At 40.4% G+C, this 288,358-nt stretch overlaps 2 protein-coding genes across 2 annotated transcripts; one reads left to right on the top strand and one right to left on the bottom strand.

Moving 5' to 3' along the window:
* Window positions 1-105,578: 105,578 nt before the first annotated feature.
* LOC126457627 (60S ribosomal protein L8) lies at window positions 105,579-119,957 on the bottom strand. Its single transcript, XM_050094098.1, has 5 exons — window positions 119,810-119,957; window positions 119,511-119,655; window positions 118,718-118,859; window positions 106,352-106,570; window positions 105,579-105,901 (listed from the first exon to the last, which is right to left on the bottom strand). The coding sequence occupies exons 2-5, from the start codon at window positions 119,646-119,648 to the stop codon at window positions 105,624-105,626; spliced, it is 777 nt and encodes a 258-aa protein (XP_049950055.1). The 5' UTR covers window positions 119,649-119,655; window positions 119,810-119,957; the 3' UTR covers window positions 105,579-105,623.
* A 291-nt stretch (window positions 119,958-120,248) lies between these two features.
* On the top strand, window positions 120,249-286,603 carry LOC126457626 (ATP-dependent RNA helicase DDX3X). Its single transcript, XM_050094097.1, has 14 exons — window positions 120,249-120,484; window positions 140,568-140,652; window positions 160,521-160,680; window positions 173,910-174,237; window positions 174,610-174,831; window positions 175,170-175,294; window positions 179,915-180,040; window positions 186,529-186,673; window positions 192,613-192,760; window positions 199,628-199,809; window positions 208,537-208,654; window positions 237,639-237,798; window positions 237,998-238,116; window positions 283,340-286,603. The coding sequence occupies exons 1-14, from the start codon at window positions 120,440-120,442 to the stop codon at window positions 283,441-283,443; spliced, it is 2,067 nt and encodes a 688-aa protein (XP_049950054.1). The 5' UTR covers window positions 120,249-120,439; the 3' UTR covers window positions 283,444-286,603.
* Window positions 286,604-288,358: the final 1,755 nt, after the last annotated feature.

Here is a 288,358-nt window from a genome sequence, read left to right as displayed (position 1 = left end):
ACACCTCTTTTAACAGGTAGCCCATACGTGAAATGTGAACTAATTGCGATGTGCAATGCAATAGTAAAGTCTAAATTTCAAATTAATGTGTACTATTGTAGTGTATGGAACTGGGAACCTAGAAACAATGGAGAGGCTTCGTCCCCATCATAGTAATGATGATGTACGAGGACATGGAGGAAGTGTCTGCACAGCAATCGCCGACATAGTGTAACTGAGGCGGAATAGGGGGAACCAGCCCGCATTCGCCGAGGCAGATGGAAGACTGCCATAAAAACCATCCATAGACTGGCCGGCACACTGGACCTTGACACTAATCCGCCAGGCGGATTCGTGCTGGGGAACAGCATGCCTTCCCACCTGGAAAGCAGTGTGTTACACCACATGGCTAACTGGGCAGGCTAATGTGTACTAACTAAGATGATGTTTACAAAAGTGGTGGCGTGAAACCATACAGTCGTGATTATCTCGCAAGTGGTTCGTTTGTGGACCCATGTTTACTGGGACATTTGTGCTTCTATTATCGTGTACTTTCAGCCGTCTAAGTTTGCGCCATCCTTTTTGATACACCCCGTATTGCAACACTCAGGCGTACAGGTTTTGTCAGAATGTTTTATGCTTCCATCAGTGCGTACATTACAGATGGATGTGGCAGGCATACAAATAAAATGTGGGATATCTGATAATATATTCCACCTTTTAAAACAGATAAGCTAGTGAATATGTCATTGGATAAAATGTCTCTAATGGCAAATTTAACTTGACAGCAATTCTGAAGTGTTATTGGCTTTGAGGAGTTGGGGATAACACCCACAGTATACTTCACCCGCTATTTGGCAGTTGCTTGTCCCACTTAGAATAATATAATTTGACAATGACTAAAATGACACAGTAGGCCTACGGAACGACAAATGAGGCGTCAATCCCTTTTGCAGATAGAGGTACATGTCTGTGCTTCTTATGTGTGAATCTGTGTGTTTATATTCTTTTGATACCAACGCAGTAAGCTGCAGTTCTATCCAATGCCGCAAGTGTTTCTTCACGAATGTGCTGTACTTTGCCACTGGATTCATGATTTTTATCCCTACTTGCGCTTATTTTAGAATCATTTTAGAAACGTCTTCTGTTATTACACACACTCTTGGAAGCAAAAAAATAATTCACGTATTGTTTTACAGCAGTGAGTGTTGCAACTGTTATGTTTGTTGTGGTCTTCAGTCCTGAGACTGGTTTGATGCAGCTCTCCATGCTTCTCTATCCTGTGCAAGCTTCATCATCTCCCAGTACCTACTGCAGCCTACATCCTTCTGAATCTGCTAAGTGTATTCATCTCTTGGTCTCCCTCTACGATTTTTACCCTCCACACCGCCCTCCAGTACTACACTGGTGATCCCTTGATGCCTCAGAACATGTCCTACCAACCGATACCTTCTTCTAGTCAAATATCTAACTTTAACCTATCCATTTCCCTTTTTAAATTTTCTAACCTACCTTCCCGATTAAGGGATCTGACATTCCACACTCCGACCCGTAGAACGCCAGTTTTCTTTCTCCTGATAACGACATCCTCTTGAGTAGTCCCCGCCTGAAGATCCGAATGGGGGACTATTTTACTTCTGGAATATTTTACCCAAGAGGACGCCATCATCATTTAATCATACAGTAAAGCAGCATGCCCTCAGGAAAAATTATGGCTGTAGTTTCCCCTAGCTTTCAGCCATTCATAGTACCACAACAGCAAGGCCGTTTTGGTTAGTGTTACAGGGCCAGATCAGTCAATCATCCAGACTGTTGCCCCTGCAACTACTGAAAAGGCTGCTGCCCCTCTTCAGGAACCACACGTCTGTCTGGCCTCTCAACAGATACCCCTCCGTTGTGGTTGCACCTACGGTACGGCTATCTGTATCGTTGAGGCACACAAGCCTCCCCACCAACGGCAAGGTCCATGGTTCATGGTCCATGGTCCATGGTTCATTTTAGAATCATTTTTAGAAACATCTATGTCTTCTGTTATTACACACAATCTTGGAAGCAAAAAAAATAGTTCACATATTCTTTTATAGCAGTGAGTGTTGCAACTGTTATGTTAGACTGTGGTAATGCCGTAAGTTATTAAGCACATTTTTTGGAGAAGGTTGGAGATGCACTGGAGAGGGGTCGGTCAGTGTGCAATTGGCTGACGTTGTCTCACAGCCCTCTCTGCTCTAACGTTCCCCCCCAGCGTGCCAGCACTTGATTTTGCGCCAGAACAAAGGGTATGACACAGCAGTTCACAAAACATCAGGAAAATATAGGACAACAGTTTACAACAGGCATTCAACGATTTGAAGAATAGTATTAGCCAATAGTTCAGTGAGGTGAGCAATACTATACACACTGAATTTTCTGGGAAGTTGACAAAGCTAAGCAAACAACTAAAACAAGAGATAATTACCGACATATCCCGCAATATAAATACTTTGACGGAAAAAGTACCCTCTGTAGACGATAAACAGGAACAACTTGCAGGTGAGCTACAAAACCTTAGTGAAGCATATCCTTAAATTCAGGAGATGAAATCCCAAGTGGATGCATCAGTAAAAAACGTGACGGGCGCAGGCAGCGAGCTGCAAGACGTCTGCAAAAACTTACCTTCAGGAGTAAAAAAGTTAAGTATAAGAGTAGACCAGTTATGTTTAGAGTCAAAATATTCCAGAAAACAGAGATATAAGATATGTGCAGATGTAAAGGAAAAGACTGAAGAAGCTTAAACCGGGATGCTGGATAAGGGAAGCACCCTAAGTGAAAAGGTAGTATTAGAGTGCAAGATTTATGTAGATACAGTAGAAGAAGCTTTAAAAGAGAAAGAAAGTCAATGTATAGCTAAAATAGATTCAGGTTTAAAGTAAGCACTGGAAGGGTTACTAGGCAGTATTGCTAAAACTACTGACATTCCAAAACAACATTTGTCAGAAAACAAACCCATCTTTTAGAGAAGTTAGATACTTTCACTGGTTATCCACAATACGTGGCTAGCCTGTCGAAGGAGAATAACGACGGTCGCAGAATGCAATAACATTTGCCGGCAGCTGTACCCGTCAAGCAAGCGCTATGCCACATATGAACAAGAACACCCCTCCCTGTCACTGACAGCGCGGCGTGTTTGTCAAGGCATGTTACTCAACATTACTTGCAGATGGAGGTTTCTGCATCTACATATACATCTACGTGATTACACTGGTACTCACAATAAAGTGCCTGGCAGAGGGTTCAATGAACCACCTTCAAGCTGTCTCTCTACTGTTCCACTCTAGAACGGCGCGGGGGAAAAACGAACACTTAAATTTTTCTGTGCAATTCCTGATTTCTCTTATTTTATTGTGATGATCATATCTCCCTATGTAGCTGGGCGCCAACAGAATGTTTTCGCAACTGGAGGAGAAAGCTGGTGACTGAAATTACATGGGAAGATCCCGTTGCAACGAAAAACGCCTTTGTTTCAATGATTGGCACTCCAATTCACATATCATGTCTATGGCACTATTTCCCCCATTTCGCGTTAATACAAAACGAGCCTCCCTTCTTTGTACTTTTTCGATGTCGTCCACCAGTCCCACCTGATGTGGATCCCACACTGCACAGCAATACTCCAGAATAGGAAGGACAAGCGTGGTGTAGGCAGTCTCTTTAGTAGACCTGTTGCACCTTCTAAGTGTTCTGCCAATGAATCACAGTCTTTGATTTGCTCTACCCACAACATTATCTACGTGATCGTTCCAATTTAGGTTATTTGCAATTGTAATCCCTAAGTATTTAGTTGAATTTACAGCCTTCAGATTTGTGGGACTTATCATGTAATCGAGATTTAGTGGATTTCTTTTAGTACTCACGTGAATAACTTCACACTTTTCTTTACTCAGGGTCAATTGCCACTTTTCGCACCGTACAGATATCTTATCTAAAACATTTTGCAATTTGTTTTGGTCACCTGATGACTATACACGACGGTAAATGACAGCATCATCTTCAAACAAGCTAATATGGCTACTAAGATTGTCTCCTATATCATTAATATAAATCAGGAACAATAAAGGACCTATAACACTTACTTGGGGAAAGCCAGATATTACTTCTGTTTTACTCGATGACTTTCCGTCTATTACTACGAACTGTGACCTTTCTGACAGGAAATCACGAATCCAGTAGCACAACTGAGGCGATATTCCATAGGCACGCAGTTTGGTTAAAAGACGCTTGTGAGGAACGGTGTCGAAAGCCTTCTGGAAATCTAAAAATGTGGGATCACTTTGACTTCCCCTGTCGATAGCACTCATTACTTCATGAGTATAAAGAGCTAGTTGTGTTTTCTGAATCCATGCAATGTGTTAATAAATCGTTTTCTTCGAGGTACTTCGTACTGTTCGAATACAGTACATGCTCCAAAACTCTACTGCAAATCGACGTTAGTGACTTGAGCAATTTCGCAGTCTTTAGGTACGGATCTTTCTGTGAGCGAGCTGTTGTATATAATTGCTAAATATGGAGCTATTATATCAGCATACTATGAGAGGAAAGTGACTGGTATACAGAATCCTTGTCTTAATTAAGTGATTTAAGCTGCTTTGCGACACCGCGGATATCTACTTCTATGTTTTTCGTCTTGGCAGTTGTTCTTGATTGAAATTCAGGAATATTTACTTCGTCTTCTTTGGTGTAGGAGTTTCGGAGAACCGTGTTTAATAACTCTGCTTTAGTGGCACTGTCATCAGTGACTTCATCGTTGTTATCACGCAGTGAAGGTATTGATTGCGTCTTGCCACTGGTGTGCTTTATGTATGACCAGAATCTCTTTGGGTTTATGCCAGATTTCGAGACAGAGTTTCGTTATAGAAATTATTAAAAGCATCTCGCATTGAATTAAGCGTTATATTTCGAACTTCTGTAAAACTTGACCAGTCTTGGGAATTTTGCGTTCTTTTAAATTTGGCATGCTTTTTTCGCGGCTTCTGCAACAGCGATCTGACCCGTTTTATATACCATGGGGGATGAGTACTATCACTTATTAATTTATGTGGTATATGTCTCTCAATTGCTGTCGATACTATCTCTTTGAAATCATTCCACAACTTTTCTACGGTCATATGATCAGATCGGAAGGAGTGAAGACTGTCTCTTAAAACGGCGTTAACAGCATTATTATCAGCTTTTTTAAAAAGATATACCTTGCATTTCTTTTTGATGGTTGTAGGTGTTAAGGCATTCAGCATAGCAGCAACTGACTTGTGGTCGCTAATCCCTCTATTCGTCACGATACTCACTATTTGTCCAGGATTATTTGTTGTTGAGAGGTCAAGTATGCTTTCGCAACCATTTACGCTTCGAGTGGACTCATGAACTAATTGTTCAAAATAATTTTCTGAGAAAGCATTCAGTACAATTTCGGATGACGTTTTATGCCTGCCGCCGGCTTTAAATGTATAATTTTTCCAGCATATCGAGGGTAGATTGAAGTCACCACCGACTATAACTGCATGAGTGGGGTACCTATTTGAAATGAGACTAAAGTTTTCTTTGAACTCTTCAGCAACTATATCTTCTGAGTCAGGGGGTCTGTAAAAGATCCAATTAATAGTTTAGTCCGATTGTCAAGTATAACCTCTACCCATTCTATTTCGCAGGAACTATCTACTTCAATTTCACTACAAGGCAAACTACTTCTGACAGCAATAAATGCTCCACCACCAACTGTATTTAATCCATCTTTTCTGAACACTGTTAGATCGTTTGAAAAAAATTCGGCTGAACTTATTTCTGTCTTTAGCCAGCTTTCTGTACGTATAACTATTTGAGCTTCAGTGTTTTCAATTAGGCCTTGGAGCTCTGGTGCTTTCCCAACACAGCTACGACAATTTACAACTACAATACCGATCGTGTCTACAACTACCTTACTGTGTTTTACCTGTCCCTTTTTAGACAGACTCCCTTTCTGTGGTTCCCTGAGACCCTCTAACCTAAAAAACCGCCCAGTCCCTTCCACACAGTCTCCGCTATCCGTGTAGCCTCCTCCTGTGTGTATTGGACCCCTGACCTATTAAGCAGAACCCAGTAACCCACCACCCGATGGCGAAAGTCAAGGAATCTGCAGCCTAAACGGCTCTGCACCAAAGGACCACAGTCCGTTCTATCGACAATGCTGCAGATGGTGAGCTCCGCATTAATCTTGCAAGCAAGATTGGCAGTCTTTACCATTTCCGCTAGCCACCCGAAACTGGAGAGAATCTCCTCTGATCCAAAACGACACAGGTCATTGGTACCGACATGAGCCACCACCTGCAGTTGGCTGCACCCTGTACTCTTCATGTTATCCAGAAGCACCCTTTCCACATCCAGGAAGACTCCCCCCAGTATGCACACAGAGTTCACAGTGGCTTCCTGACCCTCCTTGGCAGCAATGTTCCTAAGCAGCCCCATTACACACCTAACATTGGAGCTTACAACTACTGGCAAACCCACCCTCTGTGAATGCCCAGACCTTGCAGGCTGAGAAGCTTCCTCTGGAACAGGTTGGACGACTGCATCCAGCTCAGAGACATTACCAGTCACAGGTAACGCTCGAAACCTGTTCGTAAAACTAACCAGGGAGGCTCTATGATCGGTCCCTTGGAAAGATTTTCGTTGCCTGCCAGACTTTGGAATGATCTCCTACTCGATCACGGGTGAGGGGTCAACCTCAGTACAGCTGCCACAGCAGTGGGCCGATCAGGGGACACGTGGACGTGCTCTATGTCCCTTGCATGCCCGCATCTGACCCCCCGCAGTGATGCACCTTGGCAACAGCCTCAAGCTGTATGATGGAAGCCAACACAGCTTGGGGCTGCGAGTGAAGGGTCAGCAACTCAGCTCGCATCTGTACACAGCAATCACAGTTCCTATCTGATGCTGCCGTCGCTCCTGTTTGAAGCACGTAAAAATATATAACAAACGAATGGTGTACTCGGCTTTTCAGCAGCATGAATTCGAAGTGCTCTCCCACTAACGCTCTAAACGAGACTGCGCTACACTAACAATCACAGTTCCTATCTGATACTACCGTCACGCCTGTTTGAAGCTTGTAAAAATATGTAAGAAACGAATGGTGTACTCGGCTTATCAGCAGCAGAAATTCGATGTGCTCTCCCACTAAAGCTCGAAACGACACTTAGCTACACTAACAAAAACAAACAGAAGCCTATACGATACGAGGGTCGATAACAACGGTGATACTGTATGCTACGCTGTTACTAAAATAAAAGTTTGTGCCTAGTAAGCACTCAAACATGCAAGAAACTACAAAAATAATCTAGTAACTACACAGGTATCTGTAAATAAGTCGTTCCTGTTGGAAGCCCGAAAAAATATGTAACTAACGAATGGCGTACTCGCCTTATTAGCACGAGGAACACGAGATCCTCTGTCGCTGACGGTCTATCCGACACTGAGTTATACTAACCAAAACAAAAAAAAGCCTGTACGACATGAGGGGCGATATAAGGGTTGATAGCAACGGTGGTACTGTACGCTACACTGTTATTAGAATAAAAGCTTACTTAGGCATCGACAGTTTCCTCTGAAGGGACAAGAACAAACCCTGTGGTGAAACTTCCTGGCAGATTAAAACTGTGTGCCGGACCGAGACTCGAATTCGGGACCTTTGCCTTTCGAGGGCAAGTGCTCTTATGGAGCGAGAAAGTTTCATATCAGCGCACATTCCGTTGCAGAGTGAAACTCTCATTCTGGAAGCATCCCCCAGGCTGTGGCTAAGCCACGTCTTCACAGTATCCTTTCTTTCAGGAGTGCTAGTTCTGCAAGGCTTGTAGGAGAGGGGTTGGGTTGTTTGGGGGAGGAGACCAAACAGAGAGGTCATCGGTCTCATTGGGTTAGGGAAGGACGGGGAAGGAAGTCGGCCGTGCCCTTTCAAAGGAACCATCCCGGCATTTGCCTGGAGCGATTTAGGGAAATCACGGAAAACCCTAAATCAGGAAGGCCGAACGCAGGAGTTCGCAGGAGAGCTTCTGCAAAGTTTGGAAGGTAGGAGACGAGGTACTGGCAGAAGTGAAGCTGTGAGGACGGGGCGTGATTCGTGCTTGGGTAGCTCAGTTGGTAGAGCAGTTGCCCGCGAAAGTTAAAGGTCCCGAGGTCGAGTCTCGGTCCGGCACACAGTTGTGATCTGCCAGGAAGTTTCATATCAGCGCACACTCCGCTGCAGAGTGAAAATCTCATTCTGAAAACATCCCCCAGGCTGTGGCTATGCCATGTCTCCGCAATATCCTTTCTTTCAGGAGTGCTAGTTCTGCAAGGTTTGCAGGAGAGCTTCTGTAAAGTTTGGAAGGTAGGAGACGAGGTATTAGCAGAAGTAAAGCTGTGAGTACCGGGCGCGAGTCGTGCTTGGGTAGCTCAGTTTGTAGAGCACTTGCCTGTGGAAGGCAAAGGTCCCGAGTTCGAGTCTTGGTCCGGCACACAGTTTTAATCTACCAGGAAGTTTCATATCAACGCACACTCCGCTGTAGAGTGAAAATCTCATTCTGGAAACCCTGTGATCTTTATCAGAGTATTTCGAAATATTTTACCTCGTACCTGGACCGAAGCCCAGAAAATTAGATTTGTTTTGGATACACACAGGGTGAAGTTCTGCTATGGCCTACGGATGTGGCGGAACATTGCCACTACTTTGAACAGTTTGAGAGAGCCTTTCTGGATAAATATTGGTCTGAGGCCGTACAAGAGAGAGTCAGACGTGAAGTATTCAACCCAGCTCCATTCAATAGTAAACATGGAACCTTAAGGTGCTATTTTGAAAAATATTTTAATAAAACCAGATACTGGACGAACTCGGTATCTCAAGTAGACGTGCTGAAAATTTTAAAGCGGTGTCTACCTACCCACATTAGGGAATCATTCATTACTATTCTGGAACACGACATCGAATACTTTCTATCTGTACTGGACTCAATAGATTTGATATACGAAGAGAGACCAGTACAACCTAAGCCTGTTAATGATGCAGATAATGCCACAGGGGTTTACGGAGCGACAAGTGGACAACGGATTTGTTGCACAACATGGATGGCAACCTTAACCTACACAGACCTATGTTAACGGTAACGGTAATCACAACGGTAATGGCAAAAGCAGTAAATTAAAGGGTGGATATAAAAGAAATGGGCAAAAATTTAAGAAAAACAAATACAATGGGCAAGCAGCGTATTGCACGCCTGTACAATATGTACAGGCACAAGCTCCGGCAGTAATCAGCCGATCGCTTGGCAAACACAAAACAATACGACAGCCGAATAAACCACAGACAGCGGAACTCGGCCAGCACAGTAGTGCACATATGCCGAATAACGTGCGAAGGCAAAGAGAATTTGAGTCGAGAGACTCACAGGATACTAACTGGCGTAATAAAACACCAACAGTCCATATAGTAGAAGGTACGCCAAACCCAGAGACTGATGCCACCGCGACGCCAGAGAAATTGAACCAGTCACGGTAGGCAGCCGTTCTGTGACCCGTGAGTAGAATGGGGGGGCTCGAGTTTGAGCGACACTTGCTTCATCAGATACGTTCAAGGTAGTAATGTGAAAGATGATAACAGTAATGAGGGTATGCAGGAAAACTTGGCAGAGGGCAAGGTACAACCTACTGTTAAAGCCAAAATATTTGACCTTGATGTACCCATTGTGCTTGACAATGGGGCTACAACTAATTTGATGTCACAGGTATTCTTTCAAGAACTGAAGAAACGTGGGCGTATACACACATTGCTGGTGCAAAATTGCAAGGTACCAACTGTGCCAGGTCAGAAATCGAAAGAAGCAAAAATACAAGCTTTAATTCCCGTCCATTTATGACAGTTTTCTGGACAATGCAATTTCTTGAAAGCAGAGAAATTAATAGTTGACTGTTTAATCGGTATGGACACATTTCGGACATACCAAGTACAAATTGATATAGACAAGGGCCAATGTCATTTCACAGTAAATAACCGATTATTTGCAATAGACCTGATCAGGGGAAGTACTGATAGATGTAAAATTGAAGTTACTCATTTTTATCAACACTTACAACAACGAACAGTCGGCAGTAGAAGAGGTAAATGAAAACATAATAAACATGAAGGTAAGTGAATCAAAGTGCTTGTCTCAAGAACAGTAAGCAAAAATTATGGAACTGATACTTGCTTATATACACTACTGGCCATTAAAATTGCTACACCACGAAGATGACGTGCTACAGACGCTAAATTTAACCGACAGGAGGAAGAAGATGCTGTGATAGGCAAATGATTAGCTTTTCAGAGCATTCACACAAGGTTGGCGCCGGTGGCAACACCTACAACGTGCTGACATAAGGAAAGTTTCCAACCGATTTCTCACACACAAACAGCAGTTGACCTGTGTTGCCTGCTGAAACGTTGTTATGATGCCTCGTCTAAGGAGGAGAAATGCGTACCATCTCGTTTCCGACTTTGATAAAGGTCGGATTGTACCCTATCGCAACTGCGGTTTATCGTATCGCGACATTGCTGCTCGCGTTGGTCGAGATCCAATGACTGTTAGCAGAATATGGAATCGGTGGGTTCAGGAGGGTAAAACGGAACACCGTGCTGGATCCCAACGGCCTTGTGTCACTATAGTTCAATTCTTTTATCTTGGTTGCTCGCGCATGCCCGCCCAGATGCGGGCGATTGCTTCGTTGCCAGTTGCACACGACGAACGCGCCAATAGAAGCTGCGCCATAGTATAGCATAGTTCGCAAGCTTACGTTTAGGGGGGAGCGCGCAGTTCATGAAGTAAAGCCACCACGGCCGCATTAACCCTTTCGCTGCTACAAAGACGTGCTCCCTGCATTCCGCGCTGTGCGCGATTTTGTCACTGCACTGCTCGCCTGTGCAGACACATCGTGTTCCGACTGCTTTGACACTCTTATCATTCGATTCCACAAAAATTATTTGGCCCAAAAATTAGATTTTTACACATCTTCTTGACTGATACCTTCCCCCCATAAATGACAATTTTGTTTCGATGTTCAACGCAGTTATTATGCAGCATTAAATATAGTAAACCATTGCACGAAATTTTGAAGAGTTTGCAGAGGTAAAAGTCCATAGAGTATACTTTCCGTATGGTCGATTTTAGTAGCCACAATGTTGAGAATGAAATATGGACAAGATACCTAAATTTCATATAAAATTTACTGTATAACGATATCTCATTTAGTTTAAGTACCACATAGGTGTCGTATGTAATATTGAGAAATATTCCGTCTTTCGCGACTGTAACAAAAGTTTTATTTACACTGAGCACGTTTGGCTTTATTTTAAAGCACTTCAATCAATCAAAAGGAAGTAGACGAAACACATTAAACAAAACTGTGGACTTACAAAAACATTAGGACTTGAATATACCGTCTATCAGTGAAGTGCTCTGAGCTATGTCAAATATAATTTTTGTGTGTGGCACACACAAACATCATTTATTTGCTAAAACACTGATCAGCCAACACAAACGTTGAATATTGTGTTCCCGCAGCACAAAACTACGAAAGGTGACTTGGCAATGGAGGAGACAAAATACTGTCCACTGAAGATGCTTCAAAAGAGAAAAACGCGTCTGGTCTAAATAAGTCGCTTATTACAGTTGCAGAAGAGGAATATATTTCAGTACCATTGGTAAAACTGCGACTGTGGAACAAAAACAAGAAAGAGAACATGAGTACCATTGTGTATGTGCCATACCTTTCATTGATTGAAGTGCTTTAAAATAAAGCCAAACGCGTCCGGTGTAAATAAAACTTTTATTACAGTCGCGAAAGACGGAATATTTCTCAATATTACATACGACACCTATGTGGTACTTAAACTAAATGAGATATCGTTATACAGTAAATTTTATATGAAATTTAGGTATCTAGTCCACATTTCATTCTCAACATTGTGGCTACTAAAATCGACCATACGGAAAGTATACGCTATGGACTTCTACCTCTGCAAACTCTTCAAAATGTCGTGCAATGGTTTACTACATTTAATGCTGCATAATAACTGCGTTGAACATTGAAACAAAATTAAGTCATTTATGGGGGGAAGATATCAGTCAAGAAGACGTGTAAAAATCAAATTTTTGGCCCAAATAGTTTTTGTGAAATCGAATGATAAGCGTGTCAAAGCAGTGGGAACACCATGTGTCTGCACAGGCGAGCAGTGCAGTGATGACAAAATCGCCCACAGCGCGGAATGCTGGGAGCACGTGTCTATAGCAGCGAAAGGGTTAATGAAGAGACAAAGCACTAGAAATTTCAAAAAATTGCATTCAAACGAATATAATTCGTGAAGGAAGGTACTTCGATATTGTTTTTAAATAATGAAAGTATTAAGCACCACACAAGGTCTGAACTCATAACCTTTCACACAGAAGCCAAACACCTTAACCGTTACACTATCGCGGCTCACCTGCCTACATGATGCCATGAGGACTGTAACACGTCACGCAAAATACTGACAAATACTGTTGCTATCAAGACATTGCTTTTATTCTATTAATTTATTTATGACTGAACATTTCTAAAACTGAAGACACTCGTCCATGCTCTGCACTGCAGTCGAGATCTGGCAAGGTCGTTCTCTGTTCATTGGCTGACTGTGTTTTGTGACGTCAGATGCGCAGAACGAACCTAAACTCGGGCGTCAACATAAATGACGCGCACTTTAGCAGTCGAGATGACAGGCATCTTATCCGCATGGCTGTAACGGATCGTGCAACCACGTCTCGACCCATGAGTCAACAGATGGGGACGTTTGCAAGACAACAACCATCTGCATGAACAGTTCGACGACGTTTGCAGCAGCATGGACTATCAGCTCGGAGACCATAGCTGCGGTTACGCTTGACGCTACATCACAGACAGGAGCGCCTGCGATGCTGTACTCAACGGCGAACCTGGGTGCACGAACGGCAAAACGTCATTTTTTCGGATGAACCCAGGTTCTGTGTACAGCATCAGGATGCTGGCATCCTTGTTTGGCGACATCGCGGTGAACGCATATTGAAAGCGTGTATTCGTCATTGCCATACTGGCGTATCACCCGGCGTGATGGTATGAGATGCCATTGGTTACATGTCTCGGTCACCTCTTGTTCGCATTGACGGCACTTTGAACAGTGGACATTACATTTCAGATATGTTACGACCCGTGGCTCTACCCTTCATTCGATCCCTGCGATACCCTACATTTCAGCGGGATAATGGACGACCACATCTTGCAGGTCCTGTACGGGTCTTTCTGGATACAGAAAATGTTCGACTGCTGTCCTGGCCAGCACATTCTCTAGATCTCTCACCATTTGAAAATGTCTGCTCAATGGTGGCCGAGCAACTGACTCGTCACAGTACTCCAGTGACTACTCTTGATGAACTGTGGTATCATGTTGAAACTGCATGGGCAGTTGTACCTGTACACGCCATCCAAGCTCTGTTTGACTCAATGTCCAGGCGTATCAAGGCCGTTACTATGGCCAGAGGTGGTTGTTCTGGGTACTGATTTCTCAGGACCTACGCACCCAAATTGCGTGAACATGTAATCACATGTCAGTTCTTCTATATAATATATTTGTCCAATGAATACCCATTTATCATCTGCATTTCTTCTTGGTGTAGCAATTTTAATGGCCAGCAGTGTACATGTATTTGAAAAAGGACCATGTATCATGAAGAATTTTGTGTGCAAAATGGAAGTTTATCCTCACAAAACTTTTTGTTCTACTTCATACCCTATATCATGGACAAAGAGGGAAGTAGTAAGAAAAGAGATTAACAGGATGCTTGAATGGTGCATAATTAAATAATCATTTTCCTCTTATTGTAGTCCTATTTTGGCCATGAGTAGGCCAGACGGCAATGTGCGCTTGATCCTCGACACCCATAACAGTAATAACATCATTGTACCAGTATGAACACATCCAGACAATTTAGAGGAACAGCTTATGAAATTTCATGGTGCTAAAGTCCTCACTGTAATCGATCTCTGGTCCTCTTATTGACAAACAAAACTACATGAAGAAAGTCGGAAGTATATCTCTTCCATATGTGGGGGCAGGAGTTTTGAATTACAAGTATTTCCATTTGGATTGATCGTAAACGCAGGTGTATTTATCTCTGCTCTGGACAAAGTGCTAGGACCTGAAATTTTTAGTAAGGTATATGTGGTCGCCTCACCACTTGGGTAGAACACTTAAGATTAATTGAACAAGTATTGAACTGATTTTCTGAACATGGAGCCACAGCAAATCTGAAGAAATCTAATACCATAGAAGAAAAGGTAAAATTTTTAGGACACATAATCTCTTTGGAAAGCATATTACCAGATCTTAAAAAACTTGATGCCATTAGGAACTGTCCTGTTGCTGGCTGGCCAAAGTGGCTGACCGGTTCTAGGCGCTACAGTCTCGAACCGCGTGACCGCTATGGTCGCAGGTTCGAAACCTGCCTCGAGCATGGATGTGTGTGATGTCCTTAGGTTAGTTAGGTTTAAGTAGTTCTACGTTCTAGGGGACTGATGACCTCAGAAGTTAAGTCCCACAGTGCTAAGAGCCATTTGAACCATTTGTCCTGTTGCTCAAAACAAGAGGCAATGAAAGGCATACTTAGGCCTAGTCCCATTTTTCAGGATATTCATCGCTAACCAGCTTATGAACAGTGATGCTTTACTCAACGTTCTCCAGAAAACAGACCTTGGTTATAGGACAAGCGATGTCAAACAGATTTCGAGAACATCAAGCAAGTCTTATTAAATGCTAATATTTTTATCTCAACCAGACATGAAGAAGGACTTTTGCTTATGCGCTGACGAGTCTTCTCAAGATTTGGGTGCATGCCTTTCTCAAATGGTAGAAGAAGAGGGAAAACTCATTCCTAAAAGTAATTAGCTTCACCAGCCGCTCCTTACCCGAAGCCGAACGTTCATATTCAGTTATGAAGTTGGAGGGTTTGGCTGTAATTTAAGATATTTGAATATTTCCTTTGGGGTAAACACACAAAAGTATACTGTGACCATCAGTCCCTAACGTTTTGGTAACTTGTAAATTGCTGCACCAACGGATAGCCAGGTGGTGTATGTATCTTCAAGAATTCGATTTTGAAATAGTGTACATAAAAGGAAACCAGAACATAACAGCCGATGCTCTTTCTCGATTACCACATGGCTTAGAGCAATTTAACGATCTTTCAGAGCAGGATGATGAAATAAGAGCTATGTTGATGGAATACAAAACATTCGGACCAAGCTATGTCCACATGGGAAAACACATGGAGCAATTAGAGCAGAAAGACACACACTGGAGTAAGACAAGAGCGTAATTTATGCAAAACGGTTATGAAAAGTTAAAAAAGTTTTTCACTATTCACATAGGTGTTCAGTTCCATAGCAACCATCCCATACAAGAACAATGGCACGTGTGTTTGCCAGTGGAATATGTGGCTGAGTTTATCTTGTACACATACAATACTTAGCGCCATTGTGGCTGTAGGTAGCCGCAAAACGCGCGGTAAATTCTGTGCTGCCTCGCTCCCTCCACAGTCCAAACGAATGCATATCATTTGTTGCAAAGGAAGGGTAGTTGAAATTAAAGTACATACATGATTGATAAAAGTGGACTGTATTTGTAGTCTACATTGAGAAACACAATTACAGAAGCGTGGCGGTCACGGACCGTCTCACATGTCTGGGCCAGTACGGCCGTGCATCGTGTGGACGGGCGGGCAGGAAATATCCTTACTTGCAGCGAGCGTCCGGTCGCTGCTGCACCCTTGTGGCACGTCGCACCATACAGAACATTCCGCCCACCTAATTTATATAAAATGCACTAAATACAAATAATCACATGCAGCACAAATTACACAAACAAACAAGGAAATAAAATGATTGGAGAAATTGTCCACTGTAAACAAAAGAAACACTTCAGTTAGTAATTTGATAGTGATGTGAACTAGAGTCTATGTTTCCTGTGGAAAAACACAGATCTTCGACAGTGGTCGTTTATAGGTTCCCGTTGCTGTGCGCACTGAAACAAGTCGTACCATACCCTCAGGACCAGGGTGCGTACCAACAATGGCCCCAGACCACCACACGAGACGTGGAAAATTGTCTTCCTTCAGTAGAACCAGTGCACCTGGCTGTAGATTGTCCTTTGTTGATCACCAGTCAGTTCGCTGTTGTAGTTCTGGCAGGTAATCCCTTGACCACCGTTTCCAGATGTGCTGCCTGCACTGCTGGATGAGCTGCCATCTTGACAACCTGGATGATGGCTCTGAAAGCAAGCCTGGCTCTGGGATAGTTGTTTAGGGTTCACCAACAAGAAAATGGCATGGATTAAGGTACGAGAATTCATCTAGGTTGTCAGGAAGCTTGCTAACAGCAGCTGAGATCCTCCATGCAACAAACGAAGATGCTCGCTCATGACTATCAGTTTAGTGACATGACGCTTAGGAGGAAGAATCATGGGGTGCTTCTGACTGTGAGAAACTTTTGATTGTTCCAATCTGCCGCCCACCCATAACAACTGTTCTTCGTCCGGAAAGGGATGAAGTGAGTTCAGTTTGCCTTTCTCGGGGGATTGGTCGGTCATGTTGTAATTCTTCAATTACCCTGTAATAATCTTGTAGTTGCACATGCGAATGGCTGCCTTCGATGTTGTAGGAAGTCTCCTTCTGTTAGGTTTCCACTATCCACTATGCCTCTCGGTGGGTTGCCAACGAAGATTGTTTATACATCTCACATTAAGTATGGAATGTCAGGGTCTGAAGAAACTGACGAGTTATAGCTTCTCTGGAATATTATGTTAATAATAAGTTTCTAAAATTTATCACTAAAATGAAAAAGCTTCCGTTAATAAAAGTAATCTAAAACTGCTCTTAAAAGTATATAGTTCTGTTAATGTAGAATGTTGAAACATTGAAACAAACATGCACACTTCAGTAGATATCTGCACTCATTCCCATGGTATTTCGATTAAAGTTTTTTGATTTTGCAACTGCAAGAGATTGTTTTTTGTTACTTTACATACCAAATCAAATAACCAAGTCAAACAACATTCTCTTGATGTGGACATTTTTATTTAAAATTGCATAGTATTTTGCAAGATGCATGTGAAGTGGAAGTACAATAATCACTAAAACTTGCAGCAGCATATTCTTCATGTAGATATCAATTATTTTACTGTTACTTTAATGAAATCCTTCTTGTGTGCCAGGTCAAAATGTGGATAATGAGCATATACTTGTTTACAAACAGACTTCACTATTATTTCTTCGAGGTTAGCTCCTTCCAAAAATTCCTTGACGTACGACTTTTTCTTCATCTGTAGGTGGTTCCTTTGCCTTTTGGTGTTTCAATTGCCTCCGTTTCTTTAAGCTCATCGAAGTCTTCTGTGAATGTTTCCACCTTCTTTCTCTCTCCTGCACCAAATATTTCGAGGGTTTGATCCAGCAATGGAACTGTTTCATCCCCCGACTTGTTTTCTGCATCAATATCCTCGTCTTCCTCACCACCACCCTCTTCTTCACTTTCCTCTTTTTTTTTGTTCAGAAAAAGACTTCATATTTTCTCGCTGCCAGAATCTTTCTACCTGAATGTTAAGTTTGGTATTGCGTGCAAGGCATGACAGTACTCTTCGAGCATTGGACTTAACTGAATAAGGAGGTATCTTTCCTGACACAATCCAACCAAATGATGTTTCCTGTAAGGCTGGGTGGTTATTCCTTTTCAGTTGCCCAGGCTGCAATATATAAAAAAAGGTCGATGCTCCAAGCGGAAGATCAATCTCACCAGGTTTGTTAAATGATGGGTCTGCTAACCTTACGTGCTTAGGAAGTTGCCAGGTGGAGGTTTCAAGGGCTGCTGTTGGGAGTGACCCTGTTATACGCGGTGGTAATGCACAGACAGCTTATGCGCTGTAGTCAGAAACTCTTGAGGAAATGTTCACACTGCAGACGGGCGACGATTCTACCGTTTGAACGTCGCCGATACCACTTGTTGGTATCGGATGCCAACTGAACTGTAGTCCCATCCGATCTGCTAAGCTCCTAGACATGAAGTTCATTTTTGAGGCAGTGTCAAGAAGTGCCCTGCGTTTGTACAATTTCCCATTTTTGTCGACGATGTTTACAAGCGCATTAGATAATAATACTTCTGCACGTTGGTGGTCTCCTTTCACTGTGCAGTATGTTTGCAGGTGTTGTACATCCGTTCCTTGGTTTCCACTGTCACTACTACTGGCTTGTTCCTTGTGCAATAATGTGTTGTGGTGCCTGTTACAAACGCGGCAGTTGCCGGCACGGCATTCCTTCTGGCTATGATTCGCACCTAGACAGTTGAAACAAAGTTTTTGTCTGTTCACGAAGTCTGTTCTGCTAGCAGTGTCGCTCTCTTTGAACTTAGGACACCTACTTAGCTTACGCGTTGAGTTGCAGAACGCGCAGTCGGGAGCAGTCGCGAGAAATGTACGTCGACAACTGTACCCTTCTGTCTTAGTATGCTTCGCAGCCGACTGCTGGGACTGGGGCAGGATTTTGTCTGGATGAATGATCTCTAACGTCTGACAGCTGGTTTCTAGAAATGCCACCAGATCTCTCAGACGCGGAAATATGGTATCAGCTGTTTTACATTCCCACATATCCAACATTCTTGATAAAGTAATGTATTGTAGAGTAGCGTCACACCTTTGTAAAAATAAAGTTTTAACAAAATGTCAGTTTGGTTTCTAGAAGGGTCTTTCAACGGAAAATGCTATATATACTTTCACTAATGAAATATTAAATGCTCTGAGTAACCGGAAGTCACCCGTTGGGATTTTTTGTGATCTATCAAAGGCTTTTGATTGTGTAAATCATGGAATACTTCTAGATAAGCTCAAGTACTGTGGTATGAATGGGACAGTGCTCAAATGGTTTAAATCATACCTAACTGGAAGAGTGCAGAAAGTTGAAATAAGCAGTTCACATAATATGCAAAAAACTGGTGATTTCTCAAACTGGGGAACAATCAAGAATGGGGTGCTGCAAGGTTCAGTTTTGGGTCTTCTGCTCTTCTTAATATATATTAATGACCTGACATTCTATATTCACGAAGATGCAAAGCTGGTACTTTTTGTCGATGATACAAGTATAGCTATCACACCCAAGAGACAAGAATTAACTGGTCAAATTGTAAACGATGTTTTTCAGAAAATCATTAAGTGGTTCTCTGCAAATGGGCTCTCATTAAACTTTGGCAAAACACAGTATATACATTTCCACACAGTAAGTGGAATGACACCATTAATAAATATAGACTTCGATCAGAAATCGGTAGCTAAGGTAGAATATTCAAAATTTCTAGGAGTATGCATTGATGAGGGGTTGAACTGGAAAAAACACACTGAGGATCTGCTGAAACGTTTGAGTTCAGCTACTTATGCTATTAGGGTCATTGCAAATTTTGGCGATATACATCTCAGTAAATTAGCTTACCACACCTATTTTCATTCTCTGCTTTCGTATGGCGTCATATTCTGGGATAACTCATTATTGAATAAAAGAGTGTTCAATGTACAAAAGCGTGTAATCAATAATTGCTGGGGCTCATCCAAGATCATCCTGCAGACACTTATTTAAAGAGCTAGAGATCTTCACTGTAGCCTCACAACATATATATTCACTTACGAAATTTGTTATTAACAATCTGAACGAATTCAAAAGTAATAGCAGTGTACATGGCTACAACACTAGGAGAAAGGATGATCTTCGCTACTCAAGGTTAAATCTAACTTTGGCTCAGAAGGGGGTAAATTATGCTGCCACAAAAGTCTTTGGTCACTTACCTAATAGCATCAAAAGTCTGACAGATATCCATATAGCATTTAAAAGGAAATTAAAAGAATTTCTTAATGGCAACTCCCTCTACTCATTAGATGAATTTTTGGATATAGTAAGTGGGTAATTTCCCCAACCCCCACAAAAAATTAATGAAAAAATTAAAAATATTAAGTGTCATGTAATATTTTGTGTAATGTAATCTCTTGTATAGACACCTTTTATTAACCTGACACGTTCCACATCATTACGAAGTGTCGTATTCATGATCTATGGAACAAGTACTAATCTAATCTAAAATACTGTTTCCTCAAATTCACACTAATATAACCAAACAAAATGTGCAAGAGCAGTATTTCATGCAATGGCATGCCGACCTGCATTACCTTAATCGCGTTCAGATTTCTCATTAGCTAATTAATTAACATCCGTAAGTCCTTAGCAGATTCAACCTTGACGTTGGGCAGATTCAGAAGTTCCCTTACGTGCAAATCAACAATTAACTTGGGATTGTTATACCTTTGAACGATCAAATTCCATGCAATCTTAAAGTTACTTTCTGCAACCGGTAAGTTTTCAACCAGCCTACGAGGTTCACCAGACACACATGACAATAAGTAATAATATCGCTGGACATCAGTTAAGGCTTCATTTCTAATAACTAATGCCTAAAAGGTATCGAAGAAGTGCATGAATTCCGCCATGTTACCGTTGAATGTTGGTAATAAAATTGCTGGTAGCTTTATTTCACGTGCACTGTATGAACTTGCAGACTTAGGTGGCAACACAACTTTTGACTGGAGCAATGTCACTATCCTTGATCCTAAATCTAAGCAAAAGTCTTCGAACGACACCCTGTCCGCATCATGAGATTCTCCTACATCGTTAATCTCTGAGTTTGGATGTCGTTGTATTCATACTTGCTTGTATTTAGCAGTGACTGCCTTATTCTGACGTCGTTGAGATTGGATCCTTCTCAAAAGTTATTAATAAATGTGGAGAGTCTAGTCACTCGTGACTTGATAACTGCTCTTAACTAAATTTCGTTTCTCCACAGGATCCATGTTTTAGGAGATTAGCACAAAGGATAACAGATTAAGGAAATAGAGCCAGGCTGCTCGCAGAGCGGGACGACGGTACCTGTAGAGCGCTGACAGCCGCTGGAGGAGACGGCGACGGGACGGCGCTCACTGTCGCACTGGTGTCGTGTTGTCGGAACTGCTTGGCTCTGTTACGACGTCTGCTGGCTTGAGGTGCACTTCACAATACGATTCTCGCGGCGTTTGTACCGTGGAGAGCTCTAGCACGGACATCTATCACTGCTGATGCTTGAGAGACATGCGGAGCGTACGGTAATCTCGAAGAATCACACAAAAAGCCACGATAACCGGATACCCCTAATTCGCGGTACGTGCAAATCAAACCACATAACTTTTGTACTGGAAAATGTTCGACTAGTTACATCCTCGCCCGGAGAACCAAAATGTAGGCAGCCGCAAAAGGCGCGATAAATTCTGTGCCGCCTTGCTCCTTCCACAATCCAAACGAATGCATATCATTCGTTGGAAAGGAAGGGCTGTTGAAATTAAAGTACATACATGATTGATAAAAGTGGACTGTATTTGTAGACTACATAGAGAAACACAGTTACAGAAGCGTGCGCGCTGCTTGGCGGTCACGGCCCGTCTCCTTGTCTCGGCCAGTTCTCCTGTGCAATGTGTGGACGGGCGGGCAGGAAAAATCCTTACCTGCAGCGAGGGTCCGGTCGCTGCTGCACCCTTGTGGCACGTTGCACTATAGGGAACAAAGGCACTGCAAAGTGCATTGACAAAACTGCAAAGTGCACTGATAAAATAGGTAAATATTGTCATTTCCCCAACCGTAGACGAAGAGTGCTACAGGTGGCAAGAAAGTGTATTGTCTGTCAGAAAAGAAAACATTCTAGCATCTCCAAACAGATTGAATTACATCCCAATCTGGCTAAAAATCCTCTAGAAAAGACATCTTTGGATGTGTCTGGATCCTAACCCGGAGGTAAGGGTGGCACAAAGTATATAGTAGGTCTGTATGATATTTTTACTGAGTACATAAAATTGTATGTTGTACAGAACACTACAGCCAGTTCAATTATAAGACGAATTAAAGAGGATTATTTTGCAAGAGTAGGAAAACCAGAAGTCATGTTAACAGACAATGCCTCATATTTTGTTTGAATGCAAATGGAAAGAGTTTGTAGATTCTGACCAAATCAAACACATTTTAGTATCCAAACTTCATCCCGAAGCATCCCCCGTAGAAAGGCTGTTTAAGGAATTAAACATGTTTCTAAGTAGCTGTATATCACGTAAACATACCAAGTGGATTGAATATGTCGCTCCCCTGTTACAAGCTGTTAACAACGTGCCCCATATATCAACTGGATTTACACCAAATGAGCTGATGTCCAATTACAAACAAGTAGATGAATGTGAGAAATCTTTGTACACGATACCGGTACAGGAATTTTCACTCGATGATTAAATACAGCAACCGGTAATTAACCTTGAAACATGGGCTAAACACAGGAAAGGCATTTATGAGAGAAAGCTGAAATGTACAACAAATTTTATATAGGACAAAAGGTGTTACTTAGAACACATCCAAAATCCACAAAAATTGGAAAACTGAACTGTAAGTGGCAACTTCTGTACACCAGACCATACATAATTACTAAAATCCTCTAACCAAGAGCATAGAGATTGGTACACACGAACACGGGTAAAGAAAAGTGGCTTTTACCCGCACACACACTTGAAAACGTTTATATATTGAAAGAAGGGCTGTATACCCTCTAAGTTGTATATACGTATATAATAATATTAGGAATAGGCTGCTGGAAAATCACATTCCAGAATTTATGTTGTTTGTTGTGAAGGAAAATTTTTGTTTGTATTTTTTCTTATATGTCAAATGTGTAAACCCCAAGATGAGTGGTTGTAACAATGAAGAATTTCACTTTTATGTGTCTAGAGCCGACGATATTCTAAATACAACACTTCGCTTTGCGCATAGCCCAGTTCTAAACAAATAATAGAACTTGCGAAACGCACAGTAGCGTGCAATGCAATACATAACTCGCCACGACCAAGTAGTATCAGAGCGACGCAGCGCATGCACATTGGAGAGCAAGCTAGTCAACAAACCGCAAGCACGTGTGCGCCAGCCAGGCACAGCTGAAAGTGTTGGAGCGCCAATACTAACAAACCTGATGAGCTACAGCCCGCACTAGCATTTGTAAAGCCTGTCGAATAAACAGAGATATAGAAAATTAAGAGAGAGTCTATACTACAACTACGACTATCTAACACTACATACACACAAAGATAAGCTAAGGAATTATATACACAGCAAAGGGACGCACAGCCGGCCGTTGTGACCGAGCGGCTCTAGGCGCTTCAGTCTGAAACCGCGCGACCGCTACGGTCGCAGGTTCGAAACCTGCCTCGGGCATGGATGTGTGTGATGTCCTTAGGTTAGTTAGGTTTAAGAAGTTCTAAGTTCTAGGAGACTGATGGTCTCCGATGTTAAGTCCCATAGTGCTCAGAGCCAAGGGACGCACAACTACGAGATATTTACTTAAGCTACGCTACTGCATACATTATATCTTCATAAGTACAATATTTACATATTTAAGTATTGAAAATGGATGCACTAATCATACATGATAGACGAGAGAAGTCTTGCTGACAGTAAACAAGCGAGTACAGTATAAGTGGCAAACTGAATGGGGGACGCACCACACCTCTAATACACTTAATCTTTCGGATTTATAAGATAACTAGAGACGCACACATGACATGAAATAAGTTTTGTGATAACATGACTTCACACTGAAGTGAATGAATACATGGTTGAATATTTTAAGAAAGTATTAGTAGCTATCAAGCTACTATACACTCAACTATGAAGATTAATTTTAAATTAGTAATAAGTTTTTTCTTCCAGGGAATGATGCATCGACAAGTCCTAAAGTGAAGAAAAATAAATGCTTGTGGAGTGTTAAGTACCATATAAACATAAGAAAGGACCACACAACAAGTAAATATAGTTGTAAGTTTATGATACGTATGAATGTGGTACTGTGAAAGTATGTGTAGAAGAAAACAGTTGCAGTGCGTCACATATCACAATGCTGAACAAAGGTTGAGTACTACCAAATAATAAGGGGGTCGAAACCTAACTAATATGAGTGTCAACTACCCATGAAAGCTTCAAACGCCTCAATTACTTTCACATATTTTATGCACTTTTGTTACTTATGTAAATACTCTTTTATGCTCATTATATGTAACATTTCGTACTGACGATACAACTCTGTAAACCTCAGCACATGAAATGGATATCATTTATACAATGAACATAACAAGTAAATATTGAGCTGCACTTTTAACAATGAATAAGTACTGTATTTGATACGATTGTTATCATCAGAGTTGAGCTGCGCTTAGAAACAACAATTTTGTTTATGGGATCACAGTTAAATCTATTCACGAGATGTAACTGAGCACATAAATGCCATTCCATGGAATTCCCACAACTCCGTAGTGTGTAGATTCTTCTTCGAGAGTGCTAGAGAGGCGAGGCCAGGCGTAGTTATCTGAGCAGTGTTTAGTATCTATTGTAGCGACTACTATTTACTTCTTTGATTATTTTTGAATTGATAAACATGCTCCCACAAGAAGTCACTGTCAATTGAAATGAAATGTATGTAAATATTTGTCATAAATGAAAACAGAATCCATTATTGTACGAATGTTATATAAAGCATGTATAACCAAACAAGTGTAAAATGTGTTCTCATGTAACTGGAATCGAATAATGTAACGAAAATAAAATATGACAAAATGTACTAAGACCAAATGGCAAGTAGAGACCCTGTATATAAAAAAGGGGAGAGAATATGTTACAGACTATAATGTATATGAGCGACGATTATGCATGTCAAAAAATGAACAGGATAAATGTATTTTGTAATTGTATTTGTATTTTATTAAATGCAACTGTATGAAGACGCTGAAAAACAAAGCACAAAAATATACACAACCCAGCTGCAAAGTGTTAAGTGTACATGTGTTAAAACACAATATGCTGGTTTATGCATGGGAAAATGAAAATGGTAATACTTGGTGTGAGATGAATTTTCTGTGCTCGACAATGTCATAAATGCAGCAAGGAACTTACCTTGTCGACGGATGTCGGATGTATGGTTGGTCTCGCCACTGAATAAGTGACAGCACCGAGGTGAAATAAATTCCTCGGGCCGCTGATATGAGTACAAGTTGTCACCGCATCGAAGATTTCACAAAGAATAACGCCACTGAACGTGAGCTTCACGAATTTGTACAGTGAAAGCCACTGAAAACGCACCAAATGGACACTCTGGCCCCGTCATGGATATGTGAGGGCCAACTGTGACAATAATGGACGTTGGGCTGCACATTCATACTTCGCAAGCTAAACACTGCACAGATGTTGACTGACGATAATGGGATTATGTGGTTACAGCATGCATTCTGTTAGGACATGGCTATTACAAATGATTGAAGCGATTTCATAAATTCACTGTAGCTCCATTCATTGACATATGGTCACGACACACTACAGATACGTAGAAAAACTCATAAAGTTTTGTTCGGCTGAAGCCGCACTTCAGGTTTCTGCCGCCAGAGCGCTCGAGAGCGCAGTGAGACAAAATGGCGACAGGAGCTGAGAAAGCTTATGTCGTGCTTGAAATGCACTCACATCAGTCTGTCATAACAGTGCAAAGACACTTCAGGACGAAGTTCAACAAAGATCCACCATCTGCTAACTCCATTCGGCGATGATATGCGCAGTTTAAAGCTTCTGGATGCCTCTGTAAGGGGAAATCAACGGGTCGGCCTGCAGTGAGCGAAGAAACGGTTGAACGCGTGCGGGCAAGTTTCACGCGTATCCCGCGGAAGTCGACAAATAAAGCAAGCAGGGAGCTAAACGTACCACAGCCGACGGTTTGGAAAATCTTACGGAAAAGGCTAAAGCAGAAGCCTTACCGTTTACAATTGCTACAAGCCCTGACACCCGATGACAAAGTCAAACGCTTTGAATTTTCGGCGCGGTTGCAACAGCTCATGGAAGAGGATGCGTTCAGTGCGTAACTTGTTTTCAGTGATGAAGCAACATTTTTTCTTAATGGTGAAGTGACCAGACACAATGTGTGAATCTGGGCAGTAGAGAATCCTCACGCATTCATGCAGCAAATTTGCAATGCACCAAAAGTTAACATGTTTTGTGCAATCTCACGGTTTAAAGTTTTCGGCCCCTTTTTCTTCTGCGAAAAAAACGTTTCAGGACACGTGTATCTGGACATGCTGGAAAATTGGCTCATGCCACAACTGGAGACCGACAGCGCCGACTTCATCTTTCAACAGGATGGTGCTCCACCGCACTTCCATCATGATGTTCGGCATTTCTTAAACAGGAGATTGGAAAACCGATGGATCGGTCATGGTGGAGATCATGATCAGCAATTCATATCATGGCCTCCACGCTCTCCCAACTTAACCCCATGCGATTTCTTTCTGCGGGGTTATGTGAAAGATTCAGTGTTTAAACCTCCTCTACCAAGAAACATGCCAGAACTGCGAGCTCGCATCAATGATGCTTTCGAACTCATTGATGGGGACATGCTGCGCCGAGTGTGGGAGGAACTTGATTATCGGCTTGATATCTGCCGAATCACTAAAGGGGCACATATCGAACATTTGTGAATGCCTAAAAAAACTTTTTGAATTTTTGTATGTGTGTGCAAAGCATTGTGAAATTATCTCAAATAATAAAGTTATTGTAGAGCTGTGAAATCGCTTCAATCATTTGTAATAACCCTGTATATATATATATATATATATATATATATATATATATATATATATATATATATATATATATATATATATATATGTGTGTGTGTGTGTGTGTGTGTGTGTGTGTGTGTGTGTGTGTGTGTGTGTGTTTGAGGAGAAGTTGACATGCCCATACAAATTGATATCCATTCAGGATAACTACAATGTTTGAAGATAAAGATTATGTCCTTAATGGCCAGGATTATCAAACCTCAGAAAGGGAAATAAGCTTAGTCACTGTGCACCTCCATATGACGTCGGTGCACAGTGGGGGCAATTGCATTGAATCAAATTATTTTTCTTTCTTTTCTTTCCTCTTCGTATATATAAGCTATATGTAAACTCAATGAGCTAAAAACCAAGGACACCGCCAAAAGTAAATTAACGAGTTGCTTTGTGGCAAGGATAATGTTTTGATACATTGTTAAATGTCTGTATGAAACAGTTATGCTCTTCAGTTTATTAATTCATGTATCTTCACCCTTTTCTTTCAGGAAGTTGTAGTGTACAGACGTATGCTTGGATCCGTCATACCAGCATTGTTAAAAATGTGTATTTTAACTGTGCATTAAAAGTGTTATAAAAATTTATTGGAAAAGACATATTTATTCGCACAGTTATAAGTTCATCTTCTATCTGTTCATTATTTCACTCACCGCCGAGATCCTGCATCAAGAGATTCGGTGCAGACAAGAATAATTAACGCCATATCTGGAGGAGCATTCCTGCAACGACATTGTCACACTGAAGACTAAATACAAGGGAATTAATGTGAAGGTAATGACTCAGACTTGATATGCACCTACTGAACTTGGTTTACTTATACTAAAAATATTGTGCTTCGTGTGCTTAAGAACTTATAGACAGATCGATAGTTTCAAAGGTTGCAGTGATTATTTGGAACCGCACACTACTGGAAGCAGCAGTATGTAAAGCAAACATTTCTGAGAGAGATTGTTCCTGTTACCACTGTCCTAGTTTTGGCAGGCGTATTTCCCTTGAATGGCCTTTCCCATTTCGACCACTTTATTCTTTGCCATTGACATGATGTCATATATTAAAATGTTTTTTGGGTTAATATAAGACTTATATATATTCTGAAACTATTGGTGGTGATGGGACGAAACTTCTGTACCCATTGCATAGATAAAGCCTAGCATTTCCAGTTCCATTATCTTCATGTTGATTACCTCGATTTTTCTATCAATGTATAGATCTATGTGTTTCACACGCTCAGAACTAATGTATAATGCACATGTGAATTTATCCATAGCCTATAGTATACTGATATAGTTGCATATTAGTATGCTACTTTTTAAGCAGGATTTCCTGGAAATTTCGTCTGTATCGAACTTCACTGAATTTCCTAGTTTTATCAGTTACCAGAAAACTGTATTGTATGTGATACCAGCAATCAGTGCATATGCTAACAAATTCACTAAACATGATGTCAGTACTTACATGTGCTTGGTAAATGTGTTTTATAAAATTTAGTTGACAGGACATCGACAGTTGAGCATTGTGGAATCAGATTATAAACTGCTCCAGTTGTAAAAGATTTATTTGTTCAATGACCAGTTTTTGTCCATTACGAACCCATCTTCAGCTGAAACAAGACTGTAATAGGAACATGCAGAAACTGTAAGAAAAGATAGTAAACTGCTTAACACTAACTTAATTATAATAACAGGAATTCACAGTCCAACTAAATTTTAAGCAGATATGGTCAGGTTAATCAGAATGCAACATGGGTTACACACCATACTCGTATAATCAACAAAATTACCTAAATAAATGGGTGCTCAAAGGGAGATAAAAGGACAAAAACCAAGATAATGTCAACAAATAATGTAAAAGAACTTACATGATGAGGCATGCGGCCTGTGGGCTGCTGACAGCCACATGTGAAAGTGAGATATGGTATGATGTGACGGCAGAAAGTAGTCGCGTTCAGAAACTAGCGACAATCGTATTGCAGGGGAAGTACAGCCATCTAACGGTGACTAGCGTCTGAGCTGACTAGACTCATCGTTAACAAAGGTGGCTATATAATATGTAATTGATTAAAAATTATTAAATATACACCATCAAAATATATTAATAAATTTGAAAACTGTGTACTTATGCATAAATAATGAAAGTGCCCAACCATCTGATAAATTTTACATGTGGCCGTCAGCTTTGTTGATGGTCTAGAGCAGGTGTGGGCAACCTTTGGTGACTGACGGGCCTGATTCACATTCTTACTTAAGCTTCTGGGCCGCCTTGCCACGAAGCAACAGCAACACTTCTAGTGCATAAAGTCAAAACTATAGCGTCCATGACTTTAATGTTGATGGGATAACACGCCGATAATGGCACCGCTTCCCCTACACGCCCTGCCAACAAGTTAATGCCTCAAAACATTCATTTTATGTTCGTCCAAAGTTTCTTCCATGTGCTGGAATGAAAACCATCACGGGCTGGATGAGGCCCATGGGCTGCCGGTTGCCCACCTGTGGTCAGGAGTATGTGATGTGCAGGACTAGTATACATCACATTCTTAAATTCTTCTAAAACAGTGTAACTGCTTGTGAGAAGTCCTCCCCTGTGATAGTGTGGTCAACTAGTACCACTGAGAGGGACATAATGTTTCTATGGAATAAAGTAGGAATGCACATTGAGGCAAAACATAGACGACACTGCTCACCTTGGGATAATATTACTTCAACATCATTGTATCATAGATTTGGAGGCATCCACCATCCACATGATGACATGTTTACAGGCACTCTTGTTTAAACTGTAGCTGACTATATATAGCTTTATTTGTGATGACACAGTTAACCTTTGAAAGTTCTCATGTAACTGGGTTTGTCTATAGGTATTAATAATATCTATTTTAGTTGGGAATAATGGCTGCATCATAAAATAATTTTGCTCCTCGTCACTTAGGCACTGTGATCGTATCCCTGCCTCATGTCAGGGCTGTTATTCACAATATGTCTTAGTTGTGGGTATCAGGAAACAGGTGTAGTTTCTGATATATAATTATGTGTGGTCTGCCTCAGGTAGTAGTTGGAGTAGCTGATAAAGGAAATACAGTGCATGATGTTCTAAGGGTTCCAGGCAATGTAATTAAAATGCAAACAAGTATAATCACTGTTTCTTCAATGGCTCCATATGCCGTGAGCCCACAGGTGACACCAAGTGCAGTGTGTTGATGTGTTCACAAAACTGTGGGTCGGTGGCACAATACAATGCTTACAGAAATATTGCAACATGTATCTGCAAACTCTCTCTCTCTCTCTCTCTCTCTCTGTACACACAATAGATGTCAGATGCCAAGCAGTGGAAGTGAAGTTCAACGCAAGGGGCACAATCTGAGCATGTATTCACATAAATGGTGCAATATAAGATTTGCAGAAAATTCAGCATGTATGTTTGGACAAGGCCACACATGACATATGCTGTCGCCAATTTGTGCACCAGCTGCATAAGTAAAGTCAACAGCAATTTATTTATAAATGAAGATATTAACGGATGTAAGGAAAATAATTAGCGATTTTTTATGATTCCACATAATATTCTGGCCAGGATGAACACTCAAATAAGTATTAATACTGATGCCTCTCATGATACCACAGAACACTCACTACACTGTTCCTGCAATAATGATGATTGTAACACTCTCTACCCTCAAACAATCTTGGTAATTTATTCTTCCATTCATTGTAAAACAAATATTGATTGATGATTATTTCTTTAGTTACTTGACAACTGCTCCATTGTAGAGGTGCTGTGATCCTACCTCTAACTCATGTCTGGGCTGCCGTACATAACACATTTGAGTTATATGGGCATCAGGAAACAGGAGTAGGTTCTGGTATATATAATTACACATGTATAAGAGTAATGTTCCGTGGGCTCCAGACAATGTAATGAAAAATATGCAACGCCACAGACATGTCCCAAACTCACATGCCAACAGCATATAGCACAAGTACAGTATCGATGTCTACATCGACACGGGCATTGACACTGGCATTGACGATGGTGTTGTAACATTACAACGTCTCCTGCCTATCGACTGGATGACTTTTCAATAATAATTTGTTACAAAAATTGATCAATGGTCCCTCCCATGTCAGAGCATGGAACTCGAATGATTATTGGATGGGAACAGAATGGAGGGTACTCGATTCATATTGGATGACCTACGCATCTGCCTCTCACCCTTTTCTTCCCCTCCTTTGGATGATTTTGCCACTGACAATGACCTTCAATATGGCATGCAAAGCTGTAATGTGACGGTAAAGTAATTTAAAAGTTATCTAGTTCTCTCATTGCCCCTCTACCAGCTTCTCAGCAAGTTTGTTAGCACAAATGATGTTGGGGCTAATCATGTGCAAGTGTTCATTTCCTGTGGAAACGTGCCTTTCATTGTGTGTTTGATCCAGAGCAAGATTGTATAAGTGTATTAAACACCAACAAATGGTGTTTACAATGTGCTCCACTCTACTCTGTGCGAACTGCTTCTATGTGCTGTCAATTAAAGAATAACATATAGAACAGCTACTGTGTGGTATTTAACAACATTCTGCAGTTTTTTTACTGGGGTAATAAGAATATAAAAACGCTGACTAGTGCACAAGTAATTGTTCCAGACAATCAGGACTGAGGTAGGCTTATAAATCATATTCTGTCTGCATACAATTTTCATTACCTACTTGTAAACCAAACCAGCTCCAACAAAGATGATGCAAGTGTTCTACTCTAGTCGTATATTAAAACAGGAGAAAAATATTTCCTTCAATATAGGACACTGTTCTCCATAATGACATCAAATATATATATTACCGAATCGGGAATGGTTGCTACCAACAAATGTTATTCCACAAGTATTAAAAAAAGAGTGAATGTACCAAACACACCTAAACCATTCATTCATAAAGAAATTATGACCTTAAGTGCAATTCGTGTGTTAAGCACACAGCAAAACAAAACTGAAATGGACGAAATCAGTGTTGAAAAAAGGAAAACTGGAGTATATGGCTAGAAGGAACTGCCTTAAAGGAAGAATATAATCTACAATTCGAAAAGAAGGAGCAAGGTTTAAATGTGGCTTTAAGCACAGTGTACTAAGAAACCTTGGTAAGACTGAGGATTACAAGATATTAGCATTTACAGAAAACAGCAGTGGTAAGTTGCCATATGTTGAAGTCTTGACCAAAAATAATGGATTGGAGCATGTTTACTGTGTCAAAGGACATACTAAAAAAATCTGTTTATAAACCCCCATTCCTATCTGGATTTGCTTAAAACTAGTGGTTATATCCTAATTATGGCAGCCTGGATATTGTGCACCTTGCAACAGAACAGCCATTTGCAGAGTTTAAAACCAATCGAATAACAACATTTAATTGACACTCATTTGCAAAAATCGTAAACTTTAATTTCTATACAGAAACTCTGCGAAGATGAAGAACAGAAGAACAGTCCACATACATCCAAAAACATGTGAAGGATTTTAACAATAGTGTCATGCAGTAGATAAGAGACAAATTTAAAAACCTCAAATGCTCTCGACTAATAACTGCAGAACGGAACACAGGTAATTGTTAAAACGATAACACAGATATTATATAGGAATAAAACGAGAAATGTACTAGAATTAGACAATATTCCTCCTTATCAAATACAGGTTGGAGAAAGAAATGGCTGACTCACATGTACATTTAAATTTTAAGTTAGAAATTAAGCTGGGTGTTATTAAAACTACATCAAAACAAGAGAGATTTGTTGTCCATGTAAATGTATATTCAGGACTCAATACAGTTTTTATGAGAGTATATATTATCCCTTATTATTCTCTGTCCTGTCGAAAATCCTAAATTTTTTTTTTTTGTTTACACTGACTTACACGTATGGGAAGAAAGGAGCTATTATAATGCGCAGGCAGTGCATACAGAGTGTTTCAAACACAGGGACGTACTAGCATTGTGCTGTAAAAAGCAACGGTGAGTAGCTGTACGTTGGAGTACTGGTGGAAAATGTTGGAATCCAGGCTTTATTACATTAAGGGACTCATGAAGCAACAAATTTGTTTGTATAGCTCCACTCACATCTGGACCTGTCTAGATGGTGTACACCTAACAATGTAATTACCGTTTACAGACTTTGAAATGTGGAGTAGCAGCTTTTTAACGGTAACCTGTTTGCAAAACCAATTTTAACTTCAAGTTCTACACGGCTATACGACACTGGAAGTGGACGCTCCACTGCAGCACTCTCTCATATTCCAGTGGAGGAGCCTCTATGGATACAATAAAATGCCAAACCATGCATGGTGTTTAACAGTGTTCTGTAGTAAGCCTACTGGGGTAACAACCCCATACAAGCACTGTTAATGTGTTATCCATACAAAAAAAAAGAAAAGGAAACTGGAACTGTAGGACCTTGAATTCGAGAAAGGAAAAGTGGAGTATGTGGCACACACAACTGTCGAGGTGATACATTGTCTGTAAGCACTGAAAAAATGACCACCACCCATCTTTTACATTCTCATAGAGCAGAGCTCTGCAACCGTGGCCACTCCGGCCATCCTCCTGTCTAGCGCTCGTATTGCAGTGGCAAGTGGGTCTTAGGAATGAGGGGGAGAGAAGAAAATGAAGGCTGCAGCTGGACACAGCTAAACCAGTTTCCTGACAATAACACGTTTGTCAAATTAGATTTACGGCCGGCCGCGGTGGTCTCGCGGTTCTAGGCGCGCAGTCCGGAACTGTGCGACTGCTACGGTCGCAGGTTCGAATCCTGCCTCGGGCATGGATGTGTGTGATGTCCTTAGGTTAGTTAGGTTTAAGTAGTTCTAAGTTCTAGGGGACTGATGACCACAGCAGTTGAGTCCCATAGTGCTCAGAGCCATTTGAACCATTTTTTAGATTTACGTTCAGCATTAAGAATATTAAGGTGTCTACACACTTATCCAAAAAAGAAAAAAGTGGAGAAGCCGCATTGTTCAATGATAAATGGGTTTTTCCTTACTTTTCATATCGTTTAAATGTCATGTAAAGTGATTAATACACCATCGCACTATCATGAGCTGGAAAAACAATTATTGCAACATCATTGTAATATCCTTTACAAAGACGATATGATGCAGATATTTTCTGATGAACAACAATAAATGATAGCTGGACTGAAACGGTGACTACAGATAGAACTGAGTTTAGGGTGACATGAGTGTTGACAAAAACTTTTGTGGTCGACTTCACCAATTATTTGAATTCATTAAGTGTCTTAATGCAAGGGGAGAATCATTTGCTAACTGATTTGACAGACAAGGTTGGTGCTACGAAAAAAAGTAATCTTCATTTCCTTTAACTAAAATCAGTAATTTGTGGACAAGACATGAAAGACTAGGTTTCAGTCACTGAAACATTTCATCATGAGTTCACAAAGAAATTCGAAGGCATTGCACGTCTGAAGTCAGATTTCGATTTATTTATAAGACCTCTCTCGCTTTTGATTGCTAATTTATTTCAGACAAGCTGACAGACGTAGAGGCAGTGCTCACCTCAAACATTTGTTACCCAATCCAGGAATTTGCAAGATTTTTATAAAGTGTTACGTCAGTAGCAATATCTACACTGCACAGACCAGCAGCTGAACTTATTTTAATGCTTGGTTCGGCACTTGTGTGCCAAGTTTTGTTTTCTGTTCTTAAATAGACAAAGTTCCAGCACTGTTCAGGTTTAAAAAGACTTCAGTCTATGTAACTTTATGCGTTTGACTATAATACAAACTATAGTTCCAGACAATGTTACATATTCTAAAATGTGTTTCAATTTATAAAAATTACAACATAATATCAAATAAATATATGTAACGCTTTTGTAGTTCTGTGTACTAACAACATCTAACGTACTTATTTGATAAATTAATAAAAATTATTTCTTTGGCAGGAAAATAAAAAGTAGAAAATAAACACACATAATAAACTCCTGCTGCAGTATCCACCTCTTAGAAGTAATTCCTTTGTGTTGAAAACACATCTTCCTAAGTTCCCTGCACGTGCAGAGTTCATCATGTAGCAGTGTCCCTCACAAACTTGCTCTGAATAGTGCAGTGATGGGGGAAGCCGGGTCTCTAAACAGACTCAGCTGCATTCGCGTAGCACAAGCATGCTTGCGGAATGCAAATCTTGGCCATGTGTGTTGTATACTAAAGCAATACCTACAGCATAAAAAACTATATCTATCTACAAAAGCACGAGTATAACCTTAGGTGTGCTTTTAGATGTCGTCTCCATGCAATCCTTACGCCACACCTGCAAAACTTTACAGAACTACCATTTCACAGATCTCACCAAACTGGATGTAGGGATTTATTTTGTGGGAGTGCACATGTGATCAATTAAATAAATAAATTGTCTTTCTTTCCCACACTGGTATCCGGCTTCACTGTATTAATTGAAATTGAGTTATTTTACAAAAAAAGGTGTTGTTCTGACAAAAATAATGAAGTATGTTGTTCCTATTTTCGGTGTCGGGCGGTACTGTACCCTTTCAATCTAAGCGATAACCGATCTATACTTTAATGCCATGACCGTTACTCCAACTGGCCACATGGCGGGAAACTGTGTACACAATGAAAACATTGAAAAAATCATAAAAATCATCCAAAACTTTACTATACAGAAGAGAGCACACAAAAAGGCATGAAATGAAATAACTATCTTCACACTTAGACCCAAAATACGACCGTGAGCTTGGGGCCCATGGTCCATGCTTCTGCAAGGCACAAACCCAAAGTTGTTACGGAAATTTAAAGCAAATAGCGAAAATGAATTCCCTTATAGGGGTTTGCCGGTAATGTTACACCTGCTTCCACCATCCTGACCTTTATCAGCAGCAGTTTTGAACCATCACAATACCTTACATCATACTACCGTAAAGTGCAGAACTCCAACTTCTGCGTCTATACTGCGCTGCTGCCCAGGAACAAGTGCTCTTGCAACCGACTCTGCCGCGCGTCGTTCATTCTGCCGTCGCGCCGTCGTGCGAGCCGTTGAGCAGAAGAAACCACCCGCTGTTGCCTCTGCGGGATACTTTCCCCAGTCGTAAGGGTGGCGGAACTTATGAATGGCCAGTGGTACGTGCATGTCGCCCCAGGCCGTTGACCTGCTGTAGCAGGCGCTCGGAGTGAGGTGGGGAGTGCCGCGGCTCTGTCGCTTTTCCCATGCCGACGTCATCTTGGCCCCGCTAGTGGTATGGGCGCATTCTGCATAGCACCTCAGCGCTATGACACCCAATCAGTCAGACCCATCCGTGCATCTCGCAACATTACAGACAAAAGGATATTCTTACATTATTTAAATACTCATTGATTACATGTATAATCTATTAGATACATTGGTAATAAAAGAATCTTTGTTCTAAAAAACATAAAATTATACACCCTAGTTTTCTATACATACAACATCAACATTTATCCCTTTTCTATATACAGCCCACACTTGTGCTATTGATTGTACCTGTCCCTCATACAAAACATGAAAGTGTAAAAAAAAAAAAAAAAAAAAAAAAGGAATAAGAAACAATCTACACAGCTCATAATTACAATATCAAATAGTATACTACTCTAACATCCTATCACAATGAAAATATTAGAAACTGTTGATTCTAAAACTACAATATACAGTGAACCTTTGTGCTTGTGACAGACTGAAATTAATACCCCTTGAAAGTGTTCTAACGAAAAAATAAGAAATAATCTACACAGCTCACAATTACCTACCACATGTTATTAAATAGTAAACTACTTTAACATCCTAACACAATAAACATTTTAGAAACAGATGACTCTAAATCTACAACATACAATGCACCTTTGTCCTTGTGACAGACTGAAATTAGTATCTCTTTATATATTTTACCTTTATTATATATAACAACATTTCTAGGACATGTATGAACCATCCACGTGATGTCAGATCCTGACCTACCATCGAGGTTCATCCAAATCAAACAACAAAGCACAATAATGTTTTAGTTATGGATCGGTAGCATCCCCTTTACAGGAGTCTGTAGATTGATCACACTACTCTACGACTCTCACTCACCAGACATCACATTTTCCTTCTCATTCAATCCATTAATACACTAACAGAATAGGTCTAGAAGTCAGCTAACCTTAACACCACCACACTCACGACAACATACCATACCTTCGCTCCCTCATACTCAACCACATAACACATGAAGCTGTTTCGGAGATAGCATTCCAGTCTCCGAATTCGTCCTTTCACTCTGGCACCTCTCTCCATCGGCTTACCTCTGCATTAACTTTACCGATTATTCATACTGCTAAATATCAACTTAGAATTGCGACATTTCATCTAAGAACAAAGAATACACAAATTATTCATCCTGCAAAATAACTGTACACATTCTTGGTACCGTTTTGATTAGTTATACTGGTACCAGGCTTCAACAACAACAACAAAAATATTATTTTTGCAATATTGCAAATGTTATGGTAAGAATTAGATTTACACTTATATTACATCTTACGTCAGTATTCCACAACGTTCTCATACTCCCTTTATGTCCCTTCACCTTGTGCAGTTGTCCTCATCTCTTCATTCGTATTTCGGCTCTCCCTCCGTCCATTACTCCATCATTTCCTGGTCTTCCTTCGCAATTCGCATCAATCTCTATTGCAGCATACACAGGCCTCTCTGTAACATACATCTAAGACATCTCCACATTATTCAATTCTACTCACCTTTATTTACCACTGTTTCATCACGTCGAATCTCTCTTTATTAATCACATTGCTTCACGTCGCTTCTCTCCTTAAATATCACCTTTATCCACTACTATTTATCACGTCGCTTCTCTGTCTACCATCTTTATCCACTCATTAATCATCACATCGTTTCTGCTTGATCCTTATTCATATGACAAAAAACACGTACATACACCACTCTGTCGACTCCTGTTCATGACTCATTCGACCAGTCTATTCCATCATACTTCCTGACATCCAGCCTGAAAATTCTTATGTTCGATTTGCCCCTGCACAACGTTACACACCACAAATAAATACGCTGACTATCTACCATAAATTGCCTACTTTCGATCTATCCTTAACTTTTCCATATTTTGATGTTAGAAATGTGATGAAGCCCACACGATTGTTTTCCCTTGATCGTCTCAATCAGTACAGCATTTTCATGGACAATCCGCCTCACTCTGAATGGTCCACTATACACAGTAAAGAATTTGCTAGTTAGGAATCTAAGCTTACCTGAAAATTAAATGTGTGCAGAGAATACAAGCTGGGAGAAGTGGGCAGCCCAAGTGTTAGAAACTTAGGTGCTAGTGGCCTCTTTCCCTAACACCAGATTCCGAACAACCACATACAGCACCTCATTATAACTGTCACCACGACAATGACATACCATATATCAGATAGCAGCTAATCTAAAAACTTCGATCACATTGCTGATATTACCTGTAACAGCAGAGTAAATGTACCCCATGCCATACAGATCACAATGTTGACTTTTTTACATTACGTGTTAAGTTCCTGCAATAGTCAAATCACACTAATTAAACTGGACTCATCGGCATTATTACATAAGATTTTTTAAAACAGTCCTTTTACTTTACTGTTCCAAATAAAAATTTGCAAATTTTGCTCTGAGAGACCAGCCTAACAGATTCCATTACTGGTGTTTTATTCTATGATCAGAAGTAAGGTATTTCCATTCCTACATATCAATAGAGTATGTCTACTACATAAACAATTTTCAGTGCCAGCTGCATGTGTTTTAGGGCAGCATGCTAAGGGCTGATATGTTGATATGTTGGATCCATCAATCTATTACGAAAAGAAAAAAATGCCAGGATTCCATGCTCTCCTGTCATTCTCATAGTTTCTGCCGTTCCTATCCTCGACTCTGTCTGACCTATGAGTCGTGTCTCCGTTCACAATATTACTCTCATTACCCAATTCTTGTAACAAGTGCCGAAATGACGCAGAATCGTCTACGCCTCTGCCTGCTATCGCTATATCTCTGTGCAATTTCACTGGCAACTTCGTTATACAGATCCTAATGAACTCCCCAGGTTCGTATGGCACATACAAATACCTATTTCGTCTCAGCATTTCCTGATACCACGACGCTGGATCTCTTATACCACCTTCGTTACAATTTGGCCTCATCAGTATGCTTTGCGTGACCTGGTCCTGCTTACTTTTCGACCAGAATTCATTTAAAAACTTGTCACAAAATATCTTGTAGCTACTACAGTCTTTAATAACTTCCTGCATTTTCGCTCTAGCCTCGTATCTCAAATGGTTACACACAAACTTCATTTTGAGGAGCGGTCCCCACGATGAAGGTAATGAATCGTGAAATTGAGACAGCTTTGGACAATACCCAGTTGGGTTTGCCACCTGTTTTATCCGACACAACTGTTCTTCTAACTCTCTGAGTTCGTCTTCCTCTTTCTGCCTATTTTCGTTTTTTGAATTTATCTCACTCCCCCTCTGCAATCTACCTGGTGGTGTGTCACCTTCGCTACTGCACGCTAATTGCAACTGTGCTAGTTCTTCCCTATGTTTCCTACTTATTTCTAATTGCGCCTCTTTAAGTTGTAATAGTGATTGTATCTCCCCCTGGTTGGCATAAACCTCTCGCTGCGTACTGTCAGAGCCTGTCTCGCCTCTTATACTGATCTTTTCTACATCTGCACTAATCGTATTCATTCTGACCACTACCTCTTTGATTCGCTCATCCGGCAACATGTCCCTATGTTCTGTAGTATCACTCTCTATTGCAAATATTCGTACCTCCAAATTATTGGCTTTTTCGTTCACGGTGTCACATACTTGCTTCAACGCACCCAGATTCTTCTCCCCCTCATCTAACCGATTATTAACTATGGGCAGACGCTCATCGATAACTGTGTGTAGCTTCCTCATTGCCTCTTTATTTCCCTTATCCAATGCCTCCATACTTTCCTTACTATTTTTATCCATTGCTTCCAATCTTTCCTTATTATCTTTATCCATCGCTTCCAATATTTCCTTAATGTCCCTGTCTCTCTCCTTATTACCTCTATCTATCTCTTCCAATATTTCCTTAATCTCCCTATCTCTCTCCTTATTACCTCTATTCATTGCTTCCAATCTTTCCTTATTATCTTTATCCATCCTCTGTAAAGACTGCAGTAGCACATTGTCATTTACTACTTTCGGTGCGCTCACCTCGTTCGCCTGAGAAACTGTAGCTTCGCTAAGGGTAGCTTCACTTTCACTGCATACATGACCTAGTCCCGGCTCGCCCGCGTCGTCGGGAAAAGCCCCCGATTGTGAACAAAGCCCGCCGCATAAAGGATCACCTAGCCGCGGTCCGCTGAACAATTCAGCCCCTTCCGAGTGTTTGCCGATCTCGCTCATTAACCCAAGGTCGACACCTACTTCCTGCTGCACTGCTACATTCACGCCAGAATCACTATTCTCCATGGTGACTACACTTTTCGACTGCAGCCAAGTTACAACGGACATTACGCAAAAAAAATTATGCAACGATTTTCCAGCCTTGGACGATATAGCAATTAATTACATAAAAAAATAAAAGATCCTCACCAATGCAGAAAGAAATTGCAAACAAAAAAAATTTTACTTCTTAGCGCTATCACAATATATTCCATAAAAAAAATATCTTGACAGCAATAATCCTGGCAAAATATCCTGGCAGGGTCGAAATTATGGGAGGCTACCACGTGCCTTGCTCATACTGTGGCATCAAGCAGTCAGGCCTGCAAGATGAGCGGTCTGCCAAGCGAGTGGATTCATTCTTATTTATCAAGTAACATGAACTCTCGTACTCACAATTAAGTCACTAATCAACCTCCTGTATGAATAATACGCAACGGAAACGAACATCTGACTATCAGTAATTTACAGAACTCTGATTGTTCACTACGCACTGGCAATACCACATTTTCTTGTTGTCTTTTACTTAACGGCTTTTATCAACACGTGGCCACCGCACTGAATATGAATGGTGCACACATTATAAATTCAGGACATCGTGACAACATACAATTCGAAGGGAAAGTCCACCAATCTTTTTCTTTTCACTATCTTATTTATTCCGATACATTCTATAACCTAAACACACAAATTCTATAACCTACAACAATAACACATGAGAAATTCCGCCCAGTGGGCATGGCTTTACATTGGTGATTACCTTATGGTCTCGTAATTATTTAACGCTACAGTGCACTTTCTGGATAGGATGGTGGATCTTTTATTATATCTCACACTTCGACCCTCACAATCATCATCACCAAACTTTCCTCCAGACCGAGCGGTACAGAAGGAACAAGCATACATAACCCACTACCTCTGAAACTACCTTGCTACTCTCCCACGCAAACCACACATACCCAAATTACATGACATACAACACACTACTACATGGAATACAACACAATAAATAGTCACAACACTATCACTTTCAGCTTTCCCACTTCAATTAGTACTTATCCCAGTTTCACACGACACTGCCCCACTTCGTAATTCTTCTTTCCTACTATGAACTCTGGAGATATATGCACGTCTTCCTGTGCATTGCAAGCCAAGTGGCGTTGCTGGATAGACGGCTGACTCACCTTGCTTCTCTCTCAGAGTATTATAGTTTGAATCAAGCGTCACATGGAAACATAACATGCAAAGTAATATTAAGAGCATATTCATCACACACGCGAGTCCTCAACTGATACCATGGACGAGTACTTCTCTTTATCCTTTGTCTCATACACAGATTGAGGCTCACACAGTACTCACCACATGGAAGTACTCGTCTCTAATTTCAAGTCCTGCACACGCCAATCCTTAAATATTTCAACTTATAGTACACACGCTAGTAATTAAGCTTAACTTAAGCACACGAAAGTATTTCAACTTATTGCTACATGTGGTTTCATTGTGACTGTTGGTCACTTCCGAAGATTACTACGATCCCATTAATATTACCTGCCTGACATATAATTCTCCCCACAAAAGTTCCTGAAATAGAGAAATTATTATTTCAAACTACTCTTAAATATTCCACATGCATACCATGACTCCACTCTTTTGTCTTTACGGAGCACAACTCAGACAGGTCTTAACAGCACAAGATCCAGCGGCAGAGTGCTGAAACATGGCCGTTCTTCAGGTCCTCTCGCACCTCTGCTGAAGTGGGGGAGCACCTTGCTACCGTATTGGTCAGCCACATTTCAGGCGCTCAAAGCTCAGGTAAGTTTCATCTCTTTGGTCCCACCAAAGGTGGCCAAAGGATCATCTCAAAGATGATCATATGTTCACATTCACTATCTGCGGTTAGCAGACGACCATACATTCATTCATTTCACAGATCTCACCAAACTGGATGTAGGGATTTATTTTGTGGGAGTGCACTTGTGATCAATTAAATAAATAAATTGTCATTCTTTCCCACACTGGTCTCTGGCTTCACTGTATTAATTGAAATTGAGTTATTTTACAAAAAAAGGTGTTGTTCTGACAAAAATAATGAAGTATGTTTACCTATTTTCGATGTCGGGCGGTACTGTACCCTTTCAATCTAAGCGATAACCGATCTATACTTTAATGCCATGACCGTTACTCCAACTGGCCACATTGCGGGAAACTGTGTACACAATGAAAACATTGAAAAAATCATAAAAATCACCCAAAACTTTACTATACAGAAGAGAGCACACAAAAAGGCATGAAATGAAATAACTATCTTCACACTTAGACCCAAAATACGACCGTGAGCTTGGGGCCCATGGTCCATGCTTCTGCAAGGCACAAACCCAAAGTTGTTACGGAAATTTAAAGCAAATAGCGAAAATGAATTCCCTTATAGGGGTTTGCCGGTAATGTTACACCTGCTTCCACCATCCTGACCTTAATCAGCAGCAGTTTTGAACCATCACAATACCTTACATCATACTACCATAAAGTGCAGAACTACAACTTCTGCATCTGTACCGCGCTGCTGCCCAGGAACAAGTGCTCTTGCAACCGAATTCGCCTAACCGTCCCGCTTTCAAACGTGGTGGGGGTGGCGCGCCAATCTGACAGAGCCAATTCGCGCGCCTACGTTCATCTTTGCCCTGACCTGCAAACTTGGTCTCTGCTAAACTTGTTCACACTTGGGGGTTGGTACTACCATACCACAGAACGACCATTCATATAGTGTAACAATCTCTGCCTAAAGCTTTCTGCTAGCTCACACACTCCCTCATTTACACCGTCCAGGCCGCACAAAGAAAAGGAAAATGGGAAACATGTTACACAACAGAAAAAATTCAATAAATAACACTGTTTAGTCCATTCTCTCCTTTTGGAAACCAGCTGAGTTATTAACTGCAAGAGAAGAAACTCTTGCTAATAATTTCTGCATGCTAGAAATTTAATAAAACATTGAAACGGTACAACAAGTTCCATTTCATCATGCATCTTTAGAGAGGCCAGTATTGGGGAAAAACCAATGGATCCAGAGATATTAGCATGAAAAGTTTTGCAGTAAGAGCAAACAACCAGGTAAGTCAATTTTTCAGGGGAGAGAAGCAGACAAGTCAGTGGTGGCTCTTCTGGCCACAAGAGCCCAGAATAAACAGAACTGATATGCTTTCCCCCTCCCGCCCCTGCCGCATCCACGACGGGTAAATTGGAGGCAAGGAAAAACATAAAGAACGTGATTATGTGCAACAACTTTCCAAAAAAACGTATCCCTGCCCAATATAGCAACTAATGACATCTACTGTAACCGGCAATTTTTGACATATTCGTTCAGTAAGCATGTTCTTGCAACAAGCGAATCATTTTTAATGTTTATGATGAACGCATTGCAAAAAAGGGCTCAAATGCCGTGATGTCATACCTTTTTTGCTTCATCACTCATGCCTTGGGTTAGGACATTGAAGAGCTATATACAGGAGTATTGGGACAAAACTAGTTCTACCCCACCATCCATTGTTGCCAAATGTATCCAAGTGGGTGGCGATGACGTCGTCCACGATGGCGGAGTGTAGACTTGGCAATAGCGCATGACATCGCCCAAGATGGCGGCTATGACATCATTCAAGATGGTGGATTTTGGCGGGAAGATAGGTCAACTGGGCTACCTCCACTAACCTAACCCACTCCCCCAAAACATGGTGGGAAGTTCAAATTCCATCAGGACAATGCAACACACCTCTACTAACCTAAGAAAATGGCGGGAAGATAGGTCAGTTGGGGTACCTCCACTAACCAACACATCCGACCGCCACCTCTTCTAAATTACCAAAATGATTTCTGTACAGACATGCAAAGTCCTCCTAAGTAATGAGTACACTGATGTGCAGACACGAAACTATCTCGTAAACTGTCCAAATAATGCACAGCACAGCCTACAGACCTGCTCGCAAGATAATGCAACAGACATGCAAACTACATGCGCATGCACCAACCACTGCCCCCCTATCAACTGGACTGCACAGGAGACTACTGCACATCCTCCCAGAATTGGAGATGCACTGGCAGCTGTCAAACCACGCACAGGTGCCCACAAGCATGAAGCGACGACATCCCTTTCATACTTGACAGCTGAGAAATTCCTCTCGAAATACGTGATCACCTAGACACTGTTGCTGACGCGACAGGATGGGAGCGAAGACCTATTTGCAGACCACAGATGCTCCAAGGGCCCAAGCCACTGCCAGATGCAAGCCAGCACGAGCCATCGCCCTCACACCACTGCCAATGGCATGTGAAAGTTCTTTGAGTGTTATACTGATGCCACATGTCTATCTAAATAAGTGCCAAGTCATCCACTGGACCACGTGCATGTGTGTTCACCACTGCCAATGCCAACACTTTCTCTACCTGTGGTCCAGCAAGACCCATTTGCAGAGCGACTCACCCTCGCAAACGCTATAGAAAACTGTTCCACTGATCACCATATGTGTGTGACGTGCATGCTGACGCATCGCTGCACGTAGATACAAACCATCGAAAGTGCATCTAACATGGTTTTCAATCTTATATTGATCTCACATGCCTATGTAAAATAAGAACCGAGGCGACTTTTCGGAAATTGTATAGTGTCCGAGAAATAGTTAACGGTCGCTTTTGTAAGAGCTTTCCCGATGTCTCCGCTTGTATGCACGGAAATTCTTATCCTAACAGTACCTGTTTATGAAAATAGTGCATAATAACCCAGTACATCACGTGTTACCCTTCCTGCTCTCAACACACGCAAATGTTCTCACCACTATGGAGAGACTCCTATATACCAGCACAAAGAATGTCTTGTGAATGAATCGAGCTCTTATCGAATTTACCCGCCGAATTACTGATGCCACTGGTACTGAAGCACCATCCAACTTTTCTTTCTTTCTGCAGATGGGATTTTCACTGGTAAAATTATTTTGCACAGATTGCTAAATTGCATTAACAGAGAAGCCTGCAAAGTTGTCTGCAGATAATCAAATACATATGAGACTCACAAGAATATTGGAAGCCAGGAGCATATTTACCAGTGTAACTACAATTAAATATTACGATTTCTGCTATAGTCTGACACCAATCGATGTACAGGTAGTATCTCCTCTTGATGGCTGTGCTTCTGGAACTAATCTCAGTATCTATAGTGCACATAATTTTCCACGTAAAAAATCTCTCTCATACCATCATGGTTATTGATGTGTTGAATCTATACATCCGTTTCGATAGGACACAGTAACAGTCATCCTGTCTAGTCATGCCACAACATAAACAACCGTAACTTTACAATACAATATGTACACATTTTACACAACATAAGCCACAGTAACTTTACAATACAATATATACACCTTTTACACAAACACTGCAGCTATCTTTTATATCTGTAAAGCACCCGAAAAAATTATGGTACGCCTACACTCACACCTGCTGTGTGTCACGATGCTCCTCTGTCCTAAGGAAGCACCATCAGCCTTTTCTTTGTTTTTACAGACATGACATTCAGTGGCAATAAACTAATTACACTGATCACCATATTGCACCACAGAGTGCCATACATATCATCAAATACGGAAAGATTCATACTGAATTACACTGCTCTCCCTCTGATGACAGGAGCTTGAATATTAAAGCATGAAACCAATCTCCAACCCCGCAATATATCATCATGTACCGTGTAGATGTAGTAAACATACATTTCCTATCCTGCACCATACAAAATCATCCCTTTTACATCATTCGTTCATATATCGTGAAGACAGACAACATCATATAATCTCCTCACAGCACTAGATATCCTACTGAGTGCTCTTTCTGTGTTCTAGAATTGCTCGTAAATGTAGCACAGTTGCCAACACCTAGCCCAAATGCACTGATTGGGAGGCATAGTATAGCACTGTACTCGATTGCATCCAGTCACATCCACATTTGGAGAGTGTTTGCTCTTTTTTCTGTATGTCTGTGTATATGCATGTGTCACGGACGGCTCCCAGGACCCGGTCCCCCCGCTGGCGGACCAAACTTTGAACATAGAATATGTGTTTGGATGTAACGCATGGTTGGTCCACCTGCAAACCCTATCCCATATGTGATGTGTGGCGTATCCGACTCCAAACATCGGTCCGGATGTATAGACCGCAGCATATCCACACTCGAACGCTAACTTGGATGTGGTATGTTGTAGATCTACATCCAAGCACCACTTCGTATATTGTACGTGGCAGCTCCACCTTCAAAACATATCCCGTGCACAGCATATTGTGGATCCACATCCAAACATTGCTCCAGATATAACGCGTGGCGGTTCCACACTTGAACGCTAACTCGGGTCTACTGTAGGTCCTGACAATTCACATACTGTAGTTCTATGTGAAAAAACAGAATTAATGTTGATATGTTTGTAATTACTATCTTTATAAAAAGAGACTACATGTTGTTTATCGATGACATTCTCACAATTCATAAGCATAAACAGAATTAGAATATCTCAAACGGTTTTGGAAATATTTGAAGTTGAACAGCCATGTGCATTGAAGTGCAGCTTCCTGGAGTCGAGGAGGTGAGACTACCCTGCATCGATACTATCTTGCAGATGAACGACAATGACTGAGCGAGGTTGCAATATCAGGCGTTTCTTGTTAGCAGTCAAAGAGTATGGGACGCATCTCACAGAAATTTTTCTCTTTCTCAAATCATTTGTCAGAATACGGAATACTGATGCTGGGGGAATTCCCATGGCTTCAAAGAGTTCCTCACAAGTCACACTGTGATCTTCTTCAAGAGCATCTGCCACGTTTTTTGCCTTCTGCATCTGTGCTCATACGACCACTATGAATTCGATTAACACAATGTGAAACTGTACTATGGTTCACTGTAAACTCACATAAACTTCACTTGAGGCACTGTGGATTTCTGTTGGGTCTTCGCCAAGTACTTTCGATCTTGATGTACGACCTCTGGCCTTCAATAGTCACGGTACTTGAAACCCCTGCAGGGTCCATTTCCACCTCTCGCCAAAGTTATGTCAGAGGACACAGTGAAAAACAAAAACACAGGATTCTTCCAAGTACATCTGACGTAATTTTCATCGTTGTTAGATAAAAATTCATAGTAATATCAACCTGTGCGTTATTTATGAAATGACCCTTGTAAATATTGGGCTGGTACCATCATCTCGCTTCAGATTCACACTACACAAACATTTAGAAAAGATTCTCAAACTTCAATATAGATTTACTCTAGACACAGAGAGATGGGGTGTACAGATGCCGTCCCAGGGAGTGTTGGCGTCAGGAAGAAAATGTGGCCACGAACTACCACTAACATCGCCTCAATCTATATAACAATGCTAACCCCAGAGAAGTAACAGGAAAAGGCAGAGGAAGAAGAACAACTTAACTGAACCACCCTGTATACTTCAATATTTATGAATGGAATTGCACCATTGTTACTTACCGTGAGTGTGAACGTTATATCCTTGTACATCTAGTTCAGATATTCTTGAAACATTTGTAGCTTTCTCAATGGGGCCATATAGCGAAAGTGTCATCCAAGTTTCTGAGACAGCATTCTGGGCATCAAGGATCTGAATATCATTGCTGTTGCATCTAAGGCCTCCATGAATATGTCGGCTGCAAATGGGGATAAGGAGTGACCTCATTGCTATACCGTCTATCTGTTAAGAGTATTGTCCTGCCATCTGATGACAAACATAGATCAACCAGGTTGTATATGTTTGGTGGGACACGCTCCTGCAGAATGCAAACTGTTTCGTTTACTGGCACATTCATAAGTAGTAGTTTTACATCGAAGTTACCCATGATGTCCATGGATAGGTTTTCTCCCCTTATGCATTCTATAAGGTATATCAAGTTCTTCACGTGAAAGTTTGTTTTGCCACCCAAATGTATGTAGGCGAACTGATCCCATTTACTATCGACTTCGAAGGATCACTTTCTTTGTGTATTTTTGGCACTCCATAAATCCTAAGTAGAACTGGAGTTATGGACATGAGCTTTGACAAAGTCCTGTAACTTTCAGACTATCTTAGCTGTAGGGTTCATCTTGTCTTCATAATGCACGGTATCCAACATGACATTAGCGTTGCCTTCATCTGCTTGTTATACCATAAGTTCATTGTGCTTCTTTAGTTCTGTAATAGCTCTCCTTTCCTCACAGCTAAGTCTGTACTTTGGTGGCTCGACACACAGTGAAATTTGAACAGTTTATGCCTATTTTCTCAGTTTCAATCATAGATGTGTGATACAGTGCTGCCTCCATGGACCTGATGATTTCTTCTTTGGGGCTCTGTTCAGGTGCGACAATGACATTTAATGCATTTCCCATACTTCCAACAGAAAAAAGTAAATGATTCTGTCGACATTTCTCAATTTGTCGATGACTGGGTAGATGACAGTAGACAATGTGTTTATAACAACTTGTGGCGTCTCTGGAGTGAAGCGCCATCTCTTTTGACTATTTTTTTTTACTTTGAAACTTGTCTTTGTGTTCTAGTGCTATGTTTGACAGCCATCTTTCTGTATTTGCTCTGTTCAGTGCCGAAATAAATGTTCGTTTTGACTCTAAAAGTGTGTTATTATGGTTCTACACCACATAAAACCCACAGTGGTGACACCAACATCATCATCGTGCATTCAGGAATTATTTTGTGCTTCTTTTCATCATTATAGAACTTCGTGTACCAGTCCACCTTGTCTTCGGAACAATGGATCTACCAGCGTAGCAGACCTAATTGACTTTACTTCCGATGACAAATATACAAGTGTAACTAATGTGTGTCTGCTTAAAAGAGAACAATTACCTATGCCCAGCTATGCTGGAGGCCACATAACCATTACCAGCCCAACATAGCCACCATCGAGTGCAACTACGCAACAAGGGCTGTTTCACGGACAGTGCACGCCGCTTAGTGACAGTGTGAACGATAATCAAGTGAAGAACGTTGTGTTCCACCCCTTGGCTATGCAGTCTCCTTCGGTTTGGTTTGATGTGATGCCGACGTTCGAGAATCGTAACTCGCACATATGTGTAACGTCACAACACCCTCCCCGTACGTCGTCTCGGCGATGCTGGTCGCGTCGACAGCGCCGGTTTCCATGGTCGCACCATGATCGCCTTTCACCCGCTTTCGTAACGGCACTGGACATTCCACCCGCGCTAGTTACCAGATCAGCCCCCATATGGCTGCTCCATGACCGCCTTCCGCCCGCTGTTGGAATGGCACCGGCCGTCACACCCCTGCTGCATTCGCCTTCAAGTCTGCAGTTGGGACATATCGCACTGGCTCACTCTACATTGTGTGCTGTTTGGGGTCACGCCCTCACACAGACCTCGGGCGACACTCCGCCCGCCGTTACTGCACTCCCAGCGTCGTGGGCTTCCTAGCCCACACACTCAGATCTTCGCCTCCCAGTGCTGCATCAACATGTGTCACACCCGGCAGGTTTCCTAAGCTGCTTTGCAAATGGACATCCATAGGACTTAGTTCGTGTTGGTGGATCACATACTGGATACCCACAGGATTTCGGATGATGACGCACGTTTTGTCTGCATAGTGAACCATCTGCATGCTCATCCAAATCTCATCAGTGGTCTGCTACTCTCACTGCCCTCTTTGCCCAAGTATTTAATGGAAAAACATTATTTATCGAAGGCCTTTGTCGTCCTCCAGCAGAGGCTATCCACCACATCATCCATGAGAGCACCTCGACGACCACACACCTTTGCAGCTTTGCCAGTGCCTTTGTGCATCGATTGATGATCATACACTACAAGATGCCATGCTTTGGACTTTTTGGTTGGTCAAACTGCTTTCGGATCTGCAACTTCACCCGCTATCTCACATCACTGACCCTCTTGAGGTTCGCCTACACATGGCCAATTGGGCATATGCAGTCATTCGTCACTGACACCACCTGTCACAGATGACATCCCCGTCGCCATCAGTTGACATGCCTGCACCTGCAGTTCCACGCTCTGCCAACAGAGACCAGTGCTCATGTCTCAGCAGCGTAGCTGCCTGTCAGGAGCTGTCACCTAGCGGCCTACAGAAGATTCTGCCTGTGGCCCCCCAACAGCTGCCGACCTCACCCAAGCTGCAACCCAATCGGTTTCTGGCCACGATACAGTCAGCTGTGCTGTGCTGCTTCCATGTTGCTTATGGGGATGCCGCCCGCAACTGACGCATGTCTCGCGCCTTTCTCAACTGAGGCTGGCGGGCACACTTAAGCAATGTCCCACCACGATCCTTCACAGCGCCTACCGTCAGATGCCGCACCACTTGCCACAGTGGTGCGACGCCTCTATGTCACTGACTTGTCATCAGGCAACCACTTTCTCGTCGATACTAGCTCCGACGTTAACGTTATTCCGGCCAAGCACGTGGGCAACATGTTTTTTCCTGCTAGACTCGGTTTGATCGCTGCAGATCACTCTCCTGTCGCGGTCCTTGGCTCCATCAAGACGTCACTTGACCTATCACCAGTCGCCATCTTTCCTTGGACTTTCCACGTCGCCAATGTGGACGAACCTGTAATTGGGTTAGACTTTCTACATCATTACGAACTTTCGCTAGACCTGCAGCCCACTATGCTCCGCCACGCATCTGCTTCCACCATTCCATGCTCAAACGAACTCGGCACGTCTCTGCTCCCGCCTCCTTGGCTATGCTTTCCACATGTACATCTCAGCTCAGATGTATTGCGCCACATCTCTCCTATTTATGGATGTCCACAAACAGATTGACGGGCTCCACACACATAATGCGGAGTTACGCTCCCACATTGCTATCGCCTCCACTGAATTGGCTCACACACAGAATACCTTAAGCAGCCTCTCTACAGAGCCACTTCTGTTGACACCACCTTCCTCTCCAACCTCGTCTTCACTCTGCTTCACTCCTGTGTCGAGCTGCATTTTCCCTGCTGCCGGTTCCACGCCGATGCAGATGGACCTGCAGGATGCTCCTGTTCTCACTTCGCAGGACCCTTCACATCGCGTCTGCCGCCGACGCCCTGCCCAGTTCACTCCGGTCCAGCACAGACGCTCATGTTCTCGCTTCGCTGGATCCCTCGCATTTTGTGGCTACCACGCCACGTCCTCAGTTGCTGCATGCTGTTGACGCTCTGCACACGTCATCCTGGCACGCCATGGTCAGTCAACTCAACCACCACCGCTTGTGCACCCACTCTCGGCCTCCCACACGTGCCTCCCTTCACAGGTCTCAGCAATCAGCAACAGCACCTGTCACCGAAACCGCACCACAGACAGCAACTCCGTACATTGGAAAGCTCAATGTCTTAATGCTTCGAAATTGCTACGAGCGAGTACAGTTTTGGTTCAACGATTAAAGCCTGCTTGGTCACTCACAGAGCCATTTCCCGTCGTCCCCGGCTGGCCTGCCTCCACCTACATCTCACCCACTGATGCCACCATCGTGGCCTCCTTCGACACACCACTGCCGATTCGCGGGACCCTGAAAGCGCCACTTCCGAGGCGCACAATTCGCGCACTGGATGCCACGTTTGCCCGCCATGCTGGCACTAGGATTTTTTTGTCGACGTGAGCTAGCTTCGCTCCACCGTGCTCCACACTGCCGGGATCTCTGGCGCGAAGCGCCATCTCTTTGGGCTATTTTCTTTGATTTGCCTCTTGTCTCTGTGTTCTAGCGCTATGTTCGACAGCCATCTATTCACTACCGAGATAAATGTCCTTTTTGACTCTAAAAGTGTGTTATTATGGTTCTATGCCACGTAAAACCCACAAACCTTCTATCCTAGATATCGAATTCTCTTCACACCTGCTGAATTCACTCCTTCAAAGGAGCTACACTGTAAGTTCTTCTTACTCTGCTGGCGTCTATGTTCAGTTTGAACTGCAGGAGTTTAGATATGATATGGTACTGACACCACACCAGGTACATTAGTTTGAAAGGTATCTCTTTCTTCGTTGTGAACAATTACTTTTTTCGAATGATTCATGCCCACATAGCTTGCTGATATAATTGTGTAGGCTTTGGTGGCCAGAATCAGCTTACATAAAAATTTTCTGTGGATCACACTATGTCATACTGTAATTTAACTTCTTCTTCTTCTTGGGTTCTTAACGAATATGTCGATTGGCAAACAGCTCACCATGCTTGTCTGTGGACTTCTTCTTGAGAGCAGTATAGATAGGGATGCCTTAAGGCCCAAGCAACTTAAGTGGTCGCTTGGCGAGCGAAGCTGAGAGAGGCTCCAAAATCGTCCATAGTGCCAAATTTTTACACAGGGTGTATCATAATTAGTAGTGAAACGAACATTTCCACACTTGCCTGATTTAGGTTTATTTTTAAAGGTACTACCAATACCTGATGGGATGGTAACGAATTAATGAGGGAAGGAGATGCCAGATGATTTGTCAGTTTCATGGAAAAATGGAGAGGTGTTAAATGATGTATCATAATGAAATTTAGGGAATATGTTTGTCTAGGTAACATAGTTTAGAGCTTAACATTGCAAGATCACAGGTTAATGTAAGCACGAGATAAGCCATTACAAGTGTGAAAGGCTCTTATATTAACAACCAGAGTAAGCACCAGAATGTTGAATACAAACATGCAAAGATGCACACATTGTGTTGTACAGATGCCAGATGTCAGTTTGTGGGATGGAGTTCCATGCCTAATGTGCTTAGTCAGGCAATACAGGGACAGTTAATGATGATTATGGATGATACTCGAGCTGTCATCCGATGATGTCCCATATGTGTTGGATTGGAGACAGGTCTGATGATCGAGAAGGCCAAGGCAATATGTCAACACTCTGTAAAGCACATTGGGTTATAACAGCAATATTATGGGGAGTGTTATCCTGTTGGAGAACACTGTCTGGAATGCTGTTCATCAATGGCAGCACAACAGAATAACGAGGCTGTCATACAAATTTTCGGTCAAGAAGCTCCTGCTATCGTATGAAATCACACCCCAGACCATAACTCCAGGTGTTGGTACAGAGTGTCTAGGACGCAGACAGGTTGGCTGCAGCTTTTCAATTGGCCTCCTCCTAACAAATGGCTCCCACTGGCACCAAGGCAGAACCAGCTTTCATCAGAAAACGCGACAGACCTCCTCCTCTCCCTCCAATGAACTCTTGCTTTAGACCACTGAGTCACAAATGGCGGTGGTTTGGATTCACTGGAATGCATGCTACTGAGCGTGTGGCTCAGGCTGTCCTTGAAATAGCTGATTTGTAACAGTTCGTTGTGTCACTGTGGTGTCAACTGCTGCTACAGTTGCTGCTGCAGGAGCAATATGACACGCCAGAGCCATATGCCAAATACAATGGTCTTCCCTCTCAGTACTGCCACATGGCCATCTGGAGCCTGGTATTCTTGTAAATGTAATTTCTCGTTACCACCACTGACAGCAGTCATGTACAGTGGCTACTTCCCTGTCAAGTCTTTTTGCAAGGAACATCCAGCTTCTCATAGACGTACTACATGACCTTGTTCAATCTCAGTGAGCTGCTGATAATAGCATCTTTGTCACTTTAAAGGCATTCTTGACTAACATCCACTCACCACATCCAATCTCAAAGATAACTAATGCTCACGACCGTTACAGCGTGTATTTAAAGCAAGCTTGATTTACATCCTCATAATGGCGCTACTTGCGCCACTCTTATGCCACTGACACAACTTTTGAATGGACATCACCTTTCACGTGATGTGAAACTGAAATGGAAACTTTTGTTATGTCACACAACTCCTTCTTGGAATTGCAATTTCTTTTTTTCATCAGTGTATGTTCACAGACTGGCCTTGGGTAGAGATGGTGTAGCTGATATCTTCCGTGATGTGGCTGATGTGTTTCAGTTTCAGTCTGCCTCTCGTGTTCCTCCCATCTATAGTCCCTTCAGTATTTTAGTGGCACCATCACGTTTCAACAGATCTCCAACCCATGTGTCTCTCTGTAGGACAAGTTTCCCTAAGACAGGGCTTCTCATCCTCCACTCTGTGGAGCACCTCTTCATTTGATACCTTGTCTAGCCATACAATTTTTTCTACAGTAGCACCACGTCTCAAATGCTTTTATTTTGCGTTTTTCTGTGCAATTAATTTTTGCACTGTACACCTCAGCAGCAGGCCTCAGAAAACTGTCTTTATGAGAGATTTCCGGAAATGTTTGTCTATGCAACTGGATAAGAAAAGTTTTCTTTGCTTGTTAAAAGCAGCCTTTGCCTGGTAGATTTGGCTTACAATGTCCTTCTTTGATCTTCCACCTTCTGTAATTTTACTCTCTAGGTAGGCGAAGGATGCAACAGTCCCTAGTTGCTCATTGTTAAGTGAGCATTGAGTACCACTGGATAGAACCAAAGTTTCGACTCTGGTTACTGGGGCCTTCTTTTGGATCAAGTATCTGTGTTGCCTCTTTGCTCTCAGCTCCATATTTTACAATACTATGCATCTAGCAATTACCAGTCAAATCTTAAAAACATTAGGGACCATGGAATGGGTCGATTGAAGAGTACCACCACATGTTAAAATATTTATTCTTCTGGGAGATGAGATGATCAATTACAGTTTTGTAGAACACTGCTAGCCATTGATGGACCCACTCTTGCACTCGCTTATCCGAATGAAACCGACATTCATGCACATCTTTTTTTCAGGGCACCAAAGATGCAATAATCACATGGTGAAAGATCTTGGCTGTACATAGGATGTTGCAGTGTTTCCCACCCAAATTGCTGCAGTGTAACCTTCATCCAATTGGCGGTGTGGTGATTGGTGTTATCATGAAACTTACCAAAACTTGTGCAAACAGCTTTGGATTCCTTTCTTGGATGAGATATCAGATGTTTCCACTGTTGGCTCTGCCATTTGCCCTTGGGTTTGAAATTGTAGCACCATGTAAGGTCATGATGAGCTTCTTCTTTGACTGAAGGGTCCCTCTGCTCGTTGAATTGCTTGAATTTGGAACCACAGTCAATGTGCAGTTATATGAAGAAGGCACTTTGCACAAACTATGATGCATCCTAAATTCAAAATGCCCAGGAATGCCATAGGTCAGAATCATCCAGTTGCACGATAACACCTGCCCCAATTCCCCCCCCCCCCCCCGCCCCACTGCTCATTGGGTGAAGGGTATACTTCAGCAGCTGGGTTGGGAAATACTGCAGCATCCTCCCTAAAGCTTTGATCTTTCACTGTGTCATATTCATGTCTTTATTGATCGGAAAAAAATACATGCATCATGTTCGCTTCAGTCAGATGAGGAAGAGCAAGAGTGTGTGTGGTTGTGGATCCATCAGTGGTTGACTGTGTCCTATACAACAAGAATTCCTCGTATTGTCTCCCAGTGGAATAAATGTCTTAACACATGTAGTGATTACTTTTGAATGGAACCACTCAACAGTCCCATTGTGGTGGTCATTTGTTTTCTATTTGACTGCACCCCCCACATAGTTTAAGCTGTGCTTAATTTTAATTGATGCCAGTGAATTCAGCCATGAGCCATGCAAATTTGGCCACTTACATCATGGCCTGAGAGATATGTAGTGTTCTCACTGTGGGGTTAGAGTATAAGAGAGCAGGATGTTTTATTGTTTATCTATCACTGCTGAGAACTCATGGGCATGGCCAGCTGCAGTAAGTGAAGGACCCACGGCACGAACAGCCCCATCAGGTTGGTCCCACATATTACTGCCTATATTTCATGTCAATATGCAGTAACCACTCAAAGATGGCAGGCACAGCACTAGCAGTGTTGCGTGTATACAGGATGATTCACGAAGATATTTTAATATGTCGTTCTACGAGTAAAACTAAAGAAAAAAGTTCATATAAACATAGGTCCGCAAATGTTTAGTTACGGAGTTAAGGCTAATAAAAAATTTTGCCTGAAATTTAGCAACTTTGCTAATATGAAGCCATTACCAAACTGTATGAGGCTAAAGTAAAGCACCATTTCGATTTATTTTGTTGCTACTGATCTGATGAATCTAATAAAATATGTCCCAGACATGTATCTGCAGCAGTTTTCTAGAACATCCAGAGAAGCAAAGAAGTAATATCGTAATATTTTTAATTTACTACCTAGTTGGCCCAATTTGTTTTTTAAATTCCAGACAAATCCACAAAGTTTTCAACAGAAGGTGTTGGCAATTTAATTTTGGAAAAATGATGGTAATAACGTTAACTGAAAGCTTTTATTTATACCATAGCACACGTGAATTCATGTTAAACCAGAAAAAACAAAGCTCCATGTTAAGGAAGTTGTATAGCGTACATACAATTTCACAATACATTCACAATAAATGTTTAAAAATGTGTCCTCCAAGTTCAATGCATTTAGCAGCATGTGCATGAACAGATTTTATTGCTCGTTTCAGTTTCACAGGGTTGTTCTTAATTTCATCTGTTGCATCAATAATGCGAGCAAGTAATGCCTCACCTGTATTGACTTTGTCCTCATAATCTATGTCGTCCATCCATCCCCATACACAAAAATTCCACTGGTATTAAACTGGGCAATCTGGGTGGCCACATACATGTAGCACCACGGCCAATCCATTTTTGGGGGAAAAGTTCATTTAAAGGCGTAGTAACGGCGTTGGCGAAATGTGGAGGCGCGCCGTCATGTTGAAAATATATCTGCAATCATGTAGCAAGTGGAACACCTTTGAGCAAGTGTGGCGTTTTGTTTTGAAGGAACTGTAAGTAGGTCTCAGCAGTTAGACATTCTGGGAAACTGAATGATCCAATAAAGTGTGTGTTGATTATACCACACCACACATTTACGCAAAATCGCTGCTGGAAATTGCGTTGCACTGTTGCATGTGGGTTTACTTCAGACCAAATGTGCTTGTTATGTAAATTTTTTATACCATCTCGAGTAAACTGTGCCTTATCAGTAAATAAAATGTATTTGTTTCATTGCCGATCAGTATTTAATCAGTTGCACAACTCCAAGAGGAAGGGCAGGATCTCATAGATGTAAGTGGTGCACCTTTTGTTTATGGTAAGGATACAGTTCATTGTACTTCAGTGTACGCTATAGCTTAGATTGTGAAATGCCTAATCGTTGAGAAATAAGTCGTGTAATGGCACACGAGGTATGTTGAATACCACCCATAATATCCTCATCAACGTCTTTATGTATTGAGCACTCTTACTAGTTATGAACGCTAGGTAGAGAATATGTCTCCCATAACATTCGAAATACTACACTAATCTATTGTACATTTGGAATCCTCAAAGTTGAACAACGTATGCAATAATCATTAACTGCAGCTGTAGCATTACCATCAAATTTGCCATAAATAAGCACCATATCGGTGTATTCCTCTGTCGTAAATTTGAAAGGCATCCCTATTTTATAAATCATATGCAAACTACAACAGCTACTATGTGGTTTCACTTAAATACACTGTTGTTGTTATGTTTTTTCAGTGAACAATACAGAAAACTAACTCGTTTCAATGTAAAGAAACGATTGAAACAACTCACTAACGGTCGACAACAACGACATAAACGTTTCTACATTGTTAATGGAAAGCATACAAATTTAACTTGTGTAATAATCTTTGTTTCTCTGGATGTCCTGGAAAACTACTGCAGATCGCGTCTGGGACACGTTTTATTAAATTCATCAGACCAATAACAACAAAATACATGGAAATCGTGCTTTACATTAACCTCGTACAGTTTTGCGATGTCTTCATATTAGTGAAGTTGGTAAATTTCAGCCAGCCGAAGTGGCCGTGTAGTTAAAGGCGCTGCAGTCTGGAACCGCAAGACCGTTACGGTCGCAGGTTCGAATCCTGCCTCGGGCATGGATGTTTGTGATGTCCTTAGGTTAGTTAGGTTTAACTAGTTCTAAGTTCTAGGGGACTAATGACCTCAGCAGTTGAGTCCCATAGTGCTCAGAGCCATTTGAACCATTTTTGCTAAATTTCCGGCAAAGCCTTTTATTAGCCGTAACTCCGTAACTAAACATCTGCCGACCTATGTGTATATGAACTTTTTTCTTTAGTTTTACTTGTAGAATAACATATAAAAATATATACATTTCTTCGTGAATCACCCTGTATATAAAACACGTTGGGAAACGTGGCAAACAATGCAATTTTAGTAATGCAGAAACATAGGGATTTTCTGACATCCAAAACGGAATTATCACTGGCTTTTTGGCCATGAGTGGAAGCATTTCCAACATGGCACAATTTGTAAGCTGTTCGCAAGCTGCTGTGGCTAAAGTATCTGCACATGGCAAAATGATGCTAACCAAAACTGACACTAAGGTTATTGTGTTGCACTACAAGCCATAGTTAACAATGGTTAACGATGGCTGCAGAGATGTGTGTGGATGAAAAGACGTGAAACTATTGAGCAAGTGACTGCCTAGATGGACCAAGGGTCTACCAACAGCGTCTCTTCAAGGACTGTTCAGCAAAAGTTCCTGTGTATGGGCATCTGCAGTAGGCACCTATTTTATGCAGCCATGCTGACTGTTGTTCATTGGCTACAAAGACTGGAATATGCACGCTAATACAGCAACTAGATGCCCAATGAGTGGTGACATGTGGCCTTTTCAGATTAATCACGTTTTGTGCTCCATCGGATAGATAGCCTTTGAGTGTAAGGCCCTGCAACAATCGTCGGAAGGGTACAGGCCAGAGGAGGGAGAGTTATGGACTGGGAAATGTTTTTGTGGCTGCCCTGGGTGATCCTGACATTCTGGAAGGTTCAATGGATCGACACAAGTATGCATCTACCTTCATTTGTGGACCACTTTCATCCCTACATGCAGTATTGTTTTTCCTCGACACAATGGCATTTATTAACAGTACAATGCAACGTATCACACAGCTCACAGTGCACGTGTTTGGTTTGAAGAACACCAGGATGAGTTTACCACACAAATTCGGAAAAACCACTTAAATATTAAAACATCCTCACAATATGAACAGCAAGGATGGCCTTAGGCTTGCACCTCCTGCCTGCCACCAACCAGATTACAACAGGGTGCACAAGTAACATTGCAGGAGAATACTTTTTGCTATGCATATGCAAATGTGTAGTATTTCAGGACAATTGTGCAACGTAGGGAGAAGTAATGCCCCCTGCATTCTATATATAAGGGAATATCACAGTGTTTTTTGCATTTAAAAACTGATTTTGGACATTGGTCATTTGTGAGACAATTGGGTTACTATTTGTGAATGGAGAAATGTCCGCCAGCATGTTTGACTTCAACAGCAACATAATCATCACCTACCAAGTGTATCATTCCATGATATTGCTACTCGTATTGGTATCCCACGACTGTCTTGCAAATATGGAACCGATACATGCACAAGGCCCATATTTAATGTCTTGCAGGTTCTCAATGGCCACATGGGAGTAGCACCCCTGGGACACATACTGTGCACACGGCTGTTGAAGATCATGCAGATGGGACACATACAATCTGCTACGTTTAGCTCATGGGCAGGCTAATCAGAAGAAAATAGTATATGACAAAAAACTAAAACATACACATACATCATATATGACCAAAAGAAAAATGTAATTACAATCAATAATATGTCCAGTCACCAGCAGTGTTGATAATTGTGTGGCATTTCTGAGACGTGCTTGAAGCCAAACTTTCCATGTAGTCATCTGGAAGAGATCTACAAATGCGTCAAATTTGCACTGACAGCTATTTAAAAGTTAATTTTGCTTGCACTTGATACAATGTTAACAATAGGTTTCCAAAAAAAGGGTTAATAATAATTTTTTTCACTTTTGGAGTCGTTTTACCAGTTGTGTAGGTACGTGGTGAAAGACCCCCAGGATATCGTGAAGTAAAAATTTATTGAAACCAAATAATGAGTACCGATTGGCCATAAGCGATGGCAAAGACGTTAGTTATGAATGCGCGGTAAGGTGCAGACAAATGAAAAAACACGTCATTTTTTTTTTTTTGTACATGATTTTATTTTATGACTCACTTGTATGTAGAAGTTTCAGGTAAGATGTGTGGCTCATAGAATGACGGGCTACGAGTGTTTTGTATCATATATGTTGCGAAATAAGAGATGATTTGATATCAGCATTGAGTATTTTTTATTGAAGTGAAATGGGACCAAGTAAGGAGGATTTTCTTATTTTTGATATGCACTGCTGCCCTGGAAGTCTGCTGCCTACATCTACAATTGAAATGTAAGAGACGAAGTCCGATTAGCCGAAAATCGTACAAGCACAACATTTCTAATAATGCAATTGTGTTATACTTAAAATTAATTTTTTCAGTCATATGTATTTATTATTATTGTAATACAACTGGCGACCTGAGTGCCAGGACTTTTGGGCACCAGTTATGAGTAGGGTTTGTTAACTATTGCTATAGTAAGAAATTTCTGACATTGTTATTACTCATAAAAACTAATTATCGGTATTTTCTGTTTGCATGAATCACAACAGGAGCAAGTAACGCAAAAAGAAAAAAATTGAGGAGAAAATTTTGGAAAGGAATAAGAATTGGACACAGGTTACCTAAAATTTTCCACAGTAAACTGTTTTGCTTGGCGCAGCAAAGGTGGGACGGCTACGCAAGTTGTTTGCATAGTTACACTTGATAGCGCCTCTTTTGATGTAGAAAGAAACCTTTTCCTCATTATTCCCTTCCTTGAAATTTACAGTGGAAAATTACAGGACATTTTCTTTGCGATATGCATGATCAGTAAAACATCAAAAACTGTAACACAATAGTTTGCGCATAGTAATACACGTAAAACAGGCTTTGCCATCATGTAAATTATAGTTATCAAGTGTAATAATTAGCATATGAAATTTTAACATTTTTGTGAAACTTTATTTTTGCCCATTCATATAACATGGCCGAAAAATATATATCCATTGTTGACAGCGATAGCGAAAAGCAATCAGCCAGAATGGGGCAGAATTGCACACTCGAACAATTGAAGTTAAAAGCGCCATGCATACCAACTGCAGAAAAAGTAGGTCAGAGATGAGTGTCGCAGGTGTGACAAATGAAAGTGACACTCCACAGCAGAATAATCTTGATGACTCAATGTTTACAATTGACGATACAATGTCACGCATCTTCCAGAGTGACATACCGCTCATTGGAGAGCGATTCCAATATGAATTTCGACAAGACGTTACGATCACCACTTGGGCGCAACACAAACTTTAACTTGTAAAGTATAGCTGACAGCAACCACTGTAGTACAACTGACACACTGCTATGGCAGTTATTATCTAACATAAACACGAAAATAGATAGTATCAACACAAATTTCACTGATATGAAACAAGATATGAACATGGTATGAAATAAGACAGCAAGAAAACACTGTTACACACGATCTTAATACAATGAAACAAAAACAAAAACAATTATTCTAGGTTTTGCAAAAGATGGTCTCACAGAAGTTCGATGGCTTAGCCAAAAATTTTCGCACTGAAATCGACGAAAATTTGAATGATATGAAAAAACAAGTAAAGCATGAAGTACTTTCTGAAGAGACAAGTAACATCACGGAGTTAAAACAGAAGGCAGATTCTTTTAACGACCATCATGATCTAGTAGATCAACAGATAAAGAAAATCACAGAAGCAAACACAAATATTGAAGCCACACAAAACCAGTTGCGATCGACAGTAAAAAAGGTAACCCCTGTCGTTAACAAACTAAATAAAGACTATGAAGGTGTACCTCTAGCTGTAGAATAGCTTACTTTAATGGTAGTTGACTCAGTATATGCTAAGAAGGAGAGAGAGAAGATCAAAGAAAATCTGAGTGATATCATTAGGCAAGCTGAAGTAGGTACGTTACATAAGGGTAATACCATTGTAGAGAAGTTAGTAACAGATTGTAAGTGATACACAGATGTAGTACAAAAGGCTAGTCAGAAAAAATAAAATGAAAAAGTGAACAAGGTAAACATTAACCTACAAGCCGCGGAAAATAGGATCCGCAATCTTTTAGAAGAAAATATTACCGGATCTCGATATATGTACGTAAATAATGCATAGGCTACAGTGAACAAACCACAGCCTGTTGGCATTTATCCACAAATTGTCACGAATCCCACAGCAGGTACCTGTGACAGTTCTAGAGTGCAAAACGTAAACATACCCACAACGCCAATAACTGAGCAATTACCAACATGAATTACAGGTAACTACAATAACAACATAAATACGAACGAAAATGTCACGTGTCTATCATCTACATCGACGGTTTCCTACATCACTAGCGAAGGTAAAAGAATGAATCCAGTAGTATTCATCGGTGCTTTTCGTCATGTATTTCCACGCAACTGGACGGAAGCATAGAAAATCAGATTTGTCGTGGGATGTACACAAAGTGACTTTCTTTTATGGGCAACTGAAGTGGCCGAACATTGCAGCACTTACAGCCAATGTGAACGAGCTTTCCTCGACAAATACTGGTCTGAGGCAATGCAAGAAGGACTCAGACGCGAGGTTTTCAATCCCGCAGCATTCATTGGCAAGCAAAAACGATAGTCTACGTGGATACTTTGAAAAATACCTGAACAAGACACGCTACTAAACGAACCCAATATCACAAGTAAACGTTTTAAAATTTTTGAAAAGTCGTTTACCATCGCACATTAGAGAAAAATTAGTCACAACGCTAGGGCACGACAATGAATATTTTCTGACAGTGCTTGATTCTATCTACTTAATCTATGAGGAAAGTCCTGTACCCAATATAGCAACAGAAAATCAGGCACAACAACAACACAGTAACGTAAATCAGTCAGTAAAGCGTGATCTAAACACACAGCAAGGATTGTATACACAACAGCAAAATTGTATACCCAGAGGTAACGAGTACGGTAACGGAAACGAAAGAAAAACGATTTAAAAGAAATTTCCAAAACAACAGGAGTAATTTAAATGCAAGAGCGAATTACAATCGACCATCAAAAGGCCTTATGCCGAACATAAACAGAAACAGTCAGCCTTATGCTGTACTGCAGCCGACCTTTGAACAGCCGAATAACGGCACAGCAGCTAACGACACAAATTGGCGAAGTACCCACACAGTGCAACTAACTGAAATTACTCCAGGTAATGAATTAAGTCACACTACGCCGTCGGAAAACACCAATCGGTCGTAGATAAGCCCCAAGCTATTGACCTCTCTGGGAGTGGGGACGAGGCAAAACTACAAACATGTTTCATAAGGTTTGATAAACAAAGTGACAGCAATGATGATCTGTATCCATATGAGTTGGATACAACAAATGATATCCAGGAAGAGCAAATACAAGCAATCATTAAGGCGAAAATATTTAATATTGGCACACAGTTAATTTTAGATACAGATTCAACTACCAACGTAATGTCAAATGCAGTTTTCTGTGAATTGAATAAGTGAGGCAAATTCCCAACATTTCCTGTCCAAAATTGCAAGATGCAAACTGCTACAGGCAGTAAGACTAAATTGGTTAAGCATCAGGCATTTATTCCATTACAAATTGAACATTTTACAGTGCAGTGCATTTTTCTTATAATTGACAAACTTTCTGTTAATTGTCTTATTGGCATGGACATGTTTAGAACATACAAAACACAGATTGACATAGCTAATGGTAAATGTCACTTTTATATAAAGGATCAGATTTTTTCTATTGATTTAGTCAAAACACCTGATGAAAGTAATAAAAACAAACCTGAGTCAAATGCAATAGTACAATATTCATTTCCAACTGTATATTTCACAAACAAATTGGATACTGAACAAGAAGCAATCACTGAGGTTAGTTACTAAATGGTAGAGCATAAACTAAATGAATCAGAGATACTAAATGGTAGGCAACGACAAGAACTTTCCAACTTGTTATTTAAGTATGCACATGTTTTCAGTAAGGAGCCAGGAGAAATCAAAGACTATCAATATAAATTTGAAGTCTGTCCACACGAAACATTTTGTGTAATGTCATATCCCATTCCATGGGCAAAACGAGAGGCAGTAAGTGAAGAGATCAATTACATGATTAAATGGGGAATTATACAACTTTCATTATCACCCTATTGTAGTCCTATATTACCAGAAAGTAAACTGGACGGTTCTGAAAGATTAGTTCTCGATGCTATGTGTATCAGTATGATTATTGTACCAGTATGCATAAGACTAGACAACTAGGACGAACAGATTCTAAAGTTTTACAATACGCAGTCTCAAGTTGTCCTACTGGCAAATAAAGCTCCATGAAGAAAGTCGTAAATACACAACATTTGTTTGTAGTGGCAGAAGTTACGAATTCCGTGTTCTATCTTTTGGACTGAACATTAGCTCAGGCGTGTTTATAGCTGCATTGGAGAAGGTTTTAGGATCATAATTGCTTGGCAAAGTCACTGCTTACGTAGATGACATGCTAATAGCCACACCCATTTGGTTAGAGCATATCAGGCTAATTGAACAGGTCTTCAACGACTTGCAGATTATGGAGTAACAGCCAATTTAAAAAAGTCTGGTTTTGGTAGGGAGCAGGTCAAATTTTTAGGACATGTGTCAGAAGAAGGTATATTACCTGAACCGAAAAAACTTGATGCCGTACTCAACTGTCCAGCGCCAAGGAATAAAAAACAACTGAAATCTGATTTAGGACTAGCATTTTTTTCGTAAATTCGTAACACAGTAACTGATGAATAATGATACATAGCTCAACTTGTTACGAAAAAATAGGCCTTGGTTATGGGACGATAAGTGTCGGGAGGACTTTAATCACATTAAGCAGGCATTAGTCAATGCAAACATTCTTGGCCAGCCTGATATGTCCAAAGATTTTTGTGTATGCAGTGATACCTCATCTCAAGGCCTGGGGTATGCTTGTCCCAGATGCGAGAAGCAGGTAAAGAAGTACCCAAATACTAGTCGCACATTACCAGAAGCAGAAAGATCTTACTCTATTCAGAATTGGAAAGTTTAGCTGTAATATGGACACTTAAAAAGCTTGAAAATTTTTTGTGGAGAATACTGTGACCATCAGTCACTGTCATTTCTTTTAACATGCAAACTATTGCACTGCAGATTAGTTATGTGGTGCCTATATTTACAAGAATTCAATTGCGAGATCATTTATATTAAACGAAGTCATAATGTTATTGCAGATGCCTTGTCTAGGATACCACAAGGTTTAGAGTAATTTGGTGAATTAACAGAGCAAGATGTAGAAATCAAAACGTTTTTATTGCAAGGTACAACACAACAGTCTGATTACCATAAGTTTTGTAAGCAAATGAAAATTATACAACAGCAAGAATGCAGATGGAGTAAACTCATGCAAAACCTTAAGCAAAATTGAAGTGGAAAGGTAAGTAAATGGTATCAGGAGTACAAGGTCGTTTTTTTTTCATAGGAAACATGAAAATCTCATCAATGGTGTGTGTGTATTTCTGAACATTATATCGACGAATTTATAAGACACACACTTGAAGTTTGAGGACGTTATGGAGTAGGCAAATGTACTGCAACAATTGCAACACTTTGTTATTTTCCAAATTTGAGAAGGTGAGTCCTTCAGGTATTAAGAACATGTGCAATATGTCAAAAATCAAAACAGTCCAATGTGTCAAAATATGCTGAGCTACACGCAATTGTCACAAAGAAAAACCTCTAGATATAGTATCCCTGGACATAGCTGGTCCATATCCAAGAAGTAAAGGACGAGTAAGATACGTAGTAGCACTATACTATATTTTCTCGAAACATGTCAAAATGTATGCCATTAAAAATGCAACAGCTACAAATATCAGAAAAAGAATTGAGGGAGACTATTTGACAAGAGTAGGTAAACCAACTGATAATGCTTCATATTTCGTTGGGTAAAAGTGGAAACAATTTATGACCTCATAGGGCATAAAGCTTTTTTTACCTAGAAGCAGGCCCAGTAGAACGAGTCTTTGAAGAATTTAACCGGTTCATTAGGATGTACACCCCTCACAAACACACCCGATAGGTAGAATACGTAACTCGTTTCATGCAATTTGTCAATAACCTTCCACATTTTTCAACAGGTTTCCCACCTAACGAATTGATGTTCTGGACAAAACAAATGAATGAGTGGGAATCGCCCATACCAAAGGTATCCACTACAGATATGACACTACAAGACAATTTTAAGGGCAACGAGTCCTCTTTAGGACGCACCCTAAATCGACAAAATTTGGCAAACAGAATAAAAATGGCAGTTACTCTATTCATGGCCATATAGGGTGTACATAAAGTCCGGGAATACTCTCAATTATTCATTGCACAAGAAGTAAACATTGTGCAGATGTCACACATATTGCATTTTTAAGAGAAATTCTGAAAGTTTTTCTTATAAACATTCGATTTGTGAACCATGGGTGACGTGGCAGACGTCAATATGGTAATCGAATTCTTGCCATACCCATTCCAGCATGGTATCGTCGACTGTGGCAGTCGCTTCCTGTATTTGCTCCCGGAGGTCTGTTACATGACGTGGTAGAGACAGTACATACACCAGATCTTTAATGTGTCCTCACAGAAAAAAGTCTCACGGAGTGAGATGTGACGACCGGGGAGTCCATTTCATGAAAGAGCTGTCCCATTCTGTAGCACGGCCGATACATTGATGCAGCAGCTCCGTGTTCAGGTACCCGCGAACTTCACAATGAAAATCGGGTGGAGCCTCATCCTGCTGAAAGATGAACGTAGAGTCCGATTGCATTTGAGACATCAGCCATTGCTGCAACATGTCCAAGTAGAAATATCTAGTGACAATGCTCTCAGCGAAGACGAATGGCCTGTACAATTTTCGACGTGACAAGACACAAAAAACATTTACCTTTGGGGAATCACGCTCAAATTCAATGCATTCGTGTGGATGCTTTGTACCCCAGATTCAACAATTATGCGTGTTCACTTTCCCATTAGTGTGAAAAGTGGCTTCGTCGCTAAAAATTAAGCGATCAACAATGCCATCCCCATCCTCATTCAATTGTTGCAACTGCGAACAAAACTCAAAAGGCTTTTTCTTCGTTGTCGTGATTGAGCTTCTGCACTAACTCCAATTTGAATGGTTTTATAGACAGCTTCTGTTGCAGGACTTTCAACACTGTCACTGGAGCCATTTCGAGTTCACAGGATGCATGACGCACCGATTTCTTTGGACGCCTTATGAATGTCTCTCGTACATGCTTCACATTCACTTCACTCATCCTGGGACGTCCATTTCTCTTTGCCGGGCACAAGCAACCCGTCATAACGAATTTGTTGTGCCAGTGGTAAATGGCCTTCCTTGCTGGTGGCTTCTTACCGTACTTGGTTCTAAATATTCGTTGAACAGCCGTAGCACACTTGTTTTTGTCGAACTCCAACACACAGAAAGCTCGCTCTGCACTTGAACTCGTCATGTTTGAGACTAGCGCTGACTATCGGCAAATTACCAAACTACACTGTGGCGGTATACATGAAAAAAAAATTTCAGGGTTTCTCTTCAAAATGGCATATGTATGATCTACATCTACATCTGCATGGATACTCTGCAAATCACATTTAAGTGCCTGGCAGAGGGTTCATCGAACCACCTTCATAATTCTCTGTTATTCCAGTCTCGTATAGCGTGCGGAAAGAATGAACACCTATATGTTTCCGTACGAGCTCTGATTTCCCTTATTTTATCGTGGTGATCGTTTCCTCCCTATGTAGGTCGTTGTCAACAAAATATTTTCGCATTCGGAGGAGAAAGTTGGTGATTGGAATTTCGTGAGAAGATTTCGTCGCAACGAAAAACGCATTTCTTTTAATAATTTCCAACCCAATTCCTGTATCGTTTCTGTGACACTCTCTCCCATATTTCGCGATAATACAATACGTGCTGCCGGCTGGTGTGGCCGAACGGTTCTAGGCGCTTCAGTCTGGAAACGAGCGACCGCTACGGCCGCAAGGTTCGAATCCTGCCTCGGAAATGGATGTGTGTGATGTCCTTAGGTTAGTTAGGCTTAAGTAGTTCTAAGTTCTAGGGGACTGATGACCTCAGATGTTAAGTCCCATAGTGCTCAGAGACATTTGAACCAAACAAAACGTCCTGTGCTGCCATTCTTTGAACTTCTTCGATGCACTCTGTCAGTCCTATCTGGTAAGGATACCACGCCACGAGGCAGTATTCTAGAAGAGGACGGACAAGCGTAGTGTAGGCAGTCTCCTTAGTAGGTCTGTTACACTTTCTAAGTGTCCTGCCAATAAAATGCAGTCTTTGGTTAGCCTGTCCCACAACATTTTCTATGTGTTTCTTCAAATTTAAGTTGTTCGTAACTGTAATACCTAGGTACTTAGTTGAATTTACAGCTTTTAGATTAGACTGATTGATCGTGTAACCGAAGTTTAACGAGTTCCTTTTAGCACTCATGTGGATGACCTCACACTTTTCGTTATTTAGGTTCAACTGCCACTTTTCGCACCATTCCGATATTTCTTCTAAATCGTTTTGCAGTTTGTTTTGATCTTCTGATGACTTTATTAGTCGATAAACGACAGCGTCATCTGCAACCGAAGACGGCTGCTCAGTTTGTCTCCCAAATCGTTTACATAGATAAGGAACAGCTAAGGGCCTATAACACTACCTTGGGGAACTCCAGAAATCACTTCTGTTTTACTCGATGACTTTCTGTCAATTACTACGGATGTGACCTCTCTGACAGCAACAAACTCGCCACCACCAACCCTGTTAAGCCTAACCTTTCGGGACACCGTTAGGTTCTTCGGAAAAATTTCGGCTGAGCTTATATCCGGCTTTCAGTGCTTTCTATCAGCGCTTGGAGCTCTGGTACTTTCCCAACACAGCTACGAGAATTTACAACTGTTATATGGTTCCTGTATCTATGTTCTTCCTGTGTTCAGCCTGCACCTTTTTGTGACTGAAGCCCTTCTTGTGTTTTCCCGAGAATCTCTAACCCAAAAAACCGCCCAGTCCACGCCACACAGCCCCTGCTACCCGTGTAGCCGCCTCCTGCGTATAGTGGACACCTGACCTATTCAGCAGAACCCGAAGCCCAACCACCCTTTGGCGCAAGTCGAGGAATCTGCAGCCTACATGGTCGCAGAACAGTCTGAACCTCTGATTCAAACTCTCCACTCGGTTCAGCACAAGAGGTCAGCAATCGTTCCTGTCGACTATGCACGCAAATGGTCAGTTCTGCTTTCATCTTGCAAGGAAGACTGGCAGTCTGTACTACTTCTGTTAGCCGCTCGAAACCAGAGAGAATCTCTTTTGATCCAAAGTGACGCACATCATTGGTACCGACGTGAGCAACCACCTGCAGTTGGCAGCGCCCTGTCCTCTTCATAGCATCCGGGAGGACCCTTTCCACATCTGGAATGACTCCACCTGGTGTGCACACGGAGTGCACATTGGTTTTCTTACCCTTCTTGTTAGCCAAGTCCTACGGGGCCCCATAACGCGCCTAACGTTGGAGCTCCCAACTATTGGTTCTTGTGCAATAAACAATTGAAAGTGTTCAAATGGCTCTGAGCACTATGGGACTCAACTGCTGAGGTCATTAGTCCCCTAGAACTTAGAACTAGTTAAACCTAACTAATCTAAAGACATCACAAACATCCATGCCCGAGGCAGGATTCGAACCTGCGACCGTAGCGGTCTTGCGGTTCCAGACTGCAGCGCCTTTAACCGCACGGCCACTTCGGCCGGCTTGAAAGTGTTCCCGGACTTTATGTACAACCTGTACGTAATTTCCAAAATACCATACCCTGGGACGTACAGATTAATCTATGAGAAAACAGGGAGAGATAAGGATCTCCACCCTCACAAAGATATAAAAGCTCTTGATGAAGGTAGTTCGCATTTTTTCTTTCTATCACAAGATAATTGTACATAGTGCACATGACTCTAAGTGTAATTTTTCTTCTGGAGTGTATTTCAAGATAAATTAATGTGTATAGGCATAGGTAAATCTTTTGATTTGTACACGTAAGCACAAAATTAACAGCAATAAGAAGTAATACACCGCTTCATGTAAAGCTGAAGTATAAACAAAATTAGCTTATGGCTGTCCTCACTCAACAATATGCGCTGACATCTGTAGAAAGAGAGGAGGCATTGATCTGTGTGCACGCGGGACAGTCTGGCAGAAGGCGCAACCAAATAGGAATGCGATATGTACATGTACGTAACTCAAATACAAAGTAAACGGAAATACTGCACAATTGCATCTACTGTCTAAGAACTAAGGAACCGATTGATATATGTACGTAGAGATGTAATTAAATACTAAGTTCTATACAACATATTTACTAGCAGAATGATGCATTATGAAAAAATTTACGAGACGTGTAAGCTAAGGAGAAACAACAAAATACTGTAAGAAATGTCAAATAATTTTCTTTGCAGGGTGAATAATCATATGGGTAACAGAATAAGCGAATGTCTATGAATTTAAACGAAGTATGGAAATATCTGCGGATGGACGAAATTACCAAATGTATCCGTGGCCACCGAGCTACGTAATGCAATAGTTTTAAGTTCTGTTCTTTCAGCGACCAGTGCACCGTCACGGCGCAGAAGAAGAGAATTATGTCGAGAGTAGTAGGTACCAAATGAAGAAACAGGCCGCACCTCGAGTAGTTATAAGGATTTTTATACAAAGCTCATAAGGCAAATGAAAATATGCATTGTCGCAGTATATCTCTGTGGCATTTACCAATACCTTTTTGCTGCAGAGTGCACATAAACATTTAAGCACGTTATTTTACGAACACGAGTTAATTTTTATCGAGTCACATGAAAGCTTGAACAATGAAATTCCAGGTACGGTATTCGACAAAGATAAGTCTTTGATGGTTAAAACTTCATACTTCACACTAGGCTGCACGTGAAATGAAGTAAACAGCACTAGCTCATGAAGAAACAACAAGATACTACGAGAATGATTAGTCAGTACACATTATTTCCATGAAATAAAAGTTCCTTCACAACTAGTCCATGGCTGTACGAGTAACATTTTCTCATAATCCTTCTTCTCTTCTAGACAAAGGAGGCGGCACCAAGCGTAGTTAGGCCAGCAATGCGTAGTGTTTTAGTCCTATTTCCACCGTTTTTCTTCCTACTCTACGTAAGGAAGAAACAAGCTCCCATAGGTCATAGAAGCCTATCTATAAAATGAAGCATAAATGTATCATATTCTTGAATTGTATCATAATAATGTGTTATGTAATTAATTTGTATATTAGATGTGAACGAGGAAACTAACAAACACTGTAGTAACAGAACCTAGTTAATTAAAATTCTAAGACATTTTAAAACTTAAGAAATTTATGTTTGTACTATAAGTGATGGGTGGCATGTCAGCCATAGATATAAGCTATCATGTTATGTATATTGTTGTAACTCAATACTTGTATGAATATGCACTGGAAACCAAACTCCATGCGAGGAAATGAACTTTAAAGACAAGCAATTTATTCAATGTTTAGGACGGCTATATATGTCTTTCATCAAGTGGATGGTCAAGTGTGGTAACATTAACATGCGTGTGCAACGCAATAATTTCTGAGTATCGTGGCTCAAAACGCTTGATACATTAATAAGTGAACTATAGTTGTTCGAGCCAGTACTTACCTCGTTGATGGATGCTGTTGGCCAGGGTTCTCTCCGTTGAAAATGCGAATATGACGAGTAATAATGACGCCCGGGCCGTAAAAATGGAGATCTTCTGCCACAGCGTCGGATTTTTGTGCAATAAAAATAAACACACACTCATTGCACCCAGAATGAAGACAAACGCCACGGCAATTCTTCAGTATGTAATATCCAGGTGAAAGTGAGGCACTCAATGTGAAATAAACACTGAGAATGTGAATGCACGCAAGTGCGATGGTAGCATCTAACATGTTGACCGTTAGCGACTAGTTCTTAGCCGCCAAATCTGATAGTGTGCAAGCGCAAAACCCAGCAGTGAGGCCAAAGAAAGCTGAATATTATTGTCAGTGCGCTAAATTGAAATATGTAATGGACTATCATATTATGTATATGTTCTTGTAGAACTTTAAAATACATAGGATAAGCTGGCATATCCATAAGCTGACAAATAAATGGCATTGACCCCTACTGGCAAATGTAAACATGTACAAGCAAAAAACACTGTACATCTCCATACCATGTGAAAGTACAGTGTTGGGGCAATTGTGTAGGTACATGGTGAAAGGCCCTCAGGATATCATAAAGTTAAAATTTATTAAAAACAAAAAATGAAACACCGATCGACCATAAGCATTGGCAAAGACGTTAGTTATGAATGCGCAGTAAGGTGTAGACAAATGAAAAAACCCATCATTCATTTTTCTTTGTACATGATTTTGTTTTCTGGCTCTCATGTATGTAGAAGTTACTATTAAGATGCACAGCTCAGAGTATGATGGGCTACGATTGTTTTGTATGATATATGTTGCGAAATAAGAGAAGATTTGATATCAGTATCAAGCATTTTTTATTGAAATGATGTGGAACCAAGTAAGGAGGATTTTCTTATTTTTGACATGCACCGGTGTCCTGGAAGTCTGCTGCCTGGGTCTACAATTGAAATTTAAGAGAGGAAGTCCGATTAGCCGAAAATCGTACAAGCACATTTCTAATAATGCAATTGTATGCTCCTTTAAATCTTTTTCCATTCATATGTATTATTATTACGTTTTTTATTATAACACACAATGCAGCCATGTTTTTCAAAGTCACCCATGTTTTTAACCAATATATAACGTGTTACTCTCTTTTGTACAAATGTCTTTGATAGCCCCATATATTCAGACCCCACAACATGACTCAATTTCGGACCTTTATGGTGGCTACAGACAAACATAGCCTCAAAACAAGATGCAATTGCCCAATTGCTCCATCTTCCCACCAAAATTCAAACCTCCCATCAAAATCTGCCATCTTGGATGACATCACAGCCGGCATCTTGGATACATCTGGCAACAATGCAGTGTGCCAGGGATCCCCCTTGCCCCAATACTCTAAAGTTTTGTTTGTTTGTGTACATTTATTCACAATGTATTTACAAAAGTTCACCGCCAACTGCAATGCATTTTCCTGCTCTTGTAGACAGCTACTTTGTTGCTGATCTAATTCATACAGTCCTTTAATTAAGTGCACACTTGTAAAATAAAAGTGAGATGTTACTCTTTTGTATCAACTTTGCACTTGTAATCTTTGTTGTTAAGCCAACCACACAAATAGTAATCTAATGGAGTAAGATCGGGTGACCTAGAAATGACTCCATGGTGACCTAACAAATGCCCAGGATAATTTCAGTGAGGTACCGAGCCGCAAACCATATAAATGTTCAGGCACTACATCAAGGTAAGCAAAGCCACCATTATGTAGCATAATGTCACTTTTGGTTGTATTTGCATGTAACTGCTGGTGAAAAACGACATGCAACTGAAAACCATAATTTTCAGTATGCTGGATACAGTTAAGAAAAGGACATATGTTCATTTAAAGACTTTTGTTCAGGATCGCCAATATTATCACCCCTCCCCCTCCCAAAGCATGTGCCTTTCCTCCTGACTCACTCTCTATAACGAAGTGCTTTCAACAGCAGGAATTACATTTTTGGTGTGTCTGGGCCAGTGGCTGTGCTGTGTCTTCTAGGTCTGCATAGATGTAACTGTCAACAAAATAACACAAGACAACACGTTTCCTGTGGGGTCCTGACATACCTCATTAAAGTAAATGTTTGACTGTTGCCCTAGTCACCGTGTTGTCCTGATCTCTCATCCACTGAAAATATCTGCCCATATGTTGCCAAATGACTAGCACACCACCGCTCACTAGCCACTACAGAGTGTATGCATGGGCAAGGAAAAAAAATCCCGCGTTTTTCCCAGATTTCCCTCTTAAAAGTTACATGTTTTCCTGGGAGACAATACACTTTTTCCTAGGTATAAAACACACTATACCCCGAGTAAAAGTACGTTTTTTCCCGTGTTAAGTCACAATATATTTTCCCTTGGAGCTATGAAACTTACCTATCCTTCGAATGGTAAAAGTTTTATACACCAGTGAAGAACTTCCCAGTACTTTAAAACGAAACCCAGTAAGAAACACCGCATTTTGAAAACATCTTTGAGGCACTGCAACATGAACACTGAATATTTGCATATTGCGAAAGTATAAATACAAATTCCACCAAATACAGGATGGTAGCTTCTGAAGCATTGAAATCTAGACGGCAATACGCTTCGCCAGCCAATCATAGCTCATGTTGTGATGTCATCAGCCAACGACAGCAGATATTCAGAGCATATGACTGATGTAGTCAGCAAACAGCAACATCATTGTTAAGTTGCACGAGCACACACATAGGAAAAGTTAATAGTTTAAATTAGTAAGCATACAGTACAGCTACAAAAAAAGGCGAAGCTTTCACGTGTAATACTGGTCATAAAAAAATAAAATAAAATAATAATTCTGAGGGTGTGGTCCAAAGGGACGGCTCAAATTCCAGCACTGAACATTTCTAACAAGTAATGTTGTAAACCTCACTGCTGTGCGCCGAACATTTCATGGTTTACCTGGCTAAATACATGTTCCTTTGAGCACTTTGTAATCCTTGAAACGACTGAAATAAATATGAAAAACTAACCTTGATATTTTTTAGAGCGTGTTACGCTTTAAGATATATCAGACACAAATGTAGCAGTAAATATTTAAATAATAGCGTAAAGGCTGGTCTTTCGGGCCCGAACTTTTTCTAACAGGCTGGTCCTCAAAGTGTTATAAGTTCTGAATGAGATTCAAAGACTCCATGATTTAAGAAATTCATTGCACATTCTCACGTGTAACATTATCATCTTGCGTAAAGGGAAATTTACTTAGAAAGTAACACTTCTCAAACCATCATTTGCAATATTTTTCTGTGACCTGTTAGAAATGTAAACAGTTGTGACATTTGTTCATTGAAAGCAGCTTCTTGTCACGTAGTATTGCCTAGTCTTCGTTCTAAAACCTTTGACACATATTGCTGTCGGCGTCTGGAAAACAGCTGATACAGTTTCTGCTTCAGGCAAACACAATCGTTTTTTCTCTTCACTTCAATATTACATATAGCTTCATGCTGACTCTAATGTTTCTGCTTCTTCTTCCCTGCACAATAAGTCCATATTAAACGAAAAGTCTGAAAACAAGATGTAACTTGACAATCCAAGCATATTTCAAAACTGGTTGCGTTTACATGGGAAAGAAAATCGATTGTGGAATTGGAAAATGGGCGGGCAACTAGAAACGGATTTCCAGATCCGATTTTCAAGTGTTTACTTGAGCACCCAGAAGTGGTATTGGGAAATACGTTTATCAAATCTGTATGTTATACACCCCATTTATATGGAGCTCCCAAATATGGATTTCGTAAGTCAGTTTCCCCATAACGCTTCAGTTTGGTCGCGTAAACACTTCAAAATCGATTCTGCAAATCCGCCTCTGGTTGTTGGTTTTCCTATTCCGCAATCGATTTTCGCTCCCATGTAAATGAAATCGGTTTTTAAATATGCATGGGCTGTCAGATTTCGTCCTGTTTCTAAAAAAAAAATTGCCTAATATGGGCGGAGAGCCTTTTTGTACAGTGAAGGATAAGTAGAAATATTAGACAGAAGCTGTTTACACATCGTCTAACTGAACACAAATAGCGATTGTCCCGACCAAATCATAAACAGTAACAGCTATTTTCCAGGTGCGATATTTAATTGGGCTAGCAAATCTGCTTGAGACTTGTAACATGTAAACACAACAGCGAAAAACGGTTTCTGAAATTCGGTTTTTGTCTTTCGGAAGATGTGTCGCATGTAAACGAGGTGATAAAAGCTCAGTTCAACTAGATGCCCAGGTAGGTTAGAGCCACGGTTGCTGCCTGAGGTTTCAGCTCTTGTGCTATAATTCACACTTGGTCGGGGGGTTGGTTGTTTTAAGGAGTGGAGGGGAGGGATCAAACTGCTTGGTCATCAGTCCCTTGTTCCTCTAAAACAAGTCCACGAGGGGAAAGAATAAAACAAATGAGACATTCTGCACAAAACCGCAAGAAAAGAAAACCACAAGAACGACAGAAGGGCAGCAAACACTACAATGGACAAAATACGACAGGAAAACCACCGAGAGGCAAGTAACAGGTAGAAGCGATTAAAACAAGAGAACAGATGACTGTGGATGGCTGATCAAGAAAATAAAAAAGGATAAGCCAGCCATTCTGCAACACATTAAAACCTCCGGCCTAAAATGGCTCTGAGCACTATGGGACTCAACTGCTCTGGTCATCAGTCCCCTAGAACTTAGAACTACTTAAACCTAACTAACCTAAGTACATCACACACATCCATGCCCGAGGCAGGATTCGAACCTGCGACCGTAGCAGCGCCTAGAACCGCGAGACCACCGCGGCCCCGGCCTAAAAGCACTAGGGTAGAGAACACAGAGTGACAAAGGACTTGCGCAAAATCTTAAATAGAAAGATAAAACCACCCTCACGTATAAAGCGTAAAACTAGATCAGCTGAAATTAATGGTAACAAGTCCGGTAAATGAAGATTATGTCACACGACAGCCAAAGTAGGACACCACAACAGAATGTGGCTGGAAGCTGCACCGACACTGAAGTGGGTCTTCATGGTGCATGAGATAGTTGTAGGTCACCCAAGCATGGTCAATGCAGAGTCAGCAGAGAACCACAGAGTTCCTGGGAGAGGCCTACTTGAAGGACTTCCACAAATTGGTAGTCTCCCATATGGCAGGCAGTTTATTGTGAGTACTGAGGTTATGCCATTTCATGTCCCAAAGTCGAAAAACTTTACAGTGTAATACCGAACACTGATCAGTTTCAGAGATGCCAATCCCCAGAAGCGGTTTCTGAGTATCATGTTTGGCCAGCCTGTCAGCAAGTTCACTGCCTGGGATTCTGACGTGTCCTGGGGTCCCGATAAACACTACTGAATGATCAGATCGTTCTAGGGCATAGACGCACTCCTGCATGGTCACTACCAAAGGACGGCGAGGGTAGCACTGGTCGATAGCTTGTAAGCTGCTCAAGGAACCACTACAGATGAGAAAGGACTCACCAGAGCACAAACAGACATGCTCAAGAGCACGAGATATGGCTACCAGTTCCGCAGAGAAAACACTGCTGCCATCAGGGAAGAAGCACTGTTCAATATGTCCTATGTGAGCATAGGCATAGCAAGTGCGACCATCAGCCATTAAGCCATCGGTGTAAACTACTTCAGAGCCCTGGGACGCGTCAAGAATTGAGAGGAAGTAACAGTGGAGAGCCTCAGGAGGAACTGAGTCCTTAGGGCTGTGCAAAAGGTCCAGACGAACCAGCAGCTTAGGTATAAACTATGGAGGTGTAGGCGAATGAACCTGGAGGAGAGGTGGTGGAGGAAAGGACCCTAGTTCAGACAGAAGGGACCAGGTGCAATCATAGTTTTGACCTGGGCCACCGATGCGGGAGATGAACCACCATGGTTGAGAAAAGAAGTCAGTAATTTGGATGCTCAGGAGATCAATGAATGTGTGCAACATAACTGGCGAGCAGTTGCAGGCGCCTGATCTGCAATGGAGGGATCCCAACCTCCACCAGTATGCTGATCACTGGATTCGTTCTAAAAGCTCCTGTCGCTAATCGAATTCCACAGTGATGCTCTGGGTCTAGTAACCGCAACACTGAGGGTGCCGCTGAATCATACAGCAGACTCCCATAGTCGAGGTGAGATTGAGCAAGGGCTTTGTAGAGACACAACAGCGTGGAGCGATCTGCACCCCAGTCATGGTTGCTCAGGCAGCGGAGAGCATTGCGTTGCTGCCAGCACGTCTGCTTATGATGACAAAGATGAGAAAGCCGAGGCAACTGGGCACCGAAAATCAGTCCTAAGAATCGACAAGTCTCCACTACAGTGAGTGGATCGTCATCAAGGTAAAGTTCTAGTTCCAGATGAATGGTACGACACCAACAGAAGTGAACGATGTGGCTGAAAACTGGAAGCCATGGGCTAGAGCCCATGACTGTACCTTGCGGATGGCTTGCTGTAGACACTGCTCAGCAACGCCAGTACTGGAGGAGCAGTAGGAAATGCAAGTCGTCTGCAGAGAGAGAAGGTGTGACAGACGGCCCACAGCTGCTCCTAGACCGTTAATGGCCACTTAAAATAGAACAACACTCAATGTGGAGCCCTGCGGGACACCATTCGCCTGGGTAAAGGCGGGAACTATCGAATGCACCAACGTGAACATGGAAAGTACAGAGCGACAGGAAATTTTGGATAAAAATCAGGAGTGGGCCCCGGAGACCTCACTCATGTAATGTGGCTAGGATATGGTGTTGCATGGTCATGTCATAGGCTTTTATTAAATCAGAAAAGATGGCTACCGGGTGTTGGTGTTGGGAAAAGGCTGTGTGGATGGCAGACTCAATGGACAGTAGGTTATCAGCAGTAGAGCGACCCTGGCGGAAATCGCCATGACACAAAGCAAGTAGGCCCCGGGACTCCAGGAGCCAACACAACCACTGACTCACTGCATGTTCCAGCAACTTACAGAGAATGTTGGTGAGGCTGATGGGCCGATGGGTATCCACATCAATTGGGTTTTTACCAGATTTGAGCACTGGAACGATAGTGTTCTCCCGCCACTGCGCCGGGAATACGCCATCGCTCTAGATGTGGTTGAAGATGACAAGGAGATGTCGCTGGTAGTCCGATGTGAGATGTTTAATCATCTGAGCATGGATGCAATCTGTCCAAGAGTCTATGTCAGGACAATGTGCAAGAGCAAGGAACAGCTTCCACTCAGTAAATGGAGCATTATATGGTTCACTGTGGTGTATAGTGAATGAGAGGAGCTTCCCTTCCATCTGCCATTTTTGGGTACAAAAGGCTAAGGGTTATTCTCCGATGCAGAGGTCCGAGCATAGTGCTCGGCAATTGCGTTAATGCAAGGGACACCTATCGGGGTCTGGTACCCAAAGACATGTCTGATCTTTGTCCAGACTTTGGAAGGTGACATATGGTACCCAATGTTTGAGACATACCTTTCTCTGGCGAACACGGGTGCAGAGCCATGTAAAAGCTATTAGGAGCTCCAGTGATGGGTGCCACTTACGTCGCTATAGAGCCCGCCTACGCTTTTTAATGGCCTCAGCGATTTTCGACGACCACCAAGGCACTATCTTTCGCCGGAGCACCCTAATGAACATGGGATCGCGTTTTACACTGCAGAAACCATCGTTCTGGCTACTCACTCATAGATGTTACTGTCTGGGAGAGATTCAGTAGTATTGGCAGAGGTGGAAGCTTCCCAGTCTGCCTTTATTAAAGGCCATCTGGGTAAGCGTACATAGGAATGACGCTGGGGGAGTGACAGAAGATGGGGAAGTGGTCGCTCGCTACCAAAGTCATCGTGGACTCTCCAGTGGACAAACGGGAGAAGTCCTGGGCTGCAGAGCCATAAATCAATGGCTGAAGAAGTACCATGAGCGACACTGAAATGTGTGGGGGCCCCAGTATTTAAGAGACGGAGGTCGAGTTGAGATAGTAAACTTTTGTCATCGGTCAGTAAGCATGGTGCCACCACACAAGGGGTTATCGGTGTTAAAATCTCCCAGAAGTAGGAAAGGTTCAGGTAGTTGATTAATCAGTGCAGCCAATATGTTCAGGGGTACTGCATCATCTAGAAGAAGATATACAGGGTGCAAATTTTAAGTTGATAAACCAGAATAACTCGAAAAATAAGCTTCACACGAAAAAATGTGTAGAATCCAAAGTTGATTATTTTCGAGGGGGACATCTGCTGGTGCTAAAATTAGCCAGCCACCCCAGCACCCTGGGGGTGGGGTGCGAGGCAACTTTCAAATTTCAAATGGGAGCCCCCATCTTTTATTGCAGAATCAGTTTCTACATAAAAACTATGTACATTTTGTCTTAAACATTTGTTTTGATTCTTGGTAGCTGGCACTGAAATTCAAGAACATCCATGTTCTCATTTTTATGTGGAAAATGGTTACAGATAAATAAAAAAATACTTATTTACTACGTAAATTTTGATTCACTAAAACTCTCCCTCTCTCCCCATAGGGTGGGGTTTGAGAGAGAGGAATTAGAGTTTTACAAATGTTGACTCAAACATTAATTTTTTTCAGCAGATTCGTATAAGTTTTGTTTGTTTCGTGCTCATGAGACCACACAACTTTTAATTATCAAACAAATCAGCTGACTAGCTAACTAACTAACTAAACATCCGACTTACTACGAGTGAACTCATTAACTCACAGAGTAAACAAAGTAAAAGACTAACTGAGGAAAAGACTAATCCACTCGCTAACTAAAGATGAACGTATTCCCTTTTAAGATTTGGTGGTCCTGAAAGGGAACGATTGGTTTCGTTTTATTGTTGATTATTTGCAAATACTTGCAAGTAAATGAATTTTGGGGTTCTTGTTTCCAGTGAGTCCCCTCACCTCTCACTTTCGGCCTGCTCGTTATATGTAAATCCCTTGCATCTCACCGTTTTATGAAATCAAATGTTCAAAGTGGTGACCTCCAACTTCGATGAATTCATTGACTCCTACTGTAAATCCCTGCACACATCCTGATAACAGGTCTGGTGTAGTTGCAGCGCAAGCATCTCTTATTCTTTGGAGCATGCCTTCGCTAGTGGTAGGCGTTTCCTGATAAACGATATCTTTTAGATAACCCCATAAGAAAAAATTTGGCGAGGGTAAGGTCAGGCGATCTGGCTGGCCAATTCCCAGGACCTGCCCTGCCGATCCAGTGGCAGTGACCATGGTAAAGTCGATCTAGTACATCGCGCGCTATTAATGAATAATGCGCTGGACAATCATCATGTTGAAACCACATGTTTTGTAGAAGTACGATGATCAGGTCTTCAAGTAGATCTGGCAGTTCATTGTCAAGTAGGTTTCGATATTTGCTGCCATTCAAATAACCGCTGATAAAATATGGGCCGATCAGTTTATCGCCAATTATACCACACCGAAATTTAACTGACCAAGGTCGCTGATGGTTGACTTCTCGAATCCAGTGTGGTTTCTGTTCAGTGCAGTAATGCATGTTATGGCGATTAACTTCGCCATGGTTTGTGAATGTTGCCTCATTGGTGAAAAGTACTCTGGCAAAAAAGTTTTGGTCTGTTTGCATTTGCTGAACTGCCCAGTGACAAAACGTTAGACGGTTTTGGGAGTCACCGCCATGTAGTTCCTGATGCTTGGTTACATGGTATGGATGAAATTTGTGGAGCTTCCGGATTTTCCAGACACTCATATGCGAAACTCCTGATTGCCTTGATATTTCTCTTGTGCTCGCATGTGGATTATGAGCCACAGCAGCTAGGACTGCCACTTGATTGTTTTCTCCACAAACAGTAGCTGCACGGTTTCGTTTTTGGTTCACACTACCTTCCGCAGTAAATTGTTTAATAACTCGAACAAAAGAGGACCGTGATGGTACTTGGCCAGGAAAACGATGCGCGTAAAGCGCGACTGCATCGTCAAAATTTCACCCACTTTCTCCATGAATTTACACTATCTCAATTTCTTCTTCCACAGAAAGATAATTCATAATGAAATATGCCACCTATTAACCTCAGGAGAGGAAAGATGAGGGGCGTCGAGAAAGGCAGGGTTAGAATTTCTATGAGCGAGAAGCAGCCCGCTCGACATAATTCCACCTAGCAATACGAATTCCGCGTCAAACGTGACTGGTGGCGAGCCAAAGCCACGAACGTAGTCACACGAGGTAATCAAACATAAGGCACCCAAAAGACAATCGTTGTAAACGATGTATTGCTGTCTGAATGCTCAGACAGGTAACAGATACCGTGCGTTTATTACATTAATACTTATAATTTGTAAAGCTCAGTTTTATTACGAGAAAGGGCGAATTTCTCGTCTCTGCGCTGCCTACCGGCGGCACTCCGAAACATTACACAGTCATCAGCAAGGGCTGTATACAAGCATCGATTATCGATCAGGGCTGAGTGGGACATCGATTATCGTCCATAATTCCAGAAGTGTAAACGACGAACACACGCGATACTTCGAAATAAAATAAAGATGTGAACAATGTGATTTAAGTCAATAAATTTATGAATGTCGTTTTTCCGTTTTTCCATTCGAAACTAAACGACTCAAATCACTAATAAAAAATTAGGTTCCCGAGTCAGTCAGTTTTTTAGTTAATGAATTCACTCGTTAGTAAGTAGGATACTTGATTAGTTAACTAGTTAGATGATTTGTTTGATAATTAAAAGTTGTGTGGCCTCATGACCATGAACAAACAAAACTTATCCAAATCTGCGGAAAAAATTAATGTTTGGGTCAACATCTGTAAACCTATAATTCATCTCTCTCTCAAATCCCACCCTATGGGGAGAGAGGGAGAGGTTTAGTGAATCAACATTTATGAAGTAAATAAGTATTTTTAATTATCTGTGACCATTTCCCACTTAAAAATGAGAACAATGGATTTTCTTGAATTACAGCGCCAACTACCAAGAATCAAAAAAATGTTTAAGACAAAATGAATGTAGTTTTTTATGTAGACTCTGATTCTGCAATCAAAAATGGGGGCTCCCATTTGAAATTTTAAAGTTGCCTCGCACCCCATCCCGGGCTGGGGAGGCAGGCTAATTTTAGCACCAGCAGATGTCCCCCTCAAAAATAATCAACTTTGGAGTCTACACATTTTTTCGTGTGAAGGTTTTTTTTTTAGTTTTATTCTGGTTTGTCAACTTAAAATTTACACCCTATATGTTGCAGACAGTTATTTCCTGCATTGTCCTTATCCTGACAGTCACAGTTTCTAGTGTAGTTTGAAGGGGCAGTGGTTCGTTACATACTGAGTTCAGGACATAGATGCACATGTCACTTGACACACTATTACATTTCATACAGTTTTTGTAATATTCTCTAAAGCGATGAAGAGCAGGGGTCAGCATTGACGGGAATCAGGTGTAAAGTTAACAGTTGGTGCAAAAAACCACTGCAATTCCACTGAAGGTTGATGTTATCTTGGGGCTGGGAAGGCATGAAGCACTCAAGAAGGCAGTTTACACCTCAGGGTCACCTGCTGCCACTGACTGAGTACCTGTGCAATCTATATCCATTATGTCTGAGTGTTCGGCAAGCTCTAGGTCCTCAGGGGACGCCAGAAACTCCACCTCATCCTCAGATGCACAGCTTGTAGGGAGTAGTGGAGTAGGTGTCACCACAATGGCTTTGTTCTTGAGAGTCTTTTTCATTTTAGGTTATACTTGCTGCTCCTTAGGTTTCTCTGGTTAGGAGGGATTCACTTATTCAGTCTCAAGGACTGAGGGTCTTGAAGCCCTACAACCAGCTGCCTCTGGGCGCTTCAGCCACTGGCAGGTGTCCTCTTTCCCACTGGTAGGAACCTGGGAAGGGAGTGACCTAAGGGCTCCTTTCCAAGTGAGAGAAGCTGAAGAAGACTGATGCTTCTCTGGCTGAGAAGTGGGGACCAATGCCCCTGATGGTTGGGGGGGGGGGGCTTGTTACCGAAGTAGATGGTGTGGGAGCAACAAGGATAGGAGTGCCCCCAACCATCAAGAGGGCAGGTGTAGTCTTACAGCCCTGAGAGCCAAATATAAATGATGGAACTGATGGCGCTGGAACCGTTGTTGCAGCAGTGGCACAAGACGATGTCATGGGCACAGAATATAGCTGTTCAAATTTCCTCTTAGCCTCAGTGTATGTCAGTCAGTCCAGGGTCTTGAATTCCATGATTTTCCTTTCTTTCTGGAGAATCCTGCAGTCTGGCAAGCAAGGGAAATGGTGCTCACTGCAGTTGACATAAATGGGAGTCGAGCCACATGGAGTATTGGGATGTGAAGGACAGCCACAATCTCAACATGTGAAGTTGCAAGTGCAGTGGGAAGACATATGCCCAAACTTCCAGCATTTAAAGCACTACATCGCAGGAGGGATATATGGCTTTACATCACAGCGGTATATCATCACCTTGATCTTCTCGGGTAATGTGTCAGCCTCAAAGGGCAAGATGAAGGCAATGGTTGCAACTTGATTATCTTTCGGACCCTTACGGACGCGCTGGATGCAATGGACACCTCATCGCTCTCACATGGCACGCAGCTCGTTATCTGACTGCAAAAGAAGGTCCCTGCTGAGTATATCCTGGACCATATTTAAGCACTTATGGATTGTGATGGAAACAGAAAAAATCCCCAGCTTGTCACAGGTAAGTAGCGCCAGTGACTGTGCAAAGGATGCTATTTTTTATCACAACTGACCCAGATCGCATTTTGGGCAATTGCTCCAGCTCTCCAAAATTGTCCTCTAAATGCTCCACAAAAAACTGAGGCTTCGACATGAAGGATTCCCCATCACTTCTCATACTTCTGGGGGGAATAAGGTTCCGTTCCATTCTTAGCCTGGCATTCCTCCCATGGTGTATCCAGGGAGGGGAGCGATTTGGGGTCATACTTCTTTGCATTAAATTGAGACTGCTGGTGTTTGACCCGCAGCAAGAGATGACGTTGTCTGTTTTGTGGTGTGTCATCCACCCTGATGCCAACCAGTCTGACCAGTAGCCTTCCAACAGGTGCCACCAAGCCTCAGCAAAGGCCACCTGGCAGGATGGCCATTGCTGGGAGATCCGATGCCCCAGGCAGATGGGCATCTACTGCTTGGCATACGTGGGGAGTTAAATGGTGCAGGCATCAGCAGAGTGATCCCTGTGTAATCAGGGGGCTGCAACCAAACTCACCACAATGGACTGGCTACCATGCTGGATATCAGGTACGAACAAGTCCATTATCATCATTGGTGCAGGAAACGACACCACACAGGATGGAGGAAACCGCACCCAGGAAGGTGTCCTAGCCCAACAGCTGGAGAATGAGCAAAATTATAGTTCCACAACGATAAAGTATTCTAAAGATCTCAGTGAATGTTGGACACAATGCATTACGTAAGGTAGGTATCTTTCCCCAATCAGCTCGCTCCTCAGAAAAATTTTGAAGAATGGAAGCCAAACCCTACAGGGGACCATCATGGAAAGGCCAAAATGTTTGAGACTCCTTTTAGTCACCTCCTATGACAGGCAGGAATATCTCGGGCGTATTCTAACCCCTGGACCCGCAGGGAGATCAAAATCTGTAAACCCCCAAATCACCTACAAATTTAATTTTTTCTTACAACTATTCAATATATGCAATATGTAGAATTTCATCATTTTTTATCCTCCTTAGCATTGCAGTTTCAATGGTCAGTAGTGTAAGTCAAATCTTTGACAATTAAGATTAAACTGTCACTGACAAAGAGCCAATTACTTGACAAAGTTACTTACACAGCCAACTCAAGATGATGCAGTGATGAAGGTGGCAAAAGAAACAAAAATCTTAAATTGAAACAGGCAGTTATTGCAGAGAAAGTTACAGACAAAATGAAATATAAACATGATAGAATATACTGAATAAAAAGTATTTGGAATTGTTGTCAAGAGAATGTCAAAGTTAAATGATTATTCGATAGCAGAACAATTGAAAAGTAGAAGGGCATACAAGTAAGCACAATTGCATGTAAGTGTTCAGCACACAGAAAAGATTACAATAGATAAGTGCCCGAAAGGCTTTCAGATTGTAATTACAATGTCGAGTTGCCATACTGCAAGAGTTGCTTACTAATGACCCATAATTATTATTTTATTCCTAGGAGTAAGAATTTGGTGTCAATATCAATGAACATTTCTTTCACATAGACTTTTTCGTTTCCTTGTTCTATGGCCTTACACCAGCATTGTGTACAGGCATGTATTCCAAGACGTGTTGGAGTGCACTGTCATGTTAAAGCAAGATTTCCTTTGGTTTCTTGTCAGACTGAGCATGCTGGAAATGGTTCCCGAGTTTGCAGTCCTCACATGTGACTATGAATTAATGGTTGAATCTTCTGGCAACACACTCATGAGAATGACACCATCACTGTCCTATGGGGCTGTCACCATGACTGCCAGCAGTGGGAGTGCCAATCCAGACTGCCTTTTTGTTTCTGGCTCAGAGTGACGCACTCAGGTTTTGACACCTGTAAACATGATCTGTGACACAGGCCTCTCCCTTGACATTGAACTGATACAGCAGTTAACATGAAATGGTCCATTGTGAGCATTCATGGAACCCGCATTGAGAACGCCTTTAAATATCCTAGCATCCCAATCATTACACATGCAACTTCAATGCTCACCAATAGCTGTAGAGCCAACTGTCGAGATGTAATTTGCCAGTCTGCATGACTAAGAGCATCCATGCAATTCACCATGACTGAAGCAACAATCTTGAGAGGATGTCCCGAATGAACTGTTTCTGCACTTTGTGATCTTCAGTACTCTGCCCATCACCAAACAGTACTATCAACAATATCATTTCATACAATGCACACAAACATTTAAGGATGTTCAAACAGCTTCTTTTTCCAGTCAAAATTCAATTACAGCTCACTGATTGTAGTGTATCTAGCCTGGATGCCACTTAGGTGGTTCACTACAGTTTTTCCACCTGTCAGAATTATTCAAGACTTCGAATATGTGCAAAAGAAACATCAAGTTTTAAGTTCCTGTGTGGAAGCTTTCCAACATAGGCCATGTATTAATGGCTGTCAAAACTAATAACTGGGGCATTATTTATTGAACAACCCTGATAGCGCGCCAAATAGATTTGCAACCCAAACATCTGATTACGAAGCCAGAGAAACTAGGGATGGGAATTTATCTTGCTCACACATCTTAAGAAAAACAGCCAACTGTGCTGACATCTCTCGAGCGGATGATGCAGTTATCTACACTCCTGGAAATGGAAAAAAGAACACATTGACACCGGTGTGTCAGACCCACCATACTTGCTCCGGACACTGCGAGAGGGCTGTACAAGCAATGATCACACGCACGGCACAGCGGACACACCAGGAACCACGGTGTTGGCCGTCGAATGGCGCTAGCTGCGCAGCATTTGTGCACCGCCGCCGTCAGTGTCAGCCAGTTTGCCGTGGCATACGGAGCTCCATTGCAGTCTTTAACACTGGTAGCATGCCGCGACAGCGTGGACGTGAACCGTATGTGCAGTTGACGGACTTTGAGCGAGGGCGTATAGTGGGCATGCGGGAGGCCGGGTGGACGTACCGCCGAATTGCTCAACACGTGGGGCGTGAGGTCTCCACAGTACATCGATGTAGTCGCCAGTGGTCGGCGGAAGGTGCACGTGCCCGTCGACCTGGGACCGGACCGCAGCGACGCACGGATGCACGCCAAGACCGTAGGATCCTATGCGGTGCCGTAGGGGACCGCACCGCCACTTCCCAGCAAATTAGGGACACTGTTGCTCCTGGGGTATCGGCGAGGACCATTCGCAACCATCTCCATGAAGCTGGGCTACGGTCCCGCACACCGTTAGGCCGTCTTCCGCTCACGCCCCAACGCCCCAACATCTTGCAGCCCGCCTCTAGTGGTGTCGCGACAGGCGTGAATGGAGGGACGAATGGAGACGTGTCGTCTTCAGCGATGAGAGTCGCTTCTGCCTTGGTGCCAATGATGGTCGTATGCGTGTTTGGCACCGTGCAGGTGAGCGCCACAATCAGGACTGCATACGACCGAGGCACACAGGGCCAACACCCGGCATCATGGTGTGGGGAGCGATCTCCTACACTGGCCGTACACCACTGGTGATCGTCGAGGGGACACTGAATAGTGCACGGTACATCCAAACTGTCATCGAACCCATCGCTCTACCATTCCTAGACCGGCAAGGGAACTTGCTGTTCCAACAGGACAATGCACGTCCGCATGTATCCCGTGCCACCCAACGTGCTCTAGAAGGTGTAAGTCAACTACCCTGGCCAGCAAGATCTCCAGATCTGTCCCCCATTGAGCATGTTTGGGACTGGATGAAGCGTCGTCTCACGCGGTCTGCACGTCCAGCACGAATGCTGGTCCAACTGAGGCGCCAGGTGGAAATGGCATGGCAAGCCGTTCCACAAGACTACATCCAGCATCTCTACGATCGTCTCCATGGGAGAATAGCAGCCTGCATTGCTGCGAAAGGTGGATATACACTGTACTAGTGCCGACATTGTGCATGCTCTGTTGCCTGCGTCTATGTGCCTGTGGTTCTGTCAGTGTGATCATGTGATGTATCTGACCCCAGGAATGTGTCAATAAAGTTTCCCCTTCCTGGGACAATGAATTCACGGTGTTCTTATTTCAATTTCCAGGAGTGTATAATGAAGTACAGTCAAAGAAGCTGCAGAATATTCAGTCAGATCTTGATAAGATTTAAATATGATGCAAAAATTGGAGACTTCCTTCAAATGTTCAGAAAATGTAAAGCTGTCCATTACACAAAATGAAAAAAAAATAATAATAAAAAAAATGCATCCTCCAACTGTAATATCAGTGAGCCACTATTGGAATCACTGAATTTGTACAAATACATGACTAACACTTTGTACGGATATAACATTGAACGATCACATACTCTCATTCATGCGTAAAGAAGGTAACAAACTATAATTAATGTATTGGTAGAATACTAGTGAAATGTAACTGTCTATAAAGGAAGTTGCTTACAAATAACTCGTGCAACTCATCCTAGAATATTGCTGAAGTGTGTGAGGCCCATATCAGATAGGACTGGGAGATACTGAATGTACCTATATACAAAGAAGGGCACACAAATGGTCACACATTTGCTTGACCTGCAGGAATGTCACAGAGATGTTGAAAGAACTGAACTGGAAAACACTTCAAGACAGACGAAACTAGTCTGAGGAAACCAACATGCAAAATTTCAAGAACTGGGTTTGAATGACAACTCTAGGTATGTCCTAAAACCTCCTAAACATTGCTCCCAATTGTGAGGAAAAGATCAGACTAATTTCAGTAATCACAAAGGCATTTAAACCATCATAATTATCATGGTCCATATGTGAATGGAACAAGGAAAAGCTCAACTGGTACAATGGGGCATACTCTCTACCATGCACTTCAGTTGTTACAGACTATGGACGTAGATATGCAATCATCAGGTTAACTTCCTTAACTACTTGCATACACAGTTACAGCGCTGCATTTTAGATGCTAAACTTTTATCAAAAAGGAAACACGGAAAAAATCGCAGTTAAAAACACTTTTCCCTGGTGAATGCACATTTTTTTCCGTGTTAAGTGACAATATACTTTTCCTTAGAGCTGTAAAATTTATCAGTTCATTGAATAGTAAATGTTATATACACAGGCACAAAACTTCCCAGCACTTCAGCAAACAAAATGCAGCAACACACATTGCATTTAGGAAAGATTTTTGATGCATGGCATCATTAACACTGCATATTTTTGTATTATGACAGAATAAATATGAATTTCACCAAATGCAGCATGGTAGCTTCCAAAGCAATGAAAATGAGACTTTGTCAGCCAGTCATGTCACGTGATCTCGTCAGCCAATGATGGCAGATATTCAGAGCATAGGACATGGGATGTTGTCGGCCTATGGCAACATTACTTTAAGTAGCCAACACACAAATACAAGAGTATGAAAAGTTAATGGTTTGAATTAATATAAATACAGAAGAGCTATAAGAAAACCTTTCATGTACAGTGAAACCTCTTTAAGCTGACGACTTGGAACTTTTGTGAGAAAGTGGTCGTCTGGAGGGGTAGTCTTTATAAGGGTGAGCACGGTAAAATGTAATGAATATACTCATTTAAACACAATTAATGGCAACTGTTACAATAAAAAAGAAGCTTCTTACGTATTAATAACCATAGTAGAAACACAGTACATACCTAATAGTTTGTATATGAAAATACACAGAAATTGCCATTTGCACACACTTTTTTGTAAGTTTGTTTAGTCATATTTTCATATCCTTTTTCCACCTCAGACAGCAAGTATGTCAGTTTCTAGTTGGAAAACTCTGTAACGAGGGACTTGTGTCTAGCAGTGCTATTTAAGATGTTGCCTAATGGGATTACCTCTACAGGAATTTTATCATCTTCACTATTACTGTTTTGCTCGCCACTACACTTAGGACATGGATTCATTTCCACACCTTCCCAATTATTACCACTATTGAAAGTATAAAATTTCTTAGTTCACTGTAGGAATGTCCAATTCAATACTGGCAGCATAGCACAGGCGTCCAAGGGTGTTGATTGATTAATCACGACCTTCTCCAGCATCTGCATTTGTTGGAGACTGAAAACCAGAATTAATTAAGCATTTTCTAATTTTTTTGTTTTTCACTTTATTCCATGCACTTTTAATCCAGTCACAGACTTCACAACTAGGGTACAAAGAAGTTTCTTTTGGTAATTAAAACACTGGTTCACTCCTTGGTCAAGATACTGAACAATGTGTTGGCAGGACAAAAACGTACTTCCATATTTGATATCTCTTCACTGCACTGTCACTGTGCATTATTCACGGAAAGGCTTTTGTTTCTGAATGTTCATTTTGGAATTTAAGTTATTCAGTCAAGAACAAAACATATCATACATCATCCATGCATTTTTATTTGCATGACGAGAGACAACAAGCAAGGCAATGTCATTGTTTTCGAAAAACCATGAACAATTTGCTATACGTATCACTAGTGGTTCTTTTCCACTACAGAGGTTAAAGACTGCCCGTTAATATCTGTTTTGCCATTTTGCTGTCTTTGCACTAATCATTATTCGGTTAGTGTTTTGCCTAGAATAGCTTAAAAAAATGACCTGTTTCATCCATGTTGTAAATGTCACCATCACAACAGACACTTGTAATTACACTAAATTTCAACTTTCAGTCTGATACATCTTGATTATTAATTTCTCCCCAGACTATTCGCAAAACAATACTGTGACAAACATGAAATCTGTCCACCCAGCCATTGCTGGCACAGAATTAGGAATTCCATGGCGAGAAGCATATTTAAGAGCTTTTTCTTGGGGCATCGAACCACTAGTAGGTAATCTTCTGGTCCATGCTTTATTAACACTTTTGCTGCGCCATAGGTTCAGGCGCGCAACTCTCCAGCGCAGCCCAGCAACGTGCGAGTGCGGGCCGGTAACACACTGAAACGGCAGGTACCGCTCGGAGCCGACACTCCTAAGCACACCTGAGCTACAGGTTGACGTCAAGACCTTGTAAGATATGTATGATCATGTTCTATCTGACTTAATGACACCTTAGATGCATTACTTCAAATAAGTATTGTGGTCATGTTTTAAAGTGTTTGCTGTCTGACACCTATAGGGTCACAGGCATCATTCAAATGCTCGTGATTTGTTGATAATATAACAAAAAATACAATTCAAACAAGCAACAAATGCACTGCATTCAGGAAAAATTTGAATTCCAAAACCCAAATTCTTAAGAAGGAAAAAAATGAAAAAGGAAACTGGATTCATTTGAAATTATATTTACTTCAAATGCGCATTTTTAAGATTGACTCTGATAGAGGTCGTCAATTTAGTAGCATATTTGCTCCTGGTATGAGAGAATTTGTCGCCTACATTTATCATAGACGCCTAGGGGACGCCCAGATGTGTAGCGAAACACACCCGAAGTGGTGGCTTTCTCGTGTCCCCCATCACTTCAATTGCGGTGCTATTAAAACAAATTTAGCACAACAAATTCTTTCGCAAAAAAATGAAGTGAACGCTTTACAATGCAATAAGAAATAAGTCGACTTAACACAAAATAAAACCTCATTTTCTGAGTACTCGTGAAAAAAGTTCTAACCTTTCACGTCATAAAAAGAAACCATGCAATGTCAAAAGAAATAAAAGAAGTTGTCTTTGATAATCGGAATTTCCCCGACATCATCGCGTCTTTCTAACTTATGGGAAATTATACAGCAGTTCAAACAGTATCCAGGTTTGCCTGGGCAGGTTGTACACTCGTATGGTGTATGAGTGCGCTTGCCTTGTTCCGCGCACTTCTCACATCGCTTCTCCATAACTTGTTTCTTCCCTGCAGCAGCTTACCGCTTTTGCACAACGTGTGTTTGTGATGTTTCTTGCTCACATTTCGTGGAACATCCATTGGTGGAAGGAAGCCCTTTATAATGTTCATTCTGTAATCGTACAATGTCATTTTATTTCCTGAGTACTTGTTTTACAGATATAGAGAATTGAAAACTAGCATGTCAATGAATGAAAGAATAGTTTTTTCGGCCAGCGGATAGTCTTTCGCTCACACAAATAATACTAACATCTGATCTTGTTTGTCTGTCCCAGACATACACGCATTGTACCTACTAACAGGCAAAGGTTTCGCGACTACTTGCTGGCGTGCATTCGTCACTTGCTCCATAACATTTAGATGTGTGGAAATGTAGGAAACCTCTCGTCGACTCTTCCATTTTCCAGTCATAACTCCATTAGAATACGGCGCAATTGTCTCTCCTCTCCCAAGTTTTGCCGATACAGCGTCTTCGGGGGTATGTTTCCTATTTAATTTCAGAGTACCTGTGGAAAGCGTTTTTAGGTTCAACAGAGTTATAGCTAAATGAAAACTGTTATAATAATTTTCCAAGTAAATGTGATGACCAACATGCAGCTTCTCTGCCATCAAATGCAAAACGACCTTTTCAGCGTGACCTTTTCCCCCATATCTCCACTACTTCCTGTGTACACAGCGCATGTATATCTTAATGCCATATTTATTACGTTTGCTTTTTATGTATTGTCTAAATGACAACCTTCCCTCCAAAGAATCATTGCTTAATCTATTGATAAATCTCTTCCCGGGTAATGCACTTGAGACATTCTCGCGTTAAAATAATCCAATATAGGTGTCATCTTATGTATCTTTCCTGGAACTGGATTTTTTACAAAATGCAGCGAGCGCAATAAGATCAAATACCATTCTCTGCTTATACTCACCGCTATTCCTCTATCTCAAACAGCGGTTCTTTCTTCCAGTAGTCTTGTAATCGCGAATATTTAACATTGCCCATATGCAACGAAACACCCAGGAAAACTAGTAATTCGCCTATATTTAGAGGTTTCCATTTACAGATCCAAGAGCCCTATTTTTGTATTTTCGCTCGGCAATATGTTGACTGCGTTATCGTTATCAACTACAAGTTGCAAAAATTCGTTTCTTACCAATAATCTGACGAAATCTATAGGAGAATTGCCAGAAGGATGAATTTGCAAAACTTCTTCCTTTGTAAATGGGTGATACTGCATATTATGTGGTTCTTTATGCCAGGACTCGCCTGGATTATCTCCGTGTGACAGGTCGGGGCTCTTTTTCGTCGTCTATTTCCACACAATCGACGTGATCCGTATCGTCAGACTCTGAACTGTCACGAGACATTCGAAAGCTGAGCTTCCTCGCTATCGTCACTCTGTAGCCTCTAAATGACAATCTCCGTGGTATACCTCGTCCTCACCACACAGAAAATCACTGTCGTCTAGTACACTAAGTAACTGTTCCTCTGTCAATTCAACACTTTTCCTGCCCCTTTTCACATTGGAAGGTCCAGGTGTTGGTTCATTAGCCGCCATTACGAACAATATAAGTTCGATAACTGACCACACAACTAAAGTTTACGCACTTTGATGCTAGCTTAGACTCTGCAAGTATACTGAGTAATCCGACAGTGAGCGCGGACGCTTATAAGCGTCAGCCGCACTGGCTTCTTGTGACGCTTATAAGCGTCAGCCGCAGCGAAAGTGTTAAACCATTCAATCAGGTTATTAACGTCTTCTAATGATTGTCACAGTCTTTTCTTTGAATTTTTGTTGGCATTGTCTTTCCATTCCTAAATATATATAAAGCAATTTGCAATTGTATTCTGTATGACTTTTCCACAAGTAAGCTCACTGACTGACAGACAGATTTTCCTTTTTCAATATAGCAGAAATTCGCTGTTCTGGTGAAAGAATAGATTTTCTTTTATTTGAAGTAGCCATGACTTCACTACAGAGGAAAAATCACAACTATTAGCTGTTTGAAGTACCAATGACAACGAAATTTTAAGAGATTGTTGTGTCATACTGTCGACGAGAAGCCTTACAGTACAACAGTATTGTAATACCCTCTTCTGATTGTGGCCATCTTACAGGAAGGACGTTGTCAGTTAAAGAGTGGTCTTTGGTCGGGAATAAGGGTGGCCATCTTAAAGGTAATAAAGACGCATTCTTCTTATGGAAGGTTATTTCTGTTCCTTAAAAATATGCCCGTTCAGTGACGTTCAGCTTAAATGGGTAGTCTTCAAGAGGTTTCACTGTATTTTTTTTTTTCTTCCCAATCATGCTTAGGCAGGATGCTGAAACAGAGCTTAAATAGCAGCAGGTGAATATTTCTGACAAGCACGATTCTAAATTTCATTGCAGTGCATCGAACATTCTGTGGGTTATCCAGCTGAACACAAGTTTCGTCGTCACTTCGACTTTTTCATAGAAGAGCCAATTATGTATGGAAGTCCTCAAAAGAGTTAAACTCGCACTGCAGATAGACTTTTACGTATCATTATTGCACAATTTGCAATCTATGAACAAACTAATATGATAACTAATGCTGAAGTGTGCTCTTTTCAGCATATTTTACCCTTTAAGACAGATCAAACAAAATTTCAAATAATTGGATAAATAACCAGTCTTATGGAATTGAAATTTTTCTAAGTGGCTGGTTCTCAAAGGGTTAAGCTCTGAAAGAGTGAAACACACTGGATTTAAGAAAGTCATCACACATTCTCACATGTAACAAATCACATTGCATACAAGGAAATTAACTTTGATTTGAACAGAACACTTCTCAAACCACCGTTCACAATATTTTCCCAGGACTTGTTTGAAATTTCAACAGCTGTGATGTCATATCATCAGAAGCAGTTTTTAGTTAGGAAGAACTGCATAGTCTTTGTCCGAAATCCTTTGACATTTTGCTGTCCGCAGACGATCTAGTGTCCACCATGTACTTTTTTGTTGTAAATGGAAATTTTCTTTAAAGCTGGTTTTTGGTGTTATTCTATTGATTAGGTTTTATATAAAAACAAAGATGAGGTGACTTACCGAACAAAAGCGCTGGCAGGTCGATAGACACACAAACAAACACAAACATACACACAAAATTCAAGCTTTCGCAACAAACTGTTGCCTCATCAGGAAAGAGGGAAGGAGAGGGGAAGACGAAAGGAAGTGGGTTTTAAGGGAGAGGGTAAGGAGTCATTCCAATCCCGGGAGCGGAAAGACTTGCCTTAGGGGGAAAAAAGGACAGGTATACACTCGCACACACGCACATATCCATCCACACATACAGACACAAGCAGACATATTTAGAGACAAAGAGTTTGGGCAGAGATGTCAGTTGAGGCAGAAGTGTAGAGGCAAAGAAGTTGTTGAAAGACAGGTGAGGTATGAGTGGCGGCAACTTGAAATTAGCGGAGATTGAGGCCTGGCGGATGACGAGAAGAGAGGATATACTGAAGGGCAAGTTCCCATCTCCGGAGTTCGGATAGGTTGGTGTTGGTGGGAAGTATCCAGATAACACGGACGGTGTAACACTGTGCCAAGATGTGCTGGCTGTGCACCAAGGCATGTTTAGCCACAGGGTGATCCTCATTACCAACAAACACTGTCTGCCTGTGTCCATTCATGCGAATGGACAGTTTGTTGCTGGTCATTCCCACATAGAACGCATCACAGTGTAGGCAGGTCAGTTGGTAAATCACGTGGGTGCTTTCACACGTGGCTCTGCCTCTGATCGTGTACACCTTCCGGGTTACAGGACTGGAGTAGGTGGTGGTGGGAGGGTGCATGGGACAGGTTTTGCATCGGGGGCGGTTACAAGGATAGGAGCCAGAGGGTAGGGAAGGTGGTTTGGGGATTTCATAGGGATGAACTAACAGGTTACGAAGGTTAGGTGGACGGCGGAAAGACACTCTTGGCGGAGTGGGGAGGATTTCATGAAGGATGGATCTCATTTCAGGGCAGGATTTGAGGAAATCGTATCCCTGCTGGAGAGCCACATTCAGAGTCTGGTCCAGTCCCGGAAAGTATCCTGTCACAAGTGGGGCACTTTTGTGGTTCTTCTGTGGGGGATTCTGGGTTTGAGGGGATGAGGAAGTGGCTCTGGTTATTTGCTTCTGTACCAGATCGGGAGGGTAGTTGCGGGATGCGAAAGCTGTTTTCAGGTTGTTGGTGTAATGATTCAGGGATTCCGGACTGGAGCAGATTCGTTTGCCACGAAGACCTAGGCTGTAGGGAAGGGACCGTTTGATGTGGAATGGGTGGCAGCTGTCATAATGGAGGTACTGTTGCTTGTTGGTGGGTTTGATGTGGACGGACATGTGAAGTTGGCCATTGGACAGGTGGAGGTCAACGTCAAGGAAAGTGGCATGGGATTTGGAGTAGGACCAGGTGAAACTGATGGAACCAAAGGAGTTGAAGTTGGAGAGGAAATTCTGGAGTTCTTCTTCACTGTGAGTCCAGATCATGAAGATGTCATCAATAAATCTGTACCAAACTTTGGGTTGGCAGACTTGGGTAACCAAGAAGGCTTCCTCTAAGCGACCCATGAATAGGTTGGCGTACGAGGGGGCCATCCTGGTGCCCATGGCTGTTCCCTTTAATTGTTGGTATGTCTGGCCCTCAAAAGTGAAGAAGTTGTGGGTCAGGATGAAGCTGGCTAAGGTGATGAGGAAAGAGGTTTTAGGTAGGGCGGCAGGTGATCGGCGTGAAAGGAAATGCTCCATCGCAGCGAGGCCCTGGACGTGCGGAATGTTTGTGTATAAGGATGTGGCATCAATGGTTACAAGGATGGTTTCCGGGGGTAACAGATTGGGTAAGGATTCCAGGCGTTCAAGGAAGTGGTTGGTGTCCTTGATGAAGGATGGGAGACTGCATGTAATGGGTTGAAGGTGTTGATCTACGTAGGCAGAGATACGTTCTGTGGGGGCTTGGTAACCAGCTACAATGGGGCGGCCGGGATGATTGGGTTTGTGGATTTTAGGAAGAAGGTAGAAGGTAGGGGTGCGGGGTGTCGGTGGGGTCAGGAGGTTGATGGAGTCAGGTGAAAGGTTTTGCAGGGGGCCTAAGGTTCTGAGGATTCCTTGAAGCTCCGCCTGGACATCGGGAATGGGGTTACCTTGGCAAACTTTGTATGTGGTGTTGTCTGAAAGCTGACGCAGTCCCTCAGCCACATACTCCCGACGATCAAGTACCACGGTCGTGGAACCCTTGTCCGCCGGAAGAATGACGATGGATCGGTCAGCCTTCAGATCACGGATAGCCTGGGCTTCAGCAGTGGTGATGTTGGGTGTAGGATTAAGATTTTTTAAGAAGGATTGAGATGAAAGGCTGGAAGTCAGAAATTCCTGGAAGGTTTGGAGAGGGTGATTTTGAGGAAGAGGAGGTGGGTCCCGCTGTGACGGAGGACGGAACTGTTCCAGGCAGGGTTCAATTTGGATGGTGTCTTGAGGAGTCGGATCATTAGGAGTAGGATTAGGATCATTTTTCTTCGTGGCAAAGTGATACTTCCAGCAGAGAGTACGAGTGTAGGACAGTAAATCTTTGACGAGGGCTGTTTGGTTGAATCTGGGAGTGGGGCTGAAGGTGAGGCCTTTGGATAGGACAGAGGTTTCGGATTGGGAGAGAGGTTTGGAGGAAAGGTTAACTACTGAATTAGGGTGTTGTGGTTCCAGATTGTGTTGATCGGAATTTTGAGGTTTTGGGGGGAGTGGAGCTGGAAGTGGGAGATTGAGTAGATGGGAGAGACTGGGTTTGTGTGCAATGAGAGGAGGTTGAGGTTTGCTGGAAAGGTTGTGAAGGGTGAGTGAGTTGCCTTTCCGGAGGTGGGAAACCAGGAGATTGGATAGTTTTTTGAGGTGGAGGGTGGCATGCTGTTCTAATTTACGGTTGGCCTGTAGGAGGATGCTCTGAACAGCCGGTGTGGATGTGGGAGAGGAAAGATTAAGGACTTTTATTAAGGATAGGAGTTGACGGGTGTGTTCATTGGCTGAGTTGATGTGTAGGTGAAGGATTAGGTGGATGAGGGCAATGGATTGTTCAGTTTGGAACTGGTATAGGGACTGATGGAAGGAAGGGTTGCAGCCAGAGATGGGAACTTTGAGTGTGAGGCCTTTGGGGGTAATGCCAAATGTCAGACAAGCCTGAGAAAATAAAATATGCGAGCGTAATCTGGCTAGGGCGAAGGCATGTTTGCGGAGGGAATGTAAATAAAACTTAATGGGGTCATTGTGGGGGTGTTGTGAGGGTGACATGGTATTAGAAAGTGGAAAGTGTAACATGAGGTGAAATGAAAATGAAAATAAAAATATATGGGGAGAGATAAAGGTGAACCGGAAAGAAACTGGAGATCTGGAATGAAAAAAAGGCGAAAAGGTGTTGGTTACAGCTGGGCTATGTTGGACTTGGGTTGGTAGACAACGATGTGCATAAAGGTTAGGTGGTTGTGTTGCCGCCAAAACACGTTAAAGGACGGAGAAATTCGGGAAAATTTCGAAAAAACTGCGTGTAGTATATTAAAAGGAGTGGTATTGTGGTGGCAGATTATGAAAATGAGGCCAACAATTGTTTGACGAAGAAATAATGGCGTTAAAACCCGTGGGAAGCGGCTAAAAATGATCAGTGATGTGGGAAAAACGGAAATGGAAATAAAGCGAAAACTTCTTCACTTTTGAGGGCCAGACATACCAACAATTAAAGGGAACAGCCATGGGCACCAGGATGGCCCCCTCGTACGCCAACCTATTCATGGGTCGCTTAGAGGAAGCCTTCTTGGTTACCCAAGTCTGCCAACCCAAAGTTTGGTACAGATTTATTGATGACATCTTCATGATCTGGACTCACAGTGAAGAAGAACTCCAGAATTTCCTCTCCAACTTCAACTCCTTTGGTTCCATCAGTTTCACCTGGTCCTACTCCAAATCCCATGCCACTTTCCTTGACGTTGACCTCCACCTGTCCAATGGCCAACTTCACATGTCCGTCCACATCAAACCCACCAACAAGCAACAGTACCTCCATTATGACAGCTGCCACCCATTCCACATCAAACGGTCCCTTCCCTACAGCCTAGGTCTTCGTGGCAAACGAATCTGCTCCAGTCCGGAATCCCTGAATCATTACACCAACAACCTGAAAACAGCTTTCGCATCCCGCAACTACCCTCCCGATCTGGTACAGAAGCAAATAACCAGAGCCACTTCCTCATCCCCTCAAACCCAGAATCCCCCACAGAAGAACCACAAAAGTGCCCCACTTGTGACAGGATACTTTCCGGGACTGGACCAGACTCTGAATGTGGCTCTCCAGCAGGGATACGATTTCCTCAAATCCTGCCCTGAAATGAGATCCATCCTTCATGAAATCCTCCCCACTCCGCCAAGAGTGTCTTTCCGCCGTCCACCTAACCTTCGTAACCTGTTAGTTCATCCCTATGAAATCCCCAAACCACCTTCCCTACCCTCTGGCTCCTATCCTTGTAACCGCCCCCGATGCAAAACCTGTCCCATGCACCCTCCCACCACCACCTACTCCAGTCCTGTAACCCGGAAGGTGTACACGATCAGAGGCAGAGCCACGTGTGAAAGCACCCACGTGATTTACCAACTGACCTGCCTACACTGTGATGCGTTCTATGTGGGAATGACCAGCAACAAACTGTCCATTCGCATGAATGGACACAGGCAGACAGTGTTTGTTGGTAATGAGGATCACCCTGTGGCTAAACATGCCTTGGTGCACAGCCAGCACATCTTGGCACAGTGTTACACCGTCCGTGTTATCTGGATACTTCCCACCAACACCAACCTATCCGAACTCCGGAGATGGGAACTTGCCCTTCAGTATATCCTCTCTTCTCGTCATCCGCCAGGCCTCAATCTCCGCTAATTTCAAGTTGCCGCCACTCATACCTCACCTGTCTTTCAACAACTTCTTTGCCTCTACACTTCTGCCTCGACTGACATCTCTGCCCAAACTCTTTGTCTCTAAATATGTCTGCTTGTGTCTGTATGTGTGGATGGATATGTGCGTGTGTGCGAGTGTATACCTGTCCTTTTTTCCCCCCTAAGGTAAGTCTTTCCGCTCCCGGGATTGAAATGACTCCTTACCCTCTCCCTTAAAACCCACTTCCTTTCGTCTTCCCCTCTCCTTCCCTCTTTCCTGATGAGGCAACAGTTTGTTGCGAAAGCTTGAATTTTGTGTGTATGTTTGTGTGTCTATCGACCTGCCAGCGCTTTTGTTCGGTAAGTCACCTCATCTTTGTTTTTATATATAATTTTTCCCACGTGGAATGTTTCCTTCCATTATATTGATTAGGTTTTATTGATGCAATATTCTGCAGTAGTTATTGTGGCCTTCAGTCCTGAGACTAGTTTGATGCAGTTCTCCATGCTACTCTATCCTGCGCAAGCTTTATCTCCCAGTACTTACTGCAACCTACGTCCTTCTGAATCTACTTAGTGTATTCGTCTCTGTCACCCTCTATGATTTTTACCCTCCAATGCTAAATTTGTCATCCCTTGATGCCTCAGAACATGTCCTACCAACCGGTCCCTTCTCCTTGTCAAGTTGTGCCACAAACTCCTCCCCAATTCTATTCAATACCTCCTCATTAGTTATGTGATCTACCCACCTACTCTTCAGCATTCTTCTGAAGCACCACATTTCAAAAGCTATTCTCTTCTTGTCCAAACTAGTTATCGTCCATGTTTCACTTCCATACATGGCTACACTCCATACAAATACTTTCAGAAACTACTTCCTGACAAATCTATGCTCAATGTTAACAAATTTCTCTTCTTCGGAAATGCTTTCCTTGCCATTGCCGGTCTACATTTTATATCCTCTCTACTTCGACCATCATCAGTTATTTTGTTCCCCAAATAGCAAAACTCCTTTAAGCGTCTCATTTCCTAATCTAATTCCCTCAGCATCACCCAACTTAATTCGACTACATTCCATTATCCTCGTTTTGGGCTTGTTGATGTTCATCTTATATTCTCCTTTCAAGACACTGTCCATTCCGTTCAGCTGCTTTTCCAGGTCCTTTGCTGTCTCTGACAGAATTACAATGACATCGGCAAACCTCAAAGTCTTTATTTCTTCTCCATGGATTTTAATATCTACTCTGAATTTTTCTTTGTTTCCTTTACTGCTTCCTCAATATACAGATTGAATAACATCAGGGAGAGGCTACAACCCTGTCTTACTCCCTTCCCAACCACTGCTTCCCTTTCATGCCCCTCGACTCATAACTGCCATCTGGTTTCTGCACAAATTGTAAATAGCCTTTCGCTCCCTGTATTTTACCCCTGCCACCTTTAGAATTTGAAAGAGAGTATTCCAGTCAACATTGTCAAAAGCTTTCTCTAATTCTACAAATGCTAGAAACGTAGGTTTGCCTTTCTTTAATCTTTCTTCTAAGATAAGTCGTAAGGTCAGTATTGCCTCATGTGTTCCAATATTTCTACGGAATCCAAACTGATCTTCCCCAAGGTTGGCTTCTACTAGTTTTTCCATTCGTCTGTAAAGAATTCGTGTTAGTATTTTGTAGCTGTGGCTTATTAAACTGATAGTTCGGTAATTTTCACTTCTGTCAACACCTGCTTTCTTTGGGATTGGAATTATTATATTCTTCTTGAAGTCTGAGGGTATTTCGTCTGTCTCATACATCTTGCTCACCAGGTGGTAGAGTTTTGCCAGGAATGGCTCTCCCAAGGCTATCAGTAGTTCTAACGGAATGTTGTCTAATCCCGTGGCCTTGTTTCGACTCAGGTCTTTCAGTGCTCTGTCAAGCTCTTCATGCAGTATTGTATCTCCCATTTCGTCTTCATCTACATTCTCTTCCATTTCCAGAATATTGTCCTCAAGTACGTCACCCTTGTATAGGCCCTCTATATACTCCTTCCACCTTCTTTGCTTAGAACTGGGTTTCCATCTGAGCTCTTGATATTCATACAAGTGGTTCTGTTTTCTCCAAACGTCTCTAAGTTTCCTGTAGGCAGTATCTATCTTATCCCTAGTGAGATAAGCCTCTATATCCTTACATTTGTCCTCTATCCATCCCTGCTTAGCCATTTTGCACTTCTTGTCGATCTCATTTTTGAGATGTTTGTATTCCTTTTTGCCTACTTCATTTACTGCATTTTTATATTTTCTCCTTTCATCAATTAAATTCAATATTTCTTCTGTTACCCAAGGATTTCTACTAGCCCTCGTTTTTTACCTACTTGATCCTCCGCTGCCTTCACTACTTCATCCCTCAGAGGTACCCATTCTTCTTCTACTGTATCTCTTTCCTCCATTTGTGACAATTGTTCCCTTATGCTCTCCCTGAAACTCTGTACAACCTCTGGTTTAATCAGTTTGTCCAGATCCCATCTCAAATTCCCACCTTTTTGCAGTTTCTTCAGTTTTAATCTACAGCTCATAACCAATAGATTGTGGTCAGAGTCCACATCTGCCCCTGGAAATGTTACAATTTAAAACCTGGTTCCTAGATCTCTGTCTTACCATTATATAATCTAAATGATACCTTCTAGTATTTCCAGGATTCTTTCATGTGTACAACCTTCTTTTGTGATTCTTGAACCAAGTGTTAGCTATGATTAAGTTGTGCTCTGTGCAAAATTCTACCAGGCAGCTTCCTCTTTCATTCCTTTCCCCCAATCCATATTCACCTACTACGTTTCCTTCTCTCCCTTTTCCTACTCTCGAATTCCAGTCACCCATGACTATTAAATTTTCGTTTCCCTTCCTTCACTACCTGAATAATTTCTTTTATCTCATCAAACATTTCATCGATGTCTTCATCTGCAGAGCTAGTTGGCATATAAACTTGTACTATTGTAGTAGGTGTGGGCTTAGTGTATCTTGGCCACAATAATGCATTCACTATGGTGTTTGTAGTAGCTTACCCACATTCCTATTTTTTCATTATTAAACCTACTCCTGCATTACCCCTATTTGATTTTGCATTTATAACCCCGTATTCACCTGACCAAAAGTCGTTCCTCCTGCCACCGAACTTCACTAATTCCCACTATAACTTTAACCTATCCATTTCCCTTTTTAAATTTTCTAACCAACCTGCCCGATTAAGGGATCCGACATTCCACGCTCCGATCCGCAGAACGCGAGTTTTCTTTCTCCTGATAACGACGTCCTCTTGAGTAGCCCCGCCCGCAGATCCGAGTGGGGGACTATTTTACCTCCAGAATATTTTACCCAAGAGGACGCCATCATCATTTAACCATACAGTAAAGCTGCATGCCCTCGGGGAAAAATTACGGCTGTAGTTTCCCCTTGCTTTTAGCCGTTCCCAGTACCAGCACAGCAAGGCCGTTTTGGTTAGGGTTACAAGGCCAGATCGGTCAGTCATCCAGATGTTGCCCCTGCAACTACTGGAAAGGCTGCTGCCCCTCTTCAGGAACCACACGTTTGTCTGGCCTCCCAACAGATACTCCTCCGTTGTGGTTGCACCTACGGTATGGCCATCTGTATCGCTGAGGCACGCAAGCCTCCCCACCAACGGCAAGGTCCATGGTTCATTCTGCAGTACTCTCAAATTCTTTGTTACAGTATCAGTTCTTACCACTCAAAATTACGAAAATTTAACCAAACTTAAATAACGGAAAATTCCTGGATTTCAAAAAACTGCTGCATTTTTCTCAATTTCCCAGCTGTTCCAGGGCATACACACCCTGTTTGTGTATAAAATTATAAATGCCAAATCACACATAAAAGTATGTTTTCACTATATAGAAGAACACAGTACTGTTTTAATAAAAAAAATCATGTTTTTCCTATACGGAATAGCTTGTTCACCAATTTCCTATACATTTTTAGGATTCACATCCAGCACTCAGTTAACAGTGGTATGAGAAGTACCCTCCATACCATCAGAGCTTATTGGCTGTAGACGTAGATAAAATTTTCTTCCAAAAGTGGTACTACAAATAATACAAAAAATATAATGGTGTTTTAATACACTACACAAGCTGAACACATTCCTGTCTCCTAATTTAGATGTTGAAAAATTTCTGCTGCATGAAAAACTACCAACATATCCAGACAACACCGATGCAGACAGCACTATTCAGCTGGGTATGCCTCATTGTACACCATGTTCTCTTTTTAAGATCTTGTTTTTGTATAATTTAAAAAAATTATATTTCAACCTAATATTGGCACAATAATTTGATCACGTGAACTGCTGAAAGAAAGCTAATGCTAAATGCACTTCTAAAATTGATAACCACTTAAATTTAATTTGAAGCAATATTTCTTACGCAGTTATCTTGTACACACCAATTGTAACATGATGATGATGATGATCTGGGTTGAGGGGCCATTCAACATCATGGTCATAAGCACCCTGACAAAAAGTCAACGTGAAATCTCATGGGTGGGGGATGAAGGCTGTCCACACATGCAGCCAAATCTAACACTTCAGTATCAATAACCTGAGGAGGTCCATCTTCTCATTTAAGTGATCTGTTTCCTATAGAAGTCCCAAGACCTAAGGGTCTGAATATATTTTACAAAACATACATTTAGACACGTGATAAGTAAGAAAATAGGTTACTAAAAATAAATAATTACCATATGTGCGCGGTAACATAATTTAATTGCAACATCTACATGAGAACTTTCATTCCCAGAAAGTGACATACTTCTCTCATACCTGCACTAATGACCTACAAAGGTGCTAGACTGTTGTGAATGTTTAGTGCTTGTGACGTACCATGAACAAATGACATTGTACTAATTTTCACACATCAGAACATTCCCAAATCCATGATTTCCTTTTACTGTCATAAATATACACAAGTATTGAATTAAATAGAGATGATATTCCCATCAAATGAGTAACAGCTCAGGGCTATTGCCAAATATTCCTGATTTGTTTGGTATAACAACTGTACATCACATACATGCCATCCTCCACTTATGAATCAGCCAAATGGTCTATTCTGCATCAGCTGCCCTCAGAAACTCATAGCACCATAGAACTTTGCTATCAGGAGCATGTTTACTTTTCTGCATGCAAACCACCCCCCTCCCTCAACACACACACACACACACACACACACACACCAAACAGAACTTTCATAACAAACATATTCATGCGCCGTCAACTACAGAAAAACCTGGTATGCCAAAAATAATGTATCAGAAAAACCAATTAATATCTTTGAATCATTTTATTTGCTTAATTTTTATACAACCAGTATTTAATCATCTCCCTTCTTTGTGTCTGTTTTGCCACCACGAATCCTTCCAGTTCTTCTGGCAGCAATAAGACCAATCTTTCTACCAGCACTAGTTCCACGTTTAACTGTTGAAGCTTTTCCAATGTGCTGATGGTTACCACCACCATGAGGATGTTCAACTGGATTCATAGCTACTCCTCTTACTTTAGGCCAGCAATTACGCTTAGCCTTGTATTTATGATATGCACGCCCAGCTTTAAGAATTGGCTTATCAATTCTTCCACCTCCAGCAACAATGCCTGTAAATGGAATAAATAACAGAATAAAGTAATTTATCATGAAACATTTACAATGCTGCTTAAGTACCCGACAGAGAAAAATTGACAACAGACCCAGGAATGGTCATCTCTTACTTCCCAAATCAAGCAGTTGCATAAGTAAAAGAAATATAAAAGAAATTTTACACAACTTTTAGCTATAAAGAATGCTTTGAATTACCTTCTAATACTTTGAGAGATAAAAAAAAAGATGTTAGCCCATTAACTCAGAAAGAGCCTCTAATATTACACTCATGATGCTTCAGAATCAGTTCTAGAATTCATCATCGTGAACAGGCTAACAGTTACACTAATACGTTTATGAAGAAGAGATTTGCATAAATTTAACTGAATGTCCACATTAATTCAACACATACAAGTCTCACTGACCACTAAAACTGGACCACTACACTGTTTTACAATAATACCTACCAACCATGGCTCGATTGTTTGAAGGTATAACTTTCTTTGCACCTGATGGCAACTTCACACGAGTTTTCTTAGTGTCTGGATTATGCGCAATCACAGTTGCATAATTGCCCGACACACGAGCAAGGCGACCACGGTCTCCTGTTTTCTCCTCTAAGTTGCAAACAATTGTCCCTTCTGGCATTGTACCAACAGGCATCACATTTCCAATTTGCAAGTTTGCTGTAACATACAAAAAAGGTGATGAAACTGTCAAGACTCTACTGGGAGTAAAATACTTCATATGCTGGGGGCAGGGAGGGAGGCAACACACCATTAATTTTTAGTGCAAATGAAATTTACTGCAAACACTACACACACTTATTTAAGTTCAGGGACATGTACACAAACACTAGATATTATATCAATGACATTCAGAATAAAAACATTTATTGTACCAGAACAAACATAAATGTTAATATTTTAACTGATCGAACAAAGAGACCTTCTCCACTTCATGCTTGCCCATTTCAATAGACGTAACAAGTAAATTTCGTTGGTGTGTGCCGCACTCATTCTGCTGAAGGATTCATCACATGGACAGTTTTTCTGCAATAGAAATCTGCCATACAGGTATTGCCACACATTCACCAGATGGGTTACACTTGAGTGAAACCTGACCAGCATCCAAGACCGTAGTGAAATATGACATCACTTGACAAAGGAGATAAACAGCAGGAAGACAAGTACAGGGAAGGACCATTATAAAATATGTTTGGGCCCCAGGTCAAACAGTACTGGCTCATAAAATATTCAAACCCCCAGAAAAAGAAGCTGGTGGGTGCAACATACCAATTTAGAAACACGCCAGTATAAAACCATCATGTTAACACTACAACTTCACCTTTATTAGAAATATACAATTGGAAACACTTCATTGTAACTAATTTTAGAATCTCAAACTGTCTAATTATTGAAGTATGCACTGTCTCCCACCTTCCAAATGATTTGGTATGTGAATTACAGTGGGCCCTTCCATTTAATCTGAACTCCAAACCACGGCCCATCTTTTCACTTTTACAAATGAATGCCAGAGGAGAAATTAAGACATAACAAACAGCTAATAATTTAAGTGCTTGTACACATGATGCAGCAGTCAGAACACTACTACATTCCATAACAACATACAGGTAAGGTTAATAGCACTGCTTTGCTAATTGTCTGCAGCAACATTAGAAGCTGGGTTGCACAATACTGTCATATGATGTCAAGTGTAAATGCTTTCTCAGGTAGAACACATATTACTTATTAATTTGGGGGTCTTGGGAAGAAAATTTCTAAGTTACAGTACATACTGGACACACTGTACTACTGTATTTTAGTCATCTGTTTTGTGTCAACACAACAAAAGCAATTGCACGGGAACACACAATTTCCTTGAAACTCAACTTTGCTGCAATTTTAATAGCTTATGTGTGAATGACATTAATAAAGGAGAAAAAGTTTACATGTTCCAATCTTTCACCTCAACAAGAATTAAATTCCGAATTATTTAGCAATACAGAAGCACTGTGTTGTTGTTAGGTATACAAACAAAAGGAACACAGCTTTGCTAGTATTTGGAATGAACTTCCTTTTTCAAAGTTGTATGAAAAGAGCATGCGCAGTAGTGGGCTAAAGCAAAATTATTTGTTAGAGTATCAGTTCTTACCAGTCAAAACTACAAAAATTTAACTGAAAACTAAAACAATGAAAAATTCCCAGAATTCTAAGAAATCCTGGGTTTCTCCCCATTTTCCCAGGCATGAAAAAATTTCAGAGTTTTTCCCGGGACATATACACCCTGATAAAACACTATTTGAAGTAGGCACAGGAAATAGCTTTCATCATACTTTCGGATTTTGGATGCAGTGAAATAGTTCACATTCCAAACCGCCATTGCAAGAAGTCAGATAGGATATCAAATACTGACATTCACTGACTACTGCCAGGCAACCAAGGACTATTGATTCATTGATAGGGAGATGTGCCACATAACTGCTAGCAGGGATGTATGTTTCCCGGAGGATGAGAATTTTCCAAATTTGAAGATAGAGGAACATAAATCACAAATACCTTACAATTTAAACAAAAAGCAGTTTTTCACATAATCTATACTTCACCAGGGTTGCTACAAGTTTCCCCAAGTGAAATTTCCTGTTTTCCAGACAAGTTTGAGCATTTTTTCCTGATGAATTTTGAGTTCTCAAGGGTAAGTTAAGATGTAAGTTGACTATTTGTCTTTGCAGGTACAGGAAACAATAGAGCAAATGAGGAAATATCTATTGAAAAAGCTTTGAAGCAGATGGCATTTCCTGGCATGAACAAAAATCTTAAGTACTAAGATTACCTTTTGTAATGAACTGTTTTTGGATGGAGAAAGCAAGCCAAAAGGTATATGTATTTCATTAAGACCACTGGTGTTAAAGCACATTTGGTGACTAAAATATGCATTTCCTTGGAGATGCAAGACACATTTAAAATACCTTCACTGATTTCAGAAGTAACCTCAGAAAAAAGTAGGTCCCTTGAAAGAAGTGTGTAAGATGAAGGACAATCGTGTAAACCAACACTGTAGGTGACCGGCAATAGTAGCATATGAAGTACCAGTGACAGATGATTTCTTCTTCTTCTTCTTCTTCTTATTGCCCATACTAACATATGAACTACTTTTGAAGTGCCAAAATGTACTAAAATAAATAAAATGTCTATAAAACACCACACTGCACAATGTACTTGTAGTAAGACAGTCAATTCCTGGAATCTGTTGCCCATGGCATCTGGCCTTCTGAGGATCACCCCAGTCCTGGGTCCATGAATAAACCATGAAAATCTGCTGCATTACGCTACACACAAAGAGACATGGCCAGCGGGTGGATCAGTGAGACTAGATCTGATGGGCAGGACTTGCACATTAGTGGGAACCGAATGGCTTCAGATCAGCAGACTTGATCCATTACAGATACCCGCAGAAATGGCTTCCAGTTTAGGCGCATCGTGGAAATCAAACCTTGTGGCCAACTATTCACGAGCCACAGGCAGCATGTTGTTGAAATTAGACCACCATGATCAATCCGCGCAACGTATAATTTGTTCAAATACTCAGAATCAATAATGAGGATAGGTAGCAACTCACTGTAAATATGATTGCCAAGCTGCAAACAGGCACATAGAAAAATGACAATCACACTCTCTCAACTAAATTTTCAGACAAAGCCTTCATCAGGAAAGGAGAGCAAATGTGCACAAAATCACTCAGGCACACATGACCGCTGTCTTGGGCCACTGTGTTTGGAGAGAATCAGATCTAACAAAACCACTCCTCACACCTCCCTGCCTCTTGGTGGCAGCTGCTAGGCTAGTGGCAAGATGTGATAGAACTGACTGCAAGCCGTGGGGAGTGGTATGAAGAACAGAAGCAACAGGAATGAGGGAGTAGGGAAGCAGCACACGTACTCCACAGCGCCCAACCAGTGACCATGCATGACACCTCAGTAAACAACCATTTCATATACTGACAAAAACAAGATTTTTCCAGTGTTTTTTATTTTTTCAAATTTCCCTGACGTGTGTGAAATTCCCTGATTTCCAGAACCTGTGACAACACTGTTCACATACTGAAGAAATTTAATCATAGATAGGGGTAATGAATACTTATGGTCTTGACAGTGATTGATGGTGATGAATATTATGACAAAAAATAGATCACACAGTTCAACAAAGTGTTACAAGGTCAATCACAAATTCAGTGAAGGGACTGACCATTTTATTTATAACTTGCAAGGAAGACTTCCAAAGACACACAAATGTCAGTAACTTCGGAAGGGATGAATAAAGAAGAGTGGAAAAGCAATTACACAACAATTCACTCACTATGATACACTGGAAGAGGTACCCCAAAGGGCACACATATCTCCATGTGAAGTGAGTATGAAAGATAAAGCTTGGGGTTGGCATACACCAGAAACATTAAAGGCACATCTAATAGAAGGATGCTCTCAAGTTCAAGGTGATAATTATAAAGAAACCTTCCCACCAGCAGATAAGCTCAAATTAGATATTCTATATATGGCAGCTGAAAGGCACCTTAAGATCAAACATGTTAACACCATCTCTATTGAAACCTCAAGGAAGGAAATATCTTGTCATTCCACCAGAAAACTTTGTAGCTCCTGGAAAAGAATGGAGAAAGCAGTTTATGGACTTATGCCTGGCCAGAACTGCAATAAAAAAATTGATGAGATGACATGTAAACAAACTGAAAATATGCTATTATTTGTAACAGACAAATGTTTTGGAATCACATCAAAAATCTTTCAAAGAGATTTTTTAAGACTAAAGATTTAAGACTGGTAAGCTAATACCTGGCATGGGAATTACAGAAATGAGAAAAAATTGGATCTGCCAAGAAAAGTTTGAGAAATTTGAAACAAATGAAGACAAGCCAATGTCAACAACTCTCAATCTCAATTTGGCCCCTGTATGTACTTTATCAGGAGGCAATGGGTATTTATACAAAAATGTATTGTGTTGTCTATATCCTTAATAAATATGATCACTGTTTTAAAAGCCACTGGCTGTTAGCATAGGCATCCACAACAGAGACATGCCCTCGTGCAATCTGCTCATTAAATTCTCAATTTCTAACAACAATTGTCTGTGATTGTTCTAAGCCTTAGATATTACACTGTCTAGCACAACTGGAAATAGCAGTTGGCATGGTTCTTCAATAATGCATCTAACTGGAAGACAAGGGTCATCTTGGCTCAAAATCTATTCTACCTGCTAATTTGAGGCTGGTTTCACAAGGGATATCTCATCTAATGCAATACTAGTCCTGGGCTACAATTTCCCCAAAAGATATTGCTTTCAAAATGCATTTTGATAAAGTGAAGGCACGAAAATAATGCAATAAATCTGCTGAGATCATTGGATATGAAATTTTGTAAGCATAGTGTTTTTGCTGATTTGTTCTGTTGCCCAACAGGCTACTGACAAACTTACTTTTTTCCCAATGTCAAATTTTTAATTCAGATTGTCAATCACACTTTTTGGTATATGACTGACAATACTTGTTTGTAACTTCTTGGCTGCCCATATTTAATCAGGAAGATATATTTTCCCATCAATGAATAAAATAAGTTTTACTTATATCCTTATTAATAGTAGAAAATGGTGTAATTTATGTATATTAATGAAATACGCAGATCACTTAAGTATCAAAGAAATCATGCCTAAAAACATTGAGTGATTACCCAGCAACTCTTTGAGGCTTAGTTTTTTGTATTTCCTCTCAGATATAGTCCTTAGGGCACAATAAGTCTCAAACTTACCAACCAACAATGTAAGGAAACTGATGGATTGCTATTCGCTGTAAAGAAAACATGTCGAGTTGCGGACAGGCATAATGAAAAGACTGTTACACATCTAGCGTTCGGCTGAAGTCTTCTTCAGAAAAGGAGAAGAGAGAGTGTGCATGCATGCACAAAGCAAGCAAATCTCAAACATGACCATTTCCTGCAACTCTGACCAGACCAAGCTGTCGTAGATGACCATCATGTGTGTATGAGGTGTGCTTGCTCATGAATGAATGTGTGTGTCTTTTCCTTTTCCTTCGTTTTGACCAAAAGTTAAATGTGTAACAGTCTTTTCATTATACCTGTCTGCAACTCAACGTGTCATCTTTACAGCAAGTAGCAATCTATCGTTTTCCTTATAATTTCAACTTGCCAGTTTCCACTGTTATAATTACTGATCAGCTATACCAAAAATTTTAGAATATTGCCCCCTATTGGTTAGATTTCTTTGGACACCCTTGCTTGTCATAAATGTTGAGATATCTAAAGGTAAACAATCATAAGCTAAAAACTGGTTCTCTCTAGCTACGGCAACAGAAAAATAATGACCTTCAGTGATGCAGGCTAGGTAATAAAATCAGTGGCAGATACTCGAACTGGTTCATACACACATGGAAAATTCTTTAATTTTGTGGTCTAGTAGAAAACAAACTTTTCTACTCGTGAAGCTGATTACATGACTGACAGCTATTCAAAATTTTAAGTTATATCCATGAGTCACAAAGCAGGTTAAAATATATTTGATATAAGAGCCATACAGCCAGATAAGATAAGAATCTAGTGACAAATTCTAAAAATATTTAGTCAGAAAGTAGCAGTCAGACTGTTAATGTTGAACATCTGTCTTCTAAAGAAATATTAGTTGATACTTTCACAAAACCCCTCAGTAATGCTAGACATGAAACATGTAAGAAACTTTAAGAAACTTGCCTTGTAAAATAAGTTGGAGTGTGGCTTCATTTGAACATAAAACTGTGTTTGCATATCAATATAATGATATTTTTGGAGTATGTACATTAATATTGACAGCTTTCTGTTTACTCCTTGTTTTTGCTGTTAATTTGCATTTGTGTATATGTAATCACTGCAAAGCACATACTATTTTTTCATTTAACAAAATCTTTTGCACAACTTTCACATTATACTAAAAATGCTGAACAGTTTCTACAGCCACTGGCACAGCATGGGATACTGTAACTAGGCTTTATAAAATTTGTTGCTTCCCAAAAATAGGTTATTTGATGCTGAAGTACGAGAATTGTTACTAATAATGAAATATACTTAGTTCGGTATCAAGCAGCTGTATAAAAGCTATACAGCTATTTTTTAAACAAATGATTTTACACAAATTGTGTAAGAATGAACACACTCCTGTGTTGATATAATGCTTACACAATGTTAGAGCAATTGAACAAGGAATTTATCGCAAGCCCGGAAAATTTGTTGCAACACCTAGTGGAATTCTGCACCACACACAAGAGATACAATTTCATCCATTGCAAGGTTTTTAAAACAGTGTGAGAAAAGCATTGTACTTAAATCTAAATCTAATTAGTAACAAAGTTTAAGTGCAAGGTGTTGTTTAGTAATTTTACCGTGTGTGTGACACACACACACACACACACACACACACACACACACACACACACACACACACAGAGAGAGAGAGAGAGAGAGAGAGAGAGAAATAGTCTTACCAGATCCACAGAATTTACAATTCTGTAAATACAGCAAGGCACTGGCACAACAATTGTTGAGTGTGACAGGTTTGCCAAGGCATATTCACAATTTGGCCTTCTCATCTTATAAATAATTGTAATTCTTAGAAATGTGTGAGCTTGCTTTTTTTGCAGTAGTTTGCTCAAGGTAAAGTAACAATTTTACTCCGACTTCTGAAGGTTAGTATGATGAATTATTCACATGCCCCTGCTGTGTTGGCAGCTCTTGCACTGCATGCTGATGTTGGCAATTTGATCCTGTTGTTCGTGTCAAGTCAGGTGATAAGTGTCAGTAGCTAATGAGAATCGCTGTTATCTAATAACTTGTTTTGGTGAAAGCTAAGGATTAGTGAGTATTGATCTGGTTATTGTGGGCTATAAAGTTGGTTACTGGTTTTCGTCTGTTTCTCTGGATGTAACAATTCCCTTCGGATACTTTTTCATATTCCAATGTTATGCTACGAGTTGTGAAATTAAATAATGTGACTGGAGGAAAGCTGTCTGTGGTAAGGGATTGATCTCTAGTGGAGCTGAGCTCTAGGTTGGGTTAAAACATTACAGTTAGGGTTGCAAAACACAATGAATGTGACTTGAGGAAAAATGGGTGTGGTGGAGGGGCTGCTCTGTAACATTAGCCAGATAATTGTTTCGAGAACTTTGTGGCACATTTTTGCAATAATTCATGAGGTTGTGGTTATACTGGAACTTAAGAGTGCAGTTTGAATTTTAAGAATATTCTGTTTTATGATGACATTCTGCACAATAGGGCCTATATTCCATTATGCCACACTGAAATTTCACACATTCCACACCATGACATTTATCAAATGCTTTTCTCATTGGTTCTGCCATTTTGTCTAATCATCCGCCACATATACTGTGTTCACATATCACTCACCACACAACCAGTTACCAACTGCAGCATGCGACACAGAAACCACCAAACCACAAGCGCACTTTTACCTGATCAAGTACCCAAATGTTTAGCTAAAATTTTAGCAACCCATCAGGACCTTAAGAACTGCTTTTCTTCAAGAGATTATACTTTTTGCACTAACATTTTTAGTAATTCCTTGAAACTACTTATTTTCAAATAAATTGTAATAAAAATAAGGTGGACCAAAATTGTGCCTCTTCCTGAGGGCAGACAAGTGAATAAAAGTAAAACCATGAAAGCTAAACACAAAACATCCACAGGTGGCCACAATATTTGCCAGTCCCACTTCAATTGCAAGGTTTTCATATCCTGGCCAAATACAAATATGCCAAATCTGTTATCAGCAATAAGAATGGCAACAAATGGTTGGAAACCAACCACTACTAATTCATGTTCCAAAACAACATTTCTGCGACTGCTCTTCAAACCGGATTAGAGATAAGTTATGAAATTTTAACCCCCTTTTACACGACTGACTGACTTGATTGACGTGAGAAGGTATACTTCAATACCCCTGGTGTTACAATCCGCACTGATTTTCACTCGTCTCATGTGGTCATATTTCATTTAAACATCAGCAGCAAAATTGATTGCATTGGGAGAACTGTCTGCTGCGCAGTTTACCACCTGAACAATGTCAAGTGCAGTTATGAGAGACTAAACATTTCAAAAAGTTTACAATACACTGCAGTAACAAAAGGTAGGAAAAACCAACGAGTTTATTAATGACCAAAGCAGAATTCATAGTGGACCTTCTTGTCAAAAGTCCGTGTTAATTAAGTACACTCTTGACAACAAAGAATAAGAAGTGTCATCCAAACATTTCAAAACACACATTGATTTGCTCAAGATAATGTGTAAAACATGTCAAGCAATATCTAGAACACAATAAATAGTGTTTTTCGTATTCATTCTTAGTATCTTGTTTCCTTGCTATATGTCAAATAACATCAAAATTAATGTATCTCTTAACTATAGCAGTATTGCATTACCTTTCTCATGTACAAGAAATGCAACTGTTACATAACAGTATTTCCAGATTATAAAAAAAACATAACTCTTTGGTAATTTCCAAGAATGTTTGCCTATTGAAGCCGCAGGCTCCAAACAATATACAGTAGAGTCCCATTAATCCGAAGTAATTGGGACCGGACCTTGTTCGGATTAGCTGGAATTACGGTGTTGAATTTCTAGAATGAAGCATACCAAGCAGATAAGTAGGTACACCGCAGTAGAAAAAAAATGGGAACACAGGTGGGAACAATGGCTCACTCTCACTCCCTGCCCTTGTTGAGACCTTTGTTGTGTCTGAGGCCAGTGCACTGCCAATTGGCTCGCAAAACGCTAGGTTATGTTAGTTATCAATCGCTGGCATGCGTAACAGTTGTATTCGTTCAGGTTTAGTTGTGTACATATTTTCGTCACAAGTAAACAGAAATATACATTACCTCAGAGAAAAACTGAATGCTTTGAAGCAGATAGACATTGGTGAGAATGTGTCTAAACTGTCAACACCACTGGGTATTGGTAAAGCAACCATTTGCGATTGAAAGAAGACCGAGTGAAACTTGAACATACTTGTGCCACATCTTCGGAAAAAAACACACTATAATTTGGCAGACTCTGAAACAGTCTCAGTACGATGAAGAGGGTTAATCTTTTCCTTTGGTTTCACAGAAAAGAGAAAGAGGAACTCTTCCGAATGGAGCACTGGTTCATGAGAATGCTGTTTACCCAAACACGTTAATGAATGGTGACGAGTCAGTGTGAATATGGGTTGGTTGAACAGGTTCAAAAAACATCATGGAATCCATAAGCTAACAATAACTGGAGAGAAGCTTTCTTCTCCTCATGATGCAGTGAAGGAATACTTAGGGGAGTTTGACAAAATAAGAGATGTGACTGTTAGCATGTAGCAACAGTGCTGGTAATCACAAGGTGCCTTTAATGCTGATAGGCAAATTTGCTTGGCCCAGAGCTTTTAAAAACTGCAACACGAAGTCCCTGCCGATATATTATCGTAACCAGAAAAAAGCAAGGATGGATGGTAAGCTGTTAAAAGAATAGTTTCAGGCCCAGTTTGTTACCTCTGTTGAACAGTTTTCTAAGGAAAATCATTTGACGGGTCAACAGAAGCGTCCGATCCCATGCGTCGGCTTTGACCTGTGACGTAAGGGTGTTGTCGTGTGTGACGTCATGACAGCGCGGAGTTTGGTTTGAGTGTGGCTGTCTCCAGTTCTGTTTTATCTTATTTTATTTACTTTTCTGATCTGTTCGTTCTATCTCGTGAGATTTTTTTTTAATTTAAAAACACTTATTACTTATTTTAAATATCTGTTTCCTCGAATTTCTGTTTTAGTTTATTATATTTATCTTTCTGATCTGTTCGTTCTATCTCGTGAGATTTTTTTTTAAAAAAGAAAAAACACTAATCAGCTACTGAAGCATCTTTATCTTCTATGGGTTGCAGGGGTTACGACCCCTGGGGAGGTGGGTGGGTATTCATGCATGGCTGTCTTCACTTACACGTTGTAGCTACGCAAGGCGTCTAAATTTGTTTATATTTAGTTTGCCCCCCACCCAAAACACCCCATTTCCCGCGCTTGTCCCGTTAGTGTCATTAGGGTTCTTGTGGAAAGTGTGTGTGTGTGTTTTTGTTTCCACCATATTTGTGACGTCATGGGTCAAAGCAGACGGGTGGGATCGGACGCTTCCGTATTTCCTCATTTGTCTCCCAATGCAATACTTTTGATTGATAAGATAAGATTGATAAGTTCTCACCCCAGCACTGAGGAATTATGTGATGGAGAAATTGTGGCGAAGTTTTTGCCGTTAAATGTTACACCACTTCTACAGCTGGTGGACCAGAGCGTACTGCAAACATTAAAACCAATTTACAGGAAACTATTTTCAAGAATGCTGATAGTATTCCTTTAGTGGACTAAACAAAAAAAAGACCAATGTGAAGGATGTCATTTATTGGGCCACTGAGGCATGGCAGAATATTTAACAAAATACTCTACGAAAACTGTGGACATCTCTTCAATTCCAGGACAACCTAGTTGAAAATGAAGAGGAAAATCTACTACAAATGATACAGACAATCCCTTGACGTGACGAAACTAGTGAAGGAGATGTAGATGAGTGGATGGCAGCTGATGGGGCGTTTGTGGAGAACCTTATTGACACTGATTTGGTTGCTGCTGTGACAAGACCAGGAAGAACTGGACTGCTGTGACTGAAGCGACAATGAGGCTGAAATTGACAAAGGAGAGCTGCTGCCACACAGTGACGCAGCAGAAGCTCTTTACCTCGCACTATGTTATTTGGAGCAACAGCCCACTGTTACACGTGCTGATTTGCTGTTTACAAGACACTGGAGCAGCTATGCGTCATAACAGACTGCCTAGTAAGTTTGACAGCTTTTCTTTCACTGTTATGAATTGTTTAAACCTAATTTTTTCTTGCCAATTTTTCTAATACATGTTTACTGTGCTATGAAAATTTAAATAGTGTGTGTGTGTGTGTGTGTGTGTGTGTGTGTGTGTGTGTGTGTGTGTGTGTACACAGCAGCTTACCGCACGATTTTCCATACTTACACTAACACTTTTCATATTCAGATTAACCGAATGTTCGGATTACTGGGGTTCGTATTAGCAGGATTCTGCTGTATATCAAACATGTGATTCTAAATCGATCATGCAATTATGGTGGCAGGTGTTATGAGCACGTTTATGGTGGCCACTACAGCAACGACTAAAGAAGAGCATTACTAAAATAGTAGTAATCATAAAGGAAACTACCTACCTCACTCATCATTGACATTGTCGAGAAATTCCATTTGATGACTATGCTACATCAAGCATACCCTTTTTGCCGTAACCTGGGTAGACTGCCAGTGTCGCGCAAAAATTTGGGTAGTGTGTCACATTTCCGACAAAAACTCAAACAATTTTCTACATTGCATAAACATGGGATTAGATTCTTCACGAGGCAATCGGCCAAAGAAACATCTGCAATACCAGACATCCCACTCACTACCAACAAATTGTTTGGGTTTTCCTAGCAACTCACAAATAATTTGTCGTACTGCAAGGCACCACAATCGCGTGATCAGTTTAGAATCGCACGTTTGATATATATTGTTTTTCGCCTGCGGCTTCAATAGGGAAACATTCTTGGAAATTACCAACGAAATCAAACTGTTACACAACAGTATTTCTAGGTTAAAAAACGTAATTCATTAATTAACACACTACAAACAACTTCATGAAACAAACAGTTGACACTTAACAGATAATTGGTTCATTGCAAGTCAAATTACTAAAAAAGGTTATACCTTTCTTTCCACAGTACAGGAACTGACCCGTGTACATGCCTTCTGGCGCAATAAAGAGTTCTTTACGCGTCTTGAATCTGTATGGATCCCTGAAGTGAACAACTGCAAGCGGAGCCCCACGTCCTGGATCATGTATGATATCCTGAAAGCAATTTGTCATCATCCGACAAAGCAATTTGTCAACAGACAGCACAAAGAAATTCGAATATATAATTAAAATTCTAAACATATAACCACTTTACAGGGAGTTTAACATATATGTTATACACGATCAAATGAGAGCATATGTAGGGCTACACTAGCCATAGAACACCACTTATCAGCTAAGTATATGGTCTTATAGCATAGCCATGAGAAGCACGTCTTAATTACGCCGCTGAAGACATTTACCTAAATAGTCATTACAAAGGACGAAGTTATTTTCTTGACCATACACTATGGAACTCACAACAAAAGAAATTCATGCCTAGTATGTCATTCCAGGCCGTTACTTTTACACACCACTTACTTACCGACAGGAGAAACAAAAATGTCACCTTTCGCTAGAAGCTAAACCGCAAATAGTAAAATAACAATGGGACGTTAAACAAAGGAATTGGTGGTCCAAGTCAATACAAACCAAGACATTAATACAGAATCAAGAACTGTGGTACAGTAATGACAGTGCCGTCACACAGCGTATTGATCAGATTCAAACATTCCTAATGCCCGACGTAGATTGACGTAACTTTAAGAACGAAATGTGTATTATACATTTACGAACTATGCATGAAAGGTAAACGCTGATTTTTACCTTAACAACTCCTTTAATATAACCATGGCGTTCAGCGAAGTCTAAAGCTCGAAGTCTTGGCGCCCCTTTCCTGTGTTTTGTGTGGGAACGAAACACACTGCCAGCACCCTTCCTCTGAGCTCGTATCACACGTCCCATTTCTAACCTGCAATTAAGTACGGGACATGTTAGCGAAAAATCTCTGTTGATATGCAATTCAGTTCACTCAACTTAATAATCACAAATAAATAATAGGAAAATGTGAGAATAGTAACAGAATATCTCGATTGAAAGAGATTTCCTTCACACGTTAAAATTACCAGCTTTCAATCCAACTCGTACACTCCTGAAGACCCACACGGAAGCAGCAGGAAATTGAGTTCGACGACTCTCGCAAGTCGATATATCGCTGTACAAGAGGTCGATGGAACTACTCGAACAGTAATTTGCTTCTTTGCTAATGAGATTACAATAACAGAATTCTTACGTGAACTAAAGAATTTGATCTAAATAAAAAATATGAGACTGAAATAAATAGGAATTAAAATATGTCAATGGAAAATTTGGGAAGGAAAAAGTGACGTCAGAGGTAGCATGTATTGTATGAGCAGTAGATGTGATACCGCCATTAGTAGTCTTCTAAGCTTTAGCATTTCACGTCTACGTACACCAGCGATACACTTATGTTTTGTTTTGTAATTACTGTTGAGTTATTCACTTAGACTTGTTTTAATCATAGAACAACAAACTGATTTCGGTTGTGTCTTGAGTTCTGAAATTCCAGTAGAACTTTCGTAGACAATAGTTTTCTGACGTCGGTCACTCAGCTTTAGATCGATTAGAAGTTCTAAAATTTCGAACATCAACGTCAATATCCTTTGTGTGAAAACTACGTGAAAAGACAACGCTTGCAAGGGGTGTTTTAAACAAAAGTCTTGCTTTGAAGTAATATGAGTAATGTACCCAATCAAAATGGATCAGGTCTAGAGCAGCAGGTAAAGTTCTCAACATACGTTCTGAATTTTTTAGTTGCCTTGTTATGATATTAGGGCGAGTGGCAGACTAATGGAGATAACGCAAGCTGAAAGTGACGTTTGATGAAAGTTAGGTGGCTGGTCTGCACCTTTCACTAAACAGCCTTAAGTTTATTTGATAATCATTAACCTTTGTTATAAGAAACTTAATATGGGGGCTAATTTTTGACGTGAATGATGTTCTGTCTTTACGTGTCTATAATGGCGGCCGAAGTACTTTCTACGTGCTCGTAATTATGTGTAACCGAATTACCGTTACTTATGTTATGCTGCGTTATTTTGTAGACTTATTGTGTTGTGGAATTGTGTGTGGTTGTTGCTCTCTTCAGATGTAATCGTTTAAAAATAATTCTCCAAAACACCTTGCATTACGGCCAGCTGATGTTTAGAGTGACAGAAACAGATTTGTCAGCAAAACAGCTGGTTTTGGATAAGTTTTTGAGTAGGGACCCGAATTTGTTGGATTTGTCGCTGCAGTATTATAGACGTCACTTTCAGTGTTATTCTCCTTCATTAACTGAATTGTCAGCTGTTTCAATCTTGTAAGATTTCCTAAAGACATGAGCAAAGATTTAGTCTAGGGTGGGAGCAAAATGTCAAGAGTCCACTTGGGCAGGTATCTGTTGGAAAATGGAGACTTATTATGTGTATTTAGGTTTTCACACGCTGTATTGAGGTCACCGAATTTCAGTAAATCTTTAGTATAGTTTTCATATTTACAAATGATTTGAAAAAAAATCTTCCATCTGGCAAATGTTGGACGAGTATACATGTAGATAAAAAGTACAGTAGGTTGATAATAAGTCATGCTTGACCTTTTCTCTCCGTATATGTTCATTTCATTAGTTCTTAAGGAAATTATGATTAAGAACTGCAAAATGTCATGGCATGATTTGTCTATAAGTTTCGTTTTAAGTTTCAAATTTTGTATGTGATAAGGTTTATGTCTAACACATTTGTTCTGTAATTGGGACAGTCTTCGTAGGTCTTTCCAAGTACAATTCCTATTGTACATTTTTACAATAAAGTTTTTTTTTTTTTTTTTTTTTTTTTTTTTTTTTTTTTAATATGACTCTGTAATTTCTTGTAAGTTAAACTGGTTACTAGATATTACATGATTCAGTTTTTACCGTACTGAAGCATTATTTGTGGTAGGTAGTAGGACAAGTTTAAAGTTTTGCCAAAAATGTCCTTGCTTTGTGCAGGTAACGCTGAAGTGTCCGTGCCACACTGTTGCCACATTATTTGTAAATGTGCATTATATGTGGGTCATTGTGTCAGGTGACCCAGTCCAGAGGATACGTAGACCTTTTTAAATTTTGTTGAAATTTGTAGGGAATGCACGTAAGGATCATATACGAAATTCTTCAAAGTTTGTGCTCCAATTAGCGCTTTACACAAGGCCACTTTCTCCAAAACTGGAAATGCATGAAAAATCTTAAAAGTTCAACTCATTCTTTCTGATTTAGTAAGTCTTGCAACTTGCCATTTTGACAACAATTTGTTCAGAATATAGAAATAACAAATGATTTGATAGTAGTATCCAAAGCAAATTTCTTTTCATACTTGCAGAAAAATTGTCACATTTTATACATAATTGGAAAAGGAGCAGGTAGTGAGTAAAAGGCACTGGAAATATAATCATTTGTAAATATATTTTGTCCACCTGTCCAAAAATTAGTGAATTATAAAATTTATTGCAAAAGTATTCGCTGTGTTACCAGTCTGACATTACCAAAAGTATTAGCAGTGCCTTCTTTTTCTGTAGTTGCCACCACTGAAAAGAGTACATTTTCGGTTTGTCAGAAACACCTATTTTCACTTTGGTTTCGTGCCTGTTAAATGTTGCAATGTACGCAAATTTTCAGTAACACACATGATCAGTGGGAGAGGGGGGGGGGGGGAATGCACTTTATGGCCACTACATAAAGTTTCTATATTGTTGATTTTTGTTTACTTTTATTGAAAACATACCTTTTAAGATGATGCTGATGTACAAGTAGGATACTGAATCTGAAAATGTTGAATGGGGCGTTCATTGTGAAAAGTGACATCTACTACTTAGACTTTAATTTGTGGGTTAAGTTTAAATGAAAAATTAAAAAAAACTTTGTGTAATTTGGTTGGAGAATTTGTTTAAATTTTTTTTTTCAGAATTTTAAAATATAAAATAAGACTAAATTTTCCAAAGGGGGCCATAAAATACTGCCCACTTGATATTGCCTGGGTAGAGAGACTGACTTTCACTACCTCAATTACACTAAAAAAAAATTCATTAAGCTGAACTGGGAAAAAGAAATTAAAATAATTATAGAAACTGGTTGGAAGAGTTTACTGAAAATGATTGAATATATAAAAAATTAAAATATGAAGTACACAGCTGGATTGGAGTCTTTAAAATAGGAGTGCATAAACTCGGAGTGTGCAATTAACACAGTACGAAAACTGAATTTCTGTCTACTGAACACTGTCCATTGCTGTTTTCGAGAAGTTGCCTCTACAGCATGTGTGCATGGCAGTTTGATTGCCAGCACCCAGCATTTTCCCCTGCTCTGTGGTTGCCACTCATGCCGAGATTCCTGCAATGTTTTTTATATCTTGAATCCTGCTAAAAATATTGCAGATGTGGCTGTAGCATATAACATTCCACTTTGGAGGCAATTAACGTTATATTGAGTATTTCTGTTTTGTATGTGATACAAATCTTTCTCAAATTTTTTGGTAGTAAGAAATTGTTTTTCTGAACTTCTGTCTGGGAAGGTTTTCCTGCCTGGACAAGTTCCTTGTGTTCACTAGAAGCTTCTTTCCATGTTTTCTCTTTGGATGTACCAGTATTCCTTTTTCCATTTGATTCTGTTCTGCTTTTAGCACTTTTTTTCCTTAAATGCCAATGTCTTCCATAGAATTTTTTATGAGCAAACCATGAGAATATGAATTCAGAATGCTAGGTTTTTTTTTTTTTTTTTTTTTTTTTTTTTCCCCCCCCCTTGTGATCAGCTGGTTGTAATGTAAACAATTAAAACATTCTTATTTTGCATAGGGTTGCCCCAGTTCACTAGGGTTAGGCTCACTAATTCTTGCAGTTGAGTCATTCCATACCAAGTGGTCCAGGAAAAAATAATTGGTTGCCTGACCATCACAGAAAATTTGATATTTCGCATTTTCAAGCATCTGCAGTTTTTTTAAGTTATTCAGTGATCGGTTGCTCTTGGACTTTCAAATATTAAATAATTTAGTTCAGCACACTGTTGATATTATCACCTAGATGAGTGTGTTCTGTAATATATTTTTAATAGCTCAAATTCATTGGTTGCAAGTTTTAAAAAAATTAGAAAAGTAGTTTTCGAGAGGAGTGATTTCTCAGCCTTAGTTTTTTGTGCTGTTACCCTGATATAGTGTGTCAGTGATGAGAAGCTTACTGTTTAAAAAAGACATTAATTAAAAATTATTAATTTTTTTCACATGCATTATCTTGAGGGGTCAGACAAAAATTTGAAAATTACACACTTAATTGGCCAGTGTGATATCAAACTTCATTATGAATTTCAATGTTGAGATTCAGTTGACAGTGAAAAAAAATTCTATATTATATATTTTAAAAACAAAGATATGTAGGCTAATGGAATAACATATTTGTTACATAATTGGAAACAATTCAAATTAAAGTGAACAGTGATTATTTGTTGAGCGAGTCCATTTTGAAAGTTTTAGCAGACAGCATCTGCAAGTCTGTGCAGGCTTGCAGACGAGTCTGTATAAGGCGATGTGTTGTCTTCCACCAACATCTGTCCACTTGTACTCTTTTTAACTGTGAATTCTTGAAGTATGCAGTTGAAAAATGGAGGTTCATTGTTCTATTCGTGTTCTTATTACCGAAGCTTGTCAGCGTGTTGTGGTGTCTTTCCAAAAGACACTACTTTTATTGAAGATTACAGTGAAGAACGAAGTGATTTTACTTGAAAGAGTTGACTTAGATGTTAAATCAACTTGTAAGTACTATTGAAATTAAATACTTGAAAAGTATTTCATCATGTTTTTGTTCAGTCTTGCTTTGACCCTTTTAAGGTGTAAGAAGCCTGTAATAGAAGGTCTGAGAAAAATAATGTTCGATCGTTATTCTAAAAGTAAAAGCAATTTTATAAGTATAATACCAGGAAAATCACTGTGTCCAACATGTTATTGTAACATATTTGTTACTAAAATAGGAAAGGATATTGATAAGTTAAAATAGGCCTAAAGAATTTTGTGGCTTGTCAGAAACCACAAAAAAAAGGTTGATTCAGCTTGTGAGATCCCAGGTGTATCATCTGGTAGTAAAATTACAAAACAGAGTGAACAAAAAAGACCTTTTGTCTTGGATGCAAAAATTGAGAAAGTGACAGTTAGTCAAAAAGAATTGGAAATTTCAATTCGAAAGAAAATTTGTACTAAACCAGATGGAAGTTCTCAAAATTCACCAACTGAATATGATGATGGATAGAAAAGCTAAAAATGAAATGCCATATTTCAAACAGAGTATAAAATTAAGATAATCTTTTTTAATGCCAAATTATTTGAGTTGAGCAAACGTTAGTGGTGAATTTAATGTGTCAAAATGCCGGTTAATTTGACAAGGGGTTCAGTAAAAGAACGGGGAATTTTATGTACATTACACAAGAAAAAATGCATTTAATTGGATAGGCAAAAACATGATTGAAAAGGTTATTAAGTTTTATGAAAATAACAACAGCACTTTGATGCCTGGCAAAAAAGATTACTTTACTGTGAAATAAAATGTTACTATGGTTCAAATGCAAAAAATGTTAACATTGAGTAATTAAAATCGGGTATTCACTGAATTCAAAAAAGGAAATCCTGACATTAAAATTGGAAGGTTGAAATTTTGCAAGTAGAGGCTGAAAACGCGTGGTGTTACTTTGTTTGAATCACTAGATAGAAAGTTGATGATAGGTGGGAGTTAACTATGAAGGCTGTTTGGAAGTTCTGGTAAGCAGAATGGACAGTTGCAATTGCACGATCACGGCAAAATCTCAAAATTATGCAGCCAAACAGGCTTTACTTTACATGTTTGAAGAATCGGAAGGTGACTATTTGATACCTGACTATATAGAATACAAACAATGGACGACACAAGACTGAATGGAAATGGTGACATCACAAAATTGCGAGAAGAATTTTCTGAAATGTTGTTAGCTAACCTTGAAATTCTGAAATTGCATCTTTTATTGCTCAAGGTAAATTAATGAAGGGCAGAGTTAACTTCTTTGCAGTTGCTGAATGCAATGCACCTGATACTGAGCTTCAGTAGTGTGAAAAACTTGTCCCACTGACACTAAAGTAGCTATAGTGGCTTTTGTTAACAATGAACAGTGTTGCATTGCCGAAGTTGATAATATTGATGGACAAAACCAAGATGTGGATGTTGCATTTTACCACCCATGAGGACCAAGGTCCTCAGGTGTATGTAGTTTGGGTTCCAGTTAAGAATGTGCTGAGGAAGCTGTCTTCCCTGGAATTTAAAACTATGACTGAGCGAGATTTAAACTGTCCAAACTGAGTGAGTGAGGAAATTTCTCAGGTAATCAGTGAACAAAGTAGAGAAAACAGATCAGATGAGAACAAGGTACTGTAATTTGCTGGCTCATTTTTACTTTAAAAAAAAGTAGTCATAGAAATGTATAATTTATATACTTGATATTCTTTATTCCACTAGCCTAGATATTGCAGATCTCAAAAACAATATTTTTAAATTTTCATATTTTTTCTCCTAACTTTAAATTGCACGTCAAAGTTGAAACTTGTGCTGAAGTTTCATAATGTGAAAGTCTATTATGTGTGTGATTCTCAGATTTTTATCTGGTCCCCAAGATATTGCAGGCCAAACAATTTGTTTTTAAAATAGTGTATTTTTTAAGTGTAAGCTTATCACTATTGATGTTCTATAAAAAGTAACGATATTATATGGTGTAATAGCACAAAAAATATTAAGGCTAGAAATTACTCCTCTTTTGGAAAACCACTGTTGAGAAATTGAGATTTTTGAGTCAAATGACTTATGGAATAAATCCAGCTAGGTGGTGGTGGCCAGTCTATGCTGAAGTAACTGCTTTTTATCTTAAAGGCCTAGGGCACCTATAACTGAATAATTAAAAACACTCAGATACTTGAAAACACAAACAAAAAACTCTTGCCACCTCAAACAAAAATGGTTGTCATTTCTAAATAATATAAAATAAATTTTAAAAATATTTTTGAGTCCTCTCGGAAAATATCATTTTTCTGAGCAACCAGTATAGACTGATCTAGTTTTTTTCTTTTCTTTAAAAAAAAAAAAAAAAAATTCAGTCTTTACTCTGATACATCTTTGTTTAACTTTTATCTCTCGACCAGTTTGTTGAAATTTTCATGTTAATTTTCCAACAAGTGATAAGCTTGTATTCATGTCTTCGGTGGTTGAGATGACATCATTCATTTTCACAAAAGGGTTACAATGTGGTCAAAGTTTCATACCAGTATCAAGATTAGTGCTTTATGGTGAAAGTGAACCTGAGTGTCTGTTGACCCAATTATAAACCTCTTTGTCAATTAAGTGGCTTTCGTTCTTGAAAATAGTTATTTCAGTTTTTAGACTATTATAGACTTTGTTCACAGTTAAGTGGGTAGTGTATGATCTTAGCCTACTGTGAACTTGCTGTTTGTTTTGTGCCATATTTTATCACTTTTTGTAATAAAAATAAAAACTAGATAATTGACATGTTGGGAAATTCCATAGAAAACTGACATTTTTGTTGTAGTTTAAATTTGTCGCATAGTCATATGGGATATATTAAAGCTCAGAATGTGTAGTTTCTACATTTGGCAACACAACAATAAACATAGCAGGAGCTATGCAAGAGAGGCACAAATGCAAACAGTAACAGTGCCTTGTACAACAGCCATTATTGGCGGTTTTCAGTAAATTAATATAAGTATTTCCTTGTATATTAAACATACTTTATTATGGTCTCTTCTATCATTTAATGTAGATTTTCACAGCTTGTTGATTATTCTGGTGTGGGAAGATAATAATCAAAGTAGCTTCAGTGTTTTTAGTCACCAACATGCTGTCTTTTTCAAATGTTTTGGGTGGCTGCATTCTTAAACATTAGAATATACATTCAGTGATCTGAGAAAGGGAATGCATAACAAGTTTCTAAACACTTCAATAAACAATGTGACAGATGCAACAGGTTTTTTAGTGACTCGTGTAATCTCCATTATTTGTTATGTTAGTCGCAGGCTGTGTTGACAGTTTATCTGCTTCATTTGAAATCAGTTTAATTTTGTGATTTCATTTAACAGATGCAATGTTACTGTGTGTCACTAATAATGTACACAATATTTATGATAATTAGAATATATACTTTTTTTGGTACGAATAGTTGAAACACGTATCGTTGGCCACTATGGCTCTCATGACCCAAGCAGAACACAAGAGAAATAGTCTAAGCAAGAAGCACAGAAGAAAACAATGGAAAGGCAAAAGGCACATGAAAATAAGAAGCAGCTCTGAGAAAGTGGGAAAGGTAGGAAGAAAATTCAGCAAAAGGGACAGAAGCTTCAAGGATCCATAAGAGACTATTAGAGAGTGCTGGAAACAGGCTTTTGGGGAAATAGCATACACTATAATTTCAAGTAGTTCTTCTGAAATATCACCATATAAAAGTGCTCAGTCATTGCAAAGAACTGTCAGAAAAGTGAACTAAGCTTTACTCAACAGTCATGGAAAACGAACATAGGTTATAACAGAAATGTTTTCAAAAAAAATTTTGTAGTGTCATTTTGTTATAAGAGATCAGCTACAACTACCAAAGAAACAAAACCAGTGAGGGTTTTCTTCTGCAATGATAGTTTCGTGCCAGCTGCTGGTAGGTGAAATGTAAAAGTTGAGAGAGAAGCGCACATGAAGATAAAGACAAGAATGCAAAACAAGCTGATGAAGTTCAATCTGAAGGAGGCTTCCTTTTATTTACAGGGAAGTATTCTGATGTGAAAATAGGGATGCCAGTGTTTTACAGACCACATGTTTACCCATTTGGCTCTTTGAGACAAGAAATGTGCTTGTTTGTAGTGTGAAACTTCTGAATTTCTTCTTAGTCAGATTCATTTAGAATGTAGAAATATCTACAACTGGCTTTGCACGCTCAATTGTGTGGTATGTACAACAAAAACTGTAGTACAGGAATGTGTCACTTGTGCTTACTGTCTAACAATTAGTAGACATCTTGTAGTTTGAAGTGCAGCAGTCAACTGAAGGCCTTCAGAATTGCAAGATCCATAACACTTATTGGGATAGAAGGAAAACAATTGTGAAGGAAAAGTGGCATCTTCTTGAAGCAAGAGATGGACTAACATTGTAACTTTGGAAAGTATAATTACACCTATATAATGTATATTAACAAGTGTTGGAAATGCAGAAGCAGAAAGACGCACACCAGCCAGGAAGTGTGCTACTGCAAACAGAATTTACTGAAAACTATTGTATAAAAAGTCAGTATGAGGCAAAGGCCACACGCTGGATCAACGATTACACTGTGACAGTATATACTGCAGTCATAATCCATGGTACGGATTCTATTAATGATGTCAAGTATCAGTGTTATGCTGTGATTTCAGATTGCATCAGACACACATCTGCAGAAGTACAGATCTTCAACAATACAGTTATCATATATGTTACAATACAGTTATCATACATGTTGAAGAGCATTTTGAAACTGTTGAAACCATTACAATCTGGAGTGATAATGTAGCCAGTCATTTCAAAAATTGATATTCCATGGCATCTATGTCAGTGAGCCCAAAATACTGTGCATGAAACTTTTTTTGGATCCTGTCATGGTAAGGGTGTACATGATGGTGCAGGTGCTGTTGCTAAAAGATATGCTTGAAGGCATGTCTTCCAAGGTGGTGAACATATTACTAATGCTAGAGAGTTCTGTGATGTTCTTGTGGCTGGTCATTTGAATATACAAGTCCTGTTTGTCACTGAGAGTGACATGCAATAACAAAAACGTGAACTAAGTAATTTTTTCAAACGTGTAACTCCTTTCCAAGGCATCAAAAGAGCACATTGTGTAAAATGAAACAAGTAGGAAATATGCAGGTGCTATTCTATGAAAACATAGATGTGGCTGCTGTTTCTTACACAATAAAAATTGTCAGTCTTAATAATAGCAGTAATGATTCCTGTAATGGTATTTTACAAAACAGCAGTGAAAACTTTCATAATGTCTTGTATTTTTGTGAAAATGAACATTTTAAGATTCTATGGAACTCTCTGTACATGACTGATGGATTGTCCATTGTGAGCAACTTTGATTCCGTCAGGAGCCATTCTGCACAGCCACCATAGATTGTAGGGAAGGAGAGGCAACGGTTGACTGCTATGTACCTCTCCTTCCTTGTCCACTGTGGTAATCAAAGGTGTCCCAGTAAAGTTGTTGGAGTGATGGCTGAGGATTCAAATTCTTTTCAAGTGTTATGGTTCTTGCTGGTACATCAACATACAAATGGCTTGAGAAAATGAATCAGATTATGTGTGAAAGTGACATAGTGAAGAAACTACAATCACCACCGACCCACTGAATCATTGTGGTCATTTCAAGCTCAGTGAGGGTATATGAAAGTTAACCAGTGCGGAATGTTTTATATTGACACGTTTCAGTGATATGGCTGTAGCTTTAATAAAGTAATTACTTCTGACTACTGTGTTATGTTTGTCTCTTTTTGTCACACCTCAATACAACCTTACTACCTTCACTAAACAATATGCCACACAGTAATTGCAGTTGGTAAGAAGTAAGGTAGGCTACAGAGATTAAAATTATATATTAAGGGTGACACTGAACAGTATTGGCACTTGACAAATTGTTGGCTCAGCATCAGTTGGTTTTTGCAGTGTGCAGATGTTAAGTTTCTCATGCATTGTGTAAGTTTCATCCATAAGCAGCCTATTGTGTTAACACATAATATGTGAAACTACCATTCTTACCATTGAGGATGTGAAAAAGTAATCATTGTTTCCAAAAGGGAGGAGTTAACGTGCCCGTTGTCAATAAATAATGCTATGTTTGTCAGCCTCGAATGACCCGTCTGCAATTTTTTCATGAATATTGTATACATGTATTGCAGGATGAGTCCACTCCACTGTATAGTTTTTACCCAGTTTAAGGGCACAGAAAATATTTTCACATTTACAGGGATGTAATTGTTTTGATCACCTCCATGTCACAAATTCACAGCTAATATAACTGTCAAGTTTAAAGCTACTACAATGCAGTGTAGTAACCATAGAATTTAAAGGCAACAACACTTCAGACATATTTTGTGAAAGACACAGCAAACAGAATTTTTAGTGGGCACAAAATTAGTACTCTAATAAAATGATAAAATCCAAAAATTTAAGTCAGTTTTTTACCTCAAACAAAACACAAAAATAAAAGTAGATGTTTATGATAGGTAAATGCTCTGTTCAGTGACGTAAACTATTAAAAAATCTGTGTTGTCAATTTTAAGGCACATGGTGTGACATGTAGACATTGGTAGGTGGAGTTTATGTATTTGGTAACTTTATATGCTTACAAACACATACTCAATGCACTGAAATTGAAGCAAGTTGGGTCATCATAAATAAGGCAAAAAAAAAAAAATTAAAATGAGAACACACATTTTAGCGCATGAAACAGGAGGAGGAAGAACTTCATGTGTAGACTTCGTTGGGGGCAAAACAAAAAAGCTTTAAAATAGTATAGATATCTCAAGTTTATTCCATGGAAATCACTTAAGTTAATACACCAACACATCCATATTCTAAGACTTACATGCAGAATTATAGAATCTCATAAATGGCAAAAAAGTTTTTAATCTGAAAGTATGCCAAAACTAAAGGTTGATTGTTCAGTATAGAAACTGTGGTTTCATCAGAAATGCCCAAGATCTTACAGAGGCAAAATTCAATGAGAGGAATGTTTTTTTTTTTCTTTTTTCTTTTTTTTTTTTTTTTTTTTTTTTTCCCCCCTAACACATCTTTTAGAAGAAAACAAAAAGTAGACTTGTCAAAGGGCAATTAGAAATAAACATTAAATTGACTTTAACAAACTAAAAAGAGTAGCATAGGAAGTGATAATACTTTTCACTTCAGAAGTGTGGGTTATCACCAACTCGTAAGATGTAGAGGAATTGTACACGAAAAGCCAGAAATACTCAGACAAGAAGACGAGAATGTAAATTATGAGAATTTTTGAAGAAGAGCAAGGTTAACCAGTTTAACTGAGCAGCGGGTAAAGTATCTTGGATAGTGAACATGCTGCAGATATTAACAAAAGAGGCAATGGTTTGAAAGTTACTGAAAGAAAATAAATGATAAAGTGTAAGACGAGAAAACCTTCAGTGGTACAGGGTTTGTTAAAGAGAAGGGAGGGGTTTCGAGTAAGTGATAACACAGGCATGATAGAATATACCGAAATTACAAAGAAGCGTTCAGAAATGTGCCAAGAGGATGTACAAAGATACAATGAAAATATTACAAGGCAAACAGTAAGAGTCTGAAGAAACAAAAACAAGTAGTTCATTGTATTTCCAATGTTACCATTGTGATGACAGGTGGTATCCTCCTGACCACGCAGAGATTGTGCTTTTGATGCCCGAGCTGTCACCTCCACGCCCATGCCAAAGTGGCGACCATTTCAGAGCACCAGGGCTATGAGTACTATCCACCACACCAAGTGGCCTTTGCTCTGGCTGGGTGGTGCCTGTGTGGAGACCCCCTTGTTTTAAGTAGATGGCATTGTGACTAATATTTGTTGTTGGGGAAGCAACCAAACTTATCAGCTAATTGTCATGAGCCCCGGCAGTCTCTTGATAAAGATTTTGTGCCATTGTTATGATGCTAGGAACTTGGTCATTGGCTGTGCAATGGGACAACAAAATAAACCAATTTACAAGCAGTTACCTTGTTTCCTTATTTGCACCCAAACAGATGGAAGGTCATTTCCCTCCATTAAACTTTTTTCTTTTTTTTTTTGTGGAGAATATTGAAAGCTTATTTCTCTGACTCTCCCTTGACAAACTGCAGAGTGGTTCCTTTTTAAGACTGAAAAAAAATTCTACACAGTCCTGGGCAATAGTGTCTTTTAAAATGCTGGTGGAGTACTTATTACAGTCACACCCCGTAAGAGCCTAACCATTACACAGGGATTAATTTTTCACTGGGATTTAAGGCTATAGATCGGTGAAGAACTAAGAGAACACTTGGAGAGATAAGGAGTCCACTTCATATGTCATGTATGCTGTGGTGTGTCAAACAAAGTATGTCCAAGGTCATTCATCCTCACTTATGAGGGGAACTCAATTCCAGAAAAGGTAAATGTTACTACAGTGATGTGAAGGCTTATTTCACGCGCATAGTTTTGGTGTTTTAAATACTAGCACATCAAGCATATGTCTTCCCAGTGTATGTCTTATTAGATGTTTGGTGACTGGTTGGCCAATTTACAAAAATTCGCCATGTGCACTGTGACCTGTTTGTGTAAGTTGTGGGGACTACTACTCTCCTTGTTCCCCAAAATGTGCTAACCCACTCATGGAATGCAAAATCCAGGAAATGAAGGTAAAGATAATTTCTCATATTTTGAAACTTGGAAAAATATGGTGGTTTGTATCCAGTTTCATTGGTATGCTTTTTTGCCACTACTGAACTCTGGTCATCAACAGTACTTCATGTATTTACTCCCTTGACACAGACTTCTGGTAGTAGCATGTTAAAACTTGATCATGTGCTTGAAAGGCCATCCCTTTAGGGTTCCTGTGGCACAACCTTTGGGGACAACTCTGCACATCTGGCTTGAGAAGCAGCTTCTTCCTCCGATGTTGGTTGGTGATGTGACTCCCTTTTCCTGGAAATCCGCAGATTAGAGACCTGACACACCAGTGCCTGAAGAAACCAGACCGTGGAGCACAGGGCTGCTCACTCTTTTGCTCTGACAACCAAGGGTCTAACTACCAAAAGTCACGAAAGAGGATGAGGAAGTGAAATCTTGGGAGAAGACTATTCTGATCATCACTGCATTGTGATCTGCACCAATTTTCATTGATGTTAATCTGTCGCCACTGGTGACAGTGATGGGGCATGACCTGTCCTGGTCCCTTTGCGCCTAACCAGGACGTTGTCATTGTGATGATTGGAGGATATAACTGTAGCCTGTTTTGACTACAACCATCTTTTTTCTCTTGTTCTGTGATCTGTGTTGCTCTCCAAAAAACTTCACTGATTATGATTTCCCAACACACTGACATTTTGTGCATTCGGTCAGGGCACACTGACTGTTATATACCTCTTCTGTAACTTTCGCTTCCTCTATCAGGTTACATCAAGTTTGTGGGAATCATCTCCAATGTGGTCACTGAAGCTACTGGAACTGCTATTTCCCTTTCTACAACCTACTTTTTGCTGCTGGATTGTGCCATGTTGGACCAAAGACATCAGAAGCTGCAGTGTCTCAAGTGAGGCCTTTCAGAGGCCATCATCCTCATTTGTCCACCACTGGTAACCACCATGCTGTATGTCAGTCTCTCTTGCATTTGGTATAGCTCGCACTCCGTAGTCTTGGCTGCACACCTGTGCAAGGTGCCTTATGAAGGACCACCACATTATACTCTTTCCTGTGGCTTCGAAATCTCTCCCACGAAAAGTCAGATGTGTATTTCTGTCTTGCCAATGTCCACCCTGATGCAGATGTCTACTTTTTTTGCCAGCACTAGATGTTGTTGCACAGTCCCAATTATTGAGACTACTCTTTGATAAAAAAGCTGACGTGGCTGCCCCTTATTTTGTCAGCTAGAAGATTAGCTGCATGTGAAAACTTATTGCTCATCTGCTATCTTGCCCACACCTCTTGGAGCACAGATCACACTACTGTCCTTGGTATTTACCAGGTCCTGGCCTTGTCCTGATTGGACTATGGTTGCCAAGGTTATGGCCCAGGAGCACCTTCATCTTTGATGAAATTGCAGGGCCTAGTTCATCATTGTGGAGTAAGACTGGCCACTGGTGCCTTTCGAGCTAGTCCCATAGACAATCTCCCTGTTGAAGAGGGCACCTTCCTTCTTCACTTCTGATGGTTCCAGCTGTTGCTCACTTACACAATTACCATATGACGATTTCCTGATCATCCGGCTTACCAAAGTCTGTTTGCATACAAGGGATGTTGAGTCACAAACACCTAACCTCTGGTGGATTCCCAGTTAGACTGTGCCTCAAGGCCTTATTTCGGTACCTCTGTAGAATGTGCTTTGCTGTTTTCCAACACAACACCTCTTGTTTAGTACCCAGACCCTAATTGAAGACTGACCTATTTCAAGGACCTAAAATTTGTCGCCCCCATGACTTTTGGCATCTGTTCCGACAGCTGTAAAACCCTGGATAGGATGGGAATTGTTTTAAATCTTCTGCAGGTCAGGAACAACATTCATTGCTGGGAATGTTCAGTGTTTTTACAGGGGAGCTAATAGCCATAAACATAACTTGGTTTCATTAAACAGACCTCCCTCAGTTGCGTTTTAATTTGTAGTGACTCAATGAGCAGCCTGTAGGTCATTGATCCGTGCTACTCTATGGTTTGACCATAGTAATTGTGCTTGCTCCATTGCCTTTCTCTAGGTCAAAAGTCATATGATTATCCCAGGGAATAATCTGGCCAACTGTTTGGCTAGAGAACGTACCACTCACCCAACATTCAATGTCATGATCCCAAGTGTGGATTTGTGGCTGCAAGTAAGCCCTCCCCTCACTCGGAGAGGGACCATAGAAAGTCTGCTCTATCAAAACAGGAGACTAAGGCTGTGTGACAGTTACTTCTGTTCTTCCTGGAAGCAATCCACCGTCCCATGTTACTTCTACTTCTGTCATACCCAGTTATTTTATGTAATGAGATACACCCTAGTCCTCACCCCCCTCCAACTTGTTGCTGCTGCCGCTGAGCTTTACGGGCAGTAGCCCACGTCCTGGTGGAAGGTCCTCTCCTGGCTCTCGGTGCTTAGCGTGGTCTTCATGATTCTGTGTCTCTAATATTGGCAGATGAGTAACAGGCAATAACCTTGTTTTGCTTTCTCCATGAAAAGTGTTTTTATTCTCAGATGAAATGTTTTAAACTAATTCAGGATCAGACGTGGAATGTAAGGGGTTGGGCACTTCCTGCTGCATGTTGTTGTAAGGGCCCTGGTGTCATAGTTACCCCACTTTCTCATTTTCTTGTGACCTCAACCACCAATTGACTCTTTACTGTTTCTGGCCTTATTTTGTTGACTGCGCCTATTGATCTCACTATATTTGTAGCCTGCTAGAAGGCATTCATTACTCTGTACCCATCCTTCCCTTAATTGGTGTGGCGGGGGGGTGTCTGTTGCAGGTGAAGTTTCTCTCGCCACAGATGACAGATGAGTTGTTGGAGACCCCCTTTGCCCCCCCCCCCCCCACCCCCCCAATGTGTCCCAACCTACGTAGTGGCCCGACCTATGTACGTTTCTCATATGTAAATTATTTCTCTGCTCTACTGTTCTACTGTTTCCGGTATTGCCTTCAATGCCTCACATTTAGCTCTTCTACAAACTTTCGTATCCTGATCCAATTTCTGTCGGACATAATTAACTCTAGATAAACCACTACCTGAGTGAGGAACTTTTTAGTCCCTTAAACTCCAGGCAACCAACTGATCTATTTATAATCCATTTGTATGTTTATAGCTCAATTCAGAAGACAGGACACACATTTGATGCTAGTGTGTCGCCAGTAAGTGGATATAGGAATCCCACACAATTATTTGCATGGCTTTGACATCTCAGATCTGGTTTCTGTTTGAGTTTGCCTTTCAGGTTTGCTGCTGCCTGCCTATGTCTGCTTTCCACTTGTTTCTATAGGTGTTGATTACACTCTGGTTTATCAAGCAAGCAATTCATGCCATTGGGTTGGATTTTAGACACAGTTCTGTAATCACTTAAGGACTCTCCACCCCCATGACCCAAGGTTATCTACATATTGAACACCATGCTTACTAACAGGAGCCGGCCGGGGTGGCCGAGCGGTTTTAGGCACTACAGTCTGGAACTGCATGACTGCTGTGGCCGCAGGTTCAAATCCTGCCTCGGGCATGGATGTGTGTGATGTCCTTAGGTTAGTTAGGTTTAAGTAGTTTTAAGTTCTAGGGGACTGATGACCATAGAAGTTAAGTCCCATAGTGCTCAGAGCCATTTTTGATACTAACAGGAGACGACGGTTGCTGTCATGGTAGCAACATTCGTATCATCACTGAAACCACTCTAGTTCTAACTGCAGGTCTAAAAATGTTTATTTTGCATTCATTTCTTCACATTTATCACACACTTTTCATCTCGCAAAACATGTCTGATGGTGTATATGGACTAATTCAATTTCAAACACTTGATGTGCATCCAAAGAAATAGATATTGGAACACAGTGGACTACTGTCCTCTTCACCCATGAGTCATCCCAGGGTACATGTGTGTCCCTAGGAACTGTTCCTTAATTATCTTCAACTAAACGTATGACTGACGCACAACCATATTTTCTTCGGGTTTAAGACTTTGCACAAGGTACATTGTTCACATCAAATTTTTTAAGCGATTGTCATATGACAGTAGGATAGGTAATATTCCACTGAATAATTTCTCACCTTACTTTTCCACTCAAACCCCTGGTATACCTTACACTACATAATATTTAAGAAACTCCTCTGCTGTCATTTGTTACCCTTCTAATTATCTTATCTTATACTGAGGCTATAGACAAGGCATGTTCACTTTACTTTCTCAATAAGTTGTCCACTTCCACTTTACATTGTGATCATCACAATATGTGTATCATCTCATTATTCCGATTTATGGTTCCAATGGTGTGCATGAATCACTAGAGAACAATTGTAGGATGATTCCTTTGAAAAGAATTCAACAGATTTCCTCCTCCTAGTCTGAACCTGTGCTGAATCTGTAATAATCTAGTCAGCAGGATGCCAAATCTTAATCTTTTGTGTTTTTCTCGTTTTCCACAAAACGTGGCTAGATCTCCATGTTGTTGACAGCAAAATACAAGATAATATGCCAGTTTATTGAAGATTTTCAGAACTTCAGTGCCTTCATCAGTGAGAAGAGACATTATTTTTTTCCATGAAACTTGGTAGTTATTTTCATGAAAGCCTAGCCTACGCAAAAAAAAAGGTCAAACAGAAGTTCTCTATCAGATTTGTTCACTTCCTACATTTAACAAAATCTGTAATGATACCTTCAATGATAACAAAAGGTTTATTCAACAGTGTGGCAGTGTGCATTTTCAGGCAGCACTTCTATAATCCTTAGTATGTGTTAAGACTGTGCATGCACAGAAACCAAAGTATGTCCCCCTGCACCACCCTTTTTTTTCTCCCCCCCCCCCCCTCCCTCCCCCCCCCCCCGTTCAGCAGTCTGTTTTTCAGCAGGACACATGTGGCTACTGCTGTTGCAATTGTAGATAATTTGTATAACTACAGTAGATTGCTAATCATTTCTATCTTAAGATATTTATGTGATGTTTTGCAAAAAAATTGAATGGCCTAAGAATCATAGTATTACTGGTTGCTGCATACCAGGAAGAGAATGTTCTGGTAGATAGGCTCAAAGTAATTTTGCGATGTCTTTAATATTCTGTGCAGTCTTTACATTTTTGTTGTGGTTAGATGAAAACAAATGTATAGTAGTGTTATAAAATTACTGTTAATAATACTCAGTGGTCAACTTTTAAATGTGCTTTGTGCTTGTCTGCTGCTCAACATATCATGTGATCAGTATGTTTATCATAACTCATATTGTGGGAGGATATCTGTGAAAAGCACACATGACAAGTACCCTTTAATAACCAAATATGAGCACTAACCAGAACAACAGACTGCATTCAGCAGAGAGACAGTTTGATCAGTGGTGTTTAAACATAAAAGATCGTACTCATCAATTGTGTCTTAGTACAGAAATGATACACATGAAACTTGATACACAATAGATCAGTGACGTAGGGATGTGGAATACAAAATTTCATTCACCTACTATCTTCCAATAGTCACAGTTTTGTTGCCAAGACGGCAATTTTTGTGAAATGCTGAAAATTGAATGTACTCAACACTTTTACAAATACCATATTATATTAAAGCTTTAAAACCACTCCCATTTGAAACTAGGTCTTTCTCAGATTGTTTGGTAGGGAGGACCCAGCATGTTATTTTGTATGTCATTGCTACAAGTAGAAGTAACTTCAGTTGTGCCCCTGCCGTCCGTGTTATATATTAATGACCTTGTGAACAGTATTAATAGTAACCTTAGACTTTCTGCAGATGGTAATTATTTATAATGCAGTATTGTCTGGAAAAAAACCTGCAGAAACATTCAGCCAGATCTTGATAAGATTCAAGGTGATGCAAAGGTTGGAAACATTTCTTTAAATGTTCGTATGTATAAAATTATGCACTTCACAAAACTAAAAAGATGTAGTGTCTTAAATACCAGTGAGTCACAGTTGGAATTGGACAACTTCTACAAATACCAGGGTCTAATGTGTCAAAGGGATATCACATGGAATTATCATATATGCTCAGTCTTGGGTAAAGCAGGTGGTAGACTTTGGTTTATTGGTAGAATACTGGGGAAGTGCAATCAGTCTACAATTTACAAAGGAGATTGCTTACAAATCACCTTTGCCGACCCATTCTGGAATAATGCTTGAGTGTGTGGGACCAGTCCCAAATAGGACTAAGAGGATATATTGAAGGTATACGGAGGAGGGCAGTGTGAGTGGTCACAGCTTTGTTTGACCGGTGGGAGAGTCACAGAGATGTTGAAGACACAGAACTGGGAATACTCTTGAAGATGGACGCGACCTATCCTGAGAGAGCCTTCTTACAAAGTTTCAAGAACTCGCTTTAAATGACAACTAGGATACACTACAACCTCCTACTTATCACTCACATAGGGATCAAGAAGACTAGATTAGATTAATTACAGCACACAATCATTTAAACACTTTCTTCCCATGCTCAATATGTGAATAGAATGGGAAGAACCCCCAATAAGTGGTACAATGGGGCATACACTCTGTCATACACTTAACAAAGGTTTGCAGATTATAGATGTAGATGGAGGTATAGTGCACTGGTCCACGATGAGTGTCACTACCAGTTCAAGAGCATGAACTGTCGACCTATCGTCATAGGGTTTATGCCCGATAGCTGTGAAAGACTGACCAAGGGTAGGTTCCCAAGCCTGGAATTTGGTTTTAGGTACCTAGTATTTGTACCTGTCTGCTTATGAAGCCGTTTGCTAAGTGCCTTATCTTTGATTCTCAAATCTATTAGAGTTTCTCATATTTGATATTAAAACTTCTCAACCTTTTTCAGAATTATTGTGACACTTTTAAAAGATAATTTTCAAAAATTGATACTATCAGCCAGATGATAATGAAGGAACAGAGAGCTGGAAGACTAGATTGACTGTTTACTTCAGCTATTTCCTCAGTAGGTAGCAAGTGAGATAAGATTGTGGCATAAACTGTTAAAGTGTCTCCACAGTCCAATGGAGTATAGTGAGGTGATATTTGCACACAGGTAGCAAGCTGTCATGGTCTGCAGTTCTGAAAGGAGATTGGCACTTTGTTATGACTAAAGCTGTTTCATTATATGCCGTGGAAGTGAACAGTACAAAATCCGAAGTGCCATTATAGTTTGAAAAACTGAATGAGCAGAGTTGTCTGTGCAGAAGCTGTGAAATCTAAAGGTGCAGACTATCTACCTCCCTTTCTGCTTGAAATTGTGTGTTCTATTTTCAACATTGAAGAGATGATCACACAGTGCCAATAAAAGTTAACTGTGGCTAAATTGTATTTAGTTTTCATTTGCCTTGTATGTGAATTTGACAAATTTTGGTGTTATTTTAAACAACTTGTAAGATTACATGTTATTTTCTCCCCTTCTAGTTTGCTGGTCTGGACTTGGAGAGCGGTCACCAGCCTTCCGGTGGTCGCTACGTGCCTCCACATCTGCGAAACAAGGCTTTAGCAGGTGATTCCTTAAATTACACTTTGCAGTAATGTGTAAAAAAAAAGCTTTAAAAGCTTATCACTCAAGAGTATGTGTAGTTTCTAATGCATGTCCTTTTAAGTATGTGTGCATCTTAAATACAGATAGAATTTTATGCCTATTTTGTTTCCTTTCCACATCCTTTAACACAGTATGTTGTGATTTTTCAACAATAGGTGAAGATAGAGGTATCCAGATTGGCTAAACATTAATGCTGCCAAGTTTCATCATATGTATAGAAATTATGAGAGGCAAAAGGCCGTAAAGAAGTAATGTCTTCATTAGGAATGGGGGAGGGCAGGTTTAATCAATATCTGAATTGGGAGGGAGGGGGGGGGGGGGGAGTGTTGAGGAGGGACACAACGAAGAAAAAAACTAATGGTGAAAATACCAAGTGAAATTAGAATTCTAGTTTATTAAATTACAGTTTGAAGACAATGTGCTGATCAGACTTCAGTTTAGCATACTACTAAAGTTAAAGCAAGACAGAAAATTGCAGTTTTTCGGTCATGCCTGTACAGAGTGATAAGCACAACTTAACCCACAAGCAAGCACAGGGCACACTTCATACACATGTAAATGATAGCTGTGTCTGTTACCAAGGTAAATATATGAGCAAAATTGCATTTCAGTATTACTTTAACTTAAAAAAGGTAAAATGGAACTTAGATTACAGGAGCTAAAACAATGATAAAATGAACTTTCATTAACTTAAACTTCTTACCATTTGCAAGAGTTACCCCACAGCAATGACCCACTTGAAGCATTAAGCAGCACAGTTGCTTCAGAACTCGGCAGACTACATGTTCTATTACTAATTACCTTGTGGATCTTATGGGACTGTGCTCCTAGCTCGTAATTTGGTAAATTTTCTTGCAAGGACCTTAAATTTTTTTCTGACGTAGCTCACTGTTGATCTTATGTTACTGCTGCTCACTTGGACATATGACAATAAAACTTTGCGATAGCTGTTGCGGTAATGTTAGCTAATGCAGTAATGAAGGAATACGTGTGGGCTCGCAGTTGTAAAACAAGAATGAAATGCTACAAGACAATGTTATTTGTCAAGGTGTATACCACCCGGGAAAAATCCGGGAATTTTTTAGAATTCTGGGAATTTTTCATTGTTTTAGTTTTCAGTTAAATTATTGTAATTTTGACTGATAAGAACCGATACTCTAACAAAGGAGATTACTGTATCCTGCTGCTGCAGAATAATACTGCGGCGTTAAAACATGAACGAAAGAAAAAAACAAAAATAAAACTTAAATTGCAAAGGAAGTGTGCCATATAAAATAACACAGTGCACGTACAAGCGTCTGCCAACAGCAAAATGTATCGAAGGTTTTAGGAAGTCTATGCAATGCTTCATAACAACGAATTGCCTCCAATGAGCGTGACGTCACAACTGTTTACATTAGATTCATTTAAGCAGTTATGAGCGAGCTCATGCACGCACGCAGTTGATTCGCCTATAAGTAATTAATACCTTCTCCCGCTTCTGGCTACAGAAATGTGGCTGTTGGCTGTGTAAGCAACAGTAGCAGCAACCACCCTCATGGGGTACCCGGCAAAATTTTACTGGCGCGCCCAAGCTGCCAGATTCACACGTGCGCAGCAGGCACGGATCTGGGGCGGCGGGGGGGGGGGGGGGGAGGAGGCTGGCTGCAAACCGGGGTATCTGAACCGTGTGGCAGTTTCAGTGGGAGGGGACAAATTTATATTATTGAGGAAAAAAGCTTCGTTTCACAAAGCACCTAGCATCCAGCGCACGTCAGTCTATCAATTATTCATACGATTTTGAAACGCACCCCTGCTGGTTTTTGGACATTTTTTGACACATTCTAAGTTGATTTTTGAAAGAATTATAAATTGACTTTTGAATGCGTGCGAAGTGTACGTGATGTCTCTGCCAGGAGAATCCTCATCAGTCTCGTTCATGAGAAATTGGAGCATATGAATGAAATGTGAAACTATTTCCGAACATAAAGTTATTTGATTGGGGTAGGCCAAATAGGTATTTTGTATTGGTACTTCGTGAATTATGTTGTTGTACTATAACAATGATCATTATTGCCAAAACAGTCTCGCTAATTTTGCGTGTCACAATTGCTGCAATATTAGAAAGGCCTATTTTGTTTTTTCCAGCACACAGTGACAAAATAGACCTAATCAAATTGAGAAACCACACCAGCCTTGGGTATTGTATGTGTTAACAGCTTTTTTAGTATTGGACGACGACATTTCGATTTTTCATGTAGCAAAACGTTTGACGAACTTTGATGATGAGGTAATAGTTCTTTCGCAGAAAGGAAAGCGCGCCATGTAAAGCTGCAGCAAGATTAGAGAGAAAAATCACTAGGACCTAAGGACTGAAGAAATGTGTATGTCTAGCCTCTCTCTTGTCTTTACTGGTTTTAGGTATCCTACATTTAATTTTATGTCACACAGAAGAGTGCCTCCTGCCCCTTAAATACTGGGGCCGCCACAGATTTCAGTGTAGCTCATGGTAGTTACTTGGCCATTGATTTATCAATTTGGAGCCCAGGACTTCTCACATCTATCCACTAGAGAGCGCACGACGACCTGTGTGATAGTGACCATTCCCCATCTTCCTGTCACTGCCCTTGCGTCAGGCCCATGGACTCTTACCCAAGGCTATAGGGGGAGCAGGGGGAGAGCGGGAGCAGGGGGAAAGGTAGACCTCTTACCAATCTATCAACACAGTCGGTTCCTAACAGTGTTTATTTTGAGTTTCAGTGGCACAAGCTTGTTTTGAAGCAACTTGGGACACTACATTACAGGTGAAGGTTTAACGTTACACCTGCCTTATATCCAGGATGTGAGGATAACTAGATGAAAATAGATCTTACATGATAAATGACTAACACCAATTCCAAGCAATATTACCTATTCAGAGGCAAATTAGCTGCAATCCAAAATTATCCAGGTAACCAAGGTACATTTACAAAGACTGATTCAAGTGGTTCAACCCAAAACTGACATCACATACTATGAAGATCCTTCTGTGAACCTCCTAAACAAGGCGGACTGGAAAACTTTCGCCTCTGCTGTCACCGTTGAATCTCCCCCACATGGTAACATCGATGTGAGTGTTGAGCAGGTGTTTACAGCAATCGTTTCTGCAGCAGAAAACACGATCTCTCGGTCTTTAGGGTGCGCTCGGCAAAAGGCAGTCCCTTGGTGGTTGCCAGAAGTCACTGAAGCAATTAAGAAGTGTCTGCAAGATCTACAGCACCATAAGCAGCACCCTTCCCTGGTGCACCTCATAGCCTTTAAATGGCTCCGCACTCGCGTTTGCCAACTGATCAAACGACGGGAGCAGGAGTGTCTCGACCATTGGGTGCCATACGTCACCTTCTCAAGTCTGGACAAAGATTAAATGTGTTTTCGGGTACCAGACCCCAACAGGTGTTCCCAGTGTTAAAATAAATGGCATGTTATCTACCAATGCAAACACAATTGCCGAGCACTATGCTAGAGCCTCTGCATCGGAGAATAACCTCCAGCCTTTCTCACTCTCCAACGGCGGCTGGAAGGGAAAGTCCTCTCATTCACTACATGCTACAGTGAATCCTATAACACCCCATTTACAGAGTGGGAGCTCCTCAGTGCCCTTGCACATTGCCCCGACACAGCTCCTGGACCAGATTGGATCCACGGTCAGATCATTAAACATTTCTCATCCGACTGCAGGGGACATCTCGTCATCTTCAACCGGATCTGGTGCCATGGGATCTTTCCTTCGCAGTGGTGGGAGAGCACCATCATTCTGGTGCACAAACCCGGTAGAAACATGCTTCATGTGGATAGCATCGCCCATCAGCCTCACCAATGTTCTTTTTAAGCTCCTGGAACTTTTGGTGTGTCGGCAGTTGGGTTGGGTCCTGGAGTCACATGGCCTACTGGCTCTTTCAGGACGGCTTGCGCCAGGGCCGCTCTACCATTGTTAATCGTGTGTCCCTCGAGTCTGCCATCCAAAACAGCCTTTACCAGACGCCAGTATGTGGTTGCCATCTGTTTTGATTTACAAAAAGCGTATGACTTGGCGACATCATATCCTTGCCACATTATACGAGGGGGGTCTTACAGGCCCGCTCCCAATTTTTATCCAAAATTTTTTGTCGCTTCGTACTTTCAGTGTCCAACAAGTTAGTGCCTCCCATAGCTCCATCCCCCCCCCCCCCCCCTCTCCCTCCACCATATCCAGAAGAATGGGGTCCCACAGGGCTCCGTATTGAGTGCGCCTCTATTTTTAGTGGCCATTAATGGTCTAGCAGCAGCTGTAGGGCCATCCACCTCACCTTCTCTGTATACAGACGACTTCTGCATTTTGTACTGCTCCACCAGTACTGGTGTTGCTGAGCGGCACCTACAGGGAGCCATCCTCAAGGCGCAGTTATGGGTTCTAGCCCACGTTTTCCAGTTTCCGGCCGCAGAGTCATGTTTTATGCACTTCTGCCGGCGTCGTGCCATTCGTCCAGAACCAGAACTTTACCTTAATGCCAATCCACTCACTGTAGTGGTGACATTGATTCTTAGGACTGGTTTTCAGCACCCAATTGACGTGGCTTCCTCACCTTTGTCAGCTTAAGCAGAAGTGCTGGAAGCACCTCAATGCCCTCTGCTGCCTGAGCAACACCAACTGGGGTGCAGATTGCTCTACGCTGCTGTACCTCTATAGAGCCCTTGTTCAGTCCCACTTTGACTATGGGAATGTGATTTATGGTTCGGCGGCACCCTCAGCTTGCGTTTACTTGACCGTGGCACTCGCCTAGCGACTGGAGCTTTTAGGAAGAGACCAGTTACCAGCCTCCTTGTGGAGGCCAGAGTCCCTCCATTGCAGGTCAGGCATGCACAACTGCTGGCCAGTTACGTTGCACACATTCATAGTTCTCCTGCACATATGAATCGCCATCTCCTTTTCCCACCGAAGGCGGTTGATCTCCCGCATTGGCAGTCCAGGTCAGGGCTTCCAATTGCAGTTCGTGTCCAATCCCTTCTTTCCGAATTGGAGTCCTTGCCTTGACCACCTGACTTGATGTCTATTCACATACACCTCCATGGTGTACACTTAGGCCGCGACTTCGCCTGGACCTTTTATATGGCCCTAAGAACTCAGTTAACCCCACGACTCTTTGCTGTCACTTCCTCTTGATTCTTGAATGCACTGAGGCCACGAAGTGGTTTGCACCGACGGCTCTATTGCTGATGGTCACATCGGCTTTGCATATGTCCATGGCTGACATGTAGAGCAGCACTCCTAGCCCGATGGCTGCAGTGTTTCCACTGTGGAGCTGGTGGCTATATTTCGTGCTGTTGAGCACATCAGTTCATGCCCTGGGAGTCATTTCTCTTGTGTACTGACTCCTTGAGTGGCCTGCAAGCTATCGACCAGTGCTACCGTCGTCATCCTTTGGTAGCAACCATCCAGGAGTCCATCTATGCCCTGGAATGGTCCAGTCGTTCAGTGGTGTTTGTCTGAACCCCAATTCATGTCTGAATCCCAGGCAGCGAACTTGCTGACAGCCTGGCCAATCAGACTATACAGAAACCGTGTATGGAGATCAGAGCCAATTACACTACTACACACTGGAGGATTTCTTCTTCATAAGGGGGTGGGAAGGAGGAGGGAGGGGCCGCGACAGAGTGGGAAGGGGCGACAGAGAGTGGGTGGTTGGTTGGTTTTAAACAAGGGAGGAAAGGACCAAACTAAGAGGTCATTGGTCCCTTGTTCCCTTTAAAATAACACAAGCGAAAGAAGAGACCAAAGGAAACTTACAGCACAATAACAGGAGAAAGGAAGAATCAGAAGAATGACAGGACAACCCCCACTACTAAGGAAAAAACAGGAAAAGAAAACCACAGAGAGAAGCAAGAAACAAGTAGAAGGGGTAAACAGGAGAGCAGATGACCGTGGCTGGCCGACCACGAGAATAAAAAGGAAAATCCAGCCACTCTGTGACACATTAAAACATCAACCCTAAAGCTTTAGAGTGGAGAACACAAAGGGACAAGTGATGTGCGATAAAACTTATACAGAGTGATAAAACCCTCAGTCCCTTATAAAACGTAAAACTAAATTAGCCGATGAGGCTAAAATTAATGACAACAAGTCTGGTAACTGTAGAGTTCATCACAGGGCAGCCAAAGGAGGACAGCTCACCAAGATACGGGCCACTGTTAGCTGTGTGCCACACCGACACTGAGATGGGTCATCACGGCATAGGAGGTAGCCGTGTGTCACCCAAGCGTGACCAACATAGAGCCAGCAGAGAACCCCAGAGTCGCTATGTGAAGCCCGCATGAAGGACTGCCACACATTCGTAGTCTCCTCAGTGGCACGCAGTTTGTTGTGCGTGCTGAGGTTATGCCTTTTCGTCTCCCAAAGCCGCAAGACCTTGCGGCGTAGTACTGAACGTAAGTCAGTTGCAGAGAATTCATGACACACTGAGTGACACTCTCTCCAATTTTGGGTGTTACTGTAGCAGTCTCTAACTGTTGCGAACAGCAGATAGTTTTTTTTTAATACTAGTGTTGCATGATTGGTTTTTCTCTGGAAAGTTTAAGCACGAATTTACCATTTGTGTTCCTGTGAACAATTCTCCCACAACTTTCCTCACATAATCACTCTTCCTCTGTGTGCGCAGAAATAAATTTCACATTTTATTGCTGACAGTGTGGTCGACCTGAATGTTAATGCTATTGTTGTGTACAAGGCATGACAGTACCTCTCACACATAGAACTTGATCGAGGTGGTATCTTGCCTAGTCAATTGAACTGAACAGTGACTTGCAAGGTTGAGTTTCTTCTCCCCTCAACTGACATGATTGTAAAGATGTCAAAGAAAATTTCTGTTTCAAGCAGCTAATCAATCTCATCAAGCATATCTAATGATGAATCTGCTAACATATATGTGATTAAGAAGTAGCCACGTGGATATTTTGAGGGGTGCATTGGGAGTTGCACTGTTGTGTGGTAGTAATGTATAGACTGCATACATGCTGTAGTAGGCAACTCTTGAGGAAAAGTACACCTTGGAAACATGAGACATTTCACTGATACAACTTACCAGTATCTGACCACCAGATGAGCTATATCTCATCCAATATGCTAAGCTCATAGTCACAGAGTACGTGGTAAAGAAGTAATTTGCATTAGTGCATCTTCCCATTTTCTTCAGTGAAGTTTACAAAGACTGTTAACAGTGTTGCTGCACACTGGTGGCTACCTTTCACTGTGCAGTATGTTCACTGTTGTGGTTTAACCACTTCAGTTGTACTCTCACCACTATAACTACCATGTTCCTTGTGTGGTAACATATTGATTTGCTTGTTAAAAATGTGGTAGCTGCCAGCACAGCATTCCCTTTGTCTGATTTCCTGCCCACACAATTGAAATTAAGCTCTTGCCTCACCAGTCTACCGTATTTCCTCGAATCTAAGCCGCACCTGAAAAATGATACTCGAAACAAAGGAAAAAAAAAATTTCCCGAATCTAAGCCGCACCTGAAATTTGAGACTCGAAATTCAAGGGGAGAGAAAAGTTTTAGGCTGCACCTCCAAATCGAAACAAAGTTGATCCATTGTAATATGAGACACACTTTAGGTCGAATGAATGACGATACAGCTACAGTAGTTCGGTTCGAGTCGTAAGCTTAGCAGTTAAGTTATACCAGGTAGCCATTGCTATGCGTCAGGTGCCCCGTCCGTATTTATACGGGTACCCTTCCTTTTTCACGTGCTTCGTCTGGTTTGAATCGATTTCCTTATTTTGCTTTGATCTGATAAGTGCTGTTTTCTTTGTTATACGTGTTTACGTCACTCTAAGCTGAAAATGCGTTACTGTACTGTGTCATGAATTGTTTGTCGCATTCTGATAGTGCGTGTTTACGGCCTGTCGCCGCTTGCGGCATGGCTCGCTTTTGTGCGTGCTACCGCCGCTTACAGTAAAAAAAAAAAAAAAAGAGAGAGAGAGAGAGAGAGAGAGAGAGAGAGAGAGAGAGAGAGAGAGAGAGAGCGCAATCGTCTCATTAGCGAAACAATGGCAAGAGACTGCTATTTGTTGTTACTTACACTGCTGCTTTCTTTGATAATGATCAACAAGAACCAAATGATAGAGGATGTTCTGAATGAGAGTTTAGCGAAAATTTTTCTCCGTTTGAAAATCTTTGCGGCCGCTTCTTTAGTACATCAAATTCTGCACAGAAATTAGTCATCTTAGATTTAAAAATCTAGTCAGTTACAGTGCTTCATTTCTGACAGTATCACTATTACGCATAAGAATAATACGAATATAAACATGACACGATACGTATATTCTTCCGCGTTTGCTGTTGTCTCACTCTAGTTTTGTAGTTTATTGGGCAGACAGAATGTAAATAAGATAGCAGCAAACACGAAAGAATACGTGGCAAAATGTTTATATTCGTATTATTCTTATGGTGAAGAGAATACTGCATGTGATTCACATTTCATCAGGTTCCTATTAGCAACCACCTCTTCTCACAGGTAGGAAAAAATTCTGAACGTAGAGTTGGTCATATTGACAAACATCCCAAACAGTCTTACCAGTTGGATTTTCGTAGTAAATTGAAATTCTGCGACATTCGAAGATAAACAATACGAAATTTGTATTTACTTCGTTGGATAATGTCGTTGGATAATGTATGAAAATGCAGTGGTCGAAACTCGGGGCGGAGAAAAAAAAGCTCATCTTCCACCTTTTTTTTTTAATTTATTTAGTGACACAGAGGTTTTGGTGCCAGTATTTGTCTTTGAGCCTATAAAGCATGCCTGTGTAGCGCTACATATATTCGACGGCAGAAGTTAGTTGTGGCAGCACCTACCAACATTTTTAAGAACCTCCGCTTGCTTTGCACTCGATTGTAAGCTGCGGGCGGTTGTTTGGATTACAAAAACCGGAAAAAAAGTGCGGCTTGGATTCGAGTAAATACAGTATTCTGCTTGCAATATCACTCTCTTTGAACTTGGAATACCTACTTAGTCAATGTATTGCGATACAGAGTTCACAGTCAGGAGCAGTGATGAGAAATGACCATCAAAACCTGTGCTTTTCTGCACTAGTATGCTTCATTGCTGGCTGCTAGGTCTGTTGTAGTGTTTTGTCTGAATGAATAAGTGCTAATGTCTGACAGCTATTTTCTATAAATGCACTATATCTTTTAAAGGGGAAAATGTGGTGCCGGCTCTTACGGATTCTCACTGTTTTCTGAGATTCACACTAACGTGATCCATCAAGATCACTTTTTAAGTTGAACAGGTTTTATTTTAAAAAAATCATTTTTTAACTTAAAAGGGTAATAATTTATGTCTTTACTGAAGTTGTTTCTTACTAATTTCTTTGTTACAATGTTTACTTCTATTGTCTTTGTTACAGTTATTTCTTTTCACTCTCTTTGCAGATATTTCTTAGACTTTGTTGTAGTTTCTTGTCAGTTTCTTTGTCGTGGTTGCCCATTGCAGGTTTCTGTATTGTAGTTGTTCATGCTAATTTATTTACTGAAGAGGCTTCTAAGAAATTTGAGACACTCCAGTGAGTTCTGTGTTTTTGTGAGAAATTTACCACTTGACACAGTTGCTGTGTGTTTTGTGAAAAGGACTGTTTGAAATGTGTTCTGACTGGGGCCACAGGAGAGTGAAGTGTGCAGACTATTTGCATATCCATAAAAGAATGATATATAAGACAAATAAACATACTTTGTTTGGGTTGGGAATAAGTGTTCTCATTTGAAGGCTCTGTTTCAAAGTGAAGATGTTTCCAATGGCTATTTTTTGTGTTCTAAATGTTTTGACAGAATAACAACAATGATAGTACTGGAACAAGGTGAAGCCTCCCATGGTGCAGATGATGTAGATTTTGCACCAATAGAGGAAGAATTAAATACCCTGAATCAGTCAACTGCAGAGGTAGGTGTTTGTCCTGTTAAGGAGCCGTGGTCAGTGAAGTTGAGTCATGAGCTCTAGGCATCAAGAAAGTGCAGAGAAATTACTAAAGCTATGGATGAATACACTACAGCAAAACTGACCACACTCTTCAAAGTAGAAATTCCATCTTCAGAAGAAAATGAACCAAAACACTCTTGCACCTCATGCCAGGAATTTTTCGCAAATATCAATTCAGCTGTTGAGTATTGTGCATCCTACAACGAAAAGGTGCAAGTTTGAACTGTTATTCCAGAGACATTTTCAAAGAATACAATTTTGAACCACGTTCCATCAGTATCAAAGTACATGGTAGACAAATCAAGAAATGAGAGATCTGTAAAAGGAGTATAAGGGTAACAGTTGAAGGTCAAAAAGTTGTGAAAGTGAAGAGGTACACGACTCAGTATTAAAGAAACTTTTGCAGTTTATAAGAGCAACTATACAACTTCACATATTGGAAGATCAAAATTTTGTGCACTATGACCCAAGTGCGTAGTTCCGCACCCATCTAGAGATGTCTGTTTATGTGTGTACTGTGCAAATTTTTGAACTTTGTACGTGACATATGACACCTTGGTTGGGCACGTGAAGTCATTAGTAGTCTGTGACATCAAGTGAGAGACTCGTTTGTTTCAAGAATGTGGTGACTGCATTGGAAAGAGCAGTCTTAACAGATACTTGGCCTGGAAGATGTAGCAGATAACTCTGCAGAAATTACATTGCGACATGGGAGGAAAATAAACTAATGAAGAAAACTGTTGCCTTTGAGTTTCGTTGATGAACTTGGTAAATGGTCAGTAAGAGCAGTAACACACCTGCATCTGAAGAAATTGCAACATCATCATATTGCAGAGGTGAAAGGGTGTGAACAGGCTGAAGAACTATGTTTAGTGCTTCACTGTGATTTAGCTGAGAGCTGGTCTGTATTTCTCCAACTAGAAGTAAAAGGGTACCATTGGAGTAATGACCAGGTTACAATTTTTACAGGAGGTGATATATTTTCAAAACAAGATCTCAAGTGTTGCAGTTATAAATGGTGACACAGGACATGACTCGGCACATTTTGCTAGCAATGTGCAAAATTTTTAAACTGCAAACGAGTGCATAGAAGATCATCATTATTTCTGATGGTGCTCCTTGTCATTTTAAAAATTGTTACCAGCTGTTTGAGTGAAGTTGATTGTGCCAACTGACTGGCCGTACAGTGCTACTGGTCATGGGAAGGGGCCTTGTGATGGTGTAAGAGGCCTGCTGAAGCACCATGCTACAAAACCTAATCTTTCCAGACCAAATACAGCTGTTATTCAGAATGCTGAGGATTTTAAGAGAGTAGTGAAATCTTACACATCCACAGCCCTCATTCTTTTGTCCAAATAGGAAATGGCAGAATTCCGTGAGCAGAAAAAATAATGTTCCAAACAAACTACTCCTGTGAAAGGAATTCAGAGCACACATTTTTGGACTCAGTGAGGGGTGAACTCATATTGCACACACTTTAAAGAGCAAGAAAGAAGAAATTTCATTCATTTGGCCAATACCAGGATAATATTCAGATTCACAACCAGAGAAGGGGTGTTTGTGTGTGTGTGTGTGTGTGTGTGTGTGTGTGTGTGTGTGTGTGTGAAAGGCAATTGAAGGAAGATAATGAAACAGTGGAACACATTTTTAGTTCATTGACTGGCTAATTTCAGTACAAAACAGAGTGCACAGAGGTTGTAAAATTGAAACATTTTAAGTCTTTGGACCTTTCACATAAATTTTAGAACTATTTAAAATGCTTGAAAAATGAGTCTCTTACTCATCTTTCAAAACTAAAATTATGTTACAGAAGGCTAGGTTTTGATTTTTAAGAGCCTGTTATGTGTTAATATGGTAATAAAACAGATTTTATGTGTGGTAAAACTTTCGATTGTTTATAAAACCTATTCAACCTAAAAGTGGAAGCTCTCCTTTTCAGGGAATGTAGAACTATATTTGTACTAATCAACAGAAAAAAATAAAGATTCCATGGATTGGCATTTTTGAAAAAAAAATTTCCCATAAATTATATTAAAAAAATTCAGAATGCTGTAGTAAAAGAACTGTGACAGATAAGTCCAGACAGAGGATTTTTTGTTATCATAAAGCAATTATCTTTCAAATAAAAAACGAACAAAATAGCCTATCTAGAAATGTTCCAGAGATACAGCATTGTAAAATTTTTTCCAAAATCTGCGTGTTCAAAATGGTATGCGCAGTCTGATCTTTGGAGTTCTGCATCTCGGAGCAAGAATTTTTTTTTTTCTTTTTTGAGAAAACAAAAAATGTGTGTTCCTTACTTAGTCCTTTATTTTAACATATGTTAAATTCAATAACATCAGATACTATGAAGGTAAGATTTTTTCCTAGCCTTCCTGAGTTGATATGGACTGTGCCATGTATTATTGTCCTTGTACAACAGGTTTTCCCGACCCAGTACTGACATGCTGTTGCTTAATTCTGACAGGACTCCTCTTTGGTATAAAGCTGACATGGTTGCCTTATATTTATCACATTAACATCGAAATTCCTTGCCAACACCTCTGGGGGACCAGATCACTCTATTCTGCTTAGTATTTAGCAAGCCCTAATGTCATACTGACTGGACTGCGGTCGCCGTAATTATCTCCGTGGCATTTTCAGCTCTGAAATTATTAGACCCAGTTCATAATCGTGAAGTAAGACTTGGCAGTGGTGCCATGTGAACTAGTTCTAGAGCCAGTCTCCTCACCAAAGCCGAAATCTTACCCCTTCAATTTTGGTGGTACTAACTCTTGCTCACTTACGTACTCATCGTACAATAATTTCCTTATTGAAGTTATCAGATTAGTTTTTCATATAGAGGGTGTTGAGCCTATCACACGTAACTGCAATGAGTTTTTGAATTGGTGCTTAGCTCAAGACCCTGTGCCGCCACATCGAACTACCCTTCTTAGACTGTGCTGGCTGTCTATTCCTGTGAACTAATCCTTAGTTACTATCCAGATCATTAAGTACGACCAATCTATTTCAGGGACTTTAAGTTTGCCTCCCCATGGCCTTAAAGTATCTGTTCCTCTCAGTTCTTCAGTAGTATCAGGTGACTGTCATTTTCACTTACAGCTGTAAAACAATGGCTAGGAATATTCAGGAACATTTGTTGCGAGGTACAGATAGTGTCATTATTGCAGGGCTGATAATTCAACAGGTTATGAAGCAGGTGTCCCTCAACCGCATTTTAATTTGAACCACCTCAGTGAACAGTCTCTAGGCTGTTGGTTGGTGTTACTATTATCAAACCCCGATATCTATTGTTCACTGTATTTTACTTGACCTTAGTCTTATTACCTGCTCAGTTGTCTTTTTTAGGTTCCCAAATAATTTGGGTGTCGGGAATGAACTGACTAGCTAGGGAAGTGATTCACGCAGAGTATTCAATTTCGCAATTACGGTTACGGATGTGTGGGTGCAGATAGCCCCTCTCACCACATGGAGGTAAAATCTGAAGTGGTGGGCTACTTGCCCCTCAGTTAAAATGTGCCCTATCAATGAGCCCATGACTGCACAGCGATCTTTCTTTCATTCCTCCCAGAAGAAAATTATTACCTGTTGCTACACACTCATCAGTCATGCCAGATTTTAACACACAGCCATAGCCTTAGCCATTATGTAATGAGCCACCTCTGTGTTATGGTTGTGACAGTATCTCATTTCCTGACGGAATGCCACCTCGTGGCTCTTCACACAAAGCGCGTCTTCCAGATTCTTTTGCCTCTGGAAAGAGGTGGTTAGGTTTATGGTGCTTCACTGCATACTGCTCCTGGGAGTGGTGAGCATAGACCTTACATCCTCTCAAAATTGTCCTACTCATTACTTTGTCATTCTGTTTTCAATTACCTTTAGATGCAATTGGCTGTTTTTCTCCTGCACTCTTTTACATTTTTTGGGAGTTTTTCTGCATATTTCCTTAGTCTTGATACTAGCTGATGAAGAAAAAAAGCTAACCAGGATTTTATACTTCCTCCCAGAAAGTGGGGACTGTAACAGATCTGTTGTGATTGGTTGTGGGAGGCACATCTGCAAGCTGAGCCATAGTATACACCCACCTGTGCACACCTACTTACTGACCTAACTATTTCTCTCACTATATTTTAGTATTGTCAGTCATATTGGTGTTCATTACACGTTAGGTATTTCACACTTACTATTATATATCTCCTCTCTACCCGACTGTAAAAAATACTTAAACATTATTTATTCTCTTAATGTTACCCTGCATCAGGTGGGCAGGGGTCTGACATGGGGGAAGAATCTCTAGCTGCAAGGTGAGCCATTGGGGTGGTGTCGTCAGTCCTTGATATAGGTCAGTTTGTTGCCCGTTATTTCCTTGAGGTCTCAGAATTCACTTACAAGCTTGCCTACAAACTGTGTTGTGATTATTGTTTTATTGGCTTATCATCTTGAATCTGTAAGACGTATGAGATGGAGTTGCTATAGCAATCTATATCAGAGCTCCAACCAATACCCTAAGTGGAAGATGGACATGTGTTGACAACTGAATCCAGTTTGTTTCCTGTTAATGATGGGGTCCTCACTTTACATTTAGAAATTCTAAATTAATTTAACACTTCTCTGGCATAGCCACTTTGACATAATGTAATTTTGGCACCTGATTGATTGACCTTAGTGTCCAGATAACAACTAATATACTCAAGGTCCTCAACATCAAATGTGGAAGTTAATTCATCATTGATTCCCTTTCCTCTGTCTGTGTCCTCTGAAGCAGTTGCGATGTCACGTACAGGCGGATAGTTACCTTCCACTGTCCGCGCACACACATGTGATGTGCATGTGTCACTTGAGATATTCTTGACTATAGAGCTGCATTCAGTTTGGTATGCCACTGATGACCTGCCTGACAAATTCCGTAAATAGTTTTTCTCTGTTTCTGCACTTTCTCATCATTTTTAAACATTTGCAGCTTATTGTCTGCTGTCTAGATGTGGTCCTCTTTCTCAACTTGTATCATCCGCTGTAAGATTAAAACCATTAAGTCCCTTAGGTGTGTGAATGTTTGTCTCTGTGTCACCGTTGAGAGATGCAATGAAATATGCCCTTTTCAACTTAATAATTTGTGTTTTGGTATAGTTCAAAAAGTTTTGCTTTTCTGGTTGCTCAACCTATACTCCGTACTTAGAGAGAAGAGCTCTGACAGCTGGCATTACAGTTGCCAGTATTAGACATGGATGGGCAGTGAGCCAGCGGCGGGAGGAGTTGGTTGACAGACCTTCCCGTCCCACCCTTCAGCCCGCAGCAACACTCAGCTCCTTCAGAACCTAAAAATGCCGCATCATTCATTGCAACATTCCTGTAGGGGCAGCATTCTGCTGACTGATGTGTTCCATGATGGAATATTTTTTTACATGCGCTACCAGTGTTTGTCACCTCACACACACACACACACACACACACACACACACACACACACAATTTCTTTAATGATATTGCAGCTATTTTACGGCAACAATGTTTATTTTATTGTTATTCAGTTCAGATTTCACTGTATTTCATACCAGTCTGATACCTTTGACATATAAATAAGTTACAGTACTCTGGATTGTGTAACAATAAAATAAAAATTATTACTGTCAAACTGCATTAACGTCATTAAAAAATTACCATGACTGTGATTCCAGCCAAAATAAAAATTGAACAGTCAGATTTTGAACATTACAAGGTAAAGCAAATTACACAAATGTTACGTGTAAAATATTGAATAAGGATGCTATCTCTATTTTTTTATGCAGGAGAATGGAAACCCCCAGATAATCATACGAGTGGTCATCTACATCTACATCTACATCTACATCTATACTCCGCGAGCCACCTTACCGTGTGTGGCGGAGGGTACTTATTGTACCACTATCTGATCCCCCCTTCCCTGTTCCATTCACGAATTGTGCGTGGGAAGAACGAGTGCTTGTAAGTCTCCGTATTTGCTCTAATTTCTCGGATCTTTTCGTTGTGATCATTACGCGAGATATATGTGGGCGGTAGTAATATGTTGCCCATCTCTTCCCGGAATGTGCTCTCTCGTAATTTCGATAATAAACCTCTCCGTATTGCGTAACGCCTTTCTTGAAGTGTCCGCCACTGGAGCTTGTTCAGCATCTCCGTAACGCTCTCGTGCTGACTAAATGTCCCCATGACGAATCGCGCTGCTTTTCGCTGGATCATGTCTATCTCTTCTATTAATCCAACCTGGTAAGGGTCCCATACTGATGAGCAATACTCAAGAATCGGACGAACAAGCGTTTTGTAAGCTACTTCTTTCGTCGATGAGTCACATTTTCTTAGAATTCTTCCTATGAATCTCAACCTGGCGCCTGCTTTTCCCACTATTTGTTTTATGTGATCATTCCACTTCAGATCGCTCCGGATAGTAACTCCTAAGTATTTTACGGTCGTTACCGCTTCCAATGATTTACCACCTATGGCATAATCGTACTGGAATGGATTTCTGCCCCTATGTATGCGCATTATATTACACTTATCTACGTTTAGGGAAAGCTGCCAGCTGTCGCACCATGCATTAATCCTCTGCAGGTCCTCCTGGAGTACGTATGAGTCTTCTGATGTTGCTACTTTCTTGTAGACAACCGTGTCATCTGCAAATAGCCTCACGGAGCTACCGATGTTGTCAACTAAGTCATTTATGTATATTGTAAACAATAAAGGTCCTATCACGCTTCCCTGTGGTACTCCCGAAATTACCTCTACATCTGCAGATTTTGAACCGTTAAGAATGACATGTTGTGTTCTTTCTTCTAGGAAATCCTGAATCCAATGACAAACCTGGTCCGATATTCCGTAAGCTCGTATTTTTTTCACTAAACGTAAGTGCGGAACCGTATCAAATGCCTTCCTGAAGTCCAGGAATACGGCATCAATCTGCTCGCCAGTGTCTACGGCACTGTGAATTTCTTGGGCAAATAGGGCGAGCTGAGTTTCACATGATCTCTGTTTGCGGAATCCATGTTGGTTATGATGAAGGAGATTTGTATTATCTAAGAACGTCATAATACGAGAACACAAAACATGTTCCATTATTCTACAACAGATTGACGTAAGCGAAATAGGCCTATAATTATTCGCATCTGATTTATGACCCTTCTTGAAAATGGGAACGACCTGCGCTTTCTTCCAGTCGCTAGGTACTTCACGTTCTTCCAGCGATCTACGATAAATTGCTGATAGAAAGGGGGCAAGTTCTTGTCATGACCACATAGTCTTCGGTATCTTAACTGCTGCTGTCCTCATCGTCTGATAAAGAAATCACAATATTATGAATGGATTCTTTTCTTACACCTTCTTCTATGTTTGACCTTGTAATCTCTTTCCACACATGGGTCACGATGTTCTTCCAATTTTCTGGCGTTATTTGTGTGACAGCCTCATTTACCAGCTTCTGTGTCCCGCAACATAAAGGTTTTGCTCCGCAACATCTGCTTTTATTTGAGCCCAGATGAGTTCAGTTGCATTATAATGGCAGTGGTATGGTGGAAGATGTATAACTTTGTGGCTATGGTTATCTGCTAATGTATCAATCACATAATGCGTCTTCTGCGGCGTGTATCGTTTCACTAATTCCAGAAGTTCTGCTTTGCGCATATTCTGTTGAAAGCCTATATTATTATCGTTCAACCAGCTGACTATTTCGACTCTCCTTGCAGCAGCTGTTGGTTAATTGTTCAGAATGGGACGGCACATTGTCCATTACAAAAACACTACCAGAACTAGCGTTTGGTAGCAAACGAGTAATGAACCAGTGTTTCAATGTATCTGCATTCATGTCCTCATGGTAGTCGACAGTTTTTTTGACTGCAACATCATCATAGCACCGGGCACAAAACCTTTCATAGAGCCAGCATGAACTATAATTAGTCGCCCTCCCTTATCAGTTGGCACACTCGTAGTTCAGTGGCGTGTGTCATCAGTCCATGTGACGGAACATGCATGACGCACGTTTCGTCAATCAATATTATATTTTCCGGACTCACTGGTAGCAACTCACGCAGGAAACTTCATCTCCATGCTACAATGTCCCCACACTCCATCAATACCTTTTGTCCTGAGAACTTTTTCCAGCATAAGCCAATTTTTTTTCTAAACAATGGAGAGACTTGTCATTGTGCCTGTGAACAAACCACTTTCCTACAGTGATGCCATCAACTTTTGAAGTGTCAGGTACTCCTTCCTGCTGTTGTACGCATATGTGTTGCCTGATAGCATTTTCGTCAAAGTTGTCTGTTTGTCACATGACACGCTCTCTTCCTTCACATTCCAGGTGTCACAATAACAGGGCTCACAGCTGAATTGGCAGCCTCTTTATCATTTGTGACACTTTTCACTGTCGTTGTAGTGATGTTCAATGCTTCTGCCACTCTGTCAACCACTTTACTCACTGATATCAAAGGCCCACCATTGTTCCTTTCCCTTTCAAAGTAAACACGCAATCTGTATATAAATTTGTGTGCTTGGGATTTCAGCGTAACTCCTTTCCCAAAATCCCTCTTCTCTGCACTACAGGCAGCCATTTTCTACTTATCCACTCTTTTCCACATATACACACAGTAAGAAACTCTCAGAAGTAGCGTAATGCAGACATATACACGCAAACCTGAACGTAGCACGTGGTGCAACTGACTGAAAGCAGCTGTCGCCCGGCACTACGGCAACACTGGGGTGTTGCCACGGTAATGTAAATAAAAGGTTACGATCTGATTGACCATCGTGGATGCGTGAAGCATGTGCGCCAAGGCCGCATCAGCTGTCAGAGCTCTTCTCTCACCGTATGGAATATAGGCCCTTAATCTTTTGAAGAGATGGATTCACAGAAATGACACTCACAAATTGTAGAACAACTTTGCTTTGTATATTTTGCTGCTAATTACCCATTTCGATGAAGCTCTGGTCAGTATGTGAGATACGTGTTCTTCTGGTTGCTTGCTGCATATTAGATAGTAAGCAGGTTGTTGTGAAGTGTTAGAATATTTCCTTACTTAATTCATGAATAAACAGCAAAGGCTAAGGCAGATTGCTTTTCATTCGGGAAACTGATGACTTTAAGATCTGCTCTTATCTCCTGAACATTCAGAACTTTTGTAATAATTTAACATTGTGGGTAGAGTCTTTGTTTTGAATAAGAATAATAATTTGGACTCAAAACATAGAACTTTAATCCTCTATGTATATTAAGAGATTGACATTTAACATTGTCCCTTTCCCCTAATCTCAGTACATAAAGTTTACATAGACGTGCTGTACTGGAGACTGATATTATTATGTAGTACTGCAGATCTGAGCAGTAAGGTTAATATGATTTGCAGAAAATGCTTTTTGCATTCAAAACAGGGTACTGGTCCTCTACTGAAGCTGTTAATACAGTTTCTTCGTGTTTGTTCACTGTCCACACTTTTTAAGTTTGTGACTCTGACAATTGTGACAAAAACTGTGCAGGTGATTTCTGTGCCTCATTGCTTTATTTCAGTGACTGTTTAATAACAGATGAGATGAAGTTTTCATATTTGGGAAGCCATGCAGCTAAGCCTCAAATTTTTGAGCCTTTACAATTTACTAAACAACACATATTGTGCATCATGTATCCCAGCTTGTGGCAATACCATAACAAAGTATACAAAAACCTCACCATCTTTTTAAATTAAGACACGTTTGGCTAATTTCTAATTTTTGTAACCTCCTCTTCTCCCTCCCTCCCCTCCCCACCCCCCTCTCCTCCCTACCTTCGTCTCATTCACTGCACTTCTTTATCTGTCCCTTTCGTGTTGAAGAATAAATGTAATGGCATCAACTAAATATTTCAGCCAGCAAACAGAGCACAGAATACAGCGGCAGCAGTAGTAGCAGTGGAGGTGGTGGCAGCTCAAGTTACCGGGGGCGCCGAAACGATGGTTATTCGAGTACCAGTAACCAATGTGCCAATGGTGATGGCTGGGGAGATAGTAGAGACTACAGGAGCTCCAGGTAAAGTCCTAAAACAAGTATATTTTTTGCTGTCTGTCTTTTTCTTGATGCAGTAAATTCTATATACCTTGGAAATTTGTGTATGTGAAAGGTTTATTGAATAAAATTCAGATCTCGGAAGTACTAGAAAATGTTGGACTTAAGTCTCAGGATCAAAGATGCATTTTGAAAAACACCACATGCAAGTTTCTAGTCTCCATGTGGAATATTCTTGCTCCAGACTGCAGTAACAGCCTTTCGGCTCACGTAGTAATCATTATTACATATCTAAATTTATCATAGTTATATCCCCCCCCCTCCTCCTCCCTTCATCATGGACCCTAGCACAATGGAGTGGCTCCTGTATCTCAGTGATAGACAGCTGTATCGCAGGTATACCCACTTTGCAGTGGGGTGCGATGTGGGAGGGGGGGGGGGGGGGTTGAGGAGGAGGGATCTATAGACAGGCTAGACTAACGTATGGCTGATGAACAGGGGCAGGAGGCTTTCCGGTAATTGTAGGGGCAGCAGTCTGGATGAGTGACCGATGTGGCATTGTAGCATTAGCCAACATGGCCTTCCTATGTTGGTAATGCGAATGACTGAAAGTAAAGGGAAACTTCAGCGGTTACATTTCTGGAGGGCATTGAGCTCTTCTGAATGACTTAATGGTGATAGTATCCTCTTGGGTATGTGAAGAGAGACAGGTACTAGTTTTAATAACTAGATTTTTAACTGCAAAATATTTACAGAAGCAAATGTACACTCTGACTAGAATTTATCGGATGTGAGCTACAGATTATAATTGAATAAATCGCAGAATACAGCGAATTGAGGTATGGAATCTGCACAGGTTGCTGAATTTTCAAGGGAATATAGGTAACGACTGACTGAAACAAGGGAAAGGAATGTAATAGATGACGATCGCTAATGTTGTGAGAAGAAACATACAGCATAGGATCAAATAGACAAGACAGGGCCAAATAGAAGTCGTTCATCTACATATATACTCTGCTAGCCACCAAGCGGTGTGTGGTGGGGGGCACGATTCGCGCCAAAGTCATATTCTGCCCCCCCCCCCCCCCCCCCCCCCCCCCCGTCCCACTCCCCCTTCCCCTCTGTTCCACGCGCAGATCGCGCAAGAGATCGACTGTCTGAATGCCTCATCACGAGCTCTAATTTCCCTTATCTTTGAATGGTGATCATTGCACGATTTGAAAGTTGGTGGCAATAATGTATGCTCTACATCGTCGGAGAAGATCAAATTTTGGAATTTAGTGAGCAGTCCCTTCCGTTTAGTGCATCGTCTGTCTGCAAGTGTGTCCCACTTCAAACTTTCTGTGAGATTTGTAACGCTCTTGAGATAGCTAAATGTACCAGTCACGAATCTTAAACCGCTTTTAGTAAAGGTTGCCTGTTTATACTATAAAATGTCACTTGTAAGAAAATGAAAGAAACCTTCAGAGAAAAAGCAGCCGCAATTGAATGTCAAGAGCTCAGTTGGCAAGCCAGTACTTAGCAAAGTAGAGAAGGCTGAGACATGGGAAGAATATATAGAAGGCCTCTAAAACATTGAGATACGGATGCCATACTGTTAGAAAAATTCAGCAGACTACTGAAAGATCTAACTCATCTGGAGAAAACATTCCCTTCGTTATTGAGATCCTTTGGATGACCAACTATGACAGAACTATTTCACCTTGCGTGCATCAAAAGACACAGATTTCAAAACTAATGTAATAATGCCAGCTGCAAAGAATACGGCGTGTATATATTACTGAAGAATCTGTAAAAATTTGTGTTCGCAGAATACTGATACTTACAGCAGTGTGGAAAGATTTGAGGAAGCTGACTTGGGGGAAAGCTCTGATAGGGTTCCAGAGCAATGTAGGAACATACTAAGCAATACTGACTGAACGACTTTCTGTAGATTGGTTAAGGAAAGACAAACCTACAAGTATAGCATTTATAGCTCTCTTAGAGCTTTTGGCAGTGTTGGTCCTACTCTCTTCGAATGTGTGGAGGTAGCGGAGATAAACTACAGAAAGTGAAAGATCATTAATAATTTGTACAGAAACCAGATTGCTGATAAGTGTTCAGGGAAAGGGAAAGGAAGCTGTAGTTGAGAAGTGAGTGAGACAGGGCTGTAGCCTACCTCCGATGCTATTCAATTTGTATATTGAGAAGAAAACCAAGGAAGAAATTTTGAAATGGAATTAAAGTTCAGAGAGGTAAGTGCCAGCTTCCATTGCAGTAGCAGTAGTACAACACGAGAGTATGGCTGTCAAGGAGTGGGAAAAGGAGCGTGCACTTTATAGTCTAATTCTTGAATTTCTTGCGTATTTGTGTATTTTCTAAGTGCAGTCCCATATTTTAATAACAGAATAATGTAGTTTAACGCGGTCTTCAGTACGGATAGGAACCCTGATTACAGTTGATGGGGGGGTGTTGATGTCAGAAGTAGTTTATAGTGAAATTGAAGTAGATAGCCCTCGAGTTAGTAAGGGTGCTTCGGGAACCGAAATGGGAATACCTGGAGGGAAGGCAACATCCTTTTCAAGAAACACAGTTGAGAAAACTTAGAGGGCCGTCATTTGAAGCTGACTGCCGAACGATCCTACTGCCACCAAGAAATGTGTGTAAGGACCACGAGGATAATATGAGAAATTATGGCTCATAAGGAGGTTTATAGACAGTCATTTTTTCCCCCACACTATTTGCTAGTGGAACGGAAAGGAAATGACAAGTAGTGGTGCAGAGTACCCTCCACCATGTACCGTATGGTGGCTTGCGGAGTATCAATGTAGATGATCTTTGCTGCTACAGCTAGGTGGTGCCTGTGGGGAGCCCTTGATTGGAGTAGACGGCATCAGGGCAGACATTTTGCGTGTGAAACATATCAAACAACATAATAGGTATACTGATATTTGATATGACTGTCTTAACTGACAGATATTGGCATGTCAATTTGGGCAGTTATAATCTAACTACTTTCCTTACCATGGTTACCCCATGGGAAGAGGGACAAGCCTGGCTGTAAAGTGTCTGTTTCTTTCTGAAACAATAGAATGAATGAATGTAAGGAATGATGTTTCTATAACAGCACATATGACAGTTTCACAGCAGTGATCCAGATTCTACATCTACGGTGCAAACCACCATGAGGAGCATGGCAGAGGGTATGTTCCATTGTAACAGTTATTAGGATTTCTTCCCATTCCATTCATGTATGGAGCATGGGAACAACAGCTATTTGAATGACGCCCCCCGCCCCCCCCCCCCTCCTCTCTCTCTCTCTCTCTCTCTCTCTCTCTCTCTCTCTCTCTCTCTCTGTCTGTCTGTCTGTCTGTGTGTGTGTGTGTGTGTGTGTGTGTGTTCTAATCTTCTCCACGAGTGATACATAGGAGGGTTGTAGTATTCCTAGAGTCACAATATAAAGCTGGTTCTTGAAACTTTAACAGACTTTCTCAAGATAGTTTACATCTATCTTCAGCAGTCTTCCAGTTCAGTTCCTTAAGTATCTCTGCGACACTCTCCCACGGATTAAACAAACCTGTGACCACTCAGGCTGCCCTTTCTCTGTGTATGTTCAATACCCCCTGTTTGTCGTACTTGGTACAGGTACCACACACTTCAGTAGTATTCTACAACTTGTCGCACGAGTGATTTGTAAGCACTCTCCTTTGCAGACTAATTGTACTTCCCCAGTATTATACCAATAAACTGAAGTCTACCACCTGCTTTACCCTTGACTGAACCTATGTGATCATTCCATTTTATATACCTACAAATGTTACTCCCATATATTGGTGAGAATTGGCTGATTTTTAACAGAGTCGTTGATATTATGGTAATAAGATACTAAATTTACCATTGGATTTGTACGAGTTGGCAGATTCAAACAGTGACTCGTTGATATTGAAGTCGTAGGATACAATGTTTTTTCGTTTTGTGAAGTGCACAATTTTACATTTCTGAACATTTAAAGCAAGTTGCCAATCTTTGCACCACTTTGAAATCTGATCAGGATGTGACTGAATATTTATGCAGCTTCTTTCAAATAGTATTTCATTATAGATATGTGCATCACCTACAAGAAGTCTGATGTTAGTATTAATATTGTCTGTGACGTCATTAATATACAATATGAACATAAAGAGTTCCAGCAGAATTCCCTGGGGTACACCTGAAGTTACTTTCATCTGACGATGACTCTCCAACTAAGATAACAAGCTGCATCCTCCCTATGAAAATGCCCTCACTCCAGTCACAAATTTCTCTTTATACCCCATACGATTGCGCTTTTGACGATAAGCATAGGTATGGTACTATGTCAAATGCTTTTCGGATATCAATACATACTGCATCTAGATGATTGCCTTGATCCAAAGCTTTTAGTACGTTACGTGAGAAAAGTGTGAATTGAGTTTCTGTGTGCAATGTTTTTGGAATTCATACTGATTGGCATTGAGGAGGTCTTTCTGTTTGAGATACCTCATTATGTTGGAGCTCAGAATATGTTTAAAGATTATACAACAAATCAATGTCAAGAATATTGGATGGTAGTATTGTGGTTCACTTCTCTTACCCTTCATATAGACGAATGTGACCTATGGGGGCTAAGTCAACTCCAAATCCAGTATGGAATCTGACAGGGATTCCCATGTGGCCTGGAGCTTTGTTCAATTTTAGTAATTTCAGCTGTTTCTCAACACCACTGACACTAATAGTTACTTCATTCATATTTTTAGTGGTATGAAGATTAAAGTGGGGAATTCTGCTGGGGTTTCTTTTGTAAAGGAACATTTGATAACTGAGTTCAGCTTTTGCTTTGCTACCCTCTATTTCAGTCCCTTTGTCATTCGGTGGGGACTGGACACTAACTTCGATGCCACTAATGACCTTTACATACAACCAGAATTTCTTTGGCTTCTGTGAATATCGCTTGACAGTATTCTGCTACGGTAGTCATTAAAGGAATCATGCATTGCTGTCGTGTGTTTCATTCAGCATTTCTATTTCTATAGCTCTATGCTATATTTTATACCTGTTATGCAATAGTCTTTGTTATATATATATATATATATATATATATATATATATATATATATATATATATATATATAAAAAAAAAAAAATAGAGGGAAACATTCCGCGTTTGTTGCGAAAGCTTGAATTTCATATGTATGTTTGTGTTTGTTTGTGTGTCTATCGACCTGCCAGCACTTTCGTTTGGTAAGTCACATCATCTGTGTTTTTAGATATATTTTTCCCACGTGGAATGTTTACTTGAGGCAGAGTTTCTCCACATGCTCCTGCCCTATGCTGAAAGTTCTCGGGATGAGACTCTGATTTTTTTATCTAGTTTATTGAACATGTATATATTATTCTTCTTGGTGTAATTGTCCTTTGTACTTTGTTAATCATTGTTGCCACAACTGCATCATGGTCACTTATACCAGTTTGTGTGGAAATCCTCAAAGAGGTCAGGTTTTTTTGTTACTATTATATCCAATATATTTGCATCATGAGTGGGGTTCCTATCTATCTGTTATGGTAGTTTTCAGAGAAGGTGTTTAGTAAAGTTTCACAGGATGTCCTATCAACACCCACCACTAACTAAACTGCCATTTTCCCTGTCTTACAGTATGATGGGGGTATCTTCCGCACAAGTGAACTGTGGTTTTCTCTAAAGTTTTCAGTTACATAAATAGATGAGTCCAGTGGGCAAAAGAAGCATCTAATTATCATTTTATACCCACCCATGATATGAGTCTTGCCCCAACAATCTCGCATGCAGCTTTAATTTTTGTCTCAGTGGATTGGAGTTTCTTGTCTACTGCTACAAATACACCACCATTTGCCATTTGCCTATCCTTTCGATATACATTCAAAGTTTCCCCAAAAAATCTCACTCCTATCAATTTCAGATTTCAAACAGCTTTCTGTACCTAGTATTATGTGAGCTTTACCATTAGGATCATAATACTGTAATCTGATGGAGGCATATCTGGATCGGATATCTGAGAAGCAGTGTCTGATGTGTAGTGCACGCCTGCTCCATTTAGGGGAACCCTACTGTTCTCAAGCCTATGGTGCAAGTCCAGGAAGTCACAGCCTAACTTGTCACAGAACCTTCGAAGTCTCTGGTTCAGTCCTTCACTCGACTCAGGACCACTCGACTCTGGTGTCCATCCACTCTGTACAGGACACCTGGATCTACCATTGACACACCGCTCGCAGTCAAGTGGACGAGTAATGACTGATTCTGTACTTTTGCAGAGGAGGCAGGATTCACTGCAGAGGATAGTACTTGAGGTACCTGTGGTACAGGCATTGCAGGTACACAACTCTCGGGAGCTCTTGCAACACACAGATTCACAGCAGCTGCCAATTGTTTGACAGTATTCAGGGCTATTTCCAGCTGCTTACAAATGCCAACCAAGTCATCCCATGTTTGAGAACAGCATTCACAGTGGGGTTGCATTTTGGCTGGTGCAGTGTATTAAAAGGCAGTGAAAAATTAACTTTTTTAAAATTAAGACCACTGATTAGTTGTCTGCAAACTCGAATACAGAGTTCATGTATGATAAGTGCAGATATAGGGTTATTCCTCTTTAAGGGAAAACTACATGTAACACAGTATGTTAGTTAGAATATCTGCTACAGTAACTAAATTACAAATGCCTATTTACTACAAATTGCTCATAGATTATGCAAAGGACAAAGGTAACCTCCAAAAATTCTCAAAAAATGTGTTTCTGTGTTGATATACAATGAAATTCAGGGATGATATATTCTTTGCCAGAACTGTGAACCACAAATGTTGATTGCTATGAAATAAATTATATATCCAAAACACTTGTACCTAAGTTTTGTACGCATCCGAAATATGTAAATAAATGGGTGCATTGTACAGGTTTTTCAATTAACTTATTCTGTGCACACTTCTAGACTCCCGTGCTGAAAAACAACACTGCAGCCTGAATTTACTTCAGGTAAAATTGCTAAAATGTGTAGCACCAACAAAGCATGTTTTCTTCCTGTTGCAGATTAGTGGATTTCACAACAGTTACAGAATACAGTGAATCTTTGAATTGGAAATTACCTCTAGTTTCTCTGACATTGCTGAACTGTTAGCAACATATAATGCAGAAATGTTCAGATGTAGGAATTACCATCCTAATTTCAGTGAATATCAACTTTTAAAAGAATGTAATACTATATTGTTTACCTAAACACACCAGGCAACTTACAGTTCACTCCTTTACAGCCTGGGAACTAGATACCATTTTGAAACACTGTAGAGATACACCCCCAGGAGCAGACAACATTCACAATCAGATCCTTCAACACTTTAACGGATCCTTCAACACCTTAAAAACTATTCTACATACTAGTAGTTTCATTTAGTTTTCTATTCTACACATTTTTAGCAACAAATGGCAAGATGGCGAATTTCCCTCAGAAAGGAGATAGTATCACAGTACCTATATGGAAATCAGGAAAAGACCCAAAAGATTGAAACTGCTACAGACTGAGCAACCTAACAAGTAAATTGAGAGAATTATTAGAAAGGATGATTCTGTCCCACAGCCCAATGTAATATGCAGGGGGTCTCTTTCTGGTTGCATAGCATATCCTGGGGAAGGGGGCCTCCAGCTGTTTTCTGTGTAGAGTAAGTGTCCCACCTTTACCCTTTTATCCCTCTCTCGCTTCTGCTTTCTTCTCTCACTTGGTTTTTCCAATTCTTGGATACAATCCAGTAGATTGGTATTTGTCTTTTGTGTCCTTCCTGTATGGTTACTAATTTCCAGATCGACACGCAAAGGATTAAGGATCTGATGTCCTCATAGTTTGGTCCTTTTAATGCCATCAATCTATCCGTGCCAATATAACGTGACTCGAGAGTGGAATGCTGGAATTTTTATGTTGAGAATGAGCTGTGGCTAAAAAAAAATTCCTGTATTGGTATCCTTTCTTAATTTGTCTTCAAACTGCTGACAGGTTCCAAGACAATCTTGACCTGGCGACCTCTAGGAAGGAGGCTGGACTCCAGGTGCCACGTAAACACACAACTTCAGTGGCAGTAGTAGCACATTTGTCAGCTGAGATGGGTAAAATAAGTTGGAAACAACCAACCTTGCTCTGTAACAGAAACCTGAATGACTAACGTACTAGGTTTCAAGCACTATCTGCTCCTGACAGTGTAACTAGCTCTCAGATTGGACTCTTATCACTTCAATCAATAAAATAATAAATTAACCAAGCTCATAACCTCCTTAAATTATGTAAACAGTATAAAATCTTCTAAAGCTCATTGGTGAGTGTCTTAAAATATATTAAACTTTAACACACTTAAAATTTCAGTAACACAATATTTACAGCCAATAAGTTACACACACACACACACACACACACACACACACACAGAGAGAGAGAGAGAGAGAGAGAGAGAGAGAGAGAGAGAGAGAGAGAGAGAGAGACCACATAGCAAGGTGTTCGCCATACACACAATCAGCTATACCCAATCTACTGTCCATATCGAGCTCTCTTGAATCTTATCTGGTCTTGATGACTATTACGTTATTTAAACTAAGGCATTAACTTCTATGAGATTATGTAACTTATAATTAATGGGTGCTAACCCTATTATTCTACTGGCACTAGCTGAAGCATTATTTACACCTTAATTCTTGGCTGAGATTTGCTGCTTTCACTATTCAGACACTAGCCCAATTAACGTAAGGTATCCAAAGCTCATGGCAGTAGCTAGGCCATAGGCAGGGATGTCTTTCTTAATCACAGATTGACACACACACTGGGTGAGACAGTGAAAAGAATTGTGCATGAGCAGAATAATAGATTTCTTATCTATTCAGTTACAGAATAATCAAACAATGGAAACTCCAGGTAGAAATATCAACAACGTAGGTAAAAACAGATTGCTACTTACCATAAAGAAGACATGTTAAGGTGCATGCAGGCACAGTTGTATAACTACACAACTACTACTTGAACCACTGCTCCATTTGCAATCATTTTTTAGTATGACACGAGCAGTGTGTGCACTAAAGCCAACTAAGGTTGCGTATAAAAGTTAGTCTGTGTCACTTACAATGAAACAAAGCAAACACGGTACAATTTGAACAAACAACTTAAACTAGGTATGCTTTAAATGTGTGCATTTGAAACCATTTGAGGAACACAAGGCCAAGCAGAAAAATTATGAGGTTAACAATCAATTCAAAGTTCACTCAGATCCCAGTCCAGCATAGCTCACATCATTCGTCCATACAAACAAAATAGCTTGATCCTGAGATGATTTAAATTTATGTGGCATCACCATGTCATCGTCAAGTTTAACTTGGTGCTCCTCTCACAAGAGTGGTGAACACACACTTCACACAGTACAACACAGCAGACAACAGTCTTGTCCTCTGTGGCATACAGGCTCCGCTCTGCCGCTCGACTGTTTGCATGAAAAGTGCACTCCTCTTGTAACGAAGTTAGTACAAGTCCTGCCTCAATTTCATGACACTACACTCTAAAAACACTGACGGCAGATTAGGCTATTAGACTAATAACTACAGCTTGTATATTCCACAACAGTTTCATGCACTCACAACAGACGTAAACGTATTCCAATTCGCAACAATGTGTTAATGTGGAAACATGCAAGAGCAAAATCCAAATTCCAAATCCATGACACCAGCTGCTCAGGACCGCATACTAAACCATAAGTAGAACTAAGCAACTATGGTCTTCCAGTCGATATCACAGGAAACCATCTTTATGATCACCATCAAGCTCTGAGCCAAAACCATAAGCACATCTACCTCTTAGGAAAGTACCAGACAGTATATCACATCACTATGCTGCAACTGATGGTGAGATCAAAAAGCTGCCACAATAGTATCTGTCTTGATAACCTCAAGTATCACTGGTATGAGGCAAAAACAGCATCACCCAAATAACAGCACGACAAATACTAGTGACTTTGGCACTGTTCAGCATCATGAGCAGAAAGGCCTCACTCTCTGGTGCCTAGCCCTCGGGTTGCCACCGTGGGTGCCAGGTGGCACCACTTCCAACGGGGGCACTTCACGCTGAAAGTAGTGGATTTCCAATTTCCCAAAGACGTGAGTGGCACTTGGCACAGTACACAGCGTGTTGGTGCAAGGAAAATGGAAATCTCTTCAATTTCCAATGCATATTCCAAACATCTCAAACTACCATTGGTCATGTCATATGATTTGAGTTAGCAATTTGAGAGGCCTTTGTACGCCATCAGCATATGGTTGCAGTATTTTCTGATGTACTTAAGATGTAAAACACAATGTTTTTTATCAGCTCTGTACAAGTGGGATTTTTGAGGAAACTTAGTCTTAATACAGATTTTTATCTCTTATTAGACTATTACTTCAGAGTGGCTTTGATCTTTAGTAACAGAAACATGCAGGAAAATAGTCCCACAAGGACCAGTTTAAAGTGCCACATTTTTGGCAATTGCAATAAATTGTGCAGTAGGTGTGATAAAACATATAGTTACACCAGCATTATATGTTTATGTTTGTTTATATTACATCTTTGTATTATTGTGTAGAGCAGAATTCAAACTGCAAACATCTATAGAGAAGGTACAAAAATGGGGAACAATACCTCTAAACACAACAACTTGAAACTGTATACAAGAAATGTATTTAAGACCCCATTTTGATCATAAACTTACATGGTTACCACATACACAACAGCTAAAGACCTCCTGCATGAAGAAACTTGGTACTGTGCTTTCGTGCTAATGGCTCTTGGGAGGTGAATTAGAGGTTTAACATTTTATAAAATGCACTTTTTATCCTTTTTAGACTATTGAAGCATTGTTTATGGACCAGCAGCATCCTCCATAGAAAACATTTTAGCCAGTCATCCAAGAGTGTCCTCATTTTAATCACCTTGAAGGCCTGGTTCTCAGTAATAAGAGTAATTCAGTCCCTTTATATTTAGTCATTGTTGCCATCATCACTGTTGACAACAGTGTAGTAAACCCTGAATATAAGGATTTGACACGAATATTTGTCATTTTTGTTATTGCTTTGTCATTCCCTTCCACCTGCACCAAACCACTACAGCTGAAGTGAATTTTCCATTGTCACCAATTAGCCTACTACCACCATAAACTAGCACACTGGACTTGCATTCCAGAGGACAATGGTTTATACCTGTGTCTGACCATCCTGGTTTAGGTTTTCTGCGATTTCAGGAAATCGCTCCAGGAAAATATCAGGTTGGTTCCTCTGAAAGGACACGGCCTCCTTCCTTCCCCATCCTTGACACAATCTGAGCTGTGCTCTGCCTCTAATTACCTCGATGTTGACGGGATGTTAAACCCAATCTTCCTTCCTTTTTACCTGCCACCACAAACTACAGATTCAACGTCAGTGTTGGCCATTTTCAATTATTTTTCATAGTGTCCTTTTGTCACCCTGACACACGGGCTTTAAAATCCTAAAGTTTGCCTTATTCCCCATCTCCCCAGTATTTGTTGCTGTGTATTAATTTACATTTGAATAAAGTTTAGCTGAAATTGCTCTTGGAATTTCGGGATAGTGTTTAAGTCACTACTTTCTCACCTCTGCTATAAAGGTAGGGGTGTTAGGTGTTTCTTACTTTTGAAGTACTTTTTCATAGGTAGCAAAGCCTGTGTGTTCAACGTGTAGTTTAAATTTCTCCTTGTATTCCAGAATTATCCCTTCCGCCACCTTCAGTCCCTAAGAGTTCTGGGGTGTTCTGATTCTGTAGTAATTTTTAACATGTGTCTATTGTTTTGTCTGTCAGCCTGCGTGTTCAGTACAAATATTTCATTTGATTTTAAACTAACTTCCTGATGAGCAAGAAGTGAAATTTGAACATAGCTCAGAACTGCATGACAATGTATTGTTAACTTGCTTTCTTGTCACCCTGTTAGCTAGGTATGGGGATAGGCTAAAAAAGATATGTAACACCTGACATGTAGGCTGCCCTGCATGACCATGTTGTTTGGGTAGCATCGGAATGTTTTTCAAGATTTATATATGCGGATTTGCATGGCTAAGCGGGGATGTGTGCAATACACAAGACATACGCAAACAAGGGCAAAGCCACCAGTATAAAGGTGCTATTGACATAAAAATCTTAATAAAAAAACATAAAATCAATTTTGTTTTCGTCTTTATTTTTTAGGAAAACAATGATTACACAGAATGATGCATTATTTGATAAAACCACTTATTTCAGAGATAAGGTGAAAAAGACACTGAAGTAAAACTGAAATTTAACATGTCTCATACATTCTCATCAAAATGCTCAAAATCCACAGAGAAATTTCACACATGTGAGGCAAAAATAACTTATTATTTAGATAAAATTAAATGTTTGGTTTGACGAGTTTTTAAATTAAGTTAAAATGTATAAAATTATTTTTCCCAGCCCCATACAGATGTGGAAATTTGTGATGTTGAACTTTTAATATCCATGAAAATACATGTAAGATTTATAAAGAAAAATGTGTGGTGCCAGCAACACACAGCTGGAATGTGAATAGTTGAAATCACAAATTTTCAGAACTATTTGTCTGAGACTAGAAATCTGCATGGGTCTAAAAGAAAATATTTTATACGTATTAGTCTGATTTAAAAATACGTTAAATAAAAAATTGGTGTTTAAATAATGCATTTTATAAGTTGTGTGTACAGAGTAGTGGATCTATGCTGGAAAAATAGTATCTTCGTTCCAGCTAAGCCAGCTACAGTCGCTACCTCTTCCAACATAGATGATCTTTGATTACGTATAGCACATGTGACTGTAGGCACAAATATTGTGCAGGTTCACTGAGCAGTTAAGTGTTCTGTGATGATTCTGTCAGACTTTCTTTCCTTGTCTGGCATTTAAGTGATATTCTTTGTACTGTGTTGTATGCAATGGATTCCTCCAAATAGAGCAAACGTAATTAAAGTAATGGTAGTATCAAATTTGAAATGCTGAAATAAGCTAAATAATCTCCATACATACATCAGATTTGAAACGTATAAATAAGTGATCTCCATGCACGTGACATATAACGCTTAATGTTCAAATAGTTAAAGCAAACTATTAATTTTTTTAATCCTCCAATAGTCATTATACAGCACTTCATGAAGTGGGAGTTAATGTCACTTCACAGCTATAGTACTTGCTTGTGTCAACAGTATAAATGTGTTATCTCTATCTTTTAGAGACGATTGGGGACGCAGTGGTGGAAGAAGTTGGAATGATCGTGGTGTTGAACCACCTCTGGCCCGAAATAATCGCTGGCAAGAACCACCACCATCACAGAGAACTTACAGAGAAAGTAGAGATGGAGATGGACGTGGAAGTGGAGGAGGGGGAGGTAGGTGGAAGGATAGCCATGGTTCCAGCACGGATTGGACCATCCCAACTTCCCGTGATGAAAGGCTTGAACGTGAACTGTTCGGCACGGGAAACACAGGCATTAATTTCAACAAGTACGAAGACATTCCCGTGGAGGCGACGGGTGAAGATGTCCCACCTCACATCAGCAGTGTAAGTATAAAGGGAAATGTGTGGAACAGTAAGTTGATAAAAGTATCATTCTAACTACTTTTATACAGTCTCTTGTTTACTGGTTAATGGTTGTGGAAGAGGTTTAACTTTCCTTTTTCATCAGTGTGTCTGAATCTAGGTTTTCCTTCCTGCGTTTCCTATTTCCCTTCTCCTTTTTAAAGGAGTAGCAGATTATAAAGTTCCCAAAGCGGAAGAAGTAGCAAGGTGTCTGTTATTTTCTTGGGCATTAGACAAAGTCCTACTATGCATTTTTAAATTCTTAAGCATTTAGTGATTTCTCAAGTGCATTATGATTTGTCTGTATGTTTTTCCCTATGTTGCTTATTTATTTGTTGATGCATTTTTACATAGTTTGAAGAGGTGCAGATGACTGAAATTATCCAAAACAACATTGCCCTTGCACGGTACGACAAGCCAACACCGGTGCAGAAATATGCTATACCTATAATTATGGCAGGAAGAGACCTGATGGCATGTGCACAGACAGGTTCTGGGAAGACAGCTGCTTTTATGGTTCCCATCCTAAATCGCATGTATGAATGTGGTCCACAGCAGATGACTATGAATAACAGGGTAATTTCTACCACTAATGCACCATTGTTTCTTGTTGTCATATGTGTAGTGTAGCCATAAAATACTTATTAATGACGAGCTGTGGAATATTATATTTTAGATGTAATGGAAAGTTGTTTGAATTCAGATTTACAGGTAACTATAACCAGTCCCTTTTCAAAGAAATGGTTACAGTGGTTTACGATTCAGTTGATATTCATAAGACATGGCCGGACCTAATCTTAAGTATTTCACATTAAAAAAATTGTTATATATTGTTGTCTAGCCTCATAGTTTTGATATTAAGCTGTTGCTATTAAATCTTTCTAAGATTCTGATACTTACTATTGTCTTTACAGTCAATGTATCGGCGCAAACAGTACCCATTGGGACTTGTTTTGGCACCTACACGAGAACTGGCAACTCAGATATATGATGAAGCTCGAAAGTTTGCATATCGTTCAAGGCTTCGCCCATGTGTAGTGTAAGTTCACTGTTAAGACTTCATTTACTCTCATTGTTTTGATACATCTCACTTGAGTATTTCACTGCTTTTTAAAGGTATTTAATAGTTAAATGCACTCGATTTATTTAATTCTGTTGTTAATGGATAGTAGTATAAGAACTTCAAGGCAATTATTTGAAGAGCAACTTCTGCTGTTCTATAGCAGTTACATTTCAAGAGTGTTTTAGTACTTTTCTTCCGGTGTATAATTTAAACCTTTGTGGATTTGTTGAAGTTTTCTTGTTCCTTCTTCCACTGTAAACACCCCCCCCCCCCCCCCCTCTCCACACACACACACACACACACACACACACACACACACACACACACACACACACACACCTGTGCCCCAATCCCCATGGGGGGGGATTGTTATGGGGAGTTACAGTTACAGGAATGTCACCCAGCTTGTCGCAGCTGAGCAGGACCCGTGGCTGAAGAGGGGTCCTGTTTTAGTCAGAACAGTGCCACTTTTCAGTTTTGAAATTGCTGTTACTTCACAAAACCTGTCCTCAAAGTGTTAAAACGAAGAACAGTTTCTTAGTAGTCAAAAAGGAATCCTGTCAGTTCGAAAACAAACTAAGTATTGAGGGGGAACACTTCTCCCCCTGTCTGAGTGCTACATTCTGCCCATGGTGTAGCAATGGAAGGAAACATTTTGGGGCCATGTCTCTCCATGTTGTGATAATGGTTACCTTCAGAAGAGACTTCGGAGGCCATGTGGCCACCAGCCGAAGAAAGTTTAATTCGCTTCATGTGCAAGTCTCCCATCATGGTGCCAACCACGCTGAACGGGGCTTTCCCCACAGGTGCCATCCAGCCACAGCAATAGTTACCTGGCCAGTAAACTGTTACACGGAGTTCCTCTGCCACAGCCACAACTGGCACATACCCCACCTTGGCATGCGCAGGGAGTTCACAGCTCGGGCACCAGGAGTGTGACCTCTGTGTAGTTAGGGGGCTACCACTGACAACCCCACCCCCCACCCACCCAAAAAACAAGCTTGCTGTGCTCTGGATACTGTTCTAAGAAAGGAAAGGTGCAGAAAGAGACAGGAACAAAGTCTGGAATACGTGCTGTGTCAGGGGACGTCCCCAGCATTCTGCAATTCTGTAAAATTTGGAAAAGAAATAGCAGGTCGCACCCAACAATGGAAATCATACAGTGAAGAAAGGAGAGTTACAGAATTTGGAAGGAAAGGAACATTTGTCCACCACCACAAGCCAGATCCAAGCACAATCAGCACCGAGAAGACCAACCAGTGTAAAAGCAGAGGGGGGAAAAAATAATAGTAGAAGAATAGACTTACAGCACGGTACAGGCCACAGCCCTGTCATGGCCAAGCACATATTCACAGAAGAGATGGCCAGGGAAGTAATGCCCTCGTGTGGCATATCGTATCAGGAAGCAGGGTGGCGATTCTTCTGCAAAACCAGTCATACTCAGGGAGTTATATTTCACGTGGAAAAATCAGGGAAATCTCGGGGAATTTTCTGAGTTTCATATAAAATCTTAGGGAATTCTGCTTACTTAACCTAGCATTGAAATTGAATTTTATTGAGTTTTATAAATGACAAATTTTAAAATATTCAGTATCTGAAATGGTTAAACTACTGCTTATGGCTGTTGCATAGCTCAGCTGAGAGGAAACAAAAGTCATTATTATGGTATGCTCCCCTCCCCTGACTGCTCGCCATTAATTTATGTGGAGCTTCTTGACACCACCTTTTTCCTCACAACTGGAATTCTTAGAGAAATTTTTTCCCTTCACTTGAGTAGCCACCATGAGGAAGAGGTCCCTTGGGGCCTTCTGAGGAATTGCCCAGCCAGTGACAGGAGCCACAGGTTGCAGGTCATAGGAGTTCGCATTCTCCTCCCCCCCCCCCCCCCCCCCCCCCCCCTGTCCCACAGTGTGGGGTAGACAAGCCCCCAAAGACAGTGAAATCATCTTTGGCCAAGGACAAGTAATAGCCCTCCAAACAGAAGGAAGTTGCAGTGGCCCCTATGATCCCGTACACCCTCACACATCTTGGTTTGGAACCAGTGTCATGGTCTGCTCAAGAAATTCCAGAACTTTGTCCACAAAAATTTTCTGCGCTTATTCTTTACTTTTTCTGCATGGTCTCCATTGAAAAAATCTCCTCCGCAGTTAATACAGTGCTCCCTACGCTGTTTCCACTTAAAGGTCTCGGTATGCCTATTGCTGGATCACGCGAAGTGCTATCTGCGAATTTTCTTTTATCTCGTCCACCATTGCAAATCTTTGTCCTTTCAACAAGGTTGTCAACTTTGGAAATAAAAAAATAGACTACACAGGCCATGATTCTTGTAAGAAGCACTTTTTCATTGACATTCCTGACATGAGCGTTGTTGGTAGATGTTGCGGGGCAGCAGAATGAAGCTCATCTTCAACTTTCATCTGGCCATTTTTAAACTCTGAACCATTCGCAGAACTGAGTACAGTTTAAGCACTAATCACTGTAGGCATCCTGCATCATTTGGTGTGTGTCTGTAAAGGTTTTCTTCAGTTTCATTTAAAATTTGATGCAGACATGTTGCTGCTCTAAGTCTGCTGTCTTGAAATTTGCAAACTGTGTTAGGAACATTCTGCTGAGTACAGCACTGTATGGTAACTAACAGACATACAGCAATGATACTTACAGCAGTTACATGTTAAACACAGGCATGTGCAGGGATGCCAATCGAATTTCCCTCCATCACACACCACTGGCGTGAAATTATGAATCTTCCGGAATTTTTTGAAAAGTCCTCCTATATTGATACCGTATCCCTGCAACTGGTGGCAGCAAATGGCTGCGAAACATAACCTGCTTCCTTGATCCTTTCATGCCTCCACAGGATACTGAAAGCATGATCCTCCAGTGCAACTATTGAAGTTTTTATCTGCCACACACACACACACACACACACACACACACACACACACACACACACACACACATTCTTCTTACCTCTATCTCTTGGTTTTCTTGATTCTCAGACTGTCAGGTTTATCAAGATTTGTCTTCGGTATCCTTCCTCTGTAGGGACTATTCCCAGCTTGACACTCAAAGGATTGAGGGACTGGTGATCTTGCGTTTGGTCCCGTTAACACCATCAGTCAATCCATCCGTCCGGCATTAAGTATACCCTACACTTCCACTGCCTTTATATAAATACATTGAAAAAAGAGTAGACTAGTTATGAATGTGAATGAAAGGTGCTAAGATACTTAAAATTTCAGCAAAACACTGTTTTTAGTATTTCTTAAAAAAATTAATGGCCAGCAATGGATAATATAGAAAATACAATCAGTGAACAAAACCACTCTTTTGGAAGTTGAAGGAAGACAAAATATAGCAATACATAGCAAATGCGTTGAAACTCTTTAGTGTTCAGAACACCCTGAAAGGATCATGGAATGCCCATATTAAAGTAGTAGTTCACAAAACAAGAACCTTAGTTACCAAAGACTTGACAGAATACTTGATTTGGACATATGATGTGCATCAAAGACGGGTAGTCTTCCAGAAGTCATTTTCAAAGTTAAAATTCAAACGTAATAGTGTTTCAGCTAGAAGCAATACATAGTGATTGAAAAATTTGATGAAACGGTAGGTTTTCCAAGCAGCCCAAGACACAGTGTTTACAATGATTACCTTGTAAGTGGAATAAAAAAAGGGTTTGTGTTAGTAGATTGTTGTTAAATAACTGCCTAAATTATAATTTTGGAACATTATTATTATTATTTTTTTTTACCCCTCCAAAAAAGACAAGTCTTGTTGATAATGCAGTTACGAAACTGAAATGTTGACTAAATATTTGCTCTGCTCTCAACCCCCCATAAGATCTGCATTCTTATTTTAGGAGAGGGGGGGGGGGGGTTGTTTGACCAAAACTGCTGTCATTTTGCTGAGTGAACATTGTTGTACTTCATAAATATTTCTGTTAAAGACAGACAATATATAAAACAATTGAAGACGTCGAAATGACAACATCTGCTGCTGACAAGAAGAAGAATACTATAAAATCTGTCGCTGCACATTCACTACTAGATGGACCCGCTGTCTTCTGTGGATGTAGACTGAACTTCAGTATTGATCTGAATGATACATTTTCTCATTAATTAAAAAATGGACAAACCCCTGATAATCTTCAATGTTGAAACTTAAAATTGGTAAAATACCAGATAATGTTATACCAAAGACACAAAACTGAAGTTCTTTTGTTTGCTTTGACCAGTATTCAAATTATAGCAGCTCAGGCATCCATTTGAATCTTAACAACTAAACTCTGTCAATGAGGAGTTGTAGACAGAAGTCAGTTAATCATATATAAGTCTTGCATCTTCTCTTTACCAGAGAATTATCACTATTTTGAAACTACTCTAGTGGTCTCATGAGGGATACCCAGCATCAGCTTTTCATATAATCCGTCACTACATGAGCTAACACTAAATATAACCGTTAATTTTTCTTGGTGTCCAAGGAGGCACTGTCTGTTACATGTAAGCTATATTCGTTATTCATAAATTTCCTTAAGTTTCAAGTATATTTAATATGTTTGTTCAATAAGTTTAACCTTTTATTATATTTTAGGTATGGAGGTGCAAACGTTAGTGAGCAAGTTAGAGACCTGGAGAAAGAATGTCATTTATTGGTTGCTACGCCTGGGCGCCTTGTAGATATGCTCGAAAGAGGAAAAATAGGACTTGATAACTGCAGGTTAGTATGAAGTAACACAATCGCTTGGGGAAGAGTGCCAAATATGTAAAAACATTTAACACTTAATGAGTAAAAGTGTGCGTAATTGAGATCGTCATCATTTGTTGTAACAAAATTTCAGATCTGAATGTTGTCAAAGGGAGTTTCTTGATATGTTGATAAAATGCAGCTGGTATTGTTTTTTACACAGTCATAAATTTGACTGCTTCTCAGAAACTGGCCCATGTGATTGTTCCAGTAATTTTTAGCTTCTGTTGGTGTTGTTTTATTGGTTCCTTGTATGTTTGGCTTTGTTAATTGGAAATTTCCTGCCTTTAATAAATTTTGTTTTGATTACTACTTCAATTTATTTGTAGTGAGTTTCTCAATCTCTTGGTTTCTTGTAGGCCAATTATTTGAATAACAGATGAGCGATAGGAATGAGGTTATACCATGTACCCCATCCCAAGGAAACACATTAACAACTTCTTTCATTTCCCAGACGAAACAAACATGAAATTCCGTGAAACGAACTCTTTATTTCATTTACATGTTTTCATTTTCCAAATCTGTGTTTTACTTCCCTTGCTGATTAGTATATATGTTTAATGGGATTCACTTGGCTTTATTTTATTGGTGTGTCTTATTTAATGCCATTTATTAAGTTATGGAGCAGCACCTTTCTTAGGATAGGTAAGACTGAAAGATGTCAAGTTCTACGAGAGGTCAGGATTGAAACAAATCTTCAGTTTAGGAAAGAAATTAAACAGCACAATTCTAGCACATTGGATCACTAATCACAGCTGTCAATTATAAATTTTCACCAATCACCAGAAATTTTATCTCCACCAAGTTGTATCTCAGTCCTAGGTAATTGCATTGATGAATTAAAGTCACCCAACCCAGTTGACATAATCTGCCTCTCTGAACACCATGTGACCACTGGTATAGGAACTAGGCCTAAGCACAATGAGAAACTCAGACAGGAGAGTACTGCAAATGTTAGAATAAGGAAAGGTTCTCGTAAAAGTATAATTAAAAATAATGTAAGTATATTTCATCAAAATATTGGGAGTTTAAAGAATAAAGTAGATGAGCTTCTGGTTTGTTTAGAAGATTTAGAAGCTGAGAATGAAATAGATATACTATGCCTGTCTGAGCATCACATTGTTACTGATATGGATAAGGTAAATGTAAGTGGATATAAGCTCTCTGCACATGTAATGAGAGAAAATATGGAGAAAGGAGGAGTTGCCATATATGCCAAAAGTTATCATTGTGCAAAAAGTATAGAAACAAAAAAGTTTTGTGTAGAGAAACATATAGAAACGTGTGCCTGTGAGCTTAAATTAAATAAAGGCACATTTATAATTGTAACTGTATATAGGTCCCCATCAGGAAATTTTCATCTATTTCTGAAAAATTTGGACTCCTTGTTGTGCTATCTGTCAGACGGGGGGAAGCAAATTATTATTTGTGGGGACTTCAATGTAGATTCTCTGAAAGAGGGTAATAGGAAAAAGGACCTTGAAGTATTACTTGGTTCTTTCAATTTGACACCCGTTATTGATTTTCCTACTCGGATGGTAAAGGATAGCAGCTCACTGATAGATAACTTCTTTATAGACCAAGATAAGTTTAACCAGATAAATGCTCAGCCTGTTGAGAATGGTCTTTCTGATCATGGTGCACAGCTAGTTACAATATATGACATAGCTCCATTCAGCAATACTAAACAGTCCTCCAAAATAATACGTTCAGTCAACGATTTAACAATTGCAAATTTCAGGGAAAGCTTACAGCAGTTAGACTGGGATGAGGTGTACCGTGAACCTGATGCCAATTTAAAATATAATTTATTTCATGACATTTTTGTAAATGCATTTGAAAACTGCTTCCCCAAGAAAATAGTTCAATATACTCGTAAGAAACCTTGTAACAAACCATGGCTTACTAAGGGTATAAAAATATCTTGTAACCGGAAAAGGGAAATGTATCTGACAGCAAGAAAGAGTAGTGACCCAGAAACTATCAAAAATTATAAAAACTACTGTGTTATATTAAGAAAAGTTATTAAAAAATCCAGGAGTATGTGTATCATGTCTGAAATCAGCAACTCTGATAATAAAATTAAAACAATTTGGAATATTATTAAAAGAGAAACAGGTCAACCAAGAGCAGAGGAAGACAGTATTACCATCAAATTGAATGAAAACTTTACGAACAAAAAGTCAGAAGTTGAAAATATTTTTAGTAATCATTTTCTAAATGTTGTGGATATAGTAGGATCCAGGTGTTCATTAGAAGCTAGGCTGTTAATGGAAGAGGCCATACCTATGCAATTTGATACCATTGAGATCTCACCCACTTCTCCCTCTGAAATTAGGAAAATAATAAACTTGCTTAAAAGCAAAAACTCACATGGAATTGATGGCATTTCCAGCAAAATACTAAAAGCTTGTTCTTAACAGATAAGTAAGATTCTCAGCCACCTGTGTAATAGCTCTCTGGAACAGGGCATTTTCCCTGATAGACTGAAATATGATATTGTTATACCTTTGCATAAAAAGGGGGATGGATCTGATGTCAACAATTACCGTCCAATCTCCCTTCTAACAGCTTTATCCAAAATTTTTGAGAAAGTAATGTATTCAAGAGTAGCTTCACATATCTGTAAAAGTGAAGTAGTAACAAAATGTCAGTTTGGTTTCCAGAAAGGTTTTTCAGCAGCTTTCACCAGTCAAATTTTGAATGATCTGAATAACCGAACACCACCCATTGGGATTTTTTGTGATCTCTCAAAGGCTTTTGATTGTGTAAATCATGAAATTCTGCTAGACAAGCTCAAGTATTGTGGCATGAGTGGGACAGTGCACAAATGGTTTAATTCGTACCTAACTGGAAGAGTGCAGAAAGTTGAAATAAGTAGTTCTCATAACATGCAAAGATCAGCACATTCCTCAAACTGGGGAACTATCAAGAATGGGGTTCCACAAGGGTCAGTCTTGGGTCCTTTGTTGTTCTTCTTATATATTTATGACTTGCCATTCTATATTCATGAAGAGGCAAAGTTGGTTCTCTTTGCTGATGATAAAAGTATAGTAATCACACCTGACAAACGAGAATTAACTGATGAAATTGTCAATACTGTCTTTCAGAAAATTACTAAGTGGTTCCTTGTAAACGGACTCTCACTGAATTTTGATAAGACACAGTACATACAGTTCCGTACAGTGAATGGTATGATGCCATTAATAAATATAGACCTATATCAGAAGCGTATAGCTAAGGTAGAATATTCCAAATTTTTAGGTGTGTCCATTGATGAGAGATTAAATTGGAAGAAACACATTGATGATCTGCTGAAACGTTTGAGTTCAGCTACTTATGCAATAAGGGTCATTGCAAATTTTCGTGATAAACATCTTAGTAAATTAGCTTACTACGCCTATTTTCACTCATTGCTTTCATATGGCATCATATTTTGGGGTAATTCATCACTGAGGAATAAAGTATTTATTGCACGAAAGCGTGTAATCAGAATAATAGCTGGAGTCCACCCAAGATCATCCTGCAGACATTTATTTAAGGATCTAGGGATATTCACAGTAGCTTCTCAGTATATATACTCTCTTATGAAATTTGTTATTAACAACCAAACCCAATTCAAAAGTAATAGCAGTGTGCATAACTACAATACTAGGAGAAAGGATGATCTTCACTATTCAACATTAAATCTAACTTTGGCACAGAAAGGGGTGAATCATACTGGCACTAAAGTCTTTGGTCACTTACCAAATAGTATCAAAAGTCTGACAGATAACCACCAAGTATTTAAGAAGAAATTAAAAGAATTTCTGAATGACAACTCCTTCTACTCCATAGAGGAATTTTTAGATATAAATTAAGGAAAAGAAAAAAAGAAGAAAAAACCAAAACAAAAATATTAAAAAAATAAAAAAATAAAAACAAAAAACAAAAAAATAAAGTTGTTATATTAACTTTAGTATGTTGTTAAATTAACCTAATTATGTCATGTATTGGAAAGTTCGACTCGTTCCACATCATTACGAAATATCGTATTCATGATCCATGGAACTAATATTAATCTAATCTAATCTAATCTTAGCTTATGTAGACTATAGCTGTTGATGTATTTGACTTTGTTTTTAGCCTTCAAATCAATTAACCTTTTTTCTCATCACTTAGTGTGCAGCTAACATCATATTGTGGCGCTTGTGGGAAATGCAAGGGGTGTAATATTAAGTCATGCCAGTTACATTGATTTTTCGCAGTGTGTAACTTACATTTAAGGCTCCCGCAAATGCCTGTCATGTCTGCAAGTATCGCAATTTTTGCTGTGACCACTTGGTGGTAGAAGCAGTAAAAATTGTTTTTGTAACCTTTGTCTTGCTTTTTAAGCCACTAGGTGACATTAGAGTTCTGTTTCATGTGTTTTGTGCACTTTTGTGTTGAAAGTGATCACTGAAGAGAGAAACATTTGGAGAAAATAATTTAGAAAGTCCTTGGTGAGTCTATAGATGTTGAAAATGAAATATTTGGTGACCGTTCAGGTAACTCATCACCCGAGAACTGTAGTAATTCTAGACTTTTTTGAAGATGAACTGCTGCCTATGTTTATCATATTAATTCCACCGATTGTATTGTTATGGATGGTTCTCTTGCAGGTAAATCAGGACATGAATTTGAGCGTGTGACTCCACTTAGTGGAATGTTAGATTATGTATCTCTCCATGGTTCAATTTGTATCACACTATATTCCAGTAGAAACACTGAATTTTGCTTTGATGTTGTGTTCTGTGTGTTTCTTTAGATTGAAATTGGCAGTGAAAAAGATTTAAACAGAAAGTCCACATGTTTGCTTATGTATGTGAAAACTAGAACTCCTTTAAAGTTTTTTCTGTGATAATTACTATGAAATTGAAGTTTCGTCTGTATATTCATATTTAACACTAGCAATGTCAAAATGGTTGTACATGAAATTTAAAGCCCAATAAATTTCAAAATGTTTTGGAATTCCAACTGCATGTATATACATGCAAAGTCAAACTTCCAAAAGCCACACGTAATGGCAACTACCTGTTGTTGTTGTTGTTGTCTTCAGTCCAGAGACTGCTTTGATGCAGCTCTCCATGCTACTCTATCCTGTGAAAGGATCTTCATCTCCCAGTACCTACTGCAACCTACATCCTTCTGAATCTGTTTAGTGTATTCATCTCAGAATATGCCCTACCAACCGATCCCTTCATCTAGTCAAGTTGTGCCACAAATTTCTCTTCTCCCCAAATTCTATTCAATACTTCCTCATTAGTTATGTGATCTACCCATCTGATCTTCAGCATTCTTCTGTAGCACCACATTTCGAAAGCTTCTATTCTCTTCTTGTCCAAACTATTTATCATCGATGTTTCACTTCCATACATGGCTACACTCCATACAAATACTTTCAGAAACGACTTCCTGACACTTGAATCTATACTCGATGTTAACAAATTCCTCTTCTTCAGAAATGCTTTCCTTGCCATTGCCAGTCTACATTTTATATCCTCTCTACTTCGACCATCATCAGTTATTTTGCTCCCCAAATAGCAAAACTCCTTTACTACTTTAAGTGCCTCATTTCCTAATCTAATTCCCTCAGCATCACCCGATTTAATTAGACTACATTCCATTATTCTCATTTCGCTTTTGTTGATGTTCATCTTATATCCTCCTTTCAAGACATTGTACATTCCGTTCAGCTGCTCTTTCAGGTCCTTTGCTGTCTCTGACAGAATTACAGTGTCATCGGCGAACCGCAAAGTTTTTATTTCTTCTCCATGGATTTTTACTCCAAATTTTTCTTTTGTTTCCTTTACTGCTTGCTCAATATACAGATTGAATGACATCAGGGAAAGGCTACAACCCTGTCTCGCTCCCTTCCCAACCACTCCTTGCCGTTCATACCCCTCGACTCTTATAACTGCCATCTGGTTTCTATACAAATTGTAAATAGCCTTTCGCTCCATGTATTTTGCCTTTGCCATCTTCAGAATTTGAAAGAGAGTATTCCAGACAACATTGTCAAAACTTTCTCTAAGTCTACAAATGCTAGAAACGTAGGTTTGCCTTTTCTCAATCTTTCTTCTAAGATAAGTCGTAAGGTTAGCATTGCCTCACGTGTTCCAACATTTCTACAGAATCCAAACTGATCTTCCCCGAAGTTGGCTTCTACCAGTTTTTCCATTCGTCTGTAAAGAATTTGTGTTAGTATTTTGATGCCGTGGCTTATTAAACTGATAGTTCGGTAATTTTCACATCTGTCAACACCTACTTTCTTTGGGATTTGAATTATTATATTCTTTTTAAAGTCTGAGGGTACCTATGATCTCATAACTGTAAATGTTAATACTGAAGCTCCCTGTTTTTTGTGTGTTTCCATCTTGAAATTTGTCGCAATTTTCTTTCTTAGTAAGGTTACAAGTATGTCTGATTTTTTTCCTCCACAGGTTCTTAGTCCTTGATGAAGCAGATAGAATGTTAGATATGGGATTTGAACCGCAGATACGCCGTATTGTTGTTGATAACCAGATGCCTAAAACTGGAGATAGGCAGACGCTCATGTTTTCTGCCACATTTCCTAAAGAAATACAGGTATGTTACTGTTTCACGGTTTAAATTTGTTAGACAAGATTGTATATACAGTGAAACCCCACTTTTACACTTTTCAAGGAACTTAAAAATGGTGTAAAATGCGGGGAAAGGTAAAATGTGGGAAATACTGTTTTAAGCTGTAAAAGTTATGTATAGGGTACACCCCTTGCATTTTTGCACTTCACGTATGATGCATGTGCATAACGGGCATCAAAAGACATGTAAGGGACTTGTTTATTATCTAATAAAAACCACTGATGTAACTGGAAATAACTGTCTTGGAAATAGAAACATTTGACTCAATTTTATATGTCATAATCGATGTTTTTGGAAGACCTGCAGCTGTCATTCATTATCAAAATAATGAATTACTGCACTAGTTGTGTATTTTTTCATGCTTAGCACCACGCATTTAGAGAATTTTTTCTTGTTGCCAAGTGCGAATATGTACATAAGTATTTTGTGTGGTTTTCGAATATGTGTCAGTCTGTCTCTCGTCCATTGTTGCCATCTTTCGAGGTTATCAGGTACTGTGCCTCTTCAGTTGTGTAGTAAACCACACACGCGCAAACTATCACTCACACTGTTTGTGTAACATCACAAAAAATACATACAGAAACACTGCACTTAACAGCGAGATTAAATTCTCGAAACACATTTTGCTTAGAGTGGAAAAAATACGTAAACAGCATTGTGTTTCCACTAAAATGCAAAGTGAATGACTGTGTCAACTAGCACTACAAGTGGCCAAACGCCAAAACACGCGAAATATGGTTAGACAAAGGTGCCAAGATGATCACAACGATCATGAAACTGCATTTGCGCACTAGGCACAGTTTGGAAGTGGTTGCGATTGGTCATGATATCCTTATTCAAGCGAGCCTAGTCACTCCCGTCAGCCACCTTGCCGAGTAGAGCTTAACAGCGGCGGGAGATACAGCATGAATTGTTACAACGTTTACACATTTTCTGGTGCAAATCTACTGAATAGAGTGCCCTGGTGTCAGGAAGTTAACCACATAATATTTGTAAACGCTACAGGATGCCCAACAGTGTCATATTTTTCTCCACAAAAATTTTCTCGTACTGCGTAAATCGCGGGGAAATTATAAATATGTCGAGACAAAATCGGATGCAGGTTAACATTGCGGACATAGGAAATCCAATGAACAATAAAAAATGTTGTAAGTGGTGGAAAAACATTAATTCTGGGAATATAAAAGTGGGGTTATACTGTTCTTCCACATAGTCTTCGTTTGGAAAGAACACAAGTCAGATTAGAGGATGGTGTTTTCTTGCTACAGTATTCCAGTGGTTGTATGTTATTTTGCTGCAAAGGTAATTATGATATGTTAATACATTTGAGTGCTTGTCTTGCAAATAATTTACTTGCCCTTCAGGAAAGTGAACCAGCAGCAATAGAAAAATTTGAGCAACAGAAGCTAGCTGACTGAATATATCACACACAGACTTTGTTACTAAAGCATTTTATTTATTAACTGAAAATGAGATTCTGTGCCACAGAAAATAGGTTATTGAATTATAATGTGGGTCAACTTCATTGCAGTTTAGTTGTGGCTAATTGGTATCACTCACAGGGGTAAATGCTTGGATGTATATGTGTCTGTTGAATTACCTTTGAGTTGTATACACTGATGAGCCAAAACATTATGACCACCTGTTATAAGCGTGTTGTTCCACTTTTCAAACACAGTGCATCATAGATTCTGCTTGACATGGATTCTAAAGGTTCTTGACAGTATGCCAGAAGTATGTGGCACCAGATGTCTACTCAAACATCGAGCAGTTCCTGGGAATTAGGGGATGGTGGTTCATGGGCACACAGCTGGTGCCAGACATGTATTCCAGTGGGTACAAATCAGGCACATTTGCTTGCAAAGACATCTCTACTTTTTTTTACCACATATGGGATCTCTGAGGTGCTGGCAGGTTCACTGAGCAAGTTCTACAATGGAGCCACTCAGGGGCCAAGAACAAAAGCAATAAGGAAGTCAGACAGTGACAGTTTCCAATTTTTCACTGTCACAAGAAAGAGGAAGGATTTGTGGAAACAGACTTTAAGAATAAGACAATTTCAGCAAGCAAAAAAACTATGGATTATAAAACAAGAAAGAATAAGTAGTAAATTAACAATGAATAGATGTGAATTTAAAAACTGACAAGCTAAAAGCAAAATAAGACAATTAACATATGAAAGATAGACAGGAGTTAATAATGGGGATAGACAGATGAGGAAAAAACATGAATGTAATGAACACATTTCATATTGACATCTGTACTCCAGCTGATAAAATAAGTTGCTTTAATGAGAAATAACCATAATTTGCACAGGTGAGCCAAAACATTATAACCACTGCCCACCATGATATTGAATGGCTCCTGGCTGTGTAGCAGGCACTCGATGCAGTAAGGAAAAAATGTAAGTGGAAGAGGCAGGAATGTGGGCAGTCATTATAGTGAAGATATGGGCTGCAAATGTGGAAATCCCCTGACATGATTAGTTTTGACAAAGGGCGCATGGTGTGGCACTGTGGCGGCAAACTGGAATCTCAAACAGCGAAGCTGGAAACCTGTTGGTGCACTACTGCCGTGAGCACCTATGGTTGAAGGATAGTGAAATAACGATTAGGCCGTATGGTACTCTACTAACAAGTCTTATCACAAAATGTACAGGTCACTGTGTAATACAGGATAGGCAGCAACTGCAGCAGAGCCGAGACAGAGTACAATGCGGGTGCAGGCACAATTGTTTCGAAGCATATCATTCAAAGGCCATTGGAGGTTGACATCACATGATCCCTACATGATCCTGTCAGTTATGACTGCAATGGGTACGTAATCAGATTTTGACACCATGAATCAATAGAAACATGTCATCTGTCAAATGAATTGCATTCTTGTTACACAGGGTGATGGCTGGGTCCTTACACACTTCCATCCAGGCAAACAGCTGCACAAAACACACACACACACACACACACACACACACACACACACACACACACACACTCTTCCAAGTATAAATGTTTTTGGGCTGGGAAGAAGTTTGTACATTACACCTTTTTCTGCTTACTTTCGTCAGTCATTGTGACAACTCTTTCAATAATATAATACGTTCCTACAGTCCATGATTACTATTGTTGTTGAAGCATAGTAATTGTTTCAAAAGCTGATTGTAGCACTGTTGCCAAATATATTTGGCGGTAAATACTGACTCTCGTTCAGTAGATAAGACATGAGTATTAAACAATATAGAGGAGTTCTGAACAGAGCTATATTTTTGAATTAACAAGGCAACGCTCCAATCCAACATGTTGAAACCTACAATAAAATTTTTCACATAGGAAGAATACAACAGAAGAAATGCACTGTCAACATTAAAGCATGTAAGATGCTCTCCAAGGACTTCTATTTATTTATTTTTTTATTTTAGTGATTCGCTTTAGCCGCAATAACTGGTTTGTGCAGCCATTCCTGTCTAGAGAGTGAATCTGCGAACAAGCACATGCAGCCATGAGGAGAGAACGTAATGCCATGTAGTCCAAAGCACACACAACCAAATCTGAAAGAAAAACATGCAGGTTTCAAAGCCGCCGACTCAAAGGCGTGTTACTCGGAATTTCCATAACCATATTGGCAATAATAGGTGACAATGGGCTTCCCATCATAACTGTCTGTCTGCTCATATTACTGGTCATTGAATAAAAAGTAATTGGAGGTTGACATCTGTCGAAATAGATTTATTATTCAGCATCAAACTACCCTCGGTCAACCATAATGAATGGGAAAGAGGAACACAAGTGAAGAGAGAGACCACAGCAAAACTTACTAGATTGTCAATCAAATGCTTTCCATCAAATAGACACAAGAAATACATTGAGTTCTTAATGTGGTGCTCACATTGACATACTGTAGGGCTCAACAGGGAAGTAAAGTGTTGCGTTAGTCAATACGTTGGAGCAGTAATGTTTCGCAATCAAAGAGGAACCCTTTTCTTGTGGAACTTACGGATGTCATATAATCCTAGGAGGAACAGCACAATAAGAATAGAGACTCTTGGTCTCCTGTGATAAGGAACTTTGTTTTAGAAGGCTGTTAGGCATTCTCTCAACACTTTTTGTGGGGCCAGCACCAATCCTCCGATACACTGAATCAGACAGCTCACACTGCATCTGTTGAACATAACCCTGCTTGTCCGAAACAACGGTAGCATTGCCCTTGCATTTCTGAATGCAACCCAGCCGAATATTTTTTTCATGATCAGGATGAAAAAGGATAGCGGTCTTCCCTTTCTTGATGTATTGGTCATGAGGAAGACGGATGGTATGTTGGGACATGCTGTTTGTAGAAAGCCTGCTCACACAGACTTACATATGTGGGATAACAGTTGTCACTATCTGACTCAATGTGAAGGGGTGCTTCGTATCTTGTTTAACAGAGTCCATGTAATCTCGGAACCTCAGTTTTTCAGCTAATAATAATGAGGTGGCTCCAAAGTCTACAGCCATATTGCCTTATTCTGGGAGTATTTAGAACAGCATTGATCGTATTTTGCGGAAATATGATGTGAAGTGTATTTTTCGATCACCATTAAAATCAAGGCCCATTTAGGTTCTGTAAAATGATGATCTTAGTTTGCATAAGGCGGATGCCTGCTGTAGTCCTTGCAGTTGTGGCATGTCATATATTGGTTAGAGTATCAGTACTGTTGAGGACCAGTGTACAGGCATAAGCGGCACTGACATCTTCAACTGCCGAGCAAATTCACCATTGCAGAACACTGTCTTGGCACCGGTCATCCTATGGAGTATAACAACATAGATTCTGGAATGCACTTCTAGCTATAGGGATAGTGTTATTAAGGAATCTTTGAAATTAATTTAGTAAGTAACATTATAAATAGAGATGGTGGTTTCTGTTTAAATTCTGTGTGAAATTTTGCTCTGTTGTCAAAAAATAGAGGGTCAGAGTTCATGCTAACCCACTCATTGATACTTGTTGATTATTACTTTGACTATCAATAACTTCTAATGTAAGTCATCTTTGGTTTGTGGTGGTACTAGTGTGCATGTGCGCGTGTTGTCGACGTTAGTCACCTGGCTGCATTTAACAAGTGATTTGAACACAGTTAGTGACCTTGACAGGACAGGTTAAAATAGATAATTGCATTAAAGAGCAATGTATGGCCTATACTTAAAGGGTTTTTCAAATAAATTGCTAGCATCGCATAAGAGTGGCAATTGTTGCCAGCATCGCATAAGAGTGGCAATTGTTGCCAGCATCGCATAAGAGTGGCAATTGTTGCCAGCATCGCATAAGAGTGGCAATTGTTGCCAGCATCGCATAAGAGTGGCAATTGTTGCCAGCATCGCATAAGAGTGGCAATTGTTGCCAGCATCGCATAAGAGTGGCAATTGTTGCCAGCATCGCATAAGAGTGGCAATTGTTGCCAGCATCGCATAAGAGTGGCAATTGTTGCCAGCATCGCATAAGAGTGGCAATTGTTGCCAGCATCGCATAAGAGTGGCAATTGTTGCCAGCATCGCATAAGAGTGGCAATTGTTGCCAGCATCGCATAAGAGTGGCAATTGTTGCCAGCATCGCATAAGAGTGGCAATTGTTGCCAGCATCGCATAAGAGTGGCAATTGTTGCCAGCATCGCATAAGAGTGGCAATTGTTGCCAGCATCGCATAAGAGTGGCAATTGTTGCCAGCATCGCATAAGAGTGGCAATTGAACCCATACCTTTTAATTTACCTTGGCAGTCCATCTTTAGGATAGAGCTAACCTTCTCTGCTTGTCACACTTCTCCCTCAGGCTCTGAAGAAAATGAGAACACGCAATGTTTGAATCTCAATTTTAGAAGATAAATAATCACAAAGTTGGTTTAAAACATTTAATCTTTTTTTCTTTTCTAGATGCTTGCCCGGGATTTTCTGGACAATTACATTTTCCTAGCAGTTGGTCGCGTTGGTTCTACATCTGAAAACATTACCCAAAAAATTTATTGGGTTGCGGAAAATGACAAGCGCTCATTCTTGCTAGATTTACTGAGTGTACCATCAGGTAACTTGCAAAATTTTCTATTTATAATAAATGCTTTTTCTAGTGATTCTTAGTGAATTTAAGTTGTATTTGGAACCCTTTTATTACAGTTACTGTTCGAAAGCATTGTCTGCGAGTTCCACCTCCCACATTTCTTTGAACTTGCATTCCCACTGAAAACATTAACCATACGGCGGAACTCTAGAACAAACAGCTGGATCACAAAGGGAATAAGGGTTTCATGCCAGAAGAAAAGACTACTTCATGAAATATGTAACTCAAAATAATCCTCACCTGTAGTACGCGCATACTATAAAAAATACTCCAAAATATTAAGAAAAGTAATAAAAGCAGCAAAAATAATGCATAATGATGAAATCATTTATAATTCAGCTAATAAATCAAAGGCTTTGTGGAGTGTTATATAAAAAGAATATGGAGAATACAGACAACCTTGCAAAAATATAACACTATCACATAAAAATAAAAAAGTAACAAATCCCTTAGAAGTAGCCAACACATTTAACAACTTTTTCACAGGTGTTGCTGATAATATGTTACAATCAAACTTTAAGAGCACCCAGGAAAATGAAATGCATGTGGAGGATCAATGTACATTAGTTCTGTTTCACAAGATGAAGTAGCTAAAGCAATAAAAGGACTAAAAAATTCCAAATCGGCAGGTATTGATGGTATACCTGCAACAATGTTAAATAAGAGCGCATCAAACCTAAGTGAAGTACTCACACACTTATGCGACTGCTAAATTCAGGCAGGCACTTTCCCCAATGTGTTGAGAACATCAAAAGCTATTCCTGTATATAAAAAGGGGGATAAAGACAATGTAAATAACTAGACCCATCACAATTTCCTCCTGCATCTCTAAAGTACTGGAAAAAGTTATGTATGAGAAACTTATGAAATTTATAAATAAAAACAGCATCCTATGTAATGAACAACATGGATTCAGAAATAACAGGTCAACAACAACTGCTGTCTGAGTGCATAAATTCCATACTAAACCTGATGGACAAAAAACAGGAAACAATAGGAGTCTTTATTGACTTGTCAAAAGCTTTTGACATGGCGGACCGTAAAATTCTGCTGTCAAAGCTAGAAAGATACAGTATTCAAGGTCTGTCCAACAAGTGGATCAGTTCCTTCCTGACTAATTGTATGCAAGCAGTGTGCATCAAGCACACAAATATTGAACTAAAAATTGTATCTAATCACTTATCTGACTGTAAACAAATTAAATGTGGTGTACCTCAAGGATCAGTATTGGGACCCCTTCTGTTTCTTCTGTACATAAATGATCTAAGCTTAAATGTTGATGCACACAAAACAATCATATTTACAGATGACACCACGATTCTACTAAAAGGAGACGACGATGAACAGTTACAGCAGACAGTAAACATGTTCACGAAACAACTTTGCAGCTGGGCACAGAGTAATCAGCTTGTAATAAACAGTAAGAAAACCATTGCTCTAAAATTCCACAATGCTCCTAACAAGGACATGTTTATCCCATCAGTCTCTGTCAATGACGAACCAGTTGGTAACAATACTGAAACCAAATTCTTAGGACTTTGGCTGCAGAGTAACATCAGATGGAATAAGCATATTGAGTATCTCAATGCAGAACTGAGCAAAACGTGTTACCTTCTTTGTTCATTAAAATCATGCTGTAGTGAGAAAACAGTATTGAATGCATATCATGCGTACTTTCATTCTCATCTTAGATGTGGGGTCACCTACTGGGGAAACTCTAAAACAGCTAATAGCACTTTCAAACTACAAAAAAAGGGCCATTAGAATCTTGTTTGGGTTGCAAGCCTAGAGACTCTTGTAAACCCCTGTTTAAGAAATCTGGTATTCCTCCATTACCATGTGTATACATTATGGAAACCCTTTTGTTCTTTAAATTAAATGTAATACGCAAGGACCGGAGACTGCAAAAAACTGTGATATACACGAGCACTTTACCAGACAAAACAGAAACTTACATATTACTCAAATCAGCACAGCACTGTGCTAAAAAGGTACTTTCCACATGGGAGTTAAGCTTTATAACAAACTTCCTGAAAACATAAAAGCTATCACTGAGATCAATACATTTGGAAAATCTCTAAAGTCATATTTACAGCATCAATGCTTTTACTCCATTGAAGAATATTTAAATTTATGAAATGTGTTATATAAATACTTACGTGTAAAGTGTATTATTGTAACCTTATGTATGCCTTGAAATGACTTTCAGCCTGTATATTTATAACTTAACTTGTCCAATGTCTTATGCATAAGCTGGTATGTAGACAACAGGACCAATAAAAAATACAATACAATACTCACATATAAGATTCCTTTTGAGAGTTACTAGGTTAAATTTCAAAATTCAACTATCTGTTAATTCAAAAATGGATGTTAGAATTCAGCAACTAGTAACTGAATCCCCATGTTAACAGTAATTACATTCTTAATTAACGGTTGCAGATATATAAAGTATGTACTTAGTGATTGAATTCTGATGTGACTGACTGCAAATGGTAGCCTCTCCAGCCTTTCTCTCAGTACTGCCCCATCCTTTTCGTCGCCACTATTCTGTTCCTTCCCTCCTCACTACCACAAACTTACCCACCCTCTCACTATACACCACATCTTTTTCTCTTTTTCTACCCCCCCCACCCCCCTCTCGTTGATCCCACCACCCACAGTCTTAGTTCCCCCCCCCCCCCCCCCCCCTCCCCCCAATCGCACCCAACCCTCAGCCCATGTTTTTATGTTTTTTCCGCCCATCCCATGCACCTTTCACCTTGGCAGTCCATCTTTAGCATAGACGTGACCTTCTCTCACTTCTCTCGTGGGGGTCTGAAGAAAATGAGAACACACAATTTTAGAACATCCATCATCACAAGTTGGACTACAACATTTAACCATTTTTTCTTTTGTAGGTGCTTGCCCGGGATTTCCTGACAGTTAAACTTTTTGCCGTTTTTCTGTCCATTCCGTTTTTATTTTCTGGCAGTGTCGCGCACTTCTGGCCATGCAGCGCAGCACACGTTTTTCTGGCACGGCGCAGAGGCTCCAACTTGAAAATATTTTTTTGTGGGGGGGGGGGGGGGGGTGGCGGCGGGCAAGAATAATTTTATTAGGTACTACATTTGACAGATAACTTTTGAGTTTCCATCTACATGTTCAACACTCCAAACCAGTCCTATTTGCAGATTGCACCAGTGTATTGATTAGGCTGTATGCTTGAAGTCACAAATGAAGAGATTTCAGAGTGGTTTGTGAGGAATAAGCTACTGATTAACCCTTAAAAAAATCCATTAAAACCATATATTTCTTTGGAAAACCAAAAAATTGACACTGAAACGAAATTGCTTTGTTTACTTACAAGACAATCTGAAATGGAATTCCCACATCACATTCTTAAATTCTAAGCTATCTAAAATGATCTATGCAATGAGAATTATATGGAACAACACAAGTGCTGAAGGAGAGAGGTGTATTATACACGCATACTTTCCCTTTTGAGTTATCATATTCTTGGGAAATTCCCCTCACAGCATAACAACTTTCAAGATACAAAAAGAGATTGTGAGGATAATGAAAAATGCAAACAGCTGAAAATCATGCAAACTAAGATTGGCTGACGACTAGCCCCTACCCCTCGACTCACTGAAACGTCAATCACAATGTCATTTCAGTCGGAGTATAGATCAGTAGTGGTACAAAACAAATACATAAATAAAGTTGAAGAAACATACCTTATTTTTGATGGCATGTGTACTCCTCCTCAGATCATTCCTGCATATGAACTAGTCACATATGGCATAAAGGTCGAGTTTCATTGATTCATCTCTGTGGGCATTGAGAAGGGCGATGACATTAAGATTATCCTGCCACATTATAGAACAAAGATACGTTTTCACCCTCCGCAGACAAGAAAAAGATCGCTCAGTGGTGCAGGGTGTTACCGGAATCGTCAGCACTGCACATATGGATTTCACTTGTTCAGGTACTATGCCAAACAGGTGGTTTTCCTGTTTTAGGTATTTCACTATGTCATCCAACGAACTAATATTCACAGAATCACTACTTTGGGTAATCTCATGAAACATGCTTTGGTGGAGAAGCAAGCGTTCTTTGTCTATATCTGATTCGTAGAAAGATAAAATATCAAATGAATGAATGTTTATCACCAAGAAGAAATTGTTCAATTTGATTTACGAACGTGAATGATTGAGTTTTGAACCATAATTCCAAGAAGCTGATGGATGTATCCATTGTTTCATAATACAATCTTCTATATTTGTCACATACTTCAGTGAATGTTTCTACAGATGAATTGATGGAATCATCGTAATTCTTAGGGACTTTCCTTCTACGGGGTAATTTTGGGGAATCAACATCCATATCATGGCATTTTGAAGTTACTTCACCCCAGACTGATTCAAAATTGTTTCTCATAAATTTAATAGAAGTTACAAGAGTGGAAATCATCTTACTGACCACCTCTAAGTGTAGGGATTTCCTCTGTAGTGCTGTATTTACGGTATCAATGTGACCAAATAGTTTTACCAAAAGTGATAACATGAAAAAGAAATCATGTGTCTGCATATTAATCAAAAAGCAGTTTACTTTGGCCCCAGTGTCTGAATTGTCATTTCTTGAAACATTTAGAAAAAAAATCCTGAAGTTCAGTATAGTTGGACAAAACTGAAGACGTTGCCAAGTATCTTACGGCCCACCTTGTAGGACAGAGTGGTTTCAAATTTGTAGAGGCATCTGCCTTCAGGTGAGCAAAAAGATCTAATCTTTTAGGTGAATCTCTAACAAAATGTATTAAGTCCTTCATAACATTCAATGCGTTTCAACATTCTGGAACTGCTTTCACAGTGTCTTGTAGTGTTAAATTTAAACAGTGTGCAAGGCAGTGCACAAACATAGCTCTCTTCTCCATTTCCATAAACTTTATCTGGACACCATTATATAATCCAGCCTTGTTAGCTGAACCGTCAAAGCATTGGCCCCTACAATTAGATGAGGCAAATCAAATCATCTTAAAATGTCGATAATATCAAACAGAGCCTTAGCTGTGGTACTTTGTATTGAGTATAGCCCTAAATAATATTCTTCTATCTCTAGCGAAGCATCAACAAATCTTATACAGATACTAAATTGCTCTTTGGTAGCTATGTATGTTGTTTCGTCTGCTATTATTGCAAAATACTCTGCACTCTTGATATCCTCCAATAATATTCTAAGAAGTGTAAGACTTAAAATGACCAAAATTTCGTTTTGCACATCATGGGATGTCCATTTGTAAGTTTCGCACTGTAGCCATATTAAAAGTAGCTGGTTATCTTCACATCGAAGGCGTAATAAATTGTCAAAGTTACTTGTTTCATCAGTATGCCCACGTATTGCAAGCCTCTGCACTGCTAAATAATGGAGGGAAGATATGATTTTTAGAAAACAAGCTCGGTTTTCTTTCATTTGTGTCAGTTTTTCTTTTGAAATCTGGCTAAATACGTTGACATTCGATTTTAAGGATTTGAGTGCCATCGCCCAGGACGGCAGATTTTTGGGGACGGCAAATCCATCTTGCGTAAATGAAGAAATGTGAGAATAAATTGGAAATACAAATTTTATAAAATCGAGGGTCTTATTGAAAATTATCTATGGTACAGAAACAGTGTGCTCCAATTTACAAAAGAAACGTTTCCTCCAACAAAAATGCCTTAAAATGTTTTGCACTGTAAATGTATCACTGACTGCTGCTTTGATCTTAGATATATTCACATCAAAGAGATGAATGAGTGCAATATGTGCAAATAAGGTGTCATGTATGAAATATATTGTGGGAAAAGTTGACTGTCGAAAAAGGGGGGGGGGGGGGGGCACTTGACATGTTCGTGTGGGGTGGCAAAATCTCTGGAGCCAGTGCTGATTTGTGAGGTGTTGTACCTAGTGGTTGTCAATAGAATTTACAAAAATGAATGAAGAGTCTTTACCGTTACCTAGTCCTTCTAGCGATCACCATGAAATTCGGTGTCACTATTGCTCATTAGTTTCTTTTACAAGCTGCCAGCAGACTGCTGTGGGAGGAAGTGGAGCTCGTCCTAGCAGCCAAAGCGCTGCGAGCTCATGGTGAGCTTTCGTTCCCCGCATACCTCCGTACAGTAAAGGTGTGCGAATAACACAGATGCAGGGGACAAACCCTGTCAAGACAGTTCGTCATATGCAGAGGCTGGAGGAGTAGCAGAAAGGAATATGCAATAGCTCGTAAAATCAGTATTTTTTTCCTACATAATAATTACATACTACTATGCAAAAGTGTATGTGCAAGTTTTGACAAATTTCCCCGTAAAGGATGAGGAAGGGGGTGAGAACGGTGAGAAATGCATGTTTGAATATTGGGGGGGCACAAAGTACCTAGACCCCCCCCCCCCCCCCCCCCCCAAGTTGGCGCCACTGTCACGGCGCATGTTTGTCTGCATGACTAGAGTATTCTGTCATTTATGCGCAACTGTGTCCCCTCCTCCACCTCCTCCTCTTCCATCATTCCAACTGATTAATTGCCCCCCACCCTCCCTCCCTTTCTCTCTCTCTCTCTCCCCCCCCTTCGTCTAACTACCCCACCTCACCTCCTTGCCCTTCCGTTTGTCTTGACTCCTACTCTATCAGTTCCTCAGCTAAAACACTATGTGCATATTTTTTTTGAATATCAGTTGAAGCTATAACAAAAATAAGATTTCCATTCACTTTAAGAACTAATTGAATATTTATTATCGTAATTGCTGAATCTATATTTGGTGTGATCATGCATAGGTAATTATTGAGATTGCTTAATCCCATGCTTTTGCTTTTCTGTTGTAGCCACAGATGCTTTAACACTTGTTTTCGTGGAGACTAAAAAAGGTGCAGATGCTCTGGAGGAATTCCTATATCGTCAGGGTTATCCTGTAACCTCAATACATGGAGATCGCACACAGCATGAACGAGAAGATGCTTTAAGAAGATTTCGGTCTGGTCAAGCGCCAATCCTTGTTGCAACTGCAGTATGTAAATTATACTAACTTTTCATCTGAATTTTATTTTGCAAACTTTCATTTACTGTCAATAACAACAAATAAAGTTGTCGTGCTGTTTGTAGTGATAGTTTGTGTACGCATTTTTCAGCATTGATGACTTATTTTAGGGGTCTCTTTATTGTGTAAAGCTGTAGGCATTACATTGAACTAAACTTCATGTAGAAGCATAGACAGAGTAATTGGAGACTGTTTATAGAGTCATAGCTTTCTATTTCCACTAACTGAATATTCCACAATTGTAAAAGGAAGCTGTAGTCACATTACCCCCCCCCCCCTTTTTTTTTTTTTTGCAGATTGTAATTTCAGACTTGTTAGGCATGTCTTCATTAAGGCAGTTGTGCTGGAAACTGGAGTTTAAGATAATGTGGAATGAACACGTTTTTCACTATTACTAAATGTGCAAATGCAGTTTATATTATGATTTAAAGACAGTATTTAAAATCAAGAAAATGTTGTTCACATATTGTTTTAACAAATGTCACAGGATTGGCACAAAGGAAGTTAAAAAAGAATTCTGTAGGTGTTATTTTGAATAACATTTTCTCCATTGACTATGTATATTTAATGTAATCACACATCTGGCATTTTGGTTTTAAGTCTATATCAATTATTATTATTATAGCAATAATAATAATAATGAAGTTTGACATTCCAGAGGAAACAGATATGTGGCTTACACAGTGATTACACGAAACAATGGGAACCCACAACTGCCGAAAGGCAAAAAACGTGTAATAGATGTGAACTTGTCTGACTCTTGCCAGTGTTTATTATACAAACTATCTGTATGAAAGATTGAATTACAAAATTTCATTAAGTTCCTAACCAGGAGCTAATTTTATAAGATTATCTGTGTGCTTTAGTACTTCAGTTTCTTGAGTTTCTGTGTGTTAATTTAATATCTAATAGCCATAGCTCTCACGTTTTCGTTCATGTTGGAAAGTCAACAGATTGTGACATATTAAAAGTTCCTAATCAGGGGCGAATTATTTTGTTTCACTCATGTGATTTGGTAGTTAGGTTTTTGAATCGCTGCTTATTAATCTAATTTATTAGACACAGTTCTTGCGTTTCCGTCACTGTCTACAAGAGTATTGCACAGCACATGTTGATAGTCCATTTATCTGCATAGTTTAGTTTTCCACGGTCTCTAGTATGGACAGGGACTGTAATTATTGTGTGCAGATGCAAGCCAAGTTGGTGACACTTCGCTCTCAGCTCCAGGCTGATACGGCTTCGGTCACACACTTTGAGGCTGCAGTGGATGGGGCACCACTGTTGTGGGCCGGCCATGGGATCCAATAGATGTCCAGCACATCAGAGTCCTCTGATTGGTCCTCATCAGTGTACTGAGATTGACCCCTCACATGTGGTCGAGTGGGAGGTTGCCCCGGAGTGTAGCAGGCGGCGAAAGACTTCCCAGGCGGCCGCATGTAAGGCCTCCACGGTTTGTCTGATAATCAAGTTCCAGGTGCTGTGTGTGGCTGACACTCGGTGAGCCAGATGCCATTGCCTGTCCTGTTTCAGAGGAGACTTCTCAGCCTGCAAGATCTGGACAATCACAGAGGGTGGGATAGTTGATAATTGGGAGCTCCAACGTTAGACGCATTATGAGGCTCCTTAGGGACATGGCTGCTACGAAAAGAAAGAATACCAATGTGCACTCCGTATGCATACCTGGTGGAATCATTCCAGACGTGGAATGGGGCCTTCCGAATGCCATTAAGAGCACAGAGTTTAGCCAACTGCAGGTGGTGGCCCACGTCGGTACCAATGATGCGTCACTTTGTATCAGAAGAGATTCCCTCTGGCTAACAGAAGTAGTAAAGGCTGCTAGTCTTGCTTGGGAGATGAAAGCAGAGCTGACCATTTGCAACATAGTTGACAGGACTGGTTGTGGACCTGTGGTACAAAGCCAAGTGGAGGGTCTGAATCAGAGGCTCAGACAGTTATACGACAATGTAGGCTGGAGATTCCTCTGAATTGCACTAAGACACTGAAAGCTGGCTAAAGCGAGAGATAAGCCGAAATTTTTGCAAAAAACCTGACAGTGTTCCAAAAGGACAGGCTAAACACTGTTGGTGATGGCATGTTTGTTGCCATTAGTAGTTAGTTAATCTTGTTGTGAAATTGAAATATAGTTCCTGTGGGTTAGTATGGGCAGGTGTCATTGTTGGCAACCGGAATAAAATAATAATTGGATCCTTTTACCGACCTCCCAGTTCAGATGATAAAATTGCTGAAAGGGTCAAAGGAAACTTGAGTTTGATTTAAAACACTTACCCGACTTGCTGTAGTTGGTGGTGACTTTAATTTACCCTCGATATGTTGGCAAAAGTACATATTTAATTTGAGGTACGCCCAAACCATAATCTAAAATTGTGCTAATGCATTATCTGAAAATTATTTCGAGCAGCTAGTTCAATGGCCCATGCGAATAGTAAAGCATTGTGAAAACACACTTGATCTCTTAGCACAAACAATCCTGGGTTAATAATGAGTATCAAAACAGATACAAGGATTAGTGAACATCGGGTTGTCGTAACGAGATTGACTATTGTAATCCCCAAATCCTCCAAAAATAAACAAAAATATACCTATTCAAAAAAGCATATGAAAACTCACTTGACGCCTTTCTGAGAGACAATCTCCACTCCTTCCAAATTAATAAAATAAGTGTAGACCAGATATGGCTTGAATTCAAAGAAATAGTATCAGCAGCAATTCAGAGACTGTTGCAGAAACAATGAACAAACACGCCAAATTTAAATACACACAATCCCCAAGATTGGCGAACTTTTACAGAAGCTCGAAATTCAGCGTGGACTTCAATAAGAGATGCTTACAGTAATTTCCACAATGAAACTGTCTCGAAACCTGGCAGAAAATCCAAAGAGATTCTGGTCATATGTGAAGTATGTTAGCGGCAAGAAACAATCAATGCTTTCTCTGTGCAATAGTAATGGAGATACTATCGAAGACAGTCCTGCCAAAGCAGAGTTACTAAACACAGCCTCCCAAAACGCCTCCATGAAAGAAGACAGTAAATATTTCTGAATTCGAATCGAGAACAGCCGCCAACATAAGTAACGTAGAAGTAAATTTCCTCAGAGTAGTGAAGCAACTTAAATTACTTAATAAAAGCAAGTCTGCTGGCCCGGACTGTATACCAATTAGGTTCCTTTCAGAGTATGCTGATGCCTTAGCTCCATACTTGTCATATACAACTGTTCACTCGACAAAAGCTCCGGACCCAAAGACTGGAAAGTTGCACAGGTCACACCAATATTCAAGAAAGGTAGTAGGAGTAATCCGCTAAATTACAGGCCCGTATCATTAAAGTTGATATGCAGCAGGATTTTGGAACATCATAAATTATCTCAAAGAGTACGTTCTACTGACACATAGTCAATACTGGTTTAGAAAACGTCATTCTTGTGAAACACAACTAGCTCTTTACTCACACTATCTGTTGACTGATATCGACATAGGATTTCAAATTGATTTGGTATTTCTAGATTTCCAGAAGATTTTGACACCATACCTCACAAGCCGCTTGTAATCAGATTGCATGCTTATGGAATATCGTCTGAATTATGCAACTGGGTTTGCGATTTCTTGTCAGAAAGGTCACAATTTGTAATAATTGACGGAAAGTCATCGGGTAAGACAGAAGTGATTTCTATCATTCCACAAGGTAGTGTTACAGCCTCTCTATTGCTCCTAATCCATACAAATGATTTAGGAAACTGAACAGCCGTCTTAGGTTGTTCGCAGGTGACGCTGTCATTTATTGACTAATAAAGTCATCAGAAAATCAAAACAAATTGCAAAACGAATAGGAAAGATATATGTGTGGTGTGAAAATTGGCAGTTGACCCTAAATAACAGTGAGGGCATCCACGTGAGTGCTAAAAGGAATCCGTTAAACTTCGGTTACATGATAAATCAGTCATATTAAATTAAATACTTAGGAATTAGAATTACAAACAACTTAAATTGGAAGGAACACACAGAAAATGTTGTGTGGATGGCTAACCAAAGACTGCTTTTCATTGACAGAACACTTGGAGAATGTAACAGATCTACTGAGGAGACTTTCTACACTACACTTGTCCTCTTTAAGAATACTGTTGCGCAGTGTGGGATCCTTAGCAGATAAGATTGATGGAGTACACTGAAAAAGTTCAACGAAGGGCAGCACGTTTTGTATTATCACGAAGTATGGAAGAGAGTGTTACTGAAATGACACAGGATTTGGGCTGGACATCATTAAAACAAAGGTGTTTTTCATTGCGACGGAATCTTCTCGCCAAATTTCGATCACTAACTTTCTCTTCGAATGTGAAAATATTTTGTTGACACTGACCTACATGAGGAGTAACGATTTCCACGATAAAATAATGGAAATCAGAGCTCGTACGGAAAGATATAGGTGTTCATGCTTTCCGCACGCTATATGGGATTGGAGTAATTGAGAATTGTGAAGGTGGCTTGCCGAACCGAACCCTCTACCAGTCACTTGAATGTGATTTGCAGAGTAATGATGTAGATGTAGAAATAAAGCATTCTTGACTAAGTTTTGTGCGTGCAAGCATGGGGGGAGGGGGAAGGTGCTGTTTGTGGGAGAATGCGTCAGATATAAATTGAACATATATTATGGAAGTGATGGTATATATAGTGTGGGAGTGTGTGCAGGTGCTACATGATCTATGTGAAAGTAATGCTGACAACAGCCATACAAGCTGACATTGATTTTATTGCTTTTGCTCCTGTTAGTAGTTGCTGTGTTTCAGTATGAGAGTAATTCGTATGAGTAATCAGATCTGATTTTTAAACTAATGTACATAGGTTTGTTTCCAGCAAAATGCATAGCTTTAACATTTGCTATTGGTTCCAGCTGAATCACATTTTAATGACTTACAGCCAAAATTGTAATTGTGGGATTTACAGTGAATATATGCAGCCAGTGGTGGAGGAAATACTTCAGTTCAAAAAATTCAGAAGACCTCAAACCAAATCAGATAGAATTATGTCCTCAAATAATGGCCTTTTTACTAAAAGAAAATTAAATAAATTATTAAGATGAATAAACCTCACAGCTTACTGTGCATCCCATTTGGAGTATGTTGTCATGAGGAACATCCATGAGATCCCCCACTTGATAAAATATATGTAATGATTATCCATTTTTCTTTATGGAAATAGCTTCAACTGCAGCCAGTGTCATACCCAAGCCAGAATCTACTAAATAGCCAAATGGTGTCCGATGAGTCACAGCATAGGTTGTAGATTACAAAATTTTAAATTTTGTTGTTACTTTTCTGTCATGGAGTATTCAGTTGTGCATAATAGCCATTTTGATTTCTTTCACAGACTATATTATGCCAAAGTCCAGCAGTGTATGTTTGTTTTCCTATCACTATAACTTCTTAAGTCACAAACATTCTTGATAAATGAGGTTGCTTTAGATGTAGGGTATTAAAAATACCCTTTCTGCAACTTCTCCAGTCTTGTCAGCTATACTTCTAAGCAATTTTCAAAAAATCTGGAATGTTGTCAGAATTTTACAGGCAACTGTGTGACTCACATACTGTTACTGACATAATGACATTGCAAACTCAACTTCAATTTTTTTAGTATGCTCTTGTACCAAGACAGTAACAGTATAATACCACTCTTCATGGTACATAGTTTAAAGTTTCTGAATTTCCTAATATAGCATCATATGAAACCAAGCCAAACGCAAGCCATTCTGTGTTCCATCCATGACAATTTGTCTGCAGTGTGTTCAGTTTCTGCACTGTTGCTGCTCGAGACAGTGTAGCAGGATGGTGGAGCAGCGTGCAGTGAGACGATAGGGGGGAGCCCGCATGCAGAGTTTCTAGCTGCCCCTGTGATATCGGATTTGTTTTTACCATAAAAAAGTTGTCTACTGCCCAACATAAGTTAAACAGATATCATCACAAGGGGACACACATTTTGGGAAATAATTCTCATTTTCGAAAGCATTTGTTGTTATATTGTAGCAAGTTAGAATGTGTGCTGCATTAAGTTTGCATGGTCGTGAAAACTTCTGAATAGTGTAAACAAGCGAAAATTGAGTCATTAAAGCTTTGTGTTTGATAGACAATTGGAAAATGGGAATTACATTTTACATTACAGTACCTATAGAATGAGCAGTAACAATATCCACTTGTTTGTGTTACAGTGAAGGAGTCACTCGTGCAGTGGTTCAGACACAGAAAGAATTACACAATTCATCAAAGTTTAATGAAAAAATACAATTTAAACTGTGATTTTTGTTAAAACCCATCCTGTGTCACAGGCATTTGAGGAGGGGGGTGTTAAAATAGAATCGTGACTGACAGGAGCAAATTTTCTGGTTGCAGGTTTCAACAACAATTTTATAATGGCGACAATAAAAAGTATTTTTTCTTTGCGCGTTTAAATTTCAAGGTGTCCGATACATCACGTATCTACGTCACACTATGCATATGGATTTGAGTGGCAGAGTTTTCCCTGTTTTTGCATTCTGGTCATGTATAAACATCACGTATCACCATTTTCACTTGAATTTACCTGTCTCTTATTAGAGTTTTGTGGCAAGAGAGCGAATAATGTTGATGATTTTGTAAGGTTTTCTTGATGTCTCATATAAGCTATACACATACACATCATGCCAAAACTCAAGAGGGTCAAATGATGTAAAAATGTAAATACTTATCCATACTATCTTGAAGCTGTTTCACGTGGTCCTAAGATTTCACAAAAACCATCAGTCAACTCTAATTGAACTCACTAGACAGGATTATGAAACTGTCAATGAAAAGGACTTGAGCTACCCATCAGACAAAGGGATAGATTACATATCACTGCCGTATACTGTTCAAAGTGAAAAAAGTGTGTTCCAGGCATTTTAGGAATTCCATAAAAATGAGCATTCGTGATTTATTTCACATTTATTCCTTAAAAGTAAATTTTGCCTTAACCCTTTCAGTGCTATAGATGTGCCATCCACATGCTGTGCTGAGTGGGACTTTGTTCTGGCTATACTGATTGTCAATTTCTGCTTGCTGAGAGGTGGTGGTCTACCTGATGTGAAATACTTATCTGATTTTTAAGGAGGCTGTTCATTGAAAAAAATTTGATTTTTGCCTATCTTACAGTGTGATATCTTTGCTTGCTATAGGACTGAATTTATTTTTGTTATTTTTAAGTGACTATAGAGTGTAGATATGCCATATTGTTGTGTCCTGGTGTGGATTAGGGGAAGTGTTTTAGAGCTTAGAAGGAGGTTCTGGTGGGTCTGCAATTTCCGAATGATTAGGAGCAAATGCAGAAAGACAAACTTTCAGTGATTGCTTGTATCAGTGCCAAACACTGTCACAGGACACCTGCGAGAGGTGTAGGTTTTTGGTTCTCTGGAGACCCAAGAAAGTAGCCTAAATAAAACTCATTTATTTTATCCAGATGGAACTACTACACTGAATCTGTGTCAAAGTCCCAGTGGTGACTTACAACAGAAGTAGCCATCACAAGCAGCACTGTAAAACATGAACATTTGAGCAGCACCCATTGAGAAAAGAGACTTTTTGGAGCTTACACCAGAGTGGGCATACCAATCATCTCACTGAGAACTCCTTTGCATACACAAATCTGGAGTCTTAAGGATTGTGGTGAAACTCCTACACTGGAAAGCTGCCTGGAGTGTCTGCAAGTTTGCATGTGCCTCTTGTTACTGTTTACCTCATGTGACCTAAACACTTCCACTGGCTCCTGCTCTCTGCATTTTGTCTCTGGTTTCCTGTCTTGGTGTGTCCCCATTGGCTTCCAGTAGCCTCAGACTTGGCAAAGCATGTCAGTAAGTCATCAATGTGTGACAGTTCATGTTTAGTATCACAGTAGTGTCCTGATCTTTAAGATTATCAAAAAGGATCTTGCAGATGGGGCCGGTGAGAAACCTTAAAAATCAAATAAATTTGTACCACTTCTTTACAAGACAATTAAGTATTCATTTTTGTGATTGCAGAAGTAATTCTAAACAGGTTTAACAAGAAGTTCTGCTTTTTGAACAGATAAAAGGCATTTGTTCTGATTTAATATGAAAACAGATCTCCTTTCTAGAACATGATTCTACATGTTTGTTCATAACCCATTAGTAATATTGTAAGAAATTGGTGAATTTCTGAATTGACTGACTTATATGGAATTCCTTGTACAGATTATAATATTTAAATGGTTACATACACAGAAAAATTGAGCCACAGCAGAGTAACTAACGGGCAGCATTCAGTGATTTTGATGGAGGATAGTGTTTAATAGGAAATCTGAGTGCAGTAACCACAACTGATCCAATTTTCATATTCAGCACTTATCATTTAGTTAAGAATACACATTCAGATGCTTTGTGACAAAAATGTTTTCGACCATTCACTAATGCTTTGGCCTCTGGGACCATATTTAATGACTAATTAATTTAATGTACCATAGATCTTGGTGAAAAATACTTTCATTAGGTTTCTTCTTCTTCTTCTTCTTCTCCTCCTCCTCCTCCTCCTCCTCCTCCTCTCTCTCTCTCTCTCTCTCTCTCTCTCTCTCTCTCTCTCTCTCCATTAGGTCTAAGCCTTTGATATTTAGTTGTAAGAAATAAGTGACCTGCATCTGTGACACCTCGGATCTTCTAATTTGCAGGTTGCTGGAAGAGGTTTGGATATTCCTAACGTAAAACATGTTATCAACTTTGATCTTCCATCTGATGTAGAAGAGTATGTCCATCGCATTGGTCGCACGGGCCGAATGGGAAACCTTGGTAAAATATATGTATTTGCAATAATGCTGACAGTATGCTTGTTGTTATTACAATACTCTAAAATTCTTGCTTATACACATTTGAGTTCTACCTCTGCATGATACTGTATTCAGAAGTATGTGTGTGGAAGAGGGGGGGGTGGTGCACGCACGGAAGCGCGCGCGCGCCCGTGCGTTCGTGCATGTTTTCATGAAAGCCTAATTTTGCAAGAACATTTTATTAGAAGTGTAGATATTTGACTATCTCAAATTCTAAATTTATCTGTCAACGTTTGTAGAATAAAATAGGGTGAAAGTGAAAGGCCTAAAAAGTTACAAGGTATTTTAGAAAATTGCAACCAATATTTGAGACAGGTTGGTTTATCACTTGCTAACTTGAGGTTAAGTCCACATGTATGGACTTGTGGCAGACATTCCAGTTAGGAAAATGTACCCATTCACTGGCTTAGCCATACCTACAGCCAGCAAGAAATACAACAAACTCAGTTTGTGAGCTAACGGGACAGACAATTGCAGTGCCAGAGGTCTTAATAAGTGTGCACTATATACTGTGTCAAGTGAATTGTAGCTGTCAAAATGTGTTACTTAGTATCCAGTATAGTTCTTAATCAGTTGAATGACACACATACTTGTCAACTCTTTCATGGATCTTACTCGGATGTGTTCCCCTTTGTTGGGGTAATGTATTAAGCACTAATGTAAGGAAGACGATGATTAGCAGACTGTGACCCATCCTAGAACCAAATCCTGGATCAGTGGCTGATTCCTCTAGTAATGTAAACTCTGGATGTTCTTCAGTGGTCCAGTTGGAAGCGTTGGTTGAATGTTTAGGTATCTCATAGTGAGGCCTTGGCTGTCTAAGACTGCATTGATGCCAGTAATAATGCCATTGATGAAGTTTCATCTAGTGAGAAACTCATTGCAATTATCATTCCACATTTAGTAAATGGTGTATTTTTGGTGACCGAATAGAAAGGGAAAGATCTCATAGAGGCTTTCACAGACCAAAATTACTCACCCAACCTTGTACAGAACCAGTCTCCTTTCCACCTCTCCCACAGTGGTATTCCACCACTCACCGAAACTACGCAATGTCCTTGTCTGTCTCTACTCCATCCCTGCTCCCAGCCATTTATAAACATTTAAAAAAGGTATTTAACTTCGGTTAAAAATAAAGACTAAATTTAATTTTCTTAAATTCTGGTCGCCTGCTGCATTAGTCTAGCTTAGAATCGTGGAGCGTTAGCAGCTCGGCACGGTCCCGGCGTATAGCTGCTATTGCAGGGTTTCAAGCTGATCTTAAATGGTAGCCCTCATCCCTGTGGACAGGATTATCACGTAATCTTATTTAGACTGATTCCTTGATGGAGGTGGTGGTGGTGGTGGTGGTGGTGGTGGTGGTGGTGGAGGGGGAGGATGGTGGAGGAGGAGGTGGAGGATGGTGGTGGTGGAGGAGGAGGAGGGTGGTGGTTTGGAGGAACGAAAATGCTTTGCTGAGCCAGTGGCTTCTGGGAGAGCGTCATCAAGGAATCAGTCGAAATAAGATTGCATGACAGTCTCATCGACAGAGACGAGGGCTACCATTCATGTTCAGCGTGGAACCCTGCAATAGCAGCTATATGCCGGATCCGTGCTCAGCTGCTAATGCTTCTCGATTCTAAGCTAGACTAATGCTGCAGGTGCCCGGTGTTGCTGGCCCCACACGGCTTTCGCCCCCCCCCCCCCCCTCCCTGCTCCCTCTCGCCACCACTACCGGCCCAGTGCTGGTAGGAGGGGTGGGGAGGGACAGCCGCCGTGGTCCACCGACACTTGGCCAGGTGGTGGTGATAATGACACTCATCAAAACGTCGTGGATTTTTGACACAGCTACCAGTATGGAAGCCTGAGAAGATTTCATCAACACTGTTATTATCTGAACTTTTAAAGTGATATGATATGATACTGTACAAGAACAAAATAGGAGGGAACCGGGGTAATTGGAACATTGGGTTATTAGAACAATGGCCTATAAACAGTAAACCAAGCAAGTTAAGGGTATACTTCATTATGAATATGAAGGAGTGGGACACACTGTTCCAATACCCCCCAGATGTGGTAATTAGAACTTACAGTTCCAGACTTAACATTATTATTTTTTAACTATTAATGTTTGCTGCTATCATAAGATACAAAGATGAGAAAACTGGAAAAGTCAAAGCATTAATATAAATTTTAACTGAAATATCTAGGTTGTTCTGTTTTGAAGTTTAGCAAGTATTTAAAACGTGTGTTAATTTTTTCTAATTGCCCTGGTCACCCCTATATTTTTATCAAAGATGAGAGGTGCAGGCTGCACAATTGTAAACTGGTAGAGAGTACACGTAAAGTGAAGATTTACCAAAATAATTTTGAGGCAGATTGTAGCCACTATATAAATAAAAAAACTAACACCACTGCTCACCTTCAATGAACTCGTTCATCCACTGCCGAAAATCTTCATTCTCCAGTTTGTGGATTGCAGTGTTGGCCTTCAAAAATGTTTCCACTGTTCTTTGGGCCAGATATTTACAATTGCTCTTATTTTTGCAGCTTCAAAGCTGCTGCTAATTGTAGACCGCAGCTTTATTGGCAAACTGGTATGCCTCAACTTGTTGCCCTTATGTTTATCTGTCTGCACATGTTTAACTATAGAATTTTTACACTCCCGTGAAAACTCTGATATTGCAAAATTTACGAAACACTGTTAACTTACCAGGAGCAAATAAACCATGTATTTCAAATTCTCGCACCCTTTCGCCAGCAGTTACTGTAGGCTTCGGCATTTTCACAGAACACAAGTGTTCGTTGCCAAGTCTAGAATTAAAAAACAAAAAAATGCAGATGATAAAAATGAGTATCTGAACGCGGTAACTGCAATAACTTTGAAGCGATTGAAAAATGTGCCACAAACAAAACAAGTCAAGTGAAGTGCATGCCCACTCAACTCAGACAGCTATGTGCATGCGCAAATCTGACAGCTTGGCAACGTCAGAAAAAATGTTCCGGGTGGATTCTGACTGCTTTCTCTCGCTGCTTTATACAGCAAACAGCCACACACCAAGTAGCCAGAAGAGGGAGTAGGTACTACTTAAACATGATTGCAGCTCTGCACATGCGCAGCTAGCTGTCGGGTAACTGCTTAAACGAACCTTATTTCAACTAAATTTGAAAACAATCATACCAGTATTTAATAAAATTTTCATAAATTAATACACGCAGAAAAATACGCACTCAGCCTTGAATACTGCAATGCTATTAATTTGCGAGGGTTGGCAGCAAGCATATGCAAAACAGTTGTCCTGCCAATGAATAGTCTCTGTAAACTTGACTAATGGCTTAAACACAAGCATGTACGATAACTACATGGTTTGCTTTCTGTCACGGAGTACACCCTTTTCTTTGTTTGGATGATTTGAGAATGAGTTCTGATACATGAAACCGGTCATTAATTAAACAAAAGTAACTGAATTTTGGAACTTTGGCTGCTTTCTACATCAAACTGGTTAACTCAAGTTACTGTCCTCTTGTTAATGAGGCGTACTGGAAATCCAAAAAGATGAATTTTATAGTCGTCCATTTCCGTCGCAGAAATTAATGCTGTCCTTTAAGGTATCTGCCTTGCCATCCATTTGGGACTCGTCACGTATTTGGGACTCGTCACGTATTTGGGACTCGTCACGTATTTGGGACTCGTCACGTATTTGGGACTCGTCACGTATTTGGGACTTAAATATTTATTTCATTCTTCGATCTTTAATCAGACAGAAATGTTAACATCATTTATTGCGTAACTTACTTGTATTACACGTTCAGATTTTTTTCCTGTACTTTTAAAGTAAAAAGTGGTAGAGCCGTAAGCTCAATGATTGATTGATGGTGTTGGCAGTGTTCGCGCCCACCTCCTTCCAAATACTTGCATTACATTTATAACAAAAGACCCAGACTGTGTTGACAATGCTACAATAGAAAGAAATATATTAGCATGCAGTGGAACACAAACCTACATCTATTCGTATCGTAAACCACGAAACTATCCATTACATTATGGTTTACTAATTAGGCTACTGTCCAAAGTCTCAATGATCACATTTCTTCAAGCCTTATATTGTTGCTGCATTATTATCCGCGTTTGATGAGCAGGGTGATGTGATTTTCATTGCGCCGTTGTTTTGAAACGGCATACTATGGCACATACACTACAAAAGAAATAAATAATCGAAATTCACACAGTGGTCGTTCGTATGTGCTCGCAAAAGTTGATAGTCAAAAGGCCACTAGTCACGTCATGACAGCAAAAAGTAGTGTGACATTTAAAGATTAAATATGTCACTGACATCATTAGATTTATGCCACTTCTTACAAGGACACAGTGACATTTTGTTGAAAAACGCTGATTTCGTGTTACTTCCTTAAGAACTGCTGAATTCGCGTTATTTCCTTAAAAACCACCAAATTCGAGTTATTCGTTGCATTATCGTTTAAATGAATTTTTCTTGTCCCTACTTATGGCTTATACCCCGGCAATAGACCTAGATGAAAGACCTGTCCCTACATCCTCCCACTACCACCTACACCAATCTGTCACAGGTGTCAGCTATCCCATCAAAGGCAGGGCACCTGTGAAACCAGTCATGTGATCCACAAACCAAGCTGCAACCACTGAGCTGCTTTCTATGGACATACCAACAAGCAAGACGAGGGCTAATAGAAATCCTTGGGTAACAGAAGAGATATTGAATTTAATTGATTTTATTTATTATTTATCGTATGATGTGTACATTGATTTACATTTATATACAATATTTTCAGGACTAAAATGTACAATCACAAGTTCGTACAATTTTACAGCTCTATGTCTAGTTCTTCAATCCACTTGACTGCTTCATCCGATGTACGATGAATGTCCATTAAAGTTCCTCTGAAAGTACGATGAGGGCAGTCAGCAACAATGTGATGAATCGTCTGTGAGGGGGCACCACAGTCACAATTTGCAGAGCCAACCCATCCCCATTTGTGCAGTAGATAGCCACATCTGCCTTGTCCAGTTCGAATGCGGTTAATGATCCTCCACTGACGCCTTGGAAGATCAAATCCTTGCGTCTGCTTGGAAGGGTCCTCGACTAGATGTTTATTGGCTACTGAAGACTGATCCCACTGGAGTTTCCATGAACTGTTAATGTTGAAAGCAGATCCTTCAAGGTCGAGTGCTGTGCGCCATGGTGGTTTCCTCGATTTCAAGCGTTGGTGTGTTCCTTGTACAATATCTTGATGGATGGGGAGCTGGGGGTTCTGCTGAATGTTTTTCCACGTCTTTAGGAGAGCTTCTGATCTTCTTAGGGCTGGAGGTGGGATATTGCTTAGAACCGGCAGCCACAGCGTGTTTGTGCTCCGAATACATCCTGTGATTAATCGCATTGCCTGATTGAGTTGCACGTCTATCTTCTTAGTGTGAACACTGTTGATCCAGGTTGGGCAGCAATATTCAGCAACAGAATATGACAGAGCTAATGCTGTAGATCTCAGGACGTTAGTATTGGCTCCCCATGATGTATCAACAAGCTTCTGAAGAATATTATTTCTAGTTTTAACTTTAGCAGCCACATTCGATAAATGCTGCTTGAAAGACAGAGTTCTATCTAGTGTTAATCCCAGGTACTTTGGTGTACTACAGTATGGCAACACTTGGTCTCTGAATACAACTTCTGGTTTGTAATTTGACTGTCTGTTACGTAGGTGGAATGCAGATATAACTGTTTTCTGAGGATTTAGGTGGAGGCACCATTTCTTGAAATATTTGTCTAAGGCTTCCAGATCAGTGGATAGAATAGTTTCAGCATCAGCAAAGTTGGAGCACTGAGTCACCAGACAAATATCATCAGCATATATGAATTTCCTTGAAGATGTTTCTGGTAAGTCGTGTGTATACAAATTGAAAAGGAGGGGAGCCAGAACAGACCCTTGAGGTAAGCCGTCATTTAGTTTAAACATTCTGCTCCTATCATTATCTGAGTAGATCTGAAAGTACCTATTGCTTAGCATATTGTTGAGTAAGGCCGTGAGTTTACGACATGGGATAACACTCACAAATTTAATTGATGAAAGGAGAAAATATAAAAATGCAGTAAATGAAGCAGGAAAAAAGGAATACAAACGTCTCAAAAATGATATCGACAGGAAGTGCAAAATGGCTAAGCAGGGATGGCTAGAGGACAAATGTAAGGATGTAGAGGCTTGTCTCACTAGGGGTAAGACAGATACTACCTACAGGAAAATTAAAGAGACCTTTGGAGAGAAGAGAACCACTTGTATGAATATCAAGAGCTCAGATGGCAACCCAGTTCTAAGCAAAGAAGGGAAGGCAGAAAGGTGGAAGGAGTATATAGAGGGTCTATACAAGGGCGATGTACTTGAGGACAATATTATGGAAATGGAAGAGGATGTAGATGAAGATGAAATGGGAGATAAGATACTGTGTGAAGAGTTTGACAGAGCACTGAAAGACCAGAGTCGAAACAAGGCCCCGGGAGTAGACAACATTCCATTAGAACTACTGATGGCCTCGGGAGAGCCAGTCATGACAAAACTCTACCATCTGGTGAGCACGATGTATGAGACAGGCGAAATACCCTCAGACTTCAAGAAGAATATAATCATTCCAATCCCAAAGAAAGCAGGTGTTGACAGATGTGAAAATTACCGAACTTATCAGTTTAATAAGTCATAGCTGCAAAATACTAGCGCGAATTCTTTACAGGATAATGGAAAAACTGGTAGAAGCCGACCTCGGGGAAGATCAGTTTGGATTCCGTAGAAATGTTGGAACACGTGAGGCAATACTGACCTTACGACTCATCTTAGAAGAAAGATTAAGGAAAGGCAAACCTATGTTTCTAGCATTTGTAGACTTGGAGAAAGCTTTTGACAATGTTAACTGGAATACTCTCTTTCAAATTCTGAAGGTGACAGGGGTAAAATACAGGGAGCGAAAGACTGTTTACAATTTGTACAGAAACCAGATGGCAGTTATGAGTCGAGGGGCATGAAAGTGAAGCAGTGGTTGGGAAAGGAGTGAGACAGGGTTGTAGCCTTTCCCCGATGTTATTCAATATGTATATTGAGCAAGCAGTAATGGAAACAAAAGAAAAATTCGGAGTAGATATTAAAATTCATGGAGAAAAAATAAAAACTTTGAGGTTCGCCGATGAGATTGTAATTCTGTCAGAGACAGCAAAGGACTTGGAAGAGCAGTTGAACGGAATGGACAGTGTCTTGAAAGGAGGATATAAGATGAACATCAACAAAAGCAAAACAAGGATAATGGAATGTAGTCAAATTAAATCGGGTGATGCTGTGGGAATTAGATGAGGAAATGAGACACTTAAAGTAGTAAAGAAGTTTTGCTATTTAGGGAGTAAAATAACCGATGATGGTCGAAGTAGAGAGGATAAAAAATGTAGACTGGCAATGGCAAGGAAAGCGTTCCTGAAGAAGAGAAATTTGTTAACATCGAGTATAGATTTAAGTGTCAGGAAGTCGTTTCTGAAAGTATTTGTATGGAGTGTAGCCATGTATGGATGTGAAACATGGACGATAACTAGTTTGGACAAGAAGAGAATAGAAGCTTTCGAAATGTGGTGCTACAGAAGAATGCTGAAGATTAGATGGGTAGATCACATAACTAATGAGGAAGTATTGAATAGGATTGGGGAGAAGAGAAGTTTGTGGCACAACTTGACCAGAAGAAGGGATCGGTTGGTAGGACATGTTCTGAGGCAACAAGGGATCACCAATTTAGTATTGGAGGGCACCGTGGAGGGTAAAAATCGTAGAGGGAGACCAAGAGATGAATACACTAAGCAGATTCAGAAGGATGTAGGTTGCAGTAGGTACTGGGAGATGAAGAAGCTTGCACAGGATAGAGTAGCATGGAGAGCTGCATCAAACCAGTCTCAGGACTGAAGATCACAACAACAACAACCAACAAGCTGTTTGCGCGCATGAATGGCCACTGACAATTTGTGGCCAAGAGACAGCTTGACCACTCAGTTGCTGAACACGGTCCCCATCTGAATTCTTCCTACCAATCTGCCATGTCTCAACCTTTGCTAGCCCCTGTCTTCATATTTTTTTTTTTTTTTTTTTTTTTTTTTTATTTTTTTTTTTTTTTTTTTTTGTTTGTTCCGTGGGACCTAATTAAGGAGAAGTCTCCATGGTCATGGAACTAGTCAATACATGAAATTATAACACGATAGTAGAGACAGATAAAATGAAATACAAGAAACGTATTCAGGTGACAATTCGTAAGTTTAAATAAAGAAAATCAACAATGTAACACTGGAATTTGCTTAATTTTTCAGTTCTTCCAGGAGCTCCTCGACAGAATAGGAGTGAGCCATGAGGAAACTCTTCTTGTCAGACTTAAAAGCGTTTGGGCTACTGCTAAGATTTTGAGTTCTTGTGGTAGCTTATTGACAATGGATGCAGCAGAATAGTGCACTCCTTTCAGCACAAGAGTCAAAGAAGTGCATTCCACATGCAGATTTGATTTCTGCCTAGTATTAACTGAGTGAAAGCTGCTAACTCTTGGAAATAAGCTAATATTGCTAACAACAAACGACATTAAAGAAAATATATACTGTGAGGGCAATGTCAGAATTCACAGACTATTGAATAGAGGTCGACAAGAGGTTCTCGAACTTACACCACACATAACTCGAACAGCCCGTTTTTGAGCCAAAAATACCCTTTTTGAATCAGAAGAATTACCCCAAAAAATAATACCATATGACATAAGCGTATGAAAATATGCCAAGCAGACTACTTTTCGTGTTGAACTGTCACTTATTTCAGATACTGTTCTAATGGTAAATAAAGCAGCATTTAGTTTCTGAACAAGATCCTGAACATGGGCTTTCCACAACAGCTTACTGTCTATCTGAACGCCTAGGAACTTGAACTGTTCCGTCTCACTTATAATATGCCCATTGTGTCCGATCAAAATATCGGTTCTTGTTGAATTGTGAGTTAGAAACTGTAAAAACTGAGTCTTACTGTGATTTAGCATCAAATTATTTTCCACAAGCCACGAACTTATTTCATGAACTACATTATTTGATAATGTCTCAATATTACACACAAGATCCTTCACTACCAAGCTGCTGTCATCAGTAAACAGAAATATTTTTGAATCGCCTGGAATACTAGAAGGCATATCATTTATATAAATAAGAAACAGCAGTGGCCCCAGCACCGACCCTTGGGGAACGCCCCACTTAAGTGCCCCATTGGGACTGAACATCACTACCACTCTCAATATTACGGAGAATTACCCTCTGCTTTCTGTTCTTAAAGTAAGAGGCGAACCAATTGTAAGCTACTCCCCTTACTCCATAATGGTCCAACTTCTGCAGTAATATTTTGTGGTCAACACAGTCAAAAGCCTTTGTTAAATCAAAGAAAACACCTAGTGTTCGCAACCTTTTATTTAATCCATCCAAAACCTCACAGAGAAAAGAGAATATAGCATTTTCAGTTGTTAAACCATTTCTAAAACCAAACTGTACATTTGACAGCAAATTACGTGAATTTAAATGCTCCAGTAACCTTGTATATACAACCTTCTCGATAACTTTAGCAAACACAGATGGCATAGACATACGTCTATAATTGTCAACATTATCCCTGTCTCCCTTTTTATAAAGTGGCTTCACTACCGAGTACTTTAATTGGTCAGGAAACCGATTACTCCTAAAGGAAAAGTTACAGATACGGCTAAGTACTGGGCTAACATACATAGAACAATACTTCAGTATTCTGCTAGATACCCCGTCATATCCATGAGAGTTCTTGGTCTTTAGAGATTTAATTATTAACTCAATCTCCCTCTTGTCAGTATCATGGAGGAGCATTTCAGGTAACAGTCTCTGGATACTTTTTTCTAGGAGCGCTATATGATTCCCTGTTGGGACTAGGTTTCTATTTAGTTCACCTGCTATATTCAGAAAGTGATTATTAAATACTGAACATATATGCGACTTATCAGTAACACGGGCATTCCCACTATGCACTGATTCTATATCCTCGATCTGTCTCTGCAGACCAGCCACTTCCTTTACGACTGACCATATGGTTTTAATTTTATCCTGAGACTTAGCGATTCTATCTGCATACCGCATACTTTTTGCCTTCCTAATAACTTTTTTAAGCACCTTACAATACTGTTGTAATGGGCTGCTGCATTTAGATTTTGACTGTTTCTAACGTTTTGATATAATTGCCACTTTGTTTTACAGGATATTCTTATCCCTCTAGTCAGCCACCCAGGCTGCCTGTTTGTGCTAGTACCCTGTTTTGAACGTCCTAATGGAAAGCAACTTTCAAAGAGCACGAGAAAAGTATTGAGGAAAGCATTATATTTATTGTCTACTGTGTGAGCACTATAACATCTTGCCACTCTTGTTCCTTGATAAGGTTTACAGAGGTCTCTACAGCAACTGGATCAGCTTTCCTAAAAAGTTGATAACTATATTTAACGTGTGTTACAGCACAAAAATCTTTTAGAGTTAAAACTTGTGCATCATGATCTGAAGGGCCATTCACTTTTTGCTAACAGAATGCCCTTCTAGTAATGAGAATGAACAAAAATGTTGTCTATGGTTGTTGTACTGTTCTGTTGCACTCTCGTTGGAAAGAATACGGTTTGCATAAGATCATACGAATTAAGGTGGTCTACCAGCTTTTCCTTGTACAATCACTTAATCAATTAATATTGAAGTCACCACATGTAACTAACTTTTTGTATTTCCTATAAAGTGAACCAAGAACCTCCTCTGGCTTTAGCAAAAATGTTGTGAAATCGGAGTCTGGGGATCTATAAATAACAACAGTTAGAAGTTTAACTCCACTAAATTTAACCACACCTGTACAACATTCAAACACCTTTTCAGTGCAGTACTTTGAAACATCAATTGACTCAAATGGGATACCGTTTTTCACATACATGGCTACTCCCCCACACCGCAAAGAGCTCCTAGGAAAAGCTGCCAGCCAACCTGTATCCTGGTAAAGGAAGCCTCTGAATTATCTCCTTATTTAAGAAGTGTTCAGATATACCAATAATTTCAGAGTCAACACCTATAAGCAGTTCACTAACTTTATCTCTAATACCTTGTATGTTTTGATGAAGTATACTAATTCCCTCATTACTCGGATACCTAAGCTTTGTCGAAAGTGGTTTCTTTGTTAGAAAGACTTCCCTTAAGCAGGAATACCTATCAGCTGACTTCAATCTAAAAAAGGTGCAGCTCTAACACCCACTAGTACAGGAATTTTCCCATGAGTGATCCCACCACCCCCCACCTATGCTCTCACCTATAAGCTTTGCCAACCTCCCCTTTCCATACCTGTTGAGGTGCAGGCCATGTCTAGTGAAACCCATTTTGCTGATAGTCCACCGACACCACTGAAATGTGACTCATGCCTTCTGTCATCAGTGCCCCCCCCCCCCCAAGTCTCATGTTATTACGCTTGACGCCCACCTGTCCCCTTCTGTCCTCCCACTCCAGCACTACACATCGTTCTATTCCACCGACGCTCTCACTAGTCATTTTTCATTTTGCTATCCTCTACTTCTCTCCTTTCCTGCTCACCTTTCCAACACCACTATCCTCCCCCCAAATCTCTGTGTTGCAGCTAGCTGCCGTACCCTGTACCCATCTGCATGCGGCCACAAGCAGCTTGTCATCTTCCCCCCTCGTTGCCCCAGTGTCCTCCTTACCACCACCACCTCCTCCTCCTCCTCCTCCTCCTCCTCCTTCTTACACCACCACCACCACTACCACTCAGAAGTTCTGAGACGTTCGCTCGCCTATTGTTTAGCTGTGCTTGTTTGCAAGACTACGGACGGACTCTCGCCACACCTTATCATTTGCTCTAACTGCAACAGATGGCGTTTCAATATGCAGAACACTACCACTTAAATCGATGTCAGCGCTTTTGGCGTGCCCCCATAGCATTTGTATGACTAATTTGTTTTAGACACAACAGAGGACACTACTGTGATTTGTCAGGCTGTAGTTTTGCACCTTTCTGCGGGACTTACTTCGCTTGTTTATGCATGGTGAATTTACGTGTTTTGATGGTATGTTCAATGCCTTTTGCCTGAACCGGAAATACGGGACGAAAATGAAGTATGGAAAGTTTCATCTCAATGTCAGTAGAGAAAGTTTTGCAACTCTTTATGTCGATCGCAAGAAAGCATATGGTGCTAAACGGCAAGAGTACCCAACAAGACTAAATGTATCGTCACCTTTACCAGATCAGTGGGAAAAGTACAAGACTTGCATAGTCTGTGCTCGTAATGCTGTTACAAAACAAACTAAGTTGTGCTGCAAGGAATGCAATGTAACTCTTTGTGATTACCTGTGCTTCAAAACTTACCACACACAATTTCAGTAGTAAAAAAATTGTTAAACCTTCTTTTGATAGAATGTATTAGTACATCACATTTGTAAACATCTTTATTTGTATATACATTATAATAAAATCACACATCACATAATGAAGTGTAAATATTGCAAATAAATACCCCCAATTCTTCCAAAGACCGGAACAAAATAAAAAGCCGAAAAACAAGTGTGTTGGAAGCATTGCACGTGGCGAGTGCACCAGAATCATTCAGCACCTAGCGCACGGTGAGTGGCGCGACCGCCAGCGTTGCGCGTAACAGTCGGAGGATTAATACTCCCTGATATACACTACAAATGTACTATTTTATTATGCAGGGGCCTGAAGATGGCAGAGTGGAATGCCGAAACTGGTAGTCAAAATAAAATATCTCAATTACATGGCTGTTGGCTAATTTCATTGATAATTACATGCTTTAATGTACACAATAGGACAACTGACAATGTCTAAAGTCAGAGGACAGTAGACTGCAATTCCCTGTTTGAAACTTCTCATCTTTACGAGGAAATAAAATTCCAACTGCCACTGTCCAAGCAGGTTCCATGCCAGCTAAGGTACTATCTATTACAATGCTACACAAGTGTTTGGTTTAGGTGCACAAAGGCAAGCAGGTGAAGTCTCCCAATTCTCAGTGCAAGTCACTCTTAATGACTTTGTAAGCTGTAATAGGATCATTCGTTCTGGTTCTGAATATTTTAGACTGCATGATGAACTGTGCATAATTGTCTAGCTATGTGGGAAAGAACTTGGAAATTTATTGTCATGAATCTTGGATAAACCAAGCAGCTTATTGGCAGCTTCCAGGGTGTATAAAGGAGAAATCATTCCACCTTTGACTAGGTGACCATACAGGATGGAGCTGTTGAAAAGGTAACACAGAACAGAACTTCGTTTTTTTTTTTTTTTATATATATATTTATTTATTTATTTATTTATTTTTTTTTTTTTTCCTGAAGCCGCACTCGAGCCTCCATCTTCATTTATTGTCTTACATTTTTAGGTACCAACTTGATCACATTCTATCTATAGCTAGGGACATGAAAAAATGGTTTTATTTTGTAGCCATAGTCGGTATCACTTTTTGCTGGGTTTGGTGTTGTTTTTATGCCCACTTTTGCTAAAATTTGTGTTTAGTCAAAATTTGTTATTACTTTTTACCAAATTCGGCGCTGTTTTCGTGAGCTTATCAAAGTTTGGCACAGGTGAAATGAACCGTTGTTTTAAGGCTACACGAATATGAGCTTGAAGGTATCTGAAGAAAAAATTTAGTTTCACCATTGAATAATTATCATTTACGAATATTAGTAAACTGCTGTCCTCAGAATTATAACACTTTTGTCTGGCAAAATTAAAAATTATCTGATCCCTCTTTAAAAAATCATTGGTTTTTTGTGATTTGGCTAAAAACCGATAACTTTGGATTATTTTCGCGTTGTTGTTTCCACTGAATTTTCCCTTCCCCTACCGATAGAGCAAGATACAGTCCATACAAGGGATTTCTTAAAGAGATGACCTTAATTAAAATAGCCATTAATTCTATACATTCCACTGTTTGAAATCTTTCCTTGTTTTCTTTTTGTGCAAAGATTTGTCCAGTTAGGAAACTTCCTCCATACTTACAGACAAACTAATCAGCTGTAGCTGCAATTAATACTGTATTTACTCGAATCTAAGCTGTACCTGAAAAATGAGACTCGTAATCAAGGAAAATAACATTTCCCGAATTTAAGCCGCTCCTGAAATTAGAGACTCGAAATTCAAGGTGAGAGAAAAGTTTTTAGACCGCCCCTCCAAATCGAAACGAAGTTGGTCCATTGTAATGTGAAAAACAACTGAAGTTGAATGGATGAAGATATAGCTACAGTAGTTTAGTTTGAGACGTAAGCTTAACAGTTAAGCTTCACAAAGTAGCCATTGCTATGCGTCAGGTGCTCCGTCCGTATTTATACGGGTACCCTTCCTTTTTCGTGCGCTTCGTCTGGTTTTAATCGACTGCTTATTTTTCTTTGATCTGATAAGTGCCGTTCTCTTTGTTATAGGTGTTTACGTCACTCCTAAGCTGAAAATGCCTTATTGTACTGTGGCATGCATTGTTTGCCGCATTCTGATAATGAGTGTTTACGGTCTGTCGCCGCTCGTGGCATGGCTTGCTTTTGTGCGCGCTACCATGGCTTACAAAAAAAAAAAAAAAAAAAAAAAGAGGAATTGTCTCATAAGCGAAACAATGGCAAGAGATTGCTATTTGTTGTTACTTACACTGCTCCTTTCTTTGATAATGATCAACAGGAACCAAATAATAGACTGCGTATGATAGATGTACTGAACGAGAGTTTAGCGAAAATTTTTCTCCGTTTGAAAATATTTGCAGACACCTCTGTAGTACATTACATTCTGCACAGAAATTAGTCATCCTAGATTTCTCACTGTATCGCTATTCAGCATAAGAATAATATGAATATAAACATGACATGATATGTACAGGGTTATTACAAATGATTGAAGCGATTTCACAGCTCTACAATAACTTTATTATTTGAGATATTTTCACAATGCTTTGCACACACATACAAGAACTCAAAAAGTTTTTTTAGGCATTCACAAATGTTCGATATGTGCCCCTTTAGTGATTCGGCAGACATCAAGCCGATAATCAAGTTCCTCACACACTCGGCGCAGCATGTCCCCATCAATGAGTTCGAAAGCATCGTTGATGCGAGCTCGCAGTTCTGGCACGTTTCTTGGTAGAGGAGGTTTAAACACTGAATCTTTCACATAACCCCACAGAAAGAAATCGCATGGGGTTAAGCCGGGAGAGCGTGGAGGCCATGACATGAATTGCTGATCATGATCTCCACCACGACCGATCCATCGGTTTTCCAATCTCCTGTTTAAGAAATGCCGAACATCATGATGGAAGTGCGGTGGAGCACCATCCTGTTGAAAGATGAAGTCGGTGCTGTTGGTCTCCAGTTGTGGCATGAGCCAATTTTCCAGCATGTCCAGATACACGTGTCCTGTAACATTTTTTTCACAGAAGAAAAAGGGGCTGTAAACTTTAAACCGTGAGATTGCACAAAACATGTTAACTTTTGGTGAATTGCGAATTTGCTGCACGGATGCGTGAGGATTCTCTACCACCCAGATTCGCACATTGTGTCTGTTCACTTCACCATTAAGAAAAAATGTTGCTTCATCACTGAAAACAAGTTTCCCACTGAACGCATCCTCTTCCATGAGCTGTTGCAACCGCGCCGAAAATTCAAAGCGTTTGACTTTGTCATCGGGTGTCAGGGCTTGTAGCAATTGTAAACTGTAAGGCTTCTGCTTTAGCCTTTTCCGTAAGATTTTCCAAACCGTCGGCTGTGGTATGTTTAGCTCCCTGCTTGCTTTATTCGTCAACTTCCGCGGGCTACGCGTGAAACTTGCCCGCATGCGTTCAACCGTTTCTTCGCTCACTGCAGGCCGACCCGTTGATTTCCCCTTACAGAGGCATCCAGAAGCTTTAAACTGCGCATATCATCGCCGAATGGAGTTAGCGGTTGGTGGATCTTTGTTGAACTTCGTCCTGAAGTGTCGTTGCACTGTTATGACTGACTGATGTGAGTGCATTTCAAGCACGACATACACTTTCTCGGCTCCTGTCGCCATTTTGTCTCACTGCGCTCGCGAGCGCTCTGGCAGCAGAAACCTGAAGTGCGGCTTCAGCCGAACAAAACTTGGAGTTTTTCTATGTATCTGTAGTGTGTCATGACCATATGTCAATGAATGGGGCTACAGTGAATTTATGAAATCGCTTCAATCATTTGTAATAGCCCTGTATATTCTTCCGCGTTTGCTGTTGTCTCACTCTGGTTTCGTAGTTTATTAGGCAGACTGGATTTAAATGATATAGCAGCAAACACGAAAGAATACATGGCATAATGTTTACATTCTTCTACCTTTTCTTTTTACTGACGCAGAGGTTTTGGCACCAGTATTTATCTTTGTGCCTGCCAAGCATACCTGTTAGTCTTGTGTAGTTCGCAAATGAACTTGTTCGGAAGAGCACTCCCACAGGCGAACTACACGAACTAGTTCACAGATAACCTCGATACTTAGTTCATTCGCTCTTTTTTGAAGACCGAAGGACAATAGCGAGACGGAGGAAGGACAATAGCGAGACGGAGTGAGAGCCCGCAGTAGGCTTTTAAAATAAAAAAAATAAATAAATAAAAATAAGAAATTTAAAAAAAAATCACGTGCCCCGCCCCTCCCCCCGGCTCGCTAATGAGTGTAATATCGTGCTGAGCGTCTGCCAGCTGCAGTTACATAGTTCAGTGCTGCAAATTTTCTGTTTTACGGTATTCTGCACTGCAGTGTCTGACATATGACCATACTGTCAAGAAGTAAAATCGTACACAGCGTTAGGTAAGTACAGTACTTAAATGTGTAATGTAAAATGACTATCATTATGTAACAATGGGCTTCTACAATGCGATGGTGTGGAGTACGGTAATGTGTGTCGGTTGATTATAAGGTTACTATGTTTTGTTTTAGGCTGTTTATTACGATGTCATCAAAAAGGAAACATAGTTCCTTGTGGACACACATCACTGAAGACACAGATAAAAGAAAAGCAAAATGTAACCACTGTTCAACATTAATAAGTATTGCAAGAGGCTCAAATGGAAATTTTACCCGGCATATGAAATCAAAACACAATTTAATCCCAATAACGATGGAAAGGCAACCACCGATAGTGTCAAGTTTAAATTCACTGCAAGCAAATCAAACTACATCCTTATTGCAGAATGTTATTTCGGTATCAGCCTCCCAACAATCAATGAACCAATATATTCAAAGACCACCGTCAGTCCGAAAGGTTGAAGAAATAGGTAGACAAGTTGTCAAGATGGTAGCTAAAGGGCATCACGCTCTACGAATTGTGAAAGAAAAAGACTTTTGAAAACTGATAGAATTAGTTTCTCAGTGCCCAAACTACAAACTTCCATCAAGAAAAAAGTTATCGTAAAATTTAATATCGAGGGTTCACAATGACATAATGGATGAAGTACAAAAGAAGGTGCAAGCTGTATCTGAATTCTCTCTCACAACTGATGGTTGGACGTCAAGGAATAATGAAAGCTATATAGCCGTTGTAGCCCACGTTATAGATGAAGAGACTAAACTTCAGTCGGCATTACTTGGTTGTATTAATTATAAAGAGTGGCATGCCAGCCGAAACTTGTGCAATTTCATGAAAGACGTTATGACAGACGGGCATATTTCCCACAAAGATGCTGCTATTGTTAGCGATAATGCTGCAAATATCTTATCTGTTGTCAGACTTGGTGAGTGGCGATCAGTCTCATGTTTCGCCCACTCTCTAAATCTTCTTGTACAAGAAGCTACTAAAGAAATATCTGACGTTTTGGCGCAAGTTAAAAATATTGTAGAGTTTTTCAATCGTAGTACACAAGATCAAAAAAAACCTTATTGCTACACAACAGCAAATGCATCTGCCTGTCCTCAAGCTCAAGCAGGACGTCCAGACCCGCTGGAATTCTACTTTTGACATGCTTCAGCGAATAATGAAGGTAAAGGATGCAGTGATTGTTACGTTAGCACTTCTGCGCTCTGACCTAACAATAAAAGAAAGTGACTGGCAAGTAATAAGAGTTGTGCCCTTATTTAGTCCAGTCTATGAAATTGCGGTAGAAATAAGTGCCGAAAGAAATGTGACTTTGTCAAAAGTTATTATGTTATTAAAAAAATTGTCGCTGTGCAATCAGTTCTCAAGAAAGACATGGAAGACTGTTTTAAAGATTTAGATAGTAACATTCTGTATGCTGAGTGTACTATTCTGGACCCCCGATTTAGACAGAGAGGATTTAGAAATCAAAAAGCTTGTGAAGTTGCAATACAATGCCTCAAAAATAAAGTTGGCAGAGTGCAGTTACTTCAGAGGGAGAATAGAGATATTTTAGTGGCTGACCCTATTGCTAGCGACTCTTCGGCGTCTTGTTCTAGTAACAGCAGTAATGAAAATAAAAAAAAGACTCTATATGGGACAAGTATGACCAAGAAATAAGAAAAATCACTAGACCAGATAACCAACTTGCTGCTGGTATTCGCGAACTCGATAAATACCTCAATGAAGAGTATTTAGATCGAGAAAAATGATCCGCTTGAGTGGTGGCACGAGTGTCATCAGTTACATCCTCATGTATATGCATATGTGTTAAAGAGATTTTGCATAGTAGCGACATCAGTACCCTGCGAACGCGTTTTTTCGGCGATCGGACAAATCCTTAATGAACGAAGAACACTGTTATCAGGGAACAAAGTTTCCAAATTGATGTTTTTACATAATAATATGCAAATTTTTCTAATATTTCACTTGAAAATTAGAAGACTGATTATTTAAAGAATGATTATGCAAAACGCAAAAAGTATGCTTCAGAATACGATCTTACTCGGGTCATAGTTATTTTTTGTATGTCTAATTGTTTGGTAACAAGTTATAAGTGTTAGTGTTTCTTCTGTTAATGAAACACATTTAGCATATTCTGTAAGTAATATTCCTACAATGAACTGATTGATAAGTAAATAAATATATTTTAAAATTAAAATACTAACAGTGCACTGTATGTAAAGTAAAGTAGTTGACTACCCCATTTTACCCATTTGTGTAAGTGACTGGTTTATTTGCCCTTTCGAAGTCTAATTATTTGACATAAAACTGTAATAATACAGGTATTGGCAACACTGGTCATTATTTAAAAGACTAGCATAATGAATGAAAGAGCGTGTGCAGTAGCGGTAACAAAGCTAGCTAACGGTCTTTCTGGAAATCGAGATGGGAGATAACGAACTAAAAGAGCGACCTAGTTCGCGACGGAACCACGAATTAAACTGAATTTTCCCAGTCGCGAACTATTATGCGCAAGACTAATATCTGTGTTGCGCTACATATATTTGATGGCAGAAGTTAGTTGTGGCGACACTTACCAACATTTTTCAGAACTGTTGCTTACCTTGCACTCGATTCTAAGTCGCAGGCCGTTTTTTGGATACAAAAACCGGAAAAAAAGTGTGGCTTAGATTTGAGTAAATACGGTAGGTTGGACACAGAACCAAATGTGTTCTTTTTGTTTTTTTTTTTTTTTTCTTTTAAGAAAAAAATTCTTATGAATGTGATTATCTTTCACTGTTCTCCCCATCTTCGGTCCACAACAGTTGCTGTCAGGTGCGTTGCTCTCGGCTTTCATCTCATTGAGATTCCTTGCATCATTTTGTCAGACAGTTGACTTGGTTACTACAGCTAAGACATCACAAAGCGAAAGTATTCAAGACCCTCAACATTTTGGTGCCTCAGTCATAGACCACCAGGAACACATCAGCTCCTGCAGTATTAATCTTGTATAGAATTGTGGAAAAAACACAGTATGTTTTAATTTGGCCATTGTATCTAAAAGTTATCAATTGTATTTTCTGTGAGGAGACCAGCCTGCTTTTAGCATTCAGAACCAGCCTTAATTTCCTTGTGTGCTGAGACCAATCAAGCAAACACTTGCCTAAGGTGGCATCTGCTTTTAATGTGCCAAGCATAAAATGCCTTTCCAGTTTCCCTGTCAGTAGCTTTCACATTCATTTTTCTTTCATCTACATCCATATGTGTATTCTGCAAGCCACCGTTTGGTGTGAGACAGAGGGTACCCTGTACCATTACTAGACATTTACTTTTCTGTTCACTGGCAAATAGTGAGGGGGAAAAAGACTGTCTATATGCCTCCGTATGAGCCCGAATTTCATGTCTTATCTTTGTGGTCCTTAGTGGAATGTATGTTGGCAGAAAGTATAATCATTCTGTAGTCAGCCCTAAATGCTGGTTCTCTAAATTTTCTCCATAGTGCCCCTCAAAAAGAACATCGCCCTCCCTTCAGTGATTCCCATTTGAGTTCCTGAAGCATCTCTCTGATACTTCCACATTGTTCGAATCTACCGGTAATAAATCTAGCAACCCGTCTCTGAATTTCTTTGATGTATTCCTTTAATCCGACCTGGTACGTGTCCTAAATATCTGAACTGTTGTCAATGGTGGGTCACTTTACTGTCCTGTATGCAGTCTCCTTTACGAATGAACCACACCTCCATAAAATTTTCTCAATAAACCAAAGTTGACCATTTGCCTTTCCAACTATAATTCGTACTTTCTCATACTACTTAATATTGCTTTGTAATGCTACGCCTAGGTATTGAATCGACGTGACTACTAATGCTGTATTTGAACATTGTGGGTTTGTTTTTCCTACTCATCTGCATTACCTTACATCGTCCACATTTAGAGCTAGTTGCTGTACATCACACCAAATAGAAATTTTGTGTTAAGTCATTTTGTATCCTCTTCCAGTCACTCCATGCTGACTCCTTTCCATACACCTCAGCATCATTGACAAACAGCCTCTGGCTGCTACTTACTCTGGCTGCTACTTACTCTGGCTGCTACTTACTCTGGCTGCTACTTACTCTGGCTGCTACTTACTCTGGCTGCTACTTACTCTGGCTGCTACTTACTCTGGCTGCTACTTACTCTGGCTGCTACTTACTCTGGCTGCTACTTACTCTGGCTGCTACTTACTCTGGCTGCTACTTACTCTGGCTGCTACTTACTCTGGCTGCTACTTACTCTGGCTGCTACTTACTCTGGCTGCTACTTACTCTGGCTGCTACTTACTCTGGCTGCTACTTACTCTGGCTGCTACTTACTCTGGCTGCTACTTACTCTGGCTGCTACTTACTCTGGCTGCTACTTACTCTGGCTGCTACTTACTCTGGCTGCTACTTACTCTGGCTGCTACTTACTCTGGCTGCTACTTACTCTGGCTGCTACTTACTCTGGCTGCTACTTACTCTGGCTGCTACTTACTCTGGCTGCTACTTACTCTGGCTGCTACTTACTCTGGCTGCTACTTACTCTGGCTGCTACTTACTCTGGCTGCTACTTACTCTGGCTGCTACTTACTCTGGCTGCTACTTACTCTGGCTGCTACTTACTCTGGCTGCTACTTACTCTGGCTGCTACTTACTCTGGCTGCTACTTACTCTGGCTGCTAGATTATTTATGTATATAGAAAATAGCGGTCCGATCACACTTCCCTGGGGCATTTGTGATGATACCCTTGCCTCTGGTGAACACTCGCTGTTGAGGACATCGTACTTGTTGTGTTACTGAAGAAGTCGTAGAGCCTCTCGCATATCTGGGGAACCTATTCTGTATGCTTGTATGTTTAATGGTCAGCAGTGTGGTGCTGTGTCAAATGCTTTACAGAAAACTAAGGATATGGAAATTGCCTATTGGCCCTTCATTCATAAGAGAAGCGCAAGCTGAGTTTCACGCGAGTGATATTTTCTAAAACCTTGCTGAATTGTGGACAGAAACTTTTCCTTCTCAAGGCAGTTTATTATAGTCAAACTGAGAATATGTTCAAAGATTCTGCAGCAAACTGATGTTATGTATATTGGTCTGCAAAATTTCAGGTCCGTTCTTTTACCCTTCTTATATACAGGAATCACCTGTGCTTTTTCCAGCACTGGGGCTTTCTGCTGGGCAAGAGATTGACATTAATACAAGCTAAGTAAAGGGCCATTGCTGTAGAGCACTCTCCCTAAAATCAAACTGGGAGTCCATCAAGATGTTGCAACTTATTTGCTTTCAACTCTTTCCGTTATTTCTCTCTGACAGAGATGCTTGTTACTGTGTCCTCCATACAGGAGTCTGTGTGATGGTGAAGTGGTGGTATGTTTGTACAGCACTCCTGTATGAATGATTTTTTAAATGAGTGTTTCAAACTTTGCATTTAATTTTGCTATATTCTACTGCTGAACCAGACTGGCCAACAAGTGACTGGATAGAAGCCTAGACTGACTTAGCGAAATAATGTAGGCCAGAATAATCTCAGATTCTTGTCAAGATATTTTGTTAAGTTATGATGGTCGTGGTTGTTGTAAGCTTCATTATCGATCTTTTTACAGGCGCACGAATTTCTATTAACTTTTGCTTGTTGTGTTTTCCGCATTCTTTTGAACTGTGTGTTCAACAGCTTTTGCTTTCTCAGCATTTTTTGAACTTCATTGTTAACCACAGTGTGTCTACTCCATCCTTAATGTACATACTGGCACATACTTCTCCAGCGTATGATTTGCAAGCCATTTAAGCTTTGGCTGTAACTCCCTCCATGTTCATCGTGCTGGAACAAAATATCAGTTCATTGTCTAAGTTGGATGGTAACAACTATCTATGTACTCTTACTAAAAGAAATAATCTCCTAGCCTTCTTGACTGATTTATTAACTTTAGCTACCAAAGTCGCCATGATACCCATGTCACTAATCCCTGTCTCCATACTGATGCTATCTGTTTGGTCAGCCCTGTTCGTAGCTATAACGTCTTTTATGTCCATTGCATGTGGGCTCTTTCATAAGCTGCTCAAGATAGCTTTCAGAAAAGTGTTCAAAAGACTGCCTGTATCCTCCCTGCAATGAATCCATAGATGTCCCAGTCTGTGCCCAGTAGGTTAGTCACCTCCAGCTCATATCTGGTTATTCTGACATCACTGTCTATAGACTTTCCTTCAGTGATTTTAAAATCATCGCAGCAGAATCGGGTGTCCAGTAAAAACATCAAACGATTAACTTGTTTTCACCTAGACATGTTATACTTGACCAGATAGCTTCACTGTCACACTCAAATTGGATCTCAGTAGAGAAAATATTTTTGTCAACCCCCCTCCTATGGCATAAATCTGTTTTTTGATATATGTTCTATGAATTGCTAAACATCTAAGAACAGTCTACTTAGTTTTAGCCAGCTCTCAGGCCCAAAAATAATTTGAGCATGAGCAGTCTCCTGGAGGGCAGTAAATTTTGGGCTTCATTATGAATACTTCGACAATTTACTGACTAAATTTTGACAATTGAAGTGCTTTCACTCATCAGGGTCTCCTTTTACTATCTGCAAGTCAACTGGCAAGTGTTCACCAGACAACGTCGATCTGTCACCTACCGTATTTACTCAAATCTAAGCCGCACGTGAAAAATGAGACTCGAAATAAAGGAAAAAAAAAATTCCCGAATCTAAGCCGCACCTGAAATTTGTGACTCGAAATTCGAGGGGGGAGAAAAGTTTTAGGCCGCACCTCCAAATCGAAACAACGTTGGTCCATTGTAGTATGAGACACAATTTACGTCGAATGAATGACGATACAGCGACAGTAGTTTGGTTCGAGTCGTAAGCTTAGCAGTTAAGCTTTACCAGGTAGCCATTGCTATGCATCAGGCGCTCCGTCCGTATTTATACGAGTATCCTTCCTTTTTCACGTGCTCTGTCTGGTTTGAATCGATTGCTTATTTTGCTTTGATCTGATAAGTGCCGTTTTCTTTGTTACAGGTGTTCACGTCATCCTAAGCTGAAAATTCATTACTGTACTGTGTCATGCATTGTTTGTCGCAAACTGATAGTGCGTGTTTACGGCCTGTCGCCGCTTGCGGCATGGCTCGCTTTTGTGCGTGCTACCGCCGCTTACAGTAAAAAAAAAAAAAAAAAAGAGAGAGAGAGAGAGAGAGAGAGAGAGAGAGAGAGAGAGAGAGAGCGCAATCGTCTCATTAGCGAAACAATGGCAAGAGACTGCTATTTGTTGTTACTTACACTGCTGCTTTCTTTGATAATGATCAACAAGAACCAAATAATAGACTGCGTATGAGAGAACATGTTCTGAACGAGAGTACGGCGAAAATTTTTCTCCGTTTGAAAATCTTTGCAGCCGCATCTTTAGTACATCAAATTCTGCACAGAAATTAGTCATCTTAGATTTAAAAATCTAGTTACTTGCCGTGCTTCATTTCTGACTGTATCACAATAGGCATAAGAATAATACGAATATAAACATGACACGATACGTATATTCTTCCGCGTTTGCTGTTGTCTCACTCTAGTTTGGTAGTTTATTAGGCAGACAGGATTTAAATGAGATAGCAGCAAACGCGAAAGAATACATGGCAAAATGTTTATATTCGATTATTCTTATGGTGAAGAGAATACTGCATGTGATTCACATTTCATCAGGTTCCTATTAGCAACCATCTCTTCTCACTGGTAGGAAAAAATTCAGAACGTAGAGTTGGCCATATTGACAAACATCCTAAACAGTCTTGCCAGTCGGATTTTCGTAGTACATTGAAATTCTGCTACATTCGAAGATGAACAATACGGAATTTGTATTTACTTTGTTGGATAATGGGTTTTGGCGAAAGTATTTATCTTTGTGCCTACAAAGCATATCTATGTAGCGCTACATATATTCGACAGCAGAAGTTATAGTTGTAGCGGCACCTACCAACATTTTTCAGAACTTCGCTTGCTTTGCACTCGATTCTAAGCCGCAGGCGGTTTTTTGGATTACAAAAATCGGAAAAAAAGTGCGGCTTAGATTCGAGTAAATACAGTAGCCTAAAAAACTCACTATGTGCACTCCCCATTACTCTGCTAACCTAGGTAGCTGCTTCTTTCATGTAGTGCATCCCTCTGACCTCTCAGAGGCAGTCCTGCATTTCCCCACCTGATAACGCAGTTCCAGAAATCTACAGCCAAGACTGTCACAGAGTTGATGAAGCTCTAGCTTGAGACCCTCCATTTATCTCCAAGCCAAAGAACCCTGATCGACTCTGGAAACAGTGCTGCAAATTGGGAGCTTTGCTTGCACCCCATTCGTGAGGCCAGCAGCCTCCACCACTTCAGCGAGCAGCCTGTATGTAACCTGCACACTTAAGAGCAACAGCCAAGGCCGCCTCCACATCTCGGATGAGGCCCACCAGCAGTCACACAAAGTGCACATTGGCTTTCTTTCCACCCTGAGTGCTATCTGCCAAGGGGCTCCATTATGTGCCTAATGTCAGAGGTTCTGATAACAAGTAAATCCTTCCCCACCCCACCCCACTCCATGTACTTGCTCAGACCCTGCTAAAGGAGCTGCCACCTGTCCACTCACAGAAGCATTACCACCTGCCAATCATCCTCCTGTGAGAGAAGATAGCTGCATCACGTTCACTAGGATGTACTCCGGCAGCAGAGCCGGTGGTCAAAATAGGTGACACCTTAGGTGTCCCATGTGATGTACCAAGATTCTCCGCCACTGCTGCACTCTTAGGCAGCAGCCTGAAGATGGCTAACTGTCAACAAAAGCACATTCAGCTTTTTGCGAATTGTGGCCAGCTCCTCCTGCAGCCACACTTTGCCTGTGCATGTCCTACACATGCTAGTATTACAACTGAAGAACTGACTGTAAGAGCACAGAAAGAATCCTAGTTGTGCAACTTGCTAACCTCTTAACGTGTCGCCAAAGAAAGCTGATGCCTTTTGATCTCTGTAGCTGGCTGTTCAGCAGAAAAGAAAATCACTCTACAGAGTGCCTGGCATCTCTTTGCAGCTAATAATATGCGTGATTATTTTTTTAAGTTAAAGTACAAGAAATTTAAGAAATAAGCTACTAAGAAAACACAGAAGCAGCTATGTAACTTGCTACTATCCAGGTGTATACCGGATGTCAGTCGGAGCCTGACTCTATTCCATGTAATATTATCCTTCTTTTTTTTTTTTTTTTTTTTTTTTTTTTTTTTTTTTTTTTTTTTTTTTTTTTTTGTGAAAACAGTGAAATCATGGATTCCAGAAACCTTAGATTATTGGAGCTTGTTGAAAAAATAAAACACTCATGAAGTATGTTTTTAGGTCAGTGTTTAAAGAAAGTTCCAGTGAACACTTCATGGAAGTCACAGTAGGCTTATGTGGAACCTCCTTGTATGAAGGTGTATTCCCTGAATTTGCTCTCTACTGGGTGTCCAAAGTGTCTCTTTTACTTAAGAAAAAGGAAGAGGAACAGTGTAGATTTCAAAATGGATGAATTTAGACTAATGTTTGCAAATGAATTATCTGACAACAAAATAGAGCAGCAAGCTGTGACCTGCTGAGCTTTTTTTTGTCAGATTTTCCAAATGTTATATCTTATTCAGGAGTGTTATTTGCAGATAAATGTGTGATACATCACCAGGGTTGCCACAAGTTCAGGAAACTTCAGAAGTGTCAGGGAAATTTGAAAAAACACAGAATCTTATTATTGTTTCAGTAGATGAAATGGTTTATTTATTGAGATGTTGTGCATATTGCTGGCTGGATGCAGCAGAGTTTGTGTGCTGCTTACTATTCCCTCATTCTTACTGCTTCTTCCCTTCCTACCACTCCCTCAGCTTGCACTCAGTGCTGCCATTACTTCTTGCCACTAGCCTAGCAGCTGCCGACTAGAGGCAGGGAGGCATGAGGAATGGTTTGTTTGGATTTGATTCTTGACACAGTGGCTGGAGATGGTGGTCATGTGTGCATGAGTTGTGTCAGAGTGATTGTGTGAATGTATATCTGTGCGATATTGTTTTGGCTATGGCCAAAAATTTGAGTGTGTTATTGTCTTTTCTACCAGCCTGTCTGCAGCTCAGAGATCATCTTTATGGTGAGTTGCTACCTATCGTCATTAATATTGGTTCTCAGAGTATTTGCACAAGTTATCTGTTGCATGGATTGATCACTGTGGTCTCATTTCAACAACATTGTATCTGTGACACATGAATAGCTGGCCACATGAGTGGACTCCCATGACGGGCCAAAACCGCAAGCCATTTCTGCAGGTATCCGTTATGGATTGGGCCTGCTAATCTGAAGCCCACTGTTTCCTACCAATGTGCAAGCCCTGCCTATTGGATCTAGTCTCAGTGATCTGTCGCAGGTCGGGTCTGTTTGTGTGTAGCATAATGTAATGGATTTTTGTAGTTTATCCACAGACCCAGGACTTTATGCTCCTTGGCTGGCCAGAGGGCACTGGTGATGGATTTCTGGAATTGTGACTGTCTCACTGCAAGTACATTGTACAGTGCCACATTTTATACAAATTTTATTTATTCTAGTACATATTGGCACTTCAAAAATAATTTATATATTGGAAAATATGGACGATGGCAGTCACAGGTGGCTTGTATGCAATGTGCTCATGTATTTCTCGAAAGAAAGTCGCGCAGTACCTTTAAAATAATAGACATAACACAGTCGGTAATAACCGACAATAACAAATATGGTAAACCAACGTTTTATTGGTGGTCACCTATAGTGTTGGTTTACTCAACTCTTCCCTGCCTTATACACGTCTTTAAAGAGGCCTTCTTTTTTTCTCAGGTTATTTCTGAAAAAGGTGAAGGTATTTTAAATCTGTTATGGTACTTGAAGGAAATGCATGCTTTTGTCACCAAATTTGTTTCATTTTATTGAAATGAATTAAGTTATCTTAATGAAACACACACACTATTTGGCTTGCTTTCTCCATCTGAAAACATTTCATTAGAAAAGATGTTGATGTTAGTACTTACGACAGAAGTCCTTACATTCTTTGTCAACCTATGTCCTTACTTTCTCTTGAGATCTCAAAATTTGTCGGGGGAAAATGCTATAAAAGTTGTCTGGAAATCAGGGAATTTCACTTGGAGAAACTTGTGGCAACCCTGATCACAGTAAATGTATGAGGAATGTAGTTTCTAGGTCAAAGGAAAAATCCCAATATAAGAAAGAGTAACAACGGGACCTGCATCATGCTATGTTGAAATAGGCAAGGCTGATGTGATACATGCCTGAACTTTGCAATTTCAGACATGCGTATGTGCAGATTTAAATTAATTGATTAATAACTAAAAATTGACTATTCTTTTTACTTTTTTAAGTGGGTCGTGCATCCAAAATTACTGCATTGAACAACCTCAGTTGTTCTACACTGGTTCTGTTACTGTTCTAATCTCAAACCTGGTGATAAACTGTAATCTGAATAACTTCAGGAGATGAAGATAAGTTTGATTTGTCATTTATTGGGATATGGTTAGGATCTAGCAATCTTGCACAAGTAAAACTTGAAACTGTAGGGTTGTCTGCTGCATCATACAGTATTTTGATTAAACATTTCCACACTAAGTTGTTTTTCCTCAATTGCTAGTGCACATCTTTATGGTCAAATCTCATTGGTCATCTGATAATTGTATTTGATTTCTGTAGTCAATACATGATTCCTTTAATTTTTCATTCCTATAGTGACACAGATATAGTACAATCTTTGCCCTGAACCCACTGAAAGATTGGGTTATGACTAAAAGTTGAACATTAATGATTAGATAAAAAATATCTTCATGCTTTTTATCCTTCGCCTCTATATACTAGACTACTGAGGGCAGTCCCCCTTTTTGAATTGTCCTGTTTGTCGATTAAATGGCAGAATGGTGTTATGGGGGGGAAAAGATTGGGTATTTTTGAGAATTTATTTTCAAAGTGATAGAGAGCCTTACAGTTAGTAGTGTGTGTACATGTGCAGGAGTTAAATAATTAAATTTTGTTGAGTTGAGTTTGATAAACAAATATTCTAATAAAAAATGACCTATGTTTTTTAGGTTTGGCAACATCCTTCTTTAATGAAAAGAACAAGAACCTGGTAAGAGATTTGGTGGAATTGATACAGGAGACAAAACAAGAGTTACCATCTTGGTTACAATCCTTGGCTAGTGACTCAAGGATGCCATCGAGTGGAAGACGTGGTGGTAGTAATAAACGGTTAGTTGTAGTACCTTGTTTATGAATTGTCTCTAATAAAGTGAACCTCTTTTTTAGTGTAAACAGTTTTAAGTTAATTACGATGCCTAAATTTTAATTGGTTTTAGTCTGCAAGTTTGTGCGCACTTGATGGGGAGATCTAGTTAGGCTTTTTATGTAATTGGCAGTTCATAAGTTGATTTTATTTTTGTTTAAATAGGTTTGGTAGTGGAGGATTTGGTGCTCGTGATTATCGTCAAACAAGTGGTGGCAATCGTTCAGGTTCTTCAGGTGGTCGTTCTGGAGGCTACGGCTATGGAGGAGACAGCCATTCTGGAGGTATGCATTTTCTGTATTGTTCTTGTATGCATAAGTGTTTTTACCCATTTTGCTGTTTTTCATAGTGATGAACAATGCAGATAAAAATCTGGAACTTTGGTATGCAGTACCTCGAAGTACTATAATTAGAACTGACTCGCAGATCTTTAAATAAAAAAACTAAATATTTTAGACCTTACTTTCTGGCAAGTAGGTAATATTACACATATTGTTTCAACTACTGTAACCCCATTCACTGTGGGTGAGCTCTTTGGTGTCTTTGTTAGGAATTGCAGACGGTCTTCTAACTAGCACTGTACACATTATGCTTACACTATGCTGCTACCACTTGAGGGTGTGATGTTTTCTTTGATTGGAGCTGAATAGTAGTGGTTTAGTTAGTTGGTTATGTTAATATAATACTGTATATAAGCTTTTCTTAAATACTGTATATAAGCTTTTCTTACTTGCTAATATATTTGCTTGCTTGTAGAAATGAAAGCAAGCTACACAACAGACTACTTTGTAGGTGGTGGTAGAGTAGTGAAGAAGAACTACTCTAGCATTCTTCACAGACTAGGTAAAACCTAAAACAAAGGTGGATCAATAGTTTGTGCAGCACATAAATTAAAATCAGCATTGCAATGACAAATGAGACATTTTGAAATCAAAGGAGTTTCCTGCTAAAATTTGAAGAAAAGATGCAAAGTGTTGTGTATGAAGTAACCATCTATATGGTGCTGAAACATAGGTAATAAGAAAAAAACTGGCTGGAGGCATTTGAAATACAGATGTAGTAGAGAAAGAACAAAGACATTGAATGGACAAGATAAAAAATAAGGTGGTATAACCTGTTAGTAAATTCATGAGCAAGCCACAGTTATAATAGGTGAGGTGGCCTTTCTGAGAAGAACCTTGCAACTACACTAAAGGCACATCCAAATTCTGTTACTCATTTCAAGAAGTGTAGTGCAGTGTGCTGTAATTTATATTGATTTTGTTTCTCTTATTTTTAATTACAGCATCAGTGAATTTGAGTTTGCACTTTTAGTGATATATTTAGTTATTCGGAAATGACTGATAAGCATACCACATTGCAAGTAAATGTGCACAGTACAAAGTGGCGGTACTAAAAGAGTGAAGAATGTCTGGTTATTTGTAACATGAATACAGATTGTATTAAAGAGTCGACACAAGAATAACTGTTGGCTAATATTGCCAGTCCGAAACCAAGAGCGGAAACCTATAAGAAACTCGAACCTTAAGACAATAGGATGCATAAGAAAGGAACATGAAAATAAACCTCTTAGTTTACTCGAGTTGCCAACAAAGAATGCTAAGAATTTTGGGAGGAAACCGGTGACTTCAGACTCCTTTACAAAACCGATAATTTGAAAAATGATGGAGGACTTTACATAAATAAAAAAAATAAAAAATAAAAAAAATAAATAGTGCTGACATTATGCACACAAAACAAAATTTTTCCTTGGTAGGAAGCAGTTTTGCAAGACATAATGGGAGAAACAGGAGAGTTGTAGCATCGCGCTTTAGTACCTGAATAGTGTAAATTCGCGTAGTTGTCGGTCTTCTGTTTTTGTTTTGAACGGTCAGTGTCGGTTGGTCACAGCCAGTGTGCTCCCTGCCGCCGTTGGATAAGCAGCTGCAGCAGCAAGTCGTATACCCCTAGCTTACTTATTTGTTACATAGTTTAATTCTTAATTTCTTTGTGTGTTTTTGGGTACTTGCATTGTTTAATTCATAAATTTCGGGCGTATTATAGTATTTGAGAGTTGTAGCATCGCGCTTTAGTGTTTACTTCATAGATTCTTACTTAAATTGCGTGTTAGTTTTGTATAGGAGGTGTAATTTCGAGTTTTAGTTACTGTAATCGTAAATTCAGGCAGATTGTACACAGTCGTTAGGCATTTGTACAGGTTAGTTAATACATTCTTTGCGTGTTTCCCTTGCGTTATCTAGGCACTGACTCGTGTTTCAGTAACTGTTGTTAAACATCGATTAGAATGGACAGGGACTGTGATTGCTGTGTTCGGATGAGGGCTGAGTTGGCATTCCTTCGCTCACAGCTGCAAGCGGCGCTGACTTCGGTCGCACAGCTTGAGGCTGTTGCCAATGGGCACCACTGTGGGGGGCCGGACTTGGGTATCACGGGGATGTCAACCTCGTCCCGTCTGTCCCCAGATCGGTCTGCCGCTGTGGTTGCCCCGGTTGCTGCCCGCAGTGGGCTGAGCCCTCGCCTGTTGTTGATTGGGAGGTCGTTCCAAGGCATGGCAGGCAGCGAAAGACGTCCCCGGAGGCTGATCAGAAAGCTTCCCCTGTGCGTCTGACAAACAGGTTTCAGGCACTGTCTCTGGCTGAGCCAGATGCAGCTGCCTGCCCTGTTTCAGAGGATGATTCTCAGCCTTCAAGGTCCGGGCAATCACAGAGGGTGGGCTTATTGGTAGTTGGGAGCTCCAATGTCAGGCGCGTAATGGGGCCCCTTAGGGATATGGCGGCTGAGGAGGGAAAGAAATCCAGTGTGTACTCAATGTGCATTCCGGGTGGAGTCATTCCTGATGTGGAAAAGGTCCTTCCGGATGCCATGAAGAGCCCAAGGTGCAGCCAGCTGCAGGTGGTAGCACATGTCGGCACTAATGACGTGTGTCGCTTTGGATCTGAGGAAATTCTCTCTGGATTCCAGCGGCTATCTGATTTGGTGAAGGCTGCCGGTCTTGCTTACGAGATGAAGGCAGAGCTCACCATCTGCAGCATCGTTGACAGAACCGACTGCGGACCTTTGGTGCAGAGCCGGGTGGAGGGTCTGAATCAGAGGCTCAGACGGTTTTGCGACCGTGTTGGCTGCAGATTCCTTGACTTGCGCCATAGGGTGGTGGGGTTTCGGGTTCCGCTGAATAGGTCAGGAGTTCACTACACTCAGCTGGCGGCTACACGGGTAGCGGAGGCTGTGTGGCGTGGACTGGGCGGTTTTTTAGGTTAGAAGGCCTCGGGAAAGTACGGGGTGGGCTGCAATCTCAAAGGGTGCATGGCAAATACAGGATGTGCTTGGATCAAGGAACAGTCGGAATTGTAGTTGTAAATTATTGTAGTTGTGCTGGGAAAGTCCCCGAGCTTCAAGCGCTAATAGATAGCACAGAAGCTGAAATTGTTATAGGTACAGAAAGCTGGCTAAAGCCTGAAATAAGTTCTGCAGAAATTTTTACAAAGTCTCAGACGGTGTTCAGGAAAGATAGATTATGCAGAATTGGTGGTGGAGTGTTTGTGTCTGTCAGTAGTGGTTTATCTTGTAGTGAAGTCGAAGTAGATACTCGGTGCGAATTGGTATGGGTGGAAGTTATACTTAACAGCCGAACTAAGTTAATAATTGGCTCCTTCTACCGACCCCCAGACTCCGATGATATAGTTGTGGAACAGTTCAGAGAAAATTTGAGTCTTGTAACCAATAAATACGCCACTCATACAGTAATAATTGGTGGGGACTTCAACCTTCCCTCGATATGTTGGCAAAAATACTTGTTCAAAACCGGTGGTAGGCAGAAAACATCTTCCGAGATTGTCCTAAATGCTTTCTCCGAAAATTATTTCGAGTAGTTAGTCCACGAACCCACGCGAATTGTAAATGGTTGCGAAAACACACTTGACCTCTTAGCCACAAACAATCCAGAGCTGATAGAGAGCATCATGACTGATACAGGGATTAGAGATCACAAGGTCGTTGTAGCTAGGCTCAATAACATTGCTTCCAAATCCACCAGAAACAAACGCAAAATAATTTTATTTAAAAAAGCGGATAAAGTGTCACTAGAAGCCTTACTGAGAGACAATCTCCATTCCTTCCGAACTGACGATGCAAATGTAGACGAGATGTGGCTCAAATTCAAAGATATAGTAGTAACAGCAATTGAGAGATTCATACCTCATAAATTGGTAAGGGATGGAACTGATCCCCCGTGGTACACAAAACAGGTCCAAACTCTGTTGCAGAGGCAACGGAAAAAGCATGCGAAGTTCAGAAGAACACAAAATCCTGAAGATTGACTAAAATTTACAGACGCGCGAAATTTGGCACCGACTTCAATGCGAGATGCCTTTAATAGGTTCCACAACGAAACATTGTCTCGAAATTTGGTAGAAATTCCGAAGAAATTCTGGTCATATGTAAAGTGCACAAGCGGCAATACCTTCGCTGCGCATTGCTGATGGTATTGTTGGTGATGACTGTGCTGCTGAAGCGGAGTTATTGAATGCAGTTTTCCGAAATTACTTCACCAGGGAAGATGAATGGAATATTCCAGAATTTGAAACACGAACACACCTTAGGCGTTGCGAAGCACCTCAAATCGCTTGATACGGGCAAGTCTTCAGGCCCAGATTGTATACCGAATAGGTTCCTTTCAGATTACGCTGATACAATAGCTCCCTACTTAGCACTCGTATACAAGCACTTGCTCACCGATAGATCTGTACCTACAGATTGGAAAATTGTGCAGGTCGCACCAGTGTTTAAGAAGGGTAATAGGAGTAATCCATCGAACTACAGACCTATATAATTGACGTCGGTTTGCAGTAGGGTTTTGGAGCATATACTGTATTCAAACATTATGAATCACCTCGAAGGGAACGATTTATTGATATGTAATCAGCATGGTTTCAGAAAACATCGTTCTTGTGCAACGCAGCTAGCTCTTTATTCGCACGAAGTAATGGCCGCTGTCGACAGGGGATCTCAAGTTGATTCCGTATTTCTAGATTTCCGGAGAGCTTTTGACACCGTTCCTCACAAGCGACTTCTAATCAAGATGCGGGCCTATGGGGTATCTTCTCAGTTGTGTGACTGGATTCGTGATTTCCTGTCAGGAAGGCCGCAGTTCGTAGTAATAGACGGCAAATCATCGAGTAAAACTGAAGTGATATCAGGTGTTCCCCAGGGAAGCGTCCTGGGACCTCAGCTGTTCCGGATCTATATAAATGACCTGGGTGACAATCTGAGCAGTTCTCTTAGGTTGTTTGCAGATGATGCTGTAATTTACCGTCAAGTAAGGTCACCCGAAGACCAGTATCAGTTGCAAAGCGATTTAGAAAAGATTGCTGTATGGTGTGGCAGGTGGCAGTTGACGCTAAATAACAAAAAGTGTGAGCTGATCCACATGAGTTCCAAAAGAAATCGGTTGGAATTCGATTACTCGATAAATAGTACAATTCTCAAGGCTGTCAATTCAATTAAGTACCTGGGTGTTAAAATTACGAACAACTTCAGTTGGAAAGACCACATAGATAATATTGTGGGGAAGGCGAGCCAAAGGTTGCGTTTCATTGGCAGGACACTTAGAAGATGCAACAAGTCCACTAAAGAGACAGCTTACACTACACTCGTTCGTCCTCTTGTTAGAATATTGCTGCGCGGTGTGGGATCCTTACCAGGTGGGATTGACGGAGGACATCGAAAGGGTGCAAAAAAGGGCAGCTCATTTTATATTATCACGTAGTAGGGGAGAGAGTGTGGCAGATATGATACGCGAATTAGGATGGAAGTCATTACAGCAAAGACGTTTTTCGGCGCGGCGAGATCTGTTTACGAAATTTCAGTCACCAACTTTCTCTTCTGAATGCGAAAATATTGTGTTGAGCCCAACCTACATAGGTAGGAATGATCATCAAACTAAAATAAGAGAAATCAGAGCTCGAACAGAAAGGTTTAGGTGTTCGTTTTTCCCGCGCGCTGTTCGGGAGTGGATTGGTAGGGAGATAGTATGATTGTGGTTTGACGAACCCTCTGCCAAGCACTTAAGTGTGAATTGCAGAGTAGTCATGTAGATGTATTGAAGAGAGATCTGCAAGTAAAAGGGAGATTCATGTACAGAGAACTTATTTATATAACAGGTGGTGCAGATATTTGATATAAGTAGGGAAATTATGAACGAAGGTGGAAAGCACTTTTATATTGACAAAACTTGGGTAGACAACAACACTAATGTTGTCAGGGTCCTGACTTTGACGGCATCATGGACAATGTTAGTGGAAGCAACAAGATTATTGCGGTGAATGTTGGATCTAAACCTTGGTTTATTTACTAATCTACAACAATGTTATCTTCTTTAAAATATTCCACCATTACCTGTTGTTCAATTGCGCCATCACAGTTTCCTATTCCTGAAACATTACTGGAACTTTATATTTTAGGGATACCATTCAATCACTCAGCGATGTGTTTTTAATCTCCAACACTTGTAAAAGAATGCCCTTTAAGGTTCTCTTTATTTTTTTGGTGCATAAAGTAGTCACATGGAGTGAATATGGAGGCTTGTTTTTTGCCAAATGTTCACGAACACACAAGAAAATGTGAGCAGATGAATTATCATGGTGTAAAAGCCATAAATTGATCCTCCAGAAATTGCTGTTGATCTTGTAAGTAGTACCCATATTGTGCATTTTACCTTGTGGAAAGAATTAATGGGGCACTATACTATTAAAATTAAAGTAAACTGTGCAACATTGCGTTCAATGCAGAAAGTTAAACTACTTCCAAAACAATTTCATGCCATGAGCCAGTTGACATGCCACCGTCATTAGAAACTTTTCTGGTTGTGATTTGACAATATTTCATAATCATTTCTTTCACTTTTCAACATTGGTTGGTGTGCTGGTGCACCCAGGTGCTTGTCATTTTCATCATCACAATGTTCTTCAAAACGATTACAATACTCGTAAAACCTTTTTTTACTCATAGCATACTCACCAAAAGGAATATTTAACATTCCTAAAACTCTGATGCACTTTATTCCTTTCTTATGGCAGAATTTGCTGAAAATTCTATGATCTGTTATTATTTTAAATAAAAAATAATCACTGATACTATGAAAACATGCACATAACATTTTTGGCAGCTGGCAGTACTTAATACATGACATGGCTAACATTGGACACATACTTTTTGATAGATGTTCACCAATACAGTAACAAGAATGTTGTTCGAATCAGACTAATACAACATGTGAATACTTGTATTTCAACAAAGCCCTTCAAAAAAAACTTACCTCAGTGGACATAAAATGCAAGAATAACCCTTAAACTCCAGAAAGTGTTCAAACTAGTAACAGAATTTATCTTTTGTTTTAGGTGGAGGAAGTACACATACATGCATGTACATGAACAGTCATTTGGTTTGTTTTTGTAGTGGAAGGGCCAGTACAATATTGTAAGACAATGTGTAGATGGTCTTGCGATGTAGCAGACTATACTGAGAAAATTGTTGTTGTTGTTGTTGTTGTCCCCAGTCCCGAGACTGGTCCGATGCAGCTCTCCATGCTACTCTATCCTGTGCAAGCTTTTTCATCTCCCAGTTTAGATTAGATTAGATTAGATTTACTTTCATTCCAATTGATCCGTAGTGAGGAGGTCCTCCAGGATGTGGAACATGTCAGAAAAACAACAATACATGACAAATATTTAAACTAAAACAAATAAGCTAATGTACCATTCCACAGGTCCCAAGTGGAATGATCGTCATTTTTTAATGAACACTAAGAGTCATTTTACAAATACTATTGCACTGAATTTAAAATAAAAAAGTTTTATATTTATTTATAAGGTAAGAAACATGTAATACAACTACTGTAATACTTATTTACAATGAACACATTACTGCACTGAAATGGTGCAGAAGTTAGATTATACTTACACACACACACACACACACAAATTTTCAGTGAACACATTACTGCACTGAAATTGTGCAGAAGTTATGTTGTACTTATATACAAATCAGTTGGTTTTCCTCAGAAATTCATCAATGGAGTAGAAGGAGTTGGCCACCGATAAATCCTTTAGGCTTCTCTTAAACTGAATTTCATTGGTTGTTAAGCTTTTTATGGCTGCTGGCAAGTTATTGAAAATGTGTGTTCCTGAATAATGCACACCTTTTTGTACAAGACTAAGTGACTTTAAATCCTTGTGAAGATTATTCTTATTTCTAGTATTGATTCCATGAATTGAGCTGTTGGTTTGAAAAAGTGATATATTTTTAATGACAAATTTCATTAAGGAATAAATATATTGGGAAGCTGTAGTTAGTATCCCTAGTTCCCTAAACAGGCTTCTGCAGGATGTTCTTGAGTTCACACCACATATAATTCTTACTGCACGTTTTTGTGCCCGGAAAACTTTAGCTTGGCTTGATGAATTACCCCAGAAAATAATCCCATATGACATTATGGAATGAAAGTAAGCATAGTATGCCAGCTTTTTCATTTTTATATCCCCTATGTCTGACAAAATTCGCATTGCAAACAGAGATTTGTTAAGACGCTTCAGCAGTTCTGTGGTGTGCTCCTCCCAGTTGAATTTATTATCAAGCTGTAATCCCAAGAATTTAACACCGTCCACTTCTTCTATCTTCTTGTCATCATATGTTAGACATATACTCTTGGGACACCCCTTACAAGTTCTGAACTGCATGTAGTGTGTTTTTTCAAAGTTTAGTGACAAAGAATTGGCTAGGAACCAGTGATTAATGTCTACAAATATTTTATTGGCTGATCTTTCTAAGACTACACTTGATTTGCTATTTATTGCAATGTTTGTATCATCAGCAAACAAAACAAACTTGGCATCTGGTAATGTTACTGATGAAAGGTCATTGATATACACAAGAAAAAGTAAGGGCCCCAAACTGGAACCTTGTGGGACCCCACATGTAATTAGTTCCCAGTTGGATGATGCCTGATAGCTTGATACATGTCTCTTTCCTAATAACACCCTTTGTTTCCTGCCAGAGATATAAGATTTGAACCATTTTGCAGCATTTCCTGTTACACTATAATATTCTAGTTTACTTAAAAGGATATTGTGATTTACACAGTCAAATGCCTTTGACAGATCACAAAATATACCAGTTGCCTGCAATTTTTTGTCTAATGAATTAAGTACATTTTCACTGTAAGTGTAGATAGCCTTCTCAATATCAGAACCTTTTAGAAATCCAAACTGTGACTTTGACAGTATGTTATTTGAGATAAGATGGTTATAAAGACGACTGTACATTACTTTTTCGAAAATTTTTGAGAATGCTGGCAACAGTGAAATTGGACGGAAATTTGATGCTATTTCTTTATCTCCCTTCTTAAACAGTGGCTTAACTTCAGCATATTTCAGCCATTCGGGAAATATTCCACTGATAAACGACTGGTTACACAGATAGCTTAATATGTTACTTAGCTCAGAATCACATTCTTTAATTAACTTTGTTGATATTTCATCATACCCACTAGATGTTTTTGATTTTAAAGATTTTATGATGGACATTATTTCTGTTGGGGTAGTGAGGGTCAAATTCATATTATGGAAGTTACTTGAAATGTCTGGTCTAAGGTAATCCATAGCAGCATCTACCGAACCTGACAACCCCATCTTTTCAGTAACAGTTATAAAATGTTTGTTAAAAAGTTCTGCAACACTATACACATCTGTCACCAATGCATCATTTACTCTTAATGCTATTTGTTCCTCTTCATGTCTGGTTCTACCGGTCTCCTCCTTCACTATATCCCATATTGTCTTTATTTTGTTATCTGATATGACTATCTTTTCCTTGTAATATATTTGCTTTGACATCCGTATTACAGTCTTTAATATTTTGCAGTATTTCTTATAATGTGCTATAGCATCAACATTGGAAATGTTTCGGATTGACAGATACAGTTTTCTTTTTGTTTTACAAGATACCCCTATTCCTCGAGTAATCCATGGCTTCTTTGTAGACTTTGCTCTAACCTTGGTAAGTTTTGGGGGAAAGCAGTGTTCAAATAAGGTAAGCACTTTATTAGCAAAAATGTTATATTTTTCATTCATGCCATGAGCACTGTAAACATCAGTCCAGTGAATGTCTCTGAGGAGTGTCCTAAAATAATCAATTTTTGGCTTACTGATTACCCTCTTGAGCTCAGATTTAACAGATTTTATATCCTGTTCAGTATTAACATTTAACAGAAGGAACTGCATGTCATGGTCTGAGAGGCCATTGACTATTGGTTTTGTAATATAATTTTGTTCATTTGACTTTTCTATAAAGATATTATCAATGGCTGTTTGTGAGCAAGTGGTTATCCTAGTGGGGAACTTTACTGTGGGAATTAAGTTGAATGATAGTGTTACTAACTCAAATAGGTTCTTATTGGGAGAGTCTTTAAGGAAATCTACATTGAAATCACCAGCAACCACTATTTCTTTGTTTTTGGTTGTTAAATGGGCCAGTACAGCTTCAAGGTGGTTTACAAACAGATTAAAGTTACCTGCAGGTGCTCGATATACACTTAATATTATGAAAGATTTTTTGTGAAAATCTAATTCTGTTGCACATGCTTCCATATGCTGTTCTAGGCAAAATTTATGAATGTCTATGTTCTTAAATTTATGACAGTTCCTGATGAATGTGGCAACTCCTCCTTTCTCCATTTCTGATCTACAATAGTGAGATGCTAACCTAAACCCTGTAACACTTAAAAGTTCTATACCAGTGGTCACATGATGTTCAGAGAGGCAGATTATGTCAGCTGGGTTTGAAGACTCTAATTCATCTATGCAGATAGTTAATTCATTAATTTTATTTCTCAGTCCTCGAATATTTTGATGCAATAAAGATAGCTGACATTTCACATTGACTGACTTAAAATTGGATGGAGTTAAAATATCTGCTGACAGTTGAAAATTCTTAACCAATGGCTGTTTATGTTGATGTAATAAGCTGGAATTATGTTTTTTGATTTCTTTCTCAAACTGAAGGTTTGTCTCAGTTCTAACCTCTCTTAAAATTTGTTTTCTTTCTGTCCTCCCTACCCTAAAAAAGGGTCTTTTCTGAATCCTATAACCACTGGTATTTTACCACTCATGACAGTGCCTCCCCCCTTTAACTTTCCTGCTATTTCCCCAGCCAATTTACCCTTCCCCTTCCTGTTGAGGTGAAGGCCATGCCTAGTATAATCCCACCTACTGACAGAATCAACATGAACCACACCAATGTGTGACCCCGCACCCGACATGAGCAGCCGTTCCAGCTCCAAATTAACTCTCTTGACAGAAGAGTTCAAATGAGGTACCTACTGCAACCTACATCCTTCTGAATCTGCTTAGTGTATTCATCTCTTGGTCTCCCTCTACGATTTTTACCCTCCACGCTGCCCTCCAATACTAAATTGGTGATCCCTTGATGCCTCAGAACATGTCCTACCAACCGATCCCTTCTTCTGGTCAAGTTGTGCCACAAACTTCTCTTCTTCCCAATCCTATTCAATACTTCCTCATTAGTTATGTGATCTACCCATCTAATCTTCAGCATTCTTCTGTAGCACCACATTTCGAAAGCTTCTATTCTCTTCTTGTCCAAACTGGTTATCGTCCATGTTTCACTTCCATACATGGCTACACTCCATACGAATACTTTCAGAAATGATTTCCTGACACTTAAATCAATACTGGATGTTAACAAATTTCTCTTCTTCAGAAACGCTTTCCTTGCCATTGCCAGCCTACATTTTATATCCTCTCTACTTCGACCATCATCAGTTATTTTGCTCCCCAAATAGCAAAACTCCTTTACTACTTTAAGTGCCTCATTTCCTAATCTAATTCCCTCGGCATCACCCGACTTAATTAGACTACATTCCATTATCCTTGTTTTGCTTTTGTTGATGTTCATCTTATATCCTCCTTTCAAGACACTGTCCATTCCATTCAACTGCTCTTCCAAGTCCTTTGCTGGCTCTGACAGAATTACAATGTCATTGGCGAACCTCAAAGAACTGAGAAAATTATAATAGGAGAAATAATCACTGAGCATAGAAGGAAGGGAAAGAAAAGAAACTGAATAGGACATACAATAAAAATTCGTGGGAGGGGGTTAGGAGAATATTAGAATGGTATTTGGAGGGGAAGAGTTAACAAGGAATAGGATGTTTCAGATCTTAAATAATGTCATGGGCAGCAGCACAAACAGCAATATTAAGAAGGAAGCGTTGTACTACATCAAATGGAAATCCAGATGACGTGCCAAAATAAAAGAAAAAGTGACAGTGGTGGTATTAAGTTGTATTGTTGATCTAAGATTCTTAAAGTTACTTAATTATCATGGTTCTCAGTTAAATTAACTTACTGATTACAGCTTTGTGATCTTATTAATCAGGACACTTTCATTCAGCTTTACCAAAACACCTGTTCCTGTCATTATATGCTGACATTTCACTCTTTACTATCAAGGAAAGGTTACTTGATAAACTTCACGGACTGCAGAGTATGTAAGGTCTTAAGTCAAGATCTGTATGTAAGACATTTGAAGTTAATCCTCCACATGAGGTGTGTGAGGAACGTGATGAGGCTGATTTTTTTTTATTGCTTACTGTTTTATTTTTTCAGATAACGCTATTGTCCCCTTAAAAATAGTTCCCTTCAGCAACTGTACACTGGTGGAGTCATTCCCAGTTTCGGTAGCAGTGCTGAAAGGCTTGAGCTGGTAGGGCCTTTGACATGTCAGAAACATTCTTTCGAATGTTTTCCATGGTGCCAAAATGATGTTCTATTAAGACAGTTTTTAGTTTCGGAAAAAGAATAAGTCACAAGGACTCGTATCAGGTGAATAGAGGGTCTGCAGAACAACAGGAATGCCTTTTGAGTTCAAAAATTCAATGATGGAAGTTTATTTTGGACACTGTCACGATGCAGCATTAACTTGTCTGTGATGTCTGGTCTAACTCGATCCACCCTTTTACTGAGCTTTTCAAGGAGCTCTTTGTAAAACACTCTGTTTAAACTTTTCTAAGGTTGTACTCTCTGATTTCCAAAGTTTAACAAAAACTTGATGGCGTAACATTCCTCTAAATTCTGCTGTTCAATTTTCATAACACACATCAAACGTACCTTCACTGATTACAGACTCAAAAATCATGTGATGGCTGTAAGGAGCTGAATCTCAGACTGAGCGCATCTGGAAGGGATGAACTGGTCTACAAAGGTAGAACAACACAGCATTACCAGGTTGCTTGCAGTGCTTTCAGTCTCATCATTCTGTTAGTAACATCATTCTGTTAAGTTTTCTTGTAGTAAAGACTCACGTCTAATTTAAAAAATGGATTTTTTTATACTCATTTGATTACAGGAGCTGTTAATGCGGCTGTCTTTCCACTTCTTTGAGTATGGAGGAATTGTACTTCCAGTAAATCACCTCAGTTACTATCTGTATTTGTGCGTAGTGACAAATACCTTGATATTGTGTTTTTGCCACCACTGTAGTCCAGTCAGTGAAGCAAAATTATGGGGAAAAATCACATAATCTCAAATATTTGCATAGTGCTAGGAGGGAGTGTCACGAACATACTAAAAGTCCTGACCGGTATGGTGTGAGTTTTGGGTTGGGAGAGGTGTTTAAAGGGCACTTTTTGTGTTTTTCTTGATAAACTCGAAAACTGCTGCTTCTAATGAAAATGTGTCCCAGTACAAAATTAAACTGCAATAAATTGCTTGCAAAAAAGGTCCTAATCATTTTTTTCTCTAGAACTAATAGTTCCTGCATTGCAAGGGTTAGAAAAATCACAGTTACAAAAAATATTGATCTAACAGTATGAAATTGTCATTTTTAAATGAAGTGTGTTAAAAACAAATTTTAAGTGTGTGTTCCACATCTAAGTGCAGTAGTGCCATTTTAAGGGACAAATTGTGTTCTGGTGGTGTAACAGTATGGAGGGGGAGGTGCATGTGCTAGGAGTGCCAGGGAAGGTAGGTTACCATGTTGTGGCCATTCACTTCTTTCCTTCGTAGGTCTGCCAAATTAGGACTGAGAAAGCAATTGCCCATTCTGATGTACCCCATTATGTCACAAGAAGCAAGTACAAGATATTTTACAAAGCTATACTGACCGTCCACAATGTGCTTTATGAATCACTGGCTACACAGTGCATGCATGCGCGCACACACACACACACACACACACACACACACACACACACACACACACACTCAGGCGCGCGCGCGCCTGAGGGTGTTTATGTTCCACAAAATGCAGGAATACTACAAGAAAAGGATCTTGGAAGTTAGTGACAACACTAACACAAGTAATGCATATGGACAGAATCTACATTATCCCTGTGCTCAGTTTTAGATTGCTCGAGGTGAAATCTTAGTCATCCTGTACGGCAGCTGCAGTGTTCTTCCGGGAAAGGCAACTTCTCCCACCATGAGTGCTGCTTGCTTTTCAGATTACCAACCGACTATATCTCCCTAGTAATTCCTAGCCAGTTCCTGTGTATGGAGTGACAAAATAACTTCACTGAGCATGCGTTTATATAGTGGAGTTATTTTTGGTTTATTAAGTTAGTACTTGCTTGTAGTTCTTAAGTTGTTATGTAACGTTAAACAGTTAGAGCAGTCATGTGTCTATCATATAGAAGAGCCTTTGCAAGTGTATCATTCTGTCAATAAGTATTTGACAATGGAAATTTCATTGTCTCCACTATCACCATGTGAAATACTTTCCGCAGAACGCATGGTGTCAAACGCTTCACCCCCGCCTTAATTCTACCAATATCGAAGGAGGTTTAGAGGCTTAAAGTGTCTCTCTTTGCGACAGCAGGTGGTTCGTGGTGGGTTTATGCTTGGCTACCATGGGGCCCCAGCCTTCGCAGCATCTTTTCCCCTGCGTGCTGCATTTTTATCCTCTTGCTGTTCTTTTGTCCCTTCCTGGGGAACATGTCTGGGATATTTTTGGAAATGTGTTCTGCATATTCAGTAGCTAATATCAGAACTCTCTCTCCACTGGTTTCCATTCCTTTTTTTCTTTCTTTGTTCGCCGTCTCCTATCCTTCTTCCACTTTTACATTTGAGGGCGCTCTTTTTCTTCTTCCTCCCTGTGTGTTCCTGAAGGACAGCCAATGCATCTGATGCATAACGTGTGACTGGGTAACGCGTAATTCCCAGCTGTGGGTTGACAAGTAGGGTTCGCATGTACCCCCCTGGTACAGGCCAGGCCCAAGGAGGGGTGATTACCTGAGCTGCTTGCTACATTCCCAAATTGCCAATTGGTCTCTGTCACATATTCAGAATGTGTGACCTTAGGTGTGAACAATCACCTAAGGCAGGTGCACCCCCTTCTGAGGGGGCTCCCAGTTCGAAAGGAGCACACTATCGGAGATGCTGGCAATCATAGGGGATTTTCTCGCAGTAAGCCAATCATCTTCGCAGTCAGTGTCTACCAAACATAAAATGAATGAGGCTAACAATTCAAAGACCCTCCCAGCTGCACCACAGTTCCTCGTGGTTTGACGCACTGAAGACTGTCAGTCCTTTGCTACGGTAAATCCGTTTATTATTCAGAAAGATGTTGATGCAATTGCCAGCTCTGTGAAATTCTGTTCCCGTTTACGAAATGGCACTTTGCTTTTAGAGACTGCTTCAAATTTTCAAGCACATCAACTGCTTGCAGCTTCTCTCAACAGCTATCTTGTTCATGTCAAGGCCCATCGAACGTTGAATTCATCCCGTGGTGTTAACTTACACTAGGCTATTTGATGGTCTCACTGAGGCAGAAATCCGGATGTACCTCTCTGATCAGGGTGTCATTGCTGTCCATTGGGTGATGGAAAGGGTAGATAAATCCTTACTGCCCGCACACACTATTTTTTCTCACTTTAAATAGTGTGTTGCTTCTGTCAAAGATCATAGGAGGCTATGATGTTATCCATCCAACTGTACACTCCAAACCTGATGTGCTGCTACCAGTATCATCATTACAATAACACTCGAATCTCCTGTTGACATCTGGCCAAATGTGTAACCTGTGGTAGGGATGCTCACGAGGGTGATTGTTTGTCTCCTACTCCCCATTGTATCAGCTGCAACGCCGATCAAGCCGTCACCTCCAAAGATCTTCTGGTGTTTCTTGATGAGCGGGCTGTCAAGGAGATGTGGGTGAAAGAGAAAGTGCCTTACCTGGTCACTTGCAAGTTGTTGGCTAGTTGGAAACACTGCGGTCTCTCTCTCGGCACGTACAGTACTGTTCTTGTATCTTGCTCCACAAAGGACATGGCTACACATACATGTGACGTCAAATTCATCACTACTGTTGTGAAGTCGCCCCGTGTCATGGTAACATCCCCGCCGCCTCCTCCTCCAACTGTGCAATAGGCCACAAAACTTTCGCTTAATGGGTTGAAGTCACCTGCCGCACAACCTGGAGGCCAGAAAGGGCAGAAGGACTACTCCTGCAACTTCCTATGTCCCTCCAGCCAACAAACATCTTAGTCTTCCTCTGCCAACCAAAAAGGCTGCAAGAAGTGAAACAAAGGCAAACAGTCTTCTCGTTCACCAACTTGGAGATCATCTTCAACAGTGTCACCCCGTGATACACTCGCCTGGCCGATCTCTGTGTCGCCAATGCACACCACCAACCATTATCCTACCCTGGACTCGCAGACTGACATCGGGTGAATGCCGAAATCTCTGTAGACCTTGTTGAGCGGGATCCTGCACCCTGTAGCAGCGAGTCTTCGAAGGCTGGCACTCAGCAACAGCCGCCGAGGGGACACCCCTTTACTTTTCCCCGCCTGCTCTCTCCATTATGACTCTCCTCCAGTGGAACGTTTGCGGCCTTCAATCCAATTAAGAGAACATACATCTTCTCTTAAAATTGCAGCATCCACTTGTTCTCTGCCTCCAGGAAACAAAATTGCATCCTCATGACCACTTTGAGCTCTCAAATTTCTTCCCAGTCCACTTTGACCTTCTCCCCAAAGACAGCATTCCATCTCGTAGGGAAGTAATGTTGCACACCCGGGACGTTGTTCATAGTCAACCTGTCTCCCTGACTACCTGGCTTCAAGCTGTTGCAGTCCGCGTTTTCCCTCCTCACGTTACCTTTTCACTTTTCTCTTTGTACCATTCACATATCGCCGTCATTAGATGTCACCAGGGCAAACTTTCTCTAGCTTATTGGGCAACTCCTCCCCCCCCCCCCCCCCACCAACCCTCCCCCTTTTTGCTGTTTGGTGACTTTAATGCGTGCCATCCCCTTTGGAGTTCTCCCAGAACCTTTCAGAGAGGTGCTCTCTTGGCTGACCTTCTCAACCACTTTAACCTCATCTGCCTTAACACGGGGGCACCCATGTTCCTTTCAGACTTCACTCACACCTATTCCCATTTGGACCTCTCCTGCACTACCCTACTTGCCCATCATCTCGAGTGGTCCTTTCTCTCTGACAAGTATGCAAGCGACCATTTCCTGTTTGTTATCCAGCTGCTGACTCATACCCCCACCTGCGCGCACACCCAAATGACAGCTTTCTGGGAGTGACTGGAGGCCTTATTCCTCCCTGGCGACCTTCGATGAACATAGTTTCCGCCAGTTGCGATGACCAGGTAGAATATCTTACAAACATTATCTTTACCACCGTAGCATGTTCCATTCCCCACAGTTCCTCTTCACTGCGCTGTGCCCTGGTCCCTTGGTGGACTGAGGTGTGCACCACACATTTCACGCCCACAAATGTGCTCTCTAAGTTTTTAACTGTCATCCTATGATGGCCAACCACATTTGTTACAAACAGTTGGGTGCACAGTGTTGTCGCATTCTTCGGGATAGCAAAAAGAGCTCAGGGTGTACACACTCCGGGAAATGTGGGAAAAACCCAGAAATGTTTTCATCTGGTAGAAAATAGGGGAAAACCCGTCAATTTTTTACAATTATGGGTATTTTTTTTATTGTTTCCCCGTTATGCCGTCTGTGCTAGGTCGGATGGGGAGACATTCACCGCCACAAAGCCGTTGCTTTTCGTGGAAAATATCGAGGACAATGTTGGTGAATTGGAATCATTTAGTAAGATGCGGTCGGGCTCCCTGTTGATCAAAACTACTTCTGCCAAGCAATCCACAGCTCTTTGTGTCTATGATTGTCTTGGTAATATCCCAGTGTCTACCACTCTTCACCAATCTCTGAATATTGTCCAGGGAGTAATTTTTCTTAGGGACCTCATCCTGCAAACTGATGAGGAACTTGGGGCGAATATGGAGCGACGTGGCGTTCATTTTGTTTGACGCATCAAAAGGGTCGCAAAGACAAACGCACCGATACTGGTGCCTTCATTCTGGCTTTCGAGAGAAGGTCAGGGTTATGTATTATAGATGTGACGTGAAGCCGTACGTCCCTCCACCTATGCGATGCTTGCGTTTTGAGCTTACGTCTTCCTGCTGTGCGGTTGTCTCTTTGTTTGGTGACTGTGACCACACACTCCATGAGGGAAGCTTCTGTGTTCCGCCACCTGTGTGTGTCAGTTGTGCTTGCTGCCACTCCCGTCGCTCGCCAGATTGCCTGGATTACAAGCAAGAGAAGAAGATCCAAGAGTACAAATCCCTGGATCACCTGTCTTATGCTGAGGCTCACCAAAAGTATGAGATACTCCATCCAGTGTCACTATCTCCAACTTTTGCCTCTGTTACTTCATTTCCTCCTCCCCCTTCGTCCTTACCCCAGCACCGTCCCTCTGCCCTCTCCCCCTCTCTTGCAGTTCCCACAACCTCCCATCAGGGGAGCCACTTCCCCTCCCTGGCTGAAGAAGTGCCCCCCTTCTTCGGCATCAGCTGGTGATTGGGCTCCCTCCCGGGACCCCTCTCCCTGGCATCTCTCAGGCTAGAAGACTCTTACCACCACTGGGCCACGAGGCACACCATCTGTGCGCCCCAAGGTTGCCCGCTCTCCTTCCGTTCCTGATCTCGTAGAGGCCTGTACTACTCCTGTACCCTGCCCTCCTCCACTTCAGAAAGAGAAAAACAACAAGCATAAATCCCAAGCCAGGGCACCCTCGGTGGTGACATCTCCCCCCCTTGCAATCTGAGTCTGACATCTTATTTATGGATGTCACCCCATCCTTGTCGGTGACAACTACTGACTGAGTGACCTGACCTCCTCCTTGGCTTCTTCATGTCTGCCTTGGACTCTCGCCACACGATCATCCAGTGGAATTGCAACACATACTATCATTACCTACCGGAAATTCAACGTCTTGTATTCTCCTATTCTGCAATCTGTCTTGTTCTTCAAGAAACGCATTTCCGTGGTTATCGGGCTTTGTCGGAACTGTGCTCGCCCTAGGGTAGCATCTGGTGGGTCTGCACTTTGTTCACTCCAATGTCATTAGTGACTGGATCCCCCTACATACCAACTTGGCAGTGATAGTGGTTTGAGTGCAAGTGACTCTGGGAATCACCATTTGCAAAGTCTACCTCACTCCAGGTAGGCCACTTCCTTATGTTGCACTGTCTACCTTAATCCAGCAACTTCTGCCTGTTTTTCCTCCTTGGGGACTTCGATGCCGACCATCCACTGCGAGGGAGTGTCACTTCAACAGGTAGGGGTATCCTACGTGGGCAATTTATCACAGACCTCAGTTTGTCTCTCCTGAATGAGGGTTCCCCTACCCACTTCAGTGCTGCTCATGGCACCTTCTCTGCTATAGATCTCCCCTGCCCTCCGGGCTTGGACCCCAAGCTAGTGCAGCTCTCTCTCCTTTCCGGGCTGCATACCTTCTTTTTCGGCATCCCCCCTCTTACCATCCACACCTCGGCCCTTGCCTTCTTCTTCTCCCTCTCTTTGGGAGTATGTTTTGTGCCTATGTGTGGAGATGGCCGCTTGTGACTGTAAGATGACGTTTCTCTTCTTTGCTCTCTATGCTGGAAAGTCTCTGTCCTCAATTTGGAATCCTTTCCTTCATTCTTCTCTTTACCTTCTTCTCTTCTTTCCTTTTCTTTGTTCCTCCCTTTCTCTTTCTTTTCTCCCTCTGTGTGTCTGAAGGCCGACCTACGCAATCCCATGTGTAGCCGGTGTCAGGTTAACGCGTTAATTCCCCATCTTGGGTAGACAAGTAGGACACGTAAGTACCCCTGGTAATGGGCAGGCTCACGGAGGGGTGATTACCCGAGCTGGTACCTTCCGAACGTGCTGATTGGTCCCTCCATCTGTTTCTTGGGTGATGTGACCTGAGGGGTGGACAATCACCTAAGGCAGGAGTGCCCTCAGAGAGGACCCCCACCAGAAAGGAGTGCACCATCAGAGAAGCCCCTAATCATGGGGGATATTTTCGCAATGGTTTCCTCTACTTCTACAACTTCTGCCCACAAGAGAAAGCTAGACTAGTTTCAGCCACGGAAATTCTTCCATCATTGCCAAAGTTCGTTTGTAGTTGTTTCTCGGTCTGAAGGAGGTCAAGACTTCTCCAGTCAACCCTTTCATTATTCAGAAAGTTGTCCACACAATTGCAGGTCCTGTAAAATGACATCTTGTTGTTAGAAACAGTCAGTGCCCTCCATGCTCATAAATGGCTTCAAACTACGCTGTTCAAACTACACTGCTACACACCTTCCCTGTCCAGGTGGAAGTGCACCGTACTTTAAATGTCTCACAAGGGGTAGTTTATGGTAGTTTATACATGATCACTCGACGAATTATCCATTGAGGACATTCAAAATTGCCTGTCTGACCAGAGCATAATCGCCCTACATTGAGTCATGAAAAGGGTTGACAAGGACTTGGTACCCACCCATACTCTCTTCTTGACATTTGACAGGGTTCAACTGCCATTGAATATTAAAACGGGATATGAGATCATTTCAGTTTGCCCTTACATACCCAATCCTACGTGTTGCTATTGGTGTCAGCAGTTTAATCATACCAGCCAGTCATGTTCCAATACAGCCAAATGCGTTACATGTGGCAAGGATTCCCATGAGGATGATTGTCCACCTCCATCCCCTCGTTGCACCAACTCTAAGGGCAACCATGCTGCTTCCTCTAGAGATTGCCCCATTTTCAAAGATGAATGAATTATTCAGGAAATCCGAGTTACTGAAAGGTGTCTACCTTTGCTGATTGTAAGTTATTCACCAGTAGAAAGCCTACTGTGCTTCCAGCGGGTAAATACAGCACTGTCCTTGCCTCTCCTCGGCCTACTAAGGAGATAGCCACACAGACGTGCGATCTCACCTGCGGTAGTCAAATCGGCCAACCCAAAGATCACCCGCTCAACCTCCTCGCTATCACCCGCCCTCTCCAAGGCTCAACATTCATTGTGTTAAACCACAGTCCCCAAAATCGGATTCCCGGACCTCCAAAAAAGAGCCTAATTGTGAAGATATTTTACGTACCCCAACCTCACAACCATCGACTCCTCCCTCTTCTCAACACCCTGCTTCCAAGAAGGCTGATAAGAAACACAGTTCCTCTCCTTCTCTGCCAAAGCATGTCTCATCTACAGTGTCATCCAGCGGTAGCCGCCCTTGGCTGTCTTCCGTGTCACCTAGACGCACCGCTTGCACCTGATCGGCCAGCCAATCGCTGGCGGCAGGAGCTGTCTCTGAACAACCTATGGATCAGGATCTTCTGCCTTTGGCAGAATGCTGTTCCATGCTGTCGGCTGCCAGCTCTCAGAGGTCGTTGAGTTGACGGCAACCGTGGCGAGATTTTTCGCTTTCTGTTCACCCTATGTCAATTATCCATTGTAATATCTGCGGAATTCACTCCAATCGGGATGAATTGTTGATCCTCTTACAGTCCTGCTCCCCGGTCGTCTTCTACCTTCAGGAAACAAAGCTACGTCCCTATGATCACTTTGTCTTCCCTCATTTACAATCGGTCCAGTTTGATCTCCCCTCTGTTGATGGCACTCCAGCACATGGGGGACTTATGATTCTTCTCCATGATACTGTCCAACATCACCCAATCCTCTTAAAAAGTTCCTTCCAAGTTGTCACTGTACGTCTTTCCGTTTCAGGATACACCTTCTCTCTTTGTACCATATACATTCCCTCGTCCACTCTAATGGCAAGATCTGATCTCCTCCATCTCATTGGTCAACTCCCACCTCCATATTTGCTGGTTGGAGACTCCAAGGCCCACTACCCACTTTGGGAATCTCCGCATCCTTGTCCAAGAGGTTCCCTATTGCTTGACCTTTTCCACAAAGTGGATCTTGTTTGCCTCAACGCTGGGGAACCTACATTTTTTTCTGCCTCCACATCAACCTACTCTCATTTGGACCTTTTGGTCGGTACTGTTCGGCTAGCTCGGTGCTTTCAATGGTTCGCTCGTGCTGATACACACTCGAGTGACCATTTTCCACGTGTCCTTCGATTACAGCCACAAGTGCCATCTATGCGCCCAAGATGCTGGAAGTTCTTCAAAGCCAATTGGACACTTTTCTCCTCTCTAGCAACATTTGATGACCATCAATTTCCTGGCATTGACGATCATGTCACTTATGTAATGGAAGTTATTCTTACAGCCACAGAACTTTAAATACCCTGTTCCTCCCCTTTGCCTCGGCGCCCCCCTGTTCCTTGGTGGAACGAGGTGTGCCGTGATGCAATACGCAAGCGGAGACGTGCTCTTCGCATTTTCCGCCATCATCCTACGTTGTCCAACTGTATCCGCTATAAACAATTATGTGTGCAGTGCCGTCACATCATCCGCGATCATCAGAAGGCAAACTGGTATTACTTTACCAGCTCCTTTAACACCTTCACACCCTCATCTGTAGTTTTGAGTTTAATTCGACTGTTATCCGGCACGTCTAGTTTCTCCCCAATCTCTGGGCCAACTGTCGCGCAAGATATACTAGTGGACCCAGTCACAATTTCTAACTCATTGGTTCAACACTTTGCGTGGGATTTTGAGCTCCTCAAATTACCCACCAGCCTTTCTCCCGAAGAAACAAGCAACGGAAGTGCGACCTCCTGCTTTCTCCTCTCAAAATTGCAAATGTTATAATAATGTTTTCTCTGTACAGGAACTCCAACACTCACTCACTCTCTTCCTCTTGCTCTTCCACCACAGAATCAGATAGCATCCACATCCAAATGCTGCTGCATTTATCATACCGTATTCTGCATTACCTCCTTTGCCTTTATAATCGCATTTGGAGTGACAATACCTTTTCCAGAAGGTGGCGGGAAGCTGTTCTGAAACCTGTAAATGACAAACATCTCCCCTCTAGCTATCTCCCCATCTCACTCACAAGTAATGTTTGAGAGGTTTGGGATGGTGTGGTTAATTGCTGTTTACGCTAGTGGCTGGAGTCCAGAAACCTTGTAACAGCTGCCCGATGCAGTTTCGGAAAGCTTTGTTCGGCAGTTGACCATCTAGTTGCTCTCTCCACTTACGTAATGAACAATTGTTTCAGGAAACACCAAACGGTAGCAATATTTTTGATCTGGAGAGGTCATACAATACTTGTTGGAGGACAGGCATCCTCCGCACGTTGTTCCGTCAGGGCTTTCGTCGTCGGCTACCCCTTTTCATTCGTGAATTTATGATGGAGCGCACATTTAAGGTGTGGATGAACACTGCTCTCTCTCTCTCTCTCTCTCTCTCTCTCTCTCTCTCTCTCTCTCTCTCTCCCCCTCCCTCTCTCATACTTTCTCCCAAGAAAATGGGGTAACCCAGGGCTCCGTGCTAAGTTTTGTACTGTTAGCCATTGCCATAAATCCAGTTAAGGATTGTCTCCTTCCCGATGTCTTGGGTTTCCTCTTTTTCAACAATTTTACAATCTACTACAGTTCTCAACGGACCAGCCTTCTTGAACGACGCCTTCAAGGATGTCTAGATTGCCTCCACTCATGGAGCATCGAAACCAGCGTCCAATTTTCTCCCAGTAAGGCCGTCTGTGTAAATTTTTTGCATTGTACGGAATTTCCTCTGCCTTCCCTACATCTAGGCCCTGTCGACCTTCCGTTCACGGACATCGCCAAATACTTGGGACTTAAGTTTGACAGAAAACTGTGCTGGTCTTCCCACGTTTCATATCTTTCAGCTCGCTAACCTTCCAATTTCCTAAAATTTTTCTGATAAATGGGGGTATGGTGCTTCCTTGGCTTCACCGCCAGACCTGCATTCTCCGTGAGCTTTGTCAGCTTCCAAAGGCTAGTACTCCCCCCCTCTATTTCTCCTTTATGGGCACAAATGGAGGATGCCACATTTATTTACACTGACAGCTCAGAGACCACATTTGGTGTTGGGAGTGCTTATATTGTTGGCGACACCCCTATTATATTTTGGCTTCTCGACCAGTGTTCAGCTTTTACTGCGGAGCTTTACGCTGTTCTCCAGGCTGTTGCTCAGATTCGCTCAGCTCTCTTCTCAACCTCCAAGCTGTTTATCTCATCCACCGGATTCAGGACTGCCTTCACTTGCTCCACTTGGGGGCATCTCTGTGGCATTCCTCTGGATTCCAGGGTACAGTGGTATCCGTGGAAATGAGGCAGTCGATATAGCGGCCAAGGCTGCAGTCTCTCTTCCTTGGCCCACTGTTCGCATGGTTCCCTTTGCCAACCTACAGAGCGTTTTATGTCATCGTGTTGCTCATTTATGTCACACACATTGGTCTGCACTTCCCAGGATGTAAAAGCTCTTCCCTGTGTTTGGACTTGTTCCTCCTGATCTCTTCGTCAGGAGGCGGCCATTTTAACTAAACTCCAGATAGGGCACTGTCCTTGTAGCCATTGACATCTTTTAAGTGGCGATCCTCCCCTGCTTTGTCTTCACTGCTCTCAACTGTGGACAGTGAGACACTTCTTACTTCAGTGTCCCTATTTCAATCCGCTTACAGCTGTCGCCGGATGTATCATCCCTTTTAGCAGATGACACGTGCTTAGTCAATCACGCCCTTGAGTTTATCAGTGTCTGTAAGATGATATCGATCATTTGAAGCTCTTTTTCTGGAAAAATACCTCCTCCCCTCTTCAGTATTAGTTTTCTACGATTTCCTTCTGTTTTCAGTTTCCCTCATTCTTGAGTTTCACTCCCATTGCTGCTGATTTAAGATTCGATTTTTTACCCTTCACTAAGTCACAGAATGGGGGCTTACGAATGTAGCAGTTTTGCGCCCTTAAAAAAACCGTGCATTGGTCATCCCATGATGATCTTTGTGAAAGTGACCACTTTCTGGTGATTCTATTGTTCCCCTGCTACCGCCAGACAGCCAGCCCCTGCACTTTGGGCATTCCGCAGGCCCAATTCGTCTGCTGTGAACTTTGACACCTCCCCCCTCGAATTCCATTGATCTAGTCATGCAAAGCATCTCTGCCACTATTCTCCATGCTGCTGGCACTGCTGTCCTCCTGTCCACAGGTCCCCCTCGTTGTCGACCAGTACCGTGGTGAACCAAGGATGTCGCATTCGCAATCCAGGATTGCTGATGGGTGCTGCAGTGATTTAAGCTACACCCTTCACAGACCGGCCTTCCCACTTTTAGGCGTCTCTGTGCTAAGGCTCGTTACATTATTAAGCAGAGTAAAAGGAATGTTGGGATCGCTATGTTTCCTCCCTGGGGACGTATGGCTGTTTGTCGCAGGTTTGGTCGAAGCTCCATAGCCTTCTGTGCCACCAGCGACAGTCAACTACCCAGGGTCTCAACCTCCATGGTGCTGTGTGCACTGATGCATTGGTCCTCGCAGAACACCTTGCGACACATTTTGCAGTGGCAATGTCGCTCTCTTCCTACCCTACTACCTTTCTCTGGCAGAAACACAAGAGTTGAATAGATCTCCCTCTGTTTCATCTCGCACCACGTTAAGCCCTATAATGCACCTTTCGCTGAATGGGAATTGGAGCAGGCTCTTGTCTCTTCACGAGAGAGAGCCCCAGGCCCAGATTCCATCCACAACCAAGTAATCCAACACTTGGATGTTCCCCAGAGGCAACAGCTCCTCGGGGTCTTCAACCACATTTGGCTCAGGGTGCTTTTTCGTCACAATGGCGAGACAGTGTAGTTATTCCCATCCTTAAGCCCGGGAAAAACCCAATGTCTGTAGACAGCTACCACCCACTTAGCCTGACAAATGTACTTTATAAACTGCTCAGTTGTTTGGTCAGCTTCAGATTATCTTCAATACTCGAATCACAGGGCCTTCTGTCCCCGTATCAGTGTGGCTTCTGGGCAGGGCGATCTCCAACTGACCATTTACTCCAGTTGTAATCAGCCATCCAACAGGCTTTTACTCACCATGGGCACCTTGTTGCGGTCTTTGAACTACAAAAGGTGTATGACATGGCTTGCCGCCATCACATTTTATTTACCCTCCATGACTGGGGCTTCCGTGGTCCCCTTCCGTTTTTTATCTGTGAGTTTTTATCTCCCTGGCTCTTCCAGGTACATGTTGGCACTTCACTTAGTGCCCCTCAAATTCAGGAGAATGGTATCCCACAGGGTTCTGCACAAAGTCTTTCTCATTGCCATCAATAAGCTTGTGACCTCTGTTGGGCCTCTGGCTACCCTGGCATTGTATGTTGACGATTTTTCATTTAGTGCAGCTCCCACTCGGTAGCATCTGCTGTGCGCCAGCTCCAAGGTGCCATCCGATGGGCCTCTGCGTAGGCCACCACCCATGGCTTCCAGTTTTCTCCATCCAAGACATGGGATATGCATTTTTGTCTTCAACCCACAGTACACCCCGCCCCGGAACTTTATTTAGGCAACCAGTTGCTCAGTGTTGTAGCACAGTCTCAGTTCTTGGGCCTTATTTTTTATAACAAGCTGACATGGCTGACCCACATTCACCACCTAAAGACTATGTGTGTGTGGAAGCTTAATGCTCCCCATCTCCTGGCCCACACCTCTTGGGGTGCAGACTGTTCAACTCTTCAGCATCTTTACCGTGCTCTGGTCTTGTCCATATTAGATTATGGTAGTCAGGTTTATGGCTCAGCAGCTCCTTCCACTTCGAAACTCCTTGACCCTGTCCATCAATGTGGGGTGTGTCTCGCTGTTGGTGCCTTTTGCACTAGTCCTGTTGATAGTCTCCTCACAGAAGTGGGAATTCCCCCTCTACACATCCGACAGAGCCAACTCCTTGTTTCTCTTGTAATCGCCATTCGCCAATCCCTTACCATCCTGTGTACTCTGCGCTCTTCACCAATGAGGGACGTCTCCCTCCTAACACCAGCACATGGGTGGGATTGCCGGTTGGCATGCGTTTCCTTCCCCTCGTCGGATCTCCATCTCCACTCACTGGACGGCACTCCATATCTTTCCTCACGTACCCCCCCTTGGATGGTGCCTAGACTATGGATTAGGACTGATCTATTCCAGGGTCCTAAGGTCTCTGTTGCTCCTATGGTTTACCGGTGCCTTGTGCGTGCCATCCTTGCAGAATTCCAGGGTGCTACCATCTTTTACGCTGATGGTTCTAAAACAATAGATAAAGTGAGATACACGTTTCCTACTGACTTCGAACACCATTTATTACTGGGGTCATGTAGTGTGTTCACAGCAGTGTTTCTAGCCATTCATAGGTCCATCCTTTTTGTTTTTCAGGCTTCCCACCACAGTGTTTTAATTTGTTCAGACCTCTGTGAGTAGCCAGCAGGCTATTGATCGATGCAACTCTCGTCACCCTTTAGTCTCTACTATCCATGACCTGCTCTCTGCCCTTCAGCATGCAGCCTGCTCAGTTGTCTTTCTGTGGGTCCCAAGTTATTTGGGCATCCCAGGGAATTAAGTGGCTGACCGTTTGGTTAGTGAATCAGATACTTACCCCATTTTCTTTCATGATTCCAGCTGCAGATATGAGGATCTATATCAAATCTCTCTCAGCCCAAAAGTGGAATGCCATCTGGAGCGCTACTCACGGTGTATACGATCTGGGACAACGGGGAAATGTGAGAAAAACTCTAAAATTCTTTCATCCGGGAGAAAACCAGGAAAAACCTGGGAATTGTTTAGAACTCTGGGAATTTTTCATTCAGTTAAATTTTTGTAATTTTGATTGGTAAGAACCTATACTCTAACAAAGGATATTACTGTATCCCACTATTGCAGAATAATACTGCAGCAATAAAACATGAATAAGAGGGAAAAAAAATAAAACCTAAGTTGCAAAGGAAATGGACATATTCAACAAAACACAGTACTCATAACAGCGTCTGCCAACAGCAGAATGTGTCAAAGGCTTTAGAAAGATTATGCAATGCTTGGCAACAACAAATTGCCTCCAATGAGCATAATGTCACAACATTTGAGCGGTTGTGAACGGGCTGATGCGCATGCGCTGTTGAGTCGCGTATGAGTAGTACCTTCTCTCACTTCTGGATACAGAAGTGTGGCTGTTAGCTGTACAAGCAGTAGCAGCAAATAGCCAGATGCTACCCATAAAAATTTTACTGGCACACCCAAGCTGCCAGAGGCACCCATGTGCAGCAGACCTGGATCTAGGAGGCAGGAGGGAGGGGCATTTGATATTGGTACTTCGTGAATCATATTCTGTCGTGTTATAAAAATGACCATTTGTGCCAAAAAAGTCTCATTAACTTGAAGTATGTTACAATGGCTCCAATAATAGAAAGGCTATTTCGTTTAATGTAGCAGACAGTGACAAAATAGATGTAATCAGATCGAGAAACCACACCAGTTGTGGGTACTGTTTGTATTAACTGGGAGGGGGGCACTGTCTAGTATTGCCCCAGTTCGGCAATATGGTAAATCCGGGGCTGATGCGCAAAACAATCCTGAGTTGTAGAGGGGAGGTGGGTAGTCGCGTTTACGTGTAGTAATTTTGCTGTTTCCTCTTTTTTTACTGTTCTTGCATCAAATAAAAACAGAATGGATTTCTATGGTCTGTAGCTATCAAGTGAATTAAAATAAATTCACATAATTACGGAAGGCTAAAGTGTGTTATTAGCATTAATCACCTTGCAGGACAATGAAGTTTTTTTGGCAGTTTGCTACAGAAATTTGGCTTTCATTAATCTTTTCCACTGAGGCAGTCAATTTATTTGAAACAAAGTGTTTAATTAGCCACTATTGGCTAGTTTCAACTGTTAGCAGCATTTAAAGTGCATGTTTTCAGCTTCTAGTATGTATGCCATTATGCCATAATAAAGAACCAAACATGAGATAATACAATACCGGTACTCCAGGAAAATTTAAATCCCGAAAAGCACACTGAAAAGCCTACTTCATTGGAAATCTGGACATACGAATGTGCACTGTAAGTCGATTCATGCATTTTAGTTTGGTTCACAAAATTCCGATGCTCTTGACATATCCTCTGATGTCTTATTTCTTTTATGACACACTATAAGATCTTTTAATCTTTTACATGTACGAACATACGGGCTTCCTACGTCATTGTAGCTGCGCAAGCCCAGTGACGCCTATCTGGAGCTCTGACAACTGCTGGGACAAACCTGCTTCTAACAGGCCATGGGAAAATATTGCAAATGGTGGTTTGAAAAATGTTACTTTCAAAGTAAATTTCCTTTTATGCAAGATGAACTGTGTGCGAGAATATACGATGAATTTCTTAAATCACTGAGTGTTTCTCTCATTTAAAAATAAACTCTTTGATGATGAGCCAGTTAGAAGAATTTCGAGCCCAGAAGATCAGACATTTATGTCGCATCTTGAAGAGCAATGTGGGCAAGAAAGATTAACATTATATGTGAAAGCTTTTCTGTTCTTGTAGCAACACTGATTATTAATTTAAACCGTAACTTTTTCTGTTTGTGTGTTGGCGCTACTTGACAGTGATTTTGTTATTGGCTGACTACATCGCGTGTCCTATGCTCTGAATATTCGCTGTCATCGGCTGGTAAGATCACGTGAGATGAGCTATGACTGTCTTACAAAGGTGCGTCACAATCTCGATTTAGATGCTTTGGATTGTAACATGCGGTGTTTAGTGGAATTCAAATTTAAATAATAAGAAAATCTGTGGCATACATGTTACTGTACATCAAAGATCTTTCCAAAATGTTTTATTTTCCTTCCCCCCTGTGCTCCCCTCATGTATCCGCCACTGCCCCAGATGCACTCAGTTTATTAGAAACTTAAGTATTTCATTCCGCTCTACTTGCTAGTTTCAACTATTCACTGAATTTAAGGTACACATTTTCATCTCCAGGTACATACAGCATTATGTCATAATAGAGAACCAAACATGAGATAATACAGTACTGATACTTACAATGTTACCCTCCCACAAGTCACTATTAAAATTTTCTTACTGTCTTCGTTGGTTTCAAAAGCTTAAAGAGGTGCAAGATATACAATTGAAAAACTTATTACTTATCTTAATTATCTCTACTTGTAGTTGGCTCCACTTATAGCATCTAGGGATACATTCTTGCAGCTGAAATTATGATTTAACATTGTGGGTTTATGATGACTAAATAACTTGTGAAGATTTGCCTGTGTATTTCTTGAATTTTATTCTTTGTCACATTATTAAATATCACACCGATTTTACAATTTCCACTTATTATTCCAAATTACATTATTAGTGACACAATCAAAACATGGCTGATTCCATCAGAGGCATGCCCACCACCCCTCACATTCTGCGGTACTCACAATATTCCAAAGAGTTTGCGAAGCAAAAGAGTTTACAAACTTTCTTGACAAAAAAGAATCATCACCACGATATATTATTATTTTATAAATTAAACAAGAAATAAATTTAATAATTACAGTTAGATTGTGCAATTATCCTCTTAGAGTATCGTATTTCTTTTATGAGGCCATGTAAGACTCTTAATACTATATCTGTAAGAATATATGGGCTTCCTACATCACCCCAGCTGCTCACATGCAGTAACACGTGTTTACTGGCACTCACTGGCGAATGCTGAAAATGAGGCTATTGCTGGAAAATATTGCGAATGGTGCTTCGAAAAGTATTAGTTATGAAGTAAATTTCCTTTTATGCAAGATGAATTATGATATGTGTGCGAATGTGCAATTAATTTCTTAAATCAGAGCATTTGACTTTCGTTTAAACTTAACACATTGAGAACTAGCCAGTTAGAAGAATTTCAAGCCCAGAAGACCAGACATTGTCATTATTTAAAATTTTACTGGCAAATTTGTGTGTTGTATCTTAAATTGCAACACATGCAATAAAGACAAATATTATATGTGAAAGCTTAACTTTTCATGTAGTTACACTATGTACATTAATTTAAATGATTAACTTTTCCTTCGCACTACTTAACAGTGATGTTGCTATTGGCCCACAACATAACATGTCCCATGCTCTGAGTATGTGCTGTCATTGGTTGGTGAGATCACGTGATATGGCATATGACTGGCTTACAGAAGCACATTTAAATCTTAATTTCAGTGCATCGGAAACTAACATGCTGTTTCGAATCTATGCTTTCGTAGTACAAATACGAAAATATCAGCTCCAAGGTAAAGTGTACTGTCACTTGCCATGGAACAAGTGTTTTTTTTTTCATATTGGGAGTAGTGTATTTTCACATGAAAAGAAGTATGTTTTTAACTGGGAAACATCAGAGAATTTTTTTCTTGTCTGCATATACACCCTGTAGCTGGATTTTCTTCACTAGTTCTTTTTAACAGTTCTGTTACCTCTACTGTCATGTTGGCCAACCTCTGACAGCTCTGTGGGATGAATATCCATTCCTCAATTTCTGGCCTGGCAGTAGCAGTTGATGTCAATAGTGGACCCTACTGCTATCTCCAACACCCTGGGCCACTATTTTGTGAAGATTTCGAGCTCCACCCACTATCACCCTGCCTTCCTCCATTGGAAACAAACAAGTGGAGGTGGCTCAGATGATACCTTTCTCTTCTCAAAATCGTGAATGCTACAATGCCACCTTTACTATGCTCTCATTTTATGCCGATCTCCACCCCAGGACCAGGTGATGTTAACATTCAGATGTTGTACAACCTTTTTCTTGCAGGCAAGCACTTCCTCCTTCATACGTGCAATCACATCTGGGCAGAGGATATGTTTCCCAGATGCTGGCATGAAGCCACTGTCATATCTGTACCTAAGCTTGGCAAGGACAAACACCTTCCTCCTAGTTATTGCCTCATTTGTCATCAGCTGTGTTTGCAATGTGATGGAATGTATGATTCATGCCCGGCTGTCCTGGTGGTTAAGTCTCGCAAATTACTAACCACTGCACAGTGTGGATTTCGAGAACACTGTTCTGCGATTGACCATCTCACCACTTTGTCAGTCCATGTCATGAATAGTTTTCTGCAGAAATACCAGAATGTGGCCATGGTTTTCAATTTGGTGAAAGCCTATGACACCTGCTGAAAGCCTACGACACCTGCTGGAGGACTGGTACCCTCAGTCTTCTCTATACGTGGGGTTTCTATGGCCAGTTCTTTCAGGAGTTCTTAAAAAAAAACTTTAGTTTTCAAGGTACGTGTGAATTCTCCCTTGTCAGCCATATTTATCCAGGAAAACGGTGTGCCTCAAGGTTCCGTCCTGAGCGTCGTCCTCTTTGCTGTCAGCATTAACCCTATAACGGCCTGTCTCCGTCGGGCATCTCTGGCTCCCTTTTCGTTGACGAATTTGCAATCTATTGCAGTTCTCAAAGGGCTTGTCTCCATGAGTGGCATCTTTAGTGATGTCTCAATCTTCTTTACTCAAGGACCATCAACAGTGCCCTCCGCTTTTCCACCGACAAAACCATTTGTATGAATTTCTGATGGCGCAATTGATTTTTTACACCGTCTTTACATCTTAGGCGTGTTGCTCTTCTGTTCATTGAAACAATGAAATTCCAGGGGCTCATCCTCAGTAGGATACTTTCTTGGTCCTCCCACATCTCTTACATGGTCACCTGCTGTACACGGTCCCTCAATCTCCTACATGTCCTCAGCTGTACTTCCTGGGCAGCAGATCAGACCACTCTCCTCCATTTGTATCAGTCCCTTGTCCATACGAAACTAGACTATGGGTGTTTCGTTTATGCATTTGCACATCCGTCCCTCTTACTTTGTCTCAATACTATCCACAATTTTACACTAGCCTGTTTGAGAGTCTGTACGCTGAAGCTGCCGAACTACAGCTGTCGTACATCCGTGACTTACTCCTCAGCAGATATGCATGCTGTTTGTCTGCCGTTCCTGGCCACCTATTCTACGCCTCTTTGTGCAATGACTCCTTTGATCACTAGAATGGGGCACATCCCTCTTCAACAGAAGAGGGAGTTCACTTTTGGCTCTTGCTCTGGCAGCTTAACTTGACGCTACCTGCCACTTTCCCAGTGGTTGTGAACTCTTCATCCCGTGGCTTTCATTCACTTCCTAAAAACGCTACTCTAACCTCGCTCTATCGTCGTAAGTTTCATGACCTTCGCACGGAACTTTTATAGTACCTTCGTCATTGGCACCGATGATTTTTAGTATCAGCTTCTGGAACACTGCTCAGTATTTACAGCAGAGCTATTTGCACTGTATCAGCCATGTAGTATATCCGGCGGCACAGGCTTTTCAGCTGTCATCTGCTCTGACTGTGCACTTCAGAGCCTCTGTGTACTGTACAGCATCCATCTTTTAGTGCAACAGGTCCAAGAAAGCTCAGTCTTGATGGAGCAATTTTGATGTTTATGTGGCTTCCTGGTCATGTCGGTCTGACAGGTAACGAGGCCGCTGCCGCTGCTGTCAAGGTTGCAGCTCTCATACCTCCCTCCAATGATCTCTGTGTTGCCATCTGTCAGCAGGTGGTGTCACTTTGGCATCACCAGTGGTCCGCCCTTCATGGGAACAAGCTCCGGGGAATTAAACCTCTCCCATCGATTCCCATGATTAGTCCCATTCGTGAAACGTGTTTACACCCATTTTGGGAGATACACTCTGGATGTGTGGTAAGTAGCTCCACACATTGCCGCCAACTCTTAAAAGTACCAGAAATTCCTGAATGAATGTAAAGGTTTGTGCAGTCATATTAATAACACAATTAATGCTGTGAAAAGTGCAGTAACTTTTTGGTCATTCAGTAATTCACCACCAAGTGACTAAAACACAACTGTGTTTTAGAATAAACTCTCAACAATAGACAGGAGCAAGGTGCCACATATACCAATCCAATCACTTTCCCACCAATGCTACATAGGCCACTGACATATTTTTAAACACACATGAACGGATTTGACAAAGTCCATGTAACAACTGCAAATAAGTAGGCATTCAATAAACTGAAAATAACTCCACTATATAAACAAGTGCTGAGTGAAGTTATTTTGTCCAGTCACATGAGGGAACTTGATTAGAAATGCTGGGGAGGTATAGTCTAAACTGAAAATCGGGCCACACTCGTGGTGGAGTGAGTGCCCTTTCACAGAAGAACCCTACAGCTGATAAATGTAGCATTAATGCACTTTGTCGATAAAAAGGAACCATCCCAAGACATGACTGCACACTGTCACCAGTGATTCACAATGTGCGTTGGTATAGCTTTGTGAAATACTCTGCACTTTGTTCTCGTGATGTAGTGGGGTAGGTAGAGTAGGCAGTCACCTGCTCACCCTTAACTTTCCCTGGCACTCACACCCCACGCATTTCCCCCTTCCACCCTTTTACAGCCCCATTACACAGTTTATCTCGTAATATGGCTCTACGACACTTGTATGTGGAACATGCATATAATATTTGTTTTTAACTAATTTCATTTAAAAATAAAGTTTTATGCTGTTGGAACAATATTTTTAGTAATCTGCAATTTTTCCAGCATATTTATCTTAGAGAAAAAAATGAAAAGGATCTTTTTTGTAGGAAGTTTAATGTAATTTAATTATGTGCTGGCAAACATTTTTGCTACAGACTGCAGTTGTAGAGTTATTTGAGAAAATCGCAGTTATCTGTATCTCCCTCCCCACCCCAATGCTCACCCTGCCACCCCCCAAAGGGGGGGGAGGTCAGGATTTTTAATATGTTTTTGAGGACACTGTACAAAAATTTGTGACTACGTGATTTGTTTCCCCTAATCAACCTTTTTGTTCTTCATTGATTGGGCTACTAAGCAATACTCACATTTTGTAATTTGTGTAGAGAATGTGCGTTGGATAAGGTTATTTTACAGAGCTGACAAATAGTACAGTGTTTTGCGCTGTTATTCAAAGTAGCCTTATAAATTGACTTTGTGCTCAGTGGTTGCTACGTCTACATCATACTCCGCAAGCCCCCTAATGGTGTGTGGCAGAGGGTACTTTTTGTACCACTAACTGAGCCCTCCAATCCTGTTCCACTTACGAATAGCACGTGGGAACAATGATTGTAGGTAAGCCTCTGTATTGTCGCCAATTTCTTGAATTTTCTCCGTGTAGTCGTTACGCAAGACATACGCATGGGGGAAGTAATATGTTGTCAGACTCTTCCTGGAAAGCGCTCTCAAAATTTCAATAGTATTGAAATTCCATTAATAAATCCCTCAGTGATGCACAACGCCTCTCTTGTTAAATTTGCCAATGGACCTATTGCTATAATATATCAGTTCTCATAATTCAAAACAGCTTTGTCATAAAATACTGCAATACTACTTCACTTGCTAAAACATTAAGCATGTATGTTACACAATCAAAGTTGCCTAATCACAGACTAAATAGCCTAATAACAAAAAGTGCATAGACAGTGCTTTATGTGATTGCTGACATTATTTTGATGCTTAAAATGAAATCGTTTGAGGTGCTGTCATATTGCACCAAACTAGAAACCAAGATTTCTTAGATTAAATTCCAAGTCAGTCTTAGGATTTTTATTGGTCAGTTACCAATTCTTTCACCTCTGACAATGTTTGTTAGTGTGAAAATTGTGAAGTTGCACATTGATTAAGTTTTTATCTTGAACAGAGGTGGTCCTTATTTATTTGCTGGATTAGTCAGTCCAAAGTTTGCAGGAAGACAGTGTCGCAAACCTATAATAGGATCATAGCCAGTAAAGTGTTCAAACAACCTCTATGTTGATGATAGCTTAATATTTAATGAATTCGTATTGTGATTACAACGGAAGTCAGTTGTGTGTGCGTGCGCACACAGATAGTAAGTGGTGTAATAAACTTAGCGAAACAAGAGTTCTTGTGTGTTGTACCCCTCAGCCAAAAGTGCATATCAAGGATTTATGGCTACACACAGGTTTCAGCTGTGTGTCAAACCTTTCCGCTGTAACATATTTTTCAATGTTTGTATAGCACAAGTTTGTCTTTCACCGTGGTTACCTAATGTTTGATACTGACCTTCTCAGTTGAAAATATGTGTAGTTGTTTTGAATGATTGTTATAAAATTGTTCTAATAAGTACCAACAGGAGAAGCCATTAATAATGGGAAATAGTGGCATAGTACAATTTCTGTCTTTTACTGTAGACTGATGAATCAAAACTAAAGTGACTTATTCATGTTTGATATAACAAAGAGTTCCTGAAATTTAACTTAAATTTAGTTGTATCTCCACTAAGTTAATAATGGCAAAAAAAAAAGATACAGGTAGATGTCGTGCACTTAATCCAAGAACAACCAGTGCCAATTTTTCATGGGTTTGCGATATGTTAAAGTAACATAAAAAAAAAAAAAAAATCCAGGATAGAGTAACGACAATATTATGAAAAGGATAATTGCTACTCACTACATACTGTAAATGGTGCGCGTGCGGGCAGCTAGGTGCAGTTGGGAGGTTGGGGGGGGGGGGGCAGAAAAGAAGAGGATGCATTTGTGGAGAGAGGGCTGTGTAGTGCTGGAGGGAGGGTTCTCACCTGTGCAGTTCAGAAAAGCTGGTGTTGCTGGGAAGGATCCAGAAGGCACAGGCTCTGGAGCAGTCATTGAAACGAAGACCATTGTGTTGGCAGTGTGCTCAGCAACTGGACGGTCCAGCTGTTTGTTTGCCACAGTTTGTCGGTAGCCATTCATGCGAGCAGACAGGTTGTAGGTTGTCACGCCCATGTAGAATGCAGGACAGTGGTTGCAACTTAGCTTGTAGGTTTCACAGGTAGCTCTGCCTTAGATTAGATAGGTGATGTTTGTGACCAGACTGGAGTAGGTGGTGGTGGTGGTGGTGGTGGTGGTGGTGGTGGGAGGAGGACGTATGGGATAGGTCTGGCATCTAGGTTTATAAATGGGATCTGAGCCATGAGGCAAGGGGTTAAGAGGTGGGGTTGTGTAGGGATGGACAAGGATAGTGCATAGGTTTGGTAGGAGGCAGAATTTGTGTAGGGATGGACAAGGATAGTGCGTAGGTTTGGTGGGAGGCAGAATACCACTGTGGGAGGAGTTGGAAGTACAGTGGCCAGGATATTCCTTATTTCAGAGTATGAAGAGTGATGGTGGAAATCCTAGGAGAGGATGTGTGAATGTGATTCAGTTGCTCCAATCGTGGGTGGCACTTAGTCACGATGGGAAAGCTGTTCTGTGGCCGGAAAGTGGTACTTTGGGAGGTGGTGGGTGAGTGCAGAGAGAGAGAGAGAGAGAGAGAGAGAGAGAGAGAGAGAGAGAGAGAGAAGGCACAGGAGACCTGTTTCTGTACAAGTATGGACTGTGAAGGACTCAGTGAGACAGTCAATTTATTTTGAGAGGGACTGCTGGTCACTGCAGGTGTTTCATGTTTGATATAACAAAGAGTTCCTGTCTAGGCTGTATGGAAGTGTCTTCCTAGTATGGAATGAGTGCCAGCTGTTGAAGTGAAGGTATTGCTGTCGTTGGTAGTTTTGCTGTGGACTGAGGTACTGTTGAAGCCATCTATGAAGTGGATGCCAGTGTAAAGGGAGGATGGCATCAATAGGTACGAGCAGGTCACCATATGGTAAAGGAACAGGAACAGGAACTGTGGGAGTTGGTGGAGGAAATGGTTGGTGTGTGTGTGTGTGTGTGTGTGTGTGTGTGTGTGTGTGTAAGGACGCCCCATTGTGGCCAATTACTGTGCCACCGCTGAGAGCATCACCTATCCCATCAAAGACAGGGCTGCCTGTGAAACCAGTCATGTGAACTAGAAGCTAAGCTTCAACCACTGTGCTACATTCTATGTGGGCATGACAACAAACACGCTGTCTGCCCTCATGAATGGCCACCAATGAACTATGGCCAAGAAACATCTGGACCACCTAGTTGCTGGACATGTTGCCCAGCATGATGTTCTTCATGTCCATGACTACTTCACAGCTTGTGCTATGTGAATCATTTCCAAGAACCCCAGCTTCTATGAATTGCGCAGGGGGGAACTCTTCCTACAGTACACCCTATGTTCCCATAACTCTCCTGGCTTCAACCTTCGTTAGTCATTGTCCCCTTCCCTGTTCCCATTCCAGCGCTACACAGCCCTCTATTCCACTAACACAACAGCGGTATTTTTATTACTCTCCTTTTCCGCTGCCCCATCCTAACCCACCACCACCACCACCACCACCACCACCCACCCACCTGCACCTGGCTGCTCTCCTCTTCCCTGTATGCTACCAGTAGCACTATTTTACTGTGTCCCACCTCTACTCTGCTCCCCCTCCCCTTCCCAGCATCTTCCTTAGCACCACAACTAAGTTTGCTTCTCCCAACACGCACTGCTGCTTACAGTCTGGCCATGCGGGATTAGCCGAGCGGTCTAAGGTGTTGCAGTCATACACTGTGTGGCTGGTCCCGGCGGAGGTTCGAATCCTCCCTCAGGCATGGGTGTGTGTGTTTGTCCTTAGGATAGTTTAGGTTAAGTAGTGTGTAAGCTTAGGGACTGATGACCTTAGCAGTTAAGCCCCATAAGATTTCACACACATTTGAACACATCTTACAGTCTGGCCTCGTCAGCCAGAGTCAGTTTGTTAGGTCGAAAGGTATGTTTGGCAGTCTTCTTGTTGTGCCTATCTGCGACTCAGTATCTCCTCTGTACGAACTGTAGCAATTGTCATTATCATAATATTGTCGTTATTATAAAAATGATAGATTCCCTCTCAGTGCCCGCTTCTTTAGGAGTTGATGTGGCTGAAGGCTCATCTCCTCTATATGGTGAGTAGTGATCCAGCTGTAGTTTTTCCATCATTAGATATGTTACATAATCAGTTGAGTAAGCTACAAGTTTAATATCGAGGAATAACCAGGTTCTAACTTAAATGGGAATAACAGACTGTGGCTTCTAGAAAACAGAAGTTCTACAAATCATAAACATGGAAGTACTTCATGCAGCAATGACCAATATGAATTAATTTAATTAATGAACCAAAATGAATTAGTGAAGAATCTTCCATGTTTTTCACTGGCAGAACAATCAGACAGCTTTGGTTATTTTAATACAGTACTAGAATGTGCCTGGTTATGACTTTTGAGTTGCCATTATAATTGACTTGACATTATAATAATGGTGAATGTTGAGAAAATGTGTTTTTATTGAGAGGAAGATGAATTGAGTGGGTTAAGAGATTCTTTAAGCAAATAATGTGGTAAATGTGGAATTTTCAATTATTGTGAGGAAAATTTTGTGTGTTAGGAGTTTGATTAATATACGAGGATGTTAAATAAGTCTGGTAAATTTCCATGAAAGACAGGATTGTTTTTGATTGGTCAGTTGATTATTACAAGGATCATATAAAGAATTCCAATGATATACAGCTTGCAGTTCATTGTTGACAGCTGTCTGAATTGTTCAATGCGTCAACTGCGATTGAAAATGGAGAAAACAAGTGTTACATTCTGTTTTGAAACATTTTCATTTGAAGAGTTGGACTGGCACACAGATCAAAACAGAGGTGGATGAAGTTAACATGGACTCTGCACGATCGTTGAAGACAATTTACTGTTGGATTAATGAATTTAAACATGGCCAGATAAGTGCCGAAGACGGGTGCTCCAGCCAATCAATTGAGGTCACCACAAAGAATTAGTGGCAGAATCAATTATGTTGTAATGCAAGACTGCTGAATGAAAATGCTTGAGATTGCTGAGACTTCAGGCATCCCAATTGAGCAAGTACATAGTATTTTGCATGGAGAATTGGCTGTGAAGAAGCTGGGTGTGAGGTGGGTGCTGCGATTGCTCACAGTCGACTTAAAGTGCATGCACCATAACATTTCAACACAGTGTCTGGTGGTGGTGTTTAATCGGAATCTTCAACACGTTTTGCATCAATTTGACTTTTGACGAAACTGGGAACCATCACTACACACCAGAATCAAAACAGCAATCAAATCAAAGGCAAAGGCTGGTGAAAGTGTAATGAAGAATGCAAACACTGATTCTTCAGCTGGTAAGGTAATGGTCACTTCTTTTTTTTTTTTTAATTCCCATGGAATGATACTCGTAGATTACTTTGAAGAAGGCAAAAACGTGACTGGACCCTGTTATGCTTCATTGTTGGATCATTTGAAACTGGCGTTGGCTGGAGAGACCAAGGTTGGCGCACAAAAAAAGCTCCTTCACCAGGATACACCATCCCTGACATCTGGATAAATATGCCAAAAGTGCATGAATTGGGCTTGGAAATGGTTCCTCCTCCATCATATTCATTAGAATTATCCAAGTGACTTCTTCCTATTCTTTGACTTGAAACTTCGGCTTGCTGGGGAGAAATTTTTATCAAATGAGGAAGTGATAGTTACAGTTGATGAGTACTGTGCAGAGTTGGACAGAACCTGTTTTTCTAATGGGCTGAAAAAGCTGGAGAATCACTGGACCTAGTGTATATCCCTCAAAGGAGACTTTGTCTAAAAGCAATGCTAATTGTTTTCTAAACAAACATTTTTTTCCCCCCAGATATATCAAACCACCCTCGTAATCTCATCAGCTGTTAAGGTCAGTCCAGTTTTAGTAGATTTTGGGCATAGGATTTAAACATGACTTGTTGCTTCCAACAAAGTGTTGATTTTTCTGACGTCATGTGAAACTAATAGAACACTGTTGATAAATTACCACCTGATAGAACAGCAGGGAACAATGTTCAATGGAAGTAGTGCAGAAGAAAAAGAGCATCTGACCTAGCAAAATGGGCTCATAACATTTGAAAAACATCCAGGATCCCAGGGATGTAGTACATTTAGAGAACAGGGAGTAAAACAGCCGTGCAAGAAATTGAAACAGTGTAAAATGGTCTCAAATGCTGGGCAGGCATTTGATTGTGTTGATAACAAAATATTGCTCCAGAAGTTGGACCATTATGGAGTACGGGATTAGGTCACAATTGGTTCACCTCTTACTTTAACAAAAGACAGCAAACGACCATTATTCAGTGTTGAGAATGGCTGTGATGTGTGGTTGGAGTGGGATACAGTCAAATTGGGGTGCCCCAGGGATCAGTGTTTCGGCCATTCCTGTTCCTTATTTATATAAATGATATGCCCTCTAGTATTATGGGTAACTCTAAAATATTTGTTTGCTGATGACACTACCTTGGTAGTAAAGGATGTTGTGTGCAACATTGGCTCCGTTTCAAACAGCACAGTTCATGACATAAGTTCATGACTTGTAGAAAATAAACGCTAAATCACAGTAAGACTCAGTTTTTACAGTTTCTAACACACAATTCAACAAAACCTGATGTTTTAATTTCATAGAATGGGCATATGATTAGTGAAACTGAACAGTTCAAATTTCTAGGTGTTCAGATATAGTAAGCTGTTGTGGAAAGCCCACATTCAGGATATTGTTCAAAGACTTATTCGAATGGTATCTGAAGTAAGTGATGGTTCGACATGAAAATTAGTCTTCTTTGCCTATTTTCATTTGCTTATGTCATATGGTATTGTATTTTGGGGTAACTTCGCATTCTCAAAGGATATTTTTGGGCAGTAAGTGGTTCCCCTGTTCACTAGACTGGGTATTTTAACATTAACACCCCCCCCCCCCTCTCTCTCTCTCTCTCTCTCTCTCTCTCTCTCTCTCTCTCTCTCTCTCTCTCTCTCGATTGGCCCTCTTCAACTCTTGTGCAGAAAGGTGTAAGATGTGTAGTATACTGCTCCATCCATTTTCAATAAGCTACCACAAGAATTCAAACATCTTAGCAGTAATCCACGCACTTTCAAGTTGAAACTGAAGAGTTTCCTCATGGGTCACTCCTTCTGTTCTGTTGAGGAGTTCCTTGAAAACTTAGGCTGATTCTTATGTTACATTGTTGACTGCATTTACTTAAACTTATGACTTGACTATTTTGGGTTCATAAACATTTTATTTTTATCTATTATTACTATTATGTCAGTAATTTCATGTACTGACACATTACATGACTTTGGAGATTTGCTCCTAAATTTGGTCCTATGGAACATGACTTGTAAATAAAATAAAATTGAGAAATTTTATAAATGAGGACGGGAAAATATTTTTGTGGCATTTTACAAACTACAGAGTGGACCACAAAATCAACAAATGACATCTACAGGGGCACACTAAGAAGACTGTTTGCTTAAGAGAAGGAATGCTGCAGATGCTGCTTTTCAAGGAAATACTTTTTTGCAAAAAGAGTTTGGGTCATTGTTGAAAAGAACCATACTAGTAATTGTGACATTACTCATGAAGAGAGTAGAGAAAGATATGGGAAACAAAAATATATGCCTAAAGAGGCAAAACAAAGAATTATGGCTCACATAACCATGTTTCCAGCTTACTGTAGTCATTACTCAAGGTCACATAGAGAAAAGTACTACTTAAATTTTGACATACTTGAATCTAAGATGTATTGATTGTGAAGAACAGTATTAACATTATGAACCTGATGCTATTTGTAGCAAGATATTTGATGAAAATTTTCAGATTTGTAGGCCTGAGAACATTACATTTGGGACATGTAACAAGTAGGAACTTCAGCTAAAAAAACTGATAATGAAGAAAAAAGTATTAATATGGAAGGAGAAAAGAAAGATCATTTACATTGAGCAGAATCTAGCTATAATCAGAAGACGATCTGTGAAGTATCTGTGTACTATGTAACTAACAATCACGAATCTGCTTAGTGTCATTTGTGGGATGAAGCCATTGCTGCTGGCTGGGAGGAAATGAAGTACAGCAAAACCAGGTTTTACATTTCCACATTTTAAGTTTCCCTGCTTTTTACATTCATTTTTGTCAGACCCAACAGAAGTTCTATTCTTTTAGTACAAAGCTTTTCTATCATTGATGATTGCATGTTAAAACAATTCCCACATTAAGTTTTCTTTGACATGATCATTACCTTTAACATAGATTTTTATACAGATTATGGGAAAAAGTGCATTGTATTCCTGCTCAAAGTCAGCCTTGGAACAAAGGAGAAAACACAGACTATATACAAAATTATTGATCTTGTAAGGTAGCATTAGCACGGTAAGCAAGATTTTTGTTGTCAATGTGTTGTTACAACCACCTGTATTATAGGTTCTCAGTGTTTCCAAAACTGGGAAGGTCAACGCCTTAATGACGGTAAGCAAGATTTTTGTTGTCAATGTGTTGTTTCAACCACATGTATTATAGGTTCTCAGTGTTTGCAAAAGTGGGAAGGTCAACGCCTTAATGATAAGCACAATCTGATGACAGTGGCTCCAATAGAAACCTTCTTAAGTTCATTGCATTGTATTATAGCAGATTTAATTTAATTTTCAGTCATTTACACAAATAAACACGTCTCTATAATGGGCATTCACGAATCATTGTTACTTCCACAAAAAATAGGTTAATCCGTACTAAGTGCAGAGTCTTAGATTGGTATGACGTGATGCCAGACATAAACATTCTTCCTCAAGATGCTCCATAACATGACAATGTAACTAAAACTTCTTGTATTCACAAGCATATGCTATCATTATGGTGTAGAGATCAACATGTTGAGAGACTTCTTCAGTGGTCAGGTGAAGAATATTAATTTGTCATGCTTGTGACTATATTTCACGAGGAAAAACATTGTAGTAATAAGTTAGAGGTTGTAAGTTCCTGGAATCTGGTCACAACCACATGGAGATCAATTCCATTAATGCAGCTATCCCAAAAAATTCTTAATTTCAGTTAAATATGTCATTGTTATGTTAGTAGATAAAAAGAAAACTTTCAGAGGCAGCTCCTTGACTCAAGGTGAAATGGTTACAAAACAAGTGTAATTCACCAGGGAACATATAGTGTCTTCTTTCAGTCTGCAAGAGGTGTCAAGGATATAAAATCTAATAAGAAGAGGCAAACATCCAGTGAATAATGAGTGGCAACCCATCCACAAAGCCATCTATAAGATTATCTACTGAAAAGTTAAGGCCTACTGTTGTTAATGCCCAGTACCCCTTATACATTCATAGAGTAGGACCAGAAGCTGCCATCCATGAAACTGTGTATAGTACAAACAGTGTTAGTGTGGAAATTACACTTTTATGTTTTGAATAGTAGTTCAGTTTTTCTCTATTATAGACTAATACACATGGAATGCCTTAAAATAATGTAACATATAGCATTTTTTTTATTATCTAATATTATTTCTCTTTGTATCAACATATGGAAATAAGAGTAAAGTATGGAACATGCACAAATTTTAATTATACAGGCACCTGATTTGGTTTTATTGCCGAAAAGAGCAAAAATATATATATTTGTAACTGAGTGCTTTATGACATTCATTAATACCTAAAAGTCAGTGAAACTAATTTTTTAAAAATACAACCAATGACAGAAAAAATTTTATTTAAAAAATGCTAGGGGACCTTATCACAAAAAAGCATTTAACATCCTATTTATGAGTATCAAATATGACCGCAGAATAAAATATGGACTATATCAATGCCATTGAAAGCTTTCTCTAAATTTCAATGCTTTATTCAGACAAATAAGATTTTTTAAGATTGGTTGTTCTTGGATTACACCACCAATTTAGTGACACACACACACACACACACACACACACACACACACACACACACACACACACACACACACACACACACACACACTCTCTGTCTTCCAAAACCTTGTGAGCACCCCATACAGAACTTGTATCCTCATTCAAAGCTGCATTCAGTGATTTAGAGGGAAAACAATACACTAATTAAAAAATAAGACGAACTTCAAACATAAACATGCTGTTTACATTTAATAAATAACCATAATTTTTACATAGTTTGAAATCAAATTTTTTAATAAGAATTATTGGTGCTGGAATATATATAGTGCAGAAGAATTTTTGGGGAGGGGGAGGGGTCTTCAGTTGGTTTTTATACAGCTCAATTTTATTTCAGTACAGCAACGAACAGTGTGTCGAACTCAGTCTTCTAGTTTGGCACTGTAAAGCAGGCACTTCAGAGTTAAACTGGAAAAGTGAGATGTAAAATTCTATAAGGTGGCTGATAAATAAAACAAGCTGAAGGGTTGACAATCACTGTACAGAGATTCTTTGATAGTGGAAATATTGTGGGCCTGTGATTGTAGCCAACATAAGTACGCTGTGATAAATGTGTTGAGATAAATAAATTAAGCTCAGAGGTATAAAAATAGAAAATTACTTCGATTCATTACCATTTATTTATTACATTAACTCTTGTTCACAGGCTACTACAGCAGTGGCGGTGGTGGTTATGGAAACACTTACTCAAACAGCAGCAGCAATGGAGGTGGGGGAGGAGGTAGCAACAACCCAGACTGGTGGAATTAACGTGATGCACAGTGTCCCATCTGCATTGTCGGTATTCAATGTATTAAGGGTCGGGTTCTCTTTAAGCTTGTCTGGAACCATGAAGACATTACAATAAAATCCTTTTTATAATATTTCTTTGGCTCTTGTCCTGTTCAGAGAAGAAAATTCATATACATGTATCTTTAAAAAAGTATGATGTTTGAAAAATCTAGTTCTGCCCTGTCTGTTTCGTTATTTTTGATGTTTTGATCTTGCTCTTAACTTAACATCAGAATATTTAGTGTCTTTTTTTCCTGCATTATCAGTGGATAGAACTTGTTTTATATGTTCCACTGGGACATAATAACAAAAAGAAAAAAATTCAGAATAGCACAGTTAAATAGTTTTATTTCGATAATAGTGTCTTTATTGCTTCAATGAAAACAAAGATAGTGGTGTGTTTTTAACAGCAGCAGCCCCTACCTGCCAGAATTCTATGAGGGTATGTCAGTATGGCGAAATTGATAAAATGAGGGAGAATGTTTTAATTCCATCGTGGGTCATTCTATTTGATATTTCTTTTTATCAGCAAGAAACAAATTAATTTTAAAAAGTAGCATTTGTCTCGCATAAGAAGACTCACTAAGATGAACTGTTGGAATTCGTGGTGTACTCGTGTACTTCTAAAAGTTTCCATGGGAACCCATGAAATTTTATTTTTCATAAGTGAGACCACCTATAATATGAGCTTTAATATATAAATATTCCTAATTAACTACATATTTACTTGTGTTATTTGTGCAATATGTGTAGAGTTCGCAGAAGTGACTGAAGTGTGTCTGTTATAAGGCCATAGTGAATCTCTGTGGTAAAGTTCTTGGTTATTATACTGTAGTCAGTGGAATAGATTTCCATTACAAGTTTTTGCAAATCACAACTCATTTTAAAAAAAAATTCAACCTTATTCTTGATAGAGCTCTCCGCTTGATGTTCAATTGTTGTTAGTTCCCATTGCCTGAAATCCTGCAGTTTTATATCTGTGTCATATGTACGTTCACTTGCACATAATAACCAAATGTGGATTGTTCAAACAATGTTGTATGTAGCCTATAGTAGGCATCTCAGTTTCCCCCCTGAATGTGTGGAGTTAAACATGCTTCTGTGAAATAAGCGACTTGTATTGTAGAGCATGAATTACACGTGAATGCAAATTATAATAAATACTTCTGATATTATCAGAATTCTGGTATAGTTAAATACTTGGATTTTCACTTTAAACTTCATTTCATACGTTTAAGGTTGGTGGCATGTGAGGACTGGACCGTATAAACTTATTTAGACAGAGGAAATGTACATCCATCTTGTTCATTTATTCTGGAGGCAGCTTAAGATTTCTTTCCAGTACTGGGTGCTGTGACTATTGCAACTTATTAAAGTTTTGTAAATGTAGTGGGGGAAATGCGAACTTGGTTGCAATGATGCTTTTGTTGTGTACCACTAATGATTGTAACCCAGGAACATGTTGGTAAAGAGATTTTTAAAAAAAGAGCTGAACACTTCGGAAATATTACGTGAAACTGTAAAGGCAAAAAGGGGGCTGTTGCACTTCAATTAATCTATATTAAACTGTGAGCATTGGTGTTACTCATTTGTTGCTCAGTGTCAATGGAAAAAACCTTAATTCATTAATTAGTTGATGTTAAAAACTTCAGTGTAAATTGTAATTTAGTGGAGTGTATGCAACTTGTCAGGCATAGTGTTTAGAAAATTACTATAGATATCTGGCTTAAGATACTCTTGATAATAGCACAATATTTTTTTAAAAACTCCTTTGACGAGTAAAAACATGAAAGTGGACATAAAAAATTGCTTTGGGGACAAGTTAGGCATATTAAAGGTGGTTTACTTGCTACAGTGTTAAATTGCCTGTTGAGAAAATATTGTTGCCTATAATCCAATTGTGTGTGCGTGTATATATATCAGCATGAATTGTAGTTTCACCGGAAGACAGACTTTAAATATGATTTTGCTGTTATGCAAACGGAATTTTGATCAAACTGTTAAATGTAATGTCTGCTCACTTCAGCAGTACATATAAATTTCAAAATAATGAAAACAAATGAAGTACCATGTGACAATTTTTAGTTTCCCTGCGATTTATTTTGCATTTATGGAAATGAATTGCCCTGTTGTGAAACTTTAAATTTGTCTGAAGGAGTAGTGTTATCATTTACAACTTGATATGAATGATACTTCTCAGAGCTGAATTTCAAATAGTGAAAGGTATCTGTTCTTGCAGTGGTGTGTTTGACCAGGGTGTTCAATGTACTAATTATATTGAAATTAATTATACAATTATTTGAGCAATTTACTTTTCTGATAAAGTGTTCTTCACTGATTGAGCATGTAAGTAGATTATTGATTGTGTTAGTACCTCTATTTTAAAACTATCATCAGTAATTCAATTGATTGTTCAGAATAGATATTGGAGATTAATTAAATGCATTGTTCTACAAATAACATTTGTAAAGGAGCTTCTCGCACTTGCAGTATTAATTTTTAACACTGCATTATGAGACTTGCTTAGTTTTAGATACAGTATTTTTTTAAAGGTAATATTTTATTAGTCTTTTTGTTGACTAGCGACTGTAACATTTTTAAGCTGGAAGCGTGGTAAAGAGGTTTTAATTTGTCGCCATTTTATCTTGTTTTTAAAGTTCTAACAGTGACTTTTTTTCGTTTTCTGTCTCTGTATATGTCATTACTGCTAAATAATAATCAAAATTTATGTACTGTATTTTCTTGTTAAGTTAATTCAAAATTCTCAACATGGGCTATAGCAGTACCATATTGTTACTCTATATTTGTAATGTTTTGCAAATAATCTGGTTTCTTATAACTTTTGTAAAAACATTCCACGGGCTGTATTTTAAATATGATTCAGTTGTGAATGTCTTCATTAAATTAAGTTCTGAGCTGTTGGAAATGTTCTCAGGGCTATTAAATTCTGAATAGTGTTAAAATAAGTTTTATTCTGATAGTGGTGAGCTCCCACATAGCGTAAAGTCATTAAGAGGGATCCTTTTGATGTAGTAATACTGTGGTAACAGGCTAATTCTGGAGATACTTATAAGAAGTATTTTGAAAGGCTCAGTCCTGCTGTCTTGTGAGTTGATCATAAAATGAGATACGTAGTTCATGATGCTTGTTCTTGTTTATGTCACTACCTGTAGAACAGATACCTCTCGCAGGATTAAGTGGTTATTTTAATTGGAGTGATTTTCTGCTAAACTTGTTCCCAATATTAGACATTGCAGACATCATTAAATGTGTAATGCTGTATTGTCAACAATTTGCTGTGTTGCAGTTACAGAGATAAATTTATAAATAAGTTATTGTTACTAAGTGACTGTGTCCCATTTATTGCTTAGAAACATTTCTTGGAAACTTAATAAAAATTAGATGCATACTCCCATATTTATTACTATTTTCCGAATGCATAATCCCATCAGAACCAAGATTTCTCGTTCTTAACAAACACTTGCAGCTTAACTCTTCCAGCACTTTCCTGTAGCACCGTTCGCATTACTCTTTTGCAATTATCACATGTGTTATTTAGTTTCCATACGTTCAGTTGTCCATTACATAAAAATATTGTAAATTATACAAACTGGCATTGTAAAATTTCTGATTGCATTGAAGTAGGGTTTTTCATTTCAAAATTCATGCACAGTAAAACTAATTCTTCCTGCGACTTTCTGCTCTTTGCTCCGCGACTTTCTGCTCTTTGCTCCGCGACTTTCTGCTCTTTGCTCCGCGACTTTCTGCTCTTTGCTCCGCGACTTTCTGCTCTTTGCTCCGCGACTTTCTGCTCTTTGCTCCGCGACTTTCTGCTCTTTGCTCCGCGACTTTCTGCTCTTTGCTCCGCGACTTTCTGCTCTTTGCTCCGCGACTTTCTGCTCTTTGCTCCGCGACTTTCTGCTCTTTGCTCCGCGACTTTCTGCTCTTTGCTCCGCGACTTTCTGCTCTTTGCTCCGCGACTTTCTGCTCTTTGCTCCGCGACTTTCTGCTCTTTGCTCCGCGACTTTCTGCTCTTTGCTCCGCGACTTTCTGCTCTTTGCTCCGCGACTTTCTGCTCTTTGCTCCGCGACTTTCTGCTCTTTGCTCCGCGACTTTCTGCTCTTTGCTCCGCGACTTTCTGCTCTTTGCTCCGCGACTTTCTGCTCTTTGCTCCGCGACTTTCTGCTCTTTGCTCCGCGACTTTCTGCTCTTTGCTCCGCGACTTTCTGCTCTTTGCTCCGCGACTTTCTGCTCTTTGCTCCGCGACTTTCTGCTCTTTGCTCCGCGACTTTCTGCTCTTTGCTCCGCGACTTTCTGCTCTTTGCTCCGCGACTTTCTGCTCTTTGCTCCGCGACTTTCTGCTCTTTGCTCCGCGACTTTCTGCTCTTTGCTCCGCGACTTTCTGCTCTTTGCTCCGCGACTTTCTGCTCTTTGCTCCGCGACTTTCTGCTCTTTGCTCCGCGACTTTCTGCTCTTTGCTCCGCGACTTTCTGCTCTTCTTCGATGATGATGTTTCTTCTCTCCCCCTCTCCCCAATTCTCAGTATTAACACCACCATTTTCTCCTCTTAACCTTCCTGTTGTAGTATGCGTCTTATTTAATCATTTTAAACAGCTTCTGAGATTTACGTATGTGTGTTTTGTTTTTTTTTTTTTTTTTTTGTGGAAATTTGTGTACTTTAAGAAATATGTTAATTTTGGATAAAATCTAAATTTTCCTGTTTCTTGGTTCTGATGGCTTCCATCCCTGTTGCCAGAATAGTGATCTCAGTGTAATTCTGATTTTTCACTGCAGTTTCCTCAAAACTAAAATATCAAGTTGACATTGCATGAATAAATCGTGACGTCACAGGTACATCTAATTGTACGCTGTGGAATTTCATTTCCAGTTGACT

The sequence above is a fragment of the Schistocerca serialis genome, chromosome 2 (assembly GCF_023864345.2).
Source record: "Schistocerca serialis cubense isolate TAMUIC-IGC-003099 chromosome 2, iqSchSeri2.2, whole genome shotgun sequence".
NCBI classification, from domain to species: Eukaryota; Metazoa; Arthropoda; class Insecta; order Orthoptera; family Acrididae; genus Schistocerca; species Schistocerca serialis.
Note: the sequence above shows the minus strand (reverse complement) of the source record. Positions and strands in the feature narration are given on the sequence as shown.

What these genes read in the sequence shown, in the direction of transcription:
- LOC126457627 (XM_050094098.1), bottom strand. Translation starts at nt 119,648, where the DNA reads ATGGGACGTGTGATACGAGCTCAGAGGAAGGGTGCTGGCAGTGTGTTT. An exon ending in ATATTAAAGGAGTTGTTAAG is followed by an intron (nt 118,860 to 119,510) that starts GTAAAAATCAGC and finishes AATTGCTTTCAG; the next exon opens with GATATCATACATGATCCAGG. An exon ending in AAACAATCGAGCCATGGTTG is followed by an intron (nt 105,902 to 106,351) that starts GTAGGTATTATT and finishes TTCCATTTACAG; the next exon opens with GCATTGTTGCTGGAGGTGGA.
- LOC126457626 (XM_050094097.1), top strand. Translation starts at nt 120,440, where the DNA reads ATGAGTAATGTACCCAATCAAAATGGATCAGGTCTAGAGCAGCAG. An exon ending in ATAGGACTTGATAACTGCAG is followed by an intron (nt 180,041 to 186,528) that starts GTTAGTATGAAG and finishes TTTCCTCCACAG; the next exon opens with GTTCTTAGTCCTTGATGAAG. An exon ending in TTTACTGAGTGTACCATCAG is followed by an intron (nt 192,761 to 199,627) that starts GTAACTTGCAAA and finishes TTTCTGTTGTAG; the next exon opens with CCACAGATGCTTTAACACTT.